Genomic DNA, 288,358 nt, shown 5'->3' on the forward strand with positions numbered 1-288,358 from the left:
CTGTTTCTCATCAAATTACCTTAATATGCTGTGAACAGATAAACTCTAACTTTTAATTTATATTATGTATTAATGATGTTTCTTCTTTGTCATCCATGAATTTTTTTTACTCCTTCTGTAGACTCTCATTTTTAAATTTTATTCCATATAAAATATATGAATATCCAAATGTGATCAGTACTTCAAAGAGGAGTCACTTATTAGTCATGATTTTTGGAAAGCAGTCCTGGCCTATTCCACTTCATATTCTCTACAGGGATGCACCTGTATTGAATCATCCTGACAGCTAAGAATGGATTTGTTGTTGTTTCTTTGTTTTCATAATTTTAGAGTTGACAGGTAGACCATCACAGTATCTAGAGTTCTCCATGGTAGACTGAAAAAAAGGCTAAGCTGGGTCCCTGCTTAATGTAAGCTCATATAATTTTGCCATGCTTTACAGTCCACAGATTTTAATTTATTGAAGGTAGTGATTGATAGGATTCATCAAATGATTTTCTATATAATACCAATCCCAGATGGAATATGTGCTTCATTAGTTGCTTCAGGGCCACTTATATTTTCCACTGAAGGAAAATATCCTTAAGGCACCAGGCAACCTTAAAACTGATCCAGTTAAATAAAGGTTATGGTAGTTACCTGCAAAGGCGACTCCTTAACTTATTCTATAGCAGTGATTGTTTCACATTTTATGTAAACTTTATGTCATAACAAGTGGCTAAACTTTTAATAAATCTGAATTGAATTCAGAGAAGAAATCAAAGATGATGCTATATTGATATAACCAGGAGACGGTACTTCCACAATAAATTATATATTTGCTTCTATGTTGCACCCAAACTGTAGTGGCTTTTCTCCTGTTTTGGGAAAGGATATAGAACAAAAGGCTCCCCTCATGTACAGGGACCCTGCAGTTCAGCCTTCTCACTGATGCCCCCCCCCCACTTTTGTGCCATCCAATACCTCCCGCTCCCAACTGGTGAAGACATGCTATGAAGACATGGCTCTTCATAAGAGCATTTTCGGATTTAACTCCATTTGGTGGTGCATCTAGAGGATGTTTGGTGCAATGAAGATTTTGATTGTTTTGTTTTTAATCCTCTAATTCATGAGTATAATTCAAAGCCTTCAGGAATTGACCAGCATAGAAACTGTCATAAATAAATGAATAAGACTCTTAGTAAGTTATATTAAACAAATAATCGTAAGCAACTAATCCTTGCCTTCTCTGGCAATAAACAGACATTTCAAAACCTGTCACTCTGACAGTTAGAGAATTTCCTCAGGCTAGGATTCTGAGCTTCTCTCAGACCCATTTTTCTACTCACACCTCCCAAATCCCATATCTTCAGTGCCACTCCCTCTGGAATTTAAACTAAACCTTAGTTACCTTTCTCTGACTGACAGTTTTAATAACCAGTCATCACAGATCAAGTATTCTGCTTTTAACACCAACATTAGCTATGGACATCTTAAGGATGCTCAAGCTGCATGGACAGTTAGATTTGTGTGAGCAATTATAGCTTCTTGAAAAGCAGTGTCCTAGATTAGAGCATTCCTTAAAATAGGGAATGTGAAGCAAACAAATTGTTGGAGCCCATGGCCTACAGATTTTTTCCTGACACTTGGAAGTGACATGATTGGTTCGGAATGCAGGTCTATTGCTGTGACCTTCTATAAGTAACCTTTCTGTAACTAGCTAATTTATTAAAGCAGGTGATAACTGGTACAGTATATTTCTGAATTATTTAGTAATTCTTACATATTTTTGTTAATATTCCATAATGACAGCAACGGTGCTATTTCTGTCAAGGCTGAAAATTGACAAGACTGGTCTTGAAGAATATCAGGCTAGACAAGATGTTATCAGAACAATATTTACATGCCCTTAATATCCAGGACTAAGAACAGGCAGCAAAAAAGTCTTATCACATAAGAGTGGGCAAAAAAAGCTGCAAGTTTAAACCCATGTAGATATTGCTAGATTCCTAGATTCTGCAGTAGCTGAACTCCAACATTTTAGCAGCTTATTTTGCATCTGCATTTAAAGCAATTTATCTATCAGAGGTTCATCTTGAATCTTCTGCAGCTAAGCTCATAAGTGTTTTTGCATTCCTAAAAAGAGATTTATTGCCATGCCCAGGGTGAAGCTTTGACAGCAAGATCAATTACTCCTTCCTTCTCCTATGTTATGGGAGGAGAAGACACATTTTAGTCTCCAGGATTAAAAGTATGGCTCCCAATCCTCTTGTAAATCAGATCTCTAATGCCCTTTTCCAGTACCAGAACCATTTGGTGACTCAAATGGACCAGCTGACTAAGTGAAGCACTAACCTAGCAAGTGGGGCAGAATTTGCTCAAACTGACAGACCCCATGCTTGATTATCCAGCTCCAGCAGCCACAGGGTCAGCAGTAGCTGCAGCTCTCCAGTTCAGAACACTAGCCTCCATGCCAGACAAATATGAGAATCCTTCAAATTTTCTACCTCCCTTCCTAAATGTGAGTTTCATATTTCTTTATGACCTAAGGATTTCCCCATAGACTAATCTCCTATATAAGATTTTTAATAACTTGTTGATAGAAGAAGTTGCAAAATGTGCAATCCCCCCCCCCCCTTCTGCTACAGAACAACGTAGACTTAAACAACTACACCAACTTCATGATACTCTGAAGGCTAATTCTGTCATTTTCATAAAAAGGTGACTGCCGGCCAAGAAATAAGTGTGTTTTGCTGACCTTCAGTTGTCAGGATGTTGGCTGAAATGAAAGAGGCTCAGTTGACCAATCTATCTGATGAAATATGAGATGAGCTTATTTGTCAGCCCCAGACATTCTCTGTACAATTCTGCCCAATGGGAGAATAAAGGAATAAGCAGTACAGGAATACAAGTATAGGCTGAAGAGTAAGATACCTTCATTCTCTTTTGTTTTTCCTCCTTTTCTCTTCCTGCTTACCAGAACTTTCAGATGTTCAACACATACAACTGGGAGCAAACTGAGTCCTACTGACTGTCCAAGAAAGGCTATACCAGCATATATTGTGGAGAACCTGGACATTTTGCATTGGAATGCCACAGTGACACCTCCATCCCCCTCCAAATATCAGCAAAATGTCATACTTGTGGGGAAAAGGGACTTGTTGCAAACCAGTGCCCTAAATATTCCAAATCTGATTTGTCAGGAAACAACTTAGTCTGAACCTAATACAGTATGGCTGAGGTGGTATATCCCAAATTAATTGGAACCCAGACTTGCAATGCAATGACTATTTACATTTAGTCATTTCTGTCACACTTTGGGCCCTGCCTTAAAACTTAGTAGACTCTGGCACCATAAGTAACTTTATAGACTCTTTCATTTCATGCAAATATTTCTTGTCCATTCAGTCTGTCAAACCCCTTGTGACTGTGGAAATAATTGATGGCAATTTTTTATGTTCTGGACCCATCTCAGAGTACATAGGTTTGCTCCCACCTGCACTATCAAGTGCAACCATAAACCACAACTATGTTTAGTTTCCATATGACATTTTCCAGTAATTTGAGGAATGGACTGGCTTTAAATTTACACTTCATATATCCATGGGGATCAAGAAAACATTTGATTTCAATCCCTGCTTTGCTCAGGGTTTCAATCCCTGCTTTGCTCATCATAACAGCAAGAACTTCTCTATGGCTTACTGACAAAATACAGTGGTACCTCTACTTACGAACTTAATCCGTTCCGTGACTCTGATCGCAAGTCGAGTTGGTCACAAGTCGAAGTAAATTTTCCCATAAGGTTCAATGTAATTACCGTTAATCCATTCCGGCGTCCGCGGCCCATGCATCGGGGCGGAAAAACAGACGCTGACCACGCGGCAGGGCGGAAAAATGGCCGCGGGCCACGTGTCAGGGGCGGAAAATGGCCGCAGACCACATGGAACGGCCAGAAAAATGGCCGCGGACCATGTGGAATGGGCGGAAAATGGCCGTGGACCACTTGGCAGGGTGGAAAAACGGCTGCGGACCACGTGGAACAGGCGGAAAATGGCCGCGGATACGGTTCATAAGTCGAGGCGAGTTCGTAAGTAGAGGTAAATTTTTGGGGCCGGAGCTGGTCTCGAAAAATTCGGAAGTAGGGGCATTCATAAGTAGAAGTACCACTGTATTCTGGTTATGCTGATGTGTTTGAGAAGAGGGACATGCATATTCTGATATCCATGAATGTGAGGCCAATCTCCTTTTTTTCTTTTTTTTTTTACCCAAACAAATGAAGGATCCCCACATTGGGTCCACGATTCTGTTACCATTAGTAATCACTACCTGATCCCTTCATCTCTGAACTCTTAGAATAACTACAGAAAGCGCATAGGTTTATCAAAGGATCTCAGAGAGTTTACATAAAAGAGGTTCATTAATATTTAACAGCCTTTGATACCCCTTATTCATATTTATTTAGCTGTGGTCAGTGACAGCAAGGTAAAAAACAAAACAAAACAAAAAAACTTCAGAAGCAATGACATGCAACAAAGACAGCGTAAAACACCAAAATTAAAATTTAAGAACCAGAGAAGGGGAGAAATTGAGTAAAATACAGTAAACAATATAAAAATAAAATAAAATAGTTGTACAATAAAATAGAATTACAATAAAAATAAAAGTTTTGTCTTGGTGTTTGTAGCAACTAGGTCTTCCTGGAAAAAACATAATTTTGGTCTTAGAATGATTGATTGTAAGCCCTTCCTTCTTACAGAATTCCTCTAAGGCCCACAGACTTCTCCTGAGGCTCTCCTGTGTGAGCACAAGAATTGCTGAATCCTCAGCATATAGGTAGTCCTTGGTTAACAGTGGTAACCGGGTCTGGAATTTCCTTCACTAACCGATGCAGTCATAAAGCACAATATCACCTGACTGCATCCCTTAGCGATGGCAATCCTGGCAGTCCCTGTTGCTATTGTTAAACGAGGTTCACGGTTCATTAAGTGAGGACCTGCTCACAACTTCCTGTCAGCTTCCAACAACCAGAATCGGTAGGGAAGCCGGCAGGAAGTTGCAAGTCCCAGGCAGCTTGCAAGCAGTCCAGCAAGCAGGTAAGTGGCTGCTGTGGGGCGGGAGAGAGTACGCAAGGGTGAGGCACAGCGTGAGTGCAGCAATACTTAGGGTGGCTGCTGTGGGGTGGGAGAGGGTGCGAGGGTTTGGTGCAGTGTGGCGTAAGGGCAGTGAGGCTTGGGGTGGTTGCTGAGGGGCGGGAGGGTGTGCAAAGGGCTGGGGCTTTGCAGCACAAAGCTTGGGGTGGCTGTTGCTGGGTGCAGGAGACTTACCTGAGTGACTTGCAACCTGCCGGCTTCCTCATCGATCTGCTTGTGGGAAGCCAACAGGGAAGGTTGCAAATGGCAATCGCATGGCCGTGGGATGCTACAACTGTCGTAAATGCAAGCTGGTTGCCAAGTGCCCAGATTGCAATCACGTGACTGCAGGGGTGCTGCGATGGCTGGAACTTTGAGGTCTGGTCATAGGTACCACTTGTTCAGCACCGTTGTGACTTTGAACAGTCACTGAACAAGTGGTCATTAACCAAGGATACTGCCAAATGCCTGTCACTAAGTTTAGGATGATAGAATTCCTTTTCAGTTAAGGCAGCTACCACTGAATTTACATAGATATTAAACAACAGGAGACATAGAACGCAACTTTATTTCACTCCCTTATGGATTGGAATGACTACGGTACGATGGCCGGTTCTATCACATCTAATTTGGATGACTGTATCGTCATATAGCAGCCTAATCAGAAAGAGAGTCCACTGATTAATGGGTGTGAGGGGGAACTTCTACAAGAGCCTGTTCCTTGGAACAGAATTTATAACCGCTCTTCTGGCCTTCCAGAGGAGCGTTAAGACCTGGCTCTGCCAACTAGCATGGGGATCCAGTGGGGGCTCCCGGCACTGGGGTGGTTGGTGGCTTGAGGATGCTCTCTCTGTGCCCCTTTTTTTTTTTTTCCCCCTAGATAACTTTTGGCAGCTAAATGGAACTATGTTGTATTTAACAAGTAGATTTTAGCCATTAAAGAAGCCTTTTAAAATTGATGCCATTTCTTGGAAATAGTTGAGCACACACATCCTCCCATTCTGAACTGACCACAAAAAGTGGAATGCTTTCAGATTTCTCACAGGCTCTCAGAGCCAAGTCAGGTGAGCACAATTATTTTCTTTTTATATCTTCTATATTTCTAGTTTGGAAAATAAACCAGACTGGTAAGTCTGAATACTTCATTCATATGACCTCCTTTTCCTGCTCTATCCTATAACCAGAAAAAAATGTATTTGTGAGATGTGTCACTTGCTGTTGGCAGGCTCTCAGCAGCCACACTGTAATCAACAATACAATAAAAGTACAATAAAACATTCATAATATAAATTAAAATATAAAAATAAATAGATTAAGGCAGCAATTAACATCAGCAATAGAAGGTACTGATGGCATAACAGTCTTTCCAAAACAATTCAATTTTTTAAATTTTATGAAAAGTCAATAATTGGGAGCCAACCTAATTTCTAGAGGGTGGCTGTTCCACATACAGGTAGCCAAACCAAGAAGCAGTATCTGCAAGCCTCGGCCGTCCTCATTTCATGAAAATGGGGAACCAAACATGCCTTCCAGGATGAGCAAAATGGACAGGCTACAGTATATTGCTCCTGGAGGCTGATAGGAACACACCATCCTTCTTGGGAGAGGACAGTGAAACCTTTTGGCACCTCCTGGTCCTTAGCAGGAGGAGAGGACAGAGAGGGAGGTGGTATGACAACTGAAGCTGATAATAATGCAAGAGTCTGAGACCACACAAGGCCATTATCAGACACTGTGTAGGTGCCTTCAGCTTCTGTGGCTGAAAAGGCCAATTTTCACATAAGGGTGAGAGGAGTAAAGACATAAAGTTTAAATCTTGGAGCTGGCATACAAATATGGCTAGTTTCCTAGATTTTGCAATAAATGATCTTTAATGATACAAGAACATTTTTGCATCTGCAATAAAAACTACTCATCTATCTGTGCCTTCTCCATGAATCTTCCACAGCTAAGCTCATGTGTGTTTGTTTACATTCCTATAGAGAGATTTACTGCCAAAGCCAGGATGAAGTTCTGACAGTGTAGTTTATCTGACTTGGCTTTGATCCAACCTGATAGTTAAAATCAAGACTCAGAAAAGGAGTCTGTTCTGTTCTGAGAGAAAGGATAGGTACCTTGCATAAAACTATAGATCTAAATGCAATGCTAAATTTGTGATATTTGAGGTGCTGCTAGATCCAAAGCTGATTTGTTGGCAATTAGTACTCATTAGGCTAATTTTCTGGTATTGACTTTAAAAAATTACAAACTACTTTTAAAAAGCAGTACTTTATCAATTAAACATATTAGGGTACAGAATCAAGATTAACTTGACTGATTTTGTTGGCTATAAGTAATTACATTTTCACCAGAATCCACCTGGCATTCCATTAACTCTAAGGTGTTTCAGAACAAGAAGCAAGAAGATTTAATTATTGAATGTGTCAGATAATATTTATTAGGAATAAAAGCTGTCTAGAAAGGAACATGGGTTTGCCATGATTTCAGTTTTTCTTTTAAGTCCACTTCTGATCAAGTATATGAGTATATAGTGAACATATACTGTATAAAGTGGAGAAATCACAGTGCATTTTGGATGTGTGTTTAATTTTAAATGTGTCCTAGCTTTCGTGCACATGGTGAGAATTGTGAATCATTAAAATCAAATTGATAAATAGCAAAATTTGTTGCCAAGCTCTACATAAGCTTTTTAATATTTAAAAATAAAGATTCAATATACTGTATGATTACTTGCATTCATATTCAGATTAAATATGCATTCCTGTTCCAGGTGATGCAAAACTGCAGAAAAATAAAAACATAAGAACAGACCTACTGAATCATGCCCAGGTCCAACCTAGACCAGTATTTTGTTTCATATCTACCATCTGATCATCAAGTAGGAGCTATGGGTCCAAAAGGACCTCCAAGTGATGATCCAGTTCTATGTGTGGGAGCATGACTCCATCCAGAACTAAATATGGTATCTCTTCAGAATCAAATTACCTACATACCAGAATGATTGCATCTTGCAGAGATTAAGGCTCAATCTGTATGTCCCATGCAGATACTGGACAGTACACTTTGATGGCATCACTTTGTTGATCCAGGGTCAAAATGTAAAGATGGGTATCAACAGTGTACTGGTGACACCAGAGAGTATATTGGTGCATGATCTTACTTAGCAGCTGCAACCAAATGTTGAGTAGGTGGGGGAGAGCACCCCACAACTTCCTCTACCACTACCATCTGGAACAGCACATTTACAAAGGAAAAGTATCCAGTCTAGAACAGTGGCCTCCACATTCAACCCTCAGAGCCAGCATAGAAGGAAACCATTATCAATGTTATCAAAGGCTGATAAGATTTCCAAACACCAGAAGGCCTTCATTTCCTCTATCTTGCTTTTTCTAGAGATTATCTACAAGTGGACCAATGTCTCTCTGGCATGAAACCTGACTGAAATAGATCCAGATAATCAATTTCCTCCATGATCCCTGCAGCTGAATACTACCACATTCTCCAAAAGCTTCCCCATAAAGGGGGGAATGGAGATTGGTTGATAACATTGGGCAGAATATACTCAGGCTAAGTAATAGCTTCTTAAGGAGGGGCAGAAAGCAACAGGAACTGGAGACTTTTGCAAAGAACAGCGAGAAATAAAAACTGGTGTTTTTTGCCAACAACAATTGAAAAGGACATGATATAAAGTTGTTTGTATGCCACTGCTAGAAATCTCTGTGCTGAGTTGGGGGTATTAAATTCAATTCAGATCAATTTATTAGACCAGTACAAGCAGAGTGCTTTGTGAATACAAATAAATCTATCTTAATAGATAATAAATGAAATAAAATTTGTGACAAAGTTAAAATACATTTATAAAACAACCTAACTAGCATCTATGAGTGAGGTCCAGGATGCAGTCTGTATTTAAATTATAAAGTAGACACTAAAATTATATAAAGTATAATAACATCTAAAATTACAAGGAAGTGTTAACATCTAAAATTAAAATGAATTACAGTTACATAAAATGTGTTTGGCTAGCAGAAAATTGGCCCATCAGGGTCTGGTAGATCTTCTGTGCTGCTGGACAAAATCTAGCCATGTGTACTGTAACCAAAGGCAGTTCATCTTTGAGCAGCATCTGGACATAGGCTGAGTCTGAGCAACCAGGATATCTACTAATCAGAGGTAGGATTAATCTGGTTCGAATGTGTCCATAAAAGGAGCAATGAAGAAGATCATGTTCTGTAGTTTCCACCTCTCCAGAATCACAGGAGCAAAGCCTTTCAGCCAATGGTATTTTTTATATATATATACCATCCAATACTGCAGAGGGGAGTGCATGACATTGGGCAAGAGAGAAAGCTTTCTGATGGCTGGGTGTTTCTAGCTGTGTAAGGTAGCTGGCAGCAATGACAATATGTCTGTTGTGTACTGGTGACAGGAAGGCTGGAAGCTTCCCTAGATCTGCTTGCTGCTCCGTATCCTTTATCCTTTGCTTCAGGGTTTGTTTCACCTATTCATATTCCATCTTAAGAACCAATGAGGGAGAGTAGCCTAGATTTAAAAGACAGCCTTGATACAGGTGGATTAAAAATTGTCCTGGAGAGTTAATGGTGCTAGGCCTTGAGGATAAAAGTTAAGCTTTACCCAAAGGTTTATAGAAGCTAGACACACTTTTGATTATCATACCTGTCTCCAGCCATAAATGTGTGTTGGAGACACAACGAGGTATCTGGAGAGCTGCTCTGATGAATTTAGATTGTACCCTCTCCAAGGAGGTGAAACAAGAAGCTGGGGAGCCAACCAAAGTCCCATAAAGGAGCTGGGCTAGTGGCTTAGCCTGAAAGAGCTTAAGTGCAGGTGGAACATAATATCTTCCCTTGGAACGGAAAGATTTGAGAATGGCATTGGCAGATCTTTGTCCAGTAGTAGCAGCATCTTCACAGTGGGCTTTCCTCAAACCAGTGGCATGCATGACTACTCCTAAATACTTAAAGCAAGTCACTTGTTCTATTCTATGGGCATTAATGCTCCATGAACAGAGCTTCAGCCTTTTGGCAAAGGCCATAATCTTGATTTTCTGGTTTTTCCTGATATTTCCAGATGATCATTGTTGCAGTATTAGACCAGAGTTCTCAGAGCTCTTTTAAGGCCTATTGGTGTTCCAGAAAGAGCAATCTGATAACATTATTTGGCTATAATTGTCAATTATATCTAAAGGTATGTGATTACCCAACTGATCAAAATGCTGAGTGTGATCTTGGGATGCTGAAAGAAATCAGGAGGTATGAAAAGATATTATAATAATGGAGAACTTCAGTTATGTTCACATAAACTGAAATGGATAACTTCATTTACAGTGGTGCTTAAAAGTTTGTGAACCCTGTTGAATTTTCAATATTTATGCATAAATATGACCTAAAATGTGATCTGTTCTCCACACAACTGGATAAAGAGAACCCAATTAAACAAATGAGTCAAAAACATTATACTTGTTCATTGATTTATTGAGGAAAATGATCGAAAGCTACATATTTGTGTGTAACAAAAGTACATGAACCTTTGCTTTCAGTAACAGGTATGCCCCCTTGGGCGGCAACAACTGAAACTAAACATTTTGGATAACTGTTGATCAGTCCTGTGCATTGGTCTGGAGAAATTTTAGCCTATTCTTCCGTACAGAGCAACTTCAACTCAGAGATGCTGGTGGGCTTTCTCACATGAACTGCCTGCTTCAGGTCCTTCTACAACATTTCTCTAGGATTAAGGTCAGGACTTGGACTTGGCCATTCCAAAACATTAACTTTCTTCTGCTTTAACAATTCTTTGGTTGTATGACTTGTGTGTTTTGGGTCGTTGTCTTACTGCATGACCGCTTTCTCTTGAGGTTGAATTCACAGACAGATACCTTGACATTTTCCTGTAGAATTTGCTGGTACAATTCAGAATTCATGGTTCCATCAATGATGGCAAGCTGTCCTGGTACAGAGGCAGCAAAGGAGGCCCAAGCCATGATACTGCCACCCACCATGTTATAGGTTATATTTATGCGGAAATATTGAAAATTCATAAGGGTTCATAAATTTTTCAGCACCACTGTACCTTCACATTCATGTTCATCCCACAATGAAGAATCTAGATTTATAGATACCCTAAGCAATTGTGGCTTAGAATACTTATTTTTTGAACCAGCCAGAATTCCAAAGTGGTGACCATCATTTCATACAAGATAGTTACCATAATAAGACTTGGGCAGCATTTAACTATTCTGCCAGCTTTGCAGAATTGGGACTGCAGAAATTTGGCCCTACTGAAGCCATTCTGCAGAGATTCCACTACTTGGTCTCTGTGTGTAAATGGAACACTGCCCTGAGGCAACAGGATCACTATCAAAGAAGTTCCTTTAAAGGTCATTGCCTGTAAGAATGGCTAGCCTATTCCTCTCCATGCATGAGTACTGAAGGCAGTTGGGGGAAGAGATGCTTCACTTTGTTCATTTTAAGTGGACCTTTATGTTCTGAGATGTGTAGAAGGAGGAACAGGAGAATGGAGTATGACCTGAGAGTAAATAGTGTTTGGCAAATGGGAGGCTGCATCTTGGCTACTCCGAGGAAAGACAAGTTAGCACTAGTTGGACTCCTTTCTTTTCAGGTGGCAGTGAAACCAAGGTAGTCAAATTGGCAGCAAAGGTAGCTCCTCCAGCTTAAAAATCCTGCCTTTAATGTTCTGTCAGCTCCTACTAAAATACCTATTTTTCTGAACTTAATCTTTGATAAAAAGTATTCATCTGTCATATATTACACAGACTTGCCTGAGAGAGGATGGGGGTATTAACCTCTCCCAGCATTTTCTGCCATGTTATTTTGTGTTGACTAGGGCTGAAACATAGGTAGGTGATGTGTCCATAGTCTATAGGAGTCCCATCTCACTACCAGAAGCTTCAGTTGACCTTCTGCATGTTTTAAATGTCTGCTGTTGTATCTGAGTGGCCAGGATAATATAAGTTTTAGTATACTGTTCAAGCTGCTGCTCAACCATCTTTCTCCTAAGTTAGCTGGGGCAATCTGTATTTCATGTCTGCTTTGACAACCATGTATTTGTCCCATTTGGATATCTGTTCCCACACACACACCCAGGTATATCTTGGATTTGGTATTCTGTTCAGCTGTTACTGGTAATCTGAAAGTGGATGAGCTACTAGTAGCTCTGCTGTCATATTTAAAAAACAGTCATATTTATACTGACAACTGTTAACAATTTCTGCAGGGGTAGAGAACCAGTTAAAATGGTTTGACCTAGGCATCTGATGGATCCAGATGGTTTCCTGAATGTATTTGGGGAAATCCCTGCCCATCAGGAATGCTGTAGAATCACTAGCCAATCTGCTGCTAAGATCCACCTTCCTCCAGCAGAGCTAAATTGGCACCTTGATTTATCAGAAATCAAGAACAATTAAGTAGATAGAGGACTAGAGAGGACCAGGTTATCTGAGAGGGCCACTTATCTCCCATGGTTTCTGCCTGTCCAGTAAGATTGGACATAGTTGATGCACTTCAATCCACCATCTATCAGGACCCAGGAAGCATGCCTTCTCTATCTTGGCACCTGCCCTCTGGAATGATGTTCTCCCAGAGATCCTTTTAATTTTCACTGATATTGCTCAGATCTTTAAAACCTGGCTGTTGTCTTTAGCCTTGGGGTAGGATGTTTGTGGAGCCTTGTTGGTTATGCTTTTTATTGCAGTGTGTTTGTCCAGATGCACAGGATTTCCTTATTGTTTCTTTTCTCTCTCTTTCTCCCCGCCCCTCACTGTCTGCATTGCATCTCACAGAATGGGATTTTGGATGGTGCATCTCAAAAAGTTGGGGGAGGACAATTCCCCAATAATCAGAGACTTGTTGTAAGCAATTTTCAGATAGAGCCATTCAGATTTATCCAGTCTCCAGTGGGTTCTAGTATTGAGGCAGGTCAGAGACCAGCAAAGACCATGTTGCTTGGAAATTCTGGGATTTCTAATCCTAATTGTTCTGGAGGACCCCAGGTTGGGAAACCTGGTATATGTTCTTCCCAGATACACAGCACTAAATTAATATCAGTTGTATGAAGACACTGAAATATTCTGTCAAATAGTGTGTAAAAAATCTAAATAAAACCTCCACACATATAACTGTTAGAATATGTTTTTTCTAATTTTAGTATTTCAGCAGATTTGATAGCACCAAGTGAATTAAGAGAGAGTACAACCATCTGGATTTGTTTTCTTTCTCTCCCTTGTTTACTTCAACTGTTAAGAAAAATAATCTTTTCTTTTCCTTTTAAAAAACAGAACCTATTTTCAAAAGGTGCCATCACTGCATTGCCCAAGTTGGAAACCTCTCCCGGTGCAAGCATGTTGTCCCACAATTTCTGTTTGTAAAATTACCTTTCATTCCTCAGCTTAAATGACATACACTGTTTTTAAAAAAGGTATTTCTCTCTGCGCTCTCTTCTTAATAAACGATGGTGTTAGTGATACGTGTATTTTGTTTAACTATACTACATTTGCTTCTTAATTAGTGAATATTTATCTGTTATCAACGGTGGCTAAGACACCCTTCCTTGCTAACACGTTGTGTCATAAATAATCAATGAGAGCCTATTAATATTCATGAGTTGGAATCTGTGTAGTCATGTGCACTGATGCAAAGAGGGGGGAGTGTTGCTGCGAACTGAGATGAAACTCTGTGTATGTCTGTGTGTATACGTGAGTGTAAGACACTTAGGCAAGAGGAAGAAGAGCATGCTGCTTACACACATTGCCCTGGCTTGTGCTTTCAGCTAACAGTGGCGTGCCTGTGTTCCTGCACTGGAGTGACTGATGAAAAACAGTAGACAAGTCCAGAGGGTCCTTCCCTGTCACTGCATTTGCCTCTCAGTTCTTGGAAAATTAGAAGCCTTGCTTTTTCACTGTTGCTTAATAGAATGGGTTGTAATCTGTGCAGTTTTCAGAAAAGGGAGGAACACTACAAACTGCTTTATGAAGTTTCTCAGGTGAGTGCAGAAGATGCTGCCAGCAGCTCCACGAAAAGAATGCTGCGGTTTGGAAAGCACTTAATAAAAATGAGGGATGTTTATGTTGGTCTGTTTGTATTTGCATGTTGGGTGGTGGTGGTTCATTTTCAGCTTTAATTGACTTCCTGCAGGTTTCTTTTTAAAAAATCTTCCATCTATCTTTGTCAAATTCTTAGAGGCATTCATCTCCACAACATGCATAGAAAATCTTTTGCTTCGGTAAGGGGATGTTCTGTCAGCTGCACTTGATAAAGGTTTTGTAGCTGCTAGGAGTTAAGAAGTCTTTGGTATCTGCTGTTTTCAAATTATTAATGAAATGTTATGGTTTAGGATGAGCTTCTGCTATTTGTGAAATCTCTGTTTTTAATGAAGTACTGTCATTTTAAAAGTAAATGAGCTGAACTGCTTGTTTGAATAGGACTTAAGTTACTTTCTCTGTGTGTGATGCGTTTAGCAATAATTATTCCATTCCTTTGTACTGTTTCTCTTGATCCTTACAGGGAGAGTTTAATTTACCCTGGACTTATTAAGTGTCCGCACCAGCAACAGCGGTGTTTCTGTAATTTGCTAACGTGCTTGCTGTGGAATCAAAATAAGGAGGCAGGGAAACAGACTGTAATTTTGGACAAGTGCTGTTGCATCCATATTTGATTTGGGTGGATTTTGTTTTGATCTAGCTTTTGCTGTGAAAATTTGATAGATGAAAGTTTAGTGCCTTTCAGCATCTGTTCCTTTCCTCTTGGCCATTTGTCCTTGCTCTGACACGTCTGTTAACAGAAGCTGAATACTTCCAGTTTTTAACTGCGCCATTGATGACAGGCTAAGGACTAAGGACAAAACACTTAGAATGTTGGTGGTCTGTTGGCCACCCCCCCTTTCAAATTCTTTTTCCCATGATTCATTTCACAGTGAACTAATTAGAAAGTGAATTCTCTAAACATGAAACATCCTCCTCAGTTGCAGTGTTAATGCCCATTTCCAGTGTAATGTGATCAGAGTCTCATTAGCCAGTGCCCAAAATGATCCTCTGCATTAATTAAATATAAAAATGACTCTTTTTATTGCTGAGGAGGGGGGAAAGAAGATTAACATTGTCAATTATAGCTGAGGACAGGATATTTGCTTTTTGAAGGTGAGAAAAAAAGCCTATGAAGTAGCAAGCACTTTTGTAATTTCACAAATAACGTATCAAAACAGATACCTTCCCCTTCCATTGCTTTCACCTCCAGAAAATGGACTCTAGGTGGAACACTTTCCTCCACTTTAGAAGTAATTTCATTATTAGATTTCTCCTAACAGTTATAATACAAAGAATGGAAAAGTAGAACTGCTCTCCCCTTATCCCATCCCTCTTGACACCTAAAAATGCAAAATATAAATATCCTAGACTACAGTGCTGAAGATCAAAGAGCTATAAGAAAACAGATGAAACCTTTCTCTGGATTTCATCAAAGGACATTGGACCCAGAGAATATATACAAGCATATTTTATGACATTTGTTCGAAATGACATTGAATGCAAAAGCCTTTTCAGCATGCAAAAGTCACTCTCTTTTCCAAAGTATTAATCCTTACTTGTTTGTTTCCCCTTCTCCCAGAGTTGTGGCTTTCATGATTTAAAAAAGTCAGAAGAGGAAAATGAATTACCACTTTCACTTTAATCCTGGTATTTACCTGATAAGCTATAATCCTTGGAAGAATCTGAGTTTTCCAGGAAGGCAACTGCAGTCAAACCCCAGCTTTTGCCTTTCAGATTGGGGAGGGAGGGAATGGGGAATTTGATTGATAAAGGCATTTACAGAGAATCCTAATAACATTCCATATTGTGTCGCACTCTCTGGATCTTTCAGCTACTTTCTGGTTTTGATCCAGTATTATGCATCTTTGTGATCACATGTGAGTATATTTCAGGCAAGTGTTCCTGGCTAGAAACTGATGTCAGCAAAGAATGTTCCACAGTATAACTAAAGTGGATAACTGGCAATTAAAGGAGTATTTTTTAAGAAAGCAGTTCTACCCCCGTTTATATTTTCTACTTTAGCTTGCATAGGTAATATGCATGCTTGAAAATAATGGTATATTCATATGCATTCCACATTAGTGGTACATTTTTGCTATTGTTTATATCGAAATCTCCTTGTATTTTAGTCCTGCAGAAAATGAGGATATATTGGGATGCTTTTAAGATCTTGGGTTTTTTTCCTTTCTTTTTTTTTTCCCCCTATACCTTTTTCAATGGAACTACAAATGTCATCTTCTAGTGCTTTAATTATGTGCGGTCTTTCTTTTTCTTTTATATTTAAAAACAGTTTTTTTCTCTATCTGGCCATTGTCATTAATAAATATGAAGGGTGGTGCACTTAATAGTGCATAAAATCAGAGTAAATAGGTGGTTCTAAGGATAATAGGGAAATTAAAACTGTGGGCTGCAAAGATCCAGAGACTCAGTAGATGTCAGAAAAGAGTTAAGTTTTATATCTCTCTTTGCTGCCATCTAGAGATCAGCTGATATTTTTCAGCCAAGATATGTAAACTGTAAGGAAAATAAGTTAACTGAGATCTTTATCACAAATACAGGAAATGTGGATTCTGAACACCATAATGAATAACTGCTGATTTTAATCAAGTTTTCAAGTTTTAATCAAAATTTCAAATTTCAAGATAATGCATTATAAAGTGTATATCCCCTATATGTGGCCCTGTACTGGTGTGACTTTAAATGGGTACCTACAATCTTCTGCTCTATTTTCACTTTCCTGGCTCCTCCTAACTTGTAAATACTTCTACTACTGCTTTTTGTTGGAAGGGCCATGCTTTTGCTAAGGAGTTATGATCACTGGGCATTGGCAAGAACTTTTTTTTTTTTTTTTAAGAAAATCAATCTTCTGCATAGATAAGCCACCAGAGAATTCTCTCAGTGGAGTTTCAGTGCCTAATATTCTGGTTTCTGTAATGAGAAGATTCTATGCTTATTGAACCTTGGAGGACTGAGAAATTTTAGAAAAAAGTGGCAGGATTATACAGGGATGTGAGGAATGAGGAAGCTTGGATCTAAATATTTGACCCCACTTTTTTCTTTATGTACTTGCCTGAGGATTAGGTTCTACTGAGGATGTCCTCCTGAGAGTGCTGTATTTGTTAGGGATTTGGTATGTGACCATCCCAAAAAGGACATTTCCTATGTAGTCATCCCATTTGTGGAATTTCCTTCCTGTTCAGTTTATTTGGTGCTGAGCATCTAAGTTTTTTTGCCATCTGGTCTCTCAATTAAATGTGTATTTCTGTGCTTTCTACTTTGCTGTAGATATTTTGATGTTTTCATCTGGTGTTTTGGTCAGACACCTTTTTTTGAATAGGTGGAAATTTTTAGGCCAATTTTATTGTGAAAAGAATTTATGGTATCCATGCTTTATGGGTTTTGTAAATCAATGAAATGTGAGTTAGATTTTTTTTTTTAAATAAATAAATATAAAGCAATACAAAGGACGATTCCTCTTTCACAATTTCAGCTGTACTAAGATTGTGGTGGGGAGAGGTTTCTTATGTCTTCAAATACACGTGGATATGAATGTGTGCACATGTATGTGACTGCGTTGTATATCCCCAATTTTCTGGTCAGAGCTGCAAGAAGCCATTGAAATTGAAGAGATTGTCCATCTTTACATCAATAAAATGTAAAAAGTAAAACAATCTTAACATGCATTGCTTGGGCTTCTCCTTTCACTTCCCCTTCTGATAATGAGATCAGATTTTATTCCTAGATTAACTGTGACAAGATGTCCATACAGCAACAAAAGTTTGAATTGCTATTACCTATTGCCATTGGTTTTAGGGGGCATAGAGTTCAGGTGAGGTACTGGGCATACGTTGTACAGTTAAAAATGGATAACTTGAAACATAAAAGCCTACCTATACATAGAGATAATTGGACTCCACATAAATATGTGTAGGTGGGGAAACATGATGAATCTTACCAGATGTGGTATAGTGATTAAGGTGTGGAGTTAGTACTGGGTGGATGCAGATTCAGATCCACCCTTACCCACAGAATCTGATTGCTCTGTATGTTCTTTTGAGTTCCTGAAAGAAACAAAGAAAATAAAATTAAGTGTGTTGTTAAGTCCAGGGCCACCAAGAAAGTGCCATTTGTTCTGCCTTATCATTGATCTTCCAGTAACAATGAAATAGATTTAGGATATTTGAAGCCAAATGTGAGGCTCAAATAAATTACATAGACTAAAGAGGTTCTTCTCCCTTGCTATTTGTTTGTTTGTTGTTTAAGTCATACCTAAAAAGAAATGTGATGCTGCAGTTAAAGTATCAGATGTGAAATAATTAACACATTCAGAAAATGGGAACAAATTCCTTTCAACATGTCCTTGTTGGTTACTATTACATTTTTTTCTGATTTGTTGAATCAGCCATTCTCTCAAGGCAGTATCCCAGACTCTGTAAAACCACCTAAAATAAAGAAAACTTTACTTTGTTTTTTACTGTATACCATTTCTAATCTAATTGCTGACAACAGCAGCCTAGCGAGTTCTTCACAGAATGAATAATTGTGTGAATTAGGCACAACAGACAATAAAGCTGTCCTTGGACTTAAATCAGGGTCAGGCAACATTTTTTGGGGCTGTGGGCTGCCCTTGGAGTTTGAGTGGCATCTTGAGGCTACACTCTACAACTCAAGCCAACAAATTAAGTGTGGGGGCTGGGGAAAAAAAACACTCTTAAATTAAGTTTAAGAGTTTAACTTCTGATAAAGTTAATATAATTATTAATTATATGAAGAATATAATTATTCTTCATATGTTTAATCATTTTTGCCTTTTGCAATGTTAAAATTTACAGTTTAGCAGCAACTTTGCATGGGTTCTGGGATGCAGCAAAGGCTTTGGAGGGCATTCTTAGGCAACAGGGATTGCACTAGGATGTTGGTGTTTTCAACAAAAACGCCATAGGATTAATATGATGATTGATTATTACATTCCATTGTTGTTGACTCTTAGCGACCACATAGATAGATTTCTCCATGACAATCTGTCTCTAACCTGGCCTTTCAGCTCTTCCAATGGTGCACTCATCGCTACTGTAACTGAATCTATGCACCTTGCTGCTGGTCATTTTCTTCTTCTCTTTCTTTCCACCTTTCCCAGCATTAGAGCCTTTTTCAGAGAGCTAGATCTTTGCATAATGAGTCTGAAGGAGGATAATTTGAGGAAGTGAGAACTCTGGGTTGAGGGTTAATATAGTATTAAAGAGTATGTAAATGAGAAAACTCTAATGTTAGTTCGGTTTGCTGAATTCTTTAAAATCTATTCAGAATCTTGATATATTGCTGATTCAGGGGCACTTTTTAATTCACAACATTATTTCATCCATAAATAGAAGGGTAATATAGCCAATCAGTTTACTTGGTTACTTTGATGACATCACTGAGGTTAAATAGAACTTCTGGTTTTGCTCTAAAAGGGGGTGAGAAAAGATGTTTCTGTATTGCTTGAGGACAATATTCCCTCTTTTACCATGTTACCAGTGTCTATAAAGGTTTTTATCTCAACTGAACGATAGTCATGGATCCTGTGAAAAGTTGTAACAAATAGATGAATATATATTCAGATGCAAATACTATCAACTATCTGCAGGAAACAGATGCAGATATTTAAAATCCTTGTTACTTGCAATGGTATCTATTAAGTTCTGCTTCTGAATGCACACTTATCCACATTATTTTGGTAAGTTCAGGTAAATTCAGGAGAAGTGCACCTTTTCTGGATTCTGCAGACACAGGAAACTACCTTTTCATTACAGTGGGCAGTGACAGGGTGCTTGTCTTTATTAAAAGTGCCAGTCTAATGATAAAGAAGGCCAAGTTGAAGATTCATAGATTTCTCAAGGTTCTTAATCCTTTTAAGAAGAGGAAGAGTTTAAAATGACGAATTTCTCTGAATTCATTAGGAATTCAGAATTGGGCTGTGCTGCAGCTATAGGTTTGGCTATCTGGTCTGGTGGATTCTATTACTCTGGTTCCTAACCATATAAGCTTCAGTGAACAGAGCTTATCCGAGGTTTATTGCATCAGGACATTGCTATATCAAACCTTATTCTTCTTGGTTGAGTTTGATACTTCATCCCCAACTGCAATTGTCTTATTTTATTTTTTTCCCTGTGCGTATTACATTCCTTTCTTATATAAGTGGTTACATTCCTTTCTTATATAACTGGTTCCTTTCTTATATAAGTGGAATTGGAGAGTGAGTTGGAACAGTGGGTGAGTGTCAATTGCAAAGGCCGAGAAGAGCCAGTTAAGAAAGAAATAGGAGGAATTAGGGTGTGTTAAGGCAGAGATAGGTGAAAATGATAGCAAGGTAATGGGGGAGGGAGGGGATGAGTGCTGGGAGACAACATGAAGAATAAACAATAACTTATGATACTTATAGGATGAGAAGAAACCCACTGGAATAAAATAATGCTGAAGCTAATGCAGGCTTTTCCACATTCAGCTGAAAAGAAAATTAAACATAGTTATCCTAAATATTATGAGAGTGTAACTGTGTATTGTACACATTCACGTGGTAACAAAAGCTGACAACTGTTTTCATTTAAAAAGTAACTTTGAGAGGAGGAGATATTTAGTGTAGAAAAAGACACACCACCTCATTCCCATTTAGCACCTTTTCACTCTACAGTATCTTAAGCATGTATCAAGCATGGTAACTGCACATCAAGAACTCTGTTGGGCACTATGGTTAGAGTGAAAAGTGTTATTGGGGCTACTTAAAATCCCCCCCAGCTGCTTTTTTCTTGGTGGCTGTTTTTTTGTTGAACAAGCAGTATGTATAGTTTCGTTATCTTAGGTGGGAATATCAAGACTGACAAAGTGAAGAATCCATGGTTAGATTTGCTCTGTTCTTGCTGACTCTTGAGATCTTCTATGCAGGTATACCAGACAGAACACTGAGCTAAATTCCTTTATTTCACAATGTAAGTTTCATTGAGCTTTCCACATTTCCTATGCATTGCACAAACATTACTTGGTTAATGAACTATATCTTCCGGAATTGCCATCAGAAGCTTAGCTACAATAGTGTAGGAGCCCCCTCTTCAATTCATTAATATATTTAAATAGCTCAAACTGTTGTTTAACATGATCTTCAATGTACAACAGTATGACTGTATTATATTCCAATAAGATTTTAAATCTCAAGATTTTAAAGTTCTTTTCCCTCTCTCTCTCTCTCTCTCTAAAAAAAAAAAATACTATGAATAAGAGGGGATAACAGTTTGTAAATACCCTTAACACAGTGAGCATTTTTTTTCCTAACTATGACCAAAATGTTGGTCCCTTGTCATGTAGGTGGGAGAGTTCATCTGGTTGAGCTCTTTTTCACTTGGCAATAGCAATTTGGATGTTAACAGAGGAGGCATCAAAAATACATGTATCAAACCCACACACACATACCTTACCTTATGGCATCTGTATTATTTTTTTTGAGATATACAGTATGTTCTAATTGTGGATGTTTTTCACAGCATACCACATACACACACACACACACACACACACACTATATATATATATATATATATATATATATATATATATACACACACACACACACACACACACACACTATATATATATATATATACATACACACACACACACACATACACTTACATATACATACATACATACATTCATACACACAGACACATACATACACATACATACACACACACACATGCATACACATGCATACATACATACATACACTGTATGTCTATATTATATCAATTTTCAGGGATAGCTACTTCTTTTATTGGTCCCAGCTTTCTTCCTGGAACTGAAGATGGCATATACAGCACTTCCTCATCCAGACTTTCCCACAATAATCCTGTAGCTGAAAAGCCACAGTGGTTCTCTTGCCTTCACTTGGATTCACTCCATCATGTTTTGTGATATCAAATATATTTATCTGATACCATAGCAACCAAAATGACACATACAGTGGCCAGTACAAATAATTATCAATAAACAGTGATAATATTGCATACTTTTATTAGACCAAGCTAAAAGTCAATGCATTATTATGCATGCATTTTATTTTTCAGAAGAATATGATTTAGTTTTTAACATGGCCAGCATAATTTGAGACACGTAAATAAAGCTGCATGAATAATATGAGGCCACAAGCCTATTCTTATTTTATTGATAATAAACTACTATATAGTCCACTTCAAAGCATTTTACTTAGACATTACTCTCAATGTATTCAGGGGGATTAGCCCCAATTATTGTAACAGAAATGTAGCTTAACTTCTACAATTTCTTACCATTTTGATAAAATAGTACTTTTGATAGAAATCAATAAATGTCTGTTCAGTTGACTGCATATTCTGATTGTCACATTATCTGCAGCAATAGTTAACTTTTATCTTCCTTGTAAGGAACAGTAGAAACATAGTACATTGGGTTCCAATTCTAGGTTGTTGTTTTTTTTTTAAGAAAGATCACTTTTTGTCTTAATAGGTAAAGCTTTATGGTTGAAACATTTAGTTGTTTATAGATATAATTTGTTTCAAAGTCTGGATAGCTTCTCTTCAAGTCTTTAAACATTAGAAAAAGCTGTTTTATTTAATAGTATATTTACCATTTATCTCCACAGGCCTCTTTGTTCCTGGTTTTATTCACTTCCTTGGATGAAAAATTGTTACTGGATCATGTTCAATAGAAAAATGTCTTTGAATGTCTAATATGTGGAGGTATGATGAATAGTGGCAGAAATGGATTTTCCTCCATATGAATACCAAATCATGCAATATAGTTCCACCTATTGTCCAAGTTGCAACATTGAATCCGGTGCTACTACAGTCATTTCTTCAGGATGTTTTCTGTCCAGTGACTAGAAGCTTCAAATGTACTCATCCATCTTCTTGTCTCATTATATTAGATGTGACTGATGTTCTGCACCCATTAAAATTGATGGGAAAGAACAAAAGGAAGAAAAATGTGCCCTTCAGTTGAGTCTATATCTTAAAGGAGCAAATTTCTATTGGAATTACATGGAGGAGCAGTTGTTTCAACTTATTTAAATACTCGTCCAGACTGTTCAATTATAATTAATTATAATTTGCTTGTATATTACTGGGTTAGCTTGTACCTTATGGTGTGTAATGCTTGTATTCTGTCATATCAGTATTTTTCTTATGATACAATATGAGTTCTCAAAGCATGACTAACAGTTCTCAGAAATCTCAAAGTTTTATTTATTACTTTTCTTCTTTATTTAGATGCATAATACAAAACTATATATGATATGTCAGATACAAAGTCTGTACCCATATATTTTTCCTTTGCTTAAGATATACTCAGGTATGTTTAAATATGTATTTTTAGGGCTACACATTTGAAATGAAGATACACAATGTAAAGTGAGACCACTGTAAATTACTATACAATATTGTTGAGGTGAGATATTTTTAATTGCATATGTTGTGGGTTTTCAGAAAAGGCTAAAAGACAGACAGTTACATTCAGGTTGGATCTGGAAATTATTATTAGAAATGGAAATGTGTTGAAAAGAAAGAGTTGTTTTCCATGGAAGGAGTACATTAGAATTTGTGGTTGTCTGGAGTTACCTCTCTAACCTTCTGACTGAATGGCTGTTGTCACTGCTACAGTGGCTGCTTTGGCAAAGTTACCTCTTTCCACACATACACTTTTCTCTTATGCTGTATTCATGGCTCTGGAACAGCAAAAGAAAGAGAGTGATCTCCATTTATCTTTTTCTAACTGCCTCTGAATATGAGAATGTTGGATTGAGAGTCCTCCTCTCTTGCTATCATATAAGCAACTGCCACAGAAACAGCAGGAAGGTGAGTCAGAAGGTGGCCTGAAGAAGTTCTTCTCCTGTTCTTCTTCTTCTTCTCTGGTAGAAAAGTTGTCTAATAGCCTTTTAAAGATTAAAACCAGCATTTCAGATTTAGCTGGGAACTGCACTGAGAGCCAGTGCAGCCAACAAGGCACTGATATAATTAAACTTTCTGTTCCTCGTTAATAATTTTGAGGCACTATCTGTAGCCCTTTTCTAGCATATCGACCTGGCACACTACACAGCTAACAGATGAAGAGCTCAATGAACTGGGGGCTGAGAGCTCAGGCTGTTATTACATAAGAAGGATTATGTAAGTAAATTCCTGACTTTTAGAAAATTACCACAAACTTTTCTTTTTAAATGGGCCTTTGATAACTGGTTGAGGAGGAGGAGGATATAACAACTTACGTTGTATTGTTTTAGTGCTAATTGACTATGTATATTGGGAGGTTCCTTTATGTATACCTCTCAGAATCATTAGATTCAGGTGGTATAGAAATTAATCTTTTGTATATTAAAGTGATTATTCTCAGTTATACCTAGCCTAAGTCATTCTACAAGCTTGTTTGCTATTAACGCAGTGCTTACATTTTTAAATATAATTTCATAGATTTAATACTTTTAATTTATCAGTTGACCATTGCATTCCTGCCATAGGGTTTTCAAGGTTGTAGTCACATTAACTTTTAGTATTTATCTTCTTTTCTTCTTAGTGGGAGAAAAAGGTTGAGCTTTGGTTGAGTTTTGTCTCAAGAAGTGCATTGGCTGCTGATCGTTGGGTTGGGAACATCCAAAGCATGTGCCTACATTCACACATTCTCTCTCTTACCACCCAACTCCTCCCAGCAATCTTGAGTACAGTTGCTAAAAGGGACGTAGAGTAACAAATCTCCCTCTACAGTGACTTGATGCAGCTTTATGCTGCAGGATGGTTCCTCATTTTTCTTAGTGGCTCATGTTAAATTGATGGTTTCACTGCCATTTGCAGCAGAAAATCAGCATTCTGTTTCACCTGGCTGAACAGGTTGATGAAAAAGGAGTAGGAACTAGGTTGCAAGTTGCATTTTTTGCAATTAAGAACTTGCCCACCCCTTGTATGCTGGATTAAGTTTGTGATGTGTTTGTAAGACATGTTCCTTGCATAACTTTGATCTAGCTTAAGTACCATAAATGAAACAGTTCTCAAACTGAAAGTGTGATTGGTTCATTATGGTTGTTTGACTCACTTTCAGACTCTCTGCATTTCATTTGCCAGATATTTGGAAAACGTAGTTTTGGGTACAGGAGCATGGCAGCTGAATTTGTGGAAATCTGATTTTTGAACCCTTTACAGGATTTGAGTTATAGAATGCATCCATGTTTCTGAATGACTTCAGCATTAATTGAAATTATGCCCTTATGAACTGACATCCTGTTTACGATAAAGCAGACTGGATAGCATTTATAAGTGGAGGTTGATTTCCTGTAGCATTAAAGGATGTCCTTATGATTGAACTGTCTTTCTGGCAGACCAGATGGATGCCTCATCAGAAAATTCTGATAAATTACATCATAAAGTACTGTGTTCCATTAACTATATTGAGTTACTTCTTTATACTGAGTCAAGTATATGTGAAGAAACAGATATATGCCATTGTGGGAATTCATGAAATTTGAAAAGTGAATAAGGTATAAATTAAGTTGTAACTTGAGACCCATCATGGTACGCGGTCTAGTTTAACATATATGAAGAATTTAAAGGAGAATATCAATGCAAGTTTTCTTTGTTAACGCAAATAATGAAATGGTGCTAAACTAGGATACAACACTCACCTCTTCTAATTCAACGAAACAGAATCCAGTCACATCTCATAATTTAATTATAGGATTTTCAATTGTTACTGCTAATAGAAGGTGTTTGCTTCTGACTTTATTGCCTTTTTTTTCTTGTTCTGGATTATAACATTAAAAGAGGGCAATAATTTTTCCTTTGTTTGTGTGAACATGCTTTCATTTTTTGTGAATATTTTGCTTCTGTTTATTTAAGGACAGTAGTATGCTCATGTTGGGTTCAAGGGTCAACAATACCTCCCCCCCCCTCCACAGCTCGTTTGATAGTATTTTCTTAAGGTGCAGGATCTTTTGTGGATTAGCCTCACAGCAAGAGTACTTACTCCCCATGAAAAGCTATGGGGTCTGATGAACTGGTGCATTTCCCTCTTAGAAACTTTTGTCTTATCTTAAGAGGCATATAGGAGCTCTATGTTGTAAACAGGCATGTCAAGACATCATTTCTTCCATGAAATTGTGATATCTAAGCTCTAGCTGATGCAGCCAAGATGGCTTATGAGTTGTTCTTTTAGCGTACCTCATGTCTGGCCCAACTAAGAATGCCTGATGAATGGTCTTTCTCCATTAAGTATCCTGGAACTCGAATATATTCCATTTTAGTATACTATCTGTTGAGAACTTCCAATATAAATATATTATAAAACTTATGGGCAATGTAAATGTTGAATTTATCCTAATTTAGACAACATTTAGTGACATTTCTTCCCCTTCCTCTCTCTTACCAATTGAAGTACATTATTTTTCTGCTTTGTCAACTTAAAAATAAGTTCATATGTTTTAGTTCTCAAGTAACACTAGCTTAGCGATAATTAAAATGTACAGACACACAGTAGATGAAGCTGTAAAATGTATATATGCAAAATTACACTGAACTTTTCTTGTATTTAAAATATTCCAAAAGTAGTGAACTCCATTCAGCAAATATGGGCAGCTTGCAACCCTTATGCTGTATATGGCCCATGGAACCTCTAGTAGAGATCATAATCAAAGTATAAACCATCACTCTAGTCTTTTTTCACTTTTTTGCTTCACTGAATAAAAAAGCCAGTATCTGATGTGGTGTGGAAGCTCCTGAATAATCAGGTATTGTACCAATGATTTCAATTATAGTTGTTTTTTTTTAAATCTAAAACTTCCACAAGGCCTCTTAATGTCACAAGATATATCAAGTTAAAACATTCAAGTAACTTGGGACTGGATTCCAAGCCAACTGAAGAATGTTACTCATGCTGCTTAGGTTGCTAATTTGGCCCCCCAAATTACTTAAGCAATTTTACAGAATAATTATCCATAAGGTAATAGATATTTGGCTGTAAATTTCCAGGCACAGGACTTAGAACAACTACTTTTTGGAACTGTTTTTAGACAAAATCTGTATAATCTAGATTACTTAGTTTCATATTTGTCATTCTTCAGTGTGTTTCTAATGCAGTGCTTAGACTAGAATCTGGGTTGATTAAAGCAGAAACAGTGCCCTGGATTGTAATATTTAATCATTGACTCAAACTAATTTATCAGCTTTCTGGCTGCTCCTATTTATTTTAAGTAATACCTTCCAATATACCTAGAAGTCCCTCAAGCAGAAATTGATTTCATGTGGCCTTCCCCAGACTGCTTTATGTAACCTTGGCCAGTTGGGAGGCAAACATTTGATTCTCTTACGCTTCCTAGGTAATCTGTTATAGTATAATCTGAAACAATTACCCAGCTTTTGCAAGATGCCAGAAACATTTAATGGAATTGCTATGGCCTTCTAAGTTCATATACTGATAACCCCCATATACTGCTGGGCCTTTACTAGGAAACATTGCAATGCCCCTGCTTCTCTGCTGTTACAGTGCAGATATCATAATGTTCCTACAGCACATGCTCCTTGAGTGCATGTCTAAAAGAGACTGACTTGATCTCACATATTCTTTTATGCTATAGATTTATTTTCCCTCTTTTAGCAGCAATTCCTGGCTATTCTGAAAACTCTTGTGTTGATTGTCTTCTTGCAGACAAGATATTTTATGCAACATATAGTGTTACAAAGTTTTATTACCTAACTTCAAGACTGTGGCAGGGGATACCAAGTGAAAAATAAGACTGAATGCTGTATATGCTTAGTTGTATGTGTGGGTGGGTGTCTTCTTTGTTTGCATTTGTTTGCTAACTAATCAAGTAAAAAATTGAATCTGGATTGGATTAAACTGGCAACAAATAAATCTATACCCCACCAAAATGTTCTAGAAAAAAATCAATTTATATAGCATAATTTGTAAAACATATATGGCCAATTCCTGACTGTTGCTTGCTCAAACAGATTTAAAAGAAATTCTTAAAAACTTTCAATAGAATCTTTTATTTAAAAGAAATTCTTAAAAACTTTCAGTAGAATTCTTAAAAACTTTCAATAGAATCTGTTGTGCTTCATATAACAAATTTATAATAGCATTGATGAGATTCTTTTACTAGTAAAGTTATTTTTCAAATAACACATTGTTAATGATATTGAATGATACCATTAAAAAAGAAATGATTCAACTTGATTCTTTTGAACATAGGTTGGTGCTGTGTCCATTCCTTTTGAAAATATATTTATAAGTCTCAGGACTGTTTTTTCTAAGTGAGTCTAAATTTTCTGGGTTTGTTTGTTTGTTTGTTTGTTTGTTTATTTATTTATCACTCATGCTTAAAAAGTGAACTATCAAGAAATTGGATAAAAGGAGATGGGTCTAAAGATGGTATGGACTTGAAATACTAGCTTCTAGTTTCTTATCTTCACAAAGTAATAATATCATTCAACCAATGACATCTAATGCTAAAAATATGATTTGAATATGCATGTGTTGTTTTAACTGAAAAACATCAAACCCCCCATTACGTTTTTTTGGTTATAGTTTGTCTAATTCTAGAGTTTCTTAAACTCATTATATATAACAGAATAAATAATTATTTGCCATATATGAAACTAAGTAATAGGAAATAGATTTAGGACTATTTAAAATATAAGCAAGACTTTAGGAAAAATTGTCATTTGAATTTACTGCTATTGCTTTGACTTAAATTTTGTCTTAATCATATGAAGAAAAGGGTCGTTTTTTTAAAACTGGTACAGATCCTTTATAATAATAATTCCTAGATATTTCCAAATCAATCCAATCAATCTGGAATGATATCAAGTCCTAGAGCAATCAATCAACTTGGATTGAAATGAAGTCCAGTAACTTATTGAAGTTTTTCTGTGATTCTTTGTCTACAATATGTTAATTAAGCACACCATTTATCAAAGTTAGCATAGCATTTATTTAGTTCAAAGTACAATCAAACTAAATCTCTACTGAATTCCTTTAAACAGTTATTATTTTCTACTTTTTTACTTTATAATGTATTATATTTTTATTAAGCATTATTTTTCAATTATTCTGTTAATAAAGAATTATATTAGGATAATAAGGATAAAAAAAGTAAGCAGGACTGTCCTTGTTTAAAAGGCATATTTGTTGAAAATAAATTTGGAACAAATCTGGATTGATCTGGAGAAAGTTGCTTAAGAAACGATATTTAAATATTGTCCAATAATGTAAATGTATTTTTATCTTGATTTGACAGTGCAATAGGCCTATATGTGTTGAAGATTTTTATTTGGAATACTTAAAAGTTTTTGCTCCTAAATTGCTATATAAGCAGCACAGATATGAAAATTATTATTTTTATATAATATATTATTTTACAGTTATAATTATAATGTTATATATAATTATTATAATTTTATATAAAGTATTATAAATAGTATATAACATTTATATAATATTATAGCATTACATTATAAAATTAAGTCTCAAACCATCCCTTTAAAAAGTTCTTAATGTCAGTACCTGTTTCATCTTCTGTTACAATGATTACAGAGTATCAGGGTATATCATTAGAAATAATCATTACTGTCAGAGCCAATTTATTTTTTATTTTATTTATTTATTTATTTAACTTGTCCCCGCCCATCTCCCCACAATGGGGGACTCTGGGCAGCTTACAACACACTAAAAACCTAAATACAATTAAAAGTTATAAAACCAAACATTAGAAACATAAAAAAGCTAAAAAATCCAAGAGGCCGATGGGGGCCACACCAGGGCGCTAAGGGGCCAGCCAACCCCATTTCTGATATCCTCCCTCCCCGCCCCAGGCCAGATGGCAGAGCCAGGTCTTCAAATCCCTCTGAAAGGCCTAGAGTGAGGGGCCTGTCTCACCTCCGGGGGCAAGATGTTCCAAAGGGCGGGGGCCACAACAGCGAAGGCCCGCCTCCTGGACCCCGCTAATAGAAATTCTTTTACCGCGGGGATCCGAAGCATGCCCTCTCTGTGAGATCGGGTGGGACGGGTTGAGATCATGGGGGCGAGGCGGTCCTTCAGGTAACCTGGCCCCATGCCATGTAGGGCTTTAAAGGTGATAACCAACACCTTGAATTGGACCCGGAAGCAAACCGGTACCCAATGCAGCTCACGGAGCAGAGGTGATATATGGGTCCTTCTTCGGGCCCCAAAAATTGCTTGCGCGGCCGCATTCTGGACCAGCTGAAGCTTCCAGATATTCTTCAAGGGTAGCCCCATGTAGAGCGCATTGCACTAGTCTATCTGGGAGATAACGAGAGCATGAGTGACTGTTCGCAGGGCATCCCGATCCAGGAAAGGGCGTAACTGGTGCACAACCCGAAGCTGTGCAAAAGCCCTCCTGGCCACGGCTGCCACCTGCTCTTCGAGCAGGAGTCGTGAGTCCAGGAGGACCCCCAAATTACACACTGGGTCTGTCTGGGGCAGTGCTACCCCATCCAGAACCAACGATTACAGTGTTCCAGATACAGAGGAGCCATTAACCCACAGCCACTCCATCTTTCCAGGCTTCAGCTGGAGCCTGTTGTTCCCCATCCAGACCCTCACAGCCTCCAGGCACCGCGAGAGGGCAGACACAGCATCACTTACCTCACCAGGGATGGAGATGTATAGTTGAGTATCATCAGCATACTGATGATACCTCATCCCATGATGACGGATGATCTCACCCAGCGGCTTCATATAGATGTTGAAAAGGAGTGGAGAGAGAACCGAACCCTGCGGCACCCCACAAAGGAGGGGCCGAGAATGGGACCTCTCGCTACCTATCACCACCAATTGGAACCAGCCCTGGAGAAAGGAGGTGAACCAGCACAAAACTGTGCCGCCCACTCCCATATCCCTGAGCCGTCCCAGTAGGATACCATGGTCGACGGTATCGAATGCCGCTGAGAGATCAAGGAGAGCAAGGATGGTCGCACTACCACCATCCCGCTCCCGCCAGAGATCATCCATAAGTGTGACCAATGCCGTTTCCATTCCATAGCCGGGCCTGAAACCTGACTGATAAGGGTCCAGATAATCCGTTTCCTCCAGGACCTTTTGGAGCTGCGAAGCCACCACTTTCTCAACCAGCTTCCCCAAGAAGGGGAGGTGGGAGACTGGACGAAAGTTGTCCAGTACAGTAGGATCCAGGGAGGGCTTCTTGAGGAGGGGGTGCACCAACGCCTCTTTAAAGGGTGCTGGAAACACTCCCTCCTGCAAGGATGCCTTAACCATTGCCTGGATCCAACCAAATGTCACCTCCCGAGCTGCTTTCACCAGCCAGGAGGGGCATGGGTCCAGATGACACGTGGTGGCCCTCACAGACCGAAGGATCCTGTCCACTTACTCAGGAACAACAGGATCAAACCGTTCCCAGCTAACTAGGCAAGGACGATCCCCTGGTGTCTCCCCAGACCCTGCACCACACTCGGAGTCCAACTTGGAATGCAAGAAAACAGATTAATAAGTCATAAGGTGGCTTTATGTTAACCACTGGGTTGTGCATACCAATGAATTCCTATGACTTATTTGTAGAACACACTATGGGGCTAGACAGTTTTGTGATTTAGGAGGTCTTTCCTCAGTACTAGAGGCTGTCCACAGATTATATATTACTTCAGGTCTTTTATATTTTTATGCTTCTTTTTAATGAGTGTACCCCATCCCCTTATGCTGGTCTGCAGTAAAGATTGATTTGATTTGGCCATGGTCTATAAGTGGCTTAGTCTCCCTGTGGATTGACTTTCACCACACAGTTGGTAGTAAAGTGCTGCTATGTTGGGTCTTCTGAATCTCTCAATTACTTTTAATAGCCTTGTTCTGTTATACATCTGGATTGTTTACTGGAGTCAACTGGGAGACTTTATAAGAGCTGATCCTTTGAGGAGGGAGTCAGAGAGCACTGAAAAAAATAATGTAAAGTTTTTCAATATGTAAACAATAGCTCTATTTCTTGTTTCAGTCAAAGGAAGGCACTCTTAAATGAGTGTCTGACAAAGAAGGCAGTTCTGAGCTGGAGGCTGGTAAACAAATCAAAATTTAATCTAGAAACAATTGAGGTAAGATTAATTTGAGAGATATTAATCTGGATAAGGTTTGCAAGTGGTTTTGGATAGGGTCCAAAGAACAAAGATTTATGCAGTTTGGAGAAAATACCAATGTTTTTATGGTAGAGCAAATGAACTCAATTGTTATAAGGATTTCAATAGTCTTGGGTTGTTTTTAGCATATGTGGAAAAAGCAAACTTGCTGGCTTCTCCCAAGATCAGATGTCTTCTCCTAGTCCCACTGCTGTCATTCCTCTGTTATTTTTTATGTACAGCATCCTGTCTCCAAAAACAACCATCCAGTAGTAGGACAAAACACCTCCTCATTGTTTACCCTCAGCATTTGTTAATCAGAAATACATCTGCTTCAACAAATTGAAATTTCCATTAATCCATCTGACCTATTAGTGCTCATCTTCCAACTGCCCCCAGCTTAAACACCTGTAAGCTAAAAGCCATTGCTTCCTCTTCTAGCAATTAATTCCATTACTGAATTATTCCTTAGATCAACATGTATTTTAGAATAGTATATAAGAAGGAAAAGCTACCTTTTCATTGTTTCCACAAATTTGTTACTTTATCAACATCTTATGTTTCTGTCATCTGTTATAGATTTTCCTCTTAAAAAAAAAAAAGAGCTGGTTTAACATTTAAAATTGTACAATAGTTGAGTTTCTTGAATAACATTTGGAAATCTCAGACTGATATTCCCAAACAGTTAATTGCATTGTTTGTGCATCTGTTTGTTTTACATGTTTAATGTATTTTCTGTGATAATCAAATATAATTTTCTGTTATAATTAAACTTAAAAATCATGCTACAGTGGAGAGAACTGGTAATTATTTAAATTCCTACTTACCTGTTTTTGTATAAAACTTTTTCTGCACCTGCAATTATAGTTAAACCTTACTATCTTCTTTTGGAAAAAATGTCTTGTTAGTTGGTAAAATTGGCAGTGGAAAAATACAGATTTATTTCTAAAAGCAGTACCCTCCTTGAGGATATAATAAAGACTGCAGAATTCCATTAAGCAGGAGGAGATTAGGGCCTGCAATTGTAGCCAATGGAAAGCTGGATGCTGAAGGATAGACACATGGTTCCATTGTGAACTTTCAGTTAGAAGCTGTCACCATTCCAGCTTCTACCAACGCCCTCTGAAATGCTCTCACCTTGCCATAGTTTTAATGACAAATAATCTGTGTTGACAACTCCTCAGCCTAGCCTTTATATTCATAGGTTCCAAATTACAATCTGTCTGTTTTCTTCTCATATCATTCACGGCGCAAAATTTGCAGCATAATTCATAGATTTAATAATTGGGTTTTGAATAGTATAATATGTATGGTGTCTTACTGATTTCTTTCAGAGCTTGACTTATTTAGAACATTACCCAAACTGGGTTCCGTTCCATTCTTTTGGGGGAGGGGTGTTTCAATCTTTTTTTGGGGGGGGTTCAATCTTTTGATTATCTCCCAGAGCCGCCACTTTACCCTTTCTATCTTGCTTTAGTCCCATCTTTCTGTTGCTGCAGTTGTGAGGGTTTTTGCCATGAACATTGATTGACTGATTATTTGATTCATATAACTACTCAGTTCAGTAGTGCATTGGTGAATACCATGTTAACAGGAAGGCAAGATTTTTTTCAATTTACATTCTTTCATTTCTGGGCAAGAGGGAAAGGGGTTTATTTTCAAAACTAAAGGAGCACAGTGAGGTACTCAGTTAATGACCAATATCTGAGCACTGATTCACTGAGAGATCTGTTTGCCTATTGGCTAATCAGATCATATTCTAATTCAGGGTTCTCCAAAGTGACCAATATCGACCCCCAAGGGTCAACGGGACTATCCAAGAGGTCGATATTGTTACTATTATTACTACTACTACTACTACTACTATGGTTGGGTGCACGGTCAGCCAGATGTTTAGATTGGATTTGGCATTTTTATACAACTATCGAGTCCTTCCCAGGACGTGGGATAGGCAGATGTTGTTGTCTGATGGTATTAAAGGTATTGTTGCAGGATATAAGCTGTTCCAAGTAAAGCTGCTTTTGCAATTGACTGATGGTGATTTGGTCAATGCCGACAGTCTTCAAGTGGTGCTCCAGATGTTTTGGGATTGCACCTAAGGCACTTATCTTTGATACTAGCTTTGCTTTCTTTTACCTAGTTGTTCTACTTCTATTTGCAGGTCTTTATATTTTGTGATTTTCTCTAGTTTTTTCTCTTCTATTCTGCTGTCTCAGGTATTGCAATGTCCACTATTCAGACTTTTTTGCCGTTCTTATCAACAGTTGTTAAGTCTGGGGTGTTGTGTGGCAGGTGCTTGTCTGTTTGAATTCTATAGTCCCAGAGCACTTTAGCTTCTTCATTTTTTATTACTTTGTTTTCTGGTCCCACCAGTTCTTGCTTGCAGCCAAATGATATTTCTTGCAGCTATTCCAATGCACCATTGTTGCTACTTTGTCATGCTGTTGTTTGTAGTCAGTCTGTGTGATCTTCTTGCAGCAGCTGACTAGGTGGTCCACTGTTTTTCAGCTTGTTTGCAGAGGTGGCATTTGCTGCCTGTTGTTGTCTTCTCAATTCTGGCTTTATATGCATTTGCTCTTATGGCTTGGTCTTGTACAGCCAGAATTAGCCCCTCTGTCTTCTTTCTTCAACTTTCCTGCTCTTAGCCATTGCCAGGTCTTGTTGTTATCTGCTTTGCCTGCTAGTTTTTTTGTGTACCAGCTATGTAATACTTTGCCTTGCCATGTTTCTTTTCTATTCTTCATTTGGTCTTTCTTGTAGGCCAGTTTGGTCTCTTCAGTATTCAGTAAGACTTCATGGTGTACTAGCTTCAGTGCATCTCCTTCACTGTCTTTCAGATATTCTAATGCCCTTTTTTCTTCTTCAATTGTCTGGTGTATTTGCAACATTCCACGTCCACCTACGCTCCTTGGTAAGTAGAGTCGCTGCATGGATGAAGGGCATGATTCATTGTCATTATTTTTCTGGACTTCCTAACCAGGGCTTCTAGTTCAGCTTGAGTCCAGTCCACTATTCCAGCTGTATATCAAGTGACTGGAATTGTCCAGGTGTTAATTGCCTTGATGGTATTTCCGCCCTGAGTTTGGACTAAGATCTTATTCACTCTTCTGATGTATTCACTACTAACCTTCTTCTTGATTTCAATGTGCTTGATGTTGTCAGCTTGAAGGATGCCCAGGTATTTGTAGTGATCTTCTTCATCCAGAATCTTGATGTTATTTACACTGGGCATCTTGATTCCTTCAGTTTTCACTATTTTTCCCCTGTTGACGGTAAGGGTGGCACATTTGTCCAGTCCAAACTCCACTGCAATATCTTGGCTGTATATTCGGACAGTGTTGAGCAGTGATTCTATTCCAGATGGTGTTTTTCCATACAGCTTCAGATCATCCACGTAAAGGAGGTGGGATCTCCTGGCAGATGTTTTTGATGTTTGATAGCCATGGCCTGACTTGTTCAGTATTGTTGACAGAGGAATCAATGCAATTACAAACAGTAGCGGTGATAACAAGTCTCCTTGAAAGATTCCTCTCTTGATGTTAACCTCTCCCAGTCTATCACCATTGACCAGCACCTGTCAATGGATCTTTGCACAAAGCTTCCAATGTTTCTACTGACTCCTGTTATTTCTAGACACTTGATTATTCAGTCATGTGGCAGGGAGTTGAATGCCTTCTTGTAATCAATCCAAGCTATATTCAAGTTAGTCTTCCTTCTCTTACAGTTTTCCAAATTATTATTATTATTATTAGTAGTAGTAGTAGTAGTAGTAGTACTATTAGTTAGAGATCGATGAACAATCTAAACCTTGATGAAGAGATCAATGAGCTGAAGACTTTGGGAACCCCTGTTCTAATTGAATGCCAGATGAGGTCTATATCAATCTGATGACTAAATACTTAGAACAGCCCACTGAAGACTTGTTTCATTTTAGTTCTGAAAGAGAACATTTGGATGACAGAACTGGTCATCTGAAAGTGTCTTTATTAGTTTTTCTGTCCCCCCTCCTTCCCCCCCCCCAAGAAAAGATGTATGGATAATAATTGCAGAGTTCTCAAAAAGCCTCCACACTTTGTATTTGTATAGATCTGTGAGGTCTGTGAACCCTATGCAGTGTCAAAAGCCAGATGGCATCATGTGGACAAAGAGTGAGGCTCTGTACAAAAGGGTTAGGAAGAGGAGAGCAGATTTTGTGACTTGGCAGGTCATTCCCATTGCGCCCTGCTGTTTCTGATAAGAATGCTTTTGACAGTGGCTGAGACCACTGTTGACACACCTCTGTGCATGCTGCAGACTCACTGAGCTTTTGGAAAAGAATGATAAGGAACATAAAGAAGAACTAACAAAGCACCTATGATGAATGCAGTAATTTGCATTGCAGCACAAAATAGCTTTGCTCCCCATGGCAGAATCTTGTGCTAACTACAAATATTTAAAAATATAACTTCAATGACATCTAGCTGTAATGGTTCAATATGATACAAATAAAATTTCTATTTGTTCCATCATTTCAAATATATCCAGCGCAAGGAATTCTTATGTTAAACATTTCTTGGTTTGGTATTTGTTAATCTGATAAAGTAGTATCACTTATTTTGTGAAATTATCACATTATTTGCTTTTATCCCTTGTATACCAGTCAGAGTCATTTTTTGAGAAGGGCAGCCATATAAATTGTATGTATGTATGTATGTATGTATGTATGTATGTATGTATGTATAAATAAATAAATAGTTTTCACTGTATTAAAAAAACACAACAAAAAATATGTAACAGTGTAGACTATAACATGTAACTGCTGAGTAACTTTGATGGATTTGTGAGTCTATTGTCTGGACCAACTGGAAAACAAAATAGTTTTCATTTATAAGCTATTTTGAAGTCAAGAAACATGGGAGTTCACAACGTTATACAACCACAACAACCAAACTACTATAGGTCAGTTACATTATTGGATATTCATATCAAAATATGTACAAACATATCTGTTTCCTCTAATTTACTTCATTTTTAGTCTATAGTGTACATGGGAATGGGTGTGCTGTAAAATATAGTCGAACAAAGTATCAGTTCCTATTAATTTTGCAACAGAATTATCTACCTGTACAGAATTCTTCTTCTCAGGAAATTTTTAAGAAGAGTCTGAATATCCTCCTCTCAAAAATAATTTTATTGGTTTCCCCACACATTGCAGATCAGACAATCTGTGTAGTCTTTCCAACTCCACAATTATATATCCATATAGTCACTCAAAGATGAAGTCAGTCCAAGACAATCTTTACCTTTTGTTTTTTGTAAAAGCCTAAACTTTGAATTAGAAGATAATTTGGCTGCCAAACATTCCTTTTGATTACATATTCTGGAAATAAATAGCATAAAAATAAGTTTGTGTCTTACAAATGTATCATTAAGGAATGCTATTTACTCAAAGTAAGTGACATATTTGCCTCCCTAAGGACTATACTGTACTGTACATAATCATATAGGTAAAGACTAGCTTTTACTTGCCTTTACGACGTCTCCAGCATATCTACTGACCACCAAAACAAGCACTAATCAGTAATCCAACTTTCCCCAACCTGCTAAATACTTTGGATAGGCCATCTGAAATAAAGAAACCAAACAGTTATTGAATACATTGTGGTTGTTATTCATCTTTTGAAACAATTCTGCACATATTTTTAAGCTTAAAAAGCTTGCATACCCAATTGCCAAAGTAAAGATATACTGTAATAGTGGGATATTTTAAAGAAATGGTAATGTTTTCACAAAAGTTAAATATCTTTCTACTTCATTGATTCCAGTTCAAAATGTAAGCATATATTTAAACTATTCCCAGTTGAAATCAGTCAAATCATCAGCAATTATTGCTATGTTCCTTAGCATTCCTCCAATGTTGCAGGAAAAATAGACATCTATGAAGGTTAATATTTTTTTAAAAATCAATTTTAAGTATTAAAAAAATCAAAATATTACTGCTATCCGTTTCATTAATAGATTCTTAAGTTACTCCAACATCCATCTACTGAAGGACAAATTAAGTATACTGGGGGTTAATTACAATTAAAATTAACTTTACTTGGTCATCTGCTATGTTAATTAGCAATGCTAAAGAATCACAGAAACAGCTTCAAGAAGTAATTGGACTTACTTAATCCAAGTGGATTTAGGAACCTGGATAGGCACCAATTAAAGACTCCCTTCTGTGAAAGATTAAAAACAATTTCAAGTCATGACAATGGCTCATTATCAAACCTTGGTAGAATTGCTGCAGTCTTCTTTAAACTTTATGTTAACTTCAGATGCTCCCAAGCACATTACCTACTACTTGGTTTCATATATAATGAAGAATTCTTCAGTATTTATACATAACTATTTTAAAAAGCACAGAAACTAGAAATAGGGAAAACATACAATATAAACATTGGTTTACTGGTTACTCTACTCACTGACATTACCAGAACACAAAGAAATTAATATTTACAATCTTAGATTCTTCCTTAAAACTTATTTTAGATGTTTGGAAATGACTATATTGAATGTGTTCAATATAAGAAATGGGAGGACTGAGGAAATGATGGAATTAGACTTCTTTATAATAAATGGAAACTCCTCTGCTGTTGAACAAAACTTGCAAAAGAATTAGTTAGAGGTTCCATTTTGGTTTCAGATGAATCAGCAAATCAATTAAGGCAATTAACATTGGAAGGCAGTGGTACATCTACTTCATTTAAAAGTAATGAAATCTAAGGATAACATGTTCTTGGCATTTTTTTAAGATTGCGGGAAGATGATTTGGAATGGATCTCACTGGGACTTTTGTGATATAGAATCCCTTTTCAATCAGCTTCAGGAAGGTAATCAAGAATTGACTACAAAGATAATCCATAGCTGCCAAAATACCATGTTAACATTATGCAGTATTAATTATGAGTTTTCTAATAGGGATGTACATGAAACAAAAAACGTGGTTTGCTTCTAATCCAAATCAATTGCATTGGCTTGCAAGAAAGTTCAGCCAAGCCACTCAGTTGAAAACAAGGCACATGAGGTAAGACTCCTTATCACTCCCCCTCCTCTTCATACACTGTGTGCCAGTCTGCTAACAGTCTTCTCAATGCCACCTTTTCCCTACCACCCCAAAACTGCCAAATACCTAACTAACTCTCCCATCCCTCCCAACTGGGGAGAGGCTAATGCTCAGCTTTGGCTGTGTAGTCATCCTTGCTATCCTTCTCCTGTTGGTCTAATTATCCCATGCCAGGAGGACGGCCCAGACAAGGCCAACTGAAGGGTGGGCCAGTCAGATATGTTAACCTTGAATCCAGTCTTCTTAGTTACTTTCTTCCCTCTCCTCTCTTTAGCTGCTGCACACTGGTGCCCTTGCTATTTTCTCACTTTTACTTCCCCCAAAACACTTCTGCTTAGAATGTATTTATTTACTTATTTGATTGATTGATTTAGAAGCTGCCCAACTGCATGAAACTTTGGGCTGGCCCCAGCATTAAAAGGTAATAAAACAGTAAAACAACAAAAAACATAGACCATGCCAAGTCCAAACACACACTCGATTCTGTGCCCAAGAAAACCACATGGGTTTAAATCTATATACAGACTGTCTGAATGTGGCTGTTCTGTGGATGGAACATTTTGCATAACCCAACTGTCTAGATTGTTTTGCCAGAGTTGTAAGTAGATTGCTATGTATTTTTGGGAGCACTGTCCAATTCACTGATCAGTTAATTTTGAATAATAAATAATAAACTGCTTTCAAGAAATTGGAAAAATCATCAGACTCTCACAATGAATCCTTTATCAACTGTATTTTGTAATACATATAGCTTGATGATGTGCAAATGTATTGATTCAGGTCTTTTTCCAAAAAAAAAAAAAAAAAAGTCATCTTAAAGCCTGGAAAATTAATATATGTATTTTATAACATCAGTGAAAATTAGACATATAGGAATTGTTCTGGGTGAAAAATTAATAGAACAACACAAATTTTTGAAAACCTCTACAATGAACATGACATTTATTCAAATCTGGTTCATTTATTATGTTTTCTAGTAGATTATCTTCAACTGTACAGATGCCATTCAGAATAAAAATATTGAGTATGGATACTTAACATGTTCGTATTTCTCCTTAAGATCATTTATTTATTTAAATACAGCTTCGCTGGAGCAGGAAATGGAGGATAATTGCCAGGGCCTTAGATAGGTCATGTCGACTTTTACAGAATTTCCACATTGTTGCTATATATTTCCACATTGTTGCCTATGTATTTCCATGTTCTTATTCTCTCTTTGTTTTCTGTTTAATTTTCTGTTGTTTCCCCTCCCCCCCCTTTTAATTTTTTCATTCTGTGGTATCTTCAAAAAGGAAAAGAAAAATTAGAAATATAATTCATATAGTATATTTTAAAAAACCTTCCATATAATAAATTCTGTTAATAAAATATATCCAAGACTATTCTTCATCCAATATGTCACAGTTAAAGATTTCATCCAGTTTTCCATACATTCCAGTTTAGTAAAATACAGAGTACTTGTCAGATCAATTTTGTTAGTTGTAATTCATACCTTGGAAATTTCAGTGTGAAGAAACTCAGATTTATTAAGAAGCATGGAAGGATGTGTGAGATACAATCTACGAGCATTTTCTCAAATAGACGGTAATAAAACATTTTAAACTAGGCAAAAATATTAATGTATGAGATAGAAAATCAAAATGCTATCCATCTCACTATTTAATAGGAGGACTAATAGATTGCACACTTTCCATTATAATTAATGGAGCCTGTCTGTACAAGAAGTCTAGTTATTTCAGTGAGACTTCCGTAGAAGTTTTTTGCAAACTGTTCATTCTGTTTCTTATTCTGCTACATTTAATGAGATCCAGAATCTATCACCTGGGGTACCCTCATCATTCTTCTTCCAAAAGAAATGGCTGAGCTAGCCTTTTCTTTTGTAATTCATATTGTGTATCTAGCCATGAAAAAACTCTTTTTAAAGAATTGAAACTCTTTAGAACACGTGTAAGATGATCCATACAGTCATTCCTCTGTGAGACAGTCTGTATGACATGTACCAGAAGAGCACCATTATGTCCATTCCCAGTCTCAAAGCTGAGCATACACAGCTCCTTCAATCTCTCTTCATAGACATTCATTTCCAACTGCCAAATCATCATCATTATCCTTCTCGGAACCTATTCCAAAATCCATTAATACTTCTTAAAATGTGATGTCCAAATCTGGAGACAGTATTTGAGGAGGAGTCTGTGTAATGTAGAATAAAGTTGAGCAATTATTTCCTGTCATTGAGAAATAATTCTTCTTTTAATATAGCCTAAAATTGCATTTGCCTTTACCTGCAACCACATTTCACTGCCTGTTGACTCATATTCCATTTGAAATCAACATCTATTCAAAGATCTTTCCACAAGTACTGTTGCCAAGCTACACACCTTGTACATTTGATTTCTGTTTCTAATGGAAGAAGTTGTATTTGTCTCTCTTAAATGTTATTCTGTCCTTTCTAGCTAATTTCTTTAATCTATTGTAGAGGGAATATTATAGAGGCCTTGAGGTATAGGAGGAAAAGCCACTACCAAGGCAACTGTCAGATAAAAGGGGCCTAAGTCTGGGCAAAAATGTAACATGAGTAAATATCTCAGCCAAACATCTCTTTGGTTCACATGAAGAAAAGGGAGGAAGGGGGAAGCACCTTCAGACATGCAAGAATCTGTTATCATAACTTTACAATAAAATTAGTCATATCTTCGATGCATTGGTTTCCTAGTCTGATCTACCTTGAAGGGCTGACATATATCGAAGATAATTTTGAATGTTATTTCTGTCTTGCATGTTAGTAGTTACTCCACTTAGTTTGTTTCAGTTCAACATTGGATAGGAACTTCCTCTCTTTCTTCATCCAAGAATATGGGCCCAGAAGTGAACCTTGTAATACCCTAGATACTTCATTCCAGTTTGATGAGGAACTGCTAACATTGATGCTGTATCTGAAGTTACATTAATACTAGATTTGTTCTGTTCTGGTTTACTTTTAATATGGGAATTTACCTTGAGACCTGATAATGAAAAGGAAAATAGGTTATGACATTCTTTAGGTCAGAAATTGCAAAAAACAAAAACCCTGTATCTCTCTGTGATAAATGGGAGGTTTTTTTTGTCTTAACCAGTTTAGGTTGATTATAAAACCCTTTTCACTTGTGCCCTTGCCAAGTGAAGAGGTTTTTCAGCTGCATGAAGTATAATTGTTGTACAAATGACCACCTATTGATCTCTCATTGATAGATTTAGAAATATAGTGTGCTGTGAATTACAGATGTGATGCAGCATACATTTAATTTATTAATTTGTTATTTTGTATACTGCTACCTTTCATATTGATTCCTGGTGATTCACTGTACAGTAACATAAAGCATAAAACAGCCAAACCAAAACCTAACTTGACTTCCTCAATTAACGGCAATAGCTTTTACATAACAAGGCTCTGCAGAGTAATTCAATATTGACAGCCTTCCAAAATGCAGCAGGAAGGTGCCATCCAAATTTCAGAGTGGGGCCTGTTCCATAGGAGACAGCAACAGAAAAACTGTCTCCTTTTCCTACTCTCCAACCTCACATGTGGAGGGGACCTTAAGCATCTCCATCCATATAAATGGACAGGATGGCTCAGCTCCACTCAAAGGGGATGGTATTTGAAAACCAAGCAGAAAAGAGCTTTATAAGTTAAAACTGGCACTTTGGATTGCATTCAAAAGCCTATTCGGAGTGAATGCGATGCCTGAAAAATCAATGCTATGTGGTCGAAATGGCTACTGTATTTTCCAGGCAGCTCTCAGCTCTCTACCTGCATTTTGGGCAGTAGCTGTGGGCTCCAGTAAACCATAAAGTCAGGAACCGACTCCTTCAGGGGAAGCACAGCCTTATCTAGACAAAAACGACTTGTGTCTTGCTTGTTCTGCTTCATGCTGTTCAATCTATCCAATTCTTCACAGCCTCCAGATACTAGCCAAAATTTCCTCCACTTCTCTGGGCTCAATCTGGAGTAGATATATATACATGAGAATTATCAGCATACTAATGATACCTCATTAAGGCAGCCAGTTTGGGGTAGTGCTTAAAGCCATCAGGCTAAAAACCAGAAGGCTGTGAGTCGTGGTCCTTCTTTAGGCATGAGGCCAGCTGGGTGGCTTTGGGCCAGTCACTTTCTTTCAGGAAGAAAGCAAAAGCAAATGTTGTGGAAATGTTGCCAAGAAAATAGCATGGACTTGTCCAGGCGGCCGCTAGGAATCAAGACTGACTTGAAAGCATATAGTGTATGTGTGTACATGTGTGTATGCATGTGTCTGTGTGTATCGATAGGATAGGATAGGATAGGATAGGATAGGATAGGATAGGATAGGATAGGATAGGATAGGATAGGATAGGATAGGATAGGATAGGATAGAGATACTTTGCTTGAAAAGTAAAGATGATCTCTTCCAATGGCTTCATAGATTAAACAGTAAAAGAGAGGCCAGAAACCAGCAGAATCACACATAGGAGCAAGCTCTCTTATCCCCACTGGAACTATTCACTTGGGTAGGAGTAGAACCCATTGTAATATAGTAGGCCCAATCCTTGTAGGTCACCCACCAGAAGAAACAATATGGGTTTCTGTTCCATGTCTAGGCCTGAATGCTGCCTGAAAGAGATCCAAATAATCTGTTTCACCTAGGATGCTCTGCATCTGAAAACCTGCCATTTTCTCTATAAATGTCCCCCAAAAGGGAAAATTAGAGATGGGGTAGAAGGCCACTTTAAGAAAATGCATGCCATTGTTTCACCAATGAATCTTTAACCACTGCTCAGAATCAGTGATTCACACAGAGATACCCGTGGCAATCTGGATGAGCAAGATGGGACAGAGTTCATGTTGCAGAGCTCCTATCATTTTTTTTGGAACCAAGATCAGTGAAATAAAACAACCTTTACGGGATGTCTAAAAGTTCCTAGGAATGGGAACTATCTTGGGAAGGGAGTTCCATAGGTAGAATATTACTATATAAAAGAGTGTTTCTTATGAACGTATCATTACATCTACTACAGGTATAAGTCAGGCAATCTGATGAATATAGATTGTGTGCAGATTCATATAGAAAGATTGATCTATGGCCATTTTTAGAGTTCTCAATGACATGATATGCATTAGTATATTCAGTCAAACACAACTTATGTTCAGATCTTCTAGCTCAACATAGGAATGAGCAAAGATTATATACCGATCTTCCCTTTGTAATTAGAATCTTATTCCCTCAAGAGGGCTATGAGAGAGAAGCTATGAGATAACACATCTTATTAAACCTGTTAACTTCTTTTGTTCTAAAACATTGACACCTCTAAGGTATTTTTTCCCAGCTATCATAGATATTCAGATTTTAAAAATATGCACTTAAATCGTTCTATTCTCTGGTGTTTTCCTGAAGGAAAAATTGTAACATCAGACCCTCAGGATTCAGAAAATTATGCCTTTCCTACCTTACATAGTATAGAATTCCATAATCTGTCTCATGACTCACCAGTGGAGATTGGCCATTACATCAGGTTAATGGCTTTATGACTCAGTGTTTATCACAAATATCAGAAAAGGCAAATGCAGTCTCTGAATGGCATTCAGGGTTGGTTGGTTCTGCAGTCTAGTTATTTTCTATCTGCCCATGAACTGTGCAAGAGGAAAATCAGCTTTCATCCAGAACCTTTTAAAAATATTATTATATAGAATACTACTTCATCCGGTTAAGAGCACGGGCCAAAAGAGCATTGCCAGACAATTATAAAATCATATGAGAAAGATGGCATGACCTTGGCAACTGCAGAGCTTATAAAAACTTTTTTGTATGTCAAGGACATTAAAAAGTAACTTCAGTAAACCTAATTTCAGTAAAATTAATACAGTTGGAATTACAGGGTTCTTTCATCAACCTGGTAATGAAGTCTTTTTACTAGCTGAGATTTCTGCTACTAAATGAGAGTCCTGTCCGACTGAAATCCCCAAGGCAGTGCCTATGAGTTCCAATGCACTTATTCACCTTTACCAATAAATGTATCTGTCATCCTTTTTTGGCATGTGTAAATGGATCAATATAAGAAGTCAGAAGGTGAGCTTCTTCAGCCTTTGTTCCAGTTGTTTTTGGGACGGGGATAATTTTCCATCCTGTACAAGACAATTGATTGGTCTATGTATGCCAGTACTGTGCCATCTATAAGGGCTGTTGGACCCAGTTCAAAGTGCTGGTTTTGATCTTTAAGGCCCTAAACAGCTTAGGGCCAGGTTATTTAAAAAAGTTCCTTCTCACATATGTATCTACCTGGAACTTAAGGATCTCTATTGAGGCCCTCCTCCAGGTCCCCCTGTCAAAGGAAGTGAGGTGGACCACTACAAGGTAGGGAGATTTTTATGTTGTGACACCCCATTTATGGGATTTCCTGCCCAGGAGGCTTGACTGGTGCCCCTACTAGCACCATTTCAGCACCAAGTGAAGACCTTTCTATTTCCCCAGGCTCTTTAATTGGATTTTAATTTATTTTTTTAAAGATTTTGAAGGACCACCTTGCTGCTACCTAGTTTACATCATATTTTCATTTTGCATTTTATTTGATTGTATTAGATAGATTTTTATTGAAATTGTATTTTAGTGTGTTTTATTGTACACTGCCCAGACAGTGTTGGCTATTTGGTCCTTTTAAATAAATAAATAAATAAATACAATTTAATGAATTGACCTGAATGAGGGGTATACTAAAAATTCCCTCTGTCTTTCCCTTCCACTTTCTGTTCTCTTTATTCCTCTTCTCTGGTTGTCCCATTCTCTCTCTGTTCTGCAGGGTGTTCCTCCTCTGCGTGTGTATTTATCTGCCCTCTCTCTCCTACTTTTACTGTTCCTTTGTCTGTCTGCTGAGTTCAGGTGAGCTACACCCGTCCGTCCACCACCACCACCACCACATTTATCTGACTTCTCCATGTGTCCATAGCCCTGCGGTTTCTCTAGCTCTGTTTTCTCATCATTTTTGTTAAGAAAAAAACAGCACAAGATTGAGAGCAAGTGTGTTCTCAACTTTTTGTGACAGCAAGCTGATGACTAACCATATCTTTCCAAATGTTTGTGAGCTATGATATCTTTTAAAAATGCAAAATGTGATTAAAGGCGCCATAGTATAGTATTGTAATATTTTCATTGTTTTCTACTGATATTTGCTTTACTGAAGATTTGCAAGACTGATTTTTCTTTATAATTTGAAAGCCAGAAGGATTGCTAGAAAGAGTCTTATCCTGTGTGAACTTTGTGTTAAGATTTCTCATTAAAAATTCACCAGCCTTGTCTAGAAGGTCTTATCTTTCTTTTTATTTGACTATTGAGGCATTTGGGCAGCTTCACTTTAAAGTGTTAATTGCTTTGCCTAAAGCAGGCTTAAATAACTTAAATTAGTATTGAGTGTCATGACTAAACATGTATCCTCCAGTAACAAGAACAACTTGAATTTCTGGAGTAATCTGTTCCTTTGAGCTAACAGTTTCAGATTCTATCAGCTTCTAGTTTGTTTTTTGTTCGTTTGTTTTGAAATGATTTCATTAATTTAATTGAGCTGTTTTGATATAATAGTGTTTATGTTTTTCTACATTATACAAATTTGAATTTTAAAGAACTCAATATTTTCCTACAGTGGTTGTTGAAGAACATATGTTATCTTTATTTAGGCAATAATTCATTTTAATACCTAGGTAAATCATCCATTGTCTGCAGTCTAGAATGAATTGGTTTTTCCAGCATATTTTATTTGCATTCTAACCATTTTATTTACCCCAGGTGGATTTTTTGAAAGAACAGATAAGCCTAAGTTGGATCCATATTTTATTTTCATCAGAAATGCTAGGCGTGGTAGGGGAAACAAAGAAGCCTGACCAGCAAAAGAAATAGATGAAATCAATAGTTTCCAAGTCATAGCTTTGAAACTGAAACAAAGAAATGAAATAAGCATTAAACTGAAGGCTAAAACAAGGTAAGCCTTTTCCTTGCTATGACAGGCTGGTTGAGAAAAATCAGTTATGAAGAATAACTGATTCTCAACGTAGGCTAAATCAATACAAATCAGCCCTGATTCTGTTTGAAGAGGGTATGATTCCAATTGGCTTATTCAAATAGATAGCTAGTGTTACTTTTGCAGTTGTGTAAGCCGTGCAAAGGCCACTTTAAAAGTTTGAGGAAAGTTGCTTCGACCCTAACTTGCTTTGCTTTGAATTTGAAAACAATGCATCCCGACCATTGTGGCTTTGGCATATGATTCAACTGTCTTGCCTTTGAGAAAAAAATCTATCTGTTTGAAGGTGTGTCAGGCACATAAATAGACCCTTCTGGTTGATGTCAGCCCAATATGAAAAGGCTGCAAAAGAAAGCAACCAGAATGGCCTCTGCTAATGAGATCAAGAATTTCATGATTACAACTTAGTAACAGAGAAGGAACCCAAATGTGTTTCACACCCTTTCCTCATATAGTTTTATTAAACCAATACTGGGATCATTTTGTACAATTAAATTAAAATAAAACACAAAACCAAAGTCTAAATTATAAACAAACAACTGGGTTGTATTCCATATTCATTGTTTTCCATACCTATCAAATAATGTGTAAACTGTTTTCCTTTGACAGAGGTTAAGCTTTGTAACTCTGCTAACCAACAAATGATGGAAAGACTTTCTGTTAATAGTTCCTAATTTCCTAAAATAACAGGAAAGCTATATTCAAAAATAGCTGGGCTCAATTATCAGACTGGTCCTTTCATGGAGCTATCATATGTCAAGTACAAGCCAGAAGTTCAAAAACAGCATGTAAAGCTGTCTAAAGGATTTATTGTGAAAGCAGTTTTTAGCTGCCTAGAGATCTAGTGATGCTGTGAGACTCATCTCTTCACATTGATAGTAATTCTCAGTCTTTGTACCAGCAATAACATTACAGCTTCATTATGCTCATATTCGATAGATCTGACATACAATAATCTTTGTTACATTCTGACAACACACGAGGACACATTTCCCATTGGTTCATTCTGTAAAATGAGAACTTAAACAGTGTACCCAAATTGATTCCAATAGGAACAAAATGACAACAATAATAACAATATATTCATAGAACAGAACAGCTGATTCTAACTGCATTAAAAAGAAAGATATTTCATCTGGTTTCATATGCTATTTCATTCATATTATACTTCCCCTTACTATTTTAAAATAGAAGAGTTTAAATTTAAAAAAAAAAAATCTACAGTATAAGACTTCTTCACTTTGGTATATTTTTTGAGATACTGTCTAGTATTTATTTTTTTCAGTGGTTAAGATGAGGACAGAACTAGAAGTAACATGCAACACAATAGCTTTTTATATGTTTGTGTGTACAGATGCCACAGCTGCTGTTATTTTCTAATAATTTCCTAATATTCTCTGTGTTTTTGCAAGTCTTTCAAACCTTGAATATTGAGTGCGTTGGACAGTAAACCATATATTTTGTTTTCTTACAACATTTCATAATTTGTCATTGAATACTGGAAAGAATTCAGTGACATGCCCCATTTACTGCTTATGAATTGGGCAATCTAGATAAACATGCACTAATTAAGAACATGGTCGTAAAAGGTATGTATTGATTACAAGTACTGAAGCTCTGGAAAATTGCTTTTATTACATATATAAAGATGTTAATTATAACCTCCTGTTGTAACGCACAATTACTTTCATTCTGGCTTCTGGTATTAAAATTGTTGTGTTAGTACCATTTGTTAGTTTAAGAGTATATATCATATATGATAATATCAGTTAATTCTAATTTTAGAGATCCCCTGATGCAGCTCAGACTAATCTTTCCAGTTACCAGTGGAAGCAACAAGAACTGGAAGTGAGGCTCTCCTTTTAACTGCATATAGCTTCTCCTAGCAATTCAGATGGGCTTCCAGGAAAAAGGTGGTTTATGACAACGATATATGAAAAGGACATTGACAAGCCCAAGCAAACTACCTGTTAATAATTGTAGTGCTGGTGCCTGCCTGGCAGCTTCAGCTACCAATTAAGCATCTGCTGGAGCTGGAAGCTCGGCTCTTAATTGGAAAAAAACAGATTCAAAGCAGATTTTATTGTTGGTCACATAATCAGCCAGAGGTTTACACTGGATTCGGCACTTTTATCCACCTATTGAGTCCTTCCCAAGACCTGGGATAGGCAGATGTTGTTGTTTGATGGTGGTGAAGGTATCATTGCAGGATGTAAGTTGTTCCAAGTAAAGCTGCTTTTGCAACTGACTGATGGTGATTTGGTCAATGCCAATGGTAAATTCAAGTGGTGCTCCAGATGTTTTGAGATTACACCCAAGGTGTCTATAACTATTGGTACTATCTTTGCTTTCTTTCACCACAGTTGTTCTATTTCTATTTGCAGGTCTTTATATTTTGTGATTTTCTCTAGTTTCTTCTCTTCTATTCTGCTGTCTCCAGGTATTGCAATGTCCACTATCCAGACTTTCTTGTCTTTCTTATCAACAGTTGTTAAGTCGGGGTGTTGTGTGGCAGGTGCTTGTCTGTTTGAATTCTATAGTCCCAGAGCACTTTAGCTTCTTCATTTTTTATTACTTTGTTTTGTGATCCCACCAGTTCTTGCTTGCAGCCAAATGATATTTCTTGCAGCTATTCCAATGCACCATTGTTGCTACTTTGTCATGCTGTTGTTTGTAGTCAGTCTGTGTGATCTTCTTGCAACAGCTGACTAGGTGGTCCACTGTTTTTCAGCTTTGCAGAGGCAGCATTTGCTGCCTGTTGTTGTTTTCTCAATTCTGGCTTTATATGCATTTGTTCTTAAGGCTTGGTCTTGTGCAGCCAGAATTAGCCCCTCTGTCTTCTTTCTTTAACTTTCCTGCTCTTAGCCATTGCCAGGTCTTGTTATCTGCTTTGCCTGCTAGTTTCTTTGTGTACCAGCTAGGTAATACTTTGCCTTGCCATGTTTATTTTCTATTCTTCATTTGGTCTTTCCTGTAGGCCAGTTTGGTCTCTTCAGTATTCAGTGCGCCTTCATAGTGTACTAGCTTCAGTGCACCTTCTTCACTGTCCTTCAGATGTTCTTCCAATGCCCTTTTTTCTTCTTCAACTGTCTGTTGTACTTGCAACATTCCATGCCCACCAATGCTTTTTGGTAAGTAGAGTCTGTCAATGTCGCTGCGTGGATGAAGGGCATAATTCATTATCATCATTTTTCTGGTCTTCCTATCCAGGGCTTCTAGTTTTGCCTGAGTCCAGTCCACTATTCCAGCTGTATATCTAATGACTGGAATTGCCCAGGTGTTAATTGCGTTGATGGCATTTCCTCCACTGAGTTTGGAGTTTAAGATCTTCTTCACTCTCATGATTTATTAACTACTAACCTTCTTCCTGGCTTCCATGTGCTTGATGTTATCAGCCTGAAGGATGCCCAGGTAGTTGAACTGATCTTCATCCAGACTCTTGATGTTATTTCCATTGAGCATCTTGATTCCTTCAGTTTTCACTATTTTTCTCCTACTGATGGTACAGGTGGCACATTTGTCCAGTTCAGACTCCATTGCAATATCTTGGCTGTATATTTGGACAGTGTTGAGCAGTGATTCTATTCCAGATGCTGTTTTTTCATACAGCTTCAGATCATCCATGTAAAGGAGGTGGGATCTCCTGGCAGATGCTTTTCATGTTTGATAGCCATGGCCTGACTTGTTCAGTATTGTTGACAGAGGAATCAATTCAATGACAAACCCAAGTCTCCTTGAAAGATTCCTCTCTTGATGTTAACCTTCCAGACTATCACCATTGACCAGCACCTATGTCTTCCATTGTGCCATCAATCTTTGCACAAAGCTTCCAATGTTTCCACTGGCTCCTGTTATTTCTAGGCACTTGATTGTCCAAACATGCGGGAGGGAGTCAAATGCCTTCTTGTAATCAATCCAAGCTACATTCAACTTGGTCTTCCTTCTCTTAAGTTTTCCAAAATCTTCTTGTCAATTAGGAGTTGATCTTTTGTTCCTCTGCTGTTTGGGTGGTTTTCTTTCTGCTCAGATGGAAACAACTTGTTTTCAGCTAGAAGCTGTTGGACTACATCAACTACCACACCACTTAGCAGTTTGAAAGTTGTTGGTGAGCAAGTAATTGGCCTGTAGTTGCCTGGTGCCGCCCCTTTTGTTGGACCTTTCATTACCAGGTTTTGCCAGATGTTAACCAATCTTCAATTTCACCTCCTTGCAGTATGTTGTTAAAATGCTTGGCAATGAGTGGGTGCAGACCAGTCAGAAGTTTCAACCAAAAACCACGCAGTTCATCTTCACCTCGTGCTGACCAATTCTTGATGTTCCTTGCCCTTTTCTCCACCATTTCTGCTGTTATTACAAGTTCTTTCATTTCAGCTTCTTTTTTATTCTTATCCACCTCCTATATCCAAGCTGCATTCTTGTTGTATTTCTTTGGGTTGTCCCATAGCTGTGCCCAGAACTGCACTGTTTCTTTTTTGTCAGGTGTTGACTGGTTCATTGCAGTTTCTCCATTGATGGATTGGTAGAAATGTTTCTGATTTGGCTGAAATTGGAGATTCTGCCTATAGTGTGCAACTCAAGCTTCATATCTGCAGGTCTTTTTGGTTATGGCTATTATTTGCTGCTTTATTATTTGCACTGCTTCTTTATTCTTCCTTGTTTCTAGGTGATATTTCTTGATCAGGTATTCTTTGGTGTTCTTGTTCTTCAGCTTCTTTTTTTTAATCTGTTCTAGCTTGCTTGCATCTGATCTTAGCATGCTGATCTTATTTTCCAACCTGATCTTCCATTTTGGTGATGCACTGTTTGGCTTTTTTTCTTGTTTGTTGATTTTGCATCCAAGGTATTCAGTTATAACTGCAGCTGTGCTATACATCAGTTGGTTTGTTTCTTGCAGTGAGCTGGTGCTTATATTTGAGATTATAGTACTGGCATCTTTTAATATTTGTGCTAGCTGTTCCTTTGTAACAAACTTCAATGCAGGCAACCTTATTCTGTTGTTTTTGTACTGTTCTAGATGCCCAGTTATTCTTTGTTTCAATTCCTCTTGTTTTTTAGTTAGAGGGCTTTGTTCTTTCTGAGGAGATGGCAGAGGAGGGGGTGCCTGGTTTGGGAATGAAAACAGTTGAATAGCTGTGCTGGCTTCTTCTACTGCCAAGTCCCCCTGGTTTGCCTTTACACTCTGAGCTACTTCTGGAGAGGCTTTCAATTTCTTTGCCCTAGGTAGATCTTTGCAGTTCTTCCAATTTTACTTCTGTGAATACTTTACTTTGCATTATAAATTGACATTGATCTACTAGCCTCAGTTGTTATTTGTGATTCTGGATGTTCTTCTTTCCAGAACTGGTACATTCTTTTCAGATATCCTCTTCTCGTTGGACTTGATTTGTAATAGCAGATAATTATTTCTTTGTTCTCAGTCTTCATATATTTGCGAGGGGCAAACAACTTTTCTTCCAGTAGTCCTGCAGCTGCTGGCCCTGGTTGCTCTGCCAACAGTCCTAAGTCCTGTAGCCCACTTGTCACCAGATGTCCAGGAACTAGAACACCTAGTGTGATCATTGACCCAAGCGATGACTGATTCAGTATAGGTTTCTTTAAAGTATGTTTCACCATATTGTTTATGGGAGAGACACTCTTCATCTGGCTCCTCTGATGAGACCTGTCCAGTATGGTTGAACCTCTGGATAGCTCTCATCCTCCTCATAGCATGCAAGCCCCACAACCACACCAAGGTAGTGCCTCACTGGGGGATCATTATCATCATCATCATCATCATCATCTTGCTGACCCAGATTTATCAGTTAAGCTCTGCCATCATCCATTTGTGTGTCTTCCCCCATGTGCCTCTCTAGCATGGAAAGTAAAACAGATAAACCAGGAAGCACAGAATGGTTAGCATTAAAGACCTTTTGCTGACCCTAACTCTCAGGACAAATTCAACTCAAACTATCAAATTCTTTATGCTGTGCATCTAATCCCCTTTTTTGCCACATGCATTCACATTAAGATATATTGTCTAGCTCAGAAAAATAGATCAATTTTCTGTTATCTTTTACCTAGAACTGATTGCTTAATTGCAGATTAAAGATTAATGCCAGTATAATTATTCCATGAGGATACTTCAGACAAAAGCACCCTGCATCAGGTAACCAGCATCCATTTTTCAATTTGTCCATAAATTTGGCTTGGAATTAAATAGTAAGGCACTGTTATTGCAATACTGGTCTCTGAAGGCACTCACAGGAATGAAAATAAATGAACAGGCTCTCAGATAAAGCATGCTTCATTATGGTTATTAGTGGGCCGGTCTTCAGCAAGATTGAAAGTAAAATTGTCATCTACAGGAACGTAGGCACATGTCTGCAGGGGGAAAGGTATGGAAAGAAACTAGAAAGTTTGAATGAAACAGTACCTGCAGATGACAGAATTATTATTTTTTAAATGAATTGTCTGGCCATCCATGACACAGAGCAATGCATGTGTCTGTATGTTGAAAATAATTTCAAAACCACTAATTATTTCTAAAATAGTTAATATATACAGGCTTTGCAATAGATATAAATAAATTTTAAAAACCCTCACCACTCATAATAACAACCAAAACAACGAGCCTTTGTTCAGTGGTATATTTAGCACAATACATTTTCATGATAAAAATATATGAAAGTATCAAAACTTTGTTTGATATTGTATTTTTAGGTAAGATTTTGGATGGTTGGTTGATTTATTATTTTTTTCTGGCTTTCTGTTAAGTTTCTTATATATTAATTTTCTTCTTGGCTGTAAAACATATCCAGAGACAATAGAATTTACCATAATTTCTGGACTATGAATCTTCTATAGGTCTTATATATTCAACATAATCATGCATTTTTCTACTAGCCTGTAGTCATATAATTATCTCATTTAGTGGCATTGACTGAAGAGAGGTCCTTCTGTTGCTAGCATCTGTATGAAATTTAGAATGTCATAGCAGTTCTTTCCATTATGTGCAAAAGTGTGCTTCAGATTATCTGTTGATAGTGGTGCTTTGCTTTGTTTTCCAAACTGAGATGTTCAACCAGGGAGTTTGAAAATCTGAGGGCATGCAAATAACTAGTTGGCATAAAAGATTTAAATTCTACAATCAGAACGGTACACGAGTAATTTAGAAAGTGTAGCATCAGTTCTGTGATATATACTATTGTATGTATAAGTCTCCAAAACCTCTCCACTGCATCATCTATGCAACTATGGAACAGCTTCAGCTAACCTTATGCTAGTCTATCATATAAAGATCAGAAAATAATAAAAATTCAAAGAGATAGGAAAATGTGCTTATGATATGCTCTCAAAATTCCAAATGCACCAAAAGAAGATTTCCTTATTATGTCAAAGTAATTTCGGTTTTAACATCTGTTATGGTAGATAGATAATGTGCTTTCTTTCTCTTGAAGGGCTTAAGTTTAAATGTAATACATTCACCGGTATCAAGAAACTCTTGTTCAAAATAACAGAATGTGACCTTATATATTTGTTATCCTGCCTTTCAGTTGATACAATGATTCAAGTTGCAAAGAATCAATTTGCAAAAAGTAGCTTTCATTCCATATTCCTATTCCAGTCCCATTCCCAGCCAAATGATTGAAATCTGTTCAGCATAATTATTTCTAGATAATATTTGTGTTAGTTGCTTGCAACTAACTAACTAGAAAAAGAAAACCAAGGTATGACATTTTAAAGACTAACCATTTATTATGACATAATTCTTATAGATTTAACACCTCAACTGATGCAAAGTTCTGTTGTTTGTTTACTGATTACATTAATCTTCATTGGTGACAACAGAAATTATCTGTAGCTTAGAAAAAAGTAGAATGTTCAAATAATTACCTGGATTATGCTTGCAGTACTGTAATCAGTTTAAGGAACTGGTATGTTGTCTTGCTTTAGAGAACTTGCAACATCTTTGGTTTGAATTCATAAGCCTGAAATCCTTTTGGCAAATTGGAAAGTGTATATTATTGGATTTGCCATTTATTTCAGTAGGGTTCTTTTATGATATTTTTGTACTTTATGCTGTACTATAAGCATCTGGAGAAATATAGGGCAGAAAAGTAGTGCATCATCTGTCTTTCTTGTATCTGGGTCGGATTAAACATTGTGAGAAAGCAGTTTCCCAAAAAATATCATAATGACCTTAATTTCTTTCTCTGGATGTTAGAGTGTTTTTCAGAACATGGTCACCTGATATGACCTCAGGTGCAGTTGGAATAGATCCCACTAAAATAATCAATTTTATCTAAGAATGTCTAGAATTTATTTGCAACAACACATGTTCAAAGATCTTTCCATGAATGGGAGACTGGAGAAATGTCAGTACATATTCTTGATCATCATATTTTTCAACACTACAATTAAAAAGCATTAGCAACTGCCCTCAAAGAAGTGGTCATTCTTTTAATAGAGTCTAATTAGCTGTTATGGGAGATGGTCAAGAACACCTACATCTGTTCAAGGCATTCTTTGTGTTCACCACCAAAATTTTGGAATTGCTACAATAAGACAAACTTAAACTTCTCTGGACTTCTCATGACATTGAACATTTTAAAAGAATTTAATAATTTATTTTTTAAAATGTGTTATTAAATAATGAAATGAGAACCTATCCTCATATTTTCCTTATTGTTTTTGTTAATCTATCAGGCCCAGCCCAAGAACAACAGGGAAACAGTATAACCAGGTTTAGTTCCTTTATTGCTTACACCATATAGACAAAATCTTTCTAGACTAAATCTGTACTACTGCAACTAGTGGATATACCCTGGGAGATTCCAGGGAGTGGCTATTCTAAACCTCTTACACTCCTGCTCCAGACTGTGTTGTCTCTTGTCTCTCTGCCCTTCTTGGAATGCACCCACTCCTTCCTGAGAACCTTGCTGTCTTCTGCAATCCACCACACAATCTGCTGTATTGATAAAAGTCTATAATTCGAAGAAAACTAGACAACCTGTGACCCGTTGGGTCATCATTTCACAGATATTTCCTTACCTAAACAGAGAAACAGAATGACCATGGGCAGGCAAAAAAGCAGTGGTGCAGGAGTGACTTCTGACTTTTTGCTGACTTCCTCATTGACTTTCCTTGTGGGAGGCTGGCAGGGAGCATCGGAAATCTCCCTCCCTCCCTCCCTCCCTCCCTCCCTCCCTTCCAAGTCTCCCCCAGCCACGCACCCTTCCATGATTGAGTTTAGACTTCCTGCCGGCTTCCCCACTGACTTGTGGGAAGCTGTCAGGGAGCGTTGCAAAGGAGGATCACGTGACTGTGGCTGACTGTGGCAGCACATGGTGGCATTGAAGCAGCAGCAGTGCAGCAGCACTGAAGCAGCACCAACTTTCCCAAATTTCAATCCATGGGAGTAATGGCTCCTGGATTTTGGATGCATTTAGCTCATTTGTGGTATCTTGGTTGAAAAAATGTTGCCCTACGAAGCACTGTTTCACCCAATTGAAGATTACAATCAGTTATAAGAGTTTTAGTAGTGTACAGATGAAGATGAAGAAACCTAAAGAGTTTTCAGACATCTACTATTTAATAATTGTAGTGTCCAGGTTGCAGCTATTACAAGCAATATTACTTGAAAGCATTATTAATTACATAGTTTTATTTTGCTGTTTCTAACACTTCCTTTACATCCTCTGACCACTAAGGCCATCTCTGTGTCCAAAAAAGCTGGTATCAACAACTGAACCTTATCCAGCACCAACACATCAAAAAGCAATCAGAACACATCTAGTATTAGATTTGCATAACTTTGGCAATGAAGTAAAACATATGCAGGCAGTTTTATATTCAGTGTAGGAAACAATTTTATCATAATAGAGATAGATCCCATCCACCTGAGATGGGAAAAGGACCCACCATTGCTGATCCCAGTGTTTCTCTCTACTACATGCTCTTTCTGCACACTCTTTCTCCAGTGGTAACAGCAACACTTACTTGCCATCCAGTGGGTCTCCAGATGATCGCTCTGTAGAGATTACATAAGTACACTATTTGACACCATGGGAGCTGGCTTATAATATAGCACTCTGAAGATCTCTTAAAATGATACTAGAGTGGGTGGCAAACTTCTCTGTAGAGCTGTTCACCAGGTTCAATGAAGCAACTGCTCTGGGCAGTGAGTAAGGAATCAGCAAGTAGGTATCATCTACATTCTTGGTATCTGTGTCCAGTGATACATTATGAGATACAAATGTGGACCTGTTCATCCTGATCTGCTTGTCTGCTGCTGCTTCATTTCACCTAATAGTGATGACTTTATTGAATAGTAGGACCAGTTAGTATAAAGCCTCATTCCATAAAATCTACATTGACCATCCAGGAAGTTTTCATTGAGTGACACTATAAAATATATTATAAATGAAATCACCCACCCTTCGGCAACTTAATAGTTCTCCACATAATAGTTCTAAACCTTTCTCCACATAATAGTTCTAAACGTCTTATCTGTGTTTGCTCATATTCAGGAGGTTTGGATTTTGCATTTTCCCAACTGTCTTTTAGCTGTTGTTCATTTGCTTTATTGTCCATTATGTGACCTGCCTGATACATCTCTGTATTCCACCTACGTCAATAGGAAAATTTTCTATGGTATCCCAACTCCCTGTGATCCATCAAAATCAGTAAGTCCCCACAGAAATCAGAAGGCTGCCTGGAGTCTAAACTTGTCACTCAGCAAAGAAAAACATAAATTCTGACCTCTGATCACCATTCCTACACAAGTTAGAAGATCATTTACAAATTGTGTAATATCCAAACACACCAAATCCATAACTTACTGGGGGGGGGGGGTTTCTCGTTTTCATTGTAATCATAAAATCTTGAGCTGACCTAGATCTGACAGCTTTAGCTAGGTATATTAAAGTCCTCAGAACAATAATTTCCTTGGTATAAATGTCCTTTTTAAATAAAGATCTCAAAGCATAAAGATTTCCCCATTGATCATTTTGATTATCATTTTAATATATCTTAAACTTTTAATAGGGTTAGGGTTAGGTAAGATCTAGATAGATGCAAACCAGTGTGCATTATGTTGGTATACTGGAACACTTTGACCATCTTCTGTACAGTTCCATGGGGACTGACCTTACATTTGAATTGATGTATGGAAGAGCCTGTAAAAATAGGATTACATCTACTGTAGAACAGAGTGTAAATTTTTGTCTTGCATTGAATAAGATGCACTTCAACACAAGTTGGTTGGGCTAGCTTGATTGAACAGAAGCATCCTCGTGAGCAGGATTAGATAAGTCCCTATCTAATGTGAGGAGACAGCATTTTTATAAGCAGTATTTACACTGATTATTGAAAGTGTATATTTGATGATTAAGTTTAAATTAGTGTGAAGAATACAGAGTCTGTGAAGTGCTCTTGAAAAGAATTACATAAATGTACAAAACCTAAGGCAGATCGTTCCTAAGCAACAAGGAACATATTATTGCAGAAACTGTAAAAAAAAAAACAAAACCTGTGAACTTGGCAGCTTTTTAGACAAAGCTGGTGTTTGCAAACTGAAAATGATATCTAATTGGTTCTGCAAAGTGGGTAGTCTGTTGAATTAGGGGGGAAAAACTTGTCAGGCTGGATAGATAATACAGGGAGAAAATGGAGACTTGTCGATATGACCATCAAGATGTTTGAAATAAAGCTTCACACATTGCCCACTTCTACCAAGTATAAGGCATTTGCCCCATTTGTTGTCTAGAAGAGTTGGAAAGGATGTGTGAGAGGCCGAAATCAAACCTGTTTATCCTGGGCACTTCCTTCCTAGTGTATGTAACCAGGGCAACTTATCGTCTCAGCAAATTTTCAGTGGCAGTCTTTCCAATTAAGGGAACTGAGCTAGATAATATTGAAAACCATGTCCAGAACAAGAAAACATTGATGACATTTCTTTTACTAATTCGTTTGTTTAAAAACTTACATATCCTTTTTTTAAAAAAACTGAAATCAAGACAGCTAGATAAAATCAATAAGAGTAAAAGACTAAAACAGAAGTACAGTATAAGACAGCTATAAATCTGATTTAATTTATATAGCATCTAGCTAGATAAAAACAGTTCAATAAAAAGTAAATACACCAAAGTCTGCTTTAAGGGAAGTTTTTAAGGAAACTTGTAAGGACCAGAAGTTGGTTTTTGGGTGTTGGGGATGTTCCAGTGCTAAAGAGACTTTTGTTCTGTTTCTACTGTGGACATTTCAACACATAGAAAGTCATTTGTATTGTATCCAGCACACAAAATATATTTATTCATTTATTTATATGCAAATATTTTATATCACCATGACTCACATTGCAGATTATAAATATGTTACACAACGTTAAAAAGAAATAAAAGATGATCATTCAAAACCGAAGATCAATCATGCACAATAATGAGTTGCCAAATGCCCACTGGTAGAACTGTTTTGATCGCTTTGTGGGAAGCCAAGAAAGTATTTGGTGCTCCTATAGGGGTAAGGAGACCCAAAGAGGGGGTGCCGCTACCGAGAAGGATTGTCTATGGATCCATGCCCCTTTGATCTCTCTAAGCAACTCTTCCCTGCCCAAACATATAAGCTGGGCAAATTCTATTTGGAAGAGATGATTCCTCAGGTAACCTGGAGCCATGTCACACAGCATTTTGAATTGGGCTCAAAAATCAGTTGGTAGCCAGTGCAGCAAACCTGAGAATTAGTGGCTCTAATCTCAGTATGTGGTTACAACCTCATCTAGAGTATATTACAATAGTTGAGACACACTGAAATGATGATGTGAGTCACTGATGCCAGGACTTTGCTGTTCAAGTAGAGCTACAACTACAATCCTAAAATAGTCAAAACCCTTCTTAGCTATGGCTTCTGTGCTGTTCCAGCAGGAGCCATGAGTCCAGAGGACCCCAATTTGCAGACTCCTTCAGGGAAGGATGTCCGGAACAGTCACTAAGACTGTCGATGAATTAAGGTGTTTCTATGCAAATAGTATTTCTGTGTTGCTGGGATTCTGCTTAAGGTGTTGTTGTTATTGTTGTTGTTGTTGGCCCATCCAGATTTTCACTGTCTCCAGACACCAAATCAGGCTGTCCAAAGCACCTCTGATTGCCAGGGATGGTGACGTATAATTGGTCATATTCAACATACTGATGATATTTCACCCTAATTAGCTCTTTCTTTTAAGTTATCCAAACTATTGCAGCCAATGCTTCATTTTTTCTATTGCTTTAGAGGTTTAGGGCATAGACTATTTTCTCTTTGTCCCATAGAGTTTTCTTTGGTGCTGGTACAAGAACTTAATGGTATATATTGACTGCGCTGTTTTAAGTGGCAAAGTTAAAACAGCTGACATAGTAGGAAAAGTCTTATATTATATAACTTCCCATCCCATACCCTCAGTTACCATCATACTGAACAAATACATTATATTAATTATATTGTTATGTTATGTCTTCTCTTTTCAGTAAGCAATAAGCTCAGTATTTAGCAGATATATTTACAGTTTTTAAGTATCTTCCCTTGAGACCTGTGTTTCCCTGTGGTCTTAAACACACAATATTTTGTCTTTAAGAAGTGTATTCTTTTGTTTTTACTAGATAAATCTATTATACATTCAAACAGGCAACAACAGTATCAAAATGTTTCAAATAATAGCCCAGCATACCCTTCACACAGTCAAGTCACAAACACATTTCTACATCAAGATTTGTAATGTACTTAATCATGACATCTGTCTGATATACACAGTAATCAGAAGCATTTGAGTTCTCCATTTCATCTGCATCAGTTTCCTTTTTTATCCTTCCTAATGTAATATTTGCTTAATTGTTCATATTTCAAGTTTGATAAATATTTATAGAGAGATGACCTAAGATAAGACCATCTTGTCTCCCAAGTGGTAAATAATTTTTTGTCAAAGATCTTTATCAATGTATATACTCACAAGGTAGATTTAATAAGTAAATCACATTCTTAGTATCTGGAATATCTGTGCAGTTCAGTGGTAAATGGAACACAATGTAAGTAAGAATAAAGTGATACACTGGAGAGCCCCTTTCCCAATTTCACATATACCCACAAAAGTAGTTTTTCATCCAGCACAATTAAAATGTGAAACTCATTAACTTAAGACGTGGTCATGGCCAATAGCTTGGACGGCTTTTAAAGGGGATCAGATAAAATTCATAGAGATAGGTCTATGTAAGATGATGAGCTTTAAGACTCAGTTGTTGCCTCTGTTGTAAGGGCAGCATGCCTCCAATACTAGTTGCAAATATAGTCTTCCACATACTAAACTTCTATGCTCCCTATACCCATTGGTTTGATTTGATTTGATTTGATTTGACTAGTTGCAAGGGATCAAGAGCAGTAGAAGGGTATCACAAAGGATACCCTTTGCTGGCTTCAAAAATATAGAAATTGTAAGCATGAAGAATGCTGTGACCCATTTTCTGCATTCATGGCTTAGTTTAGCTAGGAGATCTGGAGTGGAAATGTAACTGGAAAGCAGCAATAGAAGTTCCCATGATCAGAATCTATAAACAGATTCTTGATAACATGGAGCATGGTTACGTTTCTAGTTGAGACTTTCAATATTGGGACACTGGGACACAATCCATATTCTCTTTATGCTACATGCATACAGCTTTTGAACATCAGCCTAGACATTCAATTAAGTGAACTTGCTTTCTACTGAAGCCAGTGGGAACAGCCTTAAGTCATGCCTAACTGGTTCTACATGTATCGAATTCATCTAACTGAAGCTAAACTTCAGGGGGGGGAAAAATCTCTTAAAATAAGATTTCCCACCATGATTTATTATTTATTTTTGCCTGCTGCTGAAGAACACAAAGCACCTAAATGGACAAAAAGAAGAGAAATAAAGTCACAGGTACCCTATTTTGCATTATCCATATGATTCAAAGGAAGGAAGGAAGAAATACGTTTTTGGATTCCTGTCATTCCAGACAGCTTCAAAAAATCTAATATTACATATCCAAGAAAGCCTGTGAGCAATAAAAGACTGCAGAATCTAGGTATAGTATATTTTCCTCCTTCAGAAAATTGTTGCAAAATACATAGAATTGTTGGATAAGATATTACTTGTGTTCAATGATGTTTTAATATTCCATTTGAATTCTTTTATTGTTTTGTCTCAAGTTTCACAACTGTTGCAAGATGGAAGGGAGTAATTTGAGCAAATATGATTTCAGATACCAGTTAAGTTATTACTGTTAATAGCACTTGTGCACTGTGGCCATAACCCACCCTCAGAATATCCTAAAGGTGATCCCTATCCATTACTTTTTCTATAATCCTTGCAATAAGTAGATATAATATAGTAGACCATATATAACATGTATACTGCTTCCAGGGCATGCATGCTAATGTCATGCTTTTTGAAGTTGAAATCTTGGATACTTAAGACGATCATAGTTCTGCTTCTTCAGTAGACATTTACCGAATTGCACTTTGAGTGAATCTATACGAACCTTAGATCTTTTTTTGAATAAAAGGGTTTAAATAAATAAATAAATTAGAATAATGGCTGCAGTAAATATATTTAAGCGTTTGACCCAAATAAAAGCAAGACCAACACATAAGCCATTTCATTATTTTTTTTAAGACGAAATAAAAATTCTATCAACTTCCCAGATTTGCTTTAATAACTCATCACAGACAAGCAACTTGTTGCTTCTCTGCCTATCTCTTGATAACAGTCAATGGATTGGCAAGAATCTCTTTTATAAGCTGCTAGTCTAAGAGGATGTTTAAAATTGATTTCTGAAAATAGTGTTAATTATTTAATAGTGAAATGATCTTGACTCCAAAGCTTGGGTGGGATAATCCTTTTCAAAACCATCTGGCATTCTACAAATTACATATTCTGTTTCTCAGAACTATATATTTATTACCAGAGGAAAATAGATTATTAATTACAGCCAAAGGCTGCTTTGATTAAATATACAATTAATTAGCTATGCTAAGCCAATCCCAAAGCTCCTAATGTATTCAGCCGGGTGATTTTTCCAGTAGTTTTAATTAAAATTGTTCTTTAAAAAATCAGAAGTTAGTTGCCTATGCACTTAAACTGAAGTTAGCTCTTCAGTATTTTGCTGCTTCCTGTATGCTGCCCAATTAATCTTTAGTGATTAAATGTACATAAAAATCATCTGAATGGAAGGCAATCTATGTAGAGCTTATATTCAGACTTGGCGTGATTGTTTTATTGGCTGAAAATAATTTCCAGAGGCTCCAGATGTTAATTGTCTAGTTGAGGCAGACATACAGAAAGCATACTTTCTGGCACCATCAGGAAGCTACATTATTCAGGGAAATAAGCACCTGCAGAAGACATCATTTTGGGAGGTTCAGTCCTTATATTCATAATGTGAAGGACAGTTGGAAAAGGCAATGTGTCACAAGGTGTAGACAAATATTTTTAGTTCTTGAACCATTGATGCTGAAATTGTATTCGATTAAGAACAGCTCTCTTGGTGGCAAATAGGTGTTGCCAGCATGAATGTTAAGAACCTAGTGTTATAACTGAAAGACTTGACCAAGATCTAGATACAAGAGATCCTAATAAGCTGGCAGTTCTAATGAAGAACTTTGAATGCCCTCACTTTTAAACAAGAGGACTTAAATTTCTTATCTGCATGACCTGCCATTCATATAATTTTGAGACCTATAAATTCAGTAATTCAGACTTCTATATATCATGCATGCATGCATTTAAAATAATTCCTGCAACAGTTATGTTTGTTAAAGTTTGCTACTTCTTCTACCTTCTACCTAATGTGTAATCTATTGTTTGCTCGCCTGCTTGCCTGCCTGCCTGGCTTCCTTGTTATATTCTCTTTTTTTAGTTATCATATGTTGTAATTCATTGGTGTACAACCTGTAGCCCAAGAGTTGTATGCCAGGGAATCAAGTGTGGTCCCTACATTTTACCCATATTCTGTTGTCCCCCAGCAAGAAATTATGTTTTAACCACTACCTTTCTGGTCATTTTGCAGAAAATAAAAGTATCGATACTAAGATAGTATCTTATTTTTCCCTATCTGTTTAGAATTGTTAAAATATTCTGCCCTTCTGCAGCATAGTTCAAAGTTGCCAGCAGCCCTTGATTCAAGCAAAGTTGTATGACCTTGTTATAATTATTATGCCATCTTCTGTAAGAAGCATGAGTATATTCCTCAAAGTGAAATCAGGAAAAACAATTTTCTAGTATTATGGAATTGGAAATATAATGATAACAGAGTATTATATACAGCCTTGTTTTATAACAACAACTGTTATTGTAATTGAACAAATATAAATGTAGCAGTCATAGAAATGTGCCCAGGTAATATTCCTGTTCTGGGGTGAGGCATAATTCTATCCTACTAATAAAAATATTCAGAATAGTATATGGTCTTGTAGTATTGCCAAAAAAAAAAGTTTCACTTGGCTTGTATTATGGAAGATCGGCTTCAGAATGGGACTCAGGTGGTCTCTTGATTATAGCTTTCCAGCCCAAACCAAAAAGGAGGAATCCTTCCAGCTCATCCAGGAGAAGCTACACTAAGCTTGTATCATCTGGGAATTCATCTTTGCAGATTTCATTTTCTCCAGAAGCTGCATCTGGGACCGAGGTTCATTTGTGGTGCCAGGTTTGGTGACCGGACACCATAGTGCTTTTCTTTAATTATGAGAAAATATGGCAACATCAAGCATCATATTGTTGAAGCTGATTTTCCCGTACTAAACAGGCCTCAAATACTAATGCTTTAATACAGATCTGAAATCATGGACATGTTTTTGAACATCTGGATGATTCATTGTTTTAGAATGTCTGTTCAATTTTTTACTATTAATTTGGATTTTATGTCCCTTTGCCTTTATAATAAATAAGGTTTTGCATTTAGAGCTTTCCAACCAAGAATCTTGAATCCTTTTTAAAAAGTAGATGGCAAATCTGTGAACAAAATAGTTGGATCTTATGGATCTTTCCCTATAAAAATACCAAATGCTTTTATTTTGCCACACAGAGGTACATGTCCCTTCTAATGTACTTAATTTTTAAAGTTAAAATTAAATAATAAATTATTTGATACATACAGTATTTTTTAAAAATGTTTCTGAGAAATACACCTCAAGTAGTGAATGTATAAAATAATTAACAGTATGAACCTTTAAGTCTCTACTCAGGAATAAGTTCCATTGATTTATGTACTATTATTACTATTGTTCTTATTATTGTTTAATGTATTTTTATGCCATTTCCCATATAGTCAGTCAAAGCAGGTTACCCAAAAAACCCAAAACCTTATTTTAAAAATATTTTTGTTAAAAAGTGGGAAACTGGGGGAGAGAACGAAACAAAAATAAAACCATTCATATATTATAACATGCATACACAAAAGGCCGGGGTGAAAAGGCGGATTTTCAGTAGGTACCTAAAGGACACAAAAATAGGTGCCTTTCAGATTTTGGGGGTGGAGGTGGAGGAGTATATATGATACTTTGTCAGCTATGGAATGTGCAGATGATTTTAATAATAATCCAGGTCTGTAATGGGAAAGACATTAGGTTTGATGTAGTGCTTATACACTGCTGTATATTAAGTTTATGATCATGGAGAACTGGATTCCATTCGAGATATCTCAGACAAAGACTTGGTAGTTAGGAGAGACATTTCTACTGCAAGAGCCAAGTGCTTTTTACAAGAGGATACCTATACATATGTATGTAAAGCAGGAATGGACTACCTCAGAACTACAGTGGCCAAAAATCAAGGCAGGAATTTGAAACATTGTACTGTATTGAAATCCCCAGAAAAGTCTAAATGCAGTTTGTTTTTTAAAAAAAATAAAAATTAAAAACTTCCACTGCCCAAATTGGGGGTGGGGTGGGGGAGAGACAGAAAAACACTATGAAAGAACAACAGAAACAATAAAACCTTGCTCCACTCACTTTGCATCATTGTCTACTCATTATGAACTGCAAGTTGCCATCCCTGTGAAAAGCAGCTGCTGCCATGACAAATTCATATAACTGAATATTGAAGATGACTTTCAGTTTTGCTAGCTTATATGTGCAATTTCAAGAAATGGTATACCGATTTAATAAAAATAGATAAATGGTTTTAGTTACATAATATATGTAGGTATTGTAGGCTGGATTTAGTCAACTTTGTTTTCTAGAAGTTTTGGATCAGAATGATCAGAAGTCTCAGTCGGCATAATCTATGATCAGTTGTGGTCTAAGTCAGCTGTATAATACCAGCTATCTACTTGTTTTTGAAGCAGATCCAGTATTTGTTCCATCAGCAAGAGTACTCTGCCTGGCAGGAAAAGGAGAACAGTTTTCACTCCTTTCTCTGGTACGGGAAGCAATCATCAGTGCCATCTTCCCTGTTCTTCTGCAGAATTCTCGAACTCTTTAGAGCAGAGTAGGAGTCTAAGAAGAATTATAGAGGGAAAATAACATTATTTAAAATCTTCTTGCTCATTGTATGAATATGCATATATATAAATGCATATATATATACATATATAGCCTTCCTGCATATGAAGTAGGAAGGGTGGTCAGATCATCTCTATCTGTGTGTGTGTGTACACACATAGATAGAGATGATCTGACCAGCCTTCCTACTTCATAGGAAGCAGATTTGGGGTCAAACCCGTTATTTTATCATTCAGTCCCAAAGAGGACATCCATTATTGTTTAACTTCATATATTGTCATTTGAAAAATTATATCTCGAGCCTATTATTCTGAAATAACAGGTGCAATATAGAATTATTCCATGTACAAAAGCAATGTGTTGTTATGCCACTTCTGAAGGGGTACAAGTATTTATTACATCTAATTACCTATCTTCTTATAGGAAAAACAGCACATATGAATTAGCCTCAAGGAATTGTAGCCATAAACTTTTTGGGTAATTTGCAGGTCATAGTGCTGTACTGTTAAAATGTCAACTGTACACCTCAGATCTAACCACTTTTGTTATATTTCTGCCCACACTATGCCTTGTTCCAGGATGACAGAGGACTAAACAAATACCATCAATATCGCTAGCTGTCATGGAGTCCTTTTTATTGAATGGCTTATGTAAATTATCAGGAATTTAAGTTTCCAGAAATCTGTTCTTCAAAGAATGATTGAACTTTTTTTAAAAAAAAAAGCTCTCAGGCAATAAAACCCAGTGAAAGCAAATACTGGAGGCCCATTGTTCTGTTACATAAAACCTCTAGAAAATGGTGGAAACTGAGTTCTTACCAGAATGTTTTCATGTCCTTGAATTAGCAGCTATGAAGGGAAAAAAATCCTAGAGGAAACTTACAGAAATGTAAACCACCTGTAGACTAATGAGATCACCTAAACAAATCCAAATTGAAACTTAGCATTGATGTACTTCCCTAGTATATATACCTAGAAGACTCAGGACATACTCATATTTCCATCATTAATAGTACAGATACTGCTTACTATCTATTCAAGCAACCTCGACTGAAAGAGGCAGAACAGTTAGAAGCTGAAGCACTCCTTGGGAGCAAATCCTAACAGACTTCTATGTGATGCCAGCCAAAGGTTTAACATTCTGAACATCTTGATAGGGTTAGTGAAAATTCCTGTTGTTTAATAAGATTCCCATCCCACAAATAAATGCTGATCTAGAAAAGCAACATTTATCTTACTAATGCAACTGTCAACCTCCATGGAGGGTGTAGAGGTTTATATTCTGACTGGGAAAGAGTATGGTTGTTGTAAGTCTGCACCTATTTGTGCTCCAAGGATTCTATAGATGTTATTCAGTTCAGTACATCCCATTGACAAAGCAAGTTACTTACCTTTGATGGAAGAGATTAGACATTATGTTAAGATTATGCTAGACATATGCCTTTAGTTGGAAATGTTTACCAAATTCTTAGCTCTATTTGTTCTTCCACAATACGTAAAACATATGTGATATAATATCACTTGGATTTCAGTTGAGGATAGGTTTCCTCAATTGCTGATGCCAGGTATATTTGCACTGCTCCCATTAACTGCTCTGTTGGAGGGTGGAAGTCGTCTGAAGACTCTAAGCTGCTAAATGCTAGATTGTGGCTCAGAATCCAGCTTTACTTATATCCATGAACCTTCTGTACTTAATGGAATATTTCTTTGGGGAAGGACAGAAGTTGTCATAAGAATGAAGTGGCAGAAAAGGCTGACTGAGCTGCTGTGTTCATGTTCCTGGTGCTTGATACTGAGAAGTAAATGCTTCATTGTTTGATGATTAAATCTACCTCATTAAACTTTCTACTTGCTATTTATAATCTACAACTTCTTTTGAAAAAGATTGGCATGTTTTCTCCCAAACCCTACGTATCATTTACATGAAATTAGTATTAAGCTATGGCTAGAATGTCAGTTTTCTAAACTTATTTGAAAGAATATATGCATAAAAATATCCATATAAAAATGAAATTCAATGTGTGTTACTTATGAGCATATATGCACTGATCTGCATTGTGATTGTATTCACCAAGTTATATAAACAAAGTTTCCTTTAAAGATTGAGCATCTTTTTTTTCTTTTTGTTTTATGATGCTGCCCTTTTTGTAGTGTTGCCAATCCATTTGTGCCAGCCTTATTTATTTCACTAAAATATTTTACAGCCCATCCAGTATCCTAAGAATCTCAAAGCAGTTCCTACCAAGAAGCAAAAATCAATGTGTGATTTCTCCTGTGTTTCCCCATATCTCTTCTTCCCAAAATCTGTGTGTCAGTATACTTCATATACTTTCTAGTTGGTGGCATACGGGCAATAGCATGTTGCCATGCAAGGTAGTCTAGACTGGATATCCTAGTTTGCAAAGAATACCCTGACCATCCTAGAAATCAATTGGGTTTTGGTTTTGTTTGTGATATACAGGCTAAAATGTACCAAAACTGATTATCTTTATCATTAGCAGGGAATGCTGCATCTAGCACAGGTATAATTACAGTTTGTAACCTAGTTTACACCTTCTTGTTAAATGAAAGCTTTACTTAACCAAAGCCATTATGATTGGGCGGTGGTCACATCTATGGGTCTTTCTAATAATGACCATGGCAGATGGAAAACTGATTTGTAATGTAAGAAGACTAAGAGGAATTAACAAATGAAATGAAACAAGCAGATATCTGTGGAATTAAGAGAAAGACAATATCCCAAAAGAAACTTCCAAAGTATCTATGAAATATTTAAATGTCTGGAAGCTGTTATTTCTGCCGAAAGAAGTATTACAAAGTACTGGATGAAAGGTGTCCAAACTTTTGCAATAGAATTCTATGTAAGCATTGGGAGTTGACATAGCAGGGCAAGGTGTAAAAGAGAAGTTGCCTGGATCTTTGGGCCCCAACCTACTTTTTATTTTAAAAGTTTTATGAGAATAAACTATCCTTTTTATTATTTTTCTATATCCTACCTTTGCTTGCCTGCCAATATTTGTGCAGATAGCAATATAACCTTGATACTGAGTCACCTAGGAATTGGTACAGATTTATGTTTATGCCCTAAACACTATTTCTGCAACAGTAAGATCATGATAGCAAATTGCCTGTTGTGTTGTTTTTCATTCTTGTGCAAATTTTAAATAGGGATGATTTCCCAAGAATATATTTTGGCCAGTGTTCAAAGTATTATGTTTGTACATTTAATCAAAACCATCTAAATTATTTGACTGTGAGAAGAACTTGTCATATATTTTCCTTAAACGTCTTGAAGCCAAAGAAATAACCAAATTGAACTTAACCTGTATTTATTTTAAAATCTTTATAATAATGATGGGCCTAGAGAAATAAAGCTGCGTGCATTGCTAAATTCTAACTGATAATAATATTCGTTTTCCTCACACGTTCAGGATTTAGCCACATACTTACTTGTTTTAAAAGTCTCCATCTGTTTGGGAAATAATGATGTGATTCCCCATGAGATGAAGAGGAAAGATATCTGTAAGAAGCAACAGTACAGTATATGCCTGTGTCTCTCAGCATCTGCTTCACCTTCCTCCATTGTTTTGTGATATTTAGATGGTGCTTGTTTATATCCTTGCAAATATCCCTATAGGAATGGATTGTACCATACACTCACCATTTTATTACAGGAGAGGGCAGGAGATTAGTGAAGGAAATCTAATAGTAATAAATAGTAATAATAAATCTAGATAGGCCGTCCTGTTGCAGTGTCTTGTTCTCTGTATCCTGGTATGTTTGTTCTTTATAAAATGACTAAGACTTTTTATAAACAGTTAAAAAGTAGTAGCTTAGTTTATTAAGAATAGCAAGAATATATAAACTTCAGTCTAGTTTTTCCTTCGCATATGCAGGAGACTTCCTGCCTCTTCAAACTCTATGACCTTTGCTAAAGAAGACTTGCACACCTGAATGCTTTTGCAAAGCGGGTGTTTAATTGATTTACAATCTCACAGGCACTTATCTGTAATCTGATGTAGTTCAGGAAAAAGTCAGAGCCTAGGCAACTAGTACATTCATGGAGTCAGAGGATGATGGCAGGTCTGTAAATCAACCTGGTTAATATTCCACCTCCCAGATTCCAACAGCCTTAACATGGAATTACTTAGCAAGAAAAATCCTTGGTGAAAACTTGCAGAGGCCAGGGCCTTTGTCAAGATAATGTCTATTAGACAAACCTGAAGGTTCTACATCAGTGTACTAGCCACACGTGAGACTTCTTCAGCTGTACTAGCTTGTCACCATAGCCTTCATTTCTAGCATATCACTATAACAGCATCCTGCCCTTTCTTCTACTGTAAACATGGATTGCTCCTTAACCTTTCCCAAATCCTTCCTTCTCAGCAGCAGTTGATAAATTATCAAAGCCATGCTGTAGTGAATCAATAATTGCCTGCCTACCGTAGAAGCCAGCTCTCTACTCATTCTACTGCTGACTTACAGTAGTCTTGTGACTTGGTAGGTGTTCCACCATTATGGTATTAGCTACTCCTCCTAAATTGCTCTTTTGGGACATCACATTATTACATTTTACCTCTATAGATATATTGCCATTTTTTAAAAATGCTCAATTATTTAAGCAAAATTATTATTTTTGAAATGGCATTTCAAAGGGCAGTTTTTGGTCCCTAAATCATTCATAAACAACTTGTTTTACTTCCACTTTCCCTTTTAGTGTTTTGACATATTGTCATTTTTTTAATCAATTTAGCCTTGCTGAAAATTGTTCAAAGATTCTTCTGCAGTATGTATGTTAACAGAACAAACACAGTAGTAAAATCTACTGCAAAGGAGAGTGGTTATATGTTTGATACATAGGCTTTAAAGTACAGAATGAATTCATGAATCCTATACCAAAACCAGAACTGATATTATTTCACATAGGATGTATCCATAGGCATATTTAGAAGTAAATATTCATAGTATTGTATGTAGTTTTTCAGACTTTTTCTATGTACTTAAAGGACTAACACCTCAATTTCACTTCAAACACATGCAGTACAATACATTAACCAGCAGGAAGTTACTGACTTTTATAATGAGCCAGGAATCCCTGCTGTTTAATGTATTTGCTTTATGTGTGTCGAGAGAATAAAAACATGTTATTAGTGCACTATCTACCTGACTAAGCTCTCAGTTCTAGGGTTTTCGACAGCAGGAAAACAATACTCTTGTGGGGCTCACCCTAGCACTCTTGTTGTCAAGCCTCTCAGTTAAAGTACTTTCTCTTAGTGCCAATGGAAGGGTGGCTTTTTAAGAACAAGGGGGCTTGGGATAGGAAGGTGATGCTATCTACCACTATGTGCAATAGGCCTAGTGAGACTTTCAATGTACATAGAAAAATTGCATTTTGTCACTGATCTATCTCCAGCACACACTGACCTTTGTCCACTAGTCATATCTAGGTCAGATTTGCCCCTGTAATTGGCAGAGTTATCTTGCTTTGCAGGTAGACTCCTTTTCCTGCTACCTGAGATTTATGTTGCTGCAGATCCCAGCTCATTCTAACCAGTGGCACAGATCATGCTCTAGGCTGCATTGAGAGGCATTTTCATCAAGCAGACCTTTTCATATTTCACACACCTTTTCTGTTTGATATGGATAGAAGAAAGAAGGCAAGCATAATGAAAATGAGCACAAAAATATGGTAAATGTTATAAGTTCAAGGGATGAGTTTAGCCTAAAAAACAAAAAATAAAATAAAAGGTCACTTGGGTTTTTCAAAGATTCATTAAAATCATCAGAAGGGATCATTTACAGCCCACTGTAAATTTACAGCCCACAGTCTCATGCAGTGTCCCTCTTCTACTTGAACATGTCTGATAAATGAGAGTTTGCCATCTCCCTCATTAATATTCAACTGGAATTTGCCATTCTTTAATTTAAAATCATACCTTATACTCTGGAATGATAAGGAACAGATCAAGGGGTTCTTCTGTGTGACACCTCTTCAGACATTTGAAAGTATTGTCAGTCATCTTTTTCTCAAGCTTAATATCCAGATTCTCCAGTCTCTATCAAAGAGACCTAAATGTAAAGTCAAAACAATCATACTGCATCCTAGCAATACTCAAAATGTAAAAGATGAATTTTAATGTCTTACGCCATTTGTCTAACAGTGTTTCAAATGTGCTTTCTGAAAACAAACATTTTTAAATATTTGTTTAAAAGTAATAACTGGATTTGTTTAAAAACTGTGTTATGAACTAGGTATCAACGTATTGTTTCATTATGACTGAGAGAGAAAAAGAGAGGGTGGGCAGAGATAGCCAGAAGACTTTGTAAAACAGCAGCATATTATTATGCTAAGGATGAAAAATAGTACTTAGAGTGATGAAAGAAGGAGGTCATCTAGTTCACTTTCAGACATTGAGGTTGCCAAATTTCCCTAGTGGCCTGGCCTTTTTACCACAGTTCCATGTCAGTGACTAAGCCCAACAAGTGCCAGGGCAAAATCAAATAGCAGAATGGATCGTCGAAAGTGATTTATATACTTCTCAGGTGTGAGATATTTGCTTATATTTTGCAGTGTCTCTTATATACACTTCTATGTGGCAAAGCTCTGCTTTTCAATTTGACTTCTTTGTAGCAAGAATTCTCAATTACAACATTGTACATTGAGCAGGAAAATATGCAGAGCAGAACAATTTATGGAGGAAAGCTAACATACATGGGGAAAAAATTAAATAATAATTCCTAGTCAGAACAGAATGTACCTGTTTGTGTGTATGAAACTGAAATACTGATATTAGAATTTCAGCAAAATCCAATTGTTTCCCTTCTTCCCTCCACCTTGAATGGATATTTTTTTATAGTTTTGTTCTGCCTACTACCTTCTTTTACCTGATAATTGTCTGTACGAGATTTCTACTACTATTCAGAGCAAGATAAAGTCTCTGAAAATAGTTCTAACATTTCTTATCTAATTTTTAATCATATGTTGGCATATAGTTCTCAGCTCCAGTCATAGGTTTTCTGAAAGTTAGATGTAATATAACTCACATGAGCTTTCATCAATATAAAAAAAAGTCTTGCTTTCTTTCTGAACTGCTATGCCCTCCCCAAATCCAGAAATATTTGGGGGCATACAGAAGGCACATGATTTTCATTCCATTCATGGATGGACAACATCGGATACCATCTTTCCCAAGCAATACATCTGTTGAACTAAATAGGACTTGTATTCAACATAGGCTGATCCTTAGATGGTTCTTGAGCAAGACCCATAGTGAACCATTTTCTGCAGAGATTCTGATGTTTGTAAAAGACTGAGCATAAAGCATTTCTGGTCTGGAGTTTTATATAAGAAAGAGTTAAGAAATTTGGGTGAATATATGTACATCTCTTAGCATTAGCAGGTAGTATTGCATGTGCTGTGGATGTGACTTAGGCTGCTAATCTATACCTTTTCTATATTTCTAAAAACAGTTAAATGAAAGCCTTGATTGACCACAGCTATCATAGCCAATGAAGAGAGAAATCTGTGGCTCCATCATGTGATGACCATACCATGTGGACGACTGTAAATGGTTAACTACATGAATTAAGGAAAGGAAAGGAAAGGAAAGGAAAGGAAAGGAAAGGAAAGGAAAGGAAAGGAAAGGAAAGGAAAGGAAAGGAATTCTGTGTTTTGGGGAAACCAAGAGTATCCATAGGCTGGTAATAGTTGCATATTAATTCTAGTGAAGGCGGATAATGGAAGAACCAAAGATGAAGTTTTGGAGAAAATTGTAGAACATTCCAAATGAATGTGATCTGAGGGAGACAAAATATTCTGTTAGGTGAGATGCAAGGATGGTGAAACAAAACAAGACAGTATAGAAAAAAATATTGGGACATTCAGAAACCTGAGATTGAATGAGAATGGTGAATTATGAATACTTGTTTTGAATATGTGCTTTAAGCATAACTCCATTTTTATGTATGCACGCCAAGGGAATGAATATAAATCCAAAAGGATGATTGATTTAATAATTCATTATAGAAGATTGAGAAAATCAGTGAAAGATATAAGAGAGATAAGAATTTCCGAATAGGGGATAAAGTCAAGAGTGGATTTTGGGAGAAAGAGACATTAAAGCAAGAAATGAAAGAAAATAGAATGAAAATAGAACAACAGGAAAAGCAAGTATGAGAAGTCGTATGAGTCCTGTATGAAAAACGTATCAGAAAATAGATTAATTTCTCACAGAATGAGTGGAAGGTGTGCCTAAGAAAAGAGAATATAGGGGCTGCTTGGAATAGAGTGAAAATATGTTACATAGTGACACAGAGGTATGTGGAGTTATGCTATTGGGAAGTGTGAAAAAGAATTCTTGGTGGAATGATGACAGAAGCTCTAGATGAGATAAGTTCATATAAGAGAATAATCATTGCAAGAAATCAGGATGAAAGATATTTTATTATGTATATACAGATAAATAGATGGTTTAAAAGAATATCGTAACAGAAAACAAGGAACAGTTAAGATTAAAATAAAAAAGATTAAAAGAAGCAGAGAAACTAGAGTAATATTGATGCAAAAAAAAAATTGGGTGGGTGAAGAGGGTTAAGCAAGAATCTTCAAGGACAGTGAATTATTTAAAAAAAAAAATTAAATGATTTGAGATGAAATTGAAATGAGGGAATGTGGGCTTAATAACAAAGTTGATGACATTTTGTTGCCTGAGGTTGATTTGCAGTGATTGTTAGATAGATTGTATGATGCAACAATGAGTATGGATCTAAAATTAATGTATTAAAGACCAAGGTAATTGTGTTTCATAGGAAAATAGAGTATACAATTACAGAGTATACACAAAATGTCAAAAAAAAACCTGTAACAAGTTGATGAGATGATGATGACTAATTACATTTATATCACAACTCTTGACAGTTAACATAATATAAAAAATAGTGTAACATCCAATGTAGGAATGAAATCAGCATAAAATATGATTATGATAAATTAACAATTCAAAAATAAAACAACCCAAAACCTGAAACAGAGATGGCTCAATCTAATTATAACACCTTCTGGAACAGTTCTGTTTTAGCATCTTAATACAATCAGGGAAGAGACCAGGCTGATTTCCACAGAACTGGTGCTACTATTGAGAATTTATGTACTTTGGAGAATATTTACTAAAGAAGGAAAAATGCTTGAAGAAAATTTAAGACATACAACTCTGGTATAAAGGTATCGGGTAATAAGTAGTCTGTTGCAAGGAATGAATATCTGTTTAAAGAAGTGAAAATGGTTATGTTTATATGTGTAAAAGAAGTATATTACAAAAGGTTAAACAAGTTAAGGATAAGAAGGGGAACACTGACGATTGCCAGCATCTTCAGAGAGCAGGAGCACAGACAGGAGCAGTTCTCTATGTGCCTGGGCACAGAGAGAACCGCTCCTGTCTGTGCTCCTGCTCTCTGAAGATGCCGGTCACAGATGCTGGCTAAACGTTAGGAAACAAAACTTCCAGAACACGGCCACACAGCCCGGAAGACCCACACCAGCCATCACAATAGCAAATGATGTTGGTGTAAGCTACTTTTAGCCACTTTTCCTTTCCTTTTTCTTATTTATGCCTTTAATTTCTTTGTGTACTGTTTCTTACCCCTTTTCTGCACTATGCATAACATTGCTTAACTTGAAGGGAAATAACATGATAGGTTTGTGTGTGTGTGTTTGTGTGTTTGTGGGCATATGGGCATGTGCATGTGTATATAGAGACAGACAGACAGACAGACAGTTTGGTTTAGTGGTTAAGGGTGTCCCAGTCCTGTCTTAGGCACAGAAGCCAGCTAGGTGACTCTGGGCCAGTCACTCTCTCACCCCTAGGAAGAAGACAAGGGCAAACTACTTTCAAAAATGTTGCCAAGAAAATTGCATGTACTAAATATGATATGATATGATGATACAATACAAAAAATATAATATAATAATATATTATATAATGTGCGATATACTCTCTTTATATAATATCTATAACAGATGTGTAGAGTATTATTCTATGATACGCGTTTATACAAACAAACCCATAGTTTAAAGAGGAAGGACAGTTAATGATGAGGCCAAATGGAAATGAAATGTAGGTTCTACGGTATAAACCCTAATAAATGACTTCTTGAAAGCAACATTGGAAACATTCCTTAGATGTAATATTGCTTATCTGATTCTGTAACTTGGCCATTAACTTTATATCTATATTGGATATAAGAAATGAAATAAACTGATGAAGTGGAGCCTGCTATTCGATCCCTATGTCATAATAACATTTGCAATGATTTAATATGCCACAAAATCTTTTTTTTTTTTTTTTGATGCAATACATTAATACAACTATTTTTTCTAGAAGATAAAGCCACTCAGTTAATTCTTGGCTAACATGAAATTTCAGACAGTGACTTTCTGACTCACAACCAAGACTTCCCGCTATTAGGTCATAATTATCGCTTTAGATGTTCTTTTGCATATTTTTGTGTTGCTTTGTCTGGGGGAATTCATGCTGTTACTCTTCTGATTCTAACATGGCCAAGGGGAACATTCACAGCACTGACAGGTGCAGCGTCTGCTTCAGGAGCCTCGCTGAACATGACAACCCTTTCACCAGACATGGATATGCCCATAGCTAGGAAAGCACCGTCTCTTAGGGTTAGATGTCCAGAACTGGCAGACAGAGCTAATCTTGGTGCCAAGTCATCTTGCCTAGCTGCTGGCAATGTTTTTGCCTTTTTGATGTCATATCGCATCAGCAACATGGAGAGTGTGTATCTGTTGCTGTGCTTGATTGCTTCTAAATTTTCAGTTTGGATAGGTATTTTTCTTAATAGAGAAAGGACGGGGTGAGGGGAAGAGAAGAATCTGTCTCATGCCTAGCTACGCTCTCTAAATGGCTAATTTAAATAATGTGCCAACAGCAGCAGTTTGAAGTAACTCGACAAGTAGAAAGGTCACCCTATCCATAAGTTACTGTACCATTTGATCAGTGGATGCTTTTTTGAAAGATTTTAAGTCTCATTATTCACTGCTTATAAAGTCACAAGATATAAAAAGACTTTTTGTAGTAATGAAAGAACTCCCACAATTAGCCAGAAGGCAACCATCTATCTTTTTAAACTGCTCAGTTCAGAGAAGACCTGGAGTGTCAAGCATTGGTAGAGGATGAGTTGTTATGACAGTGATAAGTGGCCCATTTATTCCTCTCTCCTAGTTGTTGCTGGGTGCCTTGTTTGGATCTTTTTTATTTTTTAAAGAAATGTTTTTGAAGAAAGGGAGGGGGAACTGTAAATAATATGGAAGTAGAAATCTGAGCCATTTATTGAGCGGAAAATATCTACCTCAGAATACCTTTAGCTATTTTATTATTGCTTCCCTTACATTAAAACATTAAAATATCTGTATAGGATAAAAGAGATGAACTATTATAATACAAGTGTCACTCAAAGTCACTGGATTTTTTTTTTCATTATCTAGAAAAAAAAATGCTGTACATAATAGATTTCAGTACTTCACCTACAATATGCAGGTGAGTGATTTGCCAAGCAAAATAAACATTTTTAAAGTTTGTAATAATTAACTGAGAAATTCCAATTAGGTTAAATGATGACTTCATGTATTTTATGTGTATTACAACTAGGTGAATATATATCACCATCAGGCAGAATTACAGTAATTAAAAATCAGTTGGTCAATATAACAAGCAATTTGCATATTAAATGCACTCCAGACTCATTAAGTCACCATCTGGGAAAGCCTCACATTTGGATTATCATCTGGACGTCGTATATGCCGACTAAATATATTCCAGATTCCCAGTAGTTCATTTTGTTTTGTGACAGCATGATCATCGGACTGAGTATCTTTCATTGTATGGTGGATATTTTGAAACGGCACCTTGGAGAGGAATTAGGGAGTTTTCTGAGTGCTTGATCTCTCCTTTTTCTCACTGTTGATTTTAAAGCCACCAACGACAATAATTAATTAATTAACCCCGTTTATATGTAACATGCATATTCTGAGATTTCCTTCAAGTATAGCACTGATAATAATCCAAGGCACTTTGATTATTTCCAGACATAGTCCCTAATAAAACTCAATGCCAAAAATATAACATTATCCCTGAATGGAGTATGGCTGCATTTTCAAAGGTGAATTTATATGAATGACTGTAATCATCAAAGCTCTCTCTCTCTCATGTAACTTAATAATGTGATACTTGATCATGTACATTTTGTAAGCATAGTTCTTTGTCTATTTAATTCTTATTGATAAAACTTAACATCTGTAAAGGCAGTTCATTTTTCCCAGGAATAACTGAAATCAGTAATAACCAAAGGTTAAGATTAGATTCAACAAACATATACAAACCAAAACAAGAAAATGTGTGTGGTGAGTCTATTGTGGGTCTGATCATAGCCATGGAGACAACCTTGTATAGGTATTTGCTATTGATTATATAGTTTACAATCTTGCCTTCCTTCCTTCCCTGTGTTTCATTTCACAAATCTGATTTGTGTTTGGCAAAGCCATTGTGTAGTGTAGGCCTGTCTTTGAAAATGGCAGTCTGCCAATGTCAGTTGGTTGTTTAAACTAGCATGTGGATGTTTGTGCATTAATGACAAAAAAAGCTGTTTTCTTGTGATTTTTTGTATTGATGAATATGTGCCTGTGGCTGGATTTAGGGAGTTAATCAGAGAGGGGTGGCAGTCTTCCAAATGGCAGTCACCAGCCACTCTGGGGAACTTTTTAACAAGTGGTCTAGGCTTCACAGTTTATCCAAGAGGCAAAGAGAGTTCATTAAACAGAAGCATTATTAAACAAGGCAGTGATATGGTCTCTATGCGAAGAAATATGTTCTTCACTTAACATTCACAAGTTGCTTATGGATTAATTATCCCATCTGTTCCAGCACATGTATTCCAATCTCTTTTCTGAAATCGAAGGGAGCAACGGCAGAAGCCAATACCTCTAGAATATTAGGCTGGTCGATCACACTTATATCTGCCTTTTACCTATCTAATCTAGTAGGTGAATAGGTATGTTTGAACTGCATTGTTCAGAGTATAGTCTAAAAGTGAGTGACAGTTCTTCTTCACTATTAGCGGCCATGAAGCTATGAAAACCAAGATTCTAATTCTTAATTTTTAAAATAGTATTTAATGAAAAGTTAACTCACTTAGCTGTCATTGAATTACAGTTAAGCTGTGTAGCTTTTCTGTTGGATTGTACAGGATTTATAAAATGTGTGACCTTTACACAGAATAGCTAACTGTGTTGATGAACTTCAAGTGATGATTAAGAGAAGAAGGGTTGTGTCCTAAGTGCTTTATATTTTACAAGGAAATCACATGAGGATGAAAGAACTCTAAAGGTCATGATTTTTATTTTTAATTTGGGGAAAAAAGTTCAGTGAGAATTTGACATGTACTGTGAAATGAAATAATTTTCTTGTATAGTCATATTATTCTGATTGAAACAGTAGAACTTATGGGGAATTCCTACCTTAAGAAATTAGCTGAGTCTTAGCAAGTGGGCATTAGACCTTCTGTGTTCTATAGGGCAGCTAGTTAGGGATCTCCTGCTATATTCTGTAATGAGAAAGTTCAGATTGTTTAAGAAATAGTTATTGATATTTTCAGTAGCCACATAGAGAGCTTTTTAAAGAAGAGCAAGATAAAATAAACAAGCAAATACCTAAAATATAGTTATATTTTAAATCAATTTTCATGCATTCAAATTGACTGTATTATGCCCATTTTACATGCTGATAGCTGAGACTAATTTGGCTATGTCTGCAAAGTGATTGTATGCTAGATCTTCTTTTAAATCTCTCTTTTCACTTTTAGTGAGTGTATTTACAGTCCCTATAGTAATATAGACTTAAAGGCTTAGTAGGCCTGATTCAAGGTATCACATTAGTAATTCATTTCAGAGGCAAGAAACAGAGCCTTGTTCTGTTGATAACCAATGGGGCCTTTATTTAACACAACATTATCCTCAGCATCAGATACAAAGTGGGCTATGAATAACAGGGAACAATGAGATTATAAAAAAGATTTGCATCAGTTTTTTTCAGCTTCATGTCTCATTCAGTATTGCCCAAGAGTAATACAATAGTTAAGTACAGATATGGATCGTTTCATTTTGAATATTTTAAGACTATGGGACCATCTGATCATATTTTTTCTTTTGGAAAATGGAAGATAACATTGATTGCGTGACACTATATTCATCACTGTTAGGTGATGAATATGTACGTGACACTATGTTCATCGGGTGTAACATATTTTACTTTTTAGTTATCCAAATATTTAAATCTACTCCTAGTTTCTAACTGTATGGTATTAATACAAATTATGAAATCATGATTATCACAACGTTGTATTTCATACACACACACTAATTTATGGAACCTTTGTTTTGCTTAGGTCAACGGGAAAGATCTCTCCAAAGCTACTCATGAAGAGGCAGTGGAGGCTTTTTGTAATGCAAAGGAGCCCATAGTAGTCCAGGTTCTACGACGAGCACCTCTTATTAAAACACATGGGAGCACACAGGATGTTCAGCTGATGGATGCTAGCACTCAGACAGATATTACGTTTGAACACATTATGGCTCTGGCCAAGTTAAGGCCATCAACACCTCCAGTACCTGATGTCTGTCCCTTTCTGCTTTCTGACAGGTATGGAATAATATTTAGCTATCAAACTGTGCAAGAAATCCTTATTACCACCAATTTATAAGGACATAAGACTCTGTTTTATACTGCATAAAGCAATTCATGCATCTAACCTAGTTTTTCATAACTGCCTGGCTGTAACTCTTCAAAGTTTCAGATAAGATTTTGCCCAGCATTACCCAGAAATGATAGGAACTAGAACCCAGGAAAATAAAGTATTTGTTCTACCTTGGACCCATGAGTCTTCGCAGTTTTGGAATTCTCAGCTGACACATAGGGCAAACTAGCAGGTCCATAAGGAAGTTGCCAGCCCTGTTTAAGAAAAAGTTATTCTGATATCTTGAAATCCTCCTTAAGAAAGATTAGACAAAGATGGAGGAGGATGGATATTGAAGAGATGCTATGTTTCTAAATATGGTGAGGGATAGTTGTGGAAGGGTGTTTCTCCCTTCATACTACAAGGTATGGGGTTAGTTTTTATGAGAAACAGATTGTAAGATTAAATGAATCTTTTGTCTGATCCACCCTTCTTATGTTCTTATGCAGTGCTGGAAGTTCCTAGTTTTTCCGCATAAGTATGAAGGTTATAATTATGTGGAAAATATATAGTTGTAACAACACAAGCATTTTCTCTGTTCAGATGCCTACACTATTAGTTACTTCTGCAATTACCCATCTGAATTTATCGGTTTCATTAATTTTACAAAGAAAGATGTATGCGTGTATGTATGTGTATGCGTGTATGTACAGTATGTATCCCAATTAATTAATTTTTTAATTTTTTCTCTTTTAATGTGATTATCTGTACCAAACTGAAGAGAATAAACTGTTTCTTCCCCTTTAGTTTTTTTCTTAGTGAATCTTCCTCCATAGCATGAATGATTATCTTTTCTTCTCTTCTAGGCATCATTTTTAAGTGCCAAGAAAGATACATCCACTTTATCTTGTATGTGCTTTTTTTTCATTCGCATCCAGTATACCCTTTAGCTTTGCAGCCTTACAGGAAGAAGTATGAAAAGTCCTATTTTTGCCCAAAAAGATAAATGGAGGAACAAACTAACACTTTCATCTTGTTCTGAATGTCCATACCATCCTGCCAACTATTTGCCCAAATGATGCTCCTAACTACTTTTTATTCACGAAATAGTGTGCAAGTCAAAAAGACCTAAATCAAAACTTTTCACCAATACCTAATACAAGCCAGAGAAGTCAACACATTCTCATAGTATTCCTTCAATCCGTAGCCAAATACTTTCCGCACACTGTGTATAATTATTTTAAAATACAATTTGCCCAAAATTGTTTGGTCTGCTCCATATTTGAAGGAATACTGAAATTTAGTCTCCCATTTTTGTTCAAGATGGTGGCTGTGATTATGTACAATTGAAGCCCCTCCCCTTTTTAGGTGTGTGGTATGTAAAAGGAGGTGGTGCTTCATTCATGTCATTGTGGCTGCATTCATTCAGGTTGCTCCAAATATGATAAAATAGTTTATTCACTGGTTTTGAAAATATGCTATTGTGCCTAACCTATTTTTCTGCTATTTTGTTCCACATAGCTGCCATTCTCTTCATCCAGTTGAGCATGAATTTTATGAAAGTAGTGAATATCTATCCAACCTGCCTGCTGAAGTAGACAGAACTGAGGACTTTGAGTATGAGGTAAGATAATTGTTGCAGCCTTCCATATATACATATGAAGAGATATACAGAAACATATCTTTTTTAAAAAGTTGGTACATGCTTATATCTAAGTGCAGTACAAGGCCTATTTTTTCTCACAACAACTCCGAGATAGGCTGGGCTGAAAGAAAATAAGTGAGTCACCCAGTGAGTTTCCATCACTGAGGTAGACGAGAAAGAGACACCATTCTGGTTCTCATGCACACGTGCATTTTTTCAAAAACCATGAAAAGGACAATAAAAAAGAAAACAATGTATTTCTTTTTTTATATAAAATTTTTTATAAGAAAACAACATATTTCTGTTTGGTTTCATTTATGTATATGCAGTGAATCAGAGCTATTGGGGTCTGGAAAGGATACTATAGAAGCTGAATATTGTGAATACCGGATGATGGGTTCATGAGGCTGATACCCAACATCAGTCTTCATACAAAATATAAAGCTGCCTTGGTTTTATAGGTTGACCAAAATATATAACTGATTAATACTGTTATCCTTTATGTTTCTACTCAGAAGCAAGCCCCCTTGAGTACAGTAGGGCTTATTTCCAGGTAAGTAGATAAAACAAGATGGCAGCCTTCGATATCTGATTGCAAAAGAGAGTAGAAAAATATTTTTTCCCTGCATTTGTAGCTTAATCTTACAGGAGCATGAGTTCAGTTCATTCCAGATCAAGGCCCAACAGCTTGAAAATGTCTTTGTCTACTTCCTTTGTGTGAAATTTCCTGAATATAGGACAATGGGAACATTCAAGCAGAGCCAGGAATATCTTTATCTATTGTGTATTTATTATATCAGGGTGGCTGTGTAAGCTGTTTAAAAAAGCTGTGGTGTATTGTCCAAATAACAATATACTTTTAGAAATGTTTTCTCTCTATTTGATTTTCATTTCAGAATCTAAAATTCCTCCTTATTTTATTGTCATTCAGTCTATTTTAACCCAGTGTGCAAGGGGGCAAGTATCCTCTTTTATGATATTTTATATAATATTTTTTGGTATAGATTTAAGGTGCAAATATGATTTTACTCTTTCTCATTAAATAGCTTATATACTTGGCACTTGGAAATAAAAGGGGGGAAGCAATTTATCTTTCTAGTATTTGTCTTACCTTCAAACTGTGTAATGAAACCTTGGTTGATATTTGGAAATCAAATAGACTAGCTGAATCTTTGATAAATAAGCAAATAAGTACCTTTAATGGCACTCCCTTTAGAGAAGACCAAGATGCCTACAGTTCTTCCCTTAGGACAAAGGAAAATAAAATAAAACACTGTTGGCTTACTAGAGTTTACATAGGATGAAATTTTATTTGTAACTTCTGAATAACTCAGCACAGCATTGGTAAGAAAATAGATTTTCCTAGCCTGGTTTTAGAAAGACAGGGCAGGGGGGAACAACTACATTCTTGGTGAATATAATTTTAGTAGTTTACTGAGTTGTTTAAAAGTGTATGTACATAAAATCGCTTGCAAAGCAGTAATAGTTTATAAAAAATCATTTAAAAGTCCAAACCATAAAGTTAAAAATGCTAAACAAGCTGTTTTCTATTTAATCAGGATATTACTGATACATTAAAAATGCAACTAAACTGTATATAAAAACAGAGATAAATACAGCAATCAACTTCCTTTATAACTATTATGAATCCACAATAATATATTACTATTATTATTATAATAGCTAGCATAAGTATTGCGACAATGGTAAATGGGCAGGTATAGCTTCACTAGCCTGCGATCTCAACGAATCACACTATCATAATCATTAATTTACTGTCGGCTATGATTCAGTAGCCCAAGGCAAACTCACCAACTAACTAAGATAAAATGTATTTCATACGGACTTTAAATCAGGCAGCAGCTATCTGGCTTGCAGTCATGGAAAAATGTTCCAAAGAAAGGAATATTTATCTGGCCAATTAAGATCAGAAAGACGGTGTTTGAGCCTTTGAAAAGAGGAGCTCCTATTCCAGGCTTCTCTTCAGTTTACCCTAAACTTAAAGAGACAAGTGAAGCATTTATTAAACACTGTAGAAATCAGCACCACGCAATTGGGCTCTGCAGAAAGCTAAGACAGTGCAGTTTGGGCGGGTTGGGCTTAGGGTGGTAAATCCACTCCATTACAGAAACCTCCTGAACTTAAGAGTGCCTAGTCCCTGTCCAACTTCTGCTGAAGTTGATGGTTCAGATGGATCAAATGCTTTACTACATTGTTCAGTATTTGTTGCATCTATGTATACACTCCCTATACTTCCTAGGCAGTTTACAGAATAAAATATAATAGAATACAATGAAACTCATGAAGCAGGGAATATAAAAACACCTGCAAACTCAGGTGAACAAATAAACTCCCAAACAAAAATGGCAACCCAGCTACACCACTAAAATTCAAATGCTTGCTTAAACAACATTGTTTTAGCCAACTTATAGAAGGACAATAGCAAATGGGCCAGCACACATCTGATGGCCACCAAAGAGAAAATCTGCTTTGGATTCATCTTCCCCGCATCTTTCATTGGGCCAGGACCCTATGCTTCTCCTCCCTTGCTAACTGTATAAGACACAAGAAAGACAAAATCTATTTGAAGGAGACAGTTCCTACGGTAACCCAGGGACATACCATACAGGCCTTTATAAATTGAAATCTGAATTGGGGTTGGAAAGCTATTGGCAACCAGTGCTGTGACCCAAGCATTGGTGTTACACTGCAGCAGCAGAAGCTCCTCCCTCCTAGCAGTGTGGCTGCTATATTCCATACCAGCTGTACTTTCCAAATAGTTTTCAAAGACATCTTACAGTAACCTGAAAGTGCTGTGATAAGGACATGAGAAATCAGGGCTTCTAGGTCCAGGAAAGGGTGGGCAAATGAACCCCAGGCCACAGCTTCTACCTGCTGCTCCTGCAAAACGCATCACACCAGGAAGACTCACAGATCAAGGATCCACTCCTTCATGTGGAACCATCTAAAGCTATCACCAAAACTGAGTAATTGTTCTAGGCATCTACTAAGTTGTTTCATTTCCCTGAACATTTCAGTAAACCAAGAAACCTAGAATCAGCAACTAGAACATGGCCACATGTGGGCCATCTGGTCTAACACTTTGGTAATCTCCATATTCTGAGAAAACCAGGAATGAGAGGGAAGTGATTGCCTGCTTCGCCAAACACCCTTAGAAAACTCTCTGGGTGCTTGGAGTGGAGTATCTAACCAATCATCCATCCTCATAGGTCTAAGGTGCTGACCATCTGTAGCTTTACCAAAAAGTGATCCAACAGTAGCAAATAAATGATTGCAACATTCTCCATCTTCAGCTCACAAGTCATCTGCTCTAAAGTAAACACTGGGTTTAGCATGTATTAGTCAGAGCTGACATCCCCTGGGACAAATGATTACTATGAACTCAGCTGGGTCCTACTTCCAGGAAATGAAAGTTGAATCTCCTTATACTGAAAGCATGGGAGACTCCATCATCAGCTGTGCTGTAAGATCCAGTACTCATTAGCCTTAATTGTCCCTAGAGTTCATGTTCCTATAAATATACTCTGGAGTAACACATCTTGCCACTGCCTATGATCAAATTATCATCACCATCCTTCTTCCCTAACCTGGAGGGCAAATTTCACCAACCAGGTCTCAATAATGTATCTGAGGTCTTCTTGCTCATCCACCACCAAATCATGGATGGTTGATATCTTACTAAATACAGACCTAGAGCTCACCAGCAGTAGTCTAAGGCCAAGATGCCCAATGATCCAGCCTCCTAGACACAGAGAAGGCATTTCCCATTATATCTCCCCCTGCCATCATTGTGGAAATATGGTCCCTCATCTTGTGCCCCCTCCCAGAAATGTCAGCATTATCTGCTCACAACACTTACAAAAGCAATCTGCTCAGGTATTCCTGCTAAACTCTCCAACACATAATAGGCAAACACCACACTTGTCCAAATGCCTAAATCAAAACCTTTCACTACACTCACTAGTTTCCTAGTCGGCTGCTTCTCATTCAGGGAGCTGATTCCGACATCTCCATTTCCCCCTGAATCAGCTTTTACTTACATGCAGTATAAAAATACAAGAAAATGAACTGTTAGAGTACAATGAAACTCTGTACCCGTAATTTCCCCTACATCCCCTATCCATCCTACAATTTGTGATTCACATTTGCCCAATAACTATGTATAGAAATCTAATATTAGGGATGCAAAATATACATATAGGAATAGATGTCTGAAGAATATGTATAAGCTTTGAAGAAAACTGGCATTTACTAACATCAACATTAGGCCTTCCCAACTTCTTGTTCAAGTGAAGTAGTTGTCCAAGGCAACTGACGCTAGTGGGCAAGAAAATAGTTGGCCTGCCCTAAACCCTCTTAACCTAGCTTACTTCCTTCTGGTGCAATGGAGATTGCTATCCCTGTGCTGGCATTGAATGAAGATTTGCTTCATCCTGGTTGGCTTCTGTAGGTGCAAGGAAAGGAAGGTTTTACCTTATGTTCACCTTAAGCAGCAAACTGTCTTGCATCAGTTCTGCCTTCCATGATTGCACTTTGTCAAGGTGAAAATAAAGCAGTGGGAAGCTGAATGCTATAATGGCTCTTCCAACTGCTCAGACCTACTGGCTAACTGCATATGTAACGTACACAGCATGCAAAGTGTCCTATTTTAATAAAGTCTTCATTAATTACTGCACTTTGCAGTGGAGTTAGCTGCAAAATTAGGTATTTCCAGATTTGCTCAAACCATCTTTGGCTTCATTTTTCTTGGTAGTCTGTCAATAAGTTCAACATAACTATTTAAAGCCTTTTTAAAAACAGCTTCCAGTGAACCTAACAGACTGTAACAGTTCTGTCTTATCTTGTGAATGCATATTTAGAGTCTTTTCAACACATGGATTATTTGCCCACTAGACCAAGGCAGATTTGTCTATCTTGTAAAAGACATGTTTATGGATTTTTTACACAGAAAGATTACTAAACTGATAGCCTGTAACTGGTTCTGTCAGAGCCTTTAACCTGCCCTTTGAAAATGATGCAATTGGTTTTATAAGTATGGCTGTGCTTCATGTATGCTTGAAACTTTAAGATGTTTTAGATCCTATAAATCAACTTCATGTGAAAAAAAGTAAGTAGTGCTGAGTTCCACCCTTACATTTACAAAGGGAGTAGCCCAAATTAAGTTTAAATATAATTCAGCATGTATCTTTTTAAAACATGTGTTGTTAACCATATATAAGTTACCTGGAGTAACTGTTTGTCAGTTGGGTGGCTACATAAACCTTATGAATAAATACAATCCAAAAACGTGATTGGCATAGACCTCAGTCTTGCTTCATATGACAATTACTACTGTGTAGGCTCTGACCTATGTATATAACTTCTTTACTTAACACAAGTGTTTTCTTTGGAGATTCTGTGGCTATATTGTGTCAGCTACTGCCATGCACAGGCAAACTGGTTTCCCTAGTCCAGAAGTTCAGAGATCTAAATTTAGTACCAAAGAGAAGCAACAGTTGGTGAGGGTTACTGAAGTAACCAAGCAAAATAATTCATCTGAGCCCAATCTGTCTTTACATCTTAGCTAAGAACTACTGTTACTACTGTCCCCCATATAAAGCTTGATACAAATCAGAAGATGCCTTGAGCAACTAAAACTCAAGTGCCAAATTCTGCAGCCACCAGGGGTAATTTAAAGTAAAAGGACTTGAAGAAATATTGTGGTCTTTAACCACAGCCGTAATAAAACATATATTTGTTATAATCCATAACAGAAGTATGGTCAGAGTTATAATTTTCCATTGCAATTACACTTAGAAAATTAGTGGAGAAGGGAAAGAAATTGATCAATATGATTAGGACAAGGAATATGCAAGAAAGTTGGAATTGAGATTGTGCTATATACAATGCAGGTTTGTAAGGGAAGAATAAATGCTGTTCCTGAATATTAGTGTGGAGTGCCTTTAACTGGATGGTGTGAGATGCTACACCAGAATAACTGTTCATAGATTAAGCTGATAAAACTATATACAAATCTATTGGTCATTCTTAATTCTGTATCAAAATAATACTTCAGAATATCTTCTTTTTATTTTAAAATGCAAATGCATTTTACAGCCATTAAAGTTGTATACTCCTTGTGTGAATTAGCTCTGATTTCATTCGGGTTGGACATTTGCAGAAACTATGATTCAAATGGATGTTGCGCTTTGAAATTTGAGGGTAGACTGAATTGAGTCATGGGGGAGAGAGGCTAATTGTTATAATAAGAAAGTTTAAAATTGCCTGTAGCTGCTTTCTTTTTTGGTACGATGGGGTGAAAATACAAGGGATAGTAAACTGTTTAGAGAATATTAATCAGGCCAAGTATCAACCAAGTATATTCACGTTTGTCAGCTCAATAAAATTTTGGAATATTCTCCTGCATTCGTTTTTTTGTTTTTTTGTTTTGTTTTTTGTTTTGTTTTTTGTTTTTTTTTTTTGAGGTAAAGATAGAAGGGTCAGCATAGCACCCTGACTTATCTAGCAAAGAGCCTACTTTGTGCTGGTTGAACAAGTGCACAAAATGTCCTCTTTAAACTTAAAAATAAAACCTTTCAAAAACTATAAAAAGTCTAGAATTTTGTTTTCAGTTGCTTGTCAGGCTTGTGGGGCAGTTCAGCTTTGTTGCCTCTGATCACTGGGCTTTCTGGAGTGCCAGGAAGGTTGTCATAGTTGACATCTCCTGGGGGATGTGGACGGGACTTGTCACTGGTGTCAGTGGAGTGCCAGACTGGACAGAGGAAAGGTTGGCCTTTGTGTTAGACTTGTGAGTTGCTGACAATACTGTTAGTTAGCTAGCTGGCTTAGGCAGCAGGAGCAGGTTGACCAAGGAAACAAAACACCACACAGAGAGGCTGTCCACAGAGAAAGCAGTCTTTGCAGCTTTGCCCGTTCTGTCTGGCTTTTGTAAGCATTTCCCTGGCACCCAGTGGCTTACTATGGAGGGACTTACATATATACTGAGATTTATGTCTTTATTTCTTAGATTTCTATTTTGCATTTGAGGTAACTTGGGCTGACAAAGAATGAATGGCTCAAAGCCATTCCATGGCTGTGGGGAAACTAGATCCTGAGTTACCCACTCCTAATCCAACACATTAATTATTAATTATGTTGAATTTAAGAGTAAGGTTTGATCCAAGAGCGCATACTGTACTTCTCTGTGTTAAGCCATATTCAGTGCTAAGAGCTGAGGTGAGGACCCGGTTGTGTTAGTAGGACCTTCCCTGAGCCAGAGAGAGTGAAATTGAAGCTTTTCACAGGGCACATGAAAGGAACCAAGAGCTGAAAAAGTGAAAGAAGCGAGCTGAATACAGTGTTGACTTTCCATAGAAGAGAATATCTGTAGCTCAGGGTTGAACTGTGGAGTCCTTGGTGCCTTCTGAGCTTGGTTGTTTGCTTGCAAACAATCAAGCTCAGAGAGCACCAAGGACTCCAGAAGGTTGACTTTGCCATACCAACAGAGTTGGCCAAATATTTGTTACCATATCAGAGAGCCCATTATGCCACTCAGCTGCTCCTCACATTCTCCATAGGTGAAAGTGAATTTGCAGCATTGTATACTATCTGTAATATCACAGAAGCAGCAGAAAAGCCATCAAATCTGCTTCACAAGACTCTCAGATGCTTTGCAGCCACTTGATTCTATTCATTGTTCAAAGCAAGTTTCCTCTTTGATTTTCATAGGCTTGATTAATAGGCTTATATACGCCAGTGTTGGCTTGATTGATCAAAGCCTCTCTTTGAAGCTTTACATAGACTTATTGGCCAGCATCTCCAATGGTTAGAAAATGTAGTTCAGCCACGTGGGGAGACCAAAGGTTCCCCCCCTCTGTTGTAAACCAACTTGGTAATGAATATTGGTAATGAATCACTGAGGTGAACCAGAGTATAAACTTTTTATTTAGAACTGGTCATCACCATTCAGGGTAGTTGTCACAAGTAATGAATATCCCAATTTATGGTGCTTGATTCAGGAGTATTAGTGGTGGGAGAAACCCCCCCCACAAATTTAGCATGGGTACATTTATCTGTATTATTACTAATGATTCTGTTGGTTTTACCACAAAGTAGGGAACATACCAGGCTACTGAAGCTCATTTTGTTTCATGGATTGGTATTCCTTATTTTTACTTGAGAGATAAAGAAATGTCTTTATCTCCAAACAGAAATGAAAAAAAAAAGTGAATTTAATTTTGGAGTAGCTTGTTAAGCATTTTTATGCTACCTTTATCTGTTTTTCCATGAAGAAGATGCCTGCTACACACTCTTCTGTTACATTCAAGAGCAGATGACCTCATTCAGTTTTGTACATTTACTTTTAGCCTACCTTTATGTACTACTAAAATATTTCTAAATCCACTGAAAGAAGAGATAGTTTATAACATGAATTCAGTAACACCAATAAATATAAAATTTAGTAATAAATGAATTGTAAATGAAAACAGTCTCTGTTATTGTGGCATAAACCACAATACATTAGCACTTTGGAGATAATAGGCTTTAGTGATAGTATTCTCACACTGATATTTTCATCTTCACTTTAGGCAGATCTAGTTATGCCATGAGAACCAGTGTAGTGAAATACCCTGGGCTAGTAACCAGCAGACTGTGAGTTCTAGTTCTCCTTTAGGCATGAAGCCAGCTGGGTGATTTTGAGGGCATAGGGAATGGCCTTGAAGAAGAGGAGAAAGAGCCACTTCCAAGGCAATGGTCAGATAAGAGGGGCTTTAGCTAGACAAAGAAAATTGAGACAATGCCTCAGTCAAGCCCTGACATGAACATAAAGTGAGGGAGGAGGAAGCATATTCAGACTTGCAATATTCTGTTAGCATAACTGTTACAATAAAAGTAGTCCTGACCTATATGACATTGGGTTTAGCCTTGTCTATGTATGTCACTCCTTCTCAACCCTAGGAAGAAGGCAATGCCAACCACTTTTGAAAATCTTGCCAAGAAATCTGCAGGGACTTTTCCAGGCAGTTGGCAGGAGTCAAGATTGACTTGAAGGCACACACGTGCAAAGCTATGCCACAGAAATACTAGATAGACATCAGCAATGCTGTAGCCCTGATTACTGAAATGAAAATGTGATGCTTGCCATGCAGAATCCTATCCCATAAAAAACATTTTTCAGTGACCTCTGTATGGGAGCTAAATAGACTGAAATGGTCATTAGCTGGGCATTTTCTCAGCATTAGGCATGTGGGGGTACTCTAAACTGCAGTTCAGGCAAATAAGCAGATTTGTAACAGCTGTCAGGTATACAAGTACTGTGCTATATAACTTCACTTAATTAACATGCCGAAATATTTTTTCACCGAGTTTTAACTCAAAAATGTTCAAATATGTGGAACTACAGCACCTGTAGCAATTTTGAAATTGCTGTTGTGTTCCACAAGGGCTAGAAGGCTGCTTGTCAGAGCATATGCATCCACATCTGTTTACATCTCCTGCAGTTTGATTGGATGGCTATGATGCAGTGATAAATTGATAGATCTTCCTTTCTTTAAGCCAAAGACGCTCAGATCAAAGTTATTTGATCAGTAAAATATAGGACACATTGTTGAATGATCATATCAATGATGCCTTCTATTGTTATATAGTCAACATATGGTGAAGATTGTGCCAAGGCAATGGTGTTAAATAGGACTACCACATAAACATCCTGTATAACTAAAAATCATTGCTTACAAAAGGTAAGTACAGAAAAAGCTGTGGTTTCAGGTGAATTATATGCTTGAAAATGAAAAGAAGCGTTTAAATATTTTGGAGTCCAGTGGCTAAAATACAAATTGGTAAGTTCCATATTGTGGTATGAATTCACTTAAATTATTTTCAGCTGCTGCTTCTTTGGTTGATTGTATGGAACTGATAGTAGTAACCGTCTTCCAGGGCTGTTGTAAGTTTTAGAACATAATATACATAGTTTGTTGTATGTTTTATACATATTTGTTATTGTATTTTAAACACACTTAGATACCCACTTTTGAAAATCTGGTCAGAATTCTACAAATTCATTTCCTTCGATAACTTCCTCATTTCTGTATTAGATATTAGATGTGTTTGCTACCTTGAGCTGACCAATGTATGTATGTGTGTACATGGATAGATGATGTTAATGATAATAATGATAATATGAAGAATTGGAATTATTAAAGGCTCTACCCTGTTTATATATTAAAACTCTTCACAAAATACTGTTACTGCCCATTAATGTATTGCTGCCCCATTAATGCACTTATTAATCTACATATATAGAAAAAAAATAATACAAAAGTCGGAGTTTCAGTCAGCCACACATGGGATAAAGGGACTATGCTTTGCATTGCACAGGTTTTGGAAATTACAATTAAATCTAACATAGTAGTAAGACAGGCTATTTGACGTTAACCAAAGAAAAATGAGTGACATACTTCAGAGTTATCACAAGCACACAAGCTTTGGATGGGTATTCCAAAACTTCTCTATAAATTAAACAAAATTATATTGTTGAAGTGAGAAAGGAGAAAACTGTTAAATATATGGAAAGCACTTACATTAATTGTACTTAAATGATTTAGTTATGTTTACATTTCAAATAAATTAAAACAAAATTCTTTGTCCAGATTATACTTTGAGGAGTATAGATCATAGTTTGCCACTAATGGCTCTTGCACCCATAAATTTTACATTTCACTGTTCTCCATAGCTGCTGAGTACTAAATCCTGATGTCTTGCAATGCAGAATAATGGAATCTTCTGGCAGAATCTAGTATAGAAACTAAAGTCATCACTCTGTGAAGACATGTCAGTAGTGAGGCAAGCTTGTGCTCCAGCTGTTTAGTACATCAATCATTATAACATTCATCACATTATTGTTGCTTTCTCTCAGTTTTATCCACTTAACTAGTAATGGGAAAGAAGACCTATTATAAAATGTAAGTAAATATAAATGATTGATAGCAGTAGGATAGCTATGTCCCATGATCTTAGAAAGATTTGCATTGTCCTACTTATATTTATAGCAATGTAAAATATGTTGATACTACAAAATAGCACATTCTGTAAGTTCTAAGGGGTTATTCTGATTTTTTTTTTTTTTTTTTTTTTGGTAGAGAAGAATGTCCACTGATGCATATGTCTTTGGTACAGAAGATCGTTGTTATTCTTGACTTAGAAGTAGGGCCTAATAACATCAGTAGGGCTTATTTTTGAATAGGCATGAAATAAACTACGTTGTCCTTTATGTGAGAACAGATATTATAACTGTAACAAGGGGAGGTAGCAAGGTGAGAAGATCCATCACCAGCAGCCACTAAGACCTGCCAGACCCTTCCATGAGATCTCTATCTTCACATCAGCTTTCCAGTATTCCTGTAGCCGTGTAGAATTCCCTTCAGGAGTGATGAAATCTGTAGTACCATTTCCTTATCTACCATCTTGGCTCAGATACACTTTTCTGTAAGGTTAGCAGTGGTCTTTTGTCTCCTCTCAGAAGCATACCCTTGTGAGCTAATTCCTCATTCTAATTTGACAAGATATTAACATGAAAATGTTTCTTGCTCTGAATATCCAAATTTGTGGGGAAGTATCTATATGTAGATACTTCATGTATTTATTATTGTATTTGTTCTTTCACCCCAACATGTAGGAGAGGTAGTGAGGATGGTGAACAGTGATCATCACCAGTCCTACACCACCCTGCCAATTCTTCCCATGGGATCACTGATCTCACAACTCCTCCACTTGAGCTCCAAGATGTCTGGGTGTAGCAATTCTTCCAGGTGATAGAGTTCTACCCAAGCAGTTAAATATGATGCTACCTGTTAGTTTCTGAATGAGTTTTTAAATGAATGATTTCAGTTTTCCCTTTTCAGTGAAGGTTACAAGGCCCAAGTGATTTTGGTATGCATGCCGTAGCTTGTGAGTCCAGCACTGGAGTAAATTTTTTTTTAAAGGATTTTTATTTGAACAAAAGAAACGAAGTAGGGATTTGAGAGAATTGTATAACTGGAACAAACTGTACTGTCCAGACTCTATATTGATTGGGGTGGTATATGAATATTGATAAGCAAACAAATACATGAGATTTTGACACTTGTATTCCAGGATCAGCACTCCAAAATCTGCATGTAAAATGAGTCAAATGGATAAATAATGAAACCCTCACAGAATTAAATCAGTGTTTTCTGCCATCTGTATCTTATTGGTTCCCATTCTCTCAGAGTTTTCTCAGCTTTCGATCTGAATCCTCAGGCCCAATTACATCAAATGTACCTGCTTCACATAAGGTCCCCAAGCCAATCTCTCTTTCAGAGTATTTGCCGCATCCTCTCTCTGACTCTCAGTCCATTCCTTATTGAGGAAGGGAGTGTTTTGAGAATGCTTCAAAGTCCAGCCAACAGAGCACCCAGAATAAGACTCTCCTTAATCCATTATAATAATTATCTGGGGTATTGTGTTGTATTAATTAGCACTGGAAATGTTAAAGGAGAAATATTTGAATTTGTTTCAAAAAAGAAATTATTGGGAAGAGATTTGATTATTTGGGAAGAAATTTTAAATTAATTATTAATTTTTTTTGTCAATGACATGAGCTAGCTAACCTCTCTGAGAAGGCTGCAAGAACTTAGATCCATCTCCTGTCTCTGTTCCTCACATTCTATGTTTTATGTAGCTGGGAGACCGATTATGTTACATTATGTATCAGTCTGGATAAATGTTAAATTAAGAGAATATAAAACAATCCAGAAATGTAATCCTACAACTGTTTACTGAAAAGTATGTCCCATTGGGTTCTTCTGTCCAGATAAGTGAATTTAAGGTTGTTGTTTTAAAAAGTGTGAATAAGGAAGTGTTCCAGGAACAAAAATACGATAAGAGATAGCAAAGAAAAAAAGAGAGATGAAGCTTAGAAAAACACAAAGCATTTACAGAAGGGATGGGCAATTCTTCAGCAACTTCAGTCTATACTTTCTTCTTTTGTTTTGTATTTTTAGAGGCAGACTTGGGCCACAGTGAGCAGAATAATGATGCTGTGATGTCTCACAAGGGTGGGGTGGGGTGGGAGAGCTGATTTTATTTCTTTTAGATACAGTAAGCTTTTCCAAAGCCTTAGACATTATTTTGGCTTTATTATCAGCAAATACTGTCAGGAAATCTCCATTTTACTGGCTAATGTTGTCAGTGACCTCAGTGTTTTAAAAGAAGAGTTTAGGATTGCATATATGCAATGCATGAAGTATAGGCTCATCAACACTGGTTTAATATCAAAGTTGTAAAGACACTGTTTTTCAGGATGTTTTATATCCTTCCAATAAGTTAAGAAGCGTATCTTGTACCAAAACATATAGTGCTTAGGTGGGTGCAACTGTTCAGAAGTTACCTTTTTTCAAGAAGTTGGAAATACACTACCAATAAAAAGAAGAAAAAATGGAGTTCAGCTAGCTATAACTTACCAGAAAATGTGCTGACAGCTGTTGACATTTCTGCAGCCAAGAATTCTGTAATTTTCAAAGATTTCTTTTCTTTTGTTTGATTTGCTTAGGAGATGTGATTGCTAAAGAATCTACCAGGGCTGTATAGGTTTGAGGCTTAAATGTGCTTCAAAAGCCCATGTCAGCAAAGCCAGACCAACCCGTTGACTTTTCTGCAGACATTAATGTCTTGTCTGCTCACACCCCATTAGCCTAACTGTATAGAACTCTTTTAGCAATAGCTGACTGCACAAAGTAACAAATACATCCCACCAGAGAAACTCTTGCACTTTACAGTGCCAGGCCTTCTCAACATTGTTTGTGAACTCTCTTATGGTATTGTACAATTTGCTTTCAGAACTACTTAGCATTTCATATTGCAGAAGAGGGCAGATGTGAAAGTTCTGGTTTTCTTTACTGGAACCTCAAAATCTGCCAATCAGCATCTAGGGCAAAATAAAGCCTAGGGAAACTGGTGATGGGGGAGGACAGTGATCAACTTCTGCAAATATAAATTTTCTTCTTATTTTCTGTAACTTACAAATTCTAAAGTTGGTTAGAAAAGCCAAAGACCCAACAAAGGCAAGTAGGAACCCAGCTGTTTATAATGCACTTGAATTGGTATTGTTGAAACATTGACCACCAGAAACTCTTATTGATATACTGTATATCATCCAACGATAATACTAGTACAGGTTGGCATTAGGGAGGCAAGTTTCTCTGTCAGCTGGGTTCGCATTGCCTGAACTCAGAGTTCAACTCACTGTGAGCTCTGTCTTTGGAATGTCTTTTAAGTAGCATTTAGTCTTTATGTGTATTACCTATTACCTATTCTGGGTAATAGTTTTAAAGCTTAGTCAGTTTTATAGTCTCTAGGCCTCTGCTTCATTTCATGATGGTGTCATACTATTTTTTTAATAGCTTGTGGCATGTTTTCGAGGCTTAAAAAGTAACTGACAATAAGAAATGAATCAGTAATTCCAGTCTAATTTGTTGGATAGTATTTATTATCATTTGCCAAGTACTAACCAAAGCCTACCCCCTCCAGCTTTCTGGGAGAATTCAGGAATAAATAATATTACTTCCAATGGAGTTTAGTGTCCCTTCCATTTTATGTCCTTGGTGATCTGTGTATAGATAATCTTAGATTGAAAATAGGATAATATTTTAAAGAAATTGCCATTGGGCTTTTCAACCTAAAAAGTTAGCCAACCAAGGCGTGACAAATGATACAATTTTAATAAATAAATAAATAAATAATTAAAAATGAATAAATTCCTGGATCATTATATTATCTCTGAAATATAAGGTAACTCTGGCTCTCAAGTTCTTTTTAGTCATTCATCTCTGGTCAAATGGCTAACTAATGAGATTTGTCTTTTTTGGTTCTAGATATGAGATGCCACAAAACTGTTCTGTCAAAATAAGTCAAAAGACAATGGTGAATGCAACTTAATTTTGTTAACAGCATAGTTGCCCACAGTTTCCCCATGTTTCCCTCTTGGTAGTTTTTCTCGGTAGCTTTCTATTTCCATCCAAATATCAACAATTATATTGTGGGTAAGGTTTCCTGCGTGAACCTGCATAACATAACTAGGCCTAGGAGTGTTAGAGAAAAAAGGGAGGATTGTTTCATTAAGTTGCTTTCACAAGCAAAGAAATTTACTGGTTTTAAAAAAGGCAAATCCTGAAGCTTGCCAATTCTTTATACACATTTTGGTAGAATAGGTTGTAAATTCTGTGAAAGAGAAAAGCTCAAAGGATAACTCAGGAGAATGCTGATAACATCCCAAGATGCTCATTACCTCACACGATGAAAACGACAAAGGGATAGACATTCAGTACAACTTTTAGGAGAAAAATGGATGTCATTGTTCACAGATTTAACATATAAGAAATATAGAACTGTAAACCTATAACTTTATATAGACCTTGATTATTGGTTTCTTATCTTTGTATCTATATGTTAAGAATACTTCCTGTACCTTTTGAGGTAAAGTCATGATCTCTGAGTTTAAAAATGCATGTGCTAAGAATTAAATTACACTTTACATTAATTAATTGGTTTCTTAATTTCCCACTGTGAATGAGATGAGATTTAATCCTTCCACAGCCATTTCCCTCACACAACGTTTCTCAACACACTGCAATTTTAAAAGGATGGAAAGTTTCAATTATTGCCAATGAAGGAAAGGTTTTGTTTTTTTCATTTTTGAATGCGGCATGCCTGGGGGTATAATTCAGGAGGCATGCAGCTGGGAAGGAAGGATTAAACATCCCCTCTGTACAAATGGCATTCTAAATTGAATCAGGGCCCTCTAGAATAAAGAAAAGCATAAGATAGAACCACATATTAGGTAATTAATATAATGGGTAGCTTTACCATTGGCAATATATGGAAAGAAAAATTGGTTTGGGTCTGTTTGTTTGGTTTGTTTGTTTTGGTATGCCAAAGTATAATTACATACATTAGAACGATGATGATGATGATGACGATATTGCACAAGCAAACTATTTAAAGTTAGGGCAGATAAAGGAATTTCTATAAATTCCTATCTTTGCTTTAATCATTTGCTCTGTTTATATTTCCTCGTAAGTGTGTAAAAGAATTTGACTCAGTGCTTTATAGAGGCAATAGGATAACAAGTTTATTGTGACAACACCTTGGGCAACTTAATAATCTTAAAACTCTATTCTACATGATGGCAATTACAAGGGTAAATCTATACTTTGTCATAGACAGGAGTATTTATACAAGAAACATGCCATGGCTGCTTACAAATTTAAATATTTTAGATTCATTGCAAATAAAGTTGCCAGAGTTTCAATACAGGCATTATCCAAATACTGGTGGGAACTGAAGAACTCGATTCAGCTTTTTTTCTAGTATTAAAATGACTTTATTAATTGTTTGGGGCATTAGATTGGCTTGTCTCATAGCAGGAGGTATATTCCTTTGTAAATAAAGAAGAAAAATACAGAATTTTACATTGGGTGCAGAATTCAGCACTAACACAGTGTAGGTTTCGTTTCATCTTTATAAGCCAGTCTTCCTGACCTGAAAAACAAGCTTGGAAATGTCTGGACAATGTCTGATGATTTCAGATGATGGGAGAGAAAAGTAAGGTTTTATTTTCCTTGTGACTTGTAGAATCAAAATGTAAAAAATCAGCAGGTAGGTGTAAATGCATCTAATTTATGCTAGTTAAAGAATTAATATGCATTTTAAACAGAGTAATATTCCATCTAGTCCAACTTTGATTGGCAGTGATTTTCCTTATCCTCAGGAAAATATTGTTTTCAATCCTGCTATTTAGTATCTTTTTGCATTTTCTATTCAATAGCTTTGAACTCTAACCTTCTCCATGCAAAATCTGAGCTCTACTGAGGTATGACCCATGACTTTGACAGTGGAGTGCATTTAAGCAGTTCTAGCATATTTAAGAGGTACTCAGTGAACAGTGAAAGTCATTAAGATGTTTCTCACAAAAAGGCTCAACAGATTTAGCTGTGATACCATAATATAAAGGTAGACTAGCAAATGATATAGATTTTCTATTCTACTTCAAAGATGTACTTCACCACAAACTAATTGATTATGTTTTAATCTCGTTTGAAGAGAACATATTGCCAATATGCTAATGAATTTTGTCTAGCATTATTTTTACATACTTCATGGCACCAGCTATTGAAAAAAGGACACACACAATATCACAATAATGGTTCCTCAATTTATTTATGATTTCGTTTTGTTTTGTTTGAGGTCAGTTTAGGGTTTTTTGCCTATTCCTTCTTGTACTCAAATCCGCAATGTGATCCAAAAGCATAATAAGTAATGAAATGTAATAAGCTTATTGAGAACTGCTTAATATCCAATGTAGTCCAAATTCTTCATAAATACCACTATGTCGATTCTCTCACATGTATCCCAGGTTCATTGCCTGTGTTGTTGTTCTCTTAAATGCGACTAAAAAGTTCCCAGTGCAAAATGTGAGAAGTTTCTTAATATAGGTTTTTGTAGGGTTTTATTAATTTTATAGGAAAGCTAGTAATTTATTAAAATTATTGCTTTCAAGGAGATTAAAGACTTCTGTAATAGTTATAAAGCAAGTGCACAGGATCCAAAACTATTTCTCTTAAATCTTTTTTTTTTCTTTCAAGAAGTAAGTAAAACAAAAGTTTGAACACAATAAATGGCATTTACAACCTACTCTTTTATCAACTGAAGAAATTGCAATATAAACCTAGTTGCTGAAGGAAATAACAACTTTTAACCTGGTAATAGAAGGTTATAGACTTCAGCCCACTATTCCATCATCCTGGACATGAGCAATTTGACCTCTTCTCCTCTTCTTTGAGAGTATAACCTCTTCTACTGAACATGCTTTCTGAGCTCATAAGGAAAATATGACCTTTACCTATTTTTCTATCCTTCACAGTATATGTCATTGTCATTTAATTGTTTTAAAAGGTCATTTTGGTGGCAAAATATTGAGAAAACTATATTCACTGAATTGCATTCAGAAATATTAGAAAATCCAAAGCCAAAAATAGAAGTACATTTTATTTGTCATGGGAAGTGTGCTATTGCCACATTGGCCAAACGGGGAAAAAATCCAGACTTTATTTCAATCATTCATTTATTGTTCTTACATTCCTGCAGGAATTAAGACATGATTTTGTCCTACCCCATTTCATTCTCACATCAGCAGCTCTGTGAGAAAAGATAGGAAGACCCAAAGTTCACCCAGGAAGATTCATAGATGAATTGAAATTTGAAAAAAATCCTGCCTAGTCCTAATGTTTAGAAAGTCATGATGTATTAAAGTTTATGTTAGTCAGTGTTGATATACAAAAGAATAATCCCAGGTGTGTCATTTTGACTTCTGGGAAAAAAAAGTTTTGGATATGTCTGTGATATCATGGAACATTACGCAAAAGGAAAATATATACTTTTTATTTGTTGCTCCTGTAATCGATTTCTTTATTGCTGTTCAAGACTGCAGTAATCATGAAAAATCTTACAGCATACAAAAACATATATTAATATAACAGTGTTAAATATAACCAAATGTAAATACATTAGTTATTATAAAACAACATTTCAAAATGTTATCCCTCCCTCCATTTATCCCTCCCACCAGCAAGAAAAAAATATTTAACTTCATTTAAAAACCATTCATAAGCTATGATTTTTAAAAATCTTCAAAAATTCAGGGTATCAGCATATATCTGTCAAACTCTTAGCATCCAACTTTATTGAAAGCAAAAATTTCACTGAGTCTTCTTTAACAAGATTTATTAAATGGGAATAGGATTAGATTACAGACATTTCTATAACTGGATTTCTTTCATTTTAGAACCCAATGCATCCTTCAGGTTTTAAGATTGAGCAGAAGGTGAAATATCTGAGTATCACTATGACAAATATGAATTGTATGTTATTTCAAAGTAACTATGTTAAGGCATGACATGAAGTTAAAAATATGTGTTAAGATGGGAGAAACTACATCTGTCATTGCTGGGGAGAATTTCTGTGATAAAAATGAATGTCTTGCCTAGAATGATGTATTTGTTTCAGAGAATCCTGTTTTGACAGCTGATGCACCTTTTAAACCATGGCAGAAGAATATATCTAAATTTGTGTGGTAGGGGGAAAAACCACGAGTTAAATATAGGGTGTTACAAGATACAAAGGAAAGAGGAGGATTGGGTTTACCTGATTTGAAATTGTATTTTGCAGCTTGCTGTATGGTTTGGATGAAAGAGTGGGTGCTGCTGAGAAATGAAAGCTTTTGAAGTTAGAAGGACATGACCTGAGATTTGAGTGGCATGGATATTTGTAGTACAATAAAGTCAAGGTTAATGTGGATTTTAAAAATCATTATGTTAGACGTGCCATATTGAGAATATGGGATATATAGAAACTCAGGTTGTGCCCGAAAACACTTTTATGGATCTCAGCACATATAAAAGCATTTTATAGATGAGAAATAATAGGCAAACACAAATGGCTAACTAGACAAAAGTATGATTTTGAACATTGTAAGACTGAATTTCAAATAGAATTGTGTACAAATGATGAACAGGTAATTGCTGAAATCTATAAACTTTTATTGAAATTTGAAACAGAAGATGAACAAGTGAAAGAATGTATGATAAAGTGGGCTAAAAAAATTGGTCATAATATACAAAATATGTAATGGAAAATATGTGGTTGAAAGGATTGAAATGTATACTATGTTATAATCTTAAAGAGAATTTTTATAAAATTATGTACTGTTGGTTTTTGTCACCAGAGAAATTGTCTAGAATGTATAAAGGCACTTCAAATTTATGTGCGAAATGTGAACAACAAGAAGGGACATTTTATCATGTTTGGACATGTAAAAAAGCTAGAAAATTTGGATTCAAATACATACATTGATTCAAAAGATTTTAAAGATTAATATACAATTGAGAACAGTTTTTTTTCTTTTGGGATTGATGAACAGACAGTGAGAAAAAGGTTATAAAACTTTGTTTTTGTACATGATAACTGCAGCAAGATTATTGTATGCCCAAAGATGGAAAGATTCAGCACTACCTACAATGGAGGACTGATTGGTGAAGATGATGGAACTTGCTGAGATGGCTAAATTGACATCTTTGATCCTAGAAAAGACAATTATGATTATTGCTGACTTATAGACTTATAAATATTATAACTGCTGTAAAGAAGATCGGAAGCTACTTCTTTATATCTTTCTTTCTTTTCTATTTTTCTTTTACTTTTTTTCCTTTCTTGTACTTTTAACTGTCTCTTTGATTTCTTTCTTTTTCTTTTCTTTTCCTTACTTTATATTAGTTTGTATTAGTTTTTATCTTCCTTTTAAAAAAATATTTAATAAAAATTCTATCTATCAATAAAAGAACCCAATCCATCCTTCTGGAAGAGACTTCTTCCATTTCTTTTTAATCCCCTTCTCTTAACTGGCAGGTTGGGTGTCTATTTTCCAGGTGGCTAAGGAATATGCAGTTATCTATTAATGTTTTTCCAACCATCTTCTGAATCTTTATCAGGCTATGAATAGACCATCATTATGTCTCTCAAGAAGCAATTCCATAAGATGTCTTCCACTGAGAGAGGCCCAGTTTCTCATGCCTTTCTGTCTTACAGACCTTGGTGGAAGACCAATGAGTAGAACCTCTGACAATGTCATTAAAGCATATGTATATTCATTACAGATATAAATAACATGGATCAAAACATATTTAGGGTTTAAAATAATAATAAAAAAACAGCAACAAATAGAGCTGTTACAGGATTAATGCATTATAAACTGATTATGCAGCCCTAAGAAGTACTCAGGTTTCTAAGGTATTTCAAAAATAATCACACAGAGAATATTTTGTACAGTATCAGTCTGTTCTGAATGTAATTATGGTAAGCATAATTGAAGCCAGGTACACATTTACTTCATGTACATTTGTACATTTGGTGGTCTTTGTACAAAATGGAAAAGAAGAGAACTCAGTCTCAATTTAGCTGACCAGCAACACTGTTAGCCATCACCTGCACTGCAGACCTTTTATCACACAGACTTATTTACTTAGCTAGGAACCAGCCTTCAAAGCCCCTAGATCACATGTCATTTCAGTGAACCATCAGGGTCAATTTCCATCCTCTCTTTTCTCTTCCAAGTCTCTCTCCAGGCCGAGCATCACTCCACCATCTACCATCCCAGTGCATCCAAGCCACCTAAACATTTCACTGGCTTCAGAGGACACCAGTCAAAATCTGCAGAGCCCCTCTTCTAAAACTGCTGTTTCTTAGTTCATTTACTCTCACCAGTGTCCTAATCAAACTTTACAACCCACCACAGAAGTAGCACTTATTCAGTTACACTTAAAAAAGAAAGCTGTAGCATACTCTGTACTCTGACGTAATCTACACAGCTAAAGGCCTTGCTGTAATCACTGAAGCAAAGGTAAACCTCCAACTTGTATTCTCCTGGTCTTTCTCTTATCCTTATTGTTTCAGCAATCTGATATCACCTCTCTCTCTCAAAATCTCTTCCTCTCTCAAAATTTCTTTTTGAAATCTCCTTGTTTATTCTGCATTTTTTTTTATCCATGTATGACTTTCTTCTTCCTGGTAAGATCTTAAGCAAAACTTTGTTCATGTACATGTGAGGAAGTAGGGAAATAGTTCAATAATTCTGAGTATTCTCTTGCACCTTCTTCATTGGTATAAATTTATATTCCAATCTTTTCCATCTCTAGGTCATTACTGTATTGTTCCATACTTGCCAACATAGAACTGTTAACATTTTAACTGCCACTTTTCCTACAGCTTTAAAAAGTTCACTGGTTATTTCATCTATGCCTGACAGCTGGTCTATTGCTACTCATTTTTAGTAGAGTCAGTTCCTGAGCATATTGTCTCTCTACAAATGTTTCTGTCACTCTATCATCCAATTAGTAAAAAGACTTCAGTATATTATTTCTGTCATCCTTTACTTCTATCAGTTCTATTCTGGTTGTATTTTTTTTTTTTTTGATTTCTCTGATCTTAAAAAGATATCTCATTTCCCTTTTCTTCTTATATTTCTCTATTTGTTAACATCCTGAGATATATTTTGTCTTTTTTTTTTTTTTGCTTGACTTTGGAAGTCTGCCTTCAATCATCATATATCCTTGTTGCCCAAGGCTTTCATCCTTCATCTTTCCCTAGCTATCTTGACTGGTTGTTCTGAAAGCTATTTAAATCTTTGAAGTTTTGGGTTCTGCTTTGATTTTCACTGTGTCTCTTATCTCTTCCTGTAGCTCCTCAGATTTTCTTTTTTATAAATTAAAAATACCAAATTTGTTCACTGCTTCTATATTCTGAGTATCATGTTCCACAGGTCATATCTTGCTGGCACTCCTACTGTCATTAATTTTCTAAGTTCACCCAGTATATTTGACACCAATAATTAATGGTCTGTTCCCAATGTTCATCTGAAGTGTCCAGCTGACTAGATTATGCTTCATCATTATTTTCTTTTTATTTTGATGCCACTATGAATAACAGCTCCTTTTCCAACCAATAGTTCTCCTCCACTGCTGGATCTCAACTGTCCCTATTTAACATTTCTCAACCTGCACCTTCTCACTTCCAGAACATTGTTGTCCACATGTAGTAGGACATTCACTCCTGTGGGAAATGCTAACAAGTAGCTAAATGACTTTGGTAAGAGGCAAGCAGACACTGCCTCTCAAATTATAAAATCTAAGAACACACATGTGTTATGTATTGTCAGGTTATTAAATGTATTTCTACTTACTTCATATATAATGGCTTGGGATAGGTGAATGCTTGCTAGTAATTGACTAAACATGGTGTATGTTAATATAACTTAATTCAAAGCAAAACAGTCTGCTGTTTCATATTCAGAGCAAGAACTTTTCCTAGCTAAATGATGTTAGCGAAGGATGGCATGGCTGAAGAGGGGGAGATAAAGAATCGTAATGGCAAAGAGACTTATTCCCCCTTTTCCTGTACTGTTCCATCAAGATGCAGAACATTCTTTCCACAAACGTAAGAAATAGGAATGAAGTGCTGCAGTTCAATATTAATTTTTCTTGTTCAAATAGGTGGCAAAACTATTTGAAATTCAGTGCCAAAAGAGAGGGTGACTGGCCCAAGGTCATCCAGCTGGCTCTGTACCTAAGGTGGGACTAGAACTCATGGTCTCCCAGTTTCTAGCCTGGTACCTTAACCACTACATTAAATTACGTCTCTTTCAGGAAGTTACATTTGTTTTATTTTCATGAAAAAGTACCATGATAAGAACTTTTTTGGGGAAAGGGTCAAAGTTACCAAAAGCCTGTTTGTTCAAGTTGCATTCTGAAAACCAAGAAGAGATTAGAATGATGTTTGACACTTTGTTTCTCACATAATCATTATGATTTAGCTTAGACTTAGAAATAGTTACTGTCAAAAACCAATTGAGTTAACATTTGGAGGTTATATGACTTTGATCATGGTCCATATCCTGCACTGTGAAAACTAATGGCATTTAGTTTTCAGATTATGTTAGTTACTTTGAAGTATAGTAGCCCAATGACCTTATCAGTTCATGAACATTCAATCTAGCCCTAAGCACATAAATTGTTTTTGCATCTTTTCATAGCTAATTTTTGTAACACCTTAGAACTTCAGAAACAAAATGTCACAAACGTAGCTTGTAGGAGTTCCTGATGCTTTTGATTATTATTTATATTGCAGCTAAAAATATAGTGCACCCTTTATGTGATCTGGCAGGTAACACTGATTTTGGTTTATAGTTTAAATGGCTGATGGAAGACTAACACTCATATGTGACTGATTGATTGATGTAAACTTTGCCTTTCCCCTGTCCGGTAAATCAATAGTTGGCTTGATAGAAGTAAAATGAACTGTGTGATATATTGTCAACCCTTCGTTCTTGATTTCAGTACTGCAGAAAACATGCCAACTTTGCCTAATGGCTTCCAACTGTAGTATGTGTGGGGATTTTTTTAAAAAAAGAAGGGTTTTGCCAAGAAAACTTTAATAAGGTAATGTTGAATGAAATAGGTTTCTATATAACTAATAAGTATTTGACTTTGAATCAAATAATTGAAGTGAAATGGTCAGGCAATTTAACATGGTAAAGACAGAATTTACAAATGTTATTGTGAGTAACAAAGAAAATTACTGATGTCTTGAGCAGAATTTATTCTCAAAATAGGCATTTATATATTTTTGCAGGAAGTTGAACTTTGTCGCATTAGTAGCCAGGAAAAACTGGGATTAACAGTCTGTTACCGCACAGATGATGAAGAAGACACAGGAATCTATATCAGTGAGGTAAGGACGTGGGGGTGGCAGAAATTCAGTGAAAAAAATATAGAGAAGCATTTTGAAGCATGTTTGCAGAAAATCTGGCTAACATTTGTCCTGAAAAGTTAGCAAGCTGGTTAAATTACGTTGTCCAAGCTGTGCAATTGTTGTTACAGGCAATTGTGTTTAATGTAAATGCTTCAGATACAAAGTTACCATTAGAAAAATTATTGTCTAAAATTGTTATTAAATCCCAAAAGACTATGGAACATTAGATTTTTTTCCCCTACCTTACTAAACTTCTAAATATTTGGAATAGACATAAACATTCAAACACAGGTTGAGATCAGTTTGGTATAATATTATTCTCTTCTTACCTTATCAAGATTAAACAAGAAACCCACTTATTTTATCAATGCTTGTATTTTTAAAAGCAACTCTTTTCTCTTATTTAGAGTTTAGTTTTAACTGTTTATGCTTTTGTTTTATTTAAGGGAATATAATTACTCTCTACATACCTCATTAACCATTTCAACATTTCCAACAAAACACAGTGTGAAAAAAAAATCCTAACATTTGTGCAATATGTAACTTGCAAGCCAAATTTGGTGTTTAAAAATGTTTGGTTTGAAAAATAGCTCTTGGAATGACAACATAAAATAAATGGCTGAAGATAACCATTGGAGAAAAGGTGATAGATAGCTCTGCCCCATGAACATTGGTCATTATTCAAGGAGTAGTATTTGTGACTCTGATAAATCGTTAATATACCTCATAATACTTATTTAGGATAAAGTAAAGGGAACTGATTTAAGTTAATTTTGCCCAATCTCTCATTTTTCATTTTAGTTTTTAATTTTCCATAAAGAAAATTAAAGGGAAGTACTTGTTTAAAATACATACAGTACATCTATTAGACAGCAGTCTTACCTGTTCGTTGTAAAACTTCCAACCCTTCTTACTTTCTCATACTCATATATTTTTTGAAGTTGTCCCAAATCCCTGCTTTCCCTTGAATCATCTAGTGGGCACAGAATGCTTTGAAGAGTAGCTTATTCATTTCTTATTTGAGACAAGGAGAACATAATAAACAGCGAGTTTTTCTTGCTACTTAGAAAAGACTGCAGCTGTTTCTTACCTGCTTGAAAACTGCAGAAGAAATTAGATCTCTGGAATGGGAATTGCATTATGCCTGATTCCACTTGCTTGAGGGTTTGGTATACAAGAACTCTGTGAATTGGCTGGTGGATTTGAGATGCCTACCTATACCCAAGTATTCAATTATTTATACTTGATTCTACAATGGTTAAATTGATTGTCACCCATTCCCATAATGGGATTAATCTGAAAAATTATATATAGTGATCTTGATGAATACTGTAATTTTATGAGGACAGATATTCATCTAACAAGGAATAAATATAATTTGTATAATTATAATCTGTATAATTCAAAATTTGATTAATGAATACATTCTCTAAAGGGACAGTGAGACTTCTCCAACAATAAGTGAATTCAACTAAAATTTGTTTTTAACATTAATGCTAGAATTAAAATATGAATTTTCCCTATATAGGTTGACCCACATAGTATTGCTGCTCGAGATGGACGGATCCGGGAAGGAGATCGGATTTTACAAGTGAGCCACTAAAACCCACTTTTAGTTTTTTAAAGTCTATTATTTGTATAGAATTTAATTTGGTTTCCTACACTGGACAGGAGGTTTTGTTCAGTATCTAAATGACACCTTCCAGATCTGATTCCATATAGTGTGTGTATAGCCTACTAAGGCAATTCCTCCTTCACAAGGAGCCATGAAAATCTTTGAAGTTTGTTTGCAGAGCCTTGCACTGTATATGAAGTCACCATCTTCTGGAAGGGGTGAATGGTTGTCAATCATGTAAGCCAAGTGGGGAAGACAAAGCCATAGCACTGGAGTTGGGTTCTGTCAGCAGTGCTGGTCTAAGAAATGCTAGGAAAGGAATAAAAGACGGGGAATTGCTAGGAATTAAAGAATTGTGGTTAGATTTTTTTCAGTCAAAATATATCTTCAACCAAAATTTTAATAAATGTTGAAAATTGACCTGTCTATGAAGAGTAGAAACAAGTTGACATAAATGATGAGTACTAGTGTGTCTTCGTGAATATGACTTGTTAAGCTTGAATTTGTTCATTTAGCATACTAAAATCTCCCACCCAATTTTATATCACAAATGTAGTATCTGGCCATATGTGGATGTCATTGGTCATATATAGCAGCCATGAGTTGCTGGCATTAACATTCAGTTCCAAACTATAGTTAATATTTTCTGGGTTTCTTTCCTATACATGTTTTTCAGATAGATATCATCCTAGCATTTTTCACGCAGGTGCACAGTCTGCTTTTTTTTTTTTTTTTGGATCAACCAAATGTTGATCCATTGGTTGCAATAGGAATTGGCCAACCAGCTTGTCACATGAGCCTGACGTCATGCGTTGAGATGGAGTGAAGGGCCCAAAGTCACCCAACCGGTTTTTGTGCCTAAGGCAGGACTAGAACTCACAGACTCCTGGTTTCTAGCCTGGAGCATTAACCACTAGACCAAACTTGCTCTTTTACATAGACACGCACATGCACGCACACACACGCACACACACTTACCAGATAACTATAGTAAATTATTATAGTTTGATTTGCAAGGAATGTTTTAAAAGTTTGGAAGGCATAGTTTTATCATATTTATGATACTATTTTGGAGATATAGGAAATCCCTAATATCTGTCATGCAGTATTCAGTGTAAACACTGTTACCTTCAACATATATTTACAAAATAAATAAAAAAAAGCTAGACTGTCTGAGGGAAATGCAGCCAACATATGATGGTTTGTGAACACTACAAGAGGGAAAAGCAAAATTTATGCTTGTCAATGTTCATAAGTACATATTCACAGCATTTACGATCATAGAAACATGTTTTCATAACACAAAATCTAGAATCCTTAAAGCACATTTGAATGTGCAGTCAAAGCAATTATCCTTTTAATGTATTTTATTCAACTGTTATTACCTTGTTCAGTGATCCTTGATGAAAAATAAGTCTCTTGTAACCCTGTAACTGCCGGGCATTAATTTAACGTTCATGAGAGTCTGCTGAATGTTACAAGATCAATCTGATTGTATCCTGTCAGTCCTTTCATTTCCTCAGGAAACTTCTTTGCTGAAAAACAGCTTTATTTCTTATTCCATTATCAGCTCTGAGAATCAAGCAAATCTTTAGAACACAATAGGATCTACAGCTGCTTGACTAAAAGGGTTTTTACTTTGAAGAAATATAATAAGCTATAGTTCTGTATCAGGGCTTGTACTTAGCTATCTGTTTGATACACAATATGAAAGTTTTTATCCCAGTGCACAGTCACAAAATACTCATATCACAGTACCTTATTTTTACTTGGATGCCAAAGTGATATAAATGGCAGACAGGGAAAGGTAATGGGGCTTGTAAAACATACATATATTAAGCCATCTTTTATAAAGTGAAAAACAGTACAAGCTTTTATATGATAGGTATTCTTACGTAATGTATTCTTTATGATGAAAACAAAACACTATGTTACATTATCCCAGATTTGTTTCTGGAAAAGCTGGATTACTGAATCTCAAATAGTTATGGATTATTATGCAGTTACAATTATTGGCAAAGACTTGTATCTTGTACATAATATATTTGCTTCTACTAATCAAAGGGAGAGATTATTTAGTCAAGGAGAGATGACACAGGATACATGACATTATTAAGTAATAGGTGACCCTTATGATTTCTTTTTTCTGGCTAACCATGTGACTGAATGCAGTGGATTATGGAAAATTCAGATTTCCCAAGAATCCTCCAATAGCAGGAGACCTATCCTCCCCTATTCTGTTGCGCACCCTAATTTAGAAATGTTGTGGTGGGACAAAGTGTGGGTTAGTAACAGAGCCCTGGAGTTTGGATGGCTAGATATGTTAGCGAAAGAATGCCACTTGCACTGCTGGCAGATGTTTAAAGGGCTTGGTAGTGGTAGCAGTGGAATAGAAAATATCCAGTGTTCAGGATGGCCTAAGAAGAACAGCCATGTTCAGAGTAGATGGAAAAGGCCTGTGGATCCCAGCCAAAACAGCAGAGGTGATTTAAGAGCTAGATGAGACAGTGGAGATGATGGGGCAGCAGTGCATCAGATCAGCTGTTGGATGGCTATGGAAATGGCAATGAATGCTCGCCTGGTGGTGATGTCAGCTGTAATCAGCTGCTTGGTGATGATGATGGTGGCAGACTGGCTGCTGAGTTACAGTGGCAGTGGGAGTGAGATCAGGCCAGCAGCCAAGTTGAATCCTTAGTTCTGCAGCTTCTGTGGAGTCTGTCAGCTTGGGCAGCAGCCATTTTGTCTCTTTCATATGTCACTGGGTCAGCAAAGAAGAGGAACATCAGCTGCTGGAACTATCTGCTGGCCATGCATTTTATGCAGCTTATATATGCAGCAACAGAAGAACCTGAGACTAGGAGGGAGAGGATTTTTCAACTGTGGATTGGGAGTAGATGTTTTCTCCAGACTAAGATGTCTGAGGTGGACAGTGTTTGTCTTCCATCTGGGTGAGATGCAAGAGTGGGCAATAGTGTCCTTCTACCCCAGTCTGTGGATTGGTATTGAGGATGTATGTACAAAAGTGTGGGTGGGTGCATGGGAGTTATGACATATGTGGGGGACAGCAACTGATCTGTCTGGAAGCTGAGTGCTAAGACAGAAGTTATCTGGAAGATTCTGACAAGTTAGCTATAGAGGGCATAGGGAATGGCATTGAAGGACAGGAGGAAGAGCTACTACTTAGCCAATAATCAGACAAGAATGACTTGAGCCCATTCCAAAAAACTACTTTGAGTAAACATCTCTGGCAGGCCCCTCACTGGTTCACATGAAGATAAAGTGAGGGGGGGAAGCATATTTAGACTTGCAAGAGTCTGTTATTAAAGTTGTTGCAATAAAAGTAGACCTGACCTCTATGGCATTGGTTTCTTATTCTGGACTAGTTGAATAGAGTCCTTGAGCCGGGGGGGGGAGGGTGATAGCAGGGATCAGGAGGAGATGGTTTGATGCTGGGGGCAGGTGGGAAGGGGCAGACTATAACATCTTGGGGCAATGAACAGAGGAAGATATGGTGGGAGATGGGGCAATCCAGGCTTGGGGAAGGTGTACTCAGTATTCTGTACCAATTTCACCTTCCACAAATGCCTTAATCTTAATCCCAATGCCTGGCATTCAATTCTCTGTGACCTAGGTCTCCAGCTGTTGCTACTAGATGCCAGATCAGCCTGTAATAAGGGTTATCTCATCCAGGATCTTATCACTGGTAAGAGGGCTGACCTGGAATGTATGGCTTACATCTAGATGGAAATGGGAGAGGCATGTTCTCCTCTTGGAAATGTGCCTGTGTGGGTGTCAAGTTTGAAGCAACTGCAATCCCAGCACAGGAATGATGGAGTGGTCTATTGTTATCTGGGAGACTCTAGTGGCTTTCAGAAGTGCTGCTCTGCAGATGAGCATATGTGAGACTCTGTTTGGGAAATTGGGTTCTACAAAACAGATAGAATCATTGCTGACACTGTCTGTTGCATAGTGTCTTCTTGATTGAGCTGCAACTTAAGGAACTGAGAGACTTTAACTTGCTTTCTTTGGATGTGAAGTCTGAAGCAGATCAGGAGTTCATGGCCACCATGTACTTGATCCAGATTATCAAGGGTCCAACACACAGTGGGGTTCACATGTTAGATCTGTTTTTTTTGTCTGAAGATAGTGGCAATATGATCTGGATTTGGGAGTTAGTAGTATCTGTCCTTTGTCATGGTCAGATCATTTTTTGATTGCTTTGGAGCTATCCATAGTTGTTCCTCAATTCAGGGAGGCAGGGCCTATTCATTTAGCCTGCCTCAGACACTTGGTGGATGCTATTTGGTTTCGTAGGGAGCTTGGGGAAGTTCCTGAGGCTCTGGTACACAATTCAACTAAGGCCTTAGTTAATGCCCAGAATGAGAGAATAGCAGTGGCCTTAGATCAGATTGTGCCTGTGGGCCTTTCTCTGCACGTGGATCTCAGAGGGCAACCTGCTTTTCAGTGGAATTCTGGAGATGAAATAGCAGAAGAGATGCCTAGAGTGCCACTGGGGAAAAACAAAAAGTGAGTCTGACTGAACATGGGTAAAAGCCTTTATTAAGGACTTCACTGTGGCGATAAGAGCGGCAAAACATAATTATTTTTCCGCTCTTATTGTGTCCACAGATTGGCATCCGGCAGCCCTCCTTAAGGTGACCTGCACCCTCTTAGGAAAGAAAGGGTCAGAGGAACATCTGAAGGGCCACTGTGAGGATTATTCAAGGCATCGAATGGATAAAATCGCTCAGATCTGTGCAAGTCCTGCTGAATTCTCTGAGGTATGGTTTGACTTGGTTATCTGGGAGGAGTTTATGAAGTGGACAGGTTTCTTGGGGCTGTGAGCATGGCCATCTGTATACTAGATTCAAGTCCTTCCTGGCTGCTTAAGGCCATCTGGGGGATGATATGTAGTTGGGTCAAAGCAGAATTCATCCTTAAGTGAGGGAGTGGTTTGCTTGCAATTAATGAAGCGGTGGTCATCTCTAGACCCAATAGTGTTGGACATTTTCTGGCCTGCCTCCAATCTATTTTGGGGGGAGGGGAGAATGTTGAGATGTAGGTCAGGCTGCAGCTTCAAAAGCCCCTGGAGGAAGTAGATTATCTGGACCCCTTCCAGTCAGACTTTAGCCCTAGGCATAATGCTGCTTGTAGATAATCTGTGATGGGACTGGGATAAGAGTTATGCATCTGTCTTAATTCTCCTTGATCTCTTGGTAGCCTTTGATACCATTGGTCATGGTAATCTTCTGGACTGACTGGTAGGGAGTAGGGTGTGTGGTGTTGCCATGGTTCTCTTCCTAATCCTAATCCACAAGTTCTGGGTGGTATTGGGGAGATTTAGTACAAGGCTCTTGCTTTGTGGAGTGCCTCAGGGCTTGATTCCCTCCCTGCTTCTAATATCAACATGAAATTGTTGGGTGATATCCATCAATATGCGTTTAGGTATCATCAGTATGCTGATATTATCTAGTTACGTATTTCAACTCTAAGCTACGCAAGTGATACCATCAATTTTCTATCCCAATGCCTGGAGGCCTGGAAGAGGAGAACAGGGTTAGGCTCAATTGTAGCTATGCCAAGTGGCAGTAGATTTGGATTTAAATCAGAATATCTTCCATTTTTCTGGTTGAGTTCATTTGGTGGACGTATTAAACTCATGGTTCCTGCTTGAGGGGTCTTTGTACAAATTCATCTTGTCTCCATTTCTGTGTAGATACATTGTCAGGCTTTCAATATTTTGTTATTATACCCTATGACAATAAAGTAAAATTCTAGTAGTTCATGTGGTATCCATTTCCTGACCTGACCTGCCCTACCTTAATGGGCCAAAACAAGCCTTGGCCACCTCTCACCTGGATTATTGCAACAAACTCTACATGGGGCTGCCTCGAAGACCACTCAGTGTGAATTATGAACACTGAGTCAGGAGGTCATGTGAGCCTGTTTTAAATACTTGAATGTATACATTAATTTTTTGGTTAATTGCTGTTTTTAGCCTTTTGTTAACCTCCCAGAGTTGCGTGTTGGCCTGGCAGCCATGTACATTTAAATAAATAAGTAAAATGTTTTCCTTTTCTGTCTCCTGCAGCAGCTACTTTTGTGTAGAGAAGAGAAAAGAAAGTAGTAATTCTGATGTGAAAGCTATGGTGGAGAGTTAAAATGCTGTAGGCAGGCTATCAGAAAAACTAGGCATTTGTTTCTAGTTCTGAAAGGAATATCATAACTTGATAGAAATATTGTAGGATTTGTGAACTTTTCTAGGAGTGTAGACAATCCTAAGCTCTGTAATACAGTTTGTATGGAATTACGTTCTAACTCATTCTACTTTGGTGGCTGAAAGTGAGAAGGACTTAAAGAAGGTGAAAAATTAAAATACAAAAACTGTCTGATGCTCACTATATATTTAAAAAAAATCCTAAGATTGTGAACTTCTAGCATCAGTCCAATGCAAATAGATAAAGAAGCTGTAGAAACTTTATCTTTCTAGGCTCAAAAATCCACAAGGATAGTGACTGTAACCATGAAATAATGAGTTGTCTGCTTCTTGGGAGAAAGTCTATGACAAATCCAGACAAACTATTAAAAGGGCAGACACATCACACTGCCCACAAAAGGTACACCCTGCCAAGGCCACAGTTTTCCCATGCAGAACATATGGCGGGAAAATCTGGCCATATGGGGGGAAAATAAAAGCACCTTTGAACTGTGGTGATGAGAAAATTATTGACCAGAAAGAAAAAAAAATCATTCAGTACTAGATGAAGTAAAACCAGACAGCCCAGAAGTATTAATTTAAGATAAAGCTTAAATATTTTGGACACATAATTTGGAAGCAAGAGACTTAGAGAAGAACCTGGTGCTTTGAAAAATTGAAAGCAGTAGACAAAGAGGATGGCAGAAGACAACATGGCTGGATAATAATACTGATATCAAGAGCATAATTTTCCAAAAACTCAAGGAAGACGTTTCTGGCAATTAAGGCAAACTCTTCTCGTGATAGAGTTGGAAACAAGTTGAACAACAACATGTCCTGTCTATAAGATGTCTCTAACCCAGTGTTTTTCAGACTTGGCAACTTTAAAATGTGTGGACTTCAACTCCCATAATTCTGGGAGTTGAGGTCCACCCATCTTAAAGTTGCAAGTTTGAAAAACACTGGTCTAAATCCTTAAAGACAAATAAAAGGAAAAGAGAGACAGCAATCCTAAAAGATTAGGTAATCCAAATACCACTGTCTCATTGGGTGGCTAAATGTGACATTTCCCCGAGACTTTACAGTGGCCCAGTGCCTCTTCTCAGTTGCCACCATAAAAATAGAAACAGCGTGAATTACTGCAAAGGTTTGAAGGCAAATAGTAGCATTTAGTTTTAGTACGCCCTGTGTAAATCTTCTGCCATGATCACAGAAGAAGCCCTATTAAGGGATAGCTTACCATGTGAGTAATGCAGCATACAAGTAAGCCTCCTGCTATTTTCATGGAAATTCAGGAGTAGACTTCCTTGCAGAACTATTTGGAAACAGTCTGCATAAGATCAGTTACCTGAAAGTGATCAGGTTATAAAAAAAGAAGCCAGTAACCATAGCAACAGTTCCAGGACAGCATGTATTCAAGAAGTATGAATGCCCTTAATATGAAGTTAAATTCACACACATTTTGGAAGTTAATCTGTTTACTTTTTAGAAGAATTGTGTATAGTTTAAAACAACTTATCTTCAGTTTTAAAGGAGAAAATTGAGCAAAAAGCACATGAGAGGATGCAGTGTCCTATAGTTGAGACACTTGAGCAGTATGCTGGACTTCTTCTAGACAAAATATTTATTTACTAAAGTATTTATTAAATCAGCTGTCCCTAACTTGGCACTCTCCAGTGGTGGTGAAAGTACAACTTCCAGAAACTTCTACCCAGAGGCTGCAGGACACTGGAAGCTGCAGTCCCAATATAACTGGTGTTAAATATGAATTTTTAATCTGCCAGGTTTGGGATTTTGTTTGGGGGTTTGTGTCTATGGGTTCACCCATTGCTCAGCAGTCCTTTCCCTGAGTATTTCACGAGCAGCTAGGCAAGATTGAATGGGATCCTCAATTCAAAGAAATTGGCCACAGCTATTTAGTAGGATTCCACTGACCACCAATTACCTGTACTGTGGTTCACAGATTGTGAAGGGGGCTATCTGTAATACTTCAACTATAGCTAGTCATATCCAATATAAGACATTACTAAATGTATAGATTTTGTTTGCAGATATTTTATATGTTGTATTCCTTTGCTTGTCTTGCCCTGTGATCCTCAGCAAAAGAAAATGGATGGAGGTATGATTATACAGCAGAAAGCCACTTCGACAGTTTCCTGCTAATGTATCCAAAAGGCATATAATTTGTGTTTCTGAGCTGGCAGCATTTTTGCACGTTTCCATTGGTTGCCTATATTTGTTGTATGCATCCTGACTTTTGTTTTGGCATAACATCTTTGATGCTGGAGTATAGCTGTTTTGTTGTTGACAGAAACGTCACTTGAAATCCCCTAGCATAAAACCTGGATTTTCAGAATAATCATAGGGATGACTACTCACCAAAAGTCTCGAGAATTTAGTGAAACTTACTCCCAAGTATGAATGCTGAGGGTTACCTAATTTTGGTACCCCGTTATTTGTGCATGTGGGTGCACATACAAATATTACAGGATGGAATAAAACAGCACTCAGAGTGGCCAATAAGTATGGCCTGGTGAAAGATAATAGTATAGATCTCTAATTGGCTCTTTTTGTGCTTGCAGTATGACTGATTTCAGCTTTAGTATTACCCGTCTTGTTTCCACCAGCTCTATTATCTCAGACTGACACTTCCATTACTCTGAAGGGAGAAAGATGAACGTCACCTGTCAAAGGCTGGTTAATTGTGTTGCTAGATGTATGTTGCCAGGGTGCAGGTTGGACATTTATGAACATAACTGCTTCCTCTGATGTCCGCCATCCTTCAACGATCGATACAGCTCTTACAGTAAGCGCATAATTGAGTGAAGGCACTTACCATGGAGGGGGCTGAAGATGAAACTATTGTGTGAGCTTCATTGTCCATACATTTGCCACAAATGAGCTAGTATTTGCTCTATATTATGTGTTGTGTTGTGGAAATGGAAACTAATGTGCCACTTCCATTTGTTTTCCAGATAAATGGCCAAGATGTCCAGAATCGGGAAGAGGCAGTGGCAATGCTTTCCCATGATGAATGCAAGAAAATTGTATTGCTTGTAGCAAGACCAGAGATGCAGGTTAGAATAAATGGATGCATTGGGAAAGGATGATCTTCATCAGTGAACATATATTCACTGTCATACATAAAGGATGGACAGCATAAAAATAACAATATAGCAGATTGGGTCAAAACAATGAAAATGATAATACAATGTCTTCTGCCATTTGTGTCTAGTGGTATAAACAAAGTTAATGAGAATGCAGTTGTTATTCTACATGCTGAGTAGTCTTTAAAACCCTATATATCTGCACATATGTCGTTGATTATCTTATACTAATAATACACTCAAACAAAAACAAAGAAACATGATGAAATTGCTTATGTATAGGAAGAAATTTCTTCATGGACATAAAATGGTACAGATTTGGGTTGTGTATTTGCAGACGCAAACACATGTCTATAGCATGTAGCAAACCATTATATCTGGATTTCAAGATTTAGTCTGGATACATATATGCTGAAGATCTATGGCAGGTTGTAGGTTTTCTTTTGCTTTGCTTTGTTTTTGTATCTGTCCAGTAAAATGATTCCATATAAAAATGGTTCATATTTGTGAAAACAGAAGTGCAGAGCAGACTAATAAAAATTTTAAAATGTGGAAGAAAAATACTAGCTGTGCTTCCTTTTGTATTTCTTTTTATATCCTTCAGTAATGCTAAAAAAAAAAAGGCATTCCATTGACACTACTGTATCCATCTATTACTGGTTTAGGCAAAGCTGTTTATATTGCCATTTGCTTCTCATGTTATTGATCTGATATTTTTCAGAGCTGGTAACTCTGCAGAGTCCCTATAAATTACACTGAGTAAATGTAATTCAGTGTCACCTGAAATCCTTCCTTGACTATAGCAGTAATACAGAATCATAGTCTGAAGCATATATTTCCTTTATAGTCTTACACCTTCTAAATGGCCCCAAAAGAATAAGCTGTATGTTAGGGTAGAAGAAAGCAATTCACTTCAGGTTTATATAGTTTGGATGTGGGACTTGTAGGCTTAGATGACTTTCTGGAACTATAAATGGCTTGCTGAAACATTCTGCCTATAGGGACTTAAGGAGGTTTATATCAGTGATGAATCTCTCTTTCTGGATACAGTTGTACAACAAACAATGGCTACCTGAGGCTACCATTAGTCTGTTCTGGCCCCTCTTACACAGTTGAAGTGGTCAAAAGTTAACAGGAAATATTTGATTCCAATTTGCAACTGTTGTCTAGACACTACTGACTCTTGAATTTTTTGATAAACTGAGGAAATTGTTAAGAAAAATATGGCGCATTCAGGCATGGATTAGATCCACCCTAGTTCTGCCTTAGTCACATGAAAGTAAGAGTTAAGTTAACCTTGCCTAATCTATCATGTTGACTTCAGTGAGACTACAGTATGACTCCTGTCAAAATTCAACCCATTATGCATTGTGGCTAATCAGGCTCTGAATTGGAGCTGTAGTAACATGAAAATTGTGCCAAAAACTATACTTGTTTCTATAATCAGGATCTGTAAGGTCATGACATTTATGGCTGATCCAAACAGCACTGGTATCTCAGAACTATTAGTTCTTTGAAGTATATCTGATTATGATTTCTTAGTTCAGTAATACCATTGTGACGAGAAGCAGCATCTGGAAGAACGTAGTGTGTATTAGAAAATGCATCACACATATATATCCACGGTGCTATTCTTTTTTGGAACAAGCAATTTTATCTATAGTGCATAAAAGGAGTAAAAAAATAATTATAAAACTAGTAAAATACACAGGAGCACATGATGAAATAACAAAATATGTGAAAATTCTGATAAAAATAAAATTAATCCAAAAGGGGTCATAATGCATGCTTAACAGTTCATAACGTCTTCAGAGGCTTCATAGGTTCCCATTCTTCATCTGGTTGTCACTAATTTTGAAGAACTGGTGTATTTCAGTAATATTCCAAAATGCTTTCTGTTCCTCAACTTACCAGATGTATTGCTGGAGGAAGGGAACCCAACATATTGTCATAGCACTCAGATCTCTGGTGCCTTGGGACATTCAGTTAAAGTAAATCCTGTTGGTATTTCACTTATATGATTAAGCCAAGCAACATGACTTGTCCTTGTGTATAAATCTGCAGCATTAAGCTTGCAGGAACATATAAGGGCCATAATAATACCATGAGAAACATGCAGAATTTGTACATTCACCTGCTGAAAAGTAATATTTACAATAGAATATAAATGTTTCCCTTAAAATATCTTCATCTTAAAATATCTGTCTTTCCAGACTATTGATAAAAAGAATGTTGACAGTGATACTTCTATATCCCATGGTTATGACAAGCATTATTGAGCATTATTTTACCCCACTTACTCTAGAAAAATGTATATTCATATGAACATGACATTTATATATGGAGAACGTTCTTTGGGTAGCCCAAAATAAGCCTTATTCTGGTTATGCAAGTTGGTTTTCAAAACATATTACTTTCCTACTTTTTACTCAAGCATCTCCAAGGAAGAGCTGAAAAACAAAACATGCCTTAAAGGCACCTTGTCAGTCAATTATTCTTGTGTTGTTGTAGATCCTGTTACTGGAAGTTTACCTGAGAAATCAATAAGACAAATGTGATTGAAACACACAAAGAGGATTCAGTTGAGGTTCAGGCAGTGAGTCACAGCCTTGAGTTGGTGGTGGTTAATCAAGAAGAATACAGTTGTCTCATAGCCATATTTTAATATCCTTTAATTCTTTAAAAAAAAAACTGCTATTCCTAGAAATAAAGAATGTAACAGTTTAAGGATTTTGCAGGTATTTCCTGTGTAGATTTTGAAAGGAAATGTTTTGTATATGCTCTCCCCCTTATTGTGAGAGAGAATCATTGCTATCAATTCAGCAAGGAAAAAAGTCTCCAGCCATTTTTGGGTGATCAATTTAGTTTGCCTTTTGGAGAGGCAAACTCCAAGACCAAAGAAAGTTATTATTATAATAAGAATTAGACACTTCTGCCATTTGGATTTACTACTGAAATAATGCACTACTGTATTTTTTACAGTTGGAAGAAGGGTGGCTGGATGATGAAAGGAATGAATTCTTAGAGGAGTTAAACTTGGAAATGTTGGAAGAACAGCATGATGAAGCAGTGCAATACACAGGCAATGAAGTGGAGCAGGTAGGTTTGATGTAAGATGTCAAAATATATGCTTTTAATAAACAAAGAATGAAATTACAAATTCAAATGAGAACATTGCACTGAAGTATCTCAACCAGTAACAATAAGAGGCAGTAGAAATATTAGAGGGAGAAGATTAGAAGCCACGCATGTTGGTATTCCTAATTCTTTCTGATTTCTCAACAAGTTAATTTTGATTATGTTTTTCTTTTCTTCTGAACTAATATTCCAGAATAAAGGTAATGTTTTTCTTCAAGTCACGTTAAAGAAATTTCATGAACACCTCCATGTAGTTTTCATGGTAACAGGTACAAATGTGGTTTGCCACTGCTACCTTCTGAGATGCTTTTTAACTTCCCTGTCTCCTTTGCAAGTATTAATCTGGTCCAATTAATACTTGCTTAGAATTTTAAGATCAGCCATTATTATTATTATTATTATTATTATTATTATTATTATTATTATTATTTATTAAATGTATATGTTTTGGCTTATATGAGCATTCAAGGTGGCTTGCAACAATGAAATATAATACCATTAGATTAAGATGGTAGGAAATTAATCTCAGGAGACAGAATACACAATTACTGCATAAAAGATGGGTTATGTTTTATCCATTCCCTTCTTCCCTCAGAAGAAGGGAATGGATAAAACATAACCCATCTTTTCTCTGTTATTAGATATTTTTATTTCTTTTATATAGTAACTGCACATTCCATGTCTTGTGATCTTAAACAGCATCTTTCCTGATAGGTTTGTGTGCTTTTTTGAAACAATGATAGTTTAAAAACCAGCTTTCTTTCCACATATGAATGTATGTGCATCAAGGCAAAATGTCCTTCACAATCTAAGCAGGTTTCAGCTGGTCAGACCTACGTCCATCCTGCAGAAGGAAGAAAAAAGTAATAGTGGCTGCTTGGCAAAGAACATCTTGTCACCATAAGCTGTATAAATTCCAGCTACTTGTTCACATCCCTAAGACTTGGGAAAAACTTAGTGATACCTGCTACTTGATAGGCAGAAGCGAAAGGATGACACCATGGAAGACCAAGGTAAAAGTTGGAAAGGGAAGTGAAAAATTAATTCGGACTCCACCTACATATAGGGCTGTTTCATTTGCCACTTTATAGATCTAAATGAGATTTCATTGTAAGAGCCTTTTGGGCTATAAAATAGAGCATAAGATTCTAATGTATCTATGGTGCTAAAGAAAGGAAGAGATCACAACCTGAGCACCCAGGGACCCAAGTCACCCTCCAAAGCAGTGTTTCTCAAACTTGGTAGCTTTCAGATGTATGGACTTCAACTTCCAGAATTCCCCAGCCAGCAGCTGGCTGGGGAATTCTGGGAGTTGGAGTCCACACATCTGAAAGCTGGCAAGGTTGAGATACACTGCTCCAAAGTCTTCACTACAGCCTAGTACAGTACAGAAAGTTATAATTAAATGCAATGTTTAATATGACTGTCAACATAATATATATTTTTAAAAGAAACACAAAGTAAATGCATGACTGAAGAGATATGAATTGTTTTTAATTTTAATTAAATGAAGTTCTGATTAAATGAAATTAAACTTTGTTTTTGCCCTGGTCCAACTACTTCTTGGAATTTGGCCCCCAGCTTTCCACTCAAACAATCAAGTGCAGTTTCTCTAGCCAGAAAAAGGGTTTACACCTGTGTCATGGAAACTCATAAAAATGACTGTTGGAATCAGAGGCACAGTTTGTATGAATTGTTCATTTTTTTTTCCACATTCTGTCCATATTTTTTTACTTATTGCCAATAATCTATTAAAAGAAATGGAATTAGTGTACAATGCCTCCTGATTCATAACACTGGGACACTGCCTATCTGGAAGCATTCCAACATAAGTAGGTACATGAAATAAAGCAGTTTCCCCGAAATCTGTACATTTTATCAAGATACTCACAGCAAACATATTGTCTAGATCATTTCTCATGAGCCGTAATCCTGCGTGCCTCCAACTAAGGCTTATAATATGGGTTGGTGGGTTGGTTAATTAATTAATTTATATGAAATTATAATTTTGGCTCATAATTAACAATTAATGTGACATGTTCTTCATGAAATTAGTTCAGTTTGAAGAGAGAAAGTAAACAACTGGTTCCACAGTCAGCCCTTTGAAGTAGTCCAGACAAGAAGCACAATCCATGAGGACTATGCCTACCTTTTTCGTAAGGTTACAGTAACATAATCTTGCAAGTCTGAAAGCACTTCTCCCCTCTGTTATCTTTACTTTCCAGAAAACCAGGGAGGGTCCCTCCTGAGATTGAGATGGCTTCCCATACCCCTTTTCCTTATGTGGGCTGAGATACCTTTTGTACAACATTTGTCTAGGCTGCAGCTCTTGTCTTCCAATTCATTCTCACATACCATTACACACACTGAGAAATGATTCTTACCATACAATGTTATTCTGCCATACTCATGTAAATGCATGCTAGTTAGTTTTAGCTAGATTTAAAATGAATTAGGTTCAATTAATTTTAAATTCTGCTTTTCTGTCTGTTTCCATTGCACACTTTATTCCCATTATTCTAGTGTAATTTACTTACAATACCTTATTTTAAAAAAAAAATCTTTAAACCAATCTCTAATGTCGGCTATATAGTTTGTGTTTCTGAGAGAATTCAGAAAAGCTCTATCTTTCACAGCATGTAAAGGATAACCATAGAGTCTAGATTATGATGAATTCCAGTAATGGCTGTAACAACCAAGAAAAAATTCATTTAGTCTGTACTGCATTATATGAAGTGTGGACTTGTGCAATATGGAACATACCTGCTTTAATCTATGCACTGCCTGCCTCCAGTGTATCAATTTCATGGTCAAGCTGTCCTATGATTAGAGTTTTGTTAGAATTTATGCATCAGATTCTTATGGATTGTTCCACTGAATGGTATATATGAAAGGCATACTTTGGAAATGAAGAAAGAACCTAGTTTAAACTACATGACAATGGTAACTTCATGAGCTATGCAGCACCCACATTATTTAACGCTAAACTTACAGAAAATAGTTTCACTGAGCATATGCAAAGTGTCTACCCCACAATGTAGCACTGCCTAGGAGAGAGGCTGTGAGTTAAAGACAAACTTACATTTTCATTTTCAAGTTAGTAACTTTAAGACCCAGACTTGCTTGCTGAAATGGGAGTACATGAGAAATGCCTTTACATATCAGAAAAAATGGATAATTAGGCTAGAGTATTAGCTTAAAAGACTGACAGATACCCATAAAGCTGTCAGTAGATTCACTGCTAACTCAATGCAGAGGCTCAGAAACGTCAGGTAGACACTTCTGTTAACTTCTTTTATTTCATTTTTTAATTTAGTTTATACTCCAATACACTTTAATTATATTTATTCTAACTGATGTGACCTATTGGCATCAATTTCTTCTAACAACTGTGCATAAAAGACCAACTGGTGGGCTTCTGCTCTTGAAGGTAATAATAAGGCTTTGTTGTACGTCCCTAATTCTACCTTCCAGTTCCCTGCATGTCTATCAGTGTCTGTCTCAATAGAGAAAATAGCAATTACTAATAAAGCAGATTCATAGAATTTTGTTCCCTGTTACCAGTATGCTTCATTTTTTTCTCATCACATTTTATTATTACTAGCCATTATGCTTAATTATATAATTATAGCTTTTAAAGGAAAAACCACATTTGCCTGGTCCTGTGCACACTTAGATTTATTGTAAATAAGGCTACATGCACTTCGGATAATAATTGTGTAAGGAAAATAGAACAAAACGCCTTCAACATCAATATCATTGAAAAAGAAAAAGAATCGCGTCAGTGCTCCGGTAGCTAATGGTCTTTGCATTAGAAGTGCAATAAATAAATCCAATTAATGATGGGTGCACTCGATCTACCAAAGTGCTTGACATAGTGCCCAGAATAGATAGCCATTTTGATTTTATTATCTTAAAGACTAGAATTTAACTATACATTTTCCAAGGCAACATTCAATGATCCACCTATATTGTAAAATCCCTTTGCACGTGTTTTCAAAACAGGGAGTGTTCATTTTCTTCAGTGTTATTAGGTGATCAGAAGTCAAAAACAATGAATAACATTAGCTGGACCAACAACCATCAGTGACAAATTGTCCTCTACAAATCTACCAGACAAGCTATGCTGTTAGCTTCTCAACCTATGACACTCAGTTCAGTTTTAGAAAGGTAATGTCCACACTGTACTGCTATTACATTTAGCATTTAAATTAAAGCTTCTTTTCACGAAAGGTAAGTTCTGTCTGAGTTTCTACTGTTACTCTACCCTTGCAAACACAAATATTTGTTATAATATGCAAAACTGCACTTTAGGGTTCCTACTACCATTGCACTTTATTGTTGATGGCATTTCTAATAGGGCTCTGCAACTTAAAAAACTAGGTTGAGTACTTCAGACCTTGAATAAATGCAACACCTCTCTGCTGTTCATTAAAGCAGCTTTTGTGTATGTGTGTTTTTCTGATTTCCTTGTGAGTCTGCCAAAAAAAAAGTATGGCTGCTTTAGGAGTCCCATCACACCTTTTTCAGCTGAACTAAAAGCCTGAAAAAAGAGGGGCTGGTTTAATGATTAACAGAAAAGTGCTGAGCTCATGTGAAGTCAGAAGTGCTTATTCCAAATAATTTTCAATTCCTAGTATAATTTGAACTCCAGTAGTAACCCTTACAGCAATACACAAGGTTCAATTTCTATACGATGATCTTTTGCTCGGATGAAAACCATCTTAATTTTTTTGCATATTTACAAATGCTTATGCAAATTCCTGCACAAGCAATATCAAAAGTGGCAAATTCAGAACACGAACTTGCATCCAGCTGCTCATCTAAGTGTCTCCATTCTTTTAGTTTTCAGTGAGATGTGTATTCTCAATGTACATTTTTACATTCCTTTAGAGAGCAGCCAGTCAAAGACATATACTTGTCCACTGCTATAATGCATACCATTTTCTACAACTGCTTCTTCAAAAGAAAAAAACAAAATGCCAAATACTCCCAAGTTTGGTTTTTAAATTTTCCGTTAGATATGCCCTACAACAAACCAGTATGAATCTAACAGAATATATACACAGCAGAGGTATAACCAAATTTAAGCAAGAATGGTTCCCATACATACAATACATCACACAGCATGGCAAATACAATTGCTTACAGTCTGGCTTTTAAAGAGGGTTAAATGTCTACAATATGATAAATTAGCAGATGTACAAAAAGGGGGAAGTTATAAACCCAAAAGTTCTTTTTCTTTTTTCTATTTTTAATAATTTTTTGTATTTTAATCTTTCTGTGTAATGTTAACTAATAGTTATTTGGTAGGAGAGCCTTTTCTGCCATGACACCTGCCCTCTGGAGCATCAACCCTCCAGAGCTGAGGTTGGCCCCAGTGCTGCTCGTCTTCCATGGTGCCTTGAAGACCTGGCTCTATGCTTGAGCCTGGGGCCCTGGGTGTGTGTGACGGGGCGCATTTCCTGGCTGCATTGATGGCTTTTTTATGATTCTCTGGCTGCTACGTGCTTTATTTCTTGTTTAATTTGTATTTGTACACATGTGTATTTGTTTTAATGTTGTGAGCCACCCAGAGTCATGTACTGATATAAGTAGCTATATAAATCAATAGAATAATAATTGATGATGGTAATAATAATACATGTATTCATGGCTTGTTGTATTTTTTTAGATTGTTGGTCTTGTACTGTAAAGAAATAAAAGAAGCCATAAGTAAGAAAGGATCCAGTTCCCTTGGATCCATGTTTAATAGTATTTCCACATTGTGCATTGCCATGTTGACTTGCAAAAGCACAGAGTTTTCTCTCATAGCTGTTAAGAGATAACATTGTAAGCTGTGATCTGTAGTAACAATGAGTCCATTGATCTTACAGCCGAAGAAACATGAAGAAGAAGATGGCACCACAGACACTGCTACCTCATCATCCAATAATAATGAAAAGGATAGTGGAGTGGGCCCCACAGATGAGAGCCAGCGCAATGATGAGAGCTCAGAGCAAGAAAATCCCCCTGAGAAGCAGAAGAATGAAGCCCTACAGACCCAGCAGGAACTCGGAGAGACTCCAGACACTTTGGAAGGCCCTGAGCTCCAATGCAACCAAACCCTAACGTCTGAGGAATATATTGAAACGGATTTTGTTGGTAACCCGGAAGAGGACTGTGAAAGGTTTCACCAGCTGTTGGAGCTCAAGTGTAAGATCCGAACTCATGGAGAATATGATTTATATTATTCAAGTAGTACCATAGAGTGTAACCGAAGGCAGAAAGATGCGGTTGAGCATGAACTACAGCTGCTCAATGAGGAATTGAGGAGCATTGAGCGTGAGTGTCAGAACATTATGCAGGCCCATCAGCTTCCAAAAGTAAGAGAGCAGTATGAGGATATCTGGACATTGCATGATAGCACACTCAGGAACTATAACACCGCTATAGATCTTCAAGGAGAAAAACTGGGTGAGATAATAGAACATCCAGAGAAATCTGACAAAGACAGTTCCAGTGCTTACAATACAGCAGAAAGCTGTAGAAGCACTCCATTGAATTTAGAGCGCTCTCCTGACAGTTCTCTTCAACGAATGGTTAGCATTACCAATAGAAAAAATCTCAGGAGTACCATTGTGGCAAACCAGTTGTCGTCAAGGCACAGTCGCCGGGAGGCAGCTCCAAACAAAACCAAAGTTTCTGAACAAAACACTTCAGTTGAGGAAAAGGAAATAGTTTCAGAAAGCAGCAAACCAACCGAGCAGGAAAAACAGAGCCCTGAGCACATTCCTTACCTGTCCCCATATCATAGCTCTTCATACAGGTATGGAAATATACCTGCCCATGCTAAGCGTTATCAAAGCTATATGCAGCTGATTCAACAGAGATCTGCAGTGGAATATGCCCAAAGTCAGCTTAGCCTAGTGAACATGTGCAAAGAGTCCCAAAAGTGTACAGAGCCCAAAATGGAATGGAAAGTGAAAATAAGGAGTGATGGGACAAGGTATATCACAAAGAGACCAGTAAGAGACAGAATCCTGAAGGAACGTGCCTTAAAGATTAAAGAGGAGCGCAGCGGAATGACAACAGATGATGATACAATGAGCGAAATGAAGATGGGTCGTTACTGGAGCAAAGAGGAGCGGAAGCAACATCTGGTGAGAGCCAAGGAGCAGAGAAGACGTCGGGAATTCATGATGCGTAGCCGGTTGGAGTCTCTCAAAGAGAACCCTCAAAGTGGCAGCGAGGCCAAAAAGGAAATTAACATAATTGAACTCAGTCACAAAAAGATGATGAAAAAGAGGAACAAGAAGATCTTGGACAACTGGATGACTATCCAGGAACTTATGACACATGGTGCTAAATCTCCAGATGACACAAGTGTGCACAATGCTTTTTTATCTGTTACTACTGTATGAATATGGTAGTATTTATCTATGTTCAATGATTATGATATTATGGGAAAAGCGTGCTACCACTTTCGGTAGAGTATATTGCCTCGTTCAAGGTGGCATTTTTATATATTTTGTGACTGCTTATATTTTGACCTTTTTTGTAAGCAAATTGTTTGGTAATTTTACATTTGCTTTTCATACAATAGTATTTTCTTTAACAGTAATTTTACAACCTTTCTTTACTCTGCAATATTTATGTAATATTCATTTCTATTTAAAAACAAAAATCAAAAGAAAAAAATTGAAAGGAAGGAACTATTACTTTCATATGCAATTTTAAGTAGTGGATGTTAAGAACTGACTCTTTTCCTCTTAATTTTCTTTTATAATACTTTATTAAAACAATGATGCCAAAATGAAACACTTTATATCTTATTTTTGCTTATTGGCAATTTAATTTTTTAAACATTCTATGTTCACGAATGATATGCCACAACTTTTCATGAAATTTAATAACATTTTGTCTAACAGCACATTGTACAGTTCATTTAATTTTAAAATTGCAGTGGTCTTTGTCAATGTAAAGTGTTGGTGAGGAATTCCCTGTGGTATGTAATGGCATTGGTTGTGTAGCTAGATAATATGTAGTATTTGTGAAGATCAAAGAAAAAATAAATTATTTCATATCTTTAAGAAAAATGATCAAGGGCTGCTTTGAGTTTAATTTTCATTCCTCTTACAGACATGTTTAAAATATTTAAGATGTGAACTTATTTATATATTATATATGTTCACATTAATACTTTCCAATCTGAATCTGTAATAATTCAGTATGACTACCGAGTACCTTTATGTGGATTCAGGTAGCAACAGCAACAATAAACTTTTATGATCTTTCTCCAAAATTCTCTGTGCATTTTGCCCATTTATCTTCAGCACTGTTAGTATATTTAAGACTTTCCAATTATCTTTAATAGTTCTGGCCATTATTTTCATTTTAAAAATTTTAAGGATATTATTGTTAATCTTGGGGACTCTTACTAAGATTGGAAAGAATATAACAATGTTTGAACCGATAAATATCCAATTAGGCATATAATTCCTTATGCAACAAAATAATATTTTGGTTGAAAAAAAATAGTGTATAGAAGGAATAATGAACCAGTTCCTTGCCTTGTCTTTCCTAGCACCAACCCACATTGTTCTTTCAGTCATCTGGGGTGAAGAATCTGATGAATTGTAGGAGAATAATTTCCCTTCCCCATTCCTCCTCCAGCAAGAATTTCAGGAGCTACTGTGGATACAATCCATAATTTTATATTTTATAAATAATCATAATCGTAACAATTGATTACATGGATGAAGTCCTTGGCTTATATGCCTGGGAGTAGTCATGTTTTACTCACTGTGGCTTGCTTCTGAATAGGTACTACACTGTAGAAGTAATATATTGGGCATTGGGTATATAAGGTATTTTTTTCATTTTGTATGTGGATAGAAACATGTAGACTTACACTGAAATATTTGTTTGTTTCCTGCATCAGCTTTCCTGTTTTAAAAATTAGCATCGTGATAATTCAGGAGGAGAAACCAGCATATAATTTGAAAATGAAGCGTAGATCCTATCAATCTTTTTAGATTACAACCAAAGATAATGCTCTGAGCCCCGATAGGTTTATTTTTATTCTTATAGACACAATATTTCCTGTAGTTTATCCCATGCTCCAATGGGATAAATGTTGGTAAAATTACCAAAATTTAAAACGCCCTGTTCTGATGTTTGAACAATTTTTTACAGTTAAAATCTATTGCTAAATATATTGATGTGTCATATACTAGACAATGTACACTGAGATATGTGTAGATTACATAATTTAAGGATTATTTTTAAAGGCATGTCTAAAAATATTGACAGTGATAAAAAAAGTCAAGAACATTCATCAAAGAATGGGACTGATTGGAGTCTTCAATGTAGACTCCAAAGCAAACGTATGGTTTTCTGTGATGAATAAAACGGTTTTCTAAAATTGAATAGGGGAAGTAGTAAAGTATACACGATAATGTAATATTGCTGTCATGATGAGCAATCAGGAAGCACTTAGAAAATCAAGACATATCTGTAGCAAACTTTATTACATAACATGACACCTAGTCTTATAATGTTAGTGTTAACAATTATAATGCACCATCATTTCTCAATATGTAATTGAGAAATATTTTGGAAAGTAGCATATATTTTCCAGTTCAATAATATTTTTTTTCACTTCCTGTATTCAGTTTCAGAGAACACTTTTATTTTTCTTTATAAAATCACTAGTAACATGAAATGCGTCATGCCTGGATTTTCTTTTAACAGATTTTCATGCTAAAAGTGCTACAAGTACTACGTACAACATTACAAATTAACACTGGTTGCTGGACATGGGGCAGAATTCCTTTCAAACAAACTGAATAAGACGTCATTCTCTGATTTATTGTTATATATTTCTAATATCTTTGATTGAAGCCAAATGGCAATATAATATTGAAGCTGTATTTTTATTGCTTGATATACAGAAAGTGAGAAGAAAAGAAAAAAACTACAAAGATAAAAAAGGAAAGAACAAAAGCACATTTTGTTACATGCAGGAAATCTAATGTTTAAACACATCATTAAATCTTAACCACATAAATTAATATGAAACAGTCTGTCCATTACATCGATCAAGAGCTTGTTCATAAAGAAAAATCAAACATATATTGATGATCCAAGATGATAAACCTGAAATTGCACTGTCTTTCCATTACTGAAGAGTAATATTTTTTGCTGCCTCATGCTCAATAAATCCATAATTCATATAGTGATAAATTTCATATTTTTAGAATATAGTAGTTCTAAAGTATGATCTTTGTTAATACCATATTAACAAACTTAAACCAAATCAGAGCAATAGTCAAACAAGCCCATATCTTGTGAATAAATTGCCCCAATCTTTTTTAAACATTCTTTGAGGTATTCTGTAAACCTGAAAAGGCATGTATTCTTGAATTTATCTCATCATTACTTAAGAATCATTACATGTTTCATTTTCTTTACAACCCTTAGTCATTGATTTGTTAATATAGGACAATCTTATTCCAGGGTTTTTGCAAACAACTAATATTCACCTTAATTGTTTGCTTAAAAATTACTGTAGAGTTAGAATCTCTAACCCAACAGAGTTTAGTCCCGAACATGTTCCAATGTTGTTGTTAGTTGCTGTCAAGTTGGTATCAATTCAGGGAAACTCTGTGGACCGTTGTCCTGAGCTAATTGTTGCTAGAATAGCTAGCACCTGTGGCTACGGTATCAATTCATCACACTGCCAGTTCTTTTGCATTTTCCTTCAGCCTTGCCAAGCATTATATCTTTCTCTTTGCATGATATGTCGAAAAAGGAAAATCATAATCTAGGTTTTCTTCACACGGTCCTGCTTCTGTGATGATTTGTTCTGCATGTAGGTTAAACAGATATGGGGATATTATGCAGCTTTGTTGTATGCCTTTACCAATTTTAACTATTCTTTTTCTCCTTGTTCTGTTGAGACTGTTGCTTCTTGAGCAACTTAATGACTGTGAGTTAGAATGATCAGGTGTTCTGATATACCCATGCTTCTTAATGTGGCCAAGAATTTTCATGAGTTATGCAGTCAAAGGGCGTGTTGTGTCAATTAAACCCATGTAAATATCCTTTTGGTATTCTTCTGTCTTTTCAAGGGCCCATTGCTTGTTCCTCACCGTTTCCTTAACCCTGCTTGCACTTTAGGCAGTCCTTGCTCCAGGTATGATTTTAGTCTGAATGATCTAGGGTGAAATCTTGCTTGTATGTGGAATTGGGGCAATTGTGCAATAACTTCCACAGTCAGTTTGGTCCCCATTCTTCAGCATTTGCATGAATATTGATCCTGTCCAGTTAGTTGCCCATGATATTGTCTTCTAAATGTCCTGGCAAAGCCTTGTGAATATTGTAACAGTTGCATCTGATTGCTATAGTACTTCAATGCATATATTCCAAATGTGGAAAGTAAGGAATTTTTAAAACCACACCACGATATCTTTGCTGCAATCCAGAGGGTTGTTCCTCCCATAAAATATTTTTAATATCATATCAATATAAATTCAAGTTGGCATCGGAATACATCTTCCCTATGTTCCTATGAATAAAGCTCATCTTCAGAGGGTCAGCTCTGGGTGTGAAGAGAGGCTATCAGTTTAGCCTCCAATTTTGGTTGCCCTTCATAGTAAGGCACACTTGACACCATCGTGATTAGCTTTTCACTTCCAGGCAGAGACATCTTTATTCTCCCAGGCCTTATAATAATTATGCAGCTGTTATATTTTTACCTTTTTATTCCTTCATTTACGCTGTTATTGTTTTACCATTCTCTTGCTTATTTTATATTACACCATGTTAAATTCATGGTTTTGTTTTAATTTCATGTCTTAAATATTAAATACTTATTGCAAACCACTTTTTCTAAGTAGGAGATAGTGTGCAAATATTTTAAACAAATGACTAAATAGAATTGAGCTGCTCCCATGTTGGGGAAGCCAAGAATTATGCATGCTACCATCCAGGTCCCCTTGTAAGAGAAGTGGTGGGTGGCTGCACCTCAAGGTGCTATCTCAGGTGATAGGGAAAAGCAGATGATTCACCTCAGGATAGGATACATAGCTCTGCCACCTTGGGAGTCATCCAAAAGGTAGAGTACAGGATATTTGTCTGAATGTGGGCTAAGCAAAGAGTGGATAACTACCGATGCTGCACCACTCCTTCATAGCTATGGCCAACAATATGGCAGCCATCCATATCTAAGAAAGTTATTGTGCTTCTATTTACCCTTTTTCTCACCTCCACCTCCATGCCATTGGGAACAGTAATGGAACAGTCTTAGACAAATATCAGGATAAAACAGCAATGTTCTAAGATGAGTGACTTTTAAATAATGGAATTAAAATAGTGAAGGGGGGGATTATGTATGACTTTGAAAAATATTGTTTGTTGTTGGCTTGGTTTGGGTTTTTCGGAGAAGAGCATTCTATAGGGTGCTGAAACTCATAGTGAATCTCTGTGGCTTGGAAAGCCACAGCAAGAAAAGGGCTTTGCTTATGGACTTCCAACACACGTCTGGTTGTCGATTGTGGGAAGCAAGATGCTGGAGAAAGGCTCTTCAGTTCTGTTCATATCCTTATAACCTGTTTGTATCTAGAAACATTATGTTGCAGTACAAAGTCATGAATTCATATAATCCAGCAGATTCCAGCATAGACATTTTTAGCAGTCTTTTGTATTTCATCATTTGCTCGTTTTTTAACATTATTTGTGTAAAATCTGTGATTGATCCATCCGCAACGGATTCTAAGGATGTGTCTTTGTGAAAAATTGTAAATTGAAGTACCATGATGAAACAAATCTTGTCATTTTTTTCATAGTTACTCACTGACAAATAGTTGGTAATGCAGTGAAATATAGCCACATGCTATAGTTGGTGGGGTGGGGGGTGGGGGGAAGTATTTCTGAAACATAGCAAAGAAGTGCATTTCTAAGAATCAGTTGCTTTGGATGTAGGGACATCCGCAGGGTGTGGTCAAAAAAGTAAAGAACAAATGTTGCACATAAAAAAACAGACAGAATTTTGATTGCACCACTGCGGCCACCCTCTTGACTTTTTTTTTTTTCCCCTAACCCTGCAGAATACCCTGTTTGCATTAATTGCAGAGGTTCTCATTTGATGGGATATTTTTCCTTCCTTTGAATGATGTTATGGATAGAAAGCTAATACATCCAACTTAAATTCTTCAATAACAGCTGCCAATATAAAACTCAGAAGATAGCAGGGCCGTGCATGTTGCCATTCCCCTTACTCCAAGTTCCATGCATTCATGCAGGAAGTCTGAAAGGGAGCGGTATTTGTGTTCATTTCAATGCAATTGCAATGCCAGTGCAATCTGGAACCCCTTCAGACAGCCCCTCCTGAACATGTGCAGTTTGTCAAGAGTGCGGAGGTGGGCCAAAGGCATAGCCCCATTTTCTCTCCAGTTTTGTAGAGCTCTCTGCATATACAGGTGAATCAACCTTTGTTCAAACCAAACAACGTGTGGGCCAGCTGTACTTCCCCTAGGAGACATTTCCAAGATAGTTGCTCTTATTTAACTCCTCCATGTATCTTTAAAAGGTACTGGAAATTTATTGCACCAAGAATTTAAAAATCAAGGCCATGGTACTTTTGTTTATAAAATGTCCTTATATAAGCCAATGAGTCATTGGAATTTTTTTTTTTTTTTTTGCATCTCAGTAAAACATTCTGTTTTTATTGTATTTGGGCTTTCAATTTCTTTTATAATCCTTTATAAATCTTTCTTTTCTAGTCAAGAGACATGCATGGTAAGTGTTCTTTTAATGTTTGTTTTTTAGTCCTATTTCTGCTCCAGTTTATTAAATATTCTTTTTGCAATAAATAAACAAATAAATGTTTGTTTGGCTTCAACAAAATAAGGGGGGGGGGGTTCAATCTAACCCAACCTGAAAATGGACTTGTTCATTTCTATTAATGAGTATGATAGATTACAAACTAATGCATTAAAAAGCTTTTCATTTCATGCAGTTAGTAAAGAACAGGCTGTTGTTTTTCATTTGGGGCTGTTTTATATTTTAGCAACAAAGATTGAAGAAAAGAGGGGACAGCTCTGCTCAGAAATTTCAAATCTTGTCAAAGAGCCGAGATCTAAGCACACCTGGCATTTTTTAGCATCCATCTGCATGTAATGAAGTTATCTGATTAATAATTGTCTGCAGTAACAGATGTAGACCATGGGGGTTGCTTTTCACATTATAATTCTGAGGTTTGGAACTGCTTGCCAATTTCTGTTTCTAAAAAAAAGAAGAAGAAGAGATAGATGATAGATAGATAGGCAGACAGACAGATAGATCCACACCATTTATTTTCACAGTAAGCAATGTTACACAAAACACAAACACTAGAAGTAGTGAGCAAAAGAATTAAAGACAGGGTATAAAAGGAGACATACCTCTCTATTATTGCAAATCATCTTTGCTTCTATCATGTCCACACAGCAATTCATACACAGACATTTGTTCTTTAACATTTCCACCTTCTTCTTTTTGAGGTTCTCATTAACTCTGTCTAACCACACCTTTCTTCAGCCTATTAACTATTCATTCATTCATTCATCCATCCATTCATTCATTCATCCATCCATCCATCCATTCATTCATTCATTCATTCATTCATTCATTCATTCGCAATATGATCTTCCTTTTCTCTGGATGAGCAAACGACTTGGTGTACTTTTCTGCACTGTTCATTCAATTTTGTGTCCAACCACATTTGTTCAATAACCATTCATTCTTGACCCCTCTAACTCCATTAGCTTTTCATAATTCTTAAGAAACTGCTCACTTTTAAGTTTCTCTTTACATATCCGCCTCTCATTTCCATATAACCTGCTCTTATACTCAACTATTTTCACCTCCTTCAACAAACATTTAGTCTGACAAAGAAACCACGCACCTTTCTATCAGCATTTGCACATCTTAAATATTTCTCATCCATTAGCCCACTTTCAGTGAACATTCTGCCAAGGTACATAAATTAGCCCTTCTTCTTTTTGCCATTTATGCAGAATGTACAATTAGTCACTATGCCACAAGCACCACCAAAGCTCAATTTTACCCCAGGCCTGCTCAGGCTATTCCATCGAAGCTTGACTCTCTGGACACCACTTTGCAAGGCAAGGTACTATCAACTCACCAACTAGGAGGTAAGTAGAGTATACCGACACACTCAGGATATGAGAAAATTGTGTATGCGCACATGCACTAAAATTAATTAGGCCTATATTTTAATATGTTCACTTTTCACCCATCCACTATTGGCAGCAGTCCCCAGCATATTACATCCTAGAAGTCAGGTCCGCAGAGGGGAAACAAGACTCTTTAATCTTCTGGACATGCAATTGTGATAGGATCCTAGTTTTTGTCATTATGGACTGGCCTGGAAATACAAGTGTATGTCAGTAATTCTTCCATAGGGTTAGTTTGAACTAAAACCTGCTAATATGCAGGTTGACTTATCTGTCTTTGAACTCTCTTGATTTAGTGAAAAAATACAGGTTTCAGTTGTGGATAATAGGCAGTTCTATTATAGGAGATCAGACTATTTATTCCCTACCAGCCAGCATGTTACACTCTAACAGCAGGTGCTCCTCGTGATCTCTCTTGCTTTTTTTAACTAGATGCCAAAATTAAACTTGAGATCTTCTTCATGAGCATACAGTATGTGTGCATGTACACATACACACCACTTCCACATACACTCATACACCGCTGTTGTACAACCTCTACACATGCATGCACGCACCAGTGTTGTGTTATAATTTTACCACTTGCCTCCTTATATCTCAGCTTAGGTTTAATTAAGACCCTCCCCCTTATATCTCTAGGGGTCTTCAATGTGGGAAGCTCTTATACATAGCTCAGTTATGTAAGATTTTGGCCATTTTACTTTCCTGCCTACCAGCTGTCAAGACCTGGATCTTTTGTCTTAATTCACCAAGCAGTGAACTCAGATAAATCACATGCAAATAGCTTCCAAACCACATTCTAAGTGCTAGCATCAGGATAAAGTAAATGGCTGACAATCAGCAACAGTGAAGAAAAAGCATAAATGGGGAGATAAATGTGAGAAGGGTTCATTTCGGCAACTGTTGTGGTTTTTCAAAAGGAGAATTGAAAGTAATCAAAACTGCTAAATACCTTAGAGCCACTGATTGAATCCAGATGTAATCAAACTTAGAATAGGCACATACTGTAAAAATTAATGGGGATTCATTTAGATCTGGCTCACTTAATTCCCATTAATTTCAATGAATTTTATTTAAACATGATTAAGTCAAGACTGAATCCACAATTTGGAGCCAGGAAGGTGTGCCTAGAAAATTAAAGGTTACACAGAATATCACAATGAGTTTAGCAGTGTTCAATAGCTCACTTTAGCTTGGCTGTTTTGTGTTTGTTTGTTTCATGATGCATTGTTTATTTGGATTTTGTTTTGTTGCATTCTGAATCCTTTCCTAGTTTTAATAGTTTGTTTAATATTGGCAATTCATAAATACTGTTCATGGCATGTGTTACATCTTGCTAATAGGTGCTCTACCATTTAGACCCAATCTGAAGCAGTTTGACCCAGTCTAAATGTGGCTACTGTCAGCTATGCAGTTCATGCACAAAAAATTCAGTTCCAGGGGGCAGGGGGATTAGTTTAATTCCCTCCTGTTCTCAGGTTTGTCACTTGACTGCCTGGTTAGAGAAAGAAAATGCCCCCTAGAAGATGGTGAGAGGTTCAGGTATAAGAAATTAAAATAAGAGCTCCTCTAACTCGACAGTTTAATTTACTTCTCTTAAGCTCTTTAATACCAAACTTATCAGTTCTCTCTGTTAGGCATTAACTTGTTAAATGAGTCTTAATTATACATAAGCAGATGGAGGTTTGAATTAAAATTACCTTACACTCGAATAGCTTTAGTTCATTATAACATATCTCCCTTTTAATCATTTAGGCAGTCTCATCATCCTTCATATAGAAAGTTATTAAAATATTCCAATTTCCATATTTCTTCTGATATATCCACTATTAAATGGCAGGCAGTGCACATTAGCTGGTGACTTATACCATGCAATAGTTAGTGAATTATTCATGCTGATAACTATTTTTTATCCTTCTCTGTCATCTGTATGATTTTGTTTTAGATGCATTATATTTACTTGATTCATGGCATGTTGCTCAGTTTAAGTGTGGCTTCTAGTGCCAAGTGATTTTCTTAGGGCTAATGGCACTTACTTTACACTGGATCTCATTGAGAAACAGATGATGCAGATATAAAATGCAGGGCTATCTCTGTGAGCTATTCAAAAAGCAAAATCCCAAATTTCATAGCTGGATAATACCTTAATTGGAACCACTGATACAAAACAATGTGCAAGTTTTTTAGTTCTCCAGAATAGTGCCTCAGGCACAATGCAACAAAACGCAGCGGGTGGGAAGAATTCCTAGAATTATTCCTGTGAATACTGAAAAGATAGCAAGATCTCCCTTGGGTGCTCATTCTCAGTAATATTTTGTTTCTGGTTTCAATGTTTTGTCATTGCCTTCTTCAGTTGCCTTGTTTTCAACATGCTAGTTTTCTACCAGTTATAAGACTTTCTGGACTTTTTGAGAATTGATGATTCCTTGAGTTGGATGCAAGTCTAATGATAAGGTAAACCATTTGAAATAAATCACATTTGGGTTGTTATATTTAAGTCATTTAAATGTCCACTATAAGTATGCCTTAGGTATAGGTAGGTATTGGTTAAAGTGATCCACTATAAGTATGGATATAGTTCATTGTTATCAACAATTTATCTGAGTAAGTGTGTCAATAAAGGATAATCATTTCGAAAATACCAAGCCTGCTTTGTAGATTTTTTTATTCTCCAAAATTGAAAAGCTAGCACATTTAAGAAATAGGACTGCAGCATGTTTAATGCATATCTTTATATCTTTGCGGCAGTTTTTCAAATGTTCAACCTTCTCAGATGAGAAAGAATGGCCTTACACTAATGTTTCATAATTCCTGTTTCTCAAAAGAATTATTGAATATGTATGTTAGAGTGCAATGTACACAGGTACTCATTCATAATCAAGCACTTTAGTCAGCTATTCACCTCCAGAGGAAAATCAGTGAGAGCTACATAAAGTAATGAATAGTTTTCTTGTTCCAGTTTACAACCATTTAGATAAAAAAGATGAAGTAGGAGGAGGAAGATTTTGGTATCCATCTATATTTGAGAATCTCATTGGCAATTCACATTGTGCCCCTTTTTTAATGTTTTGTCCAAAAATGTAACATATTAAATGAGGCTATATTTATGTTTATGGGAATTAACTGTAGTTTAGTTTTAGATTATGGATAGATCTGATCCTGAATGATGTCGGTAAAAGTTATAGATTTTTTCTTATAACTGAGCCTTTTTGCCCATAGCATTAAGGGTATGTGCTATTCATATAGCTGGTCCTAGAGACTCTGGCAAATGCCAGTGACTATGTGGGCAGATACAGAAATAGCCAGCCAGCCCAGGCTATGCGTTTCAGCATTTTGTTGAGTTGGTAGAGGCCAGTATCAAGCATGGAAAAGATCTCAGCCTTGCACTAAACTATGACTTTTCAGAAACAGTGTAAAACACTTACTCTCACTGTCTTTGAAATATGATTCCATTCCTGTCCGTTAGCTCCATACATGAGCTGTAGGCAACATAACACCCTGGGTCAGCCTTGTGGAGATTAGCTCCAAACCTTTCTTACTCAGGGCAACAGTATATCTGCCCAGGATTGTTGAAGACGATAAAGCATTTAATCCCTTAAGTCCCATCAATAGTCTAACATGATAAATAATACCCATAGTTATCTCATCTTATCTGTTGTGTGAAAGGACTAAATCCAAGTGAGAGGCAACCTGTGTTAGTTTTCTAATGCAAGATACTCTTGTTTTTTCTCCCCACATTCAAATTATAATGCAAAGCCAAAGTTAACCAAATTAAGGTCTTGATAACCAACTGATATAAGCTGCTTTTCAAACAATGTATTGAAGGTTGAGGAAGTCTTGCATTTCTGAGTTTTCCTCCTCTTACAGATTTGCTCCTGGAAGTGTACATTTCCTCTTTAAGAAAGCAGATGTTCCTTTACTCAAAACATTCTGTTGAGTGTACAGTATTTTATCTTCTGCCCTTAAAATTTTTTCCATATTATTGCCAAGAAACTGCATGGATGAATCCATGTAGTCATTAGGAGCTAACTTGAGGGCAATTTTGTCTCTAACTTTACTCTTAACATTACTTTTGAACTCAGCTCACACACTAGCATAGCAGTTTCTTGTAAGCTGAAGCCCTTTGCTGCTCACATTTATAACTGCTCCAACACCCTGCAGTACCGAATCTGACATGCATTTCCATTAAAGCCCTCTTAAAGGAGAAAGAAATACTCCAGGTGTAGGACAATTAATCCTTCTTACACGACTGATCAGATTGCAAAAACAGTGATCCTTTAGGTTTATCCTCCGTAGTTGCTTGAAGTCCTCCAGCTCTATATATCAGCTTTTGCTAAAGCTAATTAAGTTTTCTGCTCGCTACCATTGAAAGCATCAGTCAGACATAATTAAAACTGAGTAGCAGATGACAGCCATGGCATTTGTCAGAATCATCCAGTGGTTCAAATACCAGTTCTGACAGAAATGTCAAACTGATTGCATTCCCATCTTCTTACCACTAGACAGAAAAAGGCAGGAGAAACACCTCTAATAAATGCCTGGCTGATAACCTTTTATCAACCCCATGGCACCACCTCCCATACATACGTATCTCTTTGCATATGAAACCATTCCCCTGCGTGAGCTGCTTTTGTTGTTATTGGGGTCTTGAGAGAGGCATGAGAAATGCGCTGATTTTACTCTGATGCTTTTAAACAATTAGAAGTCTCTCTCTGCATTCACCTGCTCTTCCTCAGGCACATGATAACTTCATCACATAATATCTAAAGGCCTGAAAGTTCTCATGGCTGATCTCATCCAAACTACTCTGCTACTGGAAAAAGATCTCAAGGTACCTCTGGCATTTCTTTCAATCTTTCCTTTGAAAACATTCCAAGGAAGGCTCTTTTACAACATCCTTGATCATCTCATTCCGTTGCTCAGCAGTGTTTGAGGAAAGGCTGCAGATCAGTCCATACTGATAGTATTGTGGAATTTTCTTCCAAACCTGAGGACACTCAACCAGAGATGATTAATCTGCAGCTTATTTTACTTTACGCTAAGGGTTTAGAATAGTCCTATACCACATGGAGCATTAAAGACAAAGAAAATGGATTCTCCATTGATATGCTATGGAATCTCCTGCTCCTTGCTTAAATCATTTGTTTGTGGTCATTTTGAATTCAGTTATGTACTTTATAAGGTATACCTAGGATGGCTTTTGTTATGTTAAACTGGAGAAATACATGTTGTAAAGGAAATCAAACTTAAAATTCCACACATGTGCAAATTACTTCCCTAACAGATGTTTTTATATGTTCTGTTGTGATTTGGTAACGTCTACACATTCTTTGTTTGGAAGAGACATACTACCTACTATGTATTTCTGGATAAATGTGCAGGCAAAAGTGCTAAGACAAACACAAAAGCTTTTGCACAGCAACAGCAGCTTACTAAAGTGATTCTTATAAAGAAAAGGAGGCTATTATCTGTTTATGAGAAAGAGATTTTTCTCAACAATAGGAATGGATTCTTTAGATGTACGTTAACCAAAGCCAACTTTATTTCCAGAGCTATCCTCACTGAGTTGAATCATCATTTTCCTCTCTTTGAAATCCATTTAGAATGTGAGTTCATTTGTGCCTTTCCCTTAATCTTTTAATGTCTGTGTAATGAAAACAACATAATGACGGGCTCTGTTAAGTTCCAGTCTCTAGGTGGCCAAGGACAATTTCTAAAGTCAACAAGTACATCAGAGGGAAGCAGCTGGATTGTCCCTATGCACTCAGCTGACTTTGCCTTTTTGCCTCAAAAGATTTTACTCCCAGCTGAGCTGCCCTGCCATATTGAAGCTGGTTTGCTAAGAAGAAAAGGAGAATGAGTTTTGGGCAAGAGAAAGAATGAGACCTTCAGCCAAACAAATCCTTTATTCTAAAATTAATTATGATAGTAGGAGGAAAAGTCTCCAAGAACCTGTGTTTTTTCCCCCAGCATTTTTCCAGTTTTAAGTGTATCACTCTTTCTCTCTGGGTTTCTTTTGCCTACCCAGTTATTAAACTTTATGAATCATTTGGAGGGGCAATCCAGTTGCCAGGGAAGTATCTGCCAATCAGTCCTGTAGAAGCATCTGTATACACACATGCTTACAGTGACAACCTGGAAAGATTCTCAAAGCACTCATGCTAAACATTAGGAGAATGTGACCATCCTGATCCTTTGAGGAACAGCACTTCACACATGGCATTTTATTTACTTACTTATTATTTGTTAAACAAGATTGATTAATTGATTATGTGCCATCAAGTTGGCATTGATTCTTAGCAACCACATAGATAGATTGTTTTTCCAGAAAGATCTGTCCCTAACGTGGTTCTTCAGGTCTTCCAATGCTGCACCCATCACTGCCATAATTGAGTCCACCCACCTTGCTGCTGGTTATCCTCTTCTCTTTTCTTCCACCATTCCCAGCATTAGAGACTTCTCCAGAGAATTAGGTCTTCACATAATGTGTAGGAAGTATGAACTTTTGGCCTGGTTATTTGTTCTTCAAATGAGAACTATAGGTTGATATGGTTCATGATCCATTGTTTGTTTTCTTGGCTATTATTAAATTTAGATTCTGATTTTTCTCAGAAGTTCAAAGTTTTTTACATGGGGAACTTCCTTTCTTTTTTCTACATCAACAACTATTAGACACTTTGACCTGGGAATAACTGGCCCAGTCACCCAATGCATTTCTGTGGCTAAGGGTGGACTTTACTCTCCCGAGTCCTAATTCAACATCTTAATCTAACATAGGAAAAGCAACAAATTGTGAGTTCAAATAATTACTTTTCCATTGCATCATCAGCTTTTTTTTTTAATTTCATCTACCATGTGTGAAAAATTCATTAAGAAAAATCCTCTTAATCCATTTGCTGAGATTCAGTGCATACAATAATATGATGATTTACATAAGTTATTTCCCGTAATGTTGGCTCCATGTAGGAAGTTATCCATATATAGCATTTAGCTCAAATCACAGATTTAATACTTTTTTCTATCCATGACTGCTGAAATTAATAGATTGTTCTATTAATCTTTCGAGCAGCAGCCCTGTACAAATGTTTGCTATCACGCAATGGCCTATGTATGAGCATTCTATAAATTATTTATGTTTTAGCACTACTATGATATGACTTGTATTGTCATATTCAGAGAAAAATTATAATAAATCTGTTAAAGAAAGATACTGTTGCTTTATTGTGTTCTCTTGACTCTTATTTCTCTTTTATTATATCCATTCAAAAGTAGAGATCACCCAGGTAAATTTTTATCAGAATACTTTAGATACATGTCTGCAAGTACTGAATGTCTCAGTGTTAAACTTGGATTGATCATACTCAGCTTTGTGGCAATCCAGTGATGGAATTAATATATTTTAATAATTTCTTTCTGATAAGCCTAGGTGGGATGTAAAATTTTCTGAAGAAGGGTAACTCGAAAGGTTACTCTCTATCTGGCTGTAGAATAGTTTTTCCTTTTCTTTTTTAGAAATTACACTGTAATTTCTTATTTTCAGCTTCCAGCTGTGCCTCCAAATTCCATATTCCATTGGCAAGGTAGCCTATTTCATCAGATTATAGCAGCATTGTTTTGTTTGTGACAAGCATATATTATTTGAATTATAACAGCCCAGAGAAGTCATTTTTATTTTGCTAACTTTAAAGAATCACATACAAGTTGTTTATTAAAATCAGCAGCATACACCATTATATAACCAAACCTTTTCTATTCTTTGGTATCAAGCTATATTTTATATTGGCATGTCCAACTTTCTAGATTGTAATAACCAGGACCTGTACATATATGTCTGTCACTATTCAAAGGAGAAGCAGCAGCAACTCATTATGACACATTCAGTATGACCATAATAAATCTGTGTATCAGCATTCCAGCTGACATGGGAGAATATTTTAATATTAGCTTTCAAATGTCCTAACTGAGGGTGTCCGTGAGGGCAGGGATAAAAAAAATCAATCAAAATGCCACCACTTTTTTGTGTGAGACAGAAACTGTATTTGGTCATTGACCAATAAAAATACATTCAATAAAGCAAACAAAGCAAAATTATCCCCTTAACATCAATAACTGTTGTGTGTGTGTTGCTTGTGTAATACATGTAAGAAAGAGGTGAGGCTTTGATCATGCAGTCATGGCTGCCACCTTTTTCAATCCCTCCTATGGACTCTTGTGGTGCTACTACCAAAATTATGTTTAATTGCCGCTGTGCCAGGTTTTTCCTAATCTCCCTGACTTAAATGAAGAACAAAAATACAATAAGGCTTCTCCTGGAGTAAATACAACAGAAATGTTACATTCTCTTTAAGAGGAGACTACTCCATCAGGACAGTTTGAAATCTGAATCTTTTAAGGGAAGAAGAAAATCAGGACTCTATTTTCCTTTCCACTGCTATTTAGGTGCCCAAATACCAAAGAAGAGAAGGAGAAGGGCTACTATATGTCAAAAGATAATTTCAGGAACCTAGGAAGTGCTCATATATCAACTCAGAGCACTGCCCCAGCTAGCCTAATATTCTCATTTTCTGACAGTGATTCTTTAGTAGTGAAGGCAGGAGAAGTCTTTAAGCCTAAACTGTGCTGGAGATGTGAGACTTTTTGCCTACAAAACTGGTGTTCTACCACTGAATGACAGTTCTTTTTTTTTAAGCTGTCTTTCAATTAACATAGTAATCACCCATTGTCACCTGTTACTATGTTAATCCAGAGCTGGTATGAAATTACTTTATAATAAACACTATGGAGTTCTGACTTTCAATTAATTTTTACATGCTGCGCTTAAATCAGATTACCTCTACCCCACCCTTTCCACCACACGACATAATTCCTTCTCTCTAATATAGTGGCAGATTAATTTGCATGAAGCATATCTGTACACATTTGCACATAAATGCAACGACAGGCATTATACCACATTTGCATTGCTCACAGCTCTAATAGAAACTTGGGAGAATGATTGAGTTTTGTGTATTCTAGAATGTTAAAGGATGTTCCTTTCTAAACAAAAAAGAAATATGTTTTGAAGAAAGGCTGTGCAAAATTATGTGGCTTACTAAAGTAATTTTCTCCCACCTACTGCACTCCAGCACACCCAGGTTAAGAGTCCCAGACACTCTAGAGTTTTCTTGTAGGAAAGGTGTTCAAGCCCCCTCATGATTTTAGCTGACTTCTGCATTTTTCCCCCCAGCTCTATTATATACTATTTCAAGTGTGGCAACCTGAAATGTACACTGTATTCCACATGTGAGTGTCCCATATATTTATATAAGGGCATTTTTATGTTCAATTCCTTTCCTAGTGATCTCTAACATGGAATGTGCCTTTTCACAGCTGCATGATAGCTGAAGATATATAAGATAGATAACTTTATTTCTTACCACCCTAAAAGCAAAGCATAAAAGTATATTATTTACTAACCCCTTGTTTTTCAACATGAAGTTTACCCTACCCTCTTGTAGTAGGTAAACACCGAGCCATAAATTATTAGGCTGAACAATATTAATTCAACCTTGGCTTAAAAAAAAATAATACTCATTCAAACTGTTGGATAAAGTAAAGGGATATTTTGACACTTAAAGTGAAGTGATTGTTATAGCATCTTGAATGTTACGATGACAATAAAATGACTGAAGAATTGCTTTTACAGGAATGAGTGGGTGTTTGCATTGGCACTCATTTGTAAAGACATCTGCCTTTCTCCCTTACTCTATATCTATCTATCTATCTATCTATCTATCTATCTATCTATCTATCTATCTATCATCTATCTATCTAATCTGCCTCTCCCAGTCTGGTTTCCTCCAATGTGTTTGACTACCAATCCACTATCACTGATCAATATTCGTCAAGATCTCTGGGGAAAGATGGCACCTGGACAGCATGAAGTTGGAAGCTGTCATAGTAGTGAGTTACCTTGGCTGTGTTTGGAATTCTGAGAACATTTTATGGGTTCTGTCACAAAATTACTGCTGTGCTGGCTTGGTGACAATCATTAGAATGCAGATTGTTCAAGTTGCTCTTCACCTTCTTCCCTCTTCATAATGTTCTGTACCAACTCAGCTTACCTTTGATTTTTTTTTCTGGTTAAGTGGGCTCTGTTCCAAATGAAGCCCTGGACTGTAGCCTTCTATCATTTGTATTTTATGCTTCTGGAATCTACATGAAACCCAAAGGCATAATTGAAAATAAGCATGATGCTTGAGTCTGGCACTATGCTTTATGGCATTCCAGTTTTCCTTTTTTTTTTTTTAATTAAAAGAATTATTTAAAAAATCAGGAAATACATGGAGGCTCACAAGCATGTGTTATTGGGCGTACTATGGCCAGAAGGCTCCACACTTGTGACCCACACTTTATTCAAGTTCAGATGCATTTATTTCAGGAAATGCCTTTTATCATAGTGACCTCTATAAAGCATCTGCCTTTGATGTCTTGCTTATATTCCCTTATTTACTGTAGCCATCTTTATCTTCAAATAAGCGCTAGTTTTTGAGTGACTTTCCCCAAATCTTTGGAACACAGCTAATCCCGTACTAGCTATTTTTCTGCTGGTAGTTGCTGGCTAATGTGTGTTTATGTGTGTGTTTTTAAATGTCGTTTTAGAATCAGTATAAATCTTTCACAAATATACAAAAAAAGATAACATTTGGTTAAATAGGCTTATCTTAGCTGGCTAGTTCTAATTAATTCTTTTGAGAATAATAGGTTTGATTCTGTGATTCTGAGATTTCTGCATGTGATGGTGGAACTTATATCATACTGAAGTCAATAGGAGTAAAAAAATATTCATATGGAAGTTGATGGCAATATAGCTGAGGCATCCATCAAGTGCTACATTTGTGACATGTCTGGAGATGGTCCTTTGTCTTTTGTACATAACAATATGCTATTATTTAAATGGCAGAAGTGTAGAATAAAACAAGAAGGAAAGGTAGCCCATGACTAGCAGAAGACTGGCTGCAATTAACAAAAGAATACTGATGCTGAGTTTGGTTCAGGAACAACAAATGGCAGAATCATCTATGACCTGATCCACAGCTTCACTGCTCTTAATAGTCACTGAGCACCCTGTGGAAAACCAAAGTATATGAAAGAGGTTATGCGAACAGTTATACAAATATGTTAATTCTATTAGAGTCAGAGGCCTTTTGGCATCATCTGTTCCAAGGTTTGCTTGAGAAGTCTGATAACGCTGAGAAGCAAAATATATATTCTGTAGATGCATCTATGATAGTTTTCCATTCTAGATTTAGGTAATAAAACATAAAAACAAATCCTTCTGACAAATTACAGTTAATTGCAATACCTTATAAAAGCAAACCAACTTTTAAAAACAAAAATTGGACATTATGTTACATATTTCACTTGTAAAATAGCAGGATGACCCCAAAGGTGTTTACCATTCCCCATCATGTTGGACTGATTCTCCAGTTATGTCAGTTTTCAGAAGTACAATTACATACAGATAAACTCTTCTCTGCAGATTTTCAAACTATATGTGCAAGTCACAGGGGGGAATGCTATGAAAAATGCAACTATAGGAGTAAAACGACTATGTGTTCCAATAACAATAATAACTTTTGAAGACAATTTTATTCCTGATAAAATGAGTGTCCCAGTCTCAATAACCAAGGACTTAGGATTCTGTTCTAAAGCAACAAGGGAAATAAGTTGGCTAAAAAGTAGAGTTATAACCTTGACATGGACTCTTATTCCAGAAGCATTCAGGTCCTCTATAATGACTTCAGAGGACTGCACTGACTCATTTCAGATGATGACTACATAACTATTCATTTAAACTTAATGAGTTTATTCCACCCGGTATAGGATGAACTCTAAACAAATAGTGCCACTGAATCATATATGTCAATAAATCTGAGCACTAAACTGATTCGAGGTAGCAAAGGTAATGATGAAAAGAGAGGAGAGAAAGCTGTCTCTAATTAATGAAAATGCCCTTTGTATTTTCTAATGGCTGAAACATTAATTTGAAAATGGCTTTCTCTGCAATAATTTACAGACAAGCACTTCATAATGGAGAAACAATTCAAATTGATGTGCACTTGAACAGTGATGATCTGATTAACTTTATTAGATTCTTGTTGATTCTCCAGTCCCGATGAAGTGCACCATTTTTCATAGATTTCTTACCTTGCGCTTTTAAGTTTTCATATTATCAGGCTTCAGGCTTCAGTTGCTGCTGAAGGTCTTTCTCTGGGACATCATCTGGCTGAGAATGGACAGAACAAAGATCCCATGGAATGATTTCATTTGTCCCTTTCCATTAATTCCAAAGTTATGTTCCTTTCCACCTTGGAGGAAGAGTTGATTAAATTGAGGTGAGCACAAGAATTCATATATTGAAAGTGCTGTGGATTGTAACTGAAGCAGTATGAAATACTACAGAGGCACAACTCAAAGTAAAATGAATGAAACCCAGCAGGAGATGGAGTGAATGCTGGATTAAAGTTCAGAAACCTTTTCCTTAAATCCTGTCCAGTTTGCAGTCATCAAAGACTAATGCTTTCCTCTGAAAACACAGAGAAATTGCTGATGTACAAATCAGCCATCAAAGGAAGAGCAATAAAAAATAGTACCAGAGAAACTTATCTAGCCTGACTGGAAGTTTATTATCAAATTCCAAATAAAATGTACACAATTTCTTATATTAAAGACAGCCAGGGCTATCATGTATGTAAAGTAATGAGAAAAAAGTTACAAAAATAATAGTGTGGTATGGGACAGAAGTATTTATTCAACAACAAGTAATTAAATATTGCCTTAGGTTTTTAACCAAGATTATTGGTAGGCCTAATTTTGAGACTGAGAGCCAGTTTGATGCAGTGGTTAAGGAGACCGTGAGTTCTAGTTCCACCTACGCGCAAAGCCAGCTGGGTTACCTTGGGCCAGTCACTTTCTCTCAGTCCTAGGAAGGAGGCAACGGTAAACCACTTCTGAAAAACCTTGCCAAGAACACTGCAGGGACTTCTCCAGGCAGTCTCCAAGAATCAGACACAACTGAATGGATTACCAAAAAAAAAAAAAAAAGTTTCTGTGCATTCTAGCCAAAATAATACTGCAATAGTAATATTTCAATCATTACTTTGGGTGAAGAAGGAAATTAGAATATTTGATCTGATATGAAAAATCTGACTGAAATAAATTTACACACATTTCCACATATTCCCCACACACACACACACACACACACACAAAACCCATCAGATTTGCTCGGGAGCAACCCACCAACATTCTGGAGCAAATCTGCAGGAAATATGGGATGACAATATAAAGGGTTAAGAAAATACTTTCATCTGCAATAGATGAAAGTAAATATACTCATATACATGTAAATGTGATGAATGTAAATGGAGAAGGAATTTGATTTTGGCTAGATGATAAAAAATGCACATCCATGCAAAACCTATTCAGTTCTGCAATGTTCAGCCAGCCTAAGTTTATAGGCTAAAATGCTAATGATCGGTGTTGTTTTTCTGAACCCAATCAGGTTTGATTGTATAACTGATATGTTTTCTGAGTTTTCGAAACTAGTCCACGTGCTGACAGTAATGTTAGATGCAGTTAATCTAATCAAAATATTAGATTAATTAGAGTTTAGCCTAGGGTTAAAATAATATATAGTGGGATAGAAGCTGTGAAAACAAGGGAAATGCAAAATCATAAAATACTTCAAAATCCATTAGTCACAGGGTTCCATTCAAACAAACTTGATTGCAGACTATTATTAAGTGACTTTCACACTGAACATCTCAGCTCCACAGGTTTTTGGTAATTTTGAGATTATAAATAATGCCCTCCTTTAACTCATCAAACCTTAACATTATTTTAAACATACTTCCATTTCATTACAAAAGTATAAACTAGGCATCAACTGCTTCATCTTCTATGGCATTTTTAGATTAGTGTTCTCAAGGAAAAATTACTCCCAATGCACTGAAGCCATTCATATTTTTGTGTGGAAGTTACACACAAAAGCCTGTAAACTACTTTTGCCTGTAATTTTATAGAATTATGCTCTAAGGGCAATCTGTATAAAATCAGATTGCATCCAAAAGCATATTTTTATGGCACTGTTATGATATACAAATCAGCTATCTTTGGAAAATAAGGACAATGTGGTGGAAGTCCTACCAGTCTTAATAAATATAGTGAAACTGAAATTACACCATTAGCATGGAGTATATAAAGCCTCCAGGTTCTACCTAAAGTGTTAATAGGCCTATAACTCTATCTGTAATATGTTTTCACCCATATCTATTAGAAAATCATCCTCATCTTGATGTGTATTTATGGTGTGGATGTACTTCAATACTTACATGTAAAAGCAAAATGAAAGAAACATTGATTGGTAAACAGGAACATTTATCAATTAGATGATTTTGTCTGTTACTTCCTATGTTCCAGACAGAACAGAAAACCTACAACCACTGCTATCATTTTCTGAGTTGGATCTTGGAATCCTGACTTTATGGAATTCCCAACTTATTTAGTACACTCAAAGTAGTTCCATGCAGAGTAAGGGCCATCTCCATTCAGCTTCCACATCCAACTGCAGCAATCTTACCAACTGGTCACACAGAAACTGTAGCTCGTAACTGACATCTAGTGAATCCATTCCAGATCAGAGATATCTGCATGGATTGAGGCAGAGAGTAGTCAGCTACACAAATCTTGGGAACACTGAACTTGGCAATTCCTATGCTTGGAATGTACCTGATGTGAGCTCAACTTTCTCCTCAACAGTACAACAGACTTATTTAGACTTGTACATTAAAAGACTACAATATTCTAACAAATTCTGTTTTTCCTATTATTTTAAGAAAAGCATGCCTCTGTGCTCATTTGATGGACTGTGTATGTATGGGATGTATTACAGTAAGGGTTTGGGATTCAAGTATATCATCTGAATTAACAGATGCAAGTTCAAGATATATTACTTAGGTCTTATCTGACTACATCCCCATTTCTTCCAATCTAACTGCTGTAACCACATATAACCATTGAAACAGCACCTGGGAAAATGTCCAGTTTCAAAATTTCTGACATAGTGTTATTCACAAGGGACCTTGTGGATTGGTAGCAGGGCAGCTGGGAAGTTTCAGGGGTTTCAGTGAATTTGTTTACATTTTTCTTCAGAAGCAACCTTTCCTCACATAGCTTTCTTCATAGTAGCCACTTTTATTTTGTCTGTATCTATGTATGCGTGAAAAGATTTTTGTTATTCTACCACTAGTGGTAGCTCAGGAGTGTTCTTTGCAACTTATCCATTTGTCAGCTGGAAGGATAAAGAGTTAGCACTAATTGGCTTCTAATGCTTTCTGAGAGGACTAGGCTTGAAAACATAAAGACATGACAATGTTCAGCACATTTCACTGTAAGCAATAATCTGTATACAGAAGATGACTACCGGTCTGATTCAAACTGCTTTGTGAGGGACTGGGAGGCAGAAATGCTGGTAGTGTAGAACCACACTATGCTTTTCTCCCTACCTTAGAAAAAGAGATGACAGGGAAACATAAGAATTCCAAGAAGATGTCAATATCTGGGCTGTCTCCTGCATCAGTTCTGTGAATGAAGCTGGATGATTATTCCAAAAAAAATCCTCACTGGAAGCATTCCAATTCTCTTGTATAGAGATATGGGCAGTTTTGTTTCTTACCATAGGAGAGAGCAAAGATGAGGATTTTGATTATTTTTCCTTTTTTTATGAAGAAGACAGATGATCTTTAAATATGGAACGTATTTATGAGCATTTTTTAAATATCATAATATGGAAGAAATTATAAAAATGGCAGAATGGAAAGGCATTTTTAATGGGGAACAGACTTAGTAACAGTTTATTAAAGTAGGTGTGATGGTCAAGTGCATGAGTTTAAGAAAGTTACTAAATGTATTTGAAGAGACCCAAGCAACAGCAGCAGCACCTCTGGCTGCAAAGGTAGTCATGAGGTGAAAAGCCACTAGGTGTCCTTGTTTTGGACTGGTTTGGTAGTCTGCCACTAAACAGGAGCTGAAATCTGAGGTAACTTGTGGTATTGGCAAGTAACTTTGGCAGGCTTTGACCAGAAGATGAGGCTTCTGCAGGGTGATCTGGAAAGTAGCTGTGGTTAGACTGACACATCAGGATTGTTGGTAGAGAAGTTCCATGGTGATGACCTGCAGGAGAATGGGTTAGACTGGGCAGCAAGCTGAATTCCTGCCTCAACTCTGTGGTTGCCTTGATGACAGTAGCTGTCAGCTAAGGCAGCTGCCATGTTGTTGCCAAATAGAGAAGAAGAGAAGACAGCTATACACATTTGAAATGTTCATCTGGGAAGAGTGCTAATTCCGGGCTACATGTGAAATTTGCTGCTATGCAGATTCTGGACTGTTGATTTAATTTTGAGTTCTAGGATATCCACTGGTGGACTGAGGAGTTGGGAAAGGTGGGGCCTGAGGGTTTTTTTTCTAGTCTGATTTTCTTACTAAACATCAAAGCAACAAAAGATTTTTAAAAGAAAATTTAAGACTAAATTAGATAAAACTAAGATTAAGATTAATAAAACCAACATTTACAATCTGATGGCAAACTTCCATTTGATTGGATCAACCTCTGAAATGTTGTTTTTTTTACTCTATTTAATATAACATGCATAATACCATCAATGTAGTTTTAATTATCTTTCATCTATAACTTTTCCTCCAATTTGGGATTGCTAAAAGGATTTTCCGAGCCACCAGTATTACTTTTGATCTATCCCACACCATAAACTCAGCATTTTTAAGGGGTACAGATCTTGATCCTACGACTTGATATCCTAATTTTCAATATTGGATTGACTTTCCAATTTGAGGGTTTATAATTAAAGTATTATACAATTAACCATACAGTTTAGATCCTGCAGACAATTAAACACTTCAGAAACATTTTTATTTACAATGTAAACATATACAAATGAGGGCAAGACCTTGCTAGCCTCATCTCCAATGTTACATGTTCATCTGACTCCATAGTTTCATTTATGATGTAAAATCAATAAGTACAAGAAGAAACAATTTTATGAAACAACTGTACAAGCACAGATGTTCTTTTTCAGATTTCCGAACTTTCTGTATGAAGGTCAGACCAGCCTTTCTCAATGGGTACATTGCATGACTGGAGAAGAGCAGAGAATGATGGCAATTGAAATTTATGTACTAAGAACCGGCTTTCATCCATATCCATTATCTGTTAAATTGTCTCCATGTGAGCTTTCACAGTTCAGTTGCTAGACAGATCTCCTCTAGCATTTAGTGTCAACTCAAACATGGCCCAACAGAGACATACATGTTACAGAGAAGCTTCAACTGTTAAGAAATGCATGTACATTTCAAATGACTGGTTTTCACTGAGCCAAAGAAATACAATCTGTTGCATACATGATTGCTTCAATGTAAATGCACTGGCAAAAGAATAAGATGAAATTCATGAATTAATGCTTCCCATTCACAGTTGCCCTCTGAAAAACATTTAGAGGTTTAGGAGAGCCCACTGTTCAAATACAAAATAGTGGAGATAATATGACAACAAAGCAGTAGAGGAGAAAGAAGAGATTGAAACCCCAGAGATTTTTACTTCCGGTGGAGCCATGGCGGGCAAAACACATCTGTGGAGAGCAAAGATGACAACCTCAGCAAAGACTGAAGAACTGGTAAGTAGAGAGGTTCTTTGGAAACTCTCCAGACAAGGAGAAGATCAGAGATCGCTCTCAGGTTCTCCGAATGGCTGTTCCTCATGAGGAGATCACAGGACAGCGGTCTGCCATGGGTTTGAGTGCTAGGAGACAAAGGGATTAATCACCAAGCTCACAACCATGGCAGAGCCTTTTAAAGGACACTAAGTTCACTAACCTCACTTCTAATCACTTTCAGAAATAGCTTATCCAACCATCTTAAAGCTATTAGAGATCTTTGGAACAACAAGTTTGAAAAGTCACCTGGTGTGTCTATCTTCATTTCTGAACAAAAGAAAAATTAACTATAAGTTTAAGAATGTAAAGAATTTGAAATAAATGGCAAAAAGCTATACAAGATTTTGAACCAAGAAAGATATAAACAAATTAAGGATCCAGACAAATTTGGAATATTGAAACTTTTGCTATAAGATTTTGGAATCAACTATATAAAATAAACAGCTTTTCATGGGAACCAGGGTTATTTTTTCTACTGTAAGTCATACCAGAGATTAGAGACCTTATGATTTAGATTGGATACTAGAGAGGACCAAAGATTCCAGGCAAAAAGAAAAAAAAAATCTGCCTTTGGTTTTGATTAAGATTGGGATTTACAAAATGACACAAATACTATAACATTTGAAATACTAAAAGAGATCTTTGAAGAATGGGGCCAGAAATTAGTAACCACAATATCAACAATGTCAGTAGCAATGTCTGCTTCTATGGATAGTCTATGTTTAAAGGACGTTAATGAATGAATGACAGATGTGAAACAAATCTTGCTTGATGCAGAAATAGTGGAATCAGAAATACTGGATTAAAAAAAAGTGTGGATTACAAGACAGAGAAGGTATTTAAAGTGGAAATTTAGGTAACAAGCCAAGAGAATGACCCAGATAAGGACTCTTTACTGGATATACAAAAGAAGCTGGTTGAAGTTTTAAAAATTAAAGGGGAAATGCAAATGATAAACCAAGAGAATGACCTGAATGTTTTTTTATTGGATTTACAAAAGAGGCTTGTTAAAACCTCAAAGAAGCCTATGCGATGGGACAAAGAAGAATTCAAGAGAAATCAAATCTTGCAACAATATTTGTAGGATCTAAAGTTTAAGATTTTCAGAGGTAAAAGGAAGGAATATAAAGTTGGTTTATTTAATCAAGGTTAAAATAAGACATGTTTTTATGAAATTTTGGCAACCCTTTATGGACTTTGCTGACGCCAGGATTGAAAAGTTGATATTTTATGGATTTGCTTATAGATAAGGAATAGGTTATGGGAAGAAGAGATATCTGTTTATAACCTTATAGGAGGTGAAGAACTACCAAAGTTGTTTATATCTGTTGTGATGAAGATTGGAAGTCACTCCTTTAAATATTTCTTATATTTTTCTTTATTTCACTCTTTCCTTTGTCTTTCCTTTCTTCTTTTTTTACTTTTTCTTTCTTTGTACTTTTTGTTCTCTCTTTTTATTTTCCTTTCTCTCTCTGAGTTTAGTTTGTATTAGCTTTTATTACTGTAATTAAAATCTTATATATACATATATGAAACCCCAGAGATTTTGCCATCCATTTTTTATAAACAAAGTTCATATGTCATCTGCACATGAATATCCAGTTTACTGTCTAAAGAGACTAAAATAAGTAGAAATCCCACCAATACAGAAGTTGCAACAAATTTTCTCTTTATATTTGTGTGCAAAGAAAATAAGAAAACTCCATCTGAAATTGATAAAAAAATCAAGAAAGAAATCCCAAATGGAATATGATTCAGGACAGCAATATCTGCATCAGAAGTATAAAGAATCTTTTCAAACAATTGTTTGAACATCATCATTGCTAACTATCTTTAATTAATATGGAGAAAGGCATTGCACCTCCAGAGCTCTGAAAGCTCTTCAGCAATTGTTACAATTGATCTTTATTTAATCGGTTCCACCTGAGGATTGCTTATCTTTTTTTTAAATCTCTTGATAGTTTTCTCCCAGCTTATAAATCTCATCCATTTATTATCAGTAACAACCACAAATTTCCCTTAGAGACGATTCCAGTTATCCATTACCTTGTTTTCTTTTCAATAAAATGTATTTCATTTTAGATTCCATTAACTATGTACCTTTGAAATCTTTTTTGCGGGGAGGAAAATGATCCTATTGTTAATCTACACCATACCTGATTTAAACAATTACTCTTTCCAATTATTTCTTTTTTAAAAATAGAAAAGTCAAATTCATGTAAGAATGGAGATTTCTCTGAGGTATTAGACTGAATATTCAGTGAATTAACAGTAACATCCGATGCTGCCTACTTAGATGACTGGAACTTAGGCTCAGGCAGTATTTCTGGGGAACAGAACTACCCAAAATAGAACGGAAACAACATTTTGTGGTAGGTGATTCACCATTTCCAAGATGCTGCTGTATGTATGTATGTATATATGTAAGTATATGTGTATATATATATATATACACATACACATACACACATATACACACACACACATATACAGTATATATATAATTTTTATTGCTTTTAAATTAATAACAAAAAGAAAAACAAAAGCAAAACACAAAAATAATAATACACTATCAAGAAGAAAAAAAATTAAAAAGTGCAATTACAAAAAAGTGACAAAAATACAACAAAGGAAATAAAAACTTGCCATAGTATATCATTATAACAGTAAATAGTTACAAATCTATATATATTTATCTAATGCATATATTATTCAGATGCATATATATTTCCAATACATTTATGTGACTATCATATATATTTTTTAAGCCTACTGTATTTTGTATACATGAGTTCCATATTTCATTTTACTTGTCCATACAAAGTCTACGTCTATGGCAATCCACTCATAAGTGGCAAGTGCAATCAGGTCTTCAATCCATCGAGTGAATGGGGCCACACATTTATCTTTCCAACACTGCAATATCAGACTTTTGGCCATAATAAGGGCATGGAGAATCCATTTACATTGTCCAGATATCAAATTCCATGTACTAGGTATATAGTGGAAAAAAATATTATCCTCTGAAAATTTTAGCTTTTGTCGCACAATCATATTTATATAATCCACTACTTTCTCCCAAAACGTAGTAAGTATAGAACATTGTAAAAACATATGCTTTAAAGCAGCATTGCCCTTATTACATCTTCAACAAAATGCTGTTTTTGACAATCCTTTTCTATACAAACAAAAGGGAGTCCAATAAATTTTAAATATTATTTTTTGTTGTATAAGTCGCAGCTTAAGGTCCATTGACACTCTTGCTATAGAAGTTAAGACACTCTCCCATTGTCTAGGCAATATAGAAACCTGTAATTTTTATTTTTATTTTTTTTATTCCACTAGATGCTGCTGTCTAATGCTAGCTAGAATAAGGCCAGGATCTATCTTGGATAGTTGATTTTTGTCTTTTTCTCCTGGCAGTTCCACTGAGTCAACCCACCTTTGATCCCACCCCTCAAGCCATCTAAAACAGGATAGGAAAGTCTCCTTCATAATCTGACAGATGTAAATGGCTTTATCTAAGCCCAAGTTGAGAGAAAACAAGCATTGGGTCTAAAGAGTCTGAACCATCCCAAACTTTAATCCCAAAACCACCACCCCTAGCTGCCTGGGCTGATTTCATATGACCATATGCTTAGGTTCATGGAGATGTTATGGACATCTAAGGGTCCTGCAGAAGACATGGTTTGTAGCTGGGTTGTGCAGCACTTGAAATTTAATTCTGAATTCTTTTCATTGTGACATGATTTTTCTTTTCAAATGAGTCACATCAATGTGATAGGATCATATGGAAGCCATCGTCTCTACTTTTCTCCAGAAAGTACAAGAAATCAGAATAGTAGCAGGATTTCTCTGGTACTGCCCGGGCTCATCTGGTCTTTCAGTCTTTAGGTTCTTTTTACTGAATCTATTGACTGGTTGCTGGTTTTGCTTTTTGTGTGTGTGTGCACTAATTTTGGTTTTGTTTTGTTTTCATTTTCAAGTTTACTTATTTGCATAATTAAAATTTTCACTCTACATTTCTAAGAGAGACATCAGATGACATGATTAATTGATTGATTGATTATGTTCCATCAAGTCATTTTGGACTCCTAGCAACCACATAGATAGATCTTCTCCATGACAATCTATTTGTAACCTGTTCTTTTAAGTCTCCCAACAGTGCACTCATCGCCACTGTGACTGAGTCCACCCACCTTGCTGCTGGTCGTCCTCTTCTTCTCTTTCCTTCTACCTTTCCCAGCATTAAAGCCTTTTCCAGAGAACTAGGTCTTTGCATAATATGTCCAAAGTAGGATAATTTGAACCTGGTCATTTGTGTCTTGAGTGGGAACTCTGGGTTGATTTGTTTGATGATCCATCAGTTTGTTGTGTTGGCTGTCCACAGTATTCTCAGGAGTCTCCAACACCAAAGTTCAAAGTGTTACTACTCTTCCTACCCCTCTTCTTTAAAGTCCAACTTTCACTTCCATAGAGTGTCACAGGGAATACCATGGCTTGCATGATTCTGATCTTTGTAGGTATAGACACATCATGGCATTTGATATCTTTTCCAAGGCCTCATAGCTGCCTTACCGAGTGCTAGTCTGCAACATATTTCTTGACTGCTTGTTGCTTACTGTGGATGGTTGATCTTACAAAGCAGAAGCAATCCACCACTTTGATATCTTCATTGTCAGTTCTAAGGCTGGTTGTTCTACCTGTTGACATTAGTTTGGTTGTCTTCATATTTAATTTTAGTCCCATTTTTTTCACTGTGCTCTTTCAGTACTAGAGCTTGCAGATCCTTTGCATTTTTGGCTAACAGGGTAGTATCATCAGTATAGCATAAGTTATTGATGTTTCTTCCTCCAATTTTAAAACCATGCTCAACTTTTCCAGTCCAGCTTCCCTTAATATATATTCAGCATGTAGGTTGAATAAATAAGGGGAGAGGATGCAGCCTTGTCATACTCCTTTGCCAACCTGGAGCCAGTCTGTTTCACCATGTTCAATCCATACTTTGGCTTCCTAACCTGTATATCTCATGAGGAAAATGAAATATTCTGGGATTCCCATTTTTCTGAGCACTTTCCACAGCTTGATGTGATCGACACAATTGAAGGCTTTTCTATAATCAATGAAGCACATACTGACTACTTTTTGGTATTCTTTTACTTACTCAATTATCCAGTGTGCTTCAGCAATAATGGCTCATGTTCCTCAGCCTTTTCTAAAGCCAGATCTGAATCTGGCATCTCTTTTTCCATATAGAGCATTAATCCACATTGGATGATCCTAAGCATTATTTGCTAGCATGTGAAATTAAAGATATTTAATTAATAATTTAATAATTAATTTACGATAGTTTGCACAGAGACATATACAGTAGCTATAAAGTAAAATACTGCACGTATATTAAATATTCAACTTAAAAAAAATACTGAGCCGTACTGGATTTCTTATCTGGCAGGATACAGTTTTACCATTTATTAAATGATAATTTAATTTGATCATATGCCCAGATAACTTTTTGCTAAGTGATTTGCTTAAGCCCATAGAAAAGGAGACTCAACTATCTTGGCTTCAACATTTTCATCCTATCATCATATCATTCTGCTAAGTGGTGAAATGAAATGCCACCAGGTATCAGGTGCAGGAAAATGATTATCTGTATTTACCCTCTTACCATGTATAGCTGTATCCATGGCAATGATTCAAGTGCTTTCTTATGAAATTTGCACGAGAAGCTGAAAAACAGAGGATTTGTAAACAAACAAAATACATCTTCAAATTTATGCTTTGCAATTATTTCTTAAAATTATTTCTTAAAGATGAATGCTCTGCCATTATTCTATGTTTGGGCAAGCATAACTTTTTGAAATAATCATATTAAAATCCCTCTCATGTCCATGGTATTCTTCCAGAACTTCTCTAGAATAGTGTTTTGGGCATTGTGATCTCAGAAATGCCTGCCAAACAGTGGTGAGATATCAAACACTTAGCAAAGTCCCCATCTGGTACATAGTCTGCACATTGCCACAGCTGTGTCCCAGGCTCCAGTTCATATGGCATCATTTCCAGGTATGTCAGAAGAAAATGTACTCATCTGTTTCTGCTAGAAGCCAATATTTGCAGAATTTCATATAACTATAAATGTGGTCATAGATCCCAACTATTAGGAACCAGTAACCCAATTGCTGTACTACTAAAGACGATAACTTTTAATTGCATTTCTTAAATATTACACTTGAGATTTGCAGAACACCAGCAAAAGGAAGAAATAGTCTGCAAATGAGCTGATTTAAGGTTCAATGTGTACTTTATTTCTGTATTCTGGAGAGGGTAAAACATTTCTGGAAAGGAACAACTGAGAAAAGTCTCTTCAGGATGCTAGCAATAATGGTAACCATTATTACCTGGCAGCATCATGGTCTGAAAGATGGTCTCTGACTTCTAAGGGATTGTTTGTTGACTTTCATCTGTTGTTTGGGAACTAGGATTGATCTGGAAAGTCACTGCTACTGGTAGGTCAGCATCAAAGAGAGAATTCCAAAGAAAGCTTCCCTTTGGGAATATGCATGATGAGCTAGTTTTAGCTGCTAGGGAAATGAAAAGATAGAAAGAATATTTGTTGGGTATTCCTACTTACAACATCTGGGTGAGGTGGAAAATTGGGGTCCATGTTGTTTTAGGTTTCTTGGGCAGGATGAGTTGTTTCTGGTGGACTCTTTGGCTTTCTAAAGGTACATTGTTGAACTCTGGAATTCAGAGATGGCAAATGCACTGGAAGAAATGGTTTTTCTGCATTATCTTTCCTTTAGCAGATCCTAAGGTAGTCCTCCATTTACAGATAAGATCTGGAAATGTATGAGTGATTGAAAAGGTGCCAAGAGCAATGGTGGCAGAAAGCAGATAGTGAATGCTACTGAACATGGCTACAGTCCCATGTTTGGGAGTGTATGGTAGTGATGAGTGAAATGTGGCTATTTCTCCATGATAATTGTATCATCAGACTCTCATCCAGTAACTCTGTTCAGAGGTATCTGAAACTTTGGGGGCAAAGACCAAAAAGAAGCTACTCCTGCAGGCCACTGTGCTATCTGGTGAGTTTTTCTGTAGATAAAATCACTCACATTTGTTCCAGTTTGGATGTCACTTTGGCAGATGACTTGGGCAATGTCTTGTGAGACTATCTGGGATACCTCTGAGCCTTGTAGAGCCCACGAAACTGGATATAGCTCTCTGTGGTATGATCTCTGCCACATGTGGGCTAGGCTAAAGCCTCACCTGGTTCTTTCAGGCAGCCAAGTGGGATGTATGTAGCTGGGTTTGATAAGTGGTTAATGCCTCTTTGAGGGAAGGGATGGTCTCTCTTGCCTAGAAAGAGTGCCCTCTCTTGAAGAAGCTGTCTGTTGAATCAGCAATTTTGGACAATTTCTCCCTAGTCTCCAATGTTCATTTTGGGGGGGGAAATCTGGAGAACACAGTGATGATTTGGGTACCCAAGATCCCAGAAGAATTTGCTGTACCTCTTCTAATCAGCATTTAGACTTGGGTATGGGACTGAGACAGTATTGATTGCTTTAGTGGATGATCTTTTTCAAACCTTGGATGGAGAGATTGTGCCTTCCTGGTCCTATTTGACCTCAGGGAATTCAATGCTATTATCCATGATGTCCTTCTCAACCACCTATGAGTTCCATGTTATAAAGGTTCCACTTTTTCCTAAAAGTGTGGCTCAGATCAGTGCACATGGGGGAGAAAAGCTCAAGTCCCTGGTTGCTTCAATGTGGAGTGCCACAGGGATTAGCTCTCCCCCATGTTGTTTAGAATCTGCATAAAATTTCTAGGTAAGCTCATCTGTTCATTTGGATGATGTAACATCAACATGCTGATGATTCTCAGTTGTACTTTGCTATCCCAGGCCAAACCAGAGGTTCTATGGAAGTCCTATGAGAAACCGGATGAAACAAAACCCATTTAAGTTAAATCCCAGCAAGCTGGATTGCCGTTTGTAGTAATTTATTTGCCTCATTTCCAGTGCTAAATTTGGCACTTGATCTGGTCTCATAGCCTAAGGAGCAGATCCTGGCTTGAGGATTTTTCTGGACATTCAGCTCCTCTTAAGGAGCAGGTGGAGACCAGAGCCAGGGAGGGCTTTGCCTAGCCTTGGCTGGTTCATCAACTGTAGGCCTATCTGAACCAGGAAGTTAGACTACTGCAATGTGGTGTATGTGCTTTCTTGTAAGACAGCTTGAACTGCATTTGATCCAAAATGCAGCAGCCCAGCTATTAGCAGAAGAGCACTGATTCTGAGGTTGCCTCATTGGTCCCAACAAGAGGTTGGGAAAGGCAAAATGCTTGTCCTTGTGCATGCATTCTGAGTGGAGATGCTGAGGGTCTGCCCCCCATACAAGGTGAAGGACGGGCTTAGAGAAATTCCTTCTTAAATATTTAGGTTGCTGGCTTATTTGGATTGGAAGGGGGGGTTGTGTTTGTTGAGATTGGGTGTTGATTTTTTTGGTTGTCATGTAACTGTAAATAACTCAGGGTCTCCGAAGGGAGGAATATGAAAATGCTTGCATAAATAAATAAAAATAATTGTTGCAGGATCTTCCAGTTGCCTTAAAAGAGGTGGAAAGGTTGTTCATTTCCTGATGGTGGTTGTTCTTGCTAGAACAGCACTTCCTTGCAAAAATTCTTAGTAGATGGAAGAGTGTCAGTGTCATGATGGACAGAGGCAGGTGTATATGCCCTACTCCTTTCAGCACCCTTTTCACCTCTTCTCCTTCTGTGATCCCGGGAGTAAAAACTAAAACAGACACCAAAACAGAGTTCTTAAAGATGGAGTTTATCTGTAAGATTTTGTCTTAAAAGACAGAAGGGGCTGTTACGTCCTCTCTGAGTTATTTAGACAATACAGTTTACTGGAGGAACTACTTTAAATCTAAACAGCCTCACATCTATTTAGTTAGTTGCCTGGATCAATTGTCAGATTTAGGGTGCTTCCCTGGCATATGTTCCCTTGACCTGATTAAGTTGTGTCATGCAAATTAATCATTTGTACATATAATTTTTATACAGTGGTTAGAAATAGGTCACAGTTTGTTCCATTTTTTCCTTCTGGAAAGGCATTTAATTCAGACTGTGACATTTATACCCAAGTAATGTCAGAATATGAAACAAAAGCACACACGTGTGATTTGTCAATAGATCTATCATGTCCAACAATGTGATCTTCTAATCAGTCAACTCTTGAGTATAATTTCTTATCCAGATGCAGAAGCAGATTTGAGATCTCTCTCTTTCTCTCCCCACTTTTAGATTTCTGCTTGGATTGACTGAGGCTCTTACAGTTTGTAGATTAGATGTGATCATTAATCTTATATCATCTGCATGCATCAAATTATAAACAAATGCCTTCTATCAGAGGCAGCATTCTCCGTCTGTAATGCCCATGGTTTCTAAGAAGAGATGGATCAGGTGCCAACCTGCATCCATTTCTCACTCACGCTGGTGTTAAGCAAAGATGTCACTTTTCCATTCACTGCTAATTGATTTACTATAAACAGTCTCTGTTAATTAATAAATTACTTCACTGTTTCATACATTAGTAACACTTTCCACAGGACTCACGCCTCTTGTTGAGAGTCTCCCTACAGCAATGGTTTCAAAAATACTAGAAATCAATTCTTTTTCAGGAAGTCTTGTAAATTAAAGCATTGCATTTTCAGATTCTAGTGTTTATAATTGATAAGGCATGCTCACGTGTTTTAACTCTCCTCATTGTCCGCCATGTCTTCCTTTCCTCTATACATGATAGTAATGAATGCAAGCCAAGATTAGATTAGGGGATTGTCAGCCCAGCAAAAACCTGTGAAGCCGTACAAAATTAGCCTGTGATAACATGGGTTACTGGAAGAAGAATTAGAGGCAGATGGTTTAGACTCTGCAGTGCTGTTGCCAACCTTCAAATTACAGAAGGTCATTGAGAAAGCAACAGAGATGGGTCGTAGAGCATCTGCTTTGCATGCATAAAGTTCTACTTTCAATCCCTGATGTCTCCAGTTTGGACAGCACAGAACTATGTGGGCCAATGGCTTGAAAAGGTATAAGGAAGCATCTTACATTTCGGGGTTCATCTCCATTCTCTGTCTACTGAGTTAGTTGTAGTTTTTAAAAAAACCCAGGAAATTGCAAATAAGGCTTTTATTAGACTGCCATCCGGTGCACCCTTTACATTTGATAATATAAGGTAAGGTAAATTGAATCCAAGTGGGTTATTCCAGGAGTAATATTGGGGTAGGATTACCTAAAGATTGTGACAATTTAATAAAGGGAACTGCAGTCCAAATTAAATCAGACCATTGTTTACAAAAGATTTCTAGTGAAATGGACTTACTTCAGAGCATTCTAAAGTATATATATCCAAAGGTTGCTGTGAATCCATGGGTTGTATTATGTATTTTAATAAGATACTGCTTATTGTTTCCCTTTTTCCTTTCCGATGTATTTGATGCTTTGCCATAATAATGATCTTGCTGGACTCTCTTATTGCAATTATGTTGTGCTATTGCACTAACGCTATACTACAGATGCCCTAAATATCAAGGGAAAATGCATAGCAAATGGCTCATTAAAAACATAACCCAGTGTGCTTTCTCCCATTTGTTTATTTGATTTCTATCCCACCTTTCCTCCAGGAGCTCAAGTTAGAGGACACTGCATTTTTTTTTTTTTTAATCTGCGCTCAGTCGTTACCGACTCTGCAGTGACTGCTTGGACGAGTCCTTGCAGTTTTCAAGGCAAGGTGTTTCGGAAGTGGTTTGCCAGAGCCTCCTTCTTAGAGCAGAGCCCAGCTGGCAAGCGCAGGAGGCGGGGTTTCCGTTGCTTTGCGCCCTTTTCGGGCGAGCGTGGTTTCGCGCTTACCGGCAACTGCTCCTGACTCCTTTTGCAAGGCGCCGCCAGCATTTTTCCTCCCGCCAGAGTGAGAGTACCCATTTATCTACTCACCTGAGTTTTCGAACTGTTGGGTTGACAGGAGCTGGGGAGGAAACAGGAGCTCACCCTGTTAACGCGAAGGCTGGACTCGAACCGCTGAAGCGTCGACCATTTCTGGCCGGCAACTTTCAGCGTCATTAAGCCGCTGCACCACCGCGTCCCCTGAGTACACTGCATACCTTTCTCCTACTCTTCCTTCCCTACAACCCTAGAGGGATTACATTGGGTTTTGATTGAAGGCTACATGCCAGCTGTGGGGATGGGGGTAGTTTGAAGGTGGCAGGGCTACCTGCCATCATTGGTCCTTTTCAACATGTTTGCCTAAACATGTCACCCCACTCTCTTCATTTATATACACAGTCTTTCTCTTTTCATTCTTTCTCGTACACATACATACATATACATGTACATTGTCCATTCATTTTTTTTCACTCTCCAACACTTACAGCTGCCACACTTTCCCACCATTCTGTTGTCCTCTAGAATCATAGTTAATCTGAAATAGTGGGAGTGGGAGAATTGGAAGAAACCAGAAGAGCTATGGATTGGTTTATACCATGCCAGCCTAGTGCACGGGATGAAATGAGAACAATGGAAAGATGTCCTTCTGTCTTCCCAATATAGTTTTGTTTTACTCACTGGGAAGCTAAACATAGCCCCCTTGGATTCTCATACTTTCTCTAATTGAAGAGACTGTCTTTAGAGTCATTAGTCCAAAGAACCACCCCTATCAACTGTTTTTTAGCGTATAAGATGTAAACCATCTCTTTCAGATATCATTAACATAATATTACTCAGATCTTGGAAACGAGACAATGGAAATCTTTAGGACTTTGAACAGAGACATGATGTTCTACCACATTCCTGCTTGCATGTTTGTCTCTATGGCTGTCCATCTTTAGTGGAACATGAAAATCTATCATTTTTAAATTATTGTGTGTGGGGGTGCGTGTGTGGGTATAATGTATTTATTAAGAAAAAGTATGTATGTAGCTTTCTGACACATGTCAAAACATTAATTGGAATGTATAGTTTTAGATAGGCTTCAACACATCACTGCGTATTCACTAGAGCAGTGCTTTGACTCACAATTGTAATTTATTGTGATGGAAGCAAGTCTAAACTTTTCAGGAGCTCTTGTATCCCTTAGTTTCCTGTTGTCTCCCAGTACACATATAAAGCTGTTTTCATTCATTCATTCACAATGTAGTGTTATATCTAAACTACAAAGTGAGTTTGATCTTAACAGAGCAATTATAATGTGGCTTCTTCTAAGCTTCTCATAGTTAAGATTAAATACATTTTGTTCCGTATGGATGAAACAAAAACTTGGTTAACTGGAAGAGAAAACCTCTCATGCTTCATTATCCTTCCTAAGTGGGCTAGGCTAGGCAATTTGTGAGGACATAGGATCATTCCCATTATGGTAATCCATGTTTTATATTGTTTGAATACAGCCTAACCTTCTAAAATAGAGACATTTATTCCATGAATTTTGATTGACATAGATGTGCCTATAGTAGAGATGAAAATATCTTAGCCTCCAGTGTTGGTGAACTATAACTCCCAGCATTCCAGCCAGCACAATCATTAGTGAAGGATGCTGAGAGATGTATTTTTTTAAATATATTTTTAATTAGAATTTTTCAATACAGTAAAAATAAACAACAAAAAGAAGTAAGAAAAGAGAATAAAGAAAGGAATGAAAAAACATAGAATTATGCCTGTTGCCCTTATCTCTATCAAGTAATTATCATCTTAATATTTTCCCCATCCTCTTCATGACTTTTTAGTCCCCAAATCCCCAAATCATCAATTTGATCTTTTTTTCTTTCAACAAAAGTGCATGTAAGGCTTCCAGTCATTCAAAAAGATCTTTGTCATTTTTTCTCTGACCAAGTTGGTCAGCTTCACCATTTCTGCAAGTTCAGTTAATTTTATAATCTAATCTTCCACTATAGGTATTTTGTTGCTTTTCCAATTTTTTGCATACAATAATCTTGCTGCAGTTACCATATACAATATTAATGTCCCATATTTTTTTTCTAATTCCTTATCCATAAAACTCAATAGGAGTAATTCTGGTTTCATCATAATATTAGCTTGCAATACCTTTTGCATCATTGTATGGATTTGCACCCTTTTTTTTTTTTTGCTTATTCACAAGTCCACCATGCATGATAAAAAGTCTCCTCTTCCTTTTCACACTTCCAACACTGGTTTGATGTTCCTGTATACATTTTAGATAATTTAGCCAGTGTCATATACCATTGGTACATCATTTTGCAAAAGTTCTCTCTTAAATTATAGCACACTGTAAATTTAACACCAGTTCCCCACATTTTCTCCATATCTATATCATAACCAAAGCTTGCATCCCATTTTATCATACCATCTTTGACCTGTTAATCCTCTGTCTCAAATCTTAGTAAGAATTTGTACATTTTAGCTATTATATGATCATCATTTGTGCATAACTCTATTACAAATGCAATTTTCTTCTTCTCAATTCCAATTGCCCTTTGTCCACATTAAACTTCTTTTTCATCTGATGATAAGAAAACCATTGAAAAGAATGTCCTTCTGTTGCTGATTGTTCCCTTGTCTTCACCTTAATTTCTTTCCTATCTTGTATTAATAGATCCTCATATCTTAGCTATTGTTCTTTATCTGCTGTTTCTCTTTCTCTATAAAAAGTTTCTTGTGTGGATGTCAATAATAATATCTTTGGACAGAGTCTGGGTTAATATTTATTTTATATTCTTAATAACATGTTTCTCAGGTAATGTTTCTTAAAATCTACATTTACCTCATGCCACCCAAATCTCAGACTGTGTTCTTCCAGCTCCAACATTCTCTTATTTCTTAACAGTATCCATTCCTTCATCTATACTAAACAACATGCAGCAAAGTACAGTTTGACATTAGGTACCCCTAATCTTCCTCTTTCTTTTGCACCCTGTAAAATCTTATATTTCACTCTCAGTTTTTTCCCTTGGTATATAAACCTCTGAGAGATGTATTTAACAACTTTTGGCTTAAGTGTAGGTCAAGGTGTAGAAAAAAACAAGTAAACAAACAGGTGAAATATATCAGTCCACATATTCAGTTTTAAAATTACAAAAGCAACTATCTTAAAACCATACTCTGATATGATGCCATCAACTTGGTTATTGGAAAATATCCTGAATGAAAATTCCTCTGATAAATTTGGTATATTTTTTGATCCAATTTGTTGGATCTACATTTAAGATAGTTGAAAGCAGGCTATCTTATCACTTTTTTTCATTGCAACCTCTTTCTTAATCTTACACAAAGGGCTGAGGAATCCTGCTATATGGAGTAAGTTGTAGGACACCTTGAAGGCAGAATCTCCTTTGTGTCTCTTTTATGGGACAGGTTGAAGGAAGTATTTCTGACCAGTTTTTACATCATCTTCCCACATCATCTCTTTCATATGCCATGACAAGCAAATGATCCAGCTCTGTGGTGACTATAGAAGCCTCTGGCAAGCAGGCTGCATATGGCTTGATGAGATTCCCAATCTGGTCTAGATTCTGCTTCACCCCAGGCTTTTACACAGTGAGTGGACAGTCGTTCATTCATCACTGCGGCATCCCTGGTTGCATGGATAGAAAAAGATTAATGTTAATTCACGATAACAGCCCCTGCAAATCAATTCATATAGCTTAACATACATGTGTGATACAAACCAATATTGCATGATACAACAAAATAATCTGTCAAGGTTAAATATTCTGCAGCTGCCTACTAATTGTATTAAAAAATACTCCCGATAGTAAAGGCAGATACATGCTGGTGTTTCTAGTGTTGTGGTCCTTTTGTTTATCTCCACCATCTGCCTATTCTGTGATGTATTTGCAGCAAATACATTGTTTTGCTTCAGCATCCTCCTATTCTAGTTTACCTTGCTAAATGATTTCATCTACTGAAAGTAAGTTCAAGTATCATCTGCACAGAAACACTTCTCTATCAAGCTGCACTCTCTGCTCTACCTCTGTTTCTTTCTAGCTTTAAGTCACTATTCTTGGATTGTTGTGAGGATAAAGTAACGGGAAGGGGAAGAATTGTATAGGCTTTTCAGAGATTCTCAGAGGAAGAACAGAATAAAGAAACATAAACAATCTACATTGAAAATGTGCCATTCAAATTATATAGGCTCCTTGAATTCAGTAATGTGCTTGTTTGCAGTATGAAAGCTTCAGGTGTTTGTGTTATATTTGAAGATTTTTGCTTACTCCCCCAGCCTTATTTTCCACAAGGCCAAGATCCTACTGAATGGAGAGCATGGTAAAGATCAGTGAGAGAAACCTCCTGCTTATTCACATCAGTACACAGACTTTATTTGAAGACCTTCAGCGGGTCACAAAGTGCTATCTGATTTGCTCTCAGCCATGCTGTTAAGAGGATGTGAGAGATGTCTTTGAACAGAACTGAGTGGTGGTACGTCCTATCTTACTTCTTTAAAATTACTTGTTCAAGATCCTTTATACACTTATATCTTGCCATAAGGGGATTCACATAAGCCCCCTTACATAAAAATATATGAAATAGGGTTGTTTTCCCCCACCTTTCCCCCCTTTAAATATATACATGCCATTTTATCTTTCCTTTTGCTATTTTTTTGTTGGAGTTGGTTAGATCATAACTGTCATAATCCCAAGAAATCCTCGTAGGGCTTTAGCAAGTATTAGACTCAATATAAGTTAGCAAAACTTTACATCCTCATTCTGTTTTATAAATCTTAGTACTACTTATGTGTACTCTCCCTAGCTTTTTTTTTGAAGTTCATGCACGCTCCCCATAGGAAGATTTTCTTTCTGACCTGAATTGATACGCTACCCATTAAGGCAACAACTGGAAGATATTTCAATCCCCCATATGAAAATAGTATTTGTATATGTTCATATATGGAGGTTGAATCTGTATCCTATGTTCTATTAAAATGTCCACTGTATACACAATGATGATTAAAACATATAACCCCAATTATTACAGAGTTTAATTTTCCACATTGGGAGATCACTGCTTTCCTTTTAAGTTACAAATTTCTAAATGTATCAAGGGTGGTGGCAACATTTTTATTCAGCCTATAGGAATCAGCTGGAGCCTTTCTTACAGGCTTTGGGTTTTGTTTTTTACTTCTTTGTAATTTATATATATGGATTTTTAAACTGCTGTATATGTTTGAATGTTTGTTTTCTTGGTCTCAGATTGTAAATTAATAAATAATAACCCCTAAATTAAAAAAAAACACTAAGCATCTAAATATATCATTTATATATAATATATTAAATGTTGTCTAGAAATCACTGGTTTACAAAAATACCTTATAATAATGCATTATTATCAAATGAAGAAAACAGAATAATACTACTGTATTGTTGTAAAATATGATGAACTCTGTACCAAAGAAAAACATATTGCTTCATTTTCTGATTACTGGAAAAAATGGCATTTTCATAAAACAGATAAATTGCACATTTCCAAAACCCAATACTTAATATCTGGAATAATGTCACTTTTCCAATTTCTCAGAATAAATGTTCATGAACATTGTGCCTCAGAGATAGGCAGTGTGGTCCCTGCAGACACCAGCCTGTTTGCAAACTGGTATAAAACGACTGGAAGAGGCACGCCGCAAAGCAGAGCATTTGTCTCCAGCATCATCTTGATTTCCAAGAATGCCAATGCGCCCCACATAGGATTCATAATTATGGTTATAAATAAAAAATGGTGGGCAGCTGCAGCCCAGAAGTTTATTTGGAAATATAGCCAACCCCCCCCCCCCCGCCACACACACACAAAAAACAAACAAAAATAGAAAGGAAGGAAGCGACAAAAGGAGAAGTATAAGGGAGGAACACCTACAATATATTGTCTACTAGTGAATTGCAGCCATTTTGAGAAAGCATCATGATTCAAATATTTTATGCATTTTTTTCACCATGTGGCTAGGAGCCAAACAGTCTTTGATGCTATTTACAGCTGATGGTGGCCACAACCATGCAGTCCAAGCCCCACCCCTTTTCTTTGCACATCATATAAGAAAGGGCATGGCTTCAACTGCATGGTTGTGGCCAGCATCTTGACTTTTTTGACCCCTCCTTGCAGATACCCATAGGCACCTTGGTAGGTGATAGGCACCTTGCTTGGATTATGCCTTACCCTTGCTCAGAGCAAGAGCAACAGTGTCAAAGGTGATCCTAGGCCCAATATTCTCATTTTTATTATGAGCCTGGGGCCTACCATAACAGCAGATGAAATTTCATTCTTTATCAATTTCCATATGACAATATATATATATTTTCAAGTCAAAATGAATGTAGTGGAGATGCCTTAGAGCATTCTGAATCATTCAAATGCGATGTCCTGTTGTTCTCACTCAAGCATCAACTCTAAAAGATGGAAATGAAAATTTATATGTTTCATTAACTACAGCAACTGATCATGCTCACCCAATGGAAATCAGTCTTGGAGTGAAGCCCATAAGGAGAACAGGAAATGCTGATAGGGCAGCCCAATGGGAAGGAACAGAAAGAGAAATGCAAAGCTGGATCCTGAAAGATAAATGTTGAAAAAAACAAAGAATGGGTCACTGGATAAAACTAAAACAGTAGTATATAACTTAAATTATAACAACATCTAATTATCACAAAATTATTTAATACATCTATTGATTTATAACTCACCTGATTCTAAAGAATCTAAGAAAAGGCAATTGTACCTCAAATAGAAGAATGGTAATTAGCATATTCTGTATATAAAAGCTGGTTTCTATCTTGATTTAAAAAAAAAAAAAAGACACAGATTGCAACAGTCTAGTAATATGCATGCATTTGCGAAGGCACTTTTAATGTAAAACATTAGACTTCAACATGGGCATTTTACTCTGTACTGAATAATACAGAACCCTCAGAACTGACTGAGTAAGTATGCTCTTAATGTAAATATATAGTGTAAAAAGCTTTGAATAAAATTATCCCATAGTGTAGCTCTGGCCAGATATGAATTAATTTCCTCCCTATTTATGACCATCCCACAATGCTTAAATGACTGAGGTAGATTGGATTCAGCTAAATATCAGATACAGAACTGGAGTAAGTTGCTTCAGAAACACTGTAAGTGACCAGGTCACAGTGAAGTTCTCCCAAAGAAGACCAAATCCCACAAGGAACCCTCTGTCCCAAAGTTCATTCAAAATTTAGAGATTTGGAGGGATGCTGACACAAAGACAGTAAACAATTGCCTGTAAACAATTATACACTCTCCCTGTAAGGAAACACCAGGTTGGAAAAAGAGGGGAGGTTCAGGAAGTCACATAATTTTTGTGATGTACAGTTATAATTGCAATGTGTGGTTATTCTAGGGCTCTTAACCATGTCTGGAGGATGAAATGTTGAACTGCTACATCACAGGACCATAGCTGGAGTGAAACTTTTCATATACTGAATGAATGATTATCACCACCTTAGCATGATGATTTCACCACTAATAGGTGAAATTAATATGCAGATGTAATTCAGATAACTATAGCTGATTAGTTTTAAAAATGACCTTCCCCTGCAACTAGCCTTCTACCTTCCTTTTCCTTGGTTTTGCCCAATCTACCCTTTGATACCCTGCAAATTAGATCATGGAGTCTAAGGCATGTTAGGAACATTGTATAACATTCACTTTAATCAAACCTAAATCAACTTACTTGCCCTGGATTAGCCTTTTCATGAACGAGTGCTGGAAATGGTGTTTTTATGAAGAACAAAAAAGTCCCAACCCATTCCTGCCATTCAACAAGAATGAACAAACTCTTGGGATTGGGGAGCTGCACTTTTGAGGATGGAAAAGATGGTGGTGGTGGTTTTCGTGGTGATAATGACGATGACAGTGATGCTAAGTAAGTGGGTGACCTCGGACCAAGGTGTAGGGCCAAGATTTTTGGCTTTTTAGATGAAGCAATTATTAGTCTTTTTTCCTTCCTCTTTTGGATTAGGTAGTAACTTAATTTAGAGCTAACACTGCATGTTTTGCATATTTCTGACATCAAAATGGCAAGAAACCCTCCCAGTAATTGTCAGAAATTGGTTGGAACAGAGTCTAAGGGCTAAAAAATGCAGGTTCAAGTCCCATTGTTCACTCCACCATAGTTCTTTTGGTTTCCTAGAGTAATCTGTAGGGTTTTCCTTATGGTTGTATCAAAGTGCTCTCTTTGAGTCCTTGAGACAACAGAAATACTTCAGCATATTCTGAGCTGCTTTCCCTGCTGAGCTTTATTTTGCCTCAGTCACAAGGCCAGGGAGTGGCTCCATCTTTATACTTTTAAAGAAAGTGATTGATAGATTCCTCTGACTTCATAGCCCTTCCACCACATGTCGCCAGCTGCCATGAGAAACATTGGCCAATTTCTCTCCTGGGGGATGAGGCAGAGACTGAAGAAAAGGTGAATTTTGACAGATAGCTAAAGTAGTGGTGGGTTTAGCCATCCATCAAAATTTGCTCTGGTTTCGCTGCTATGATCAATCCACCACCCCGATATTCTCAACCTGCTGTGAGGAACAGCCTTCTTTTCCTCCCAATCTTCCATTTATAGCTGTATGTTTTGTCCAAAAGGAGCCAAAATAACCCCAACACTCTAACCTCTGTGTGTCACTGCCTCTTAGGTGACATGCAGTGTTGACAATTGGGTGGAAAGAAGAAATAGCATCTGGCTAGCCGCTGTGGTCATCAGCCAAGCGCCCGAAGAAGAAAAAGACCATCCCCTATTGGATTACAGTTGCTGAAGCAACAAAGTAGATCTGTGAGCAGATGAGTGAGAGAAGCAGACATGCTGAGTTGAGGAAGGAACTCCATAAGCTCACTGTGGGTCTGGAGGAGATGTTGAGTCCCAGTGCATTTTCAGTGTCATCACTCTTGGTTAAAATCCAATCTATTTTTTCCAATATCTGTAAATAAATCATTCTCTGCCTGGGAGCAGGATTTGCCCCATTACAGGTTGGAACTGTAATGATTGCTATCGCTTAAGGCATGGGGTTATATTAACTGCAGGAACAGAAACTGTAGAAACACTAGAAACAACATACAGGGCAATCTTAACATACCAAGAGCAAAACTATATTAAATGCTTCTCAAATCTGTATCCAATTGACTTTTTACATCCTTAAACCTCTCTATTAAGTATTGCTCATTTTGATGGTGCTCCCTTAAAATCCTAGCCTTGAAGCTCAGTTGATTTTGCATCTGCCCACTTTCCTCAGCTGTTGTAGTTTGTATCTGGTAACCTAATGAATGTCCCCTGCAGAACAGAGAGATTGCATGGCAGAACTCATGGCCTTCTCTCCTACAGAAGCAGTCTGCTACCTGCTGCTCCCAGCAAATGGTTTGCTAAATGGAGGGGCTCTCAGTTTAGAATCCTACCAGGCTTTTTATATGTTGATACCCCAAGTTGCCAAGCCACTCTTCTTGGATGATGTACAACGATCTGCCCGTTCCTCCTCCAAATGGGCAGAAGTTATAGCAGGCAGGCAGGGGGCCTTTCAGAGGATTGGGCTTGCCAGCTGTCCGAAAATGGTTCCAGTTGACCAGTTGGAGCACTTTTGCTAATTTACAGCGCTGTGAAAAAGAATGCAAATTGCTGCATGCGACCCGTGCCAAGGGCAATTTTACTCTTTTGCTCAGGAATGCAGGAGACAAACCACAGCACACAGCATGTTGCCTATTTACGCTCCTAGAATATATAATTTGTCAAAATCATGTTCTTTTTAATACCTTATTAGATTACCATGCCAGCCTTAGGCACCAGTAGTTTGTATAGTAATTGAGACCTCCCAGTGTCAGAGTTCTGTCTCCTACTCAACATTAGTGCTTCTTATTTTCAGTTGCAGACACCAAAACACGCACACAGATATGCACTGCTTTTCTGATACCATTCTTTATATCCCCTTTATATATTTTATACTCTCTTCTGGGAGTCCTGTTGAAATATTAATTGGCATCATTTTGTCAAATCCCAATCGCCTAGAGCAGGTTCTCTACCTGTGCATATTAACAGTTCATAATAACCAGACATAAGTTACTAAATAAAATGATTAGCTAATAGAGTCACATTTCTCAGCCAAAAATTTAGCCTCAACCAGGGTACTTATTTGAAAGAAAAGAGATAGTTGTGAGCTCAGGAACAAACCAGCAAACAGGAAAGAAATAGGAATAGGGAAGTTTTTCAAGGAAGGAGCAGTCTGACCTCCCACATCCAAAGTCCAAAGATCAAGGTGAGTTCAGTCTTAATATTTTGTAGAATTAAAACAAAAAATCCTTGATTTCCTTCAGAATGTATCTTGGCAGTCTAATTACCTTAACTATTAGTTATTGGCAAATTTGATAAGCTTTCTCTCCACCTCTTTATCCAAATCATTAATGAAAATATTAAAAAATAGAGGGCTCAGGACTGATCCTTATGCTACACTCCAATCTGATGATGAACCATTAATGAATTATCTGTGACTATGATTTTCGAGCCTGCAATATATCCACTTGGCATACATTAACCTACATTAACTATCTAGCTAATCAGTCATAGGGTACTTTGCTGAAGTCAAGATATATTTTGTCTACAGTATTTCCACAATCTATTAGTGAAGTTATCTAATTAAAATATGAGAAAAGATTAGCCTGGTAAGATTTGTTCTTGACAAATCCATGCTGATTTCTGGTAATTATTGGGTTGTTTTCAATGTACTTACACTTCAGTGACTTTATGATCTGTTTTAGAATCTTCCAAGGTATTAATGTCAAGTGGAAAGGTCTGCTAAATCTTCCTTTTCCTCCATTTTTGAAGATAGAGTCAATATTTCTTTAGTCAGTCAGCACTTCACTAGTTCCACAGATTTCTCAAATATAATACACAAGGTTTTGACTAGAACATCAGCTACTTTCTTTAGTACCATAGGATGCAATTGATCTGGTCCTAGAGATTCTGATGTTTTCCCAGTTCATAATGGGCTTTCTTTTATTTTTCTGTTACTTTAACCCAGAGCATTGGGTTAAAGCATTGTCAAGTTCATTCATTCAGATTTCTGAGCAGGAATTGATTTTTTTTTTTTTAATGGAGTGCAACTTCTCCCTGCATTCTATTATTATTATTGGTCACATAGTCAGCCAGTTGTTTAGATTGGATTTGGTGTTTTTATCCACCTATTGAGTCCTTCCCAGGACCTGGGATAGGCAGATGTTGTTGTCTGATGGTTTTAAAGGTATTGTTGCAGGATGTAAACTGTTCCAAGTAAAGCTGCCTTTTGCAATTGACTGGTGGTGATTTTGTCAAAGGCCGATGGTCTTCAAGTGGTGCTCCAGATGTTTTGGGATTACACCCAAGGTGCCCATTACTATTGGTACTATCTTTGCTTTCTTTCACCACAGTTTTCTATTTCTGTTTGCAGGTCTTTGTATTTTGTGATTTTCTCCAGTTCTTTCTCTTCTATTCTGCTGTCTCCAGGTATTGCAAAGTCCACTATCCAGACTTTTTGTCTTTCTTATCAACAATTGTTAAGTCTGGGGTGTTCTGTGGCAGGTGCTTGTCTGTTTGAATTCTATAGTCCCAGAGCACTTTAGCTTCTTCATTTTCTATTACTTTGTCTGTTTTGTGGTCCCACTTGCTTGCAGGCACATGATATTTCTTGCAGCTATTCCAATGCACCATTGTTGCTACTTTGTCATGCCATTGTTTGTAGTCAGTCCGTGCAATCTTCTTGCAGCAGCTGACTAGGTGGTCCACTGTTTTTCAGCTTCTTTGCAGAGGTGGCATTTGCTGTCTGTTGCAGTCTTCTTAATTCTGGATTTTTATGTGTTTATTCTTAAGGCTTGGCCTTGTGCAGCCAGAATTAGCCCCCCTGTGTCTTTCTTCAACTTTCCTGCTTTTAGCCATTGCCAGGCCTTGTTGTTATCTGCTTTGCCTGCTAGTTTTTTGTGTACTGCCTACGTAATATTTGCCTTGCCATGTTTCTTTTCTATTCTTCATTTGGTCTTTCTTGTAGGCCAATTTGATCTCTTCAGTATTCAGTGAGCCTTCATGGTGTACTAGCTTCAGGGCATCTTCTTCACTGTTCTTCAGATATTCTTCCAATGCCCTTTTTTCTTCTTCAACTGTCTGTTGTACTTGCAACATTCCATGCCCACCATTGCTTTTTGGTAAGTAGAGAATGTCGCTGTGTGGATGAAGGGCATGATTCACTGTCATTATGTTTCTGGTCTTCCTATCTAAGGTTTCTAGTTCTGTCTGAGTCGAGTCCGCTATATCAGCTGTGTATCTAATGACTGGAATTGCCCAGGTGTTAATTGCCTTGATGGCATTTCTTCCACTGAGTTTGCAGTTTAAGATCTTCTTCACTCTCATGATGTATTCACTACTAACCTTCTTCCTGGCTTCCATGTGCTTGATGTTGTCAGCTTGAAGGACGCCCAGGTATTTGTAGTGATCTTCTTTATCCAGACTCTTGATGTTATTTACATTGGGCATCTTGATTCCTTCAGTTTTCATTATTTTTCCCTTGTGGATGGTAAGGGTGGCACAGTTGTCCAGTCCAAACTCCATTGCAATATCTTGGCTGTATATTTGGACAGTGTTGAGCAGCGATTCTATTTCAGATGGTGTTTTTCCATACAGCTTCTGATCGTCCATGTAAAGGAGGTGGGATGGCCTGGCAGATTATTTCTGTTGTTGGTGTTAGTGTTTACAACTGCTACAATTAAAAAAAACAATAAGAATGCATCATTGAGGGAAGGGGTGCTTCTGCCAGCTGTTAATGAGGGGATATAACACAAGAAACCATCACTGGATCCAGTGGTTCTAGACAACTTTTGTCCTGTCTCCAATTTTCCCTTTTTGGGAAAGGTTGTTAAGAAGGGGGTCAGCTTGCAGCTACAGAGGAAAACAGATTATCTAGATTCCTTTTGGTTGGGTTTCAGACTGGGTTATAGCACTGAGACAGCATTGATCATGTTTGTCGATGGCCTATAGGAGGACTAGAATGTGGTGGTGCATCCATTCTGGCCCTCCTGATCTCTCATCTGTTTTCAATCTTTGTATCCTTGTTCTTTTTTTAATTATTGTTTATTTGTTTAACTCTTTAGATACTTTTGTACTATGAGGCCAAGCAACTATTATGTGAAAACTTTCATTCTTCTCTGCCATGAAGATACTTATCTACCTGATTCATGACTGTGAGTCTTCTACCAAGTCAAGCTGAAAAGGTGAAAGTGTCTGAAGATCAGTGATTTACTGCTGAGCTGAGGTGCAAAGCCCAACAATTAGGAAAGGGACTGAAATGAAACTGCAAACATTATATTACTCTTATAGAAATCAATGTTTCATCTCCTTCTTTTGCTGCATTTCAAAAATGATATGATAGAGTTAGGAAAGGGCAGAAGTACAAACAAAATAATTGGGGTTATTTAAAGACCTTTCTTATGAATAAAGATTAGAATATTTAGAACTTTTTTAACTTAGAAAAAAGGGCACAGTGTTACTCCTGATGCCTCCAAATATCAGCTGCAGGGGAACAATGGTAGGAAAGAGTTACATATTTGATTAGAGTTCTCCATCTTTAAAGAAGTCTACTTAGCTATTGTGGGGGGAAATGGTGGACTATGATGGCCTTTGGCCTGAACCAGTAGGTTGATTCTTATGGAATAGTACAGAAATTTAGAAAAGAAAAATACAAAGCCACCTTGCAAAACTTTACTAAAATTAAGGTCATTCTTGGCTTTCCTGCTGATCAGATTGCATCACATATGCAAAGAGGGTTTTTTTACAGATTTTTTATTAAGAACACGGTTCAATCCTATCATATGTGAGTCATTTGCTAAGTAAAATTCCGATTTGTAGGATTCTGACAACATGGAGGCAATCAAGGCAGTGTTCCCAATTCATACTTTGCATTAACACCATTGGGTAGCCTGTATGAAACAGTGTAGCTGGTTCAAAGTTACTTAATAAACTATAAAGCTGAACAGGGATTTGAAGCAAAGTCTCTCCAGTCCAGCCACTAAAATCCCCCTTGGCTCATAAATCATGTGAAATGAATTGCCCCTGTATTTATGAAGAATTGGATTTTATCAGTCAGTGCCTCTGGCCTTGACACAGTGTAAAAATATGAAGCTGCCTTCATGCAATATACAACATTATGCCTGGATCTACACTGGGAAACCAGGCATTTCTTGGATGAGAAAACACTTTTCTTTCCAATAGAAACAAGACTTATGCTTGATATTTACCATTCTGGTTCCAGCCTATGAGAGCTTGCTTCTTTGTTCATGAGTACCAGATCACTTCTGTCTGATGTGTTTATTCTGCACAGTTCTGGAAGTACCTATCCCCACACCATCAGTACTGTTACAAGACTCTCCCCAACTCATCCTATTGTTCTGCTTTTGTGCAATTCCTCCCAACAACAAAGCTAAGTTAATAATGTTTTCATTGGTAGGCAAAAAGCCTGCTAAGCTAAAGTTGCATTATTTTTTCAGTTTTAATTCTTCGCTCTTTGGGCTGCTTGTAACTGTGAAAACAAATAGTTTATTTCCTTTTGGTGGACACACTAATCTTTCTTTGCCCTTCACCACCTGTATTTGCCAGGCAAATTTATCACTACTTGTGGCTTTTATTTACTGCAAGAGGAAAAAGCTGTAATAATTGTGGGCAGGCTACACTAAAGCTCTAATGATCATTACACGTATAAAGAATGTAGCTCTGATTCTGTACCACACTTCAGTAAATTATACAAATTAAATATTCATTACTTAGTGCTTCATTAGTTCACATTGGGAACACTTTTTCTTCATTATACTAGCCTAAACAAAGACATTTGTACCCTTAAAAAGTGGGTTTTTTTTAAATCACTTCATTCCATTTTCTTCAGAAACACTTTACGTAAAAATGCTATTTTATGGTATAATTTCTTATATTAGTATCCAAAGTATTCATATATTGTAAAGTTTAATATATATTTCACAAAAACTACAATGTGAATATTATTTGCAGGATCCTTGCTTCAATTCTTGATGTAGCCAAGTATTTATATGCACATTTCTCATTTTCCCTATAGATTTGCTCATACATTTGACCTCGAGAACATTTAAGATTATTTAGTTGTCAGAGCATCTATTGACCCATGTAGATGTAAACACTGGTCCTGGATCATACATTTATTCTGTTACTTTTGGGAATCCCTCCTCTTTATTCCTCATGTCCCTCGCTGGGATTTTTTTTAATCATATGTTTGAACCAAGGCTAAGTAAGCCAGCATTTGAAATCAGGATTTCAAGATGGATAGTGTTGTGACCAAAACATGACTCACCTAAATCAACCAAGTCACTTTGAAGATACAACATAATTTTATTTGTGTGCATACTATCTTTGAGACATGGTCAGTGAGTAGAAACAATTTGATTCCTGGGGCACAGTTCCTGACTGAGTCTTCCCTGTTGCCACTCAGTGTCAGTTCAGCTTGCTGTGAATGTTTTCTTACAAGGACACTTTAATCACTTCATATGTATTGGGGGGGGCGAGAGGTTCTCATAGGTTTGGTAGTGAATACAGTTTACATGTGTGTATGGAGGGGTACCTTTTACCACCACAATAGAAACCCCCAGTTACAAACTCATGTGTTTAGCCTCACCTATAGTTGACATCAATTGAATAATTCATGGGATTCTATTCTTGGAATAGGAGAATTTAATGGTCAAGATCTCTTATTTTGTATTTCATATCACCAAAGTATAAGGGTAGAACCTCTAGTCAAAACTTTGTTCTGTGCTGGAATTCAGAGTGAAAACCTGTTGATAGATGGCTTTCTAGCCATTGCTAAAATACGTCCAACAAGTGAGAGTCCAACCATTTCTGTGCTTCACTTTACAAGAAGCTGAAATCTATATTCTTGTAATTTCTCCACATCAGAAGTAATCCCGGCCTCTGGGAAAGCAGAGAAGATAACCTTTTCTATTTGATTACTTGGTAGAAAGTTGGAGTGCTACAATAGTTTCATTCAACTTTCTCTTCTCCAGTCCTTCTAACTTTTCTCATAAACTCCCCTTCCATACTTGTGCCTCTCTACCTTGCCTCCTTGTGAAGTTCAATTTGATATTAATCTTAACCTAATACTTCAGGTGAAGCCAGACTAATGAAGAATAAAATGGGCCTATTACTTCTCGTGATTTGGAAAAATCTACATGTAGATTGAATGCATGGACAGGAGCATAAAGAGATGGCTTTCTGCTCTTTCATTCCCATTGTCTGTCACTTATCCATAACACCTAATAATCCAAGTCATGCCACTTCATGAAACTGTCCACAAACTATAAAAAATGGTGATCAGTCCAGAGGTGTCTTGAATTACATTTGCCACAATCAGAAATTCAGTAAAGATTATCTCTTCACAATCTGGAAATTCTGAATTCAGTCCCTCATCCATCCTCTTAATCTTTATTTGGGACAACTGAATTGATGTTTTCTTGCCTCTGATTTACAAGTGGTTTGCTAATACTAAATCTCTTTAGTATTAGGAGGTATGCCAATATTTCTCAAGCAGCTGTGATTACAAGTGGGTTTCTTGGTGTGATTCAAGCTGCTGGTTGTCACCTTCAGGACCACCTTGCCCCAGTGGTATCTGCCCATCCAGTGAGATTGGTGAAACAGGGATCTCTTTGGGGCCCTATTCAAAGAGAATGTCATCATCAGAGATTTCAAAGTTGGGCCTTCTCTGTTACTATTACTGTCCTGTGGAACAGCATTTCATTTGTCATTAGAGTGGCCCAAACCCTTATGAAGTTCAAGAACACGATGAAGACCTGGCTGTTAACAGGAAGTTTTCAAGAGTGAAGAGCAGATGGCCCCTTGCTTTATACAGAATAGTCTTTTGTGGCACATCAGGATGTTGGTCATTAAAGTTATTTCTTATATTGTTTTAACCCTTGTTATGAAGGTGGAGTGATTGCTGTTTAGCATCAGCTATGATTGAAATAGCCCATGAGATAGATGGATGGATGAATAAATGAATGAAAGTTGCATGCCTAACTGGAAACATGCAAAGATTCAATATTTGATGCAGCTACTTTTGAATGAGAATTCAATACAATCCTATTAATTTTCTACATGCTAGCATGTATCAAGCAAGGGAAGGCCATCTTCTATAGTCTTCTGTGCAGTTCAATTTTAGCTACTTTATTGTTAATCTGTTCATATTCCCATCACAAACTGGTTAATCATTATAATAGAATAAAGCTTTGTGATAAAGCAACAAAATTGTATATTTAATGCCCAAAACATGGACACATTTTGCCAGTAAGCATAGTGTGCAAATTTAGTGAGTCCCAGTTTGAAAATAAGACCCTTTGGTTATATAGACATTAACATATGAAATTAATATTGTTGAAGAAGTTTCACAGCATGAGAAAAACTCAGGGTGGTTAACAAAGCCCCTTGTGTGTACTATCCACTGATAAGCTTTGTATCATCAAATATTTTTATATCATCCAAAGTGCCCACATTGTAAAATGTAGTTGTAACTGTAAACACCAGCTATGATCAGTATAAAGAAAAAAAATCAATATTAAATAAAAGCATTAAACAATGTTACATTTGTCTTCATGTTTTCTGATATTAGTTTTATTGAAAGCTTTTAACCAGCCATCTAAATATGCACACTAATTATATCTCAACTTGATGGGCAATAAACATATTTGAGCAAACAAAACCCTCAGCAAATATTTTAGCTGTTTTGAAAATTACAATCCATTGATTTTCCACAGTGAAAAATAACTCCCCAATAGGGTCACCCCATTCTCTTAGAGAAGTATTTGTGAATCTCTAGTAAGAAATAAGAGTTGGAGGAAGTTCACAGGTCCAATTGCTGAACAAAATAAGAATAATATATCCCCATGGATACATGTTGTTAGGTAAGTAATAACAAGACTGGTTGCAATTAATAGCACTTCTTCTAAATTTTCCCTTACTTTTCAGTAAGAAATTTTCACATCCATAAGAAATACTTTATGCACTTAGGGCATATCCTCTGTCATATGTGAATATATCTCCACCATGAAGTAAAGGCATCTACCTTTGTCTTCCTTCTTTGCACATACTATGAGTACAGAATCTTTTTTGGATTGAAGGCTACAGATGAAATTTGTGGAATGGGCTGTGAATGCAGGAGTAGTCAAGCTGGAAGGTAGGTAGTACAAGAGTCTTGGGGAGACAATGGGCTAGCTGAGTGTTTCATGTCATGAATTTACAGTGTAAAACAGTGCTCCTGTTGTGACCTGGATGCAGACTTAGTTACACTAAGACCAACTCCACTGAAATCAAGGTTGATGCTTATTGTGTACTTTAGAGCAAGAATCGTCACAGCCAACAACGACCCCATGCAGGAGTGGTTAGCAAAACGTGTGGAGAGTGGCAGCAGTTCCTGAAAAAAGAAATCCAGACCTTCAGTTCAGCAGCTAGAGATCAACAGATCAAAGATTCATTGGGCAGCTTTTATTTCATGTATAGGATAACACATGAAGATTTCCAAATATTGATACATGAACCTTGGACATTTTGCAATTTTAAAATCTGCTATGTAAAATTTAGAACAGAGAATACAAGAACAACCATTTGTTCCCACTGAGCTCAAATTTTGTAGAAAAATTATAAGAAAAATGAAGAATTCCGGAGGTCATGATCAATAGCTCAATGAAAATGATAAACTAGTATTAAGAAATAGGTCAGAAGGTAAACCCATGCTAACAATTATTAGGAAAAGGTTTTTAAAAGGCAACTACTGATAATTAATGCATGGCTTGATCACACATGTTATTTGTGTTATTGCTGCACCGTTAATAGAGGCCTCTTTTGTAAATGCCAAGGACAGTTTATTCATTTTCTGCCATGGCAGTTGACCATAAAGATGCCAGATGTCCATTCATTTTGTTTTCGAATACAGCCATTGAACACTGTGGCTTTTTATGTAATCCTTGTTTTTCTACTTATGCAGCTTCATGTTCCCTTCTTTTTAATTAATTAGACACACAGAAGTATTAAATCACGCAATCAGGACTATTGACATCAATTCATCCCCTCAAAGGTTCTGTATATTTTAGGAAGAGGAAACAAATGTATATTTCAGAAATTCCAACAAAAAGAAGAATAACTGTTTTCTTTTAAGAGTCCCAAACAGCAACATTTATTTTTGAAGAGAAAGATGAGCAGAGTAATCTTAACTAACTGCTGTGAGCTGGCTGACTGGTGTTCAGGTGACATTATTATTTATTTGATTTGTATGGCCACCCATCTCATCTAAGGGACTCTTAGCAGCTCACAACAGGTAAAAACAATCCAATAAAAAGAAATTAAAATTTAAAACCAGAAAATCATGATCAACAGCAGAAGTCATTCTACATCAGCTCAACACATCCATTGTAACATCTCTCCTCTATTGCTGGAACCCCAGGCATGGTGGTAGAGCCATGTCTTCAGGGCCTTCCTAAAAGCTGGGAGGGTCAGGGCCAATCTATGTCCAGGGGGATAATGTTCAGGGTGGGTGCCATGGCAGAAAAGATTCTCTTCCTGGGCCCCACCAGATGACACTCTTTTGTTGATGGGACCTATGAAATGCCTCTCCTGTCGATCCCATCATAGATATAACCAGGGAGAGGCAGTCCTTCAGACAACCTGATATGAAAAATGCTTTCACAGACAGCTATGTCATTGGATGTCCAAAGGGCCCCTACATGGGAGGACTTAAAGAATCAACAGCAGTTTTGTTGTCAGAAGCTGGGCCTAAACAAAAGCATTCTGAAGTAAGGCTGGGGTAGCAAACTGTGCTGGCATCATTTGATTTCTTCCCATTGAAGTCACTAGCAGGCAAATTAGCACCACCATCACCAACCCCAAATATGGCAAGAACATAGAGCCTTTCTTCCGTGGCATCTAATTACAGCACAAACATGGCCTAGCAATCTCTTTTCTCTGCTCTGTCCTTCTGCAATTCTTTGCTTTCATTCTTATTCCATACTTGAGGCAGCCTTAAGTCATCCTTAGCTATATCAGTGTTAAAGTACTATTACCCGAATATAGGTTTGCTCATGGTTAAAATCTGGTGCATTCAACTAAGAGAGTTGAGAAAGAGTTCTGGGGGCAAACACTCTTGCACATCTTGCACTGGCTGGAGATAGTCAGAAGCAGTTTAGAAATAGCAGTTTTTTCACCTTTTAACTCTTTTTCCAGCTCTACCCCACACTGGATTTTTCTGTGACTAACATTCCTATGTTGTTCTTCAAGAGTGGTTTTTCTGGAATAGCTGAAGAATAATACCCAGAACCAATAAAGAAATATATGGAAAAGTAACAACCTCTTTAATGAGGCAACCTCACTGTGAATACAACAAAACAGATTTCTATAATACTTTCAATTTTTCAAAGTTCTTCACGTGTGCAATTTAGTTGCAATCATTCCAACAACCACATAAGAAAGGTCAGGTTTATTGTCTCCCATGTTGCAGATGCAGACATCTAAGGTGAGAGAGGAGAGGCAACGTTTGAACTGGAGTCTTTCAAATGCATAGTTCAGTTTGTTTGCTTGTGGAATAACTATAAGCAATTAACATTTCTGAAGAAAGAAGCAAGTTGCAGATCTTCCAATTTCCCTTATTTTAACTGGGCAGCTCTTTTCTATTTCCTTCGTTAGCACCTTTTCCTTGTCTGTTTGCCTCTGTTTGCTTCTCTCTTTCCTGATCTTTCAGGTAAAATTGTTCTGATTATAATAGGTCTCTGGGATCTGACTGACATTTAAATTCTTAAGGAGGGAATAATCAAAATTGCAGTGATAATCCTAAACACACTATATTGCCTGTTGACCTTTGACAACAGGATCCAGGCTCCACATGGGTGTTAGTAATTTAACTGGTATATTAACTGACTTCCATACAGCGCCTTGGCACAGAATTCTTAATACAGATGGAGGTCTGAAGGTTGAGTCAGAAAGGAGACAGCCAGTGCACAGTTAATTCATTGTGTCTAAATACAACATACTCACTTACTTAAGTGCCATTAAACCTCAGTGACCTTCGAGTAAGCATAAATATGATTCAGCCCCATGCCTTTTGCTCCCTGAATTTACTGGTATTAAAATAATGCAATATTCTCTTCTTCACTTTTAATTTCTAGAAGATGAATGCCTGCCAACCTTGGTTTTTTTGTTGTTTTTGTTTTTTTAAAAAAAGAACATTGTATTTTCCCCAGGAAGAATAGATTGGAGACAGCCCCTTTAAACATACACATACACACTTTCACACCTGCAAAAATTTCAAAGACACATCCTAGATTAAGGCAGTAACAGCTTTGTAATATTTAGCTCTTTTGTGCATCAGATAAGAAATCAGCTAGCAAGTCCTTCCAGCTGAGTGTATTAAAGGTGACAGAACAAAGATCTTGTGGAGACCTTATCAAACAGAGACAAAGCACAGCATTAATTCAGTGTCCATTTTGATTCCGTGTGCTTAGAAAGGAAATGAAGACTGAGTGACAGCTTTATTTAGTAAGTCATAGATTGTTGAAATGTTTATGAAAAGATGCAACTTGCATGCAAAACAGCATGGCACATTATTTGTAGCCCCTGATAAGATGCCAGAAAAAAAGAAAAAGGAATTCTCATTAGGTTCTTCCTATTAAACAGCATGAAGTATAAATTAGCTGCATCCCTATCTACCCTAAACTGACTTTGTGTTTACAACAGCAACTCCACCTTACAGTGCTATGGGGATTTCATTTATTTATTGGCCACTGTTTTATAACATTAATTTGGAATAAGGATTGTTTTGAATATCTGGCTTCATTTAATCATTATGCTTGCTGTGTTTCCAAAGGCTTATAATGGCGGTACAATGAATTTAGAGGAGTAGGGGTCCTGTTGTTGTTCCATTGTTTGTGTTATGTTAACAATTGGATTTCATAGTTTTCTATATACTACATCTCTGTGGAACCCAAGAGACCAGAGTCCTATGCAGGACCACCATACAGGTACCTTGGAGAATGGTCTGTGTATGTGTGTTAAAGCTGCTGGGCTGGGGACAACGGAGTAAAAATCCATCAAGCCAAATGGATTTTCCCCCACATTAGTTGGAATGCTTCATGTCATCAGATCATGATATAGACCAACATTAGTTTATAAGGGATGGAGTGGCAACCTAGTGCCTAGTATATCATGTGTGTGTGAGTTCCTCCTTTGATAGTGGAGGCTCCCTCCTCCACTGCTTTTTTTCCCCCTGGGATTCTTTCAGTTTCAATTTTAGAAAACCTTTAGAAAACCTTCACCCTTCACTTTCTTATTGACAAGAAAGCATTGGGGCTCAAATCATTAAAAAATCAAACTGCAAAGAAGCTGCAGTCCAGTTCTTCTTCTTGGAAGTATATTCACTTAGCTAAGAAAAAGACAATACAAACTGGGATGAAAGAAAACTACAATATGTTTTCTGTTAAATGAGTGTTTTGTACCTACCATGGCAGCAATTCTGAGAAATAATGCACTCAAAACGTGTCCACTAGACCAAAGGGTTTGCCTATCCCTTTTATGCTTTTGGTTACTCATACTTTCGCTGTTTTTCATTAGTTTACATAGCCAAACTATTACAATTTCCAGTATTTTCCATATATAGCTGATAAAATGCTTATGAGCTTTCCATAACATCACATTCAGATTCTTACTGAATTCTACTGATCAATCACTCCTATGACTGACTGGTAGTTGCTAACTAACTGGCTACAAAACCATTTATTTATTTAAAAATGTATACAGGTGAAACTCGAAAAATTAGAATATCGTGCAAATGTTCATTCATGTCAGTACGGCAACTCAAAAGGTGAAACCAATATATGAGATAGACGCATTACATGCAAAGCGAGATATGTCAAGGCTTACTTTGGTATAATTGTGATGATTACGGCGTACAGCTTATGAAAACCCCAAATTCACAATCTCAGAAAATTAGAATATTACATGACATCAATAACACAAGGACTGGAAATAGAACAATATCGGACGTCTGCAAAGTATAAGCATGCATATGTACTCAGTACTTGGTTTGGGCCCCTTTTGCAGCAATGACTGCCGCTATGCGGCGTGGCATGGATGCTATCAGCCTGTGGCACTGCTGAGGTGTTATGGAAGACCAGGATGCTTCAATAGCGGCCTTCCGCTCTGCTGCATTGTTAGGTCTCATGTCCCTCATCTTTCTCTTGGCAATGCCCCATAGATTCTCTATGGGGTTCAGGTCAGGCGAGTTTGCTGGCCAATCAAGCACAGTAATCCCATGGTCATTGAACCAGGCTTTGGTACTTTGGGCAGTGCGGGCAGGTGCCAAGTCCTGCTGGAAAATGAAGTCAGCATCCCCATAAAGCTCATCTGTGGAAGGAAGCATGAAGTGCTCCAAAATCTCCTGGTAGACAGCTGCGTTGACCCTGGACTTAATGAAGCACAGTGGACCAACACCAGCAGATGATATGGCTCCCCAAATCAACACAGACTGTGGAAACTTCACACTGGACTTCAAGCATTGTGCATTGTGTGCCTCTCCATTCTTCCTCCAGACTCTGGGTCCTTGGTTCCCAAATGAGATGCAAAAGTTGCTCTCATCAGAAAAGAGGACTTTGGACCACTGGGCAACAGACCAGTTCTTTTTTTCTGTAGCCCAGGTAAGACACTTCTGACGTTGTTTGTTGTTCAGGAGCGGCTTGACAAGAGGAATACGACATTTGAAGCCCATGTCCAGGATCCGTCTGTGTGTGGTGGCTCTTGATGCACTAACTCCAGCCTCAGTCCACTCCTTGTGAAAGTCCTCAACACTTTTGAATGGCCTCTTCCTGACAATCCTATCCAGGCTGCGGTCATCCCTGCTGCTTGTGCACCTTTTTCTACCACACTTTTCCCTTCCACATAACCTTCTATTGATGTGCTTTGCTACAGCACTTTGGGAACATCCAACTTCTTTTGCAATTACCTTTTGGGGCTTTCCCTCCTTATGGAGGGTGTCAATGATGGTTTTCTGCACAACTGTCAGGTCAGCAGTCTTTCCCATGCTTGTGATTCCTACTGAACCAGCCTGGGAGATCATTTAAAGGCTCAGGAACCCTTTGCAGGTCTTATGGATTCATTAGCTGATTAGAGTGGGACACTTTGAGCCTAGAATATTGAACCTTTTCACACTATTCTAATTTTCTGAGATTGTGAATTTGGGGTTTTCATAAGCTGTACGCAATAATCATCACAATTATACCAAAGTAAGGCTTGACATATCTCGCTTTGCATGTAATGCGTCTATCTCATATATTGGTTTCACCTTTTGAGTTGCCGTACTGACATAAATGAACATTTGCACGATATTCTAATTTTTCGAGTTTCACCTGTATGTCATCCCAGTCAAAGATTCTGGGCAATTTCCAATATAAAAAAAATTAAGTAGATTGGGAATGCTTTGTGATCATGGTATCCCCCCTGCCAGCTAAGTATGATTGGGAATGCTTTTGTGCACGAGCTCCAGAAGAATGTGACAACATACATGGGCTTCTGATTAACCCAAAGGATTGACGGTCAGAAAGAAGTTCTCTGACAACTTTTTATATGGAGCTTTAATAATGTTTGTGACATCTATGAAATAAAACAACTGTATACATAAACCAAATCTGGAAAATAAATACGAAGAATAATAAGAGTTTAGAATTAGCATTTTGGCCGTGTACTCACAATGTAGTTGATACTTTTTAGAAATCCAATCTTTAAATCAATAAATTGATGCACTACGACTATTGTTTCAAAATAACTTTTACAATGCTATCCCAAAAGTGTATTTTTAGAAGTGAATACCATTGCTTTCAGTGGACTTAGTCTTAGATAAATGAGGTGCAGCGAAACATTTTTTATTATAAATTGCACAGAGGAGTTAAAACTTTAAATCAGTAGAACTGGAATTCTATACACTTGCCTGGGAGGAAGTCCCACTTTACTCTCAGGAGTAATCCCACATCGAGTTAACATATGCAAGTTGAACCTCTAGAACATGAGGTAGGTATCAATTATTTTATCCATGTAATTTCTACCTGGGTATTTTTTTAAAAAAATGGTAAGAGCTGTAGCAAGAAATTGCAGCTACTAAAGAATTCACGATTTATGAAGAAAACTGCTTAACTGGCCATTTTTTAAATAACATGTGGCAGAATCAACAGATTGTAGTTAACCATATAAGTGTAATTCTCCATACTTCAAATGGGGCAGCTCACAAATATCTGTGAGTAATGTCTCGCTGCTGCTAGTGAACAAGGCACTTAATAAAAGCCAAACAACTGTCACACATAGGTTAGAAGGTCATTTCTCACACATCAGATAAGCTAAGAATCCATTGAAAGGATGGCATCACACAGAGTACTGTGAAGTTCACTGGAAAATAAAAAATGAGTTTCACATGTAGTTATATTTCCCAAGGGCACTTTGCTAAATATGTCCATATATTGACATGCATAGTTCAGAAAAAGAAGCATTTTATTTTGGGGAAAGGAAAGAAGAAGCTAGTTGTCTTATACAGGTAAAATAAGAACTAGTTTCAATCTTGTTGTCAATTTGACCTTATCACTTCCATTAAAATACAGCAAGCAAGGGAAACCGCGCTATATGGCAAGTATTTGACATCATTTTAGCTAGTGAAGTATGAATTGTGGTAGGCAAGCCCTAATTTCTGATGTTGCTTAGGGAATGTCAAGGGCAAAGTCTGGAATGCCAGTGTGTTATCTAAAACAAAATAGCAAACTAGTTACAAATTGTATTTCCCTTGTTCCACCCAAAAACGACTGTAACTAAATGTGACATCTAATGTATATGTTATGATACGTATAGAATGACTGTGATTTCAGAGTGATATTTATTTATTTGCATCATTTGCTTGTTGGTCCACTCATGGACTGGGAGGCTCACAACAATTAAAAAAATAAAGTCATAAATAGGAAAATTCATAACAGATCCACATATAATCAAGATAAAACATAACCACCAGAGAAAGCATACAAGAGCCACTATTACTCCACCTGTCCTCCAAATGCCCAATGGAAAAAGGTGGTTTTACTTCCTCAGTGTAAGCAATGAGGGAGCCATCCCAACTTCGGGGAGAAGATAATTACATTGAGCCAAAGCAGTCACTTCCATTCCCACAAGCCACCTATGGGGAAGGATTCAGAACCACATCCTTCCAAACAGAATGCGCTGGATGGAAGTTCTGGAGAAGGCAGTTCTGCAGAAAATGAGGACTCAAGCCATAAAGGCTTTTACAGGTAACAATCAGCATTTTGGATTGTACCTAGAAATCTATTGATAACTTCTGTGAACCTTTGTCTCCAGTATATGCTTCAGAAGCACCAGTGTCTTGCAAACAATGAACTGACCTGTTTTGTTTTGTTTTCAGTTCACTTCCATTCCCATTTTTGCTGAAATCACCTTAGTTTGTCATCGAATTTTCCATTTTTCTCCTTTCCCATTACTTCCCTTTCTTTTCCAGTCTATGTAATCTAGTCTAATTTTTAAAATTTTGTTTAAAGACAGCAATTTTTAAATTGCATTAGTTTTACTTAGTCTCCTTGGGTTCAGTTTTGTCCCCTGTAAATTATTCATTCATTAGTTTTTTTTTAAAGGATCTAACTTGTGAATACTTATGTGTGCTTGTGCTTTCTATCTTTTGTCCATGTAAACCAGTATTCTGCCCCAACCTATCCTCTCCTGACTGGCAGGGGTATGTGTGTGTCGATGGAGGATGGGCCAAGAAGGAACAAGTCTCAGTCACTCTGGACTTGCAAAGGCTTACCAAAAGCTTTGAGAAGTGGGCTGAACAAGCAGCTGCTAGAGTTAAAGATTTAAGTGTAAAATCTCATGTACTGATTTCTATTAAATTTGACATGCTTCACCCCTTTCATAATTGACTGGCTTTGCTTAAAGTTATATCTTGTTCTAGAGAAAAGTTAAAAAGTTAATGGCTCTTCAACAAACCAAAATTGCAAAGGAATGTACTTTGAAAAAGTGCTGCATTGATTTCTATGAAATTTGGCACCTTCCATTCCCTGGTCACCTGCTTTAACTACCTGCAAATTCCTTCCTTCCTTCCTTCCTTCCTTCCTTCCTTCCTTCCTTCCTTCCTTCCTTCCTTCCTTCCTTCCTTCCTTCCTTCCAAGCAGAGCTCCATTTTTTGCAAATCACACTCCAGAATCAGCCTGACACAAGGTGGGAGAGATGGTTTTCCAAACATGTATTAACAATTTGCATTGCTAAGTAAATTAGGTGTCTCTTCGCAGACATTTTGATTTTTATGCTTTTGCCATCACCTCTTGTAGAACAGATATGCGGGACTCATTTTTGTGTCATTTCATATTAAAGTACAATAACAATCTTTGTATTTTGCCAAGAAAGCTGGATCTTCTTTCACTTGTATAAGACATGTATTTAATCTAAAACAGACGTGGGGAAACCTGCAGTCCTTGAGATGATGCTGGACTTTTTGCTTTTATATTAAACAAAACTATGTAGCTTTGTGTTTTTGTTTTCAGGTTGACTCCAGATATTGGAAAAGAATATTGTTCACCAACAGCTGGTCCCATTGAATCTCGAACAAGTCTGATCCAACCCAGTGCAGATGTATATGTTTTTGCATAACTACAAAGGGGTTAAGGGCTAAGAATCCTTTTCCACTGGGAACAATGTAAATTAACTTAAGCAGGTTGAAGACAGAAGGATCCTGCCCAGTAGGACTCACATAGTTTAGCGATCTTGAGTCTAAAAGTCTTCAGGGTTAGCTGCTATTGCATTTCATAAAAAGTAGCAGCTTGAATTTCCTGCACAGTTCCAACATTTTAATAAGCCACCATGAAACCAGTGGGCATTGAAATAAAGGAGATTCATTATATTCTGTACTCATCCCCTGGGAATCAGGAACATTCATTTAGAATGGGGTAACAACTAGTGGTCTTTGTTGCTCAGCAAATTTTTTTTTTCTTCTAGGAGATAATGACTTTCAGTGCCTTGAAGATCTGGGGCTGACATCTTTAAAGATTCTTTTGCCCGCTTTCCCTGGAGTGTCAGTCATTAAAAAAATAGACAGTTTATTATGCTATTTTTTTCTCAACAGAAAAAACCCGCATTCCTTTGGATATCTGCATCTTGCTCTTAACTATATAAATAATGTAAATTTTATAGTTCTTTTCACACATACACATTGTGTGTGTGCGTGTGTGTATACACACACACACTCATTTATACACACCCCTTGAAATAATTGGCAATTAATACCATGCTACTTAAGGCAGTTTTATTGACTTCACTTGTTTGAAATAGTTAATTGTGTTGTTTACTGGGGAAAAATGGCATCTGTACGTTCAAGTATTTCCACTCCCCTGCCTAAATTTTGGTAACTCAAGCAGTGTTTGAGTTTGTGCAAAAAAAGCCTTTATGTGAAGAACTTGTAATACTTAAATTAGGGCTGCCAGAGGCCAGAGAAACATCTCAGTAGAGAACCCAACCAAAAAGGAAACAGAAAAGCAAAAGAAAGGAAACTTCCAGGTGAAATTTAACTTTTGCTCATAACATAAAACTCTAATCTAACTCTTCAGGAGTGGTATCACTTTCTTAGATTTGTCTGCCTTCCCTGGTTCAGCTCTGCTTAAGTCAGAGGGGAAGATCAGTGTTTGGATCAAGTACTGAAATGGCTCCAAAGAAGTCCACCAAAGGAACCTGTCTTCAATGTGTGGAATATCTATTATGAAGAGACATTCTATTGGCCTCATTCCAGCTGTAGAGCTGCAACTCCTTTCTAAAATAAGTTCAGAACAACCATTTCCTTCAGGTTCACATTTCATATCTACCCCATTATCTACACCAATGCCCCCCACTCTCACCTTGGTCCCATTCTCTGGCCACTTTCTAATCTCAGTTCTCACTGAGGCATTTGGGGAAAGGTCTGTGTTTCTACAGTATTTTAAACCATAATGTGATTTGCTCATCTGTTGCTTTATGTGTTGTATCAGCTCACCATTGTGATTTGTAAACCATGGTTTATGATTTAAAGTATTACATCAACCCAATCCCTTGCAGTGCATTTAATAAATCAATATCAAACCATGGCTTTGTATGTCATGAGAACACAGAGATTTTGTATTTTTCCATAGAATTTTTTTTTGGCAGCAGGTATAAGTTCACTGTGAAAACTATTAAAAAGACTGTGTGATTCAGACAGTCATAATCAAGTCCCCTCAAATGTTATTTATTCATTGGCATAGAATTAAAAACACCAGGCTGTCAACAACTCTGGGTGCTGTATATTATTTAAAGTCTAGAACAATAAAATGAACAAAAACACATCCAGAAAAAAAACCATGCAAGACAAAACCAAACCTTATAGGGGCTCATCCCCATTCCCCCAGGCCTGGGAAAATAACTAGGTTTTCAATGCCTTCCAGAATGTCATCAAGATAAGAACCATATGGATTTATGGGGGGATTCCATTCCAGGGAGCAGACACCATAACACCAGTGACATTGTTTAAGGTAGGGGTCTGAGACACAACCAATCTGCTGGATCTTACTGTATTGGTAGAAGCCATGGGAGATAGGATACCCTCAAGTAACCAGGCCCTATGGCATGAAGGACTTTGGAAGTGGTAGCCAGCACCTTGAACTGTATCCAAAAGCCAAAGGCAACCAGTTCACCTCCAAAGCAGGGGTATCACATGGGTATACCATGGCAGTAATGACTTCTCCAAGTTGAGCTTAACTCCTGATGACTTCTGGGCAGATCTCTGCAACTTTCTTGGCAACAATGTGGAAATTATTTGCTTCTGAGATGGTTTTTGACCCTAGCCTATAGTCACCATTAAGTGCTATCAGGGTCATAGGTGAATTCTTCATTGAATCTTCTTAAATTATTGTCTGAGCTTTATTCGAGGAAAATTGGTATACTCCACCATATTTTGTTCTTTCATTTTCATTAAATCTGAGGAATGTCTCTAAAGATGATTAGAATCAATAAAGTATTTTCTGTGCAACAATATTCTTTTTAATAACTATCATTCCTTTAGTGAGGAAAGTGGGCAAGTCAGCTTTGACAGAAAAATAAGTTTTCGAATTGCTCGATTATTTAATTATCATTGTATGGTTCCGATTGGATTCTCTTTCTAGTGTAAGAATACAGTAATTTTTTTTCTAAATTTCCTCCAGAGCAGGGAAAGCAGCTTGTGCTTTCTTACCTGCAAGTGTAATTCAAAGTCACTGGGCCCAGAAAAGATAATTTAAAAGAATATTCGGCTTATAAAATTCATAGCAGTAGAAAGCAAATAAAAAATGTAAATAATGGCTGCTTCCATGACCTTCTTTTTGCAGTCACTCCATGGTCGATGTGACACTGATATTCACTATATGTCCAATCTAAATTGAAAACTGAAAATGTTTCAGAAAGAAAATCATATTCATTTTTATTGCATTTTTGAATAGATGTATTTCATAAAAACATTTTCCTTTGAATGTTAAAAAAGAAATACTCTGTACTTTATCTTAATGGTTTATATAGTCAGGCAACATATCCTGTACACAATGAGCTTATATATTATTTCTTTTCAAAAATAGTACTGTCTGATTCATTCTTAATTCACTGTTTTAATAAAATAATGAGTTGTCAAACATATTTAGCAATAAATCATTCTTAACTTTGAATCATAGGACGGTAAGGTACCATTTAGAATGTCTGAGTAAATGAGAAATACAAGGTTCTGGTTTGATTATGTCTGGAACAGGCCCAATGAAATCAGAAATTCTCACTGATTTTACTACATTTATTCTAAACACAATTAATCTATGTCCAATCCAATAATTGGAATGAATTCAAATTCTATTTATGTGTATCAGCAGCAATACTCATTGAGACTCTTTCAAGTTAATAAACACATGATTCAATCAGATTAAAGCAGCATTAACCTCAGTAGGAATCAAAATAGTAAATTAGAAGTAGCTAACACTTTAGAAGAGAAAGAGAAGAATCAAAAAGATCTAGACAGGCCTGAACAGTGGACTGCAGTGAACAGGATGAAATTTAACAGGAAGAAATGTAAAGAATTTTCCTGGGGAGAAAAAAATGAGATACAAGTACAGGAAGGGGAGACTTGCCTTGGCAGTACTAGATGTAAAATGGATCTGAATGCTCTGGTGGACCACAAGCTGAGCATGAGCCAATATATGGTGTGCTGCTAAAATGCTTTAGCAGATCTTGTACCAACCAAGAATTGGTAGGTCAGATCACCTCTGACACTATCATTATATGGTTTAATCAAATCTAATGTGCTAATGATAGATGATAATTCAGCCTGTTTTCAAGTAGCTGGACTCATCCTAAAGAAAGAAGTTGCAGATAAATGATTAAGGGATATCTTTATTTTAAAGAAGGGTTGCATAACTGAATACCTCAAACTTCAACCAAGTTGTATTTTTTTAATGTGACAGAATGGGAAAATTATCAGATGCATAGATATAATTTAGATAAATTGCATTAAACTAATGTGAGGTAACCTAACTAAAAATTAAATGTAAATTCAGTTTAGTCAATTATTTAGTTGTTGTTTTGACTCTCCCCCCCCCCCCCCCCGCCATATCTGTTTTGGCTTCTGGTGTAAGGAAGGTTGCAAATCAGGAATTAGTGGTTCCCAGCTAAGAAAGAACCATTATGTCAACACAGAACAGGTGCCTCCAGAGACTATTAAGAGAACAGCCAAGTGTCAATTGATTTGTGAGGTGGGGGGTGGGGGGAAAGCCTAGCATTTAAACCAGTGTTTCTCAATCTTAGAACCTTTAAGATGTGTGGATTTCAACTTCCAGAATTTGCCAGCCAGCCTTAGAGGCTCTGAAGTTGAGAAATTCTGGTTTAAACCCTGGAATACAAACCTACAGTATATAAAGACTTTGCCTTCTATATACTGCAAGAGCCAAATATTCTGTATTTATATAGTTTCATTTTTGTCTGCAGTAAAAAAAACAACAACCTTATCTAGTATTTATCTTACCAGTCATGTCTGAGAGTCTACCACTGAATAAGCCAAATCTTGAATAAAGGATTAACAGTCTGCAAAGCTGGGATTCACAGCTGTTTCCTGGTGTGAAGCTTGACCACTCACAAAGAATTCAAAAGCCAAATACAGCCTGTGAGCCCTACAAAGTTGCATGACTTCGTTTTGAAATCTTTTTTTCCTAATCCAGCAAGAATGCCCTTAATTCAGAATCATATTTCCTTCCCTTTCTGCTACTGCAGTTGTAGGTGAGCTGGGACACAGCTTTGTTATGCCACAATGAAGATTTGAAAATCTGTTCTGCTTCTTCAGTTGCCTGCTGTAAAGTACAATACATGGGATTTCCAATATGTAGAAATCAACTGGGTATTAAGACTAGATATTCCAATCCCTGAAAGGAGTTTCTGTTTTTTACCCAACCATTTAATCCTTATTCCAAAGATATGAGTAAAGCAGGCTGCTTTTATGGTCTAAGGAGGTTTCTGGACCCCGTATTACCTTTCTCAAATACAGGATTGTGGAATTCTTTAATTTTATTCATTGTTTGGCTTATCTATATCACACTGGATAACTGGAAAAGCTAATTCCAGTCCCTTTCCTAATTCTTTCCGAAAACATCTATGTCTTTCCAATATGTGTAAACCCAGGCACACTGTGACAGGGGAGAATGACAGGAAAATGCTTTTTTCGTGACTGTGACCTTCATGGGGGAAGGGTGTCGAAATTGGCAAGATGGCAGACCAAGTGTTGCAATACAAGCTCATCCCTCTGGAACATGCACGTATGTACAAAGGGAATAAAGCTTGCACTGAGACTATCTATCTGCTTGTTAATTCTGACTCTCCCCAAGGAGGCTGCTGCTTCATTACATTATAAAGAAGGAAGAGGAGGATTCCACATATCTCATAGTCATTACAGCCTCATCAAATAGTGAATATATTTAATAAGGGAAAGAGGGGAAGGTGAGTTGATGGAGAGATGGAGTAACATGGAAACAAGTTGGACAAGAAATGCAGAGATGATAGGAGGAAATGATGATGATAATGATGGGGAACTGAATATGAAAAATCAGGATGAGATCTTCATTAATTTAGCATTAACCTTTGTTTTAACAATCTAGTATTTGTGGCACAGCCTAAATACTGATTTACTCTTAAAGTAAAAGCATTAACTTCTTTAACAGACTTTCAGCAGCACGCTCTATCAGTCTACAGTTGATATGAACGATTAAAGTGATTAGGTCAAAATGATATGGCAATTATGTTCTGAGGCTGATGAAGTGTATATATGAACATTTGTTTTATTTATATTTATGATAACAGTTATGTCTTTGGAGTCCTTGGGGTTCCTTGGGTTTTGTTTTGTTTTATTTTTTTCCCTCTGGTAGTTCCTTGATTAGGGTATTGTTTATGCTTGATTGTATATTTGGTGACAATCTTGGTGTTAATCTCTGCTTATCTGGGTGATGAAATCGAATACAATTCAAATACAAATCAAAGAGATACAAATCAAAGGCACACCCATGGGATCACCACTGTCAGGACTCATAGCAGAGATTATAATGCAATGCCTAGACACTATAGCACTTCCACACGTACAACCTAAAGTATGGATCCGGTATGTAGATGACACCTTTGTTATATTAAAAAAGGAACAACTAGAGAAGACACATGAAACTATCAACAACAAAGGAATAAAATTCACCAGAGAGAAAGAAAACAACAACACACTATCCTTCCTGGATATCTGCTGATGAGGAAACAACAGCAAATTAGAAACCCAAGTCTATCAGAAGACAACCCACAGTAATCAAGTACTCCATTACCAAAGTAACAACCCAACCTCCCACAAGAGGAGCTGTGTGAGAACATTATTCAAACAAGCACAAACACATTGCAGCAACCCAGAACAGCAGAAAAAGGAAACAGACCGCCTATACAACATCTTCCAACAAAATAGATATCCACGCAACTTTATCAAGAAGTGCCTGACCACTCAACCTACTACAACACAACCAACACAAGCTATGAAAAGGATAATACTGCCATACATCAGAAACGTCTCAGAAACTACCAACAGACTATTAGAACCACATGGCATCTCCATAGCACACAAACCAACTAAAGCCCTCCAAAACATCTTAAGCAAACCAAAAGACCCAGTAGCCCAAGAAGAAAAAATAGGAGTCATCTACAACATAGAGTGTAAGGACTGTAACAACCACTATGTAGGACAGACAGGCAGAAGGCTTGCAGAGTGCATCCGTGAACACCAACTAGCAGTCAGAATGAAACCTTATGAAAAAGGGCTCTCAGTTTCTCTCATCTTTATTTCCTTACATTTAGGGAGCCAAGGGATGACAAGGAAACTAATGTTCATGAACCTTCACACATTTCTCTCATTTCTGTTATTGTTGAAAGACACTGGGCAGACATCCTGTCTCCTTAAGTGTCGAGGCCATAAAGATATGGGAGGAAGTGACCCCAATCTGATAGCCTTCAGAACACCCTTTAGCTGCTCTGGTGATGCCTCTGCATTCCATGAAACAATAAATATTAGAAGATCAAAGGGGGTGCCCCGAACTTTGACTGGCAACCAATGGGTCATCGGGGAGATAAGTTTCCCCTAATAATAAGGAGGATCCCGAATTTATACCAATTTTAACCAATCAATTTAATTGCTGTATCTCTGTGTAAGACATGTGTATAAAATCTTCTTCTTTGAATATGATCAGGGTGCTTCTCTGCATTAAGGGGAGACCCCAGCTGTCTCTATTGGCTTGCTCTCAATAAAACTTTAAAATCTCAGCTGGTGTTTTCGTGTCTGATCTTCTGCTGGACTGAATCCTAACCGGGGAGAGTCAGGAACTCTCCAATTTTGCTAACAAGAAGACATGATGAAAACTCCTTAATCACACAACACGTGGACAGACTTAACCATAGTTTCAACTAGGAAACTCAGCATCTTAGACCAACACAAATCCAAAAATGCAAGGGAATTCTTGGAAGTTTGGTATTCAGACAAGGCAGACAAGACAGGCACATAGAGATAAACAACATCTACACACTATTCAAAAGAGACAATAGAAAGGAAAACAAAAGACCAGAACATCTCCTCACCAGCAATCATTACCCAGATAAGCAGAGATTAACTCCAAGTTTATCACCAGACATACAAGCAGTAAACAATACCCTAATCAAGGAACTACCAGAGGGAAAAAATAAAACAAAACTCACACCCCCACCAACACTGGCAGGGCATACCACTGTATATAAACAGAGAGCAAAGCCCATTCCATTCAAGCACTGAAGATGTTACCTAGCCAGGTAATGAAATGTTTGCAAGAAAACAGCCAAGCTCAGAGAACCCCAAGGACTCCACAGTTCAACCCTGAGCTACACATATTTGCTTCTATTATGTCTTTTTACTTGAAGCTCAGGGTGATGCACATAGATGGTTTATCTTCAGCAGTGTTTCTCAACCTTGGCAGCTTTCAGATGGGTGGATTTCAACTCCCAGAATTCTGGGAGTTGAAGTCCACGCATCTGAAAGCTGCCAAGGTTGAGAAACACTGATCTTCAGTATAACCTGTGAAGTAGGGTCTGCTAAAAGAGAATGACTAACTCAAAGTCATCCAGTGAGCTCCATGAACAAGGGAGATTTGAATCTGAATTTCCATAGTCTGGCACTGCACTGTTTGGCAGTGGAGAGAGCACTGGCTCTCACAGTGATACAAACGGCTCACCTTGGGTAAAGAGCTTTTATTATGATATACTCAGCCCTTTTCCTTGATCTAGCTTTGCAGCTTTACATAATTTCTGTAAAATTCAAATGGGAAACCAATCTGAGATCTGTGATTTACATATTAGGAGTGAAACCAACGGATGTATTTGCCAAAGGAAATATGCTCCTGATGCACATGTGTATCTTCATGCATATTTTCAAAATTATCATTAAAGTCAGGATTCAGCAGTTTACTGTGTTTGTGTATTTGAGTACATTGTGTTTCATTGGATGTATTCAGGTGGAGACCATATAGCCATTTGTTGAGAGTGCTTTAATTTTGATTTTTGCACCGAGCAGAGGTTGGATGTGATGGACAAAATGCCCCCCCCCCAAACACTACGATTCTATAATTCTGTGATCTGCTCCAAGCTGTATATTACTGTCAGGAATTGATGTGTCTTCCCTATTATTTGAGGAACGCTTAAGAAAGAAAAGCTCCTATTTTTCTGTGACAATATCTAGCAGCCTGCATACCTGCTTCTAGTATGTAACTAAAGAAACATCAGAGAAAGAGATGCACCATAGGGAGCCATTATAAATGTCCCCTTGTTTCTAGCATTCTTCATTCATTATCTACTCTGAGGGAGCAGAAAGTACAATCTCTAAGAAGTAAGTCTCCTGGCTTCCATATCCAGATTCCAAACAAAGTTAAGGACAAAGGCTGTTTCATCTGGAGAAAATCAAACTCAAATCAAACTAGCACCATCATTGTGAACAAAGAGTGCCTCTGTGCTACTGCCAATGCTACTACTTCCCTCAGATGTTTTAATTGGGGACCTTTTGCCCTGGAAGCCAGTTTTCCAGCAATCCCATTCCAACTTCAACTTTCTCTTTTTTGACTGAAACAACATTAGGTTGGAATGAAGGGCTAGGAATTTGGGAATACTTTAGGGAAATAGATTTGTTGCTCATGGGGCCCCTTGGTCAATATATGGCTTCTAGGACTAAAATCATTTCCTTGATGCTGGGATGATTCTCCTGGTCTTTTGGTTGCTGGAGCATTTCTAATTGCGGTTGGGATGGGTGCCTGGTTGGTTCCATGGCTCTCGGGGATGGAGTTGATCCAGGTCATGATAACATCATTTGCCTCTTTCACCTCTTTTCTTGTGGGGAGTTGGACAGGAAATCTCTACACTGTTCCTGATCTTTTCTATTTCTTCTGTGCAAAGACCTTGCCTGTTGAGATCAGAAGTGGGCACTTTGTTGATTGTCGATGGGGTCCCTCTGAAACCTTATGTCTGCTCCTCACTCCAGGCACATCTGGAGATCATCTGAAGCTGATTTTGTATTAATTTAAAATGTAGTTAATTTATCCAGTGAGATTAAATACCATTAGAGTTCTCACAATACCATTACATCCCCTTTTCCTCCCCCATTTAAGTATATGGTGGGGAAAGAGCCCATAGGGGACCTTGATCACTCTCCCAACTTTGCTTACATCATATACCATGAGAATAAAATTGGCTAATCTATATATTGTATTTTAATTACTTTTTAAAAATATTTCTAGGCTACCTTTAAGATCACTTACAATTTCAAAATCAAAATAACAAAAAAATAAAAAAAAATCAGCAAAGACAACTCAATAATTGAAAAGAGGGTTTTGTCTGATAAAAGATACAAGGAGAATCAGCCATGTGCAAAACCATGTTGATTTTTTTTTTAAGGAAAATGTTTTTGTGAACTGAGCAAGACAATGGCCTATATAAGAACTGGATTTTGCAGTGTGAGGTGATATACTTGTTATGGGAAACCTTATCCATAACAATAGATATCAGTGATTACATCCTGTGTATTTTAGTCACAAGAAACAGGAATTATAGCTCAGAGGAACAATCCACCCTAAAGTAGGATCAAACTAATCTTCTAGCTTTACTAGCAGTGTAAATATCATTTGCTTCAGTATGGCTTGCATTGGTCCTCCATTTTAAGTGAATGAACCTTGGTTAAGAGAAGGGGAGAAATGTACTTACTGGTAAACCCTTGTCTATAGCACGGGAAAATGATCATAAACCCTCTAGCAGAGCTTGCAAAGTCAGACCAGAACATTATGCTACATTGGACTGGATCTCAGCAAAATCTTTCTATTTAGCTTGCTTGCTTTCTTATGTTAGCAAGTGCTTAGATTGCCTGCATTTGTGCAGCCAAGTATTAAGTTTACTCTGAATATTCTAACAGAAGATTTATAATCCGGGTGGCAGCAGCTGGTTCAAACAAATGGCAGAATGGGAGAGTTAATTCCCTGAACCAATCCACATAAAAGGCTGGTGTGCTTGCATTGCTGGCTGCCTGCATGCAAAGAATCTTTTATAAATGTATTATGTTAGAAATTATACCTGAGACAGTGGAATAGAAAATTAGGTCACTCTTGCATTTTAATTCCCACTTCCTGTTCTCTTTTTGATAGATACCACAATTTTAAATGGTAACATTTAAAATGAAATATTAAGAATGATTGCAATGTAATTGTTTCATTTTTTTTCATGTTTGTTCCCATTAAGGATGTAAGTGGGGTCATTTCTTTAAAAGAAACTGGTTTCAGGTGACTATGATTCTATTAAGCATGTAGAAAAGATTAAATGTGTGAATTCTGCTTTCTGAATACAAAGAAAACTTGCTTAAGTAGCCAGAATATTTTCAAACTTGGGAAATGCAGTTGAATTATTCTGTTTATAACCCCAAAGAAATGCCCAATTTATTTGTATGATAAGAAGCTTGTACTCAGTATACAATTTTGAAGATGTGCTAGGGTCACATTATATATTACAGGAACAGTGAGGTTATGATTTACAAAGACTTCACAGTGTACCTGTTGACCTGCTCAATAAGAATGTTTGGAGATTATAAAAGCACAGAAAAAATAAAGTGATTGGATCCTATATAAGCTAATTTTAACAACCAGCCAAATAGCTCTTTCAGCTTTTGTCTCTATAGGATTGTTCTTGAGATGATAACAACAACAACACTCCTAAAAAGGGTTTTTTATTTCTACAAAATCTCTTCCCCCACAGAGAAAGAATCAGATCAGCTGATTCAATGAAAGAAGGAAACAAGCAGCTTAGCAAAATATCAATTTTGTTTAGAAAAATATTGCCTGTAAAGATAGGATTCACATCTGTTTTGCTGTGTTGTGGTAAACAGGTTTGTCTGTTCCACAACAAAAACTGTATTGACAGGTGTACAGTTGAAAATAATATCTGGAATTCAAAGCTGGGTACTACTTTATGTTAACATAATCACAAGAGAAATGAATAGGTTGGAGATAAGTTTCTTTATAATTATCAGGAGAATGTGCCATGGATATCACTGAAATAACATTATTGAAATACAGAATAAAATAATTATGAAAATAAAAAACCGTCTGTCCCAGTCATCATTTTGAAAGGCAATGTGATTATAGAAGACCAACTAAGCAAATCATTAAATGTGCATCAGGGTAATTTGTACTTAATATCAAAGCTAAAGTATCCTTCAAGCTGAGCTTTAGACTGGATGACTTCCTAGACAACATCATATGCTTTTCCTGGCAACTGTCTGAAAATTGTTTGTATTGCTTTCTTCCATAATGTTTTTAAACTTCCCAAGCAGCCCTAGATATTTGGGATTTCTTGTGGAATGCCAACAAAATACTAATGAGGTCCAATCCTGCTCAACTTTTTGAGACCAGCCAAGGTCATATAGCTAAGTGATAGGATCTAGCTGAACAAGTTATTACTGACCGAACTGCAATTTATTTATCAAGCCCAGTGTTTCTCAACCTTGTCAACTTTAAGATGTGTGGACTTCAATTCCCAGAATTCTGGGAGTTGAAGTCCACACATCTTAAAGTTGACAAGGTTGAGAAACACTGATCAAGCCATTTCCATTGTGCTACAGTTTTAATGCTCTTGGTATTTATATCTGTAATGCATACATCTATATGTAAAGATAAAAGTGTATTATTATATCTCCAAAGTTTTCATATAATTCTAGTGCTATGCAGGGTCTGGGAAACCTGAACACTTCCCCTTTCCAATTCATCTACTGTTGCCCCTGAGGTAGAAAAGATTCTGTAATTTGCTTAACATATAAAATATTTCCAGATCTGCAAACAAAATACAGCTTTTTTGTGTAGACATTTGACAGAGTGCAATAATCTTCTTATTACTCATGGAAACCTCTCCATAAGACAGCCAGAATGATCACTCCTTGCAGATCAGGTCAAAGATTAAAGAGGAACACCAGGAGAAGAGTATCTCTAAGAAGCAGTTATTTTTTTTTTTTTAAGTGCCTTCATATCATCCTCCATATGGTTTACTGAGATAGAGGATTTCTAATCATTTATTGGCCTGTCATCACTGGCAGATCATGTTAGACCCCCTGATGTATCATGGACCATTGCGGTGTAATCATCTTGTGGAAGGTCACACAAGAGAGGTAAATTTTCTTAACGATGATGCTTTTTTTTTTTAAGGCCACCAATACTACACACATATATAAGAGATTTCCACAAGATTGCCTTGGCATTTGCAGTAATACCAGACATCAGTACCATCACACAGAGTTCAGACGAGTTACTAAATTTTAGATGTCAAATATTTTTGTCAGAACAACAGAAAACCTATTATCCTGCCACATCACCAGGAGAGGTAACTGCTGACAGGTTTCTTCGGTAGTGGAACAAAATTCATCAATAAAGAGTCCTAGTGTTTCAGTCAAGATAACAACAAGGGAAAGAAAAGGAGGAAATAGCATGTGTACTAGTTCACCAGCTCATGTGAATTATTCCTTTCTCCTTACACCTGCATTGTGGCAATGTGGTTTTCTGTTATTAAGTTAGAAGAGAATGGGGTTTCAGTTCCTGGATGCTCTTTCTCCCCAATCAGTATAAAACCATGCATGCTCATTCTCTCTTGAAAGCAACAGAATGTATGTACTACTGTGTCAGATTTGACAAATGGCCTTGTTTCAGCACTTTGTCTACCTGCAATAGCCAATCAGCTGCTTCAACTAGGCTCATACAGCTGAGATTCCCAAGACCTGGTATTCAGAGGTATGTTGTTTCTGAAAATCAGGACTGCCAGGCTAAGCATCTACGAGTAAAGGACAAAGATTCTTCCTGTACTTAAAGAATCCTTTCAAAAACTATTCTCACTAATTATCATTAACTATCCCTTGACTATGCTGACTATTTTTTTCCAGAGATAATACGTACATCTTGTGACTTAGAAACAAATGCTTCATTTTATGCGTCCTGCTTTCCTTTTATTTTCATTAGATGATCAGTCATGTTTACATTCTTAAAAGAATTAATCATCCTTACACTTCTCGACTACTCCTATAATCTTTTGCTGCATTCATTTTTAATGTTTGGCTATGATTATTAAACACACTGTGAATTTGTGTTCTGATATTTGGTGAATTACAATCGCTTTAAATTGATTTCCATTGTTTTATGGCAATGAAAGAGTATGACAAATAAAATCACAATTCATTATGTACATTATAAGAACAACCCATAATTGTGTAAATAGAAGAGATTCAAGTACGTGCCTAATTCTTCTACTCTAATCAGTGCAAAATATAATTGCTTAATTTCAGTAGAAATTGAAATGTTGGCATCATACACACACAGACAGTATAAGCAACACCATATTTAACGCTTTAAATCAAAGAAGACAGTATACAAAATGTACAGTATAACATTTGAAACATGCTTATACCTGAGCAGGATAGATAGGCAGATTCCAGTAAGAAAATCAGACGTAGGTGCTTGGGCCAACCACGGTGACCAAAAAGAAGAAGAAAAAAAATGATGTCAAGGTGCAAACCAAGGGGTTTCTTACTTGTGTCTGACACTGGACACAAAGACTTAAGTCGTGGAATTTGTATTGCCCCATCATGATACACATTTTGTCACTTGCTTCCTTTGCTCACCCCTGAAGATGCCTAAGATGACACTGGATCAGACCAAGAGTCCACCAAGACTAGTGTCTTTCTTCCACTTCACAGAACCTGAAGTCAATAGGTGCTATTAGATTCCCAGCCAACTAGGATTCAGAACAATTCATATCTAAATCCAGAAATACCAATTTTCTACCAAAATAAATCCAACTTTTCTTTTTTAAAGCATTGCAAGAGAAAAAATTATGACTGCTGCAATAAACCCATGAGAGGGTGAGACAGAGAAATTCCTAGTAAGCTGGCTTTGAACTTGGGAACAGGTGGTTAACAGGATAATACAGTACAGAGAAGAAATGCTGTATTTTTTAGCTGTTTGTTATGCTGTGTTGTATTTATATTTTGTGAAAAAGCTCTGTGTGAAGTTATGATGAAAGCAACTTGGTTGGTTTCAAACCTTGGCTTTGTTAACAAACTTTGGCTTTATTACTAGGTATTAGATATAAAATAATTGTCGCTGCCTTAGTTACAGTTGCTACGAGAGAGGGTTTCAGGTTAACAATTTAAATAATTGAAGAGGGAGAGATCACTGGGAGACAATTGGTGGTAGATTGGAGAAAGGCCAGAGCTAGCAGCTGAAGAAACCAAAACTCAGATCTAGGAAGAAAATAAAATCTTCACATCTGAGAGAATTCTACTAGGAAAAGTCCTGAAGTCTGGATCTGGAGAAAAGCGATGTAGGCAGGTGACAGAAGCCAGGACTGGAAAATTATTAACAGAAATCTGACCCCAAGGAATTTCATCAAATTGTTAAGGAACCATCAATTCATCCTAAAAGCCAGAAACAGCAGGACTATTGCTGTGTAGTTCTGGTTTTGAAGAACTGACAAGGATGGGGGACCCAGACACATTCTGACTTTCAAAAAATATTGGTTCCAGGAGTTACTTTAGACAGGATCATGCTCTCCAAAGGAACAGGTCCATAGATGTAGATTGCTTTTCCAGTATGCTGGTTATGGTCCTATATGGACCAGAAAGCCTTGAATGTACCCAAGATCCAGATGTCCCATTCTGCTGTTGTTTAGAAGAGCTGTGAAGACTTAGCTTTTCACCGAAGCCTTTGGTGAGGGAGAGGGAGACTGCTCACTTCATTGCACTTGCCATCTTTATCTTTATCTTTTATGTTGTATTGATTTCACTGTAATTTATTTGATTGTTGTGAGCTGCCCAGAGTTGTTTAGAGTCAGGGACCATAAAAGTTTAATAAATAATAATAATGTTTTTATTATTCTTCAATGTAGGGCTGTTTTTTAAGATATGTCAGAAGCTTGATGTGGTCCAAAATGCAGCAGCCAGACTGGTAGTGGAAGAAACCTACTATTGGAGAGTTTAACTTATTTTTCAGTCACTTCACTGATAGTCACTGGACTTCCTGACCCCACTGAAAGTTCTGGTTATTACTTATAAAGGTGTGGTGCTGCATTACATTAGGGACCATATTACTCCGCCTAATATTGCTCATCATGTATAGACCTCTAGAGAGGGTCTACTTAAGGTCCCAACTCTACAAGAAATAAGAAGGATGTGGTGCACTTGGTATTCTAAAGATACCAAGGCAGAGGTGCACTTGGTATTCTAAAACCCACACAACAGCATGCATTTTTGGTGGATTTTGGTTTCTGGAAAATGAACAACAATCAACCTTTTCTTCCTTATATTGTCAGTTACAGGTCAGTGATATTTCAAGGAGGGCTGTGGAAGGGTTATTTTGTAGACATTGTGGCTTTTTTGTACAGTATCCAGAGTGAATTGATTGGGGAGTACATAAATTATGCAAACAAATACATATTTAAGCTAAATGTGATACAATTAATATAACCCTTGCAACTGAAAAGTGGCACTTTATCCCTTTATGTAAATAATTCCCTTATTTTTGTTCATGTTATGTCTCTGCCATGGTGTCAAACCAATGCCTTTTTCATAGAATGTCACAGGCAGGACTCTAGCATGACAACATGAATAAATTAAACCGAAACAAGATAAAACATGTTTATAGTGCTAGCAAGCACCATAGCAACACACAAAAAGATGGCTTGTATGAGAAGAGAATACGTTAATAAAAGATGGCCAAGTGGGGGGAGAGGAAAATTGCCATCGTGACAGAAAGTCTGCTAAGGAAGACACGTACCATTGCCACTCTCACAAGGTATCTCTTCAGATCAAGCACTGTGGCTGAGAAAGAGCTGGTATGTTGCTTTGAGATGATATAATGAGAATGAGAAAATAAGAAGGATTAACCGCATGTGCTCCAACTTGTTTGGACAAACAGAAAACACAGTCCAATCACCCATACTTCAGTGACTTCCTAGCCATCTTACTGGAGAATAGAAATTAATGTTTCTGTGCTTACCAGATTGGCTGAGGAACAACATGTTTTTCAGATGTCCTGGAAAAGTATTTCAAGGATATGGACATAATGGTGACACACAGCTAAATTATCATAACTAATTGAGAAATGAAGGGTGAGATCAAGTCTAGAATGAATGAAGACTGTGTGCAGAAAACCCATTGTGAACCACCAACAGATTTAGGGCAATGGCTGGAATTGGGAACCACAGAACTTCTGTATTAAAGATTAAAACAAGGCATCAACAAAATAATGAGATGAGCAACCACCCCACAAGCCAAATTTTACATGAATAACTGTACCAGTAAGGGAAATTCTGGGAAAAGATGAAGTTGCTTTAAGAAGTTGCAGACATACCCTTACATGCTCCAAAATACTCACAGCCTTATGGACTAGCTTTTCAGGAGCAACCTCCATTCGTTTTCATTTATTGTTTATGAATTAACAGAGCCATATCCACACTTGTAAATAAATTGTAGAAGGTTGATGGTTCACCACATATGTTTTAATAGCATGATTACTTACTTGTATTTAAATGTTTGCTTTGCCTTTAAATCAGAGATTCACAATGTCAGAAACAGCAGTTTAAACAAAATATAATATTATTTCACCAAAGTACAGTACTAGTAAAACCAAATGAAGGATTTTTATATAGACATTTTCTCTAGTCTGTATACTTTTTCCATTTTCTAAGCTGCCAGAAAGACATCTAGATCAAAGCAATAGCTCAAAATACATTTTTAAAGTGCTCATTGTTAATAGAGCATTAAATGCCCAGGTGATATCAAAGCAAGTCAGAAATTCAATAGATATGAAATTCTTAAATTGCATTTTTGAGACCAATGCTTTCCTTGAGCAATGCTATAAAAAACTTTATAGAAGGATTACAAATCCATTGAATGCCAAGTAACTTTAGCCAACTTAAGTTGCGTTCTTTGAAAAATCGGATTTTGTGGGGAGGGGGGTGCCTCTTCTGTTATCAAGCACAAGGGTAAATATGTTTCATTTAAAAAGTCAGAAAGAATGAGGGTGGCTTTAAATATATTTTCATCTGAAAGTCAAGTACTTTCCAAGGTGTATCTCCCTTAGTGATTTTTAATATCAGTACAGGCTGAACAGTATAATCGAGGATGAATGAACAGAGCAATATAGGGTGGTTTGGAATATATCTCAAAATAGTATCCCAAAGTTATTATCAATGATACTGCTTATGAACATGATTTATGGAGACAGTTCAGCACAGAGACTCAATACATCAACTAACCAAATGAAACTTACATTATAACCTTCATTAAATGGAGAAAGGTCATTAATGAATACTTAAATGCTATATTTTACTGGAGGTCAGTAGATCCTATGCAAAAAAAGAGTTCAGCTATCAGCAGTCGCAAGGCCCCAAAATTCATAGGGCAGTAGGCTTTACTGTCTTGCATTTTCCTTACTGGAGAAGCCCAATACACTTAAAAAGTATTGGAGGCAGCTCCCTTTTCTTTGAGATTACACCAAAAGCATATTTTTTATATATCCATTCTCACAGAGTACATATTTACATAGCATCACACTGATCCCCTACAGACCAATACAGTTGACAGATCAGCTAATGGTGTTGATTCTTCTTTGACGAAGCACGCAGAATTTCACACGGACAAGGGGAATTTTCAAATCTGGAGCAAAGAAATTATTTGCTTCCCATTCCTTCTCCTTTCCATTGTATAAAAGAAACATTCATCATAGAATTCTTAAGTTAAGAAGACTTGGTTCATGTGCTAAGGAATTATGATGAATGAAACATATTCATTCATCAAATTTCTAAGTCTGCCTGACTCCATGATGACTCTGGGCAGTGTAAATATTTAAAGCAGTCTAAAGCATTATAACCAGCAAAAAAAAAAAAAAAATGAATAACAGACATCCAGAAAAAGCAATAAAATCATAACCCTCAACGCCACATATTTCTCAAAGCCTTCCCCTGCAACTCCTCTTCCAGAGCCTGGGGGAAAAGCCAGCTATTCAAGGTTCATATAACAAGATCAGGGTTCAGGCTGTTTGAATCTCTGGGCAATGCTGCTCCTGAGGACAGTCACTATGACAGTCATCCCAGTTCCTAGGTCCCATCAGGTGATACTGTTTAATCAATGGGACCCAAAGTATGCCAACTCTGATTGTCCAGGGCAGGCAGAGACCACGGGAGACAGTTCTTCAAATAATCAGGCCTTATACCAAGAAGGCCTTTATAGATGATAACTACTACATTCAATTGTATCCGGAAGCCTATGACAACCAATGCAGCTCACAAAGCGTATAGATTACTCCACTAACTAGCTTAATGGATTGGAAAGTGCCCAAATTGTGAATGCATCTATGTATGCAGTATTATGTCTAGAAACAGAACTAAGTTGCACTCGGCTCAGTGGAAGAGATTGTTTATGATTAAGCCTACCTGAATCAGTGGCAGTAGTAGCAAGCTAGGTACCTTAAGTAGGGTTATAAGCAGAAGAAATAAACATCCCAAAGGGGCTAACCAGGTGACCAACCAGCAAATCAGAAAAGTCTTACTCTATTGTTCCATCCCAGCAACAAAGGTCTCTGAACCTGGCAGAATTATTATGATTATGATTATATCAATTAAACTAATCCAAGATAAATAAGCTCTACATTTTATGGAAGTAAGTGATACAGCAGATTATAGCTGACATACCTGAAAAGGTGCTAGGTTACTATTGGCTAGCTTTATTAGACACTCATCATCCAACAGCCTAAAGTTTTAATTAGAAAAGTAACAACCCTCTGTTTTTCCCACACCATAATGATTGCATACATTATTTTATCAAAATCCTTGTAATTTTCCCCCCAGATGTTTGCACCCAAACATTGTAGCCTTTCTTTGCATTTTGATTCTTCTTCTCTACATCAAGTTTGATTATATCAATTGTTAGAGCTGTTTGAATAGCAATAGTGGGGGCTCACACCAAGGAACAAATTAATTGCTAATTTGTCCTTACAGCTTAAAAATACAAAAGCAGGGGTCACCCAGAGTGTGGACCTTATTAGAGGTCTGTGTCAATGTTGCTTAGCAACTGGATGGAGCCAAAGAAGTGTGCTTGGCTTCTTGTCAGAATAATGTGCAGTGCATTCTGAGTGCATAGATGCTATACTACCGCCTAACTTTTAAATTCCCAACACCATTTCTTTAAGATGTGTTCAGCCTGTTTTAGGACTGAAAGAAGTAAAGTTTCTTGAGATTTTTAATTGACTGGATTCTGTATGCTAATGGGAGTGGCCAAAACAAAAGCCAGCATTTCAACTTCGGTTAAATCCAGATGTCAAGCTAGAAAGCAACCTGATTTCCAAATACATTACACAGTTTTGTGTCCACAGGATGAGGTTCTGGTTTAGCACATTGTGAGATTAGTGAGATAATAACATACAGATAAGTGAAGAAAAATGATTTAATTGGCTGGAGAAAAGAGAAGTGAATGCCATGCTATGCAAAGAATATGCTGTTAATGGAAATAAGGTAAAAAACAAGCCATTGTATTTCTAATTTCTATTTATTTCTAATTATTCCCATCTCTTAATCTGGTAAATGAGAAAACATGGTCAGGCAGCAATGTTCTATGAATTTTCTGCAGTACAAGTGCAAATGAGTAGTGACACAGGACATATTATTAAAAGTTGCTCATGAAAAGTGAGCACTCAGTGAATCATTCAGCCATATTGCCTGGCAATAAGAATGTTGCAGATCTAATATTGGAATTGATATTGCTGCTTTTTAATGTTATTTCTAGCAAGTTATTCATCACCTTTATGGATACAGCAATTCCTTTTACTGAGTTTTTTCTCTATTTCTATCATTAACCCCACTCTAAGTTTTCCACGAAAAAGTCTAATTTGGAGTTTTAGGAGGTTGACTAGATCAGAAATTGTTGGTCTAATGGAGGAACTTGGACCGGAATTTTATACTGGTTTAAGCTTTCACAGCTGATATCTCTTGGGTTGGAATTATTTGGTTATGCTATAGATGCAAATGATTTATTTTAAAAATATTTACAATCTTGGACAGTTTTGTCAAGAGTTATTTCTTTCCTGCAGGACTGCAACTATCAAGAAGCTAGATTTATCAGGGAGTTGCTATGCTGGACTGTTCAATTTAACACTGTTCTCCATAGAAACCCTGTGACTAAAAATATAATCAGAGACAGTATATTTGATGGAATAAAAAAAAACTGAGACACAATAAAAGAAGATAAAGAAATTATTTATGTCATAGAGAGAGCTTATTACAGAAATTACCCAGAAAACCTAGTCTCAAAGAGATTAAAAGACTATTTTGTATAATTTTATTCTTATTACCAGGTGATGTGAACATGTAACAAAAATAAAAATCAATTATTAGCAAAAGAGTTTTATAAGGTGCTTCCCATGTTTCAATAGGCTATCTATATTAGTCATTCTGTGTGTATAGTAATGATCCTTTTTATGTGTTAAGTTTCTCTAATGAGTTACTAATTTAACTAACATAAAAGCACTGAGCAACTCATAGCTTTTATATGTCTCAGGACCTACCTGAACTCAATTATCTTCACTTGATCCACATTTTATTTGAGGTTACACTGTACATAAAACTAATTGAGGTTTATTTTATTACTTATATTTTATGAGTAGAAGTGCTTCCTTATTGAAAACAATATGAAAACAACACAATGAAGAAGAGGAAATGCTTTCAACTTGGTATGAGGACATTGCTGAGAATGTCCTGGTATTAAGTAGCCATTTCTGAGTTCTGTTTCAAAGCCACTGCAAAATTGACAGTACCATTTTGGTATAACCAGAAAATATAGTAGATAATAACAGAATTCTTTATAACCTTTTTTTTTGGGGGGGGGGGGTATTTTGAAAAAGAAAATGACACCTTTTGACTTAGTGTAGGGCCTGGCTAAAAGTGAGTGATGGATTAGTTTGTATCCAGGAAGATAGAAGGTCAAGTATATATTCAAATTAATGATACTATTTACAGATTATAATTTGATGGGAAATCACAAAAGACACTTGTGCATTTCTCTAAGAAATATATATTGACCAAAGTGGTCCCAGTGGTGGTAGGAGCACACGATCCTGTGACACCTAAGCTGGTAGAGTGTCAGGTTAAGCCCAAGAAACTCCACGAGACAGTACTGGAACAGCTCAGTTACTTTATTAGCTCACACCTGCTAGACAGAATCTTGTCAGACTAACTCTAAACTCCCCAAGCCAGCAACTAAACACTACGAATTCCTTAGAGTGGTGCCAGTCTCATCCTCTTTGCTTTCCCATGCTCAAGCTATGGACTGAGGAGATGTTTCTGTCCTTGAACCTTCTCATCCCAATCCATTACAGAGAGTGACTCCAACAGATCCCAGGAACATCAGAGCTATCTGTCCAGAAGAGTGCAGTGCTGGGAACAGCTCAGATACTGCTCAGAACCCTCAAACTCCCAGGCCTCTGGTAGAGGACCCCAGATTGAGGAAGACATAGACCACCCATAGGGTGAGAGCGGATTATTTTATTCATACTGAGGACCATGCTGCTTTCTTCAAATGTATAAGATAGAACTTTTATGAATAAGTAGATTATCCAATCCTCATATACAGCAAGGAGATCTGTGGATGAAAAGAGCTTCTGATCACAGTGAATAGAAATTTTCTGCGGATTTCTCACAAATCAGATGTTCATGTCAATTAATTCATTGATAAGTGCATTCTCTATATTAATTGTGTTGTTTACTTATGCCAAATAGATGATGATACAACTTGATTTATTAACATAAAAATAATAGGAATATAATATTTGCAGAAAGGAAGACATTCCCAAATTTTAATAATGCCCCCCATCTACTCATGTCTTCTTTCCATATTGTCAGTGAATCTGGTCTTCTCATTGTAACAGTAAATTATTTATATAAAAGAACCAAATGTAAATATAGTATATAATTGCTAGCCAGCTCTACTAATTTTGATTTTGAGTAACCTCATTCTGTTATAAAACCTATCAAAATCAGAGGTAAATTATATATTTCAAATAACACATATTGATTATTCATAGAAACATTTCTCTGTTGGATATGAATTCCTGAAGAACTGATCACAATCCCGTCTTGTTTCAGTTGCAGTTATTTCTTTTTAACATTACAGATTTCATCAAAGAAAACAATATGTGAGGAATGATATATATCCACTTTATTTATAATCAAAGGAGCCTCTTCCACATTGTAAAAAGATATCATGTCAATATAACAGGCCTTCTTGAATAGCTCAGAAAAATGGAAGAGGATTTGTGATTGATGTGAAGAATAAGCTTGGAACCCTTTCTAGCATAAAATTCCTTTCAAATATATTTTAGTGAGGCATCAAAAATTATCCACAAAAATAAATCTTACATGGTACTATACTTTTCTAAAAATTATTCTGTGGAGATAAACTTATTTCTACATTGTGTTTAAGCCAGTTTGGTGTGGTGGTTAAGGCATCAGGCTAAAAACCAGGAGACCATGAATTCTAGTCCTACCTTAGGCACAAAGCCAGTTGTGTGACCTTGGGCCAGTCACTCTCTCTCAGCCCTAGGAAGCAGGCAAGGGCAAACCACTTCTGAAATCTTGCCAAGAAAACTGCAGGGACTTGTCCAGGCAGTCACCAGGTGTCAACACTGACTTGAAGGCACAAAAGAAAAAAAAAATGTATTTGAGCAGTTGTAATCAAATTGCTACATATTGCCATTTCTGGTCATAGTGTCAGTTTAGTTACATGTTTTGGCCAAATGTTTTGAGCACACTTAGTTTTATTATGGATTTATTGTTCTCATGCATCTGAAAGATGCCTGTTCAAATAAGTTCTGCTCCCATTCAGGTTGGAGAGTCAAGATTGGAAGAGGCATGTTTTCATTAGAAATTCATTTGAATTTCCAGTTGGCAAGCCTAGCCATTTCTGGAAGGACCCTGTCATCACTCTCAGAACTTAGTTGTGTAAGTTTGTGGGTTGATGGCAGTGCTTTAGCAGATGCAACATATGCAGGTTTGCACAGTGAATTACAGTGTCATGTGAAATGATGCTCACATAGAAAAAATGACATTATAATCTTGTCATCCCTGTTCTTAAAAAAATGCAAATGTTAAAGCCAGCATCTATAGAATGAATCATTGCTGAGAAACTTAAGCCTGCCCAGTCATGTAGAATTTAAAAGCAAGATTCAGAATAAGAGAACACACTGGATCAGTCAATCTTGAACCCCTATTCATAGAGCTGGATTGAACTTCCAGTTGTGATGGTAGTTCAACAGAAAAGTATAAAATTCTGTTAGCAGAAAGACAGTAAAGTTAAGTCTTCTATCTGGCCACATTTAGGTAGCTGAGAGCTGAGAAAGTGAATGAAGCCCAAAGCAACCTTGTCACTCAGTTAGCCTTGTCACTCAAAAAGAGCTCTGATAGGCAAAGAGTTTAATGTGTTGATCGATCTCATCAGCTGATTGCTCACATCAATATCAGGGAGCCCATTACACTACTCAACTTCAACTCGCATTCATTCTCCATATAAGGAACCCAGGTTACAACATTGGGTGTTGTAGGTATAATCTCAGAAGCAGCAGCAAAGCTACTGAAGATGTGAAACACTTAGGAAGCTACAAAGGGCTTTGAAGCCACCTAATTTGATCTGGTGCTTCCATTTGCAAATCTGCTTTGATGGGATGTTTCGATCAAAGCTTTGTTAAATCAAAGCCCCCATCAAAGCTTTGCACAGCTATAATCTCTACATGTGTGGCATTTAATAGCATACATTTTGTATTCTGACTCAATATTAATTATCAAAGTCTAAGGCCTCCCTATCATCAGCACTTTACATGCTATATCACCTCTACAACAGTAATGAGATTCTGGAGTATTATTTTATTCAGAAATTTTAAAAGGAGTCCCCTTGCTTCCAGCTGAAGAAGATGCATAAGGTCAATATCATAGACTGATTTTTCTCATTTGTAAAAATAATCATATTGGTCTTCCATATCAGATTAAAGATGTTCACACAATGGTTTTGGAATTATAAAATTACATACTTTTGATTCCTGGAGTTCATTGAGACTTCATAATCACTTTAGTTATACTAGGTATAAGTGGTATCATGATGCCCATCATACCTCAAGGGCTTTGAAAACAATTTTTATTTAATTATCTATAGTTAAATATTACTTTCTTATGTATATATGGAAGCTGCATTATTCATTGTTCTTCAATTGAACATTTACAGATCTGCTTGTCCATTTTTCTTTAAATTACCATCTCCTGGAGGAGCACTTTAATTACTGCTGAAAACTATGATTTCTATCCTAAATTAATAAGGAAAAGTGCAGGATAGTAACACTTTTTCTACTGAGATAGATAGAGATATGCATGCACACAGACACAGACACACAAGGCAGTGTGATGGAGTGGTTAAAGTGTTGGACTAGGAGTGGGGAGACCCAAGCTCTAGTCCTCTGTTAGGGACAGAAGCCAGGTGGGTGATTTGGGCCAGGCACTTTTTCTCAGCCATAGACCTGGAATAAAAAAAATCTGCTTGTCAACACACACCAGCACAGATTATTGCTCATAACATTCGGTGCAAAGGACTTCATCCGGCAGTGGACTGATTTGGGCTAATAGTTGTTGTTCTTGTTCTTGTTCTGATTAATGAAATACACACACATATGTAATTTAAATCACATTTTATCTTTTGCATACACAACTGACTTCTACTCTAATTACTGTTTCAAAGGAACTCAAAAACTGCCCCACCTTTGTCATAATGGATGCATATTTTTTTTCTGACTGGCACCTAATTCAGTCTTACATTTTTTAAGAAGTGTTTTCGGAATGTGTGAAATCTTTTCCACCATTTGGGAACCACCGAGCCATCTGTTTATGTCAGTGTGTCACAGTTCTGGCCATATTCCTTGGTTTGAGGGGATAAAACCCACTCAGTGAATCACACCAAGATAAATTCACAGATCCTCTGCAGAGAACAGGCCATTCTTTTGTGTGACTGAATCATGCAACTGCAGGTGACATAAATCTTATGAGAATGAACTTCCCTGACAGAGAGATGGAACTATAACTAAATAGGATGAGATATGCTTTGTATGCAGATATTCTGTTTCAAAGCCATGGCATTTCCAGTTAAGGGTACTATAGTATGTGACAGGAAAGACTTATTCCTAGCCTTTGCAAGTCTCTAACGATTTAACATTTTTAAAAGGATTTCAATGTTTCAGAATCTCTTCTCAAGTATTCCTTTGATGCTATTCACTTCAGTGTAAATTAGATCAGTGAATAAGAAGTAGTGATATTCAAAACACACCCTTTGATGGGACTCAATGTTCATTTGTGCAATTTTCTGCACAATAAATGCTAGGGCTATGCAAACCATTTGAATGAGGTGCTTCATCATGTGTGAGAGCATAAACAAAGCACCCCTCTTCAAAGCATTACAGCAGCCACTTTTTTGCATGGACCAAATGTCTGCTTCAAAAACTGTTCCCAGCTGTCTGTCTGAGTGTGTATACCAAGACACTTAACCTGCAATAAAGTGGCTGTGTGTGCATATGTAGAGATAGCCATGCAAATGTTCAAAAGATGTGGCTGCTTTAATGATTGAAGAGAGATGCTTCATTTATGTGCTTGTGCATTATAAAACAGCCCATTCTAGTACTTTGCATGACCCTAATATATGTTAATTGGAAGCCCTGAATAATGGAGTTCACACTAATAAATTGTTGCAAGACAGAATCTGGCACATTAAGAAAGATCTCAGCAAAAGTGCCAGCACTAATAAAAGATCAAATATAACTTTATTTAGTTTAATATCAATGAAGTAATAGCTATCATTGACTTTAGTATTAATAGTGATACCAGAAGCCTGAAAATGCTGCCTATTCTTTGACCAGCATTTTCCATCTTATTGTTCTTTTTCCTCTTCTTTGTTTTTATGTCATTGTTTCCTTCACGTATAAATTACCAGGTGGTTTAGGATTTTATTAGTACTGTTATTGGGATCTAGCTTGGTGATTATCATTATTCCATGTTCCAAACCATTCAGAAAACTTTATGAGTTTAGATTCCTTTGACTGGAAGGCAATGAAGATATATTTTTGCATTAGGGTCAACTTTTTTTTAATTAAAAACATGTTCCTAAAAGCAGGCTTTCCTCACTCAGTTTACTGTGACAAGCAAATACTAGACTACTCATTAATTTAGGTTAATACTGTGTTTTATGATTTAGAGACTTCTAGCCTAAAACTATGAAACTGTGGCAGGATAAACTCAGATTATCCTATACTTTTATTCCTTAAAAAAAAAAAAAGGTATCCATAGAATCTTTCTGGGAAACAGAAACATTTACACAAATTAATTGAGTGAGATTGTATTTTTTCCCTACCTCATATTTAATGTGTAATATCTTTATCTCCTGTCAGTCTTTTCCTGGGGTGTTTCACTCTTCTCCTAGAGTTGCTTTCATATTTTTGAATCATCCATTTTTCTTTTTACCTTCCTGCTTTTATAATCACATGAAGACTCTCACCTTTTTCAGTTCAAATATGTTGGGATTTTTTAAGTAGCTGTTTTAATTTTAGTCATTATCCTTTTATTATGATTTTCAAGAAAACTTTCCAAAAATGTTATTGCGGACAGTAATTCTCAAGTCTGTCTGTCTAGTGCTTAGATGAAAGTAGAATGTCAGCTTCTTGGGAGTTGCAATTTTGTGTTGTTGTTTGTTTGTTCCAGATGTTTTTTGCTTCTGATGGTTTATGAAGAATCTACTGATTCCATTGAGGGCTCAATTTGATTAGACAATTATTTCATTATCTCTACATTCTTTCACTTCTGTAAATGATTTGTATCCCTTAATTTTAAAGAACGTTATTTATTTCAGTGTTAGAATAAAGTTTCCTTCAAGTCAAGCTTGACTCCTGATGACTACATGGATATGTCATTGGGCCACAATACATTGCCTTCTTCTGGGATGTTTTTCAACTTAGCTTCTAGCACTGGTGTTTCCTGTTGTCTCCCATTCAACGTCCAGCTTTTCCCAAGACGAGGCAAGATGGCTAAGTGTTGCTACCTGTTGAGGTAGATATCATCTTGGGAATTATGTCTATGAATTCTAGTGCTGAAATCCATGTTTATACAAACCTCTTTGCTGTGAAGCTCTTTTAATACTTTGTTTAATCTGATATAATCAATCAATCAAAAAAACAACAATAATCAGAGGAGAAGGGAAAATATCAAATGAAATTAAAATCAGAAAAGAATAAGCCAGCTAGATGACTTTGGGCCAGTCCCTCTTTGTCAGCCCTAGGGAGGCAAGGGCAAACCACTTCCAAAAAACCTTACCAGGAAATTTGCAGGGACTAGTCTAGGCAGTTGCCAGGAGTCAAAAACTGACTCAAAGGCAAGAAGAAGGAGGAGGAGGAGAAGGAGGGAGGGGGGAGGAACTTTTCAATCACTTAACCCTTTTTTTAATTGCTCATTTACCAATTTCCATCCTTTCAGGAGTTCAGAAAGTGCTAGAAAAAGAAAAGAAAAAAAAAGTAGAAGAGAAAAAGAAAAAGTAAAAGGCAACAAAGACAATAATAAGAAAGTGGCTTCCAACCTTCATCACACTGAGCATAAGCTAATGTACTAACTTTTCACCCTCTTTTAAAGTTACAAATAAAAAAACCTCTTCTCCCCATAGCCTATTCTATTTATACGCAATCCAGAAATCATCATCTTTTCAATCCTAGTTCAGCAAAAAATCCATTAGGAGTTACCAGAAATATCAAACAAATAGTTTATCCCTGGTCAAATAGTCCACTTTTATATTTGTTCTTTTTGCTCTGCACAATCTTGACCTTTAAATCATTCCTATGGCATTGCAGGATTTGCTCTTTCATCACTCTTTGGCATTTAAAAGGAGTCTTCAAAGCTTTCACCAGCCTACTTTGTAAATCCCATAAAGAGGCATTGTCCAGGATTTCTTGTTATAGCTGTTCCATGTCCAGATCCTTTTCTTGATTTGTCTTTTGTATTCCCATTTTGGTCATCCCAATATTGTTGTCTTCCATGCCTTCAAACCCTATAATGTCTATGTCAGGTAAAGATTTTTTTCATCATCTTCTAAAATTTTATCCATAATATAAGAAAAAGTTATAGTGGCTTAGCCATTTTAACATTTTTCTGCCTGGTCCTATAGTTCCCTCTAGTGTCCATTTGCAACCTTCATCAAGCTTCAGTTCCTAATATGGGTTTAGTTCCTTTTCAGTCTTTCCCATATTATTTAATTATATACTTGTTTTTCAAAGCTTACAGCAAAAATAACCAATTTTCCAAAACTCTCTGATCTCCCAATCCGTTTAAAACTTTCTTAAATCAAAATCTTTTTTAAAAATGATTTTTGCCAATTGTATATTATTTTAAAATCTCTGTTTGTATATTGTATATTATTTTAATGCCTCTGTTTAAAATTTCTTAAATCCAAAGAAGGTAAAACTTACCAGATGTCAAATTAAGCTCACTGTTTTGAAGGTCTGTAATATCCATAAAGTGGTTAAATTAAACATTTCCGAATGTGGTTAGAAAGTGAGTTCAGCAGGCTTAGTGTCCTAATGAAAGGCTCCACCACTGCTGAGAGCAAAGATGTCATCTCCCTCTGCTCCTGACACTCAAACCCATGGGAGACCACTCTTATGAGAAGCTGTCATTCAGAGCACTCATGGGCAATCTCCTGATCTCTCCTTCTCCGGAGAGATTCGAAGGACTGGTCTACTCACCAGTTTTTTGTTCTTCACAGTGGTCATTGTCTCTGCTCATTCACAAAGACATCTTCAATCAGCCATGATTCACACCAGAAGCCTGTAAATTGCATTATTTTCCATACCAATAGTTATTCCCAGTTATGTGGAATGTAGGCAGAGGCCAGCTTTAAGCTGTTGCTGAGTAGGCACCAGGCTAGGGTGCCAAAGCTTAGGGGCACCCAAACTACCCCTTATTCTGAATCATCCTAAAAATGCAAATCTTCACACCCATGGGAGAGCACCACCAGTCAATGTGGCCTATGGGCACCATATACCCTTGAGCCTGTACTGTCTAGGATTACAGAGCTGGCCTTCCAGGTTCTTGTAGAATTTAAAATGAAAAGAGATTAACATTCCACTCTATTATTTATCAAATAACTAGTTTTTATGTTGCATTTATCAAAGTGAGAACAAATGTCCTTCCAAAATGTGGGCTGAAGAATAGAAGAATTTTGTCTCTAGAGTGCTAGCTTTGCCTCATAAATGTTGCAATAATTTATGTTCCAAGTTCAAGTTCCACCTAAACTATAAGTTGTTTCTATGCTTTGCTAACACGGAAAGGCAACATCATGTTACATTGACTTGCAGTAGCACTTCTTGTTGTATGTTTAAATTGATAAAATACTACAGTTAAAACAAGAATGCAAATACCTCAATTAGACTTCAGTTTCAGGTCAGAGTACTAAGCATATTCCAATTTTCAGTTGTGCTTCAAAACCTAGAAAATTGGAATTACAATCTTAATATCCATGCAACATAACTTGTAAAGATTTTGCTAAGTCTCATATGCTATTATGGATTTAGAAATCACAGACCCTGTCTGATTTATATTGACAAAATTCCCATTATTCTAAATGGCTCCTACTATTACAGTATTGTACAGGCAGAAATTGAACAGGTCTTCAATCCATTCCCAATCTTTTTCAACAAATAAACCTCATGGATTTCTCACAGGTATATACCAGTATAATTCACAGTACTGCACACAGTTCCTGCTTCTATAATAATACTGCAGGCAGAAAATGGTCAAATCCACATTTTATCCATAACTACTTCCTACACCTACAGTTAATGGCATCTTTCTCTGATGCCTCTTGGATTATGGAACAGTTAATGCCAACTAACAACTGACCAACTGTGGCATAGGTTGATTCAGATCTGACCAAGATATAATTGTTTGTTTGTATTGTCTGCTGTTTGTTCCCATACCTTAGTATAAGGGCATTTTCTTTAGCCAAACTGCAACGAAGAAATAGTAAGTGGAGATTCCTTGAACTGACAGATGTATAGTGACATTATGCACAATATAGTGAAGCTGTACTTCTATGAGATGAATATGCTCAGTATTAACAGTAGGTAATTGTAAAATAGTTGACAGATTTAACACCAATGTTCTTAAGGGTGTAAGTAGATTAAGATATGTGTTGTGATTAATAAGTTCTGAAATTTTGAATAATATTATCTTTCTGTGAAATTACAGCTTTGGTGTTCAAACTGAACAATTGTCTTCATACTCCATTTCATCTGGCATATACATACTTATATTTCTTGTTTCTGCTCATCACTTGTTCATGAAGTCCCCATGCAGCTACTGCACTGCAAAATGATGGTATCATCATTAAAGAAATGATGAAACATGGTCAGTTATGTGGGTTATGAATAAACATACACAGATACTATCTGCAGAATTGCAATTCAGTTTCTATTAACAGAGTGGCTATCCCGTATCTTCCAAGTAGGTTGTATTTGGTGGATGGCATGGGAATTGTACTCCAGAAATTCAGGTCTATTGAAGATAAATCGCTTTTTTAAATTATAATTGCCATAACATGGAATTTATAACTGGGTTGGATGATAGAGGGCAGTTGTAAAGAAATGAAGTTCAGAAGATGCAATTGATGAAATATCAGAAAGGAAGATATCAGGTATATTGTAGAAATAATTGTGGACCTCTTTATCTTCTGCCTGCGCAATTAATATGGCAGCAGAAAGTTCTAACTAGCTACTTGTTTGAAGCAGAAATGGTAAGTGATTAATTATTTCACCTATTACTAAAATAAAATAATTGATTGATTCACTGTAGAGACAGGAAGAGAAGGAGATATGTTTTGTGACGCTTAAACGAATGGGTTATCTTAAACCATAACCGCTATTTTTTAACAGAATCTGTTTTTTCTTTTGCCTAGAATCTATACAAGTAGATTCTGTACCACAACATGACCATTTTAACCAGAAATGCTGTAATGCAATATATAAAAGTGAACAATATATAAATATGAAGCAGATTTGATTGTCATTTTGTCTTCAATGATCAAAAAATAAAGAATCCTCTTTTGCAATAGTCTCCTGACATTTCCAAATATTTATAGCACTCTAGCAGTAACCTTTTGTTCAGGAGATAGTGAAGTTTGCACAGCATACTGAGTATGTCATTAAACACTTGCCTGAAGATCAGAGTGTTAGTATCAATGGCAGGGTTTCCTCAACATGTCACATTTCCTTTAGCGCTCATGAAAAATTACAGCTACCGTGATTCACACTTTAATAGCAGCTATTGGTGATATTTTAATGTATGGCCCCAGAGGAAAAACAACAGATACAATAAAGCATGTGCCAGGGACTTGCTTGAAGGAAGGGGTTTTAAGTATTACTGGGACACCAAATTAAAAAGAAAAGGGTCTTATGTCAAATGACAAAGGGCTCTATGTTTGTTAACTTCAATGCAATTTATGTCTTTATAATCTACAACAATGTGGTCAGAGAATAGATGAAAATATTTATTCTTGTCCATAATCTATGGTCCTATGATACATGACACTTAACACTCATGTTTTAATGTCCTTATATTATAATATTATATTAAAAATAGATTAAAAGAAAGATTAGATTTCAAGCAAAGGTACTGCTTAAATGTTAATGACTGAACATTTGCATACAGGGAAAACAATATAATTTAGACATAAAGACTAATGCTTTACAAAACTTATTGTAAGAGGCAAGTTTTTGCATCTTGTGTAATTTATTAATCAAGCCAAACTAAGATAATTCAGACGAAACAAATCCTCCTTCTGGAAAGATTCTTACTATTTTTGTTCATAATTTTAATATGTGATTTTATTTTCTTCAGAAAATAATCTATTTAGGTTTATTTAGGATAAGTGAACAACATTACTAGGGCAAACTAAACTTTACAAAAGATTACTTATTTTCATGTAAAGCAGCAAAACAATAAAATGAAGGAAAGTAAAAAGTGCTGGGAATTACATCTTTCTCTTACTATCATCTTTTTCCAAGTGGTGCATTAAATGTGAGCTACTGCAATGTTCATTGTAGAAGTCAAGCTTAAAGCTAACAAGCTATCAAATACACTGGCTTCATAACGATTCAGAGAGTTCAAAACTGAAACTTTAATAGTTGTAGCTATTGGTATATCAATGATGCTGCTGCTAAGAGTTCAATGAGTGACCGTATTCAAAATGTCTGACTATTGATTTGTAGCTATCTGGAACTCCTACTTGTTTCAGATAGCTGGAAATCAATTGTCCACCACAGAAAGAACTCTTCAGTTTATCATCTACATCAATCAGGACAGCTTATAATTGCCACTTGACAGTTACATTTCTGCAAGATTAAAAAAGCAACATGCCATGTTATTTTTGCTTATTTTAATTTAATTTTACCGGGTTTATACATTGCTCTAACAGTTAACAGCCAACTGACTGTTAGCGGTTTATAATCTTAGTGTGCCTAAGCAAGGTTAAAACAGCAAAAATTAGCCAAACAATAAACTATTTTACATAATAAAATAGTCTGAGAATCCTAAAATTCATATAATCATGTACTTCTAGAATCTAACTCTCAAGAGCCTGCTGACATAATTGGGCTTTGATTGTTTTCCTAAATCCCAATAACATTGGGGCAAGTCAAATTTCCAGGGGGACATTGTTCCAGAGAAGCAGGGACAGAGATCGCAAAGTCCAGCAGCAAATAAAATAAATTAATAGCTGACCTATTCTTTTGCTAAACTATTAAAATGATGTTACTTCCTAATCCTATTCATAAAAAGCTGTCATAAAATATTCTGTTCCTACTTTCTTTTTAATTCTCATGCTTCCCAGCATTCATGGACTGCCTGGGAATTATGAGAGATGAAGTTCAACAAAACTGGAAGGCCTCCAAATTTAGCACTTGTGATTAAATCCTTCCTTCCCTGGAATTTTTTTTTTCTTCATTTTTGTAAGGGGGAAAAAAGCATCAGTAAACCAGGATTGAAATGGGCAGAGGGCTGGTTCATGTGATTTCAAGTGTATCTTGTTCATGTCCAAACAGAATTTGCCAAAAATAATAATTGGATATTGAAATATTTCTGTTCTGTTGCAGGAGAGCACTTTAACAATGATCAAATAAAAGGATGACAGTTAGGGCTTTTTGCTTTCTAGATAAAATCTACATGGGCTAGCTGTATATTCAGTTTAAAAATAGACTTCTTTTACTTCACATTCTCATTAATATTCAGAATTAAACTTTTCAAGTTTGCTGGCAAGCAATCTGTGGAATGGTCCTATCAAAACAAGAAGCTAAATTTGAACACTCCTTGAACTGCCAGATAGAGAAGATTTCACACTAACCATTTCTTTTTGGATGCATCTAAAGTTAGATTTTATTGTCTTATCTCATTTTCTGTATGGCAAATAAATATGCCAGTTGTTAATGGCGATGGTAGCACAAATACTGGAATAGAATAATTAATTCAGATGAAAATACTGCTTATAACTTTTTGACTACATTTCCTTTTATAGAATAAAGTTATATTCAGTTCTGTTGGAGGAATAGCAAAATTAGTTCTTAAGGTAAGTTAATCATTTGTGTAAATGTAAATTGTGCAGAATAGGAGACAGGATTCGGAGGCCACTGGTTTCAGCAGGACTTAGAGAATGGGCATGCCGAGTGCCATTAATTTACCCACAGTACATAAGATCAGATGAAATGGTTTAGTTAATTAAACTATTTCATCAAGATGGATTAAAGTATATTCAATATTACATTAAAATAGGCTTAACATTACCTTATACATGGCCCATATTAAGATAATTTGTTTGATACCAAAGAAGGGAATGTATAGGTGTTATTATAACATTAATTTTCCTGAGCGAACTACTGAGTGAGTTTATTGGGAGACAGATTTTCAATTGATAGAAAGTTATTAGAAAGGCCAATTCTGCTCTAGAAAATGCTGTCCCCATCCACCAGGCACAAGAGAATTCTGCATTCTAGCCAGTGGCTTCACTTTTCTAATTTCTATTCCTTATATAATTTCTATATTCGTTTGTGTGAAGGCATATAATCTTAAACGTTGCTTCTAGTTGTGTAAACCATGGTGCAAGCTTTTGGGCCAGCCATTAAACATTATTGCAGTAGGTATTTGCTCCAACAGTAGTTGTGAAAACATTGGTGGAAGACAACTACTGTTTGTACAACTTTTCACTCAGTTTAAATTTTATTCTTTTCCTAATATTAACAGAAATCATAACAAATAGCATGTGCTTGTACCCTTGTCTCTTTGTATTCATCAACATTAACTAAAGAAAACAAAGTTTCAGTGAATGCTTCTTTGCATCTATGAAGTGAACGATCAGTTGCTTGTTACAAAATTTCCATGTATCTATAACGGAACATAGGAATGAAGGAACAACCTGTTACTTCTGTTTTAATCATTTCATCATCAAAGCAACAATGGTACAATAAAAGGGAGGGGGGGAAAGAAAGATAAAGATTGCATTAGTGTCTAAGGACAGAAGTTGGAAAGAGGATGTGATAGCATCCATGTGTGCAAACATCTGGGAAGGGAAAGGAAAAAGATGAGGACTAGGGAGGAGGCAACAAACCCTAAAAGGAAAGGGCAGGCAGTGAGATACCCACCCTTAAATGGGAGAGCCAGTGAGGTTTGTCTTTCCTGTACAGAAGGACAAGAAGCAGGTGATTGACCAATCAGAGTCCTTGGTGGCCATATCTGGACTGACCACTACTCCAGCCCCATTGACACACCACTGCAATCCAGAGTGGAATGTTAAAGTTGCCTTCAGGAACAGCATGAGAGAGCAACAGGCTGCCCTTTTGTGAACCTGAAAAAAAGATGTTACCGCTTTAATGAACGGCAGTGCTGTTCTTGTACTCGTGCAAAATTCAAATAACATCTTCCAAATTATTTTTTAAGTGTCCCTAGTTGTAATATATATAATATTTTACTGGATCTGTCATAATGAAGACAAAGAAATATAACAACAAAAGAATTCAAATTTGAACAGTACCCAAACTTCAAAGACCTTTAACTCAACTTCTCCTCGCTAAAATACTGGGTCATACTGGGTAAATTCATTCACTTTGCTGCTGCACCGCTAATTAAAATGATGTCTAAATGGGCCTTCAGCTTATGAGGGCAAATTTAAACTGTCTATTACTAACAGGTTTCCATCAGAAGAAAGCTTGGGTTGAGCTAGTTTTATCTACTTGCCTAAGTAAATTGTTCGATGTAGTTAATTTGACATTTTTAACATGAGGCTGAATAACTAGCTGTCAGTGGTGACTCAATCAGTTCACTGAAATTGCATTGGATGTTATGATTAGGTGCTTGAATGTTTAACTCTGGAGGGCTTCATTCAAATTACCTGATATGGCTCTTTCAATGTATGTCATCTGAAGACTCCTTTTTTTCTTTCGATTAATTATGCGCTGTTTCATTCTACCATCAAAAGAGGATGACAGGTCCTACGCTGCTAGTTTTTTCACTAAGATGAGCCTGACACCCAAGTATCAAAAATATGGATACAACTACACACACACACACACACACACACACACATACATACATGCATACATACATATGGACATTAATACTTGGTAAAGTATACTTGGTAAAGTAAATGGAAAATAAAATGTATTCGCTTGTTTGTGTGTTTAATTAATTTATAGGGCCACCCAACTCAAACAATGTGACTATGGGTGGCATACTTCAAAAACAAACCATAAACAAACAAACAACCCCCCAACATTAAAAAAAACTATGCAATATATAAAATATAAAATGGTGATCAAACACAATAATTAATACAGAATTGTCTCTCCATTGTTCTTGCATTTAAACTGTGGCAGTATAACATGTACCCAAACATAGAGAGTAATGAAGTCCAAAATGCTCACAGATGGTAGACTCTCATCCTAAATTAAAGAATTATGCTGTGGTGACCTAAAAAGTGTTTGAGTGCAAGAAATAATGCCCAAAGGAATGCATAGACTAGCCCTCCGGTGAGATGACCTTACAATTTTCCTTTGACAGTGAAGAATGGCTTTTAATTCTACTGATTTTTATTTCTAATTTCATCCCAGACTTTACCATCTGCTTGTACATGGGGCATTTTTTTAGATTCATCAATAGTGGGAACCAAACATGCAATTGGATGAATAAATGCATTTGCCAAGAATTAATCAAGAAAGACGAAGCAATACTGTAATACAAATGACAGTATGATGCACTTAATATAAATCAGATACTTTCAGAGAGGAAGGTACAGTATAAGTTCAGCTGAATAAGCCTTAATATGTATTCATAAACATTTTTATTCACACAAAGCAACTGAGATGAAAGAGGTGGAAGATCCACCTGGGTATTAGCAGTCCATTGGTGAATTTAGATCTGAGATCAGAACAGACTGCTTGTCATTACTGAAGTGAAGCTGGAATATTCTCTTTAGAAAGTCATGGGAAAAAACAATTTTCTTTTTTTTTTTATCAAAACTTTTATTAAGATATATAAAAAGTACAATTAAAATACAAATCAGAAAGTATTGAAGAGAGAGAAGATAGAACTAAAAGATAAAACCTAAGAGTGAGATCAAGTAGAAAGATGAAACAGAAAGTGACTTCCGACTATCTCCAATACAGATATGAATACAATTTTTTTAAAAAATTAATCTCTTACCACTGTTTAATCCTAATTCACATTATTTCTATCAACACAAACCATCTAATCATTAAATCCCACAATCAAAGCTTCATTTTTTCCCAACCTAAACACGTAATCTAGGAAGGGTTGCCATGAAGAAACAAATTTAGAAACATTATTATTTCTTATTAAAGCTGTTAGCTTCATCATTTAAGCCAAGTCCATTAGTTTAATAATCCACTTTTCCATTGTAGGTATTTGTGAGTCTTTCCAGCTTTGTGCATATAACAATCTTGTAGCTGTGATCATATATAGAAGCAAAGATCCATATTGTTTCTCCAATCCTTTCTCCATCAAACTCAGTAGGAACAATTCTGTTTTGTTTTGTTTTTTTGAATATTCACTTTAAGAATCTTTTGAATAGCAATGCATATCTGATGCCAATTTTTTTAGCCTTTTCACAAGTCCACCAAAGATGATAAAAGGTTCCTTCACCCTGTGAACATTTTCAACAAACATTTGTTATACCAGTATACATTTTTGATAACTTATCAGGAGTTAAATACCAGCAGTACATCATTTTATAAAAATTCTCTTTCAAGTTATAATTCAACGTAAATTTCAAACCTTTGTTCCACATATTTTCCCATTGTTCTAACATGATATTGTATCCAAAGTTTTTAGCCCATTTAATCATAAATTCCTTGACTTGTTCATCTAAGTTCATCTGTAACAACATCTTATACATTTAGCAATAACATGCTCGTCATTTATACAGAGCTGAGTCTCAAAATAAGATATTTCATTAACAAATCTATAATTCTTTTTATCTAACTTAAAACATTCAAACAATTGCATATGAGTAAACCAATGACATATAAAACCTTCTAATTCTAACTGTTCTCTTGTTTTAAAACTTGGTTCACCCTCCTTAAAATTTAATAAATCTTTATATTTTAACCACTTCATTTCTCCCACATTTTCTCTTCTAGTAAATGCTTCCTGAGGTGACAACCACAAAGGTACATTAGGAAACAGTCTTACCTTATGGAACAAACAATTTTCTAACAAGGCAGGACTCGTTTGTTCTGAAATATATGATTATTAATTTTAATGAGGTGTTCCAACAGTGGCCACTGGAGTTGTAAAATCATACTTTTTATATAAAAATCATTGTTCTCTCTTTTCTATACTCACACTCTCTATCACACACACGCATACACTTTTAAAAAAATTTTCAATGCATTCTTTCATTGATTAAATAATTAAATTGAATATTATGTCATCTTGAGATATCACTGTAAATCACAGCAAAAGTCTAAATGTTAATATTTATACTGACATCACCACCATTTGTCATTATCTAAAATAAATGCACATGGTCTTATAAAAAAAAAGAAAGGATAAACATTTTAAGAAGTATTAAAAACGATCAGAAAACATGATCTTAAGTTCTAAATTCCCTCCCACTGTACCTGACTGGTGATTACATCAACTTATTTATAAACATCAACATTGCTTCTGGTTACTATCTTTACATCAGATCTTTCCCCCTTAAAAAACTATAATTATCTGAGTTTACCTTGTTGTGTGACATGTAATATATAAGGAAGCCATTCTTGCTTAAATGTAATCACACTTCTATTCTGGATGTATATAGTTAATTTTGCCATTGCTGCATATTCTCCAAGTTCGGTTTCCCAATGTGATATTGTCAGCAAAATATCACTTTTCCACTGATGGGCCAAAATTGTCCTTGCTGCCGTCAGCATGTACAATATCTTAACAGATTGTGGAATTTTTTATTTATTTGTTCTGGAAAGATTCCGAGTAGAAAAAAGCTGAGATTTCAATTCAAGCTTTGTTTTAAACCCTCAAACAACAAATCTGGATATACTGTAGATCTCCAAACAAATTTAAGCAAGGAGTCACACCCCAATATTTATCATATTCTTCCAAAAAGGGTTTGCTCCACCCTCCTATTTATCATCAATTATGATTCTTAAATTTCATAAGGCCTTCACCTTAGCCAGGCTGGATGCATTCCCCTCAGCAGTCCTTTTTGGACATTTTAAGGGTACTCTTGTGTACCTTTTGTTATGTCCATGTGGTGATGGCTCAATAGAAACTCTCTGCCACATGTTACCATACTACTCCCTATATAAGGACTCTAGACAGACCTTCATTTATCCAATCTTTAAGAAATTCCGGGTAGGATTTCTACTTAATGTTACTTCTTGCAAAAGTAACTCAAAAATATCTTCCCAAGCATCTGTACAATATGCCGCACCATTAATGAAGTTTGGAACTTCTTATAATACTATTTTTATTCTGTTTTATTTTATTATACCTGTTCTTAATTGTTTTTAGATCTTATTGTACTTATTGTTTTCAGTTATATATATATATAGAGAGAGAAGTATGTAACCATTCTACTATTAGATATTTTATTGTATCTGGCCTTATGGCTGTAATAAACCGATTGATGAAAAATTTTTGAATAATGCAAAATATTAGGACATATATATAAATTGCTAAAATACGACATGGAGACAGAACAAGTAAAAGACTGTACAATAAGGTGGATGCAAAATTTTAAGGAAACAATTATATTACAACGAAGGGAGAACTTATAGAAAAATTCAATAAAATTTATTCTGAGATATAATTTAAGAGAAATTGGCACAAAATATTTTACAGATGGTATGTAACTCTGACCATAATTGCAAAACATAGATAAATCATACTATAATAAAAGTTGGAAATGTGATACAGAAGGAACATTTTATCGTATGTGATGGTCATGTAAAAAAAATTCAAAAGTATTGGAAAGAAACACAGGTCAAGTCATGGAGGCCTTATTACAGTCTGTATTAAGGAGCAGTGGCCAGAAACCAGGGCTACCTGAGATCCAATGGACAGGTACTGGGTCAGAGACCAGGGTGCTGGAATACAGAACCAGCACCAAACACCGCAACCATATTCCCCAAGAAAAACCCGCCCCTGGACTCCAGTCAATTTCTGTGTGGTCATATTTAATATATGTTCTTGAAAGAGAACTTCCATGTTTCTTTGGAATTCTTATAGTGTTCATGGAGAAGATCTATCTATGTGGTCGCTAGGAGTTGAAAACGACTTGATGGCACAGAATCAACCAATCAATGACATGGGAGTATAGAACCCTCAATCTGTAGATTTTCATCTCAGATATTATAAATAATGAAAAATGCTGCAACAAATTATTATTATTATTGTAGCAGTTATCCCAACATTGCGATTTATGTTAAAAGCTACATATATATGTTAGGTTGGTGAATTTCAAAGGTGAAGGTAATTTTCGAAATTGCCTTCTGGAATGAAGATACATTAATAATACCTATTTCTGAGGGAATTATTTTTAAATAAAGTTATATACTACTTGTTGACTTTTGTGTGTTTTCTTCTTTTTCTACTTCTGTCATAGAAAACAGAATAATCAAATAAAATGGTTATATAAAAGCTGCTTTATTCTTCAAAAGCTGTGTACTCAAGACCTTTTGCACCTATATTTTTCAGAAAAATAATTAGGCCACAGGTATTCCAAATTATGTTTCCCATGATTTACTTATCAGTTAAGCATTTCTTTCCAAATGCTTTTGTGTAAGTTCTTTCTTCTGTGTTAATTAGAGCATTTCTTGAGCTGATGACCTTTACGAACTTCAGACATTTGAAGCCAAGAGATAAATTTAGGCAAGGTAATATTTACTTCCCTAAGGTGTCCCTCTTGAGGCATCTGCTGAGACCTGGTTGCTATTAGTTTTAGAGCACTGGCATTTTGTTACCCATTTAAGGTCAAATCATACAAGAGTGAAAAAAAGGAAATTCCATACTCTCTCTCTCTCTCTTCACTTTTCCCTTCTAGGAAAAATTGCATGTTTTTTGTTTTAAAATTCTGATCATACTCTTTATGAAATCAAGTAGTAAAATAGGTCCTGATATTCTTAGACTATTTCAATGCTCTCCTGATTTCAAATTTTTACATATACTAGCTTGTTAATTGATTCATTTGCAACTATCTGAAAAGATACTATTAAAAAAAAGCCCTTTCTAAAAACCTCTTGCTCTCGAATTACTAAAATGAGCCCTTCTGTTTCCTTTATTATTATATAATATTATATACTATATTATTATATAAAATGAATAATCCAAGGGAATAGGATGAAGAACAAACTTGACTTTAAGCTCAGTTGGTATTTGGTCTAGTAATCAGCAGGACAGTGCAGCACTTTAGATCTGGTCTTCAAAGAAGGAGCTTTGGAATGTATGGGAGCATGAAGGTAGCATCTGCTTGCAACTCCTTGAAGCTTTTCCCAAAATATATCCAAAGCACTGTGAAACCCTAGTAATTAGTGATGCATGACTTTCTGGTGAGTCACATTATACATGTTGTAGGCTTATAGCATATTTTGAAGAATGTCGAAAGGTCATTGAAGGACTATTGTTTTCCTAGATGCTGTTGTTTCAGCATTTCAAACACATTTCATACCACATAGAAATATGGCCGCTATCTGTTTTCTCATCGCTATATATCTTCAAAGTTAGTTATACTTGTATTTACTGTACAAAAGCTACCAAAAAATTATTATCTTGATTGTTTTTAAATGATGGAATGCAGAGCAACCATTGTTCTCTTGCTTTCCTTCCTGACAGTTATTGCATTTATATCCTACCTTTTTCTCAATGGTTTGACTGCCATTTATATTTACTAACCTACTGCTTATTTGCCTTCATACTGATGATAATTCCAGGTTTTGTCCTGCGCCATGGCACATTATTTGTACACTACAAGCATTCCTGCTAAGTTCACACCACTCCTAAGTTTCATATATTTATAATATGCTATTGATTATAAAGGCATATCAAATGGATCTAAATAATACACATAACAGAAGTGTGTTGTTGAAAACATTAAAATGAATACCAATGGATGAATTAGTAATAGAGAAAGCCATTTTATCTTGAATTTAAAACTTTCAAATATAGGTAATTCAGTCTGAACTGCCAGACACTGAATCTGCATTTTTAATAAATAAAACACGTTTCATCATTGAGGAATGGTCTGGCAAGAAGATAATGATAGTGATATTTTAAACCAAGACAAACTGTCTACCACTGTCTACCTGGAGGAGGAGGAGGAGGAGGAGGAGGAGGAGGAGGAGGAGGAGGAGGAGGAGAAGAAGAAGAAGAAGAAGAAGAAGGAGGAGGAGGAGGAGGAGGAGGAGGAGGAGGAGGAGGAGGAGGAGGAGGAGAAGAAGAAGAAGAAGAAGAAGAAGAAGAAGAAGAAGAAGAAGAAGAAGAAGAAGAAGAAGAAGAAGAAGAAGAAGAAGAAGAAGAAGAAGAAGAAGAAGAAGAAGAAGAAGAAGAAGAATTTTTAAAAGAATAAATGCAAAACAGTGTTCTGGAAATATGACCTATGGGTCCCTTGGAAAGCAGGAGAAGATCTAATGTCAAGAGTAGAAAACAGGAAAGCTGCATTTTGAAAAGAACTACAAACTGTTTCCAACATTGCTGTTTAGTTATCTGGGGTCACATTTCTCAAAAATCTACAGCTAGGAAAAAGAGAATGAAGAAAACATTGATAAGTTCTTATAGTTGCGAATGTGTCCTATTGAAAAGAGCACCAGCCTAGTGCTGTTGAGAAAGAATTTCAGATCTCCTTTTGGCTTGGGGTTATGTTACAATGAAATATCACAAATAAATGCAATCAGGCTAAAAAGCCAGTTTTACCGCTACGACATACTGATTTAGAACCTCTTATAGAGTGAAAGAGCCTTTTCAAAAAGGATTTGGTAGTAATAGAAAATGGTTTTCAGTTGTCTAGTCTCCTTCTAGTTTTATAGATCGTACTATAAGGTGAGAGCAACAACTCAGGCTGGAAAATCTACAAGACAGTCTTGTAAAATCAAAGCAATCCCTTTTCAAGCTGTTTCAGCGAAGCTCAGGAGCAGACTTGAATATTAAACTCTACCTTGAAAAGGTGCAGAATAAATTAAATTTTATCACTCTTATCTTAAGAGTAAATCTCTAGACTAGGCACTAATTTAAGCTGTAATTATTGTGGTGGGTGAATGCATGAATATCATCTTTTGTGCATTAAAATGATTCAGAGCAGGGCTAGTCCTACAGAAGAAAAATGTAATTTTGTTTTTATTATTATTGCTTATCATTGTTATTGTGGTCTTGGCCCGCTATGGTTATGATTATTACTTTTTCATTGATATTTCCCATTGCATATAATATTGGCAGAGAAGTAATAACTGCCCGACTCTCCATGTAAAAGAATCAGGGGAGCAATTTAGAAGGAATGATGAGAAAAAGGCTTTTCTGGCAACTCGGGAAAAGAGTGGAAGCTTCCACCACTCCTCGTATGAGAAGCTTATGGCTTACGCAATAAAACCATCCAGTTAAAACAAAGAGAGAAAGGGCTGTTCACCCAGGTTTGGACGTTACTTCTTTCTCTTTACCAAATGACGTGCCTTGAGTGAGCATCAGTCAAGATTACACCTCTTCCCTTTCTGAATTAACGAAGTGGGTCCATCATAAGGTTCTAGGTCATTCTCATTTTTACCTAGTGCTTTAAAAAAAATACTCCTTTGATATAAAGATTCATTCAGCAGCATTCCACATAATAACGTCATCAGTGCACGAACAGATGTACTGCCATGACAGTATACCACAGGTAAGCATTTCAGTGAGAGCTTTAATATTTTTTAGTGGGTCGTTGCTTGCCTGATATGTCAATTTGTTAGCAGACCACTCACATCTCATCTTTAAAATATACTTTAAAATGATTACCGCTTCTATACAGAGTCATTCATTAGGGCAAAGAGATTGTGGACAATGAGATTATGATATCAGAGGGAGTGTGTGTGTGTGTGTGTGTGTGTACTCATTCCTAAGGGATGTGTTAGCAAATAATTCAGTAGAATCCTTATGGGATGTGGGCCTATGCTTTTCTGCTTTCTAAGGAAAAGATTTCCAGAAAGAAGGATGAATGAAACCACAGCCAGTAATGGTTAGATCTTTGTTTCCCACTGTTGGGAGTATTTATTATATCATAAATATGAACAACTGCTAATTAAGGTATGTGGTGACATATTTGCTATCAAGATAGAAGCTAATCACCCAGTGCTATTTACTTTGAGTGTAATCATCTTTTATGCCTGAGATATTCTCAACATCACACACACACACACACTCGCACACACATTGTCTCACTATCCAAATTATTTTAATATTTCCAGATGCAATCTGTTCACTAATAATGCATATACATTTCACTCATTTTTAACATTCTGCTGTTTCAGGTTCTTTAGTACTTATTGATATAGAATTTAACTTTAACTTAATTTAACTTTCTTATTCCAAATTTAATGCATCTAACAATAGGTAAAAGCAAACTTTAGAGATATGTATCATTTGTTGTCTATTAATAACATTATCTATACAGTTTTATTTACATTTCATTTCTGGCTTCCACTCACAAAGTGGACAAAAGTAGCATATCATTATTTCAAAAGATAAATAGACTTTAAAAGCAAAAGGAGTGGTTGGAAATTAGATAACCAAAACAGATGAAAACAAATTTTGTACCAGTTGTTGGGTTGATATCTGCCATATAGAATAAAGCAAAACTATGATCCTATTTTCTATCTAATCGGAAGTGCTATTATTAACTGCCAAAGAGGTACAATGTCTATTTAGGAATAAGCCATACTTTGCTTACAAAAGGATTCCATTTCAAACATATGACTGCCCAGATATGGCTAAAAACAAAAAACAAAAAACCACATCAAACCCTGGTTTATAGCAGTGGGCTAGTTGGCCAATGATCTGACTCAATTATATGCAGCTCCTATGTAAACCCTATTTTGAAATGCCCAATTGTGACCACACTCTTGTTCAGTTATCATAAGGGACACTGCAAGATATGGTGAAGATAGGCAAGACAGTAGCCATGATGGCATGATCAAAGTTCTGCCTGTCTTTTTATGTGTGTCATGCATAAAAACAGATGGAGCTTCAATCATACCATATCTATACTGAGAGTGTTACTTTTTGTTTTATGCCATTGTATGTATATGTGTGTGCGTGTGTGTGTTTGGAAAACCCTGTGATTTGAGTCAAGTCTAGTCCTTCAACTTGACCCACATATATCACTGAGTTGCTCTGAGAACAAAAATGAAGGTAGGAAGATAGAGAGAGTGAAAGAGACTGCCTCTTATTTTTCTCTCTAGGTATACAAGGTCACATACAGAATACCTCCTTCCCCCAGGTTCTGTCCTTCTAATGATCCTGTGATGTGAGATAAATGTAAACTTCAAATTCGTCCAAAATCACCCATTTCCTTTTTTATTCTCCTTTGTCAGTCCCACAACTTATTTATACCCCATTTGCTTTTACTGTCACCCTTTTCCACTTTTATCTTGACAAGATAATTATTTGGGGCTTCTATAACTTGTGTGCATCTATGTGTGTGTGTGTGTGTACATGCTCACACAGAGACACACACATGTTGTGGGAAAACAAAAAAAAAGTTCTCAATAATCAGCTTCATTTCATGGGTTTTTTGTAGTTGTTATAAGGAGAAAAATGGAGGAGGGTGGATGTCAGCTGTACCTGTTTGCAGGGAATTTTCTATGCTGCCCTAACTTCCTGGAAGAGAAGGTGGGAGAGCTACCTTAAGTCAAAGTGTGCTACTGAGAAAGAAATGGATCAATTGGGTCAAGTCTGGACTTAAAAGCTGTTCCATATGAGGGTTGCAGCTCTCATTCCATACCAACCATCCTCTTCTTGGTCTTTCATCTGACATTCACACAAAGTTACACTGGCTTTCAGGAGGTCTTCTGTTTATTCATTTAAGAAACCTTTTCTTTTCTTCTTATTTTGGGGAGGGGATGTCTTCAAGTCAGTCTTGACTCCTGGTGACTGCCTGGACAAGTCCCTGCAGTTCTCTTGGCAAGATTTTCAAAAGTGGCTTGCCTTTGGCTGCTTCCTAAGGCTGAGAGTGAGTGACTGGCCCAAGGTCACCCAGCCAGCCTTACGTCTAAGACAGGACTAGAACAGCCTCTCAGTTTCAAGCCTGATGCCTTAACCACTGCACCAAACTGGCTCTCTTAAAAATCTACTGTTCTAAAAAGCATACAAATTAATGCTTATAGATGCTATCAAATTTCTGCCTGCATATCTACTATAGTATGTGAAGATGTGTTAGGCATAATTTTATCTGGAGGATCTCTTTCCAGGAAATGAGGAAGGTGCACTTTAAAAATGCCTGACTGGCCACATCTGTTCTCAGCCCAGTTGTGGGCTGAAAGATAATACAACCTTGAGTAAAGGTTGAGCAAAGTCTTTATAACTTCTGTGGTATGACCTGTAAGTTCTTTTTGTCCCCAATATCTTGGCTTTTGAAGCATGAGTGGGAAGTGTAATGATCTTATATTCTCATCTGAAATCTCATTTGAAACAAAAGGTTTTAGATGATTGCATCAAGATACAGTCATGCATTCTGTTACTATATACTCTTGCAGAAATGCTACAGGTAACTGCTAGCTCAAGATCATCACAGGGGGATAAACATTTTTTTCTTGGCTGACAAGACAAGTTGGTGCCTGCATCTTCACTCCCGTGTAGGAGATCTCATTGGGGCTGCAAGCAATGCTTCCAATCTGGATGTGTGTATGTGCCAAAGAATCCTCTATTGACAAACAGTTCTCACCAGACTAAAGGAATTTCCATGGAAGTCAAGTACAGAAATAGATTTCTATATATAATCCATCACTGGATCAAGACCTAGATGCTTTTAGGGAACTAGAGCAAAACTGCAATTCAGTTGACTTGTATCCAAAATGTAAACAGATATTAATAAGATTTTGCAAAATCTTATTCATAACATAGTGTGTTAGTTCTTAAATAATTTTGATTTTTCTGCATAAATATAGCAATAATCAGAATAATCAGAGACTAATAGTTGTGGCAAGAAGATTGAATGGTCCTTTTATTCATTGTTTTAAACAGCCCCAAAGGACCTCCCCCTGAAACCAGATTGTTTTATTTTTTCTCTTTTGAATTCAACAAGATCAGAGTCAGATCTCACAGAGGCTTGTGGAACTAAGCTTTGCACAGCACAGCTAAAAAGAATAAAACCTATTTCCATTTGCCAATCTTAATTCAACTCAAACGTGACCTAAATGTTTGAAAATAAACTAGTTTTTTTTTTAAGGAACTTTTTGTTGATAATACATTTAATTACTAATACCATAGATATATTTTGTTACAAATGTGATTTTCTTTAAAAACAAAAAATGACAATGCTTATATGAATTAACATAGAATAGCAACCTCTCTTTAAAATAAATAAAATACAAAAGGGGTACTTCTGTGATAAGAAATGAAGTTATAGTTGCGTACTATCATAGTCAGTCCTATTTTGCTTTGGGGTTTAAGACCACAGCCTCACTGATTTAGAATTCTGTCATGACAATTGTGTTAAGTGCCAAGAGAGCCCATTTAAAAAAAAAGGGGAGGGGGGTTCTGTGTTGAATCTAAAATTTTCAAAGGAATGAAAGAGCTTTCATACATTTATTTTTCATAAATTTCATAATTTCCTTTCATACATTTATTTTTAAAATATTCTAATTTCCTAAATTACTTCCACAGCAATTGAGCTCATTTATGCATGTATTTATCAGGCTTGTGGAGTGCTTCAGAAATAATTCTGAAAAGATGGAATGGGCAGGAGGGAGAAATGTAGCACCAGATTGTACCTCTTTAAAGTAGCTGTTTCCTTTTCCACAATCACATGGCAGCTGTAGGAATCCTTGGGAAAGGACATGGTGGTTTTAAACAGTTGCACTACATACTGTTGTGTTCTATCCACTCTGAAGTACCTTTTCTGAATTATTTCCAAAGGGATGCCCAATGCTCCTTTGAACTTCTTCCTCTTCCTCTTGTTTTCCTCCTCCTCCCCCCTTCCTTCCTTCCTTCCTTCCTTCCTTCCTTCCTTCCTTCCTTCCTTCCTTCCTTCCTTCCTTCCTTCCTTCCTTCCTTCCTTCCTTCCTTGCCATATGGTCGAAGGGTCCTCTTCTCTTTCTACTGAATTTATGTAGTTCTTACAGCATGATGTGGTGAGGAGGGTTGTGTATTGGCCAGCTTGTCACAGAGCCTGACAATAATTATAGCTGAGAAACAGTGACTGGCCCAAAGGAGGACTACAACCTGGGTCTCTCCACTTGTAGTTTAGCAGCTTCACCACCACACCATGGTATCTCTCCAGTAAATATCTTAAATATTACAGATTGTTAATATTTCAAAAAAGCAATAGTAAGGTATGGATTTCCTGCCCACTCCTTTATGTTCCTTTAGCCTGATTGATTTCCTGATGAGTTTCTTGTCCCTTCCTATCTAAATACCTTGCACATTTCATATTATTGATTGGAGAAAATCTGCAGCCTAAGGTCTAATAGTCTCCATAAGGCTGCACAAGGAACTTTTGTATGATTTGGGAGTGAATCAATAATTTCAGGTATAGAAATTCAACTATTTATACTGAAAAGGAGAATGGAATGCCAGATCCTCTGTCTGAAACAGCATATGCTTTGTGATTTAAGGATGGCAGAAAGGTGTATATTTTAACCCAGCAATACATAAAGAAAGCAATGGGGGGGGGGGAGTGTTAAAAAAGTCAAGATGGTGCTCCAGATACATGATCAAAGCTTAACCTTTTTTTACATGCATCACATACATAATTCATCTTCACTTTTTTTATCCTTCCCCAAACAAACATACCTGGATATCAAAAAGCCCATGAAATCTATGAAAGGAAAATAACAATAAATATACCTTCCATTGCTCTCTGCAGAGGTGTGTGTATATATATTATATCCAAGAACAGATTCTTTGTACGTAAAGCTCATGCACATACTTCTAAAAGTACAATATATGCACATGACAATCTTTTCCAATGCATTTTGCTCCAGTTGGGCCAATGGGAAAAGGGTGGGTGCGATTTATGTGTATCACCCAAGAACATTCCTTTACAAAAACATAAGTTTAAACATGACAGAAGCAAAGCAGACATGGAAATATTATAAAAACAAAGTTATTCTATATTGCATGGCATTTAGGATCCTACATTGTTTTATTCTGGTGCTAGTTCTTTTTTGCCATATTTTATTTAGCTGAAGTAGTTTTCAGAGCAAAAGAAATCTGATGCGCACGGCATAATTTTAAATGAACTTTTAGCATTTGAATTAAGCCCTCAGATGGAAGAGGAAAGTAGAAGGAGATCATATTTTCAAAGTGGCAGTTTAATTATATGGCTGCTGGCTTCCTTTGGCTATAATCATGATATCTGCTACCCTATCCAAGTCATTTCTGTAACTGAAAAGCAATATTGCTGGCTGTAGCTTATGGGCACAAAAAACTAGGGTCTTGTCAGCTATATAAAAGGGTGGAAAGCAAAGCAGGGTGAAATGTATCTTCCTTATATATTTTCCTTAGTGGACAGTTCACATTGCTTGTAAAATTATGATTTGCTATTCCATAAACTTGCCCACAATGTATTTCAAAAGCAGATGCATGTTCTAACCTTCCACTCAAGTTGTGTTTATATGTTGCACTAAGCTGTGATTCATTTTATCCATGGTTTGGTGAATAAGCTAGAAATAACCAAAAGAAAATCTTGTAGACAAGAAAAATAATCATGATTGGTTTGGCCAATTTCTATTTTGTTGCTACTCCTTTTTAAATATTCCTGTTTTGAACTGATATCGATTGGTGCAAATCTTGTGCTAAGCATGAACACAAGCAGGAACACAAACATGCCATATGAACACTATTTCAAACTGTGGTTTACTGTCTTAGAACACTGGTTTATTCACTGATCCTGTTTCCACATCTTACTAAGCTAAAAAGCATAGCTTCTTTGCATTTTAAATGATTTGTGTCCTGAATTACTCTGAGAAAGTAGATTTTATAAACTGTTTATTGAGTGGATTTTAAAAATAATGATTAAAGAATCAATATAATCTACACTAACATCTTGTGGGAAGGCAGGCCTTCTTTCCCCTGCACACACATTTGTTCTATGACAAATTTATTCAGAAGCTGATTATTAAGGACAGGTTCTCCTTAGTTCTCTGTTTGAAGGCATATTTGCATTCAGGCATCCAAAAACAAATACAGTGGTACCTCGGGTCACAAATGCTTCTGTTCACAACCAATTCGGGTCACGAACAGTTCCGTTCGCAAAATTTTGCCTCCATTCGCGAATGCCGGATCAGGTGATGAACAGGATCCGCAGCCATTTTCCCTCCCATGACACGTGGTCATGGCTTCCTGTAGGGAGGGGGACTCTCCCTCCAAGCAATAACCGCCTCCCCACCCGCCTTCCTGTCCTCCACGCCAGATGTCACATCGAGCAAGGTTAGCGTTCTCTCTCTTCATAATGTACTTTGTGTCATATTTTTGTGGTTTTAAAAAAAAAAACATATGGTTCAGAACGGATTAACCATAATTACATTGAACCTTATGGGGAAATTTGATTCGGGTCGCGACCAATTCGGGTCGTGACCAGAGTCACGGAACGAATTAGGTTCGTGAACTGAGGTACCACTGTATTATGGATCTCCCCCCTTAGATTGCTATCATCTTGGTATATCACTGGCTCCTATCTTACCGCTTTCTACTGCTACTTTCTCAGGTATGCTCCTAATTTATGCAATGTTGGGGTTTTTTTAATGATTTTATTGAAGATTATAATTGCAATAGTAAAAACTAATACAAATTAAAAGAAAGAAAGAACAGTAGAAAGAAAGAGTAAAAAGTGCAAAGGAAAAGGAAAAAAATGTGGAGAAGAAAGAAAAAAGAAAGAAAGAATATAGTAAAGAAAAAGTAAAGAAATATATAAAGAAGTGACTTCCAACTTTCATTACAACAAGCATAAACAATTTTAGTAACTTTCACCTCTTCTTAATTTATAACCAATGATATCTACATTCCATGTTCCATCTCTTATCTATAAACAAATCCATAAAGCATCATCATTTCAGTCCTGGTGTCAGCAAAAGTCCATTAAGGGTTGCCAGAAATAACAACATATCTATTTTAACCTTGAACGAATAAACCAACTTTATATTCTTTCCTTTTATTTCTAAAAATTTTAATCTTTAGTCCATTCAAGTAATGTCATAGCACTTGATTTCTTTTCATTTCTTTTTTACCCCTTCTCACAAGATTCATCCAAGCTTTAACAAACCTCTTTTGTAAATCCAATATTAAAAAATATCCAAGTCACTCTCTTGATTTATTATTTGCAATTCCCCTTTGATTTTTAAAGCATCAACTGATTTCTTATGTATGTCCAATGAAACATCTTTTTCCATGTCATTCTTGTAGCCTGTCATTTGTAAATCCACTTTCAGTGCCAACTCAGTCCCTATCTTGTCAGATAAAATTTGTTTCTCTTCTTCCATTTCTTCCAAAACATATATTGAACACAGTCTATCCATAGAAGCCAATATCACTATTGACATTGCTGATATTAACTTCTGATTCCATTTTTCAAAAGTATCCTACAATATTTCCAATGTTATAAGATTTTGTGTCATTTTGTAGCTGTTAATTAGGTTTATGTATTCTCCTTTAATTAAAATCTTTAGTTCCCTCTAGTGTCAAATTTTTAAAATTGTTTATCTCCTTTATGTCTTAGAAAAAATTCTAAACAAGTCAACTTTCCCATGGGAAGGATTCTTTATAATTAATTCCAAAATCTTATTTCAAATTTATCTGGACCCTTAATCCATTTATAAATTTCTAAAATCAAAGTCTTAATTAGTTTGTGCTGTTTGTTTGTTTGTTTATTTACATTCTTCAGCTTGTAGTTAAAATTGTCTTTCATTAAGGATTGAAGGCAGACTCACCTGGTGTTTTCAGACTTGTCAATCCAAACATTTGTAATAGCTAAAAAGTAGTTACTAAGCAATTTCCAAATGTGATTAGAAAAGGAAATGCTGTATGTTAACTTAGTGTCCTTTTAAAGGTGCTGGCCATGGTGTGAGCAAGATGGCTATTCCTTCACCTCCCAGTGCTCAAAACCCACCAGAGAGTGCTGTCTTGCAGTCTCCCCATGAGGAGCAACTGTTTGAAGTGCTTGTGGGCGATCTCCCAACCTCTCTTTGTCCAGAGAGGTTTGAAGAGCCAGTCTACTTCCTGGCTCTTTGTTCTTCGCTGCGGTCATCAGCTCTGCTTTTTGTGGAGCTGTCTTCAGTCTGCCATTTCTTCCTCCAGAAGTCCTAATTTATGCAATGTTTTGAAGAGTTTGATACTGTCAGTAGCTCAGAAGTAGGTTCTGGGGCAGGACACAAATAATCCTGAAAATAATTATACATGTTCTCATAAATAAGGCCATCACAGTTGAGTTTTCTTCAAAATCATCCAGTTGAATGATTCAAAAAATCTTTCCTTCCTTCCTTCCTTCCTTCCTTCCTTCCTTCCTTCCTTCCTTCCTTCCTTCCTTCCTTCCTTCCTTCCTCAAATTTAATTGCAACTCATGATGGCTTACAACATCCACCATGAAATGTAAGTTAAAACATCCATGGTACATATATACTAAATAACCTAAACATTAACAATTTTACAATAAACACAATGTCCACAGTAGAAGAAATAAAGACCTCACAATAACACCCTTAAAGATTCTATGACTTTCATAACAATCAGGAGCATGTCTCAAATTATATTGGCTTTAACACATGGCAGACAACACCTTGGGTCTGATATCTTGTCATGGATAAAACATGACTTGTGGATGGAAGAGCAGGTAATGACTTAGTTGCCATGGACAGATCATTATCAGATCAAGTTCAATCTTTAGGCTACCTGTAATATGTTCAAGGCAGGGGAGCAGTTTCTGCAATCTTCCTCCAGGGATCGATAAATCCAGATAGCTTTCTGACCTAAAATTATGAATGGTGTAGAAAGCAGAGGTAAATATATCCCCTTGCTTTTCTTATTGAACTAAAATTGAGAGTTAGTGAATGAAAGTGATTTGTGAGATGAAAAAAGAAGATCGTTCTTTACACAATGCTTTGCACAAGGTGTATTTTATATTTAAATTGCTCTAAGCTATGCTGGGTGCCTTGTTGTTGAAAGGTGGGGTATAAATCTTTAGGAAGTAATTAAAGAACATACAGTCCTAAGAAACTGCAATGGCCACTGGTCTTGATGGCTTTTTAAAAGGCTTAGATAAATTCAAGTTATTAATCACTTGGATAACTCCATACTGGACAGCTCTTAGGATATTTTTGGTCACACAGGTTCCTGGCACAATACTTATCTTTTATTATGGATGGATAATCCATAGGCATTAAATATATATCTGTTTTGCCCTAACAAGCAATAGATTTGACTTGGGTTTAAAGTAAATAAGCACATCAATGGAGAAAAAGGTAAAGGTAAAAGGTAAAATTAAAATTAAATAAAACAGAATCACATATACAGAACAAAGGTCACCTTATTACTTGTCAAAAACTTCCCAAGGATGACAGTAGATGGATCCCTGAAATTGGAGTGTACATAGCATCTTCCCAAAACCCAGGTCTGTGCTGAGATTCCTCCTTGATGGGGTACTGAGGATTTATATAGCAAAACTGTGTTCTTACTTATGCTGTTCATACTGTATTAGTACAACATAAATCCAAGGACATTCCTACACTGCACCATCCTATCCTCCATTCTTTCAGGTGGTGTTTATCAATACCATATCATGCAAATACATTTCTGACATCCATCCATCCATCCATCCATCCATCCATCCATCCATCCATCCATCCATCCTTTTCTAAGTAACCATAGGCTTCTGCCAGGAAGTATTTACGTATATCGTAAAGATAAGGAACATAATCACTGGAAAATAAGAATTTACAGTAACTATTTAATTGTGTGTGACTGTGTGTGTGTGCACACGCACCTTCAAGTCAGTGTTGACTTCTGGAGACTGCCTGGACAAGTCCCTGCAGTTTTCTTGGGAAGATTTCAGAAGTGGTTTGCCATTGCCTTCTTCCTAGGACTGAGAGGGTGTGATTGGTCCAAGGTCACCCAGCTGGCTTTGTGCCTAAGGCAGAACTAGAATTCATGGTCTCCCAGTTTCTAGTCTGATGCCTTAACCACTACACCAAACTGGCCCTCAACTATTTTATTAATAGAATCTATAAGCATGAGGAAAAAAATACATACTGCTGAACCTCTTGCTGTATCTTCTTCACGGTTGCTACTATATCCAAATATTTAGGCATTCATGTTATTAGGAAGAAAAAAGGCATATTCCTTTCAACTGGTTGTGAAGAAGTGTGACTTATATGACAATTTGCTAACTAGTAAGAAATCAAATGGACCAAATATGTGATTCTCTGATTGCTTCACATACTCTGAATTATTCAGTTCTTACTAACTGTTAATTTCACCACTGCTTAATATAGTTCAATATTTTATAATCTATGAAAAATAGAGTTCATAGAAATACGGCTATAAGGCTATTCTACCATAGACTCTTTCCCATTGCCATGTTAATGTGCATGGATCTTAAGTCCATGGACCTCATAGTTGAGTTTTAAGCTGCTTCAGTAATGAGGCTGAAGAATGACGCAGTCCTTACAGTTTTGATGCTGGACACATTAGGGAAAGTGATTAGTGGATTTGCTGGCTTTATTTTGTCTTCCACTGAACATCACTTGTGGCAGGAAAAACAACCCTCAATTTTTCTTCTTAATGTGTATTGGGGATGCAAGTTAAAAAAATATGTTTTGATCGCCTGATTACATCCACCTTTTGATATTGTTGACCCCACAGACAGAGTTGCCCCCGCCCCTTTCCAAAATGTTAGGCTGGCTAAAAGATTGCACGCCCAGTAGAAGGGTATGGGTTGAAACAGAAGAGAGTTCTGGTGCACTAGGAGAGCACCTGTTAGCCAAGCTTATCTGTGTTCACAACTAGCATGGCTAACATTTCACAGGTATGGTTGAGAGGTTGGGAAGGGAACAGGAGAATCCCTTCCTGCTTCACTCCATGCCACTACATCAGGCATGCAACTTGTCTGTCAGGTAACGGGTGCAGTGGAGGAATGCAGGATGAAACAATCAACAAGTGTTGCAGGGAATGGCAGTGATGGCAGCAGGTGGTTGTGGCCAGCAAGACCTGGAAGTAGCCTATGGGATATGCAAAATAGTATAAAAATATGTAAAATAGTGGCAGCACTCACCCAAAATAATAAATATTGTAAAACTTATGGCCACATGAAACAGCAGAAAACCTCAAATGCACTTGTGACGGAACCAGCAATGTATTTCTGGCAGAAGTCAGCTTTCTTTCCTGGTTTAATTCAACCTCCTGGACAGCACAGGACTACTGTTCTCCCAAAAGAGTATGTTAGTCCTATTTTTAAAACATAGGCCTAGCTCTTTTTCAAAAATGTGCTAAACACATGCTTCAATATGCTAAACCCATGCTTAATGTTCTTTCAGAAGAGTGGTACACACATTATTTGAGAAGGTGACATAATGCCTGATCAGATGCCTCTGCAGAAGCCAGATCTTCAATGGCCATAGAGTGCAATGTCCAGTAATCAGAGGGGAGAAGCTGTCTCTGGGGTGGGCCGGGGATAAGATGAAGCAACTATCATATGGACATGTCCTTTAAAATTGTTAGTGGAGCATCTTTGTGGCACATAAGCAGGACATGAGAATAGGAATGATGGTGAGCCAGGAAAGGGGGGAAAAAAAACCCAACCTTATTCTCATTCATTCCCCCCACGTTTCATAACTTAAAAATGACTATGTAGACCATTAATCTGTGGAATATCTAGAAAATGACTGGATCCAGCCTGGCCTTGCAATTGAGTAAAACAGATGGGGAGAGGTATTGGAGTGCATGTATAAAGAGTTCTGAAATAGTAAAGAGCTATTAATAACAAACAAAATTATGACTCTCATTCAACAGAGTTTCCACAAAACCCCCTTCTGCCTGCTGGGAGTTCTGTCCAAGGCCGCCATTTATTACTGTGCCTTCCACTACATGAAACAGATGGGCTTCTTCATTCGTTTAATCACCAGCACCCTTCCCATAACTAACTCTTTACTTATGAGTATGCTAACTAGGACTGATCAGGGCTGTAAGTAGGAAATGTAATTTGGTTCACCAATTGCCCTATTCATTATCTTCTCTGGCATCTACATTCTGCAGAACATTAGGATGCTGCATATAATGTGATCATTTACTACGTGTTGGGAACTGCCAGATGCAATGAATAGAAACCAGAGTCATTGCAGAGAGTTATTCTATACACAGGGTATATTAGTTTGGCTAAATGATGTTTTCAGAGTGATCAAGTGCAAGGCCATGCATGTATAATATTCTTTCTTCTACCTTCAGAACAAAATAGATTAATATATTAATATTTGCATCATTTGCATATAATTTCCTATGCGTGGATGAGCCCAGAGCCCTTGCTGATATTAGTAAGGTTGCTGTTAATGCCATTATAGCTGGTTGCAAATAGGACACTATTATCCTCTTTTGGAAAATAATTTTGTACGAAGGCCTTCTCCAACTAGTGCCCACCAGATGTGGGGGTGGGCGGCTCTCATAATTCCTAGCTAGAATTACAAAATGTCAGCATGTCTAGAAAGCACTTGGGTAGGGACAATGCTTTTACATGCTTACTTAAAAGCAAGCCTCATTCAACTTAATAGAAGCTACTTTGGGATGGCCATGCATACACTGCACAGTTAGATTCAGAAATATATTAGCCAATTAGACAGCTGTTGAATCAATATATTAGAAGGAACAATGGATATAACTCATAAGCTGGTCTTAGTTAAAGAAATTATATTTTCAATTTCAATATTCAGCAGTGTATGTTGCATATTATATATACGTATATGTGTGTATGCATATACTGTACATACACACACACATCACATTGTCCAGCTTGGAGTTTGGTTACAAAGAGTTTAGATGTGAACACTAATTATGCATTTCTGCAAAGGTGCGTAACTTTGTAAAAGGTGGCACCATCACATAATGTTTGTATTACATAATTAGATGGAAGAATGTATCACAAAACTCAGAAATATACCATATGATGCCTTTATTGACTTACTCGCCCTTTGAGAGAGTCCCTGGGCACAGACGCTGAGGTAGACTCCGGCTATTTATATTTGATAGATGTCTACTCAGGGGTGTTAGCTAAATTAGGCATTACCCACTTCTGACAATAATTGGTTGTGTTAGCTCTTTGAAGTTAGAAATATTAAAGTAGTTAGTAATCAGGATTTACCAATATCTCTTTAAAATATCTGATGTATTTCAATAAAAATAAAAACAAACTCAATGAATCAATCCAGTTAAGACAAGGATTCTCAAACTTCACAGTGCCATGCCCCCACCCCCCAAATTCCAAATAGGATTGACATTTCTCACATTGATATCAGAAATTCAGGCCTCTGACCTAAATAACATAATTTAATTTATAAGTTTACTTTAAGTTGGAACCCATGAAAAATGCAATGGTTTTGGAACAAAAGACTGATAGAAAAAAATCTCCCATATAAAGAGTACTCTTAGAACAGAATAGCTTTTTGTGATAATAAAGGGTTAGAAAATTTAAGCCTGATTGTTTTACTCTGGGAACTGAAGACATAAAGAGAAAGAGCTTGATATTCCTCTTGAGTGTGAATGGTGAAAGAATTAGTGCTTAGAGATATTTTCTATTATTTAACTTCCTCTCTGTTTTTAATATTGCTGATATTGTACACAGATAATTAAAATAATGTTGAAGGCTTTACTACTTAAGAGCCATCAGCTACAATCCTAAATCCACTGTCCAGAATTATGTTTAAAACATGCTTGATGTAATCCTATTTTGTGCCTAGAGTCCTACTGAACTGAATAGGTATGTGTACACATAAACAGATGGGTATATTTTCATCCATAAACCACAATTATGCACAATAAAAAGAAATTGGTACTGGTTAAATACTTCAAGAAATGTTTTTAAGTTCCAGTATTTTGAATACAATTAACTCTAAATGAAAAAATTCACATTTTTCCCACTCTGCCTGGGCAAGCCAGCTATCCAGAAAGGCCAAACCACAGTCCTGTTAGGATTCCGGCTTATCTGAGCAAGTCAAGCCAAATACTTGTCTGATTGCAGCCTGGGCCTGGAAGCCTTTGCTTCCTGTTCTAGCTAGACAGAGCAGAAAAAGTGTAAGTTTGGGGTTTTAGGTTTAATCTGCGCGAAAACCCTGAAACGTCTAGAAACCTTCTATTACTTCTTATTCAGAAGTTATACAAAAATACACAATTTCAGATAAGACAAAATAATTCAGAGCAGGATTTTTATATATATTTGCTCCAATGCCCAAAACAAGTTAAACAGATACTGGTTGGATGAAGGCCGTGCTCAAGGAGATAAGCATTCCCTTAGCCCTCAACAGGAGCATGGGAAGTTTAAGAAGATGAGACTGGCACCACCCTAAGGAATTCACAGTGTTTTGGCTTGCTGGCTTGGGAAGTTAGATTCAGTCTGGAGAGATTTCTGTCTTGAGGTGGAAGCTAATAAACGCAACAGAACTGTATCTGCACTGTCTCGGGGAGTTCTTTGGGCTGAGCCTGACATTGACCTTTCTATTATTTAAACTATATATAAACAATAGATAGATATAGTTTAAATAGAGATGGATGGATGGATGGATGGATGGATGGATGGATGGATGGAAATAAATGTAGTCTCCCACGAGTCAAGCTTGAATCCTGGAGACTTCACAGATGCCTTTCTTGGCAAAAGTATGGAAGAGGATTTGTTCTGCTGTTCGTGCACTAACCAGGCAAGATCTTATTTAGCTTTTGAACCTAGACAAGTCCTCTCACTGGGACTCAGTTAAATGGTTAGAAGTCTTATGTGTCTTGACTTTCATCCTTTTGAACTGGTTATTAGTATTAAAAGTATTGGTTATCAATACTTTTATCAATGCTGATAATGAAGTACTCCTTTCTACCCCTACTATATTGGGTTTCAGAAAAGCTAACTAATGGATGGACACTTAATATTAACATTTGGTTTTGTTGCCCTTGGTCTACTTGGAGAGAAGTAGTGGATGAAAATCTTTGGGTTTACCCTGGAGTCTGTGATGCTGCTGGGGTTTACTAAAGCTAAACAAATATTTCCCAGGCATATTAGGTAATTGTAATCCAAATTAATAAGATTATGGAGCCTCATTTAATAAGGCCTCTAACACTAAGAGCAGCTTTACTGTGGGAAAATCAGATTTACATGTTCATGTTTACTTCCATTGGCCTCTTGAATGTAGATCCCAATGTATATCTTACCAAGATTTTATCAGCCAATAAAAATGTAACAATGAAAAGTAATTGATAGTTCCTGTGCTATCATGTTACATGTATTATACAAACCTGTGATGTATTATACTTTTCTTAGTGAAAATTGCAGGAGGCAAAGGGACATAAGTAGAGCTTGCAGTGCCCCAAGCCAATAGGAGCCATGAACACTAAGAGATATTGGGCATTGACACTGATACTGGGAAAATTATGGAACAGATTGTTAAGCAATATGTTTGTGATCATTTAGAATAGAATTAATTGCTTGGCATTGCTTGGCAGGAACCTATTTGGGTTTATCAAGATTAAATTATGCCGGCCAAACTGATCTCCTTTTTTGATAGAGTGAAAAATTTAATTGACCACAGGAATGTAGTAGACACTATGTATCTTGACTTCAGCAAAGCATTTGACAAAGTTTCTCATAAAATCCTATTACTGAAGATCACAAAATCTGCTACCATTCAACAGACATCACCCGGTTAGGCAATTGTACCCAACAGATGGGAAGAAGTGCCACGTGGTATACTATAGAGCTACATTGTAGGCTCTGTATTGTTTAAAATTATTTATAAATGATTTGGATGACAAATTAGAAAATATGTTTATTAAATTTTCAGATGATGCAAAGACATGAGGAATATCAATATTCTAAAGACCCAAGACTCAAGAGGATCTTGACAAACATGAACAATAGGCAGAAACCAGCAAGATGAATTTCAACAGAGACAAACACAAATTCTGCCTTTCAGAAGCAAAAATGATGTAGGGTGATGGAAACCATTCTGGACCACTATACATTTGAAACAAAACCAGGTATGTTGATGAATAACAAGCTGAACGTGAGGCAACACTATGATATAACTAGAAATGCAGTTATAGTCAAATAAAAAAATGTATAGCATCAAGATCAAGAGAAGTTCTTACTCCTTTCTATTCTGCATTAGTCAGACTTCACCTAGAATATTGTGTTCAATTCTGGGCTCCACATTTTAGGAAGGATAATGAGAAACTGGAGCATGTCCAAGGCAGAGCAATCAAGATGAAAGGGACTTGGAAGAAGACATGTTCGCAAGGGGGGGAGGAAAACCAAAGGGGTCCAAATGGTGGGCATGACCATGGACCAAAGCCTCAGCCCTTTGTACCTGTAAATGAGGTGAGGCTTCAGTCTGCAGCTAGGTCCACTATTTTCACTCCTGTGTTAGATAACTCTGCTTGGAAGAAAAAGCTATTGAGAACAGTTGGAGGCATTTGGTATGTTTAGCCTGGAGAAAAGAAGGTGGTGGGGACACATTATGTGCATCTTTAAAAATTTGAAGGGCTGTCATTTAGAACAATGTGAGGAATTGTTCAAGTTGTTCCATAAGGAAGGACAAGAACTGATGAGTTTAAATTACAGTGAAGTAGATTTTAATTGGACATCAGAAAAAAAAAATCCTAATAGTAAGAGCTGTTCAACAATGGCACAGGCAGCCTCAGGGTGTGATGGATTCTTCTTTGTTGGATGTGTTTAAACAGAGGCTGGATGCCAATCTGTAGGGGATGCTGTAGTAGTGCATCCTTGCACTGGCCATGGGGCTGGACTAAATGATCTCCAAGATTTTATGATTCTGTGATCTCAGGGACTGAACCCTCCCCAATGCAGAAATTGAGAGCAGGCCTGAGAAAAGAGGCAGAGGGCCTCCTCCTCCTTGCCATCACAGCACTGGGTGTAATGGTATGTGGGAATGACCCTGGGAGATGGGGAGAGGAGACGCAGCCAAGGAAGTGGTCAGATAAAAGGCAGCTTAGCCCGCAGAAGGAATGTGAGTGGGACAAGTGGCTCAGAAGAGACCCTCCTAGTTTCTTGGGCTGTAAAGGGGATGGTGGTGGTGGGGAGAAATGCACTTTCAGGCTTGCAAGGTTCTGTTAATGTAACCTACAATAAAGTAGAATTGGCCATGCTTTCTGTCTGGTCTACCTCGCAAGCCTGACACTTGGCCTGGGCCCCACAGTGGGCTCAGGAGAAGAAGAAAAGGATAACCAGCAGCAAGCATCAGGAAGCTGCCAGGGACTCTGAAGGATCCACTTCTGCTGCATAGTGTGGCCTCTCCTTGCCCCACGTCCAGGTGAACTGGAATAGCAGCAGTGGTGGTTTTTCCCTCCCTCTCTTCCTCCTTCCCTTTGCACCACTCCTCCTCTATAGCTCCAGTTGGGGCCCTGACTACACAGCCAAGTTTGATGAATATATGGGGCAAGGAAAGAGACAAGGAGATTGCTGAGGGGAGCAGGGTGACTGCCTTCCTGCCCTTACTCTTACCAGGCCAAGGAAGGACCAAGGAAGGCTCTTTACAGTTTTTCTTAGGAGATCAGTTCCCAGAAAGAAATGTTGTGCCAAAGGATGCTCAGCGATAAGTTGGGTACAGCCGTCTGCATACATTTGCTATGGTTCTGTTTCTGTGTTTATACAGTATATATATTTAATAAATAAACTTCTTTACAAAGTTGCTGTACCATAGTTATAAACAGTGTGTTTTCAAATATTTTTCCCTTGACATTTTGCTCCTTACTTATGGCAGCAATATCTATAGGGAAACTTTTCTTGGGTTTAATTACTTGTCATAGCAAGAGATGGTATATTTAACTGCTATTCAATGTAAAGGACTGTCTAATTTTCCATAATAGTGGTAACATAGTTTCTTTGCTTTTGGACAAGTGGAAAGCAGGTCCCTCTCTTCTTATAGTCTGGATGTGCTCAGCCTATTACCTCATGGGCACGTAAATTATTAATCCATTATAGTGTTCCTTATTAACAGCTACATGCTCTGTAGTTTCTTCTCCCAAAGACTGTAAAAACAAGTCATCGACTAGCATTAGAATTTACACCCGCTGCTGACTGTGCTGGGAAATGTCTGGCCTTTGGCTAACCATTCCATTGTTCTTTGGAGGCACCTTGCAAAAAACGCTTTCTTTGCTAGTCTTTCTGGAGGAAACAGGATGATTTATTACAAAATCTGACCCAGCAATGTGAATGCCCCATTATTTAACTGAAGTCCAAAGTCAAGGTATTATTACAGAGAAGTCTGCTATGTTTATAATGGACTTATAACATGGGTCAGAGCAGGATTTCAAAATATCCTGATTTCATGCTATTTTACTAGCAAGAATAGCTACTGGTTTCCTTGAAACACAAAATGGGGACACCAGATGATACTGTATTCCCAGCTGTAGGGAATCAACATATTCAGCTGATGGTTTAAACTAGTGTTGTGCAGAACAAGTGCACATTTTTCAACCATTCTCATTCAGTTTGATAAAATAGTTTTCAATGTCTTCCAAAGGAAAAGAAAATGTTGGGGAAATACTCATGTGATGTTTTTGGAGTTATTTAGAATATCCTGTCTGTTATTGCATACTCATGTCACCTCCACCTTTCCTGGGTTCCCCACACCTCAGTTAGGCTTAGTGCTGGGCTGAACATTTTCCCTGCTTTAAAGTCACTCTGTGAACGGCAAAAGGCAAGTTGAAAGTGTGAAGAGCAAAATTCTTAACAGAATTTTTAAAAAGTAAAAACAAGGCTCATCTCATCAAAAAATGAATGGAGGTGGATGATGCTGTCAGTGGTGCAAGATCTCTTATAACCTTTGTATCAATGTGGGTGTTTTTTTCTTTTCCCCTTTCTCTTTCTCCAAAAGAAAAGACATCTGGAAGAGAGATCTGCTCATGCACACGATCATGAAAAGAAAAGTCACTATAAAGATAAATGGCCCTTGCTCCCTATCCCCAATTTCTTGCTTCAAAAGGCAGCTCTGCTCCTTTTAAAAATGGCAAATACAAACCTGTTTCTTTTAAAAGGATTAAAAACTTCTGTAAATGTTAAGCCCCCTTTTCAATTCAGTGTTAATTAAAACTCAAGGAAAGATATTATATGGAATGTCTCTCGTTAGGATGTTTATGATTGGGAACTGTGGGCAGCTAGGGAGGTTTCAGAATGATGGAAAGACAGATACTAAAAAACAATATAATCAGCAGTGACATCCTTCCCATCTCCAACAATAAATGAAGATCAAAAACACTACCATGCAGAGACACTGTGGGGTAAAGGGAAAGAGGGAGGAAAGGAGATACAAATTCCTCCCCTTACATACTTGTGCATGGGTCATAATGCAAATATGAATGAGCAAAGCTTGTATCCTGACATCCCAATGCATTTTTTGCCACGCAGGTATCGTCAGATGGTTTAAGAATAGAATCTTATGCCAGCAAGAAAAAGTCACTTGGAAGAAGATTTTCCTCTCCTGCAGAAGAAGACTTTTGACAAACTGCAAGATAGATTTCAGTGTATAATAGGCTCAATCTTCAGTCCTCGTGATTGGACATGTAAGCAGAGCACTCCAGATCTTGCCAATTGTCCTTCTGATGTTCAACCTCTGATGAGGATGTTTGCGAAGGAAATACTTTTGTGGGCACTTTGGGGGTTCTTATCAAATAGAAACCATTACACATAAGACATTTCTTTTCAGATGCTCATATCAATATACAGAAATAGGGAATGGAGGGTGTAGTAATATTCACAATAAGGATTAAGCTCTACCTAGTTATAATATCATTCCTATTTGTGTATTCATTTGTTCAAGGTCTGAATCCTGAAAAGGAATGTGCTGGTGGGGGTGAGGGTAGAAGATGAATTTTCATGTGCCTTTCAGTTCCATAATTCGGTTATTATTTGGAGCTCTTTGTACAAGAAGAGTTGCATAAGCAAAACACTTAGAATCTTATATTAACAGTTTTATGGCATATTTGGTATAGAACATAAGTAACAGCTCCCAAGAAACCTTGTTTCAACCTGTGCAGTTTCTAAATGTCAATGGAAGAATTGTTTCAGAGCTCACAGGCTGCTACTACTGCATTGATCAAATAGCCACATCACTTACTACTAGTCTCTTGCGTATGATTTATGAGTACTTATAACTCCAAGACTACATGGAGACTATATCTGCAGGGGGGGAGGGGGAGTAGAAAAATACAACAAATTATCTTCTATTCTAAAACCTGGGTGTATTCAATTCACTAAGTGTAGTCAATATTGTTCAATACTATTTAATTTATAGTGGTGCCATGGCTGGGATTTTCTGGGCACCACTACAGCATAAATATTGCATAGCTAATGTCAATGCAAACGGAAGAGAAAAAGAAAAATATAGATAAAACATAATTCATACCCTGCAGGAATATGTCAGTGTTCTGCAGATGAAAATATTGCCTGCCTTTCTGACTTGAAAGTGTTTGCCAGTTTGGAGTTTTAAGTACTGGACCAGATTTCAGCACTGCCTCAAATGGAAGCAATGAATTTCTCATCCTACCATAACCTTTGTAACTGTTTTGTTTCTGTTCAGGAATTTCTACCTGGTTACCTAGTTCTGCTCTGAAATTAGTAGAAACCAGCCTTTAAAGATTTGCCTAAATGTGGACAATTCAGCCTAGCCAAGACAGATGCATGTTTATTTCTATATTTTCCCAACCTATTGATTATAAGGAAACAAGAGATCTGGTAAGGAGTAGATATTTGGAAGACAGAAAGAACATAGAGCACTAGTTAGTACTAGAAAAAACTGGAGATTGTGCAGGATTTGGGGTAATGTGACAAGCAGAAGCAAGACCATCACAAAAGATTGTGCAATAAAGTCAAGGTCAGCAAAAGATGTCTACTCCTGACATAAGATGCATTGTGTCCAAAATTTCCTCTCTCTTCTTCCCAGCAACTTTCTCTGGCACATTGTGTGGAAAACTTACAAGGTTTTTTTTACAACACAGTATTACTTTTGCATCAGCAAACTATAGTTCAGTATTTGACAAGTCAGATATATAGCCAGGATTTGATCATGGTTTGCAGTCAAATATTAAGCCAATTTCTGGTATAAGTTCATCTGCTGGGTAATTTTGAGTGATTTTCAGAAAAGATGTCTGATTCCCAACTTTTTAATACCAGCTGCAGAATGATTCCATTTCCATCCTTTAAAATACATTGCTGAAATGAAGATTACTTAGGTTCACTAGGCCTGTAGTCAGGTCTAACATCAGAACAAATCTTTTACTCCAAATATATTGAAATTGCTAGATCATGTAGATTATGGCACTTGCTTTCTCTTCTATTTGTATGACTCAAATAAAACAATGCCTGAACAAGATAGTTGAGTGGATGAGGGCTAATAAAACAATGCTCATTCTAGACAAGATGATATTGTAGACTGGTAACCAGGTGAATCTCCTGTTGTTCCACACATTCAGGGCATTTGGTTCATAATTTAAGGTTGCTCACTAAAGAAAGTGGTGTCTTTGATGACCAGGAGCATCTGAAGTCAATTTGGGCTGCTGTACCAATCATGACCTTATTTGGAAAAGGTAGGTAGGTACTGCTGGGTGATTAATTGGGATTGCTCAATATGATCGTTTGATGCCAATGTTTGATCAACTATGCTGATTCCCAATCCATTTTTGCACCAAGTTCAAAATGTAACTTTAAGGCACAAAGAACTTGTCTAGAATATCTAATTGTATATCTGACAGATCCGTAGGTCATCTTTGAAGATGCTTCTCCAAATGTCCCTGCTATGTGAAGTTAAGCAGGACATCACAATAGAGAGAAACTTCTCAGCTGTAGTATCATGATAGTAGAATGCCTCCCCCCGCTGATAAAATGAGTCTGTTTTCAGTGTAATGCAATTATATTTATTTTCTCCCAGATGGTTTGGAGGCTAGTATTGAATGGGTATTTTACATTCTTCAACTGCTGCTGAATTTTCCTGTCTTTTATTTCAGATGTTCTTGTCCTCTTACTGGTTTCTGTAGTCTATCCAAGGAATATTCATTACTGAGTGAATTAAAAATATAATCAACCTTATGCTTCAATTTACTTAATTTTAAGGGTATAATTGTACTAAGATCTATTTTGCAGAACTCTGTGTGTATGTGTGTGTGAACCAGAAATCTGGTTATGCATGGTTACTAAAATAAGAAAATTTTTATCAGTCCCATCCCCACTCTGAAAAAACCCCACAAATGTGTTTGTTTGATTGCTTTTGCTTACATATTAGTGTTTCTGAGCAGCTACAGTCATCAGACAAAGAATTAAAACACCAAAGAATTACAACCATATAAACTGAAAAAAACAATAACAGCACCATCCACTATAATCAGGTTAGATCTCAGTGTCCCTCAAATGCTGGCATACCTATTTCTCCTTGTCAAGCCTTTGCTTTTGCTGCAGAATGGTCTCCAAATAACTGTCGTAAAGAAATGACATGCTTTCAAATTATGCATGATCAAGGAAAGTTGTGACATACTCAGTAACCAAAATCAGATTCTCCTGCATGACAAAGAAGTGTTATGCATCTACATGAAGAAATTATTCAGAAACAGATATTTTATCCCTGTTTTATACATCATAATAAGAAATAATGTGTTTACTTGGTTTTAGTTTAGATTATTATATGAACCCAAGTAATAGTGGATTATTTAAAAAAAACACACACACACAATTAAGCAAACTATGCCTTAATATGTGTGTCAGCCATAAAATGAAACTTATGTTCAACCTGTTCCCTGGATCCTAGTTCTTCATTTTGATTTTCTTCCCCCCAAATTATGTTTGTATTGTCCAATACACCCAGGCTACAGTACCTTCAGTAGACCAAAAAAAGATGTAAGAATCACACAAATATTATTGCCAGCTGCTTAAAGCATCTGCGACTCTTTTTCAGGCTTCTTTCATTAATAGCAGGGAGATGCTGTGCCCATGTAGTCTGAAGTGCTTCTTCCAAAATCAGTTTTGAAGTGTGCAAGCCCTAATACGATATATAGAAAAAGAGCACTGGGTGAGCATAGTAGAACTGACTTCTGACTTCTTTCACTGACTTATGTTCCTGCCTTCAAAAGTTTTTCAGATATCGGTCTTTGCAACTTCTATGTCTTACCACAACTCTCATCAGCATCATTGTAGTTTCCTTGGGCAGCCATACACATGTTTTAAATAAAATCAATTTTCTCCAAAACAGGGGAGATGACCATGAAAGCACTCTTGATAACTGGTCCTGAGTTGTCACTCTTTGTTTTCTTTATATAGCACATGTATTCAAATTGTGGTATTTAAAAGAGAAAGGTTGCTATTATATTGCTGTTACCGTTTTGGCCTCTGGTAACATCAAACTTTGCCTACCTTCTAATTTAATACAGTTGACTGATTTTACGATAGTCAATTATTCTATTGTATTAACTTTGCTGGTTATTGATTTTTATTGGCAATCACCATCATGCATAACATTAGGCCTCATATGATGATTTTATTTTCAGCTTTTTCCTCTCCTGTCTGTATTTATTGTGTCAAATGGGGTGGGAGGGAATGGGGAATAAAATCCAGGCTCGGCTTCTGCAATCATACTGTGCTTTGTTTTGACCGTATACAGACCTGAATCCATAAACCATTGGTCCCATTACTTTTGCCAGTTTAAATATTCTTCTTAAGTGACCTAATGTGGCACGATATATTCCAAGCTACTTTCTCTGCTGCTAACTGTGTCATTCAAGTGACTGTCTCTCTGGGGAGCATTTCCAACTCTGTAAACAAAAAGCAATTGTCTTATGGTCAGTAGGAAGAATCCTACTCCTCAGTGCTTGGAATGCAATGGTATTTTCTGCTTCCTTTTCTGAACAACTCCCTGTAGTTCTACTTATCTGTTTGGACATACTACAAAACTAACATGGCCCATTGTTCCACATATGCATTTTTAAATGGGCCCTCTTGTTTTGATCAGAGCAACATAATCTGCAGCCATGGAAAACATTCAATGCAAATCTTAAACACTTCCCAAAATTATTAATTGGATACACTGTGACAGAATTACCTGCCTTTGTAGAAATCAGGGTACTACATGTGAGCTACTTTCAAAACAGGTTTATGAGTTGACCAGCCCAGGTCATGCCATGAACTTCTGGGCTGAGTGTCTCTCTGTGTGGAAGACATACTGTATAGTTATTCTGGAAGTTCACGTCCACCCATCTTAAAGTTGCTGAAGTTGAGGGACCCTGTTTTATGTTAAGTCTGCAAAGGACATGGATAGAATGAATGATTTGAATTAACCAAGGCCACAATTGCCACAATTTCAGCATTAAATAAAATGGCAGTACAGAGCAGGACATCTCAAACTCATGCATAACATCTTAATTCTAGTTCAGTGCTTCAGTGGGTTAAGATACATTTTTCAGCAACAAGAGATTTATCTGGAATACAATCTGCTTCTTATACTCTATACTTTACAGAGTGTAAAATGCAAACAGCATTAAAGAAATTCAGGAAAACAATCATGCTAGAGAGATTTCTGTCGGAGTCTGAAGTTTAAAAACACAACTTGGTCTGTTGTGAACATGTTATCTTATCTCATAGCATGGTTTCAATAATGCATCTGCCTACCTTGTTCAGGAATTTTATAGGAATGTTGGTCCATACTTTTTCATTTTCCTTTTATAATTCTTTCATGTTTTCCACAGCCCTATCTATCTATCTATCTATCTATCTATCTATCTATCTATCTATCTATCTTTCAAATTTGTCACCGTCCATCTCACTGTGGATCTTTATCTTTTTTCTTAGACCGAAAATCTATCAACAGTACAAATTACATGTTAGCCCCTTAAATTAGTTGTGATTCATATTCCAATAGGATATATGTAGCTCAGGGTTGAACTGTGGAGTCCTTGGTGCTCTCTCGCTGCTCTCTGAGCTTGGTTGGTTGCTTGTAGATGTTTCATTATCTGAGTAGGTAACATCATCAGTGCTAGTGATTGTGGGGTTTGTTCCCTGTTTATATACAGTAGCTTGTCCTGCCAGTGTTGATGGGGTAATGGTTTTTTTCTTAGTATATACCCTAAGCAAGGAACTGCAAAAAGAAAGAAAGAAAGAAAGAAAGAAAGAAAGAAAGAAAGAAAGAAAGAAAGAAAGAAAGAAAGAAAGAAAGGAAGGAAGGAAGGAAGGAAGGAAGGAAGGAAGGAAGGAAGGAAGGAAGGAAGGAAGGAAGAAAGAAGGAAAGAAAGAAAACCACACCCCCACCAACATTCACTAGCACTGATGATGTTACCTACTCAGGTAATGAAATGTCTACAAGCAAACAACTAAGCTGTGATTCATATTATTTGAAATCAAATCATTATCGATTTTCCCATTAATGCTGATGGGATCGAACTTTAACATGCTCAGCGTATTTGGCTTATTGTGTCCACATTCTTGTACAGGATGCAGGATTTGATTCATTTTCTGTTTGAAGACAGGTGGTGGACTCTATGGTTCCTTAATACTTTGGAATGTATAGACCATTTTGTTAAGATTTTTAGCTACTAGATAGTTCTTTAGTAGCTACAATATTGAAATGTCATTAATTCCTCCTATTATTGTTAAACTCTGTATGAAACAACAATTTTGAAGGCCTTTTGTGGTGATGCCACTGAAGTCCTGTCCCAGTTCCTGAAGGCTGTGAGAGTCTGGATGGGAGGGAACAGGCTTAAATTGAATCCTAGCAAGAAGGAGTTACTGTTTGTCCATTGGGGTTCTCTGTTTGCCCCAGTAGTATCTTTTGATGGGATGATATTACTCTCGAAACATCAGGTCCATGACTTGGGAATCCTTTTGGACTTGTGGCCGCTCTAGAACAGTAGATGGAGGCCATGACCAGGGCGTTCTTTGATCAGCTTCAACTGGTGTGCCAATTGTGACCCTACCTGGGCTGGGTATTGCAATGTACTTTATGTGGGCTACCTTTAAAGAAGTTTCAGTTGGTTCAGAGTGTAGCAGTCTGTGAACGAACTGGTATTTGCTGGTGGGAGCATATTACACCAGTGCTGTGCTTGCACTGGTTCCCAATAGGCTTCCAGGTGCAAATGAAAGTGCTGGTACTAATCTGTAAAGCTCTGCATGGCTTGGCATCAAGTTATCTGCAAGACTGCAAACTCCCATTGGAATCAGCCTGGTCAATTTCATCTGTGGATGAGAAACTGCTTAGTGGTTTCCCACTTTAGGAAGGCAAAGTGGAACAGGGTGGGGGGTGGGGGGTGGAGGCTCTGCAGTACTGCCTTTCACTGGCTGAGCCAGTCCTTTGGAATGGCCTCCCAGCGGACATCTGGTTGGGTCTCACCCTGACTCCTTTCCAGCAGCAGCCTAAAGCAGAGCTCTTCCAGAGGGTATGTGGGGCTTGATTCCATGTTGGATAAGTTACAGCTTGTTTGTTTTTTAAATAATTTTATTCTGTTTTTAATTGCTTTGTGAACATTTTATTTGTTTATTTTTCTTGCATATTTTTATGGTACACTTTATTTTGTAAACCGCGGAGAGTCCTTTGGAATTATGGTGGTCTCCAAATGTGATAAGTAAATAAACTAATAAATGCAAATGTAGGATTTTCCACAGATATACTAAGTTTTTCTGTTAGAAAGCTACTAAAGCTGGAGGACTTGTTGCATGGACAATCATTACACAGTTGCTTTCTGCTATATTGATTTTTTAAAAAATCATAAAAATAGACTTGTGCTGTGAGATATCTAGTGAATATAATGAGCACAGGCATCTTTTAACCTGACTTCCCCTTTTAGAAACTTCTTTGGCATATATCACTTTCATGTATTGAAGCATATCCCCATGATTGTATGAAAGAGAAAAATGGAAAGAGAAAAAGACATGGTACAGTGAACTGGAAACTTTTGTCCTCATATAAAATTCATTCCTTCCAAAGAGAGCAACAAACAGCAAAAATGAATAGAGATGCTCTTTACCAGCAACTGACAGAATTTTCAAGCCAAGCATTAAATAATGTATGAGCTTACCAAAGAGATTTTACTGTTGTTTGTTGGTGATGGTCGCAGTTATCTATTAATGGCATCACCTTATTTATCAAGGTATCTGTTGGCTAGCTGACATTTCATTTTATGAAGGGTTATATAACAGCAAATACAACTCATCAGGATTCCCTTCTAGCCTACAATTATTTCACCATTATGTTTTATGTCAGTAGGGATAGAAATCTCTAGTAGACCCAGTAGAGCTCTACTCTATTCCCTCACCCTTTCAAAAGCTGTGGCTTAGTGGTAGAGCAGGTACTTTTCTTTCAGATGGTCCCCACTTCAATTCCAGGTAGGCCTAGGCAAGACTACTGCTGGAAACCAATACCAGTCTAGGTTGACTAAGATTGAACAATCTATACCTGGACCAGAAGTGGCCCTCGAATCTTTTCAAAATCCTCCTCTGATCACATAGCAGAAAACATGGGAAGAGATGTGAACCTCAAAAATAGTCCCAATGCTTTTAAAAAAATGAACTCCCTCCCTCCAACATAAAAAAGAAAAATAAAGGTCTTGCTCAGAATCTATCATCAGTCACCTATTGGGAACTTCATGGCATGGGCCCAGGTTACCTGAGGAACCATCTTGTCCTGGTTACATCACTCTGTCCCACCCAGTCCGTCAAGGAGGGCATATTAGGGACCCTATCAGCTAAAAAATTTTGACTGGTGGGATGTAGGAGGAGAGCCTTTTCTGCTGTTGCCCCCACTCTGTGGAATATCTTGCCCCCTGAGGTGAGATTGGCCCCCACTCTTCTGGCCTTCTGGGAGAGCGTTAAGACCTGGCTCTGCCAACTAGCTTGGGGATCCGATGAGGGTTCTCAGCACTGGGAGTAGTTGGTGGCTTGAGGATGCTCTCTCCATCTTTTAACTTTGTATATTTTTTTATCGTTTTTATCGGTTTTTTTACTTGTGAGCTGCCTAGAGTTACTTTTATAGTGAGGTGGGTGGCGTATAAATTGATTAATAAAATAAAATAAAATAAAATAAAATAAAACAAATAAATAAATAAATTTGGTCCTTGCAAATTTTAAATGTGGTCTTCTGATGGATGGAGGAAGGGGGGTGAAAACGGTGCTCTCGTCTCCAGAGCAACGCTCTGGAGATAAGCGGAGAAAGCTGGCGCATCCCTAAACATTCCAGAAGATAGTGAATAGCTGTGCCTAGTGGTCAGTCTGAGAAGATTGATGTCAGGCCTAGCCCAAAGAACTCCTGGAGACCATGCAGGTTCAATCAGCAAGGTTTATTAGCCAGCACCTGTTTACAGAAATCTTCTCAGACTGACCACTAGTTCCCAGGCACAGCTATTCACTATCTTCTGGAATGTTTAGGGATGCACCAGCTTTCTCTGCTTATCTCCAGAGCGTTGCTCTGGAGACGAGAGCACCGTTTTCACCCCCCTTCCTCCATTCCAGTCCATCACAGGTCTGCAATCACCAAAAGGTTGCCCATTGCTAGTGTATAAAATGCTAAGTTAAGTCAGACAATTGCCTGAAAAAGTATAACACAGTTTCCTATGGTCCACTTTCCACACTTAGTGTGCTAGGGGAAAAAAGAAGGAAAAGGACTATACGCAAGCACACCCTACAAAGAGATGAATGGTGAAGAACATGATCCTATTCCTTCTGAAATATGACTATCTTTATAGATGAGGATATCAGTCTAAGACCAGAAAGGAATAAATATTTACTTGAGTAGTTCTATACTAAGAAAGGAATCTTACCCTGTAATCTTGGTTTTTCATTAAGTGTGCAGATTTTTTAAAAAATTGTAATAGTATCTATTCAGAGGAGGCTTCATTAATCTTTTAAAATACAGGCTTCAGAATTTAATATGAGTGACTCTTGTTAGAAAGGTCAAATGGATCTTATTCAGTTCTGGAGAGTGTATACACTAAGAGATTATTTAAAGATTATCTCAGAAATATAGGGCAGTATTGATGGTGGAAAATATTTATTTAAACTTCAGAAAACCTGAAGAAACAAAATATTATATTATGGTATAATTCACAAACCATTTTAACATTTAACATTTGCATAGTAAAGTGCAACAGAGAATTCATCAGTACCAAATTAACATCATTAGGTATGTGGGCGCTGATTGATCTATTCAATTTTTTTTTCTAAAAAGAGGACAGTCTATCCAGGTGTACATACGTATATGTGTATTTGGGTGCACGTGTGTGTTTGAGGGAAATACAGAAGAATGTAATAAAAAAAAACTAATTACAGTGAGTGAGGAAGCTGCTTATGTGAAATGCTAAAACAGGGAATCTCTTTATCCACTAACTAATCACAACTGAATTCATTTTATATTTTGAAAAGAAACTTTAACCCCTGACACAGACAATAATTTAATTCTTCAAATACGTCGACTGAAAGCAATAAATCCTTCCAGGAAAGAAATGTATGTAGGACAAAAGGTAGAAAATTATAGAGCACTAGAGCTGAGAACAATGTCGGTTTAGGTTTTTCAGCAAAGGGAACAGAGATATGTAAGAAGTATGCTCACTTCTTTCCCAGTGGCATTATGGAAAAATATGGCTTATGATTAAAGGGGAAAAGGTTTTATGCTTCTCCTTTTTGTCTCCCCCAAGGTAGGACTGCATTGAATCATATTTTTCCACAAAGTAAAAGTCACAGTACTCTAGAGGAGCTAGCAAGGGGAAGAGAAGAATGGTATGAGGAGTATCTGAAAGATGGAAAAGGGGAACCACAATGATCAGGGGAATTATATTTTGGATTGATGGATCCCCCCACCCTCCAATGTCTATTCTACTTTCTCATGTTTCCCCCCTCCCCTAGGCTAAAACATGGTACCTCTCATATAACTAACTAGATATTTTAAGCCTTTTTACCCAAAAGTCTTAAGTGATACAGCCTTTCCAAATCATCTGAAAGCTTTATGACTTTTTTTTAAAAAAGAAAAAACTAAGATCTAAATACGCTCTGCTACATATTTGATGTGAATAAGGATATAAAAACATGATATTTTCACAATAATTGTGCTCTGGGGAGTAAAAGATCTGAACATCAGCAATGCTTGGAAACTGAATCAAGTGACTTCTTTAGAGATGTAAGAATTTTCCTGTGTTCATGAATGTATATCAGCTACACTGGAATACATATCTGCTTGCTAGTCTGGATAAGGCTGTAGACTTTCATATCATAATCTTAGACTGAATAAATCACAGTGATGAAGTAATAATAAGATGAAGGTAGGTTCATTTCATTGACAACATCTTTATACCTTTAACATAAATCCCATCATAACTTTATAAAAATGAAGTAAAATATAAATAATTAAATGACAGTTAGTAAAATCCACCAAAGCATTTGAGTCTCCACAAACTCTATGGAAATGAATAGGAGAAGTATCCAGAACATAACCTGAAGAAAGATGTCCTAACTGCCTTAATATTACCTGGTTACCTGGTACCTTGAAGACTTTCAAGAATTAAATGGATGTTCTTGTTTCAAATATGATGGGAAAAAATTGAGATATAAATGTAATACATCAAAGGTGCTGGTGAGCAAGTGTAGGCTTCCTTACATTATATTCTCAATGATCACTTATTATTATGGGATTGGATCCAAAATGGTTTGCTTAATCATTGTGTTTTAGTTCCGCTGAAATAAATGGAATCAGTTTTAATTGTTATTCCTTCAGTGGGACTAAAAAATGATTAATGAATTCAACCCTTTCCCGGCTTCATTTAAGGGAAATATATTTCTTGCAAAATGCATATAAAGTTAGATAATCCTGGAATATGAATTTATTTCACATTCTTCTCTGAACATTTTCTCTCCAGCTGATCTGAAACTTTGCATAACATGTTGAAAGCCAATATAGTGTAGTGGGTAAGGTTAAGGTTAGCCTGGCACTCGGGAGACCAGGTCCAAGTCTACCTTCAGCCATGGAAGCTCATTGGTTGACCCAGAGCCAGTAACTCTCTCTTAGCTCAACTGCCTCATAGGATAATTGTTGTGAGGAAAAATGGGAGGAGGGAAGGACATGTACAATGTCTTGAGTTCCTGAGTGAAAAGCTGGATAGAAATCAAATCAATAAATAAGTAAACATTGCTGGCAAAAAAATCCTTAAGATAAGTGCAATATAAATATACTCAGCCTCAGGGCCTCCAAGTCCCAATACATCTGTAGGGCATCTATAGGGTTGGACAAAGCTAGTGTACCTACTTCCATGTTTCCACATTAGCCCTGAATTCAAGGAACATTCTCCTGTACATTGCATAAATACCTGCAATTATTTCTAGCACTTATGGAGGGAAAATAGGTAGCCTAAACAAAATTTAGCCCAGGAGGCATTCATTATTTGTGTTTTTACATCAGCAAATGTTGATTAGAGCAAGCATCTAACATGCTACAAACTAGGCCCAGTTCTAATTTTAAATCTGATTTTCTGATTGTTTCTAAAATTTGCAACAGACTAAATATGATTCAAAATAGATTTAATTCTCCCAGTGGTTTGACCACCTTTGGAAACCTTTCTAACAGCTGTTATTATTTTTTAAATATTAATTTAACTGAAACTGTACGAGTTTCCTCCTTCAGAATACTGAGCCCTCTACTCATCTCACATCGACATGCATGCACACCTTTCATTAACATTAATAGCAGTTACAGCAAGATATCAAGGGAACAATATAATTCCTTAAATGATAGCATTTCAAGCCTAAACAGATGAGGCTATTAGTAGAATATATGTGCTTTTATTTATATTTCTGCATCTTGATTATGGAAATGTGGGACTATTACCTCCCAAGATATACTAATTTATGCTGTGTTTCTCAGAAGGATTACATTTAGTTATTTATTCAGTTAGTGGTCAGGCATGGAAAAGTTTTAAAAGATGAATGAAAAAGAAATTTTGTTACTTAATATGAAGGAGAAGGAGAAGGGGTAGGGGAAGGGGAAGACAACAGCAAAGGGCCACCTACCAGACTAGCAGCAGTTTGTTTCTTGAATTCAGAATTATTCTTAGTCTCTGAACATGTGTTGACTCTCTCTTCCCTCCCTCCTGACTACTCCCAACTAACTCAAACCAGCTGGCTACTATAGGCTAATGCCCTCTCTAGTTCTCTATGGCTTGGAGACATAAAGAGGGAAAATACAAGAGATTGGAGTATTCAAAATAATGTGGCACAAAGGGGCATAGAACACTGGGTGTTTTGTTTTGAGCTTATTTCTTTAAATCTCTGGAATTACCCCTGCAGACTTGGACTAACCTAGCAGTCTTCTCTTCCCTTTCAATATCTATCCTTTGAATCCCTGACTTCAGCTTCCCAGCTGTGTTCTTTGGTTACATGCCTTGGAAGGGCCACTCTGATATGACTGAGCAAAATAACAAAAACTGCTTGCCAGCTCTGACAGCAAATAAGAACTGTTGCAAGGATGTGCGGGTTCGTGCAGTGACAGACTAAAATGACTAGATGCAAGTGGTTAAATGCAAATGGTTAAAAATAATAACTGGTTGTTTCACAGTTTAAACTTGCTTAAATTGCAGTGCCATCTTAACACTACGAATAAAATGCACCTTATTTCAGTCTGAATGCATTCTACATTTTAAAACTTAAAAAAGAAACATTTCCAATCATAACTAAGAGTTTTGGAGCCCTCAATGAATGTTTACTATTTACATAAATTTTCTTGAAACACAGTCCTTTTCATCATAAGCGTGCAGAATAATCCTAGAAAAGGAGTACTATGTATTCATTCAGCTGTGCAGGTGGGCGGTAGTAGAAGGACAGTAAGAAATTACTGTGGTGATGGTAAACAAAGCTGTTTTTCATCATTCTTGCGCTGATGGGCATCATTCCATCATGGCCACCTTCCTCATGATAAAACTACAACATGTTTTTGAAAATAGTAAGAAAAAAGGATGCTGCTAGGAGCACCCATATGCCACCCCATCCTATCTTTTCTCACTGGTTCTTTTTGCCAGTGTCCCCTTCCCTTGTGTTTCACTCACCATTTGTAAAGAGCCATGGACCAACTCTGCAGCCTAGTCCCTGTCATACCACTGCTTTCTCCAGCACATGGATGGTATGGGATCCATAGGTTCATGATCTGGGAAAAGCCTAGAGGAGGTTTTTCGTCCACATCATCACTATTCTGGGAGTTGAAGTCCACCCATCTTAAAGTTGCTGAGGTTGAGGAACCCTGACATAAAACATGGTATAGGAATTCTACTTTCTTCTTTTCCTTGGTCTATTTTAAGAATGAGATAGAGTCTCATGAACTGAGGGGTCTGATTACAAATATCAGGTTCTCTTTTGAAATATTGCAGAAAATGAAAGAAGAAACAGATCTATGAGTATGCATACTTTACTTGTTTTATTCTGAAGATATTTGAGGGGGTGGGTTGGATGGGGAAGAATCCAAAAGATTAAAAGTGCAAACAGATGTCTAAATCATTGTTTGTCACATGTCTCAAGAGTAGGGTTGCGACAATGTAGATTGTAAGGCATAAGGCATTTTACACTCTATTTAAAAAGATTCAGGAAAGCAATCATGCTGGGGAAATGAGAAGCATTACCACCTTGTAAAAATAGCATTCAATTCTTAATGGTTCTGCTTTTTACTGTAGAAGATCTTAAAAGAGAGTGGCCTCTTGATGTAGCAGCAGCAAACGCTTATTAATTTTTACTGAAACTGTCTTAAATAGTAGTAAACCTGGCACAAGCAGCTAGAAGTTAAAAATGAATTATGATGCTACAGGAAAATGAATAGTTGCTTGCTCCTGCTGAATCAAAGCTTTGCGTGCTTGGGTTTAAGAATGGACCATTGTGTGTAAAGGCAGTGATTACCAAATTCTTTATTTTCATCCTCTTTCTTCTTATTCTTCTCCGTTTCTGAACTGCTCTTTCTCTTTATTCTTTGTTTTGAGAGAGAAAAAGTTTTGTGGCTGAGTCGAATATTTTGTTATTGTACACAACTGTGAAAAAATATTAAAAGAAGTAAGGACTTGTCAATTTAAAATAATTCTTAAATTGGTTACAGTATTCATTCATCTGAAATTGTGTAAAAGTCTTGTTAAATGTTATTCTTGTGCTAAATACAAAAACGATGGTATATTTTGGAATTCACTGGCCTGGATCTGACTCAGTTGTATGCACAAGAATTTTTTTTACAAAACTATGTACTTTCAAAAAGATATGTTCTATATTCTCCTAAAGCTAGGATGGCTGGAAGGAAATTTCAGGCAAATTGACAATTTCATCATAATCTTGCTGTCTTCTATCCTCCATTGCTCTTCAACAGCTCAACAATTTTTCAGATTTTTCATTATTCTAAGAGGTCAAATATGGCTCAGTATAGACAGAATATCACCAGTATCAATTTCATGCTTTAGGCATTTGTCACTGAAAATATTTATCAGTGTCATCTATGCCCTTTGAATGGACTGTGACTAATCATAGCACAATTGTACATCTGAACACAAACGTCTGTCCTCTTGATCAAATTAGTATATATCACCTTCTTACTTTAACCTTGAAATTCACCCCTGACTATCATATTTTTACAGCATCAGTCAATGGAGAATGAAGACTTTATTTCTGGCTTGCTTTCTTTATGTAGAAGGGGCAGGTGGTACTTTAGAAAAACAAATGTCCTGGATTCAAAATTTCTTCAGAAATGCTTCAGGTAGTATCAATTTATAGAAAAGGGTTATTTATATGTACTAGGGAAGATAAAATGTATATTTAGTTGGCAATATCCATTCAGTTGGTTTATTGATTTTCATTTGTGCTTAAAATTGTTTTTCTTATCTTTTTAATGTTAAAAGCTATCAAAAAACAAAATTATTTTGAATAGGAGAAAGAGAGAGAGAGATTGAGATAGAGAGATTGAGAGAGAGCTTGGCAGTAATTGTACTGAAGTTTGGGAACCGTACTTTCAGAAATAAACTGCCTTTCAAAGTTCAGGCCCTATTTGCAATTATTTAGCCAGAACTCAGCCTCCCTTAATGTTGCTCTTCCTGTTTCTTGTCCCATCCAAACTTACTAATTATGGCATGGATGGAGGCTTATTATAGATGTGTGGGGGAGCCAATTTTTTTGCCCTTCTCCTTTTCTGGTTAAATGGTATGGTCCAGACAGTCATAAAAAGAACTGTCTACAGACTACTGGGTAACTGTTGTCCACAAGAAGTTCAGCTTCTTTCCAAAGTACACATCTTCTGTATGTGTTAGAATGGCTAAATTCATACGAGAAATGGCAAGTTTCTCATATTGCTGTGAATTGTTATACTGCAACTTGGAGTTCCTGGAATATCAATTTCAACAGGGATGGTCTTTTAACTATTGATTGTATGTAGGGAACAACTGAGAGAAATTATGTTTGCTACCACTCTGCCTAGATTCAGTAGCCTTTGCTGGTGTTAGACCAAAATGTGTGCAGAATCCAAGCACTGGAGCAATCCTTCATTAGTTGGGCCCCATGCCATCCTAGTTTATTGCTAAAGCAGTGAGAATGAAGCTTCTGGTCAGATCCTCACTGCTGTTGCACTTGAGGATGGCATGAGCCCACAAGCTGGCTCATCAGCTCTGATCATCATGTGTCCTCTAAGAGGCTGAATGGAATCAGGAGAACTGCACTAGTTGGGAAGGCCAGCGTATCTCTCGTAGTTCTCTTCAAGTATGGTATAACAGTTTTATTAATGAGCAGGTCACATAAATTAAGATTATTTTGAAGGGCCATGGCACAAAGTTTGGGATCTCTTGCATTAGAAAAAGCATTGAAGAAGGGAAGACAGATTTTTTTTTTTTTTTAATGTTATGGGCGGGGAAGAGAGAAGAAAGCCAGGAACCAAGGCTGTGGAGCAACATTTTAATGCAAATGTATGAACTGTGGTTTGTCATTGTTATTTTAAGGGAGGGTTGGGATTTTTATTTTGTTTTTTGGATGGTGTACGGCCATCACTTTTGAGCTACAAAAATGCTGATGAGCATGGAATGGCAGCAACATAATGCAGAAACTAACTTTTTGCCACCATTGAGTGATAGTTTGGATTCTTGCAGCAGCCCTAAAATGGACTGAAGAAAGAAACCCAAGAATTAAGGCATCAGAAGAAGTGTTTTCACATGTTAGTCATTGTTGGTTTTGGATATGTAGGAATGGAAATCTTCCAGGATCTGACTGAAACAGACAGGACCACACTTTTTATACATTAACAGAGACCTTGGATTAGCTGATGATCACAGACAAATTTTCATAATCTGTGTTTTATCTGTCTTCTGGCCCTTGGCCTTTTAGAAGAGTGTCCCACTGAGCTTTTCCTCTTGAGCACTTTTCTCCCAGATTCACCCAGCATCCCATAAATCCTTATCAGTGTAAACTGCTCAGACTCTTTTAGGTTTACCAACCAATCTTACTCATGAACAGTCCATTTTCATCAACCACAGAAGCTGACCAATCTATGTTAGCACCTTCACTGCCAGCCAGATAAATCTTCCATTACTCAGCTTATTTCCCTCCAAATCCTCTCCAATTATCCCAGGTGTTTTTAAGACGCTTCTTTTTTGGCAACTCCTATCTACCCCTTTTTCTCCTGTAAGAACTATGACTTATGAGAAGCTAAATTGTCTTCCATTCTCAGCATGTAATCAGCAAAGCAAGGTACAGAGTTAGGACAGAGAGTTTCTTTGGGCTATTGTCCCTCCTTTTAACACCTCCTCCCCCAAAGTCTGCATACAAGTAGATAAATGTCATCAGCCAGCACCAAAGTCATGGCAACTACAGCCTTGTCATGTGGGAAAGGCAAAAAAGTCAGGAAATAAGATGGTAGGGAGGAAAGCAATGAAATATAAATTACTCAATTGTATGTTTTAGCAGCAAGGATATGGTTGCTGGGATTTTTATTTAGTTTAAATTTAAGTTAAGGGGAATCATAGCACAGGGAGAGCAGTACGGTTTATTTTTCAGTGTTGTGCTGTACAGAGAATTGAATTCTCACAATTGTTATTTAACATGAATTACAATAGAGCAATACAAGTTTAATCAAAATGTATAATATTGACATAAAATATGTCTGCAAGCTGATTAATATGGTTAAGCAGTTCCCCTCTCCCCAGTTCCTCAGCTACTTCCCCACAAGACTTTTGGTGCTAGTATGGAGGCCATAGCAATCTCCATGAGTACGTAGTCTTACTACCATGTCAGTCTCTTAGGTCTAAGTATTCATGGGAGAACCAGTTCTATAAATCCTTAGATTCCACATACTGCTGTTGAACGTACAGTGCTAAAAATCTATCTACGATGGCATTGTTTTGTGTTCTTGAGCTGCAAGTGTTCTATTAATATCAAATTAAACCAGTTCAGCAGTAATTATTATGTTGGCTTAAATTTATGACACAGGAAATCACTGAGTTTCTCCATTCAAGAGGTTCTGAACAGGAGAGAGAGAGAGAGAAAGAGAGATCTCACGATTAAGTATACAGTTTTCAGTGGGAGCATGAACATTAGAACTTAGAAATTCCCTCTGATCAGCATTCTCCCAGGAGGAAGATTTCTCAGTTCACAAGTCTGTGTGCATGCATGCGTGTGCACACACACACATGCACAGTGTCCTGAGACATTGTCAAACAAAGTCAGTTTCACCATCTACACCGTCTAGTAAAACAATTATCTAAAGAGTAGGTATGATAAATCCCTAGTTTCTGATATAGTATAAGAGTGTCTCATAAAACATCTTGTAAGTTAGCCCCAAGCTTAGAGACCTGAATAGATGGAATTTGCTTTTTAATTTTTTTTTAAGCCTTTCCCATATAACCCTTTTTATAGAATGGCATAACTGCTGAAAACTAGTTGGCAGCTTCATCATTCACCCAAGGGTCATTTGGTAGGTGGGTTCAGTGCTAAATAATTTTCTGGTTTACTGGTTAGACCCATCCATGGCATCAGAGACTATTTGGTCAAAAGAGGCTGACTTTCAATTTCTTCCACATACTGAAAAGCTTAAAATAGTGCTTAGAAGAAGGAAGAAGCAGCAACAAGGCTGGAGACAATTAAGCAGGAGGTCCAGAAGATCTGTTTCCAACAATTCCTTCACAGTGAACTCTGAATATGCGATGAAATCCAAGATCTTATGCAAGCAATTGATAAATGGTTCAGTTCCACTGATTTTATTTGGAATCCTGTGTGAGTTGAATTGTTGCCTTTATTTTCCAGTAATCCTTTTCCCAATAAACTGCTTTTTATATAGAGGTTTGGGTTCTTTGTTTTAATAAGGGTATTTCTCACTTAAACCTTTCTCACATACAAGAATATGCAACTGCATAGTTATCCTTTGGGTTTCAAGAATGAATGTTTGCTAAGGTCTGGTCTTTGGGACTTTGACAGGAAGATCCAAAGCATTTTTCATTCTGTTTCCTCTAGAACTGGGCTGAAGGCAGAAGTGGTTGGCAGAAGGGCCAAAAACTTTCCATCGAGACAACTATTGTAAATCAGAAAGTTCAGACCTCACTGGTGGGAGTGTACTGTAATTATCATTTACTAGGGAACCCTTGGAGAAAAGGGTCTGCCAGTGGTTTTTAAATACCACACTCCTAGCTCATAACAGGAGGTCATTCTACTGGAATTAACATTTTATTTCACGTTGTTATACTGTTCAGTGTTTCTACTTTCAAGCAAAAGAAGAGACTCCATATGTTTATTTTAAAAAATCTGCTGAACACAGAAATGGTTTACAATCTCTATTTCTTTTCCTCCTGTGTGAATTACAAAAACATAACCGACCTATTCCATCTAGTTTGCTAAGTGTAATAAATCACTAAACTTGGAGGTGCAATTACTTTGTTGGGTTGATAACAAAATTAATCAAATCAACAGCTTATCTAGCTAACCAGAAGATTATCATAAAAAGCAAGAGAGAGAGAGAGAGACAGAGAGAGAGAGAGATGGAGTTGAAGATGGAATGTGAGCAAAAGATGAGGAGTGTTTGACTTGAGGCTGGTTATATTTCTTAAGAGTGACAGTAAGACAGTTAACATGTTTTCTTTTGATCACCTCTGTAAGTGATAAAGTCCAGTCCAAAACAAAAAGAGAAGCACAATCAATTTCTGGGGTGTTTTGGGTGGGAGGGGGCAGCATGTATAATTAAAGCTGAACAAAGAAACATCAGATTGTACCCTAACAAACAGCAACACAAAGAGTCCAGCAAGCAGCCTTCTGCTGATAAATAGGATTTCTAAAGAGCACATAAACAAGAACTGCTATTCCCAAGCAGAGGATTTACTAGCTTGGACTAAATTCTGACTTGGGGTTTCATAGCAGCAGCATTATTATGAGTTTCCTGACTGCTTACCGACATGCTCAACTCCCCCAGATACCAAAATGGAAAGATTCCCATTGATCTCACAAACAGTGGTTCAGAGTGGGGAGGAACAGATATGCATGAATCCTCTATCTATCCATATTAACACCTCAAAAATTGCACCAGGTAATTGATGGCTTCATACTGCATCATGCTTTGATATGGGTCCAGCTGAGACAGCTACTTTTAATGGGGTGAATCTTTTCCAGCATGAGTTGGCGTCATTGTGAAAAATGTTTCCTCCTGTGTTACAGGCCTGCTGTGAGAGATTCTATGAGTAGTTTGAAGCAGGGTATGGCCACAGGCCACCTCTGCACTCTGCAAGTGCTAGCAGCTTTACTGCATTTATTTCACATGTACTCTAAGATGATAAAACTGTACATTTCTTTTAATGATGTGCACAGGTATCTGGATGTTATCACAGTTGTTTGCAAAATATACGTGTAGCTGAAATAATAGGATTGTTTTCCTTTTTCCCCTGCAAGCATTGGCATCTATCATCAACTGCCTGTGGGAAAATTTCCAGAAAAAAATGGAGGCAGGTGAGGAACTGCTGCAGCTGGTCCTTTCCCTCTTGACAAAGCCATCTATCACCAGCTTTCCAGAACAGGTGCTTTCTTCTGTTCCAACTGGATTCTCATATCCATGCGAGACGGCCTTTATGATTTTTAAAAGATATTAGTATTGTTAATATGGTTTGGTACTATTTCAAAGCCACCTGGAAAAGATTTATATTCTGTCCTTCTGTCGAGTATCCTGCACCAGTCAATCAACTAGTTTTCCACAGAGATGCCTACAGGATATATTCAGCAGGCCAATAGGATGAAACTTTGCCAGATCCTTCTAATCTCCAGTTTAATATGTTGAGAATCTGATGGATTTGCTCCAGTCCTCTGGGATCTGGAATGAGGAGTCTGTGTGAAAAATGCTGCCAGACCAGGGCCCTACAAACCTATCTTTGCCTTTAATAATTTGTCCAAGATCAAGTCTCTCCCTGTTCCTTTGCTGTTTCTCAATTGTAAAATCAGTTTCAAAGTCTGAGAAGGGGATACAACAGAGTTGCTCCTGGAAGAAGCCCCATAAGGGTCATTTAGAGCCTCACTGAACAAGGCATGAAAATAACAACCCATACATCAGAGACAATAGAAAAATGTGGTTCAGCAAAGACTTCTGAAAAAGAGGGATACAAAATGCCAGAAGGTGGTGGAATTCTCTTATTTTGCTATCTGGATGAACTTCCACCAACTTGTTGGTCTCCTGGGCCTAAGTAATTTATTTTCTTTCAGAGATAATTCTCCACAAATGACATGTACTGACTTCAATCGAGTTTGGCCTTCTGGAGTTTGAGCTGAAATTCCATGAGATTCAATGTTACCTGTGTGATCTCATGTAAGACTCCTTACACCATGAAACATCAGCATTCTTGCCTGAAATCTCTCAAACTCTCATGAAAAATTTAAATTTCAGAGAATTTTGTGGGTATAATCTAGTGGCATTGTAGGTGAGGCACTGCTGTATGTGTATATCTGTACTTCTTTTCATGGAACAAAAAAGGATAACATTTCATCCTTATTCAGACAGTTTCCCTTAACTGTACTTTGGTCTGACTGCTCTGGTTTTAACACAGTTTCTTTTGCTGATATTATTTTATCTTTTTCCTAAATCAAGAAATATCGACATAGTTGCTTTTGTTGTCAGGTTCCAAGATCAGTTGAAGCAGCACTGGCTGGGGGCAATTTGCTGATGTGACACCACACATTTCAAATAAAGTACAGAATGGGAAAAGATATGGTGGAAGGAAGATTCTTTATGGAGATCCCTGCAGAGATGGTCTGGAATTGAAATATTTCTTAAGGGGATAATAATTCCAAAAATAGTGTCATAAACCTGGTGACATCTACTGCGATTAAGAATAGAAGCAATAAGCAGAATTCCCATTCCTCCTAGGACATGTGTACTCTGATAGTCTCTTTTGTCCAGCTAGCAACAACCTTGTGTATCCAAGCAATTAAATCCATCACAATTAGAAATAGGCCATTTGAGATAATAGCATCTTCAAGAATTGAAGAAAATCCACAGGTGGTAAATAGTGCATTGAAAAAGGAAAAAAAAAAAAAGACCTTACTGAACACTCTTGGATATTTGTGATTGCTGGATTCGTGGTTCCTCCCCCCCACCCCCAACAAAGGCTCCATTAAAAATGTCTTCTCCCACAAAGCTGGAGAAAACAAAACAGGAAATAATACTCTGTAATAGCCTCCCTAAAATCAAGCCCTGGGACGAACAGAAATCATAAACTATGAGAGAAGAAATCTATTTAATCTAATGTATGATATGAACTAACTCTGACAAGATGAAATTAAAGAATAAAATAGGAATCGCTTCAGAAGCAATGCATTGACTAGTGCTCAAAATTACCTTTAGTTCAAGAATGAAGAATGGCTGTTTTTTACAGGGTACACACATCACTAAAGTGTTGGCAGTGGGTTATTTAAGCTGTACTTCAAAACCTACGACCTTATCAAAGCAGTAAATTAAATACTCTTGTAACCATGATTCTTTGTAGACTGCCCCAAATTATAATTATTTGTACTGTCAATTGTGTGGCTTTGTAGAGGCAAGCTTAAAATAAAGGTAGTGTTTAGTCAAGTTGAAACAATGGGTTGCAAAGAGAGCTACTCTTTATAGCCAGGGACTACACTCAATATTTGGGGGGATAAGAATTGCAGTGGACAGCTGATGGTGAAAAATGGCTGAAGCCACATTACAGGCATTCTGTTTTTTCCTGGGATTTGTGGGGCATTTGAGGTTTTTCCTGTTTTATGTTTGTTACTGTGTGAAGCCTATTTTAGAACTTACTACAACTGGTTTGTCTCATGTGCACCTCAGAATGGTAAGAAATTATGTTCCCAGTATTTAGTATTTATGGAAAAAGATCTGAGGGCTATCAAAAAGGGATTCAGAGCCAGATATGATCTTGGGGCCTCAAATTGCCTACCTGCCTCCAAATGTGGTTAGATCATATTTTAAAAGCAATAGAAACACACAAGTAAGAATTCAGAATCTATGTTCATTGCTTATTTTCTTCTAGTTCTCAACCCAAGCCACAGGAAAAACCTATGGAACATCCCCACTCAGTTTTCAAGGTCAGGCCCAGCCCTCTCCCCCAACCTTTGCATCTTCCCTCAAACCCTCCTCAGCTCTCTCTCTCTCTCTCTGCCTCTATTTATGGAGCAAGAAAGGTTTATTTAGGCTGAGTAAAATGATAAAGTTTATCCCTACCTGTCCCTTGTCAAGGTCTCTTTCTGCATCAGAATTTGGCTGAGAGGCAAAACGCTGTGAAGGAAAAATAATAAAATAAAGATGGAAACTCTCCCCCTTCGCCGTTGCCCCTCCTGCAGCAAACTCTTTACTCCCTCTCCCCCTTGCCTCTCTTTCTGCCCCCCTCCCCCTTGCCTCTCTTTCTGCCCCCCCTCCCCCTTGCCTCTCCTGCAATCTTTTTCCTCCACTTCCTTCTGCCATTCTTTGCTCATGCAAAACAGGACCAGCTCCAAGCTATTGCATGACCCAAGAGTGACCCTGTTCCACTGCCAAAAATAACCCTCTTAACACTTTCATACTGAAACAATGGGAGGGCCATCACCTGTCTGCTTAAGGGTTTGGCGTGGTTCTTATCTCACAATAGAAAAACCAGTTATCCCCCATTTAACACCTATCCAAACCTATCCTCAAATCAGATCCCTCAGATTTCCCACCTCTCAACCTCAAAAGTGTATAAATCCTATGCTTTTCTATTGTTCAGGGTCCCTCATTATTTATTGCAATGATCATTGGATGCCTTCTTGAAAGCAGGCACCCAATGATCATTGCAATAAACATGGTTCTTCTCCTTAGCGTTGTGCTCCTGTCTTTGGCAAAAATTCCACAACAGCTTTGACGGAGGAGCTAGAGAAGTAATCATTCTGTAAAATTTAAAAAAAAAAATCTCACTGGGACATTAAAAATATTGAAGATTAATTCATGCATTATGTTTTCCACATGTACAAAGGAAATAGATTGTAATTCCCACACATATCAACTGTAATAAGTTTGTGTGTAGTAAGTATGTAGCTACATATATCAATAAACTGACCTGGAGAAAATGTAGCATTCCTCAATGTGGGGAAATGCACATGGATGCAATGATCTCTACAGATACCTTTCATGCTATTTCTTACATTTGTGTTGAGAAAGGGCGAGACTAGAAATGATCATGTGAAATAGTTTGCTTTATAATGGGAAACAGTTTGCTTTCAATCAAGCCACCTCCTTAATCCAATCAATGTGGACATTCAGACAGCTTCCACAGTTTCATCGGCAACATCTCTGGCTTGAAATTAAAGAGTCAATATCTTCCCCAGTGATTCACCTTGGTTTTCATTAGTGTACTATACCTCTGAGGCCAGGAGACAGTGCTCGCCATATATACTAATATGACCTAGCTGTGCTTAATCTGAGCCTTTGGTAAAATTCATTTTAATTAACTTTATAAAGGCACATTAGGTGCTTTATTGCTTGTCTAGACAGGCTACCCAGGGCCTAAAGCAATCTATTTAGTACAGATATGGAACGATTTCTGCCAGAAAATCCTTTGGATATTTCAAGTGCCAAAATAATATGCTATATCTGTTTAGGAACAGCCTACAATGGCAAAGATGCTAAATACATTTAACATTTGTTCTCCTGTTCCCACCAGATCTATTCACAGTATAATAGGTACAATGAAAAGTCAAGGTTTTAGAACTAAGGGAAGATTTATCATTGCAATGTATCCATGCATTTTCCTGAACTTGAGTAAATCCTTAGCTGGACAGTGCTTGAGAGAAACGAGATCCTTGACTCATGAAATGAATAGTCAAGTTAACCTGTGTAGGAAAGAGCTCTAAATATTACAGAATTTTGATTTGTTGTAGATATTTATGTTTATTTGTTTTTAGTTCCTTAACAAGTATATTTATAACACTTCTACGGAGTTAAAAGAGAAAAGGGGAAATAGTGTTTTACTTACCTTAGGAAGTGGTTTAGTATTGCAGATTGCTTCTCTTAAAAATGATATCACCAACTCCTCACAATCTTGCTTCCATATTCATGAAGCGCAGGGGTCTACATCTTTTGGCAGATAGTTGAACTTGGCCTTTCAGAGTGTGAGGCTAGGACTAAATTAAGTTAGATTTAAATTCAAATGTAATTCAAATAGATTTAATGAAATACAGATAATATGACGGTTTCCCATGTATTTAGTAACTGTCCCTTCCTGGCACCATTGGGACAGGCTTTGAGGACCTTATGCAAGGCTTTGGGGTTACATATAGAGCCAAAGGTTGTGTATCCCCAATGTAACAGAACATATGGCCACCCTGTTCTTCACAAATTGACCAAGCACATGAAAGGAGAAGAAATCATGCCATTGACTCACTGCTGAACTCCACTGTGTTTAGATGAAAGTGAGAAAAGCTTTAATCTAATGGTATTCACTAAGAGAACTGGTGGTGCTAAGTTGCTTGATCTCCTAGACAATTAAGACTGGCAGAAGAAGACTTGTGAGAACGTAGTTTATCAACCAGTTGATCAAACAGTGGAAGAGTTTCCTCAAGTACCTTTCCCAAATTGTGAAATACACTCTCTTCAGAGTAACCACTGGCCCTCAATCTCTTGTTTTTTAAGGAACATATTAAGACACCTGAATTTTTTTTAAATTGTTTTTCGTAGCTTTATTTATGTTTTTAATTCTGTGTGATGATGTAGAGTCATAGAATGTATCATCTGGAAGTGAGCTAATAGGTCATCTAGTTCGATCTCCTGCTCAGTGCAGGAATCCACAGTCCCTACCGCCACTTTCTAGGAAAGAGCATTATAAATGCTTTTTTTATTGTTACCCTTGGTTTTTCTTTCTGGTCATCTGAGATCGCTTTCTTAATTTTTTTTTAATTGTTCCTGCTTTTAAAGTGTAAGCTGCCCAGGGTTTAAATTAAATTAAACTGATTAAATCTAAATAGTTTATAAATCAATAATGTATTAATTTAATACATTAAATCTAAATTAAATTAAAAATAGCATAAATCAATCAATCCCATAGGCTTTATACTTCTGTAGTTGCAGATACACCCAACCCCTCTTTGTTTTCTGAGATCAGATCTAAATTACATGTTCCCCTGTTTTCATGCTCTTGGCTGGATGGGAACTGTGAAAAATGAAGGGTGGAACTGTATGTTAATACTCTTTTTTCCCTTCTCTGGGCTAAGATACTTAATTTTAGCTCTAGAATCAGCATCAGTTTTTATTTTAAAATGCTATAACATACATATTTTGTAACCAAAGTAGTACAGTCTCATAACTGATTTTAACTTATTTAATAAAACCGTGAAATACCTGCCCACACACAAGTATTTGAGCTTTATTTTCTCTTACATATTTCATGGAATATTCCATTATTCCTTGCAGTGACAGTGATACAGAATAATCAAACTAAATGGGTAACCTAGAAGAATAATATTGCTGAGGCTAAAGTAATAAATTCTGTTGTTTCAAGATGGGAATTATAGGAGACTCAAATAATTATAATGACCTCAGCCCTGGGCATTGCCTTCGTTTAATGACCGACCAAGGATAATGGCCTAAGGTTTTACCTTAGGCCTTTAACAGTCCAAGGGTAGTATTAACCCTTAGAAAACGTTGTTTAAGTCAAATGTCAGTGGACATCTTCTTTCTTATTAGAATGTCCAACAAATGCAGCTATATAATATCTCCAGAAATCTTTAGAAACCAACGTTTTAAGGGCATAATGTCTCTCCTCCTCAATTATTACTTGGTTTAGCATTTGTTTTTTTCACATGTTGAAATCTTATCGTTCCAATCAATTGTCCAGAGCAGCTCATATTAAAAATACAAAAGACAGAACCAAAACAATGAACCTCACTCAATGTTCAGGTGCCATTTAAAGTGTAGATCTCCTAATATATTTCTTCTTTCCAAAGGAATAGACAAACTAAAATCAGTTTTTGCAGGAAACAGATAACAATGTCTTTTAAAGTAGTCTGTACATTTATGGAGGTCAAGGGATCAGTGGTTCCAAAATGGATCAAGAAATGTAAGCCATGCCTGTATGACAGAGGACCTGGTTTCTGTGCAGAAGGTCCAAAATATATTTATAAGTTCTGAGATATAAAGACTTAGAAAACTTTCTGTCTGAAACATGGGAATATACCACTTTTCAAAGTAGACAGCTCCTAGAGATGGGATTTGGACTAAAAGCTAATAATAAGAATAATTTATTAAATTTATATACTGCCTGACTCCCAGTGACTCTGGGTAGCTTACAAATTGATAAAAATGCTTAAAAATAAGGGGGGAAAACACAAAATCAATGCGAAACAAAAGGAACAAATATAGCAGAGAAAACAAATCCAAATGAGAACAAAGAAAAAGAAGGAAAGAGACATTAATCATCTTCGACAAAGACCTGGGTGAATAGCCACATCTTCAGGGCTTTGAAGAATCTTGGCAGGAACCTCATTCCAGGGGGTAGGTGCTGCTATAGAGATGAAGCTGGGCAAAGACCTTCCTGGCAACAGCTGCTACCTGCTCATCAAGCAGGAGCTGTGAATCCAAGAAGACCCCCAAATTGTGCACACCCTTGAATGGGGAAGTGCCACCCCACCCAAGGTTAAAGATGCAATATCCCCAGATCTGGGTGGTCCAAACACCCACAACCATTCAGTTGAGGTAGGATTGAGTGGGAAATGGTTCCTCCCTATCCAAACCCACATAGCCTCCAGGCACTGGGACAGAAACCTGATAGCCTTACTTGGCCAGACTGGAGTCGAAAGTTATATTTGGGTATCATCAGCATACTGATGATACCAAACCCCAAACTGGCAGATGATCTAATCCAGCAGTTTCATGTAGATGTTGAAAAGGAGGGGAGAAAGAATAGAACTCTGTGGCACCTCACAAAGGAGGGGATCAGGGAATTATCTCTCCCTGCCAACCAACACTGACTGGAACAGGCCCCAGAGAAAGGAAAACAGAAGAGGGTGTCCCCTATCTCTAACCCATGGAGCCAGCTCAGAAGGATATCATGGTTAACAGTATCAAAACCCACCGAGATATCAAGGAGTACAAAGATGGATGCTTCACGCCATTGCATCTCCACCATAGGTGATCTACAAGCATGGCCAAAGCTGTCTCAGTGCTAAATCCCAGCCTAAAACCTGATTGAAATGGACCTAGATAATCCATTTCCTCCAGGGTTCTTATCAGCTGCAAAAGCTGCCGCATTGCCACAATGGGACAGCAACCATTTTTAGGGCAGAAATGGATGACGTCAGCCTTTACTCACCTCCCTCCCACTGCAGATTCTATCTCATGCAATTTGATAGTCTTTTTCTCCTATGTAACCTTGACTGCTCTTATCCATTTTAGATGGAGCACTTTGCTTCCTTACTGGCTAGCTCCGGCACTTCATTAATGTCTCTGCAAAGGAAGGAATGGCCCTTCAGCTGAGCCAATGCTTACCATTAGCTCTTTTACACCTCCCTTTCACTATGAATGTTGTAACAGTATATGCAGTATAACTCTAGTAATACAAGGTAGCTAGAACTCAGCAAAACTCAGCAAAAGCATAGTTTTTTTTTCATTGTTACTTTTCTTTCTGAGTTTCCTACTTGCCCTGTGCTTCATATGTTTTTTAATAAGTACAATTCCAGGGTTTCACCATTCTTCCAATTACCTAAGGTAGAAGAATTTCACCCTCAGCTCCCAAACAGACTAAATCTCAAGTCAGATTTCTGCTGGGTTTCAAACCAGCAACCTTTGACCTACAAGGCAAGAACTACAATGACTGTGCTATTGCAATAGTTATACTAAAAGCCCTTAAAAGAAATACAGTAGTAAGAAAGAGGGTTTTTTTAAGCTTTCTGTTGCTCTGCATGCATGTGCATTTTGATGCTTTACCTTTTATAAATAACAATTTGACTTAACTTTGTGTATATGTGTGTGTATAAAAGATGGAGGGAGCACAGCAATAGGAGAAATGTCCAGTAGGAAAATGTAATAGTATGATATAATAGTATACTATACTACTAAATGTATACAAATACATTTTTTATTATATCCACTTTGAACTGGATACCTTGCAAACTGTTATTAAACTGTTAGTCAAGACAGGTTTTTTTAAAGCCATCCTAGAGACAAGCGTGGTGAGCATAGGACAAGAGCAATTTAATGGTAAATGCATATGCCTTTAGTATAAGATAGCTTGGATTTTCCTAAGCATATTAATGTATATAGTAATCTATTCAATGAGTTTTATACATATAGCTGACTGTATTTCAAACCTTGTTTCAGAAAATGAATTTGCTTATTGTGTTTACCTGTGTCCAATATCAGAGCATTTTCAATTTCCTCAATAAAAGAGAAATGAATCTCAGATAAGTTGGTAGAACTTAAAAATGCTCAAAGCAAGAAGTGGACATCAAACTTTTCATTAACAGCAGATAGTTGGTCGTATGCATGAGTGAACTTTTCAGCAAGGTTTCAGCTAGCATTGTATATATTAGGGCAGGAATGATCTGTACTTTGCTGTTGAATTGATCTCAGTAGACACTTTGTTATTCATGGCTTTTAAACTCCTTTTTTTTAAAAAAAAATTGTCAATATAAACTTTATCACTGCTTTTCAAACACAAACACATTTTTTATTATAGAAATTGGGGAATTAATTAATACAGTTTATCTGCATTTTTCTGCCTGCTTTTACTTGTTAAGTCTCCAGCTATGTTTTCTGTGATACTAGTGGGAGCATTTCTTTCCAATCTCCATATGCTGACCTCTATATTTGCTCATGGTATTATTCCTAGGAGTGGTGTAATGCTCATTACTACAGTCGTCTTTATTTGCCTCTCTTGCTGAAAACCAGTTGTGAATGGCAGCTACTATTGGCTGGTTTTGCATGATCTCCCAAGGGCTTTTGCTCAAGAGAGTTCCTAATGACAATACTATGCAAAACTACATTGATGGCCTGTGAGTCAGTCTGTTCCCTTCAAGGTTAAAATCATGCTGTAATGCCTTCATCTATCTGAGGGACTCTGTGTTGCTTGATGGCTGATCTCTGAAAGAGTCTCCTTAGACAATTGTGGGAGAAAAGAACTGTGAAATAATGCTCAATAATATAATGAAGACCATAATTTGCTTTCTTTTCTGGTATCTCAGTTGTGTAGACCATTAAAATCAGGAAGAGGTGACCTTTCTATATGTCCTTGGTTTCCCACTGTCATCAATATCACTACCAGCCTTTGCTCTGAGCCATCAGATGATGCATAGACTGATACCTGATACTGAAGGTTACATTAGCATCTTTAAGTAAGAATGGTGGCTTTTCCATTTAACCCAATTCTAAGGGCGGTGAATGTTCAGATCAGAAGCTTTTGCCACCCTGCTTAGAATAAACATACCCTCTCTCAGTAAGACTTACTGCAATGTCATGGCATTCTGGGTTACATCTGCAGATCCAACAGAACGTTGACTATACTAGGGACACACACAGGAGTCTTGATTCATATGCTGCTTCTAACATTGTGAATGCTTTTAAATTTGTACTACTATTGTGTTGTTTGCCCAAATCAATGAGCCAATTCTACACAAAGCTAGTCTTGACAGTTCAAGGAACGGGATGTTCCTTTTTCGTTTCCTTTCCATTCAGGACTCTTGTTATGCATCCATATGTTCTGGATTGAGACAACTTTAGATATTGGTGGAATTTATTTCAGAAGCACGAAAATACCACTGCAGTCAAGGATCAGTGAGCATTTCTATTACAAACATTGAAACGGCAGTACTAAAATCTTATTTATAAGGAAGGTTTCTTATTGGCTTTAAAAGAATTTCTGAGGGGAAAAAATATCGCCCCATTTTTATTATAGGGTTATTGGTATTTAGTTTGGTTTGGTTTGCTTTATTTTAAACTTCATTTGACAGAAAGTCCTGAAGCTATTTTCTTTTTCTCTGTAAAACATGACTTGTCTTGTTGTACTGCTGCTGGTTTGATCATCATCCTAGGGAAGTATTTCTAAAGAGCTATGATAATGCACATCC

At 36.8% G+C, this 288,358-nt stretch overlaps 1 protein-coding gene across 1 annotated transcript; it reads left to right on the top strand.

Moving 5' to 3' along the window:
* Positions 1–14,057: 14,057 nt before the first annotated feature.
* On the top strand, positions 14,058–129,078 carry PDZRN4 (PDZ domain containing ring finger 4). Its single transcript, XM_088141531.1, has 8 exons — positions 14,058–14,126; positions 81,312–81,565; positions 83,121–83,223; positions 107,500–107,598; positions 109,148–109,210; positions 118,406–118,507; positions 121,520–121,636; positions 127,552–129,078. The coding sequence occupies exons 1-8, from the start codon at positions 14,058–14,060 to the stop codon at positions 129,076–129,078; spliced, it is 2,334 nt and encodes a 777-aa protein (XP_087997657.1).
* Positions 129,079–288,358: the final 159,280 nt, after the last annotated feature.

The sequence above is a fragment of the Python bivittatus genome, unplaced genomic scaffold, assembly GCF_059951505.1.
Source record: "Python bivittatus isolate LINGU-HERP-01145 unplaced genomic scaffold, Pbiv_v1 ctg000330_np1212, whole genome shotgun sequence".
NCBI classification, from domain to species: domain Eukaryota; kingdom Metazoa; phylum Chordata; class Lepidosauria; order Squamata; family Pythonidae; genus Python; species Python bivittatus.

Bases quoted from the DNA above. Each gene is read 5' to 3' on its own strand.
- PDZRN4 (XM_088141531.1), top strand. From the start codon at position 14,058: ATGGGTTGTAATCTGTGCAGTTTTCAGAAAAGGGAGGAACACTACAAA. The intron at 14,127-81,311 runs GTGAGTGCAGAA...TGTTTTGCTTAG, and splicing joins TGCTTTATGAAGTTTCTCAG to GTCAACGGGAAAGATCTCTC. The intron at 109,211-118,405 runs GTGAGCCACTAA...TTTGTTTTCCAG, and splicing joins AAGGAGATCGGATTTTACAA to ATAAATGGCCAAGATGTCCA.